Here is a 275950-nt window from a genome sequence, read left to right on the forward strand (position 1 = left end):
CTTATTTAAGGCACTTCTGCCTTGAACTGAGAGGTGCAAATTAGTTACAACACTCCCCACACAGGGAACATTGTGAGTTATTAAAACCTGTGGTTTGTTTCAAAATCAATTTCTCATTTAGAGACGTAATTGTGGTTCTAGTGAGCATAAGCCCAAAACCAGTTCTGAATATTTTATTTTCTGCTTAGTGCTAACTCAATTGCATCAATAGTTTTGCCTCACAGAAAAAAAAAACTATCTAAGGAACTCGAAAGCTTAGTTCAAGTTGGCTGCAGGAAGTATTAAACAAAATGAACCTTTACTATGATACACGATATTTCATGTCTTCTGATCACAACAGCAGAACACCATTTCAGTTTCTTAAGTCAATCAATCAATTCAGTCAATGCAATATACTTCATGCAGTATTCAGAAACTGAAAAGTGAAAAATACAAAATTTTCATCACTACGGAAATGAGAAATAAATCATTATTTTAAAAGAACCTGCAGTAGGGGTCATTTGTATGGATGACAATTGGCTTCTGCTACAAGAGTTGCTCTAGGCATGCCCTTGCTTGCTTATGGACGCTGCCAGGTACTGAACTCACCTGGGTGAAGGGCCGGGCTGTGGCAAAGACACCACAGCCTGCTTCAGCGTGCGGTGGTGGGAACAACGGGCACAGGTCTTCTTCCCTCCCCGCAGAGGAAGCAAGGTCATGAAGCTCCCTATGACTTTGTCAATGAGCAGACACTAAAAGAACGACTTGGTAGAAGTAAATCCTAAACTTAATTAATTGCCTTCAATTTTTTCTCATTGTTTTCTAAAAACTATCAGGGCGGGAAGGAGGAGGAAGAATAATTAAATAGAAAGTACACAGCCAGGAAATTGAAACGCTCCAGCCTTGGCATGGGACAACACCCTCTCTCTACACAGAACTCTGTGGAGCAGATTTAGATGAGAGCGAAACAATGTTTCCAAAAGCTCTAAGTCTGCCCATGTTGTCCTAAAATATGACCAGAATGCTAATGTAGCCGAGTCAAGCTCTGTTTCATGGACCTCCCACTGAGTTCATGCTTCATGCACTCCACAAAAAGAAAAGTTTTGCATGTTAGGCTAAAATTAACTCTTCCTTTTCTCCCCTCAGAATGGAGAGGCACTACACATGGCACTGTGGGCCAGGGAATCCGATTCCCTCAACTGCTGTCAACACCACTGGGCAGACTGTGAGGAGCAGTGCAACTACCAACAGCAGATTCTCTGCCATCAGTGCTGCACGTTGGGTAGTCCTTCCAGCAAAAGGATTGTCAGTCACAGGATTTCTGTCTGCCCAGATCAACCCCGTGAGCTGCTGAAAAGCTGTGTCAGAGCTGACTTCTCTGGCACATGGTTTTATGGATATCCATCTGATGAATCCTCTTGACAGACTGACCTCAACATTTAAGTGAGTTTTAATTTGGGGTTAGAAATGAATGGATGGTAAACAGTGTAAAAATCAGACACGCTCCTCTCTCAAAATGAGGGACTAAACCCAAGCCACCTATCTATCTGCAGTCTTTTCTATGCCTCAAATATCTGTTCCCTTACCACTCATATTTTACAGGCTGAAATTATTCACTCAATATTTAACAGCAGACAACATCTACTTCTTTATTTTCTGTGGGCAAGAGTTTTATAAAGTGAATCTGAGCTGTAAGCTCTTAAACCTCAAATCAACTACTTTCATGTTTTCTAGTGTTTAGCATCAGAGAGCAACCAAAAAAGTCAATAATAGCTGTTTAATGCTTTAATGATCTTGACAGACTAACTGTAAGTTCTGTTTTGAAAGGAGAGAGAGATTTACAGGAAAATTTAAAAGCAGGAATATTATTTGCAAATTACTGAATGTACCACTTTTTCCATTTTAATGTATACCAATATAATTTTGAATAGTAGAAATATGATTACTTGAAGTTTCCCCTGAGAAAATATAGAACTATTGTATTCACTTTTTAGAACATTCCTTCTAACAAAAGAAATATGTTTACACAGCTTCTAGGTCAACATTCTTCAGAAGAAAGTCCCTGTGTATTTTTGTAACAATTGCCTTTTCTTTCCCTTTCATTCCTGCTACAAATCTCAGATTAGTATGCGCTAAAAGTGGGGATTTTGTGGGGTTTGAGATTAGATTTATTAGCTTTGCAAAATCTAATTAACATGCACAGAAACACGTATGTTACAGTCTACTAACTTATACCTTATTTCACAAAAGTAATAACAAGACCTTAACAAAATCACACCGAAGAAATCAAAAAAACCCAAACCCTTTGTTTAGAGTATCTGAGCCCTGAGAGCAGGGAGAGAAGAAAGTTACATTTGAGATCTGTACACACCATCATGAACCTATACATTTTGTTTACTCAAAGGTGAAAAAGAGACAACACACACCATAGTATGGAGTCTGACGAAGACTAAAGAGTATCATCTTTTCCACAGGGGCTCCATGCAAAAGCACACTTGAACAAAGGCACTAGCATTCGCTAAAGATTTTGTGCTGTATCCAGAAAGGATGCAGGCATTTAAAGCAGGACTGAAGCTGGAACTGAGACCCTTAGATCAAAATTGGGATCCAAATACAACCCACCAGTTGTTGCCCAATCTTGAAGTTGCTTAAATTCACTCAGTATATATGAGTCAGTGCTTTCTCTGTCATTGCCAGCCTAGATATGGTCAGGATCAAGAAAAAAACGTGTTCCACTAGCTTAAAATTTCTGAGTAACTGAACAGACATTCAGGGAGACATTTAACACATATTCATGGAATTGGACTTTCTAGGTGCAGCAGTTGTGAGCCATCAAGTTTATTTTTTTTTTAATAGCCAGAGGTGGGAGCACCCGATTTTACAGATCTAATAGCATTTACCCATGAAGTGAGAAATGCAAATTTAACAGCTTAAGGACAAATTTTGAGAGGACTCAGATTCTACCTCTGATGGCTAATATGGAGGCTTATAATGCAAAAAAGATCAGTTGTGATGCAGCAGTTTACAGCAGAGAGTATTTTTCTGAATGGGAGCAATACAGGCCGCTTGTTAACCAGATGGGGTATTCTAGGTTCTGGTGCTTGCTCCTGAGGCTGGAATAGAGACAACAATCAAGTCATCACTATGAGGTATGTGTCCTAAACAGAAGGTACAGAAACAGGTTTCTTCTTGGCCTTTTTGGATCAATGAATTTTGAATGCTTTTCTGGATGGTGTCCCAACTTCAATAGTATGGGCAGGGTGTAATTTAAAGGCATCTTTTGGGAAGTAAGAAATGTGCATTTCCTGCCCTTGGTTATATGAGACTCATGAATCTTAGTAAGTGCCCCTGCCACATCACATGACATCTCAATTTGGAACAACATGCAGGTCTGCACCATCACCACCACAGCACCCTGGGAGAATGAAACTGAAGTACGCAGCCTGAACTTGGAGCCTCAATGTGTTATGGCCAAGTCCCTGTTGTGATCTTCAAGAGACCAAGGCTGTGATGCTCACTTCAGAGTCCACTTTCCTGCATCCAGATTTGCCCCTCAAGCCAATAGCAGTGATCCCAGCTCTTTCAAGTCCTCAGATTGTTAGTCCTCAAGTTGTCAGTCTATTAAGAGAAGCAGAAGGCTGTTGCACTATCAGCAGATGTGTAATCAAAGTAACACACTGAACTTTGAGGGTCTCCCACAAAAAGTATTCTAGACCAGGCATCCAAAGGTAGAAGGATACATCTTTTGCAGCTGTAAGTCAAACTGACTCCTTCAGGAGAGAATCAAGATTCATAAGATGTCCTTCTGGCCCTGTGTGGAAAGTCCCCTGCACAGGCCTTTTGCAGATGTTCTTGGTTCATCCTCTCCCCCCATGCTCAGCACAGCTAACACTACCACTCTCCTCAGGATGTGGGATCCAGTCTAGGGGCATATTGCCAATTTTTTAAACAGCCTTCAGTAGGGCTGGTCCTTAGGCTCTGAACTGGACAAATTGCTCAACTCTTATGAGAGTAGAAGTGTGTTCAAAGACACTTTTTAAATAACAGTCTGTGAATAAATTCTATGCTTTTCTTTTAGGCTCAGCTTGGTAGTACTGACAGTACTCTGGGAGGCTTCTTATACAAAAAGCATTGCAAACCTTGCCACTTCAGGTCAGTTAGTCAGGAATCTATCTAACACTTAAACTAAGGGAGCCATGTCCTCACAGGGTGTTTAACTGAAATCTATTTAAACTTTTAAGTTAAACCAATGCAACTTGCTTCTGCAGGCAAACTCAGGGCATGCTGCCCTGTATTTATTCTGCATATGCAGATCCTCCAAACAGAGTACAGGGTGTAAGTTCACAGGTTTCAGAATAGTCCGTTCCATATAATCCTGAATTAACTTGCAAAAAAAAGGCCAGCTTGTGTTTGTTAATGCCATTCCGGCTATAAGTTTAGTACACGTTGTTCCCTCTAATACCCTCATTGTTCCACATTCTTACTCCACTTGAGCACTGTGCTCACTTTTGGTGCAACGTTTATATCTCACCTATCATGCAAAACTCCTCATGCCATCACTAGCAGACCTACCAGGAGATCTAGAGACATTATAGCCCTTATACAGACCTCTAAAAAAAAGGCTTCTTCATTTATTGCTCTTTCCATAGCAAAACCTTTTCACTCAAAGCCAGTACAAGCCAGAGAGCATGAGCAAAGCTGACTATCTTTATTTGTTATAGCTGCTAAAAACCAAAGAGTAGGGTTGTTGTATGAGGAGGGAAGTGAACTGAGGTAGATACAGCAAAGATTGCCTGTCCTCTTGTACGTGTCACTAGTCAGTTATGCTTCCAAGACCTGAAACCCAAATTTTAAGAAAGATGAATATTTAAAAATTAAAAATCTGGTCACTTTTTAACTGAAACTTAACTCGTGTTTCATGTGTGGAATTAGGAGACCTTCACAAAACCTCTTGTCTGGCCTTGGATGATTCTGAGGTATTTTTGTTGGGCCCCAACCTCTATAAACTAGCCACTACTAACAACTTCCTTCTGTGAGAGGCTCTGTTTCAAGCTACAGCAAAACTCAAAGGTTGAGTCCAAAATAAACAGTTCCTGTAAAAGTAAATTGATAAATAGCTCCCCTGTAATCATATAATTAGTGGTACAATGTGTTAACCACTTTTGTGAAAGCAATTTAAATGCCCACTATTCACATTGTTAAAAATACCATTGACCCAGTTGCTTAAAAACAATTGATGAAATGAATGTTGGGCTTTGTTGTGGTTATTAATGTTGGGGCAGATCTTGCTGTGTACGAAATTTGGAGGTTGGGGCAGGGTAGCAAGGATCCACATGTGGCCTACTCACTTATCCCCAGTCATCGAATCCACTAGCCAAACTTCCAATATACTCTTTTCAGTGGAGCCCAGTGACAGAACAAGGGGCAACAGGCACAAACGGCCACACAGAAAGTTCCATCTGAATATGAGGAAAAACTTCTTTACTTTGAGGGTGATGGAGCACTGGAACAGGCTGCCCAGAGACGCTGTGGAGTCTCCTTCCCTGGAGACATTCGAAACCCACCTGGACATGATCCTGTGCAACCTGCCCTAGGGGAGCCTGCTTTAGCAGGGGGTTGGACTAGATCTCCAGAAGCCACTTCCAACCCCAACCATTCTGTGATTCTGTGATACCAAGCATCTGTAGCTATTAGGAAAAATTGTACCTCAACAAATTCAAAACATTTGATATCTAAAGCTTTAGTAATACAATCATACTTCATAGAACATGAACACCCAAGTCCAGTGATTTGGTCCTTGAAGGCTTTCACATCAGAGAACCCTGAAAAAAACCACAGAGTCTATCTCTTATGTTTGCAAACCAAGCAAAACTCAAGGTGACAACAGGGGGTTTAAGGTAATTTTCCACCTCTCCTTGGGAAACAGAGATCAAGATGATTAGGGTTAAGTATGATTAGGTCTAAATTAATATTGGAAATCAGTCAACAGAAACAAATACCCTCATTTTAACCTTACCCAAGATTGTCACCAAGACTGCAAAAATTCTGCAGTCCACAAAATGTTTTGTCTTTGTAAAAGGTCTAGTCCTTATGTGTGAAAACAGTTTTCCACTTGCCTTATGTAAAGCTAGTTATTATAGAATAACATTTCTCAATATGTAGAACATTCATTAAAATATGGACATACTTTGGTGGGCAACTCTCCTAAACAGAGGCTGAGCTGCCATTATTAAAAATCAAAGCTCTAACTCTTGTGCTTGTGAAAGGTGCCCACAAACAATGGAGCAATTGGTTCAGAAGGGTCTACCTGCAACTTATACTCTTAGACATGCACGAAATCCACTGATTACAAGAGGTGCTAATGCCAATACTGCTCACTATTCACTACTGATGCATGTACAAAGCACTTCAGTAGGAATCCTTAACCCAGTGTTTCTGAGAGTAAGCAGGAAAAATGGCATGTAATAAGGATAAACTAGAATATACATATGCTAAGGTGTTTGACTTTAAAAGCTCGTGGAAAAGCAATGGGTTTGATTGATTTCATTTTGAAAGTGAGCTCAGCTTCTAAAAGACTGAGAAGTACTGTTACAGGAAGTTGTAATATTTTACAGTAACAGCAGATATCCAAACAGCAACTAACCACTGCACACAAAATGCCTGACTTGCTAGTAACAGCTGTGCAGCCCATGCCTGTTTTTCTAAATTTTCAATTTTCAATTCTTTGCCTCATGGTCTTAGAGGAAGATTCTTTACCAACAAACAAATAAACCTACCTATATATTATCTTCCACTCAAATGTCATTTAACAATAGTTTGACCCAGATGAGCTGCTCCCAAGCTTTTATATCAGCACATGTAGTTTCAGGAACATAACCCCACTTCTGGCTGATGACCTCCTCATGAATGTTACAGCCCCCCTGCCTGTGAAACACTAACCTTGATTGTTAGTCACTAACTGTGATTCCACAGGAGAATAAGCAGAAATGTCAGCACCTTCACAAATAAATGTATAGTCAATATACTTTTCACTATGAGTTCTCAGTATGAATACAGACACAATCACGTACACAGGTATACAAATGTCCATTCAGGCAAGCCATTAGCTAACGAAGATATTTTTCCTACACCCTGGACAAAGAAAAAGGAAAAAAGAGAAGCTTATATTGTTACAGATATTTCTGTTTTTAAATACTCCAGAAAAGCTTTGAAACTCCAGTAATGGGCCAGTTCCTAGATGGACTATACAAATAATTGTGCAAAGAATCATATCCAGGGCAACAGTGTCAGAGTTTGATGTCTACATAAAGCAGTATTCTGGCACACATGGCTCCTATGATAGACTTGGAAGCAGACAAACTTTTTTTTGAGGAAATAGCAAGCCAAAGCTATTAAATAATAGACATGGTGTTGAAGCCAGTCATTCAGTCCCCACTGATTCAAATGTTCTTCCATACTAACAGTGCTTGGAACACAAGTCATACGGAAGAATGTCTTTTAGCGTCAGTGATGAAAATAATGAAAATTTAGACTGGAGCTGTAAAAGCAAGTGGAAAATCTTGATGTAGGATCAGTGTTGCCAACTACTGTTTGTTGTGGAAAATACCTAGAAAGCGACTTTGTCTATAAAATGGACAATGTATATACTTTTACCAGGAGGACATGATAGAAAAAAAATAGCTCTAGATCAACAGGAAACACTGAGAAGGCTGGAATTTGGACTTTAGGAATTCAGCCTTTTGATGAATTCCATTCTACAATTACTCTTGTTCAGAACACCTCCTTTTCTACAAGTCCTTACTATTAAAAAGAACAATCACTTCAAAAGACCATCACCTGTTTGCCGGGTGCTAGCTCCCCTCACGGACTGTATAGTGCAAACACAGTGATTTCTGCCCAGCCTAGAGAAACGCAGCTTAGCACAGACCTAGGAAGAGATGCTAAAGGCAAAACCAACACACTGTTACATCAAGCAGGTAATATTTCTGTTCATTTGCTTTCCGCTCCTTTTCTCACTTTGAGCGTGTATTTCCTTTTAGAAAATGGAATCAGGATGTACTCGATGTTCATATTTTTGTACTTTTAACAGAAAACAAAAGTTAAATCCTTCCATGACAGCTGCAAAGAACAGAGTAGAAGAAAACTTCAGCATGTTGGGAGAGGCATGGGGGGAAGGGGAGGCAATAGAGTTTCATTGCGTTGTTCCGGACACGCAGGAAGAAAGACAAGATGCAAGGGATGTGGTTTATTTTGGCTGCAGCTTTATTAACTCAACTCCTCTGGGAACAACCATCAATAACTTGTACAGTACAGGCCGTCATTCTTTTCATAATCATTCCCACCTGCTGGAGAGCTGCAGTTGGCCTCCTTTCTCCCATCACTCCTCCCATCCCTGCTCCCCCCTCCACAGCTGGTCACCAGCTCACTACTGACCACCGTATCCCCTAAAAAAGGGTAAAGGGGCTGGAAGAGGCAATTGTCTCCTCGCTGTTACAAACTTTAACAATTCCTACACCCCCTCAGCTTCTTACCTTTCTCTAAGTCCTGCTCCAGTTCATTTATCAGACATTCAGATCTTCATGGAGCAAATACCTGTATTGCACATCTGCCTTAGGGAGGGCAGAGCAATTAGCTCAGCTGAGCTTCTCCATCCCTCTGCCCTTTTTCCCAGAGAGTTAACAGTTCACATTTGCTGCTACACATAAAACTGTTATCAAACTCTGTGTATACAGACTCAGCAAAGTGCCTCAAATAGAAATAAATGCCATTTATCCAGAATGCTGATTATCATGATGTTTAAGATTGCTATAACAATGTTTACTTAGATCATTATTTGAAAATAACCATTTTAAATAGCAAAGGAAGTGGGTTTTTACACTGGTCAGAGAAAGTGAGAAGCAGAGAGGAATCTAATTTCCATGGGGTTTATATATGCATCAGATGATCTGCTGACCTCACTTTCTCAACTTTGTTTTTCAGCTCTAAGAATGGGCATGCATGATAGCAGCAAAGAGAGAGCGTTGAGGGCCTGGAATGAGAGGGACAATGTGTTTCATGAGAGCTGTGACAGTATGGAAGTGGGGATGCACCTACTGACTATCTGCACATACAACCAACCCCTTGGGTTGCTCACACATGGAATTTATATGAAATGTGTGCCTGCATGTATACCTGCTTCCCATCTTCCCCGGCAGAAAGATGGGCCTTACGTGTGCAAATCACGTGTGGAGGAACGAAGTATGAACAAATACAGCAAGAATTACAGTCCTATCAAAAGTCTGTCATTTAAGAAAATAGCAAATACACAATCAAAAGCATGCACAGAAAAAGTTTTACAATATAATGCCAGCCATTTATCAGGTAAGAGGCACAGAAGTGCTGTGGAAAATTCCATCTGGTATTCCAACGGTATGACCACTGCACCTTAAAAAGTGATCAGTTTATTTTTATACTTCTGGTCCTCTAACATTTTTTTATTTGTTTTGGCAATGTATCTACATTTTCTAAGAATTATCAGTGAACATAGGAAAGGCTTTCTAGGATCTTCAGTGCAACAAATGTGTTTGGAAATACTTAAATTTCTTAAGCCATTAAAAAGCAGTTGTATGCAGTAGCTATGCTAACATTGTCGTGTCATTTCAGGTAATTACCGCCCTTCTATAAACAACAGCTAATGCAGATCCAGTGACCCTTCCCCCTTCTAAACTGATTCTCTTTTCTCTCTTCTTATTGCTTCAGTAAACAAATTAAAATAATTAAAAACTATACCAGTTGCAGATGCAGTGGTGTAAGACCAGAAATGGGTCCATTCCCATAGACTTCAGAGAAAATGGGTCATTGGTATTCATGATGCTGGCTCCAGGAATACAAAATTAGGAGGACTTTGCATTTCTGTTTTGGTATTTATTTTTTTTTTCGCACCCAATTAATAAGTAAAGTCAATTGCATAAAGGAAAAATGCATGTATCAAAATGGAACACATTTTCATCTGGCTTTCATATTTTTTAAATGAATTCCCTTGAAAATGAAGTATATAATTGAAACAGAAATTATATATTTATTGCTCATAAAAATCTATCATGTGCAAGATGTTGAATGTTGAACTACTTAGAGAAATTTACTCCTTTGCAGTTTTCACAAGAAGTTCCATTATGGGAACTGATGGATCTTTTCTGGAATCAGGGATATTTGTCTCCATTCCCAAATGCAGAAGAATAGAAATATGGTATTCTATCATTTTGCTGCACTTGGTCCAGGTCCATTCAATTTTTTTCCTAATGTTTTGGAAACATACAGACATGAAAACCAATGTCTGCCTGGCCCAGCAGGAGACAGTAAAATACTTCACAAACACCAGATGGGATTTTAACAATGTTTGTAAAATATAAAATGCTTGAAGCGTTCTCTGCAAACTTAAAACTGAACGTTTCATCTCATTATAAGTCTTTTTTTCACCTAGTGAATTCCTTTACATTTTGTGTTAGAAGACTGACACTAACAGACCTCTGACATTTAAAAAAAAAAATAGAAAAACACCTCTTTGGAAACTAATATTGATACATATGATAAAACACTCGTGTGATGTCACCAGTGTAAATCCTATGTGATCGTCATAAAGTGACTGCATGGTGTCTCAATGCTGGGAAAAAACATAATGACATTTTTTGCTTCATTCTTCTATTAAATAACTAAGGCATTCGTGGGTTTTAAGATATTGTATTATGTTTATGTTTCTAACCATCGGATAACACTTTAAAAGTAAAAAAGCAGACTGCCTATCCATCATCACATTGAAAGAACTAATGAGTCCCTACTCCTCCAGGATTAGGAATGCTGTTGAATGGAAAATTTTAAGAAATCTACATTTGCCACAAGATACAAAATGATTTAAACTGAAATTGTTTGGGGAAGATGAGCCAGCTGCACTGAATTTCTTATAAAAAAAAGGGAAACATTTCAAAAGTATTAAGAAGAGTTATTTAGATGGTTTTCTGACTAATTCTCTCTTTAATCAGTTTTCCTTTCAAAACTTTACTTTCAAAATGTAAGGCAGTAGCAGCTGAAATAATACGCCTTAAAAATGGAATTATACATTTATAAAAAATAGAAAAGAATAATTCATGTCAAACCCATAGTCAAATTCACAACCATTCTGAAACTTCAACGTATTGCCCTGGCAAGGGATGGACAGAATCATCAAAATCTTGAAAGCTTTCCCAGGAAGAAAAGTAATTTTAAACTCTGAAAAAATGAAGTTAATTTACATGCAATAAAATATAATGGTCTAGAAGGAAAACCTGTCTATGTACAATCAGCCTTGTAGCCTACTTGTTCTGTTAAATCCAAGCAGTATCTGAATCAACTGAATATTTTGAAGTGTATTGTACAGAACTGTTCTTATTTCCCTACGAAACATTTCTGCTTATAGGATACCTGCACTTTCCCAAACAAAGGATACACAACTCGCACACAGTGTGATAATTTTCTGCCGCCATCAGACAAAGCAGTTACTCCGAGGTTAGATCTGTAGCTGGCATTAGTAGGCATAGGTGTGTGCTTGCCTGATCCAGGAGCCCTGGCCTCCCTGACTTGGTAAGCTGCAAAGTCAAAGTTTATGGTTTCCTTTTGACAGCAACCTCTTGTGTTCCCAGCAGCCTCTTCTGGGCATGCACACAGCTGGAGCTGCCACCATCTTAGGGCAAGTGACAGCCAGTGACACCAGAGCGCCTGGAGCTCCTTCTCGCTTCCTGGCAGAATACCGTGGTGCCAACGGGACAGTGGCACCGGCATTGCCCTAGAAGGTGGGTGGTCAGGGCCTCACTACTGAGTGCAAATACGAGCTTGGCTTTGGATGGGGGGCAGTATTCCAAACCCCTGCAACCCAGCAGAACTCAGGTGGGAGAAGAGGGGCCTCTCACCCACCCGGGGGCACTTCTGCATGGGCCTGGGGACAGCTTCAAGGCCAATCAGGATCACACTTGAAAGAATTTTAGGCAGCACCAGATGCAGGTAATGGTGGAAAATAGCTTTTTTGGCTGCTGCTTCTTCAGGAATTAGGTAACTCAGTTCAATGCAGTTTCAGCAATCTTCAACTTCAGCTTAGGGAGCTAAGTGGTAGTAATGCAAAATAGCTTGGTTTAGAAAGATTTAATTCCAGAAATGCCTATTAGCATCTGAAGGTACTTAGTAGAGTCTAGATATTTTTGCATCAGGTTTACCAGATTCTCTCAGTTGCGACTTGTATTTAACTTTAAAGAGGTGTCAAAGGAATTGTGGCCCCCTAGAATATGCCCCTTTTAGTTGTGACTCTTGGATGACTTTATGCACAGAAGTGCAGGGTGTCGACTGAAGTAAAGCCACAAATGAGTTATGCATGGCCATCTTTAAATCAGAACAGTATTAAGTGCCTTTAATTTTCCCTGTCCCTTTGCATTGTAGGCCAGGTTTTCACAGGGTGAAGCCTGATAGCCATATATTTTATGAGCCTAAATTTTTCACCAGCAAGTGCTGCAATTGCATCCTCAAGCACAGCCTTATTTTGAGAAAAAAGACAGTGATATTTGGTATGACTGAGGAACTGGTGAGGACCTACTGAATTCAGTGTAAACTATTCCACCAGCTTCAGTGGGATTCATGTTAACAGTAGAATTATAATTTTACTAAGAAATGAAAGATTTCTTTAGCTAATTGCATACAAGAAATAGCAAAAGGATGGAGTCAGGTATGACCTCTGGCTTGCTTTGTGAAAATCCCACATCAAAGGTCATCCAAGGAAGATTTCAGGAGAGCCAGTGGTGGTATAATATTTTTGTTATGCTTTCTGTAAAGTTGCTTGTTCTATTAATTTAGTAGCAGATATTACCATATCTACTGAAATGCTATGAATTATTAATTAATGATTTTTAGTCTCTTCTCCTGTGGTGTATTATTGCACTTCCTGAGGGTTTCATGTGAATTATAGTTTGTGCTTTTGAGTTAAATATTTTTAAAACAGTAACACTGTCAGGATAAAGAAAAGCCAAAATAAATTCTACTCATGAAAATTTTATTTTGGTTAAGTAATGTATATGCATTGCCTACACATTTGGCTGCATCCATTTACAGACAAAATCTGCCTTCATAGAAATTTATGTGCAGAAACAAGGGACAAACTTTAAAAGCTGAAACACTTCAGTAGAGATCTTTTTACAAGAGTACTATAATTTGAGTTACTGAGTTCCACATGTGGCACCCCCTTGAAAACTACAGTAATTGTGAGTGTACAGTCACAGAAGAACTGGGTCCTATATATTCCTTAGTGAGAAAGATATAAAAAGTCAGTGTCCTGAGGGAATTCACAGATTTAAACCTATCTCACTATGCAGTTGTATACTAAAATACTCCTCTATGAAAGGGTGGTCTTTCAGTACTTTTATTTTCCAGTGATGTCATAGATTTTGTATCAATTTTACTCAGTTTACAAGTTAAAATACGCTTGTTCTTCCTCCTGTAAATGCCAACCCTCCAAACTAGGCCTGAAATGTAAAAGTCAGGATAGGTTCTCTCAATTTTATGCTCACCAGCATCACCAGTAAAAGATGCTCCACAGCTGGAGCTCCATTAGAAATGCTATTGTGCAAGACTGACAATAAACCAAACCACTCTCGCTGAATTTGCTGGCTCTCCAGAAAGAGAAAAGCAGCTATAACATACCGGCAAGGGCTCTGCCACCTTTGCAAGAGCTGCAAGCACTGTGTGCTCCAGCTCCCGTCTGCCTGCTGCTCATACACAAGTGCTGAAGGACAGGCTGCAGGCTGCTTCCTAAGGCCCGACTAGTGGTACATCAGTTTGTATTTCGGCCTGCACTGGCTCGCTTTCTGTTTGATTTTACGCTTCAGGGTTTCTTACCCTGAAGGCTTGAGTGCCTTCATGAACTCTGAAGGAGCCCATAACTATAGCCCATGAGTCCTGTATCTCTCCAGGTTACATGAGAACTGCCATCTAGGGACTCCACTCATCGCTAGACTCACCACAGTAAGCTGGCAAAGGTCAGCACACAGTGGAAGCAAACAATAGAAGGATAAATGTGCCATTTTGAGTGGGCACCCTGCCTTTATTCACAGTAATTGTCCTTAGAGTCACCTACAAGGTGAGGAGTTGTCTCTGAATTCCAGTGGGAAATAGGAAGGTGAATCTCCCTTCATCTCCTTTGAAAATAGTAACCTGCATGTCAGGTTTGATGCTGCAAGAAAAAAGTCTGATGGAGAGAATTTTTTTTCCAATTTCTTTTTGGCCATGGAATAAAACTGTCAGTAATTTGTGCTGGTGCGCATGTGTCCAGATGCTGCTATTCAAGTAACACATCCTACCCAAGCTCCATGTTATGGCTCCATCCGTGTCTAGTGCCTTCGGCTGCACTAGGTTCTCATTCCTGTCTTCCTCTTCTCATCCAAGGGGAAGTATATGAGGTTGAATGAGTCCTGAATTATACTGCTTTTAATGGACCCAAATGCTAACAGCCTTTTCTGCGTTTCAAAATTTACATCTGGAAACAATAATAGAGCCACTTTGCCTATAAGTAACTTTATCCATGCTACTTACAACTTCACATTTTCTTTGTATTTCTATTTTAATAATTTGACAAAGAGATCTCTCAGATGCTGGCTAATTCTCCTTGTCTTGGCTAAAGGGTGCAGTGCACCCTTTCAGCCTCCAAATGTGATCTTTCTGTCTTTTCTGGAAAAAAAAGAATTTTCCTTTGAAGTTACTGAGGCAAGCCAGTGGTGCTGGTTCACCCGCCTGCTCCATAAAACCTATTATTCATAAACTGGAACACCTACTTGATGACTGCAAAGGCACAAGCTACAGGCTGGGATTCAGTACATTTCAGTAAACATTCTCCCATGTTATTATTACAGAAGACAAACATAATGTGTAGAAGAAATTATTTTAAAAGAATTTGTGCTTGTACAACAAATACACCTAATATAAAATGAAGATATAAAAAAAATAGATTTCATAGACTATAGACTGTATTTTAATGAACAATGCATGCTTCTCCTAGGATTTTTTAGGCAGCATATGGAAGATTTTTTTTCTTTTGCATTTTGTGATAGGATCAAATAGGCTAGAACTCAGACCGAAATGAGAGTAGGGTAATCATATTCATATTTTTACATCTTGAAAATTCACACATCCATATCAACAGCATAATCTGTTGGCCAATATATTGAAAATGTGCTAGAAAATAAAAAGCCTAATAAACCTAATGGCTAAAGCCATGCCCTTTTTTGGTTTCAGAAAGCAATTTCTGTTTAGCAATGGCCTTGATTCTTCAAGTGCATCTGTGCTGTGCAGTACCATCTCATGCAGCCACTTGGCTATTCACACGACTTGGGCTAGATCAGCTTTGCCTTTGTCCTGGAAGATGTATCCACTGTCTCAAAGCCAGGTCAGCTATATCAATACTCATATATAAAGGCATGTAAAAAACCCTGTTTTGTGTCATGATATAGCTCTTGTGAGTCAAAATTTCCGCTGACTTAAATTAAAATTAGCAAAATAAGAGTAAGAACTGAAAGATTAGTCCCTACAGCTATAGAGTTAAGATAACCGTGGAAGGGAGTGAGTCCCTGAACTTATATTCAGCTCAATGTGAGCTGGTGCCTCTACCATTCATAACTACATCCTAGCTCAACTAACAGACTTTTTTTTTTTTCTCTTGTGGCAGAAAAAACAAGTCTTGAAACCTCACCCCTCAAAGCCCAGTATTCTCCATCATGTGTTTCAAAGCCAGGTATAAAGGACAGAGAAGTTCTTAATGTAGGAATGCTTGCAAAGCAGGTTTTTTGCTCCATTCATTTGCATGCATAGAGTTTAGAGTGGTAAACAGTGTCTACTGAGAGTCCCTTAACAGGGAATGTAAGTGAATTGTGCACAGCCATCTAATAAATGTTATTATATGGGGTGCTCCTAAAGTAATCACATAAAAGCAGCTATTTTTAAAAATCACCAGTTTATTGACTCTGTATATGTATCATACAAAGTCTAACTCTATCTGCATTCTGTTGTCCTGGCAACCTCTGTGTGACTGCTGAAACACTGAAGAGACAGATTGTTCACAAACCTGAAGGACTATTTTCCTGTTTCTGTGTATTACTACTGTCAAGCTCATTTAAGTATCAAAAGAATAAAAAAGTTACAGATGTGTTATTATAACTGAAATTATGTTAAGTAAATGTACAACATGCTACAAAGCCAATCTAAGCTCTATTGTGACAAATATTACAACAGCACCTGGAAAGAATGGCAATATCAGCTACACACCTTCCTTCACTCTTCTGACAGGCTCAGTCAGGGGCACATGCCAGTACTACAATTAATCCCTTGGACTACACCATTGATTCAGCATTTTCAGCAAGTATCACCGAACCAAACCTGTAAAATACACACTGACTTCAAAGCCAGTTTTGCCAAAGACACTGTCAATGCCAGTTCCTCCTGGTAAAATAGAGGGGCAACGTATAAAAAGAATCACAAGGCTTCTCCAGGTTATGTCTGTAGCTTCTGACTATGATTTTTTTCTATTTCTTGAAAAACTGCCTAGTAAATCAAGGGTATTTTGACCAGGGAGGACTAACTGTGAATACAGTGTCCTCATCAGGACTATCATCATAGAATTACCGGAGTGCTTTTTAACCTTCCTCCTTATATCAACTTACATTGTAGCTGGGGTCATCACTGCTAACATATGATTTATGTGGTCACCCTGTTTTTTAAAATTTCAGATTGTTCTTTCAGAATTGCCCTTTGTATATTGGGCTGTAGTAATGCCAGAAAAAAAGTCCATCCTGAAATATGTCTCATAATAATTCTGGTATCATGTTTGTAAAGGCAGTTTTCCAGAAGATTATTAGAAAAAGCATAGTCCCTTTTTTCTGATAGCTACCTTTAACTGAAATCACAACACAGGCCTCAAACAAATCTTTCATCTGGCACGTTCATGGCAGGGTGATGGGAATCTGTTGCAGCAAATCCATCTCACCACTTTTTCACATACCATTCAAACTGATCGGATAAAAAGCAAACTCCATGTCCATCCATGGCCTAAAGAGCTGAGAAAATCAGACTGGAGACCGGAGTGAGGGAAGGAAGTATTCACAAAGGCTATGTTTAACCTTCAAAGACCAGACTTGCTAGGCTACTTTAATTGTTGATAGAAGGAGATAAGCTCTACTGGGGGAAAAAGTCAAGAACGCCTAGATTGTGGCTTATACTCCGAATCATCTTCTAAAACAGCTTCTGTCTCTCGTGCATATTGTATGTTTCCCTGTTTTCCTCTGGCATTTAAACTTCTCTTTCATATGACACATGTTCTGCCGTTCAGGACTTTGGGGAAGGACGGAGAGTTCACATTCATCCACTCTCTCTCCCGTGAATGGTTGTGCCAAACAGCTCTGTGGTAGCTGTTGGTCACAACACAGAGAGGGTGTTAAAAGCATTCCTTACTTTCATATAGCCGGTGCGGCCTTCCCTCATTGTACAGGCATGTCAGAGGTGATCACGTGAGCCCTCAATCTAAGAGATGATGTCCAGGATTCCTTTTGAAATCATTTGTATGTGGGTTTCCACAGCTTTATTAATAGCTATCGGTACAGGGGACATTCAGTCATTTTCCTCACTTCCTGAGGAGCTCCCTAATCTGCAGCCTTGTACTTTGCACCTGTATCACAACACTTCTCCTGCAAAGGCCTGGCGGTATGCCAAGGGTGAAACTGCAGAAGGTGGATCCAGGTCCCTTTCTTTATACAGGTAGAATGCCATTTTTTACCTTGGAATATAAAAGACCTTTCAAGATGAACATGGGGTTAAAGGCTATATTATACAAACTCTTTTTCACAACTTTAACCTTTCTCTCACATTTAGGACAGAAACAGAACAATGTACGCTGGAAGGACTTACAGAGGTTATCTGGTTCAACCTCCAGCTCAAGGACCAACTCCAGATCAGGTTGCTCAAGACCTTATCCAGTTGAGATCTGACAAGAAACCAAAGTATCTTGAAATAAATCATGCCCCAGGCTCCAGAGATAGCCAAGAAGAATTGAGACATGGAATATGAAGTATACTGGAATAGTGAAATGTCTAGATAACAAGACTTATGAGGAGTGGCTGAGGGAACTGGGGTTGTTTAGCCTGAAGGAGACTCAGGGGGGACCTTATCACTTATCTGTAACTACCTGAAAGGAGACTGTAGGCAGGTGGAGGTCGTTCTCTTCTCCCAGGTAACAAGCAACTGGACAAGAGGAAATGGCCTCAAGATATGCCAGGGGAGGTTTAGATAGGATATTAGGAAAAATTTCTTCACTGAAAGAGTGGTCAAGCATTGGAACAGGCTGCCCAAGGAAGTGGTAGAATCATCACCCCTGGAGGTATTTAAAAACGTGTAGATGCAGGGCTTAGTGACATGGTTTAGTGGTGGACTTGGCAGTCCTGGCTCTAACGGTTGGAACTGATGATCTCAAAGGTCTTTTCTAAGCTAAATGATTCTGTGACTCCATGATTCTATAGTAGTTTTCTGTTGAGTTTTACACAGGATCTAGGATTGGTTAGACTGCACCCTTGCTTTTCCACTCCCTCTATCTCTTTTCGTACCTGAAATCACAGAAAGCAAAACTTGTTCCTGCCTAGTATTTTCTTTTCTGGTCTGTCTGATGCCCTTTCATGATAAAACTATGAGTACTTCAGAGTGCCTGGACATTTCAAATGCAAGTTTTATATTGCTGCTCTATTTTCAAGGCTCGATTAAAACTATTTTAATAGCCACTTGGTTACATTTTTGCCTCAAAGTGTAATTGTTTGAAACAAGCTACAACTCATGTCTTCTCAGTTGCCTGGAGCGCCTGCTGACCGTGCCGGAGCAGGCTCCGAGAGCGGCAGCAGCCAGCAGAGGGAGCCCCCGCTTTTAGCTTGGTCCTCTCTTCTGGCCAGTGAGCGAAGGCAGGAAGGCAACACCACGCGTACAGCTTCCACGCAGATAAACTCAAGCGTTGATGAGAGACGGTAGCCAAGTTACTTTTTAATTCAAGCATACGCATTTATCTCTTGGATGTGCGTGCGTTTGGCAAAACAACAAATAAAATCTATACCTTCCAGTAATAAGCAGTAAAAAACCATCCTTGGTGTGAATATACAAATGCACGGGAATCCATTCAACTTCTTGACAGATCAACTTGTAGATACGCTTGGAATCTTTTAATTAACCCTTGGCCTCATATGCCTCTTTGTATGTCACTGCTTTTTCAAAAGTCAAAATGTCTTCACCTACTGCTTCATCTTCAGTTCAATCACAGCTTTAGACTCCAACCTTGCAAACAAGTATACGCGCTTTGTCCATATGAAGAGTCCCAAAGAAGCTGCGCAATGTACAGGAAATAAATTTATTATATATCTGTCACTCTTCCAAAGAGTAGTTTGCCCTTTTAATGTCTTATTGAAATTTAATTGTTTGGGTTGTTCTGGGTTGTTGTGTTTTTTTCTTAACAGCTCTGTTATAACTCATGTTAATAACTCTTGTGAAAACATTAATAAAAGGTACCATATTTTTCATGCGTTATGGATATGTTTTTACAGAAATGTCTGTAAACAGTTGCAATTCATCTGAATACAATTCTAAACTTGTTAGGTTTTACTCTGGTGAGGTACTGAGATAGAAATAAAAAGAATAACTTTGTATGCCAAACGCAATGGAACCAACAAAAAAGCCTCTATTATTTGGACAGACCGCAATAAATAAAAGCTGTACTTGAGAAACATCTATGTACCTGTTAATAAGTTTTCTTTGCATCTATCAACCCACAGCAATTGTAAGAGATGAAGCTTAGTCTTACCAGATTACTCTGAACTTCTACACCTCAAAATAATTTAATGGTAAAAGTCACTTAATGTTGAAATTAATGTTGTCTCTCAGATACATATTCTTAAGAAATATAAAGTATGAGCTCTTACTGTATGGAGGAAGGTTCTCTTAAAAATCGCAGCATAAAAAACTTTGCTGATATACTGCTGGACAACTGTAAAAGTGGAGGAAATTCTAAATGTTAAAGCTCCAAAGTAAAATATACCATAAATAATCTTTGATCACCACTGCAAATCTGAATTTAGGATTTCAAAATAGCTTACTTAGTCTAACTTTTCAAACCATTTTTAAGTTGTTCTCAATTTGTAATTAAGTTGTGCAAAGTTAGAACAGCAAAAACTACTAGTGTCTCAAAATTAGCAGTTACAGTTTGAATATGTAAATAAATAGGAATACCACATTCTGAAGATTTCTGGGCACAAATGAGCATTACTAAAGAGTAGTATCTGATTTGACTGAAATTCACCTGTGAATAATATACTCCTGCCCTAAAAAAAGTTGAATACAATGCTACTGTATACACACATACATATACATATCATAATGCATTACCTGACAAATCCTAAAACACTGTATGGAAGGGGCAGATTTTGCTCTCTGTTACAAATGGGTCAAGCTGCAAGCTGTTGAGAGGACAGAATTCTAAAGCAGAATAAGAGGACAGCTGAATTCTGCATCGCCACCCACGAGCAACGCAGCATCCCTTATGAGTTGTCTTCTCTCCCCAAATCATTGCAATTCTATTAAGCTCCCATGTTCAAAGAAATACTCTGTAAAATCATCAGACCAACAGACCTGACACATTTAACTTCTTTCCATAATAATGTTTTCTAAAATTCTGCATTAATCATTATTATTCTTAATATTAAGGGCATTAAGTGTGTATTTGTTCCACAGATGAAGTTGTGTTCCCTGAAAAGGAAAACCTATAATGGCAATTAAAGTGAAAAAAGTAAAAATACACTGGTTTTGACTTGGTTCTTTTAAATCCACTCCAAATGGTCAAACTCAGAAGTAATTATTTTTCAACACAATGTATTGCTTTCTCCTTTTGTCATTTTCTTTCATTTGTATTTTTTAAATTCCATCTGTTTTTACCATAGAAATATTTAAGAGAAAAATTAAACTTGACCAAATGCTGCTTTCTATACTACTGCTGCTTCGGACCCATTCCAAGTGGCATTAGACTAAAATGATTAGCACTGATTTACTTTCAATCTTCTGTTTTACCTGTCTCATGGGCTCATATATTGAGCCAAATGCAGACCAAAAAATGTTCGTAAACAGAATATACTAAGCCTGGCCTTTTCATATTAGTCCTTGTTTGCCAGAGTTTCCTCTTTCCTGCATATAACTTCTCAAGGCTGTGCTGTACTGTAGCAGCAACTCTAATCATAATCAATGCAAGGATACTTTTGCACAGCAACCTTGATTTAACTATCCACAAATACATAAAATAATTAACATGGGTGCTTTGAATCACTTTCTAGATGAGTCTATTACTCTTAATCAGCTTCAGAGAGATGCCTGAGAGATTAAATTTGGGTGGTATGAACACTCTCCCCTCATCTCCTACTGTCTCCATTAACTACTAAACAAAAGTTGCCAAACCCTCAGAGGCCTGAGTTATTAACAGAAATAGATATATTGGCTTCCATGACCAGGTCTATGAACTATGAATTTGAACTTCAGACGCACTTTAAAAAGAAATTCCTGCAGCAACCATGCATTTGGAAATTTCAAGGTTAATGACAGCAGCTGGAGGGATATTCAAACCATCCAGGATGGGCAACTCTATTAGCCTTATAAGAATCTTCAAGGTTCCCTGTGTGATCTCCATGGGCAGAGATAAGAATACTCACAGCTTGAAGCCAGAGGCCAGCAAGTGCCTTCCGCAGGTACCTCTGTCTTCAGTGATGGAAGATGAAGCTACAAGATGCAACACCCTGCTCTCCGCTTTTGTAAAGATGTTACGTGTCATGGGTCTATGCTGACACTCTGTTAAGGCGAGGTTTATAAATATAAAACTATTTCAAATAAGTTGCTTGCCTCAAAGGCAAACAAATCCTAAAATAAACGTTCCTGCCTTCAAGCCAGCTAACCAGCCTTGCCAAGGAACAGAAGAGCAATGCAATGCATGTTACAAATATGTTAATGTTCTGTAAGTCCCCAGTTCTGACATTCAGCCCACAAATGTATCTCTGTATCTTTCAGAAACGTTTAGTGCAAATATATAGCAACTCACAGAGTATTAACACTATGAGGGGCAGTGTTTGTAGAAGAAAGGGCATATAAACTTCAGAGTTGTGTATTTCAGCTGGCTTAGTTTATTGCAGGTACCAAGGCTTCTTGCCTTTTCTCCTGCAAATTTTTTGTGTGCCACCTTCCCTCCTCTTCGCTGTAAAAAAAACTCCCTGTCATTCCCCTGCTCAAAACCTCCTATTTGTGTCCCTGTTCTCTTTGTTCAAATACAAGGGCTCCTCCAACTCAGCTGCTCTCATCCTCCTATAAACGTCTGTGCTGCAGTCATTCTTCCTTTGCTCCATGCTCCCCTGCATAAGGCTGCATAAGCTCCTTGGCAGCTGTAAGCGCACAGTTTCACTTTTCATCCCTGCTGGTTGCTCTGTCCAAATTCTTGAACAGTTCCCTTCTTCCACCTACAGCAGGGGCCCTGCGTGATTGCCAGCCACGCAGAAGAAACAGCATGTCTTGTACACCCATATAAGCATTCTACATGACCTGTGCCACTGGCAGGCTCTGGCAGAGGCTTTGTGCATGTGTTGAAGGTCACAAACCTGTATTTTGCTCCTTCCCTCCCTTTGTGTCATTTTGCATTACTGCAGAAGGGACTGTATCAACTCAAGAGAGTCAACAGAGGTGGGTAACATGTCCTGCCAGTTTATCACCATGGTACAAAGTGAGGATGAAGCACATGAGTCACAAAAACGTAAGACACTTCAGCATCTATTCTGGTTAAGTATGTACTAAAAAGCTTTATTGATTAATTTTGCCCGAGGAAATATGCAAATAGTTTTCAGAAACTTGTAGAAAAATGGAGTCCGATAAGGTATTTCCTGCTTGATTTTTCCGAAGTCCTAGTCAGGAACAGGAAAAGCACTGCTATCAAGATGATAGAGATGTTTGAAATCTTTTGGTCTTACTAACGGAAGATTCTTGACTTCCCTCTCTGCAAAGAAATCTGCTCTGTCTGTGCTTACACCTCAGAGGCCAAATACACAGACAGAAATAAAAATACAGACCCCTCCCCCCTTCTAGAGAGGAATTTACAGGAAAACAAGGTATTACACCATATTTAAAGCCTTTTGACAATTTGTTACAATTCTGTGCTTCTTAGATACATTTATTTTGCATGGCAGCTCATCCCAAAGTGACTGAAACTATTACAACCACTACAAAAAAAGAAAAAAAAATCCATTATTGTGACCTCCTTCAGACAACTACAAAACAATGCAATCACTCACTATACAGTATCATGTAAATACACTTCAAAAACCACAGGAACCCCAGGGTGTTTGCCACACAGACACAGTGAGAGAAGGAAGGATGAAAGGATTGGACAGAATTTCTACACAAACTGCTAAATTAAGAAATTATTCTATGCTTGCACGTGGTATGTATCAACTCTTGTCTTTTACCCAGAGAAGAATGCAGATCACCACAGCACATAGAGGACACAGAAACAGATCATGTGCCTCCACGCGCACACATATTCAAAGGTTTTATGTTTTACAAGTGTTAAGGAAAAAAAACCCACCTGCAGCCCTCTATGAACTGGAGTTCACTTCCTCACAGATGTGGAGGTATTGACTTTCCACAGGACTCCTGAACTTTGTTGCATTAAATGAACAATATTTTGGAGACCTTCTTCAAAGTCCCACTGACAAGCGCCACAGAATGTAGCACTGTCTGGACTTATCACTGTGCTATAATGCACAATAATGCATTTTTAAATGTTCAGCTCTGACACGTGCTATATATGGAAGAAGTAGCTATTGATTGCTTTTGTGAGGTGAGAGAGTCCCAAGAATACGCAATTCAGGAAACAGTGAAAGGGTTCATCCAACACAACATATCCTTCCAAAATTCACATCCTTCTTTCAGTCCTTCTGAGAAACAATTGAGCTCACTTGCCATTTGGGTTCAAACCTACTACGTGGCTTTCTGTGCATGTAAAATCAGGACAAATCAGTTCAGAGACCTGTTGCAATGATTTATTGATCAGCAGAAGGCACAGTTAAGACTACAATATAAATACCCGACTAGAGGAATGCTACAGGTGATTTGACCTGCCTTGCTGCCACACTCCCATGTGGTACAGTTCTTAAGAAACTGTATCGTAGCTGTACAAGTAAGAAAAACTTTGAATGTGCAGTTAGATACAGCTTGAGAAAAAAGACTGATGAGCCAAAATGAGAGCTCTTGTCTGTTTTCAAATATTAGTCTTTCTGATAAAAAGTATTATTCATCATCTAATGCCTTACCGTTCTTCATGTACCTTTAGACCTAGCTTACGCGTTCTCTTCTTTCTTCTTTTGGCTTTACGTGAGACCTACAAGGATAAGGCAACAAACCAGTAAATGTTAAAGAGTTAAAAAGCATCATTTAAAGTATTGTTTAAAGTGCCCAATTCTTATGTTGGTGAAATACCCATTTAATGCTTTTGCAGCCTGGCTGTAATTCCCTGTCACATTCACCTCAACTCAAAATAATAGAAGGTTCTCTTCACATAGTTTATTTCCACATCTTCACTTTAACACATGGATTTTATTTCCTAAACAGGGAATTGCTGTAATGCTCAGCTTTCATTCCCTCCAAACAAACATTCAGTAAATCTGCATCCTACGTATTTACATTTTTTCCTTGTTTCTTCTCCCGAATGCCTAGCTATTAAAACGTGCCTGGGCAATCCTGACTTTTCCACTAATGTTGCAAGCTTTCCTATCAGATATTTTCAGACTAAAAATAATGTTCATACCAGCATTTGCTTCAAAATTACATGGATAAGTCAACTGTCACTGTATGAATTGTGATAGTAATAAGGTTCTTCTATTTTTGTCCCTTCTTCCCATCAGCAACTTGACTACTGAATAATATTTCAGGTGAACCCAAGTAAATCTTACCTGTCAAATGTTTCATCTTGGTCACAATCGGCATACCAACTACAGAACTGTTGAGGGAAGAGTGCAGCTAGGTGGCACTGTGCCAAACAAAAGAACCAATATAAAAAGACAATTTCTAAAGATGCATGATATGGCGTGCATGAAAACCTGAACAAAAACAAGTTGATGACACATAATCCATAATATTATTGCGACTGACAAGCTGTAGCCATGTGGTAAATTGAGCAAGGGTAATTAAAACTCCTGTATTTCTTTCTGGTTCTAGAAGTGACTCTACCCTAATCATCCTACATTTCAGGTACCAGCATTTATCACTATGTAAAACAGAAATGGTGCTTGCCTTGCTCTGAAGAACATTGCATGGCTTAATACAGTGATGTACATACACATTAGGTTAAGATCCTCAGTGAAACATGATAGACACATGAAGCAAATGAATGTCAACATATATTGATAGGTAAATATGGAATCAAATGAACACAGTATATAAATACCCTTCTGCTGTATGTATAATAACCCTATATAGTGATAAATCTTAAAAGATGTGCACCATGCTGTAGGGCTAACCAGAATGAAAGGACAAATCAAGTGTCATGCAAAAAGGAAAGGATCCTTCTGCACAGATCAGTGGGCAGCTGCAGTACCACTCTACAGTAGCACAGCCTAAAGGCTACTCTTTCAATATATGACTTCAACACATCCAATGAAGAATTTCTTCTCCCAATGGGCAGAAAAAGAAATTCCACCCTGCACAAGAGCTTTATTTTCTCTGCAGCCTAACCGCATGGTTGTAGTGCCTTCTAGGAACTTACCCTTCATCCATAGCCAGAAAAGGGAAAAACAAGCTACAGTCAACTGTAAACTACCTTGTCCTTTGTTGCTATGCTTTTTACTTCAGTGCTGTATTGGACTTGCCTTAATATTTAAGCTGGTGCAGGATCTGTTAATGTTTCTGCTTCAAACTCCATTTCGGCTGGGACAACCGACCAATTCAGCATAAATTTCCATTGTTAAATCCTGTAGCCACACTCTTTTTTAAAATCAGTTCATCCAGTTTAAGCTTACAAAACAGACATAGCAGTGAATATTTTGGATACCTGATTTTCTTTTTACAGTCCATTATTTTAAAATCAGATTTCACATAACGTCTAAAATCTGTCATGCCGTAAGTAATGAACTAAAAGATGCATGTTAAATATATATCTGCTGTGCATTCTTGACATGAATTGGTACGCTTTTGTGTGCTAACAATATATAATGCAACATATCATTTTGTTTTTTCATACACAACATTCCATAAAGATATCTTTTATACTGATAAAATTTAAGCTGGAGGGTTGTCACAGTATATTTCACATTCAGAAGACAGGGTTTTTTGCCTGAGTATCCAGAAGTCAGGAAGAGATTAGAGAGCTCTCTGCTGAGATCCCTAAGGGGTTTGTTTGCTACCTTGACAAAAGCTGAAGACCACGGATGGCTGTACCATGGATGTCACTTCAAGCGACCAGGACATTATGCTGAGCTGTCAGAACCTGCAGGAAATCTTACAGTTACAGTAGCCTTTTGGAACAGTAACAGCACCTCCTAGAGATGTTACCAAACTGACAAATGTTTTTCCTTTTCTCTTTATGCAGAACCAGAGATCTATGAGAAACATGAAATGGAAATAATTGTACAGCCTAATTTAAATGTACAAAGATAGGAATTATCCATATCCATTCCTACCAAATCCTTTTAATCCTCAAGCTACTCTTCTTTCACAAAATCTTTAAGTAAAATGGAAGTACATTACACATTTCAAAGAAAGTTGCTAGCTGAACAAATGCACTTATGCAAAATAAACATTCAAAGGAGGATTTTTACAGTTAAACCCTCACTACTAATTAATCTATGTCTAACTTCAGATAACTTGCACAAGCTGATAAATTCTCAACACAAAATGAACAAACAGTATACACTTTGCTTTCTAGAACAAACAAATTAACGTGTGCAATAGTCCCAGGTTATATAAATACTGTTTCAATACAGTTATGAAAAATATTTGCTTATTTGTTAACTACAACTATTCTGACTTTTGGCAGCACACAATAAGGACTCCATCTTGCAGTACAGATGCCCAACAGAAACTATTTCACCCTAAAAGAAAGTGAAGTATTCACAATTTATCAAACCATTAGCATGTACGTATTCAGCACAGAATGAAACTTCTTAAAAACCATGAAATTCAGTGACAAAAGTATTGCTGTTTTGCAGTGATACTAGACACGAGTAAGTAACAGTCAAAGTTTTTCGGGAACAGATCTCCTTGACAGGTATCACGGTACATAATGAAAACTCCACTTCCTGCAGAATTTTTCTCCTCAGGCATTTCTTCTGGACAATCTATGCTTTCAACCATTGTTTTTATTAGCTTAGGATAAGGCGATGCTTGGGGAAAAGCTTCCCAGCAGCCCCACAGGCCTAGATATACAAAACATTCTGGCCTGTCTAACCAGCCAGACAGCAGATTCCTTTTTTATTATTTTAAATAAAGCACTTGAGCTCCAGTACAAGATCCTTCTGCAGCTCAGATTACATCAAATGATGGTCCAGAGGTGGGAATAGGGATTATAAACTGGGTAGAATATAAAAGCATGCATTTTGTCAGCCTTTTCATTAGGCTCTCATTTCAAACTTAATTGTAAATTCAAAGAGAGTGTAGCAGAAAACCTTTAACTAATGCTCTCCAATGCATACCGAGTAGCCTGACCAACAATTTAGTCACCAGTCTAAACAGGAATTGGGGCTGGGAGCGGGTTATTAAACCAGCAGCTACTCTCAAGTCTGGAGCTTGCGGTCCACTTTGTTCACACTGAAAACTGGAGGGAAACAAAAAGGTTTTAAGAAATCGGCGTCCTCACCTTTCCCTCATCATTGGCTTTGGCATACTCGGCCACAGAAGAGCAATGCGAAGGCCAGTTTTTGCATGATAAGGAGCGGAAACCTCTGACAAGACGTGGGGCGCTGGGCGAGGGACAGCTCAAGAGCTTTCAACACCAGGCGTGCTGCAAAGGCAGTTTCCCTTGGCAGCCGGGCTCCTTCCCCTCAGCAAGCCTGCGATTTAACCAAGTGGGATCCAGGGAAGCGAGTGGATCCCCATCTCCAAATGGTTCACTCTGCAGCCGGGCAGCTGCTAGCTGACGGGCGGGTTTCCTGGCGGGAATTAAGGCCTGGGTTAGAGCTCCCTTCCCGCCCGAAGGTGCACCCAAGCCTCTGCCCCAGCACCCCAGAGACACTCCGCTAACCCCACCGGCTCAGCACCGTCCCCCCTTCTCCGCCCCAACCGACGCGCTGATTTCAAATGGAATGGCGGGGGTGGTGGTAGGGGGCGTCCCGCCCGTCACGCCCGTCCCGCAGCCTTCCAGAAACGTCCACTGCGCGGCCCCCTGCCCTGAGGGGAGATCACCGCCCTGAGGCGAGACCAGAGGCGCAGCAGCCGCGGGCCGGCGGGCGGCGGGGAGGCGGGGGCGGGGGCGGGGGGGAGGGGGGAGCCCCCCCGCCTCCGCCTCCCCTCCGCCCGCCGGGCCCGCGGCCGCCCCCGCCCGCCCGCTCCTACGGCGGCGCGGGCAGGGCCCGCCGCGCTACGGCGGGCAAGGCTGGGGCGGCGTCAGCGGGCGCGCGGTGCCGGCTCCAGGGCTTTAAAGCAGCGTGTAAGCTGAGATGCTACCACAGACAGCGGCGCGGCGGCGGCGGCCGCAGCAGCTCCCCGAGCCCAGACGGGCGCCCGCCTTTCGCCCCCGCCGCGCCGCGGGGCATGAGAGCGGCCGCCCCGCAGCTCTAGGTATCCCCCGGGCCCCATGGCGACGTGCCGCGCTGCCCGCGCCCCCCCCCCTCCTCCTCCTCCTCCTCCTCCTCGTCTGCCTGCCGGGGCTGCGGCGGGGGGCGCGGGGCGGCGGGCAGCGCCCGCGGGGCTGCCCGGCGCCGTGCCGCTGCGAGCAGGAGGGCGTGCTCGTCCGCGCTGACTGCTCCGACCTGGGGCTCACGGCCGTGCCCACCAACCTCAGCGTCTTCACTTCCTACCTGTAAGTGTGGGCAGCCGGCGCGGGCGGGCCGGGGAGGGGGCACCGGCGGCCGCCCCTGCGCCGGCAGCGGCGGGGCGGCCCCGCGGGAGGGCCCGGGCCGGCCCCCGGCGGTGACTGGAGGAGCGCGGGGTCGGTGCGCTGCCGCGCCGCTGCCTGGAGGCAACACCCGACTTCAAATAAGATTCTAATCGGTTTTTAATCAGCGGGCGGGTTGTAAAGCGTTTATGGGTATCTCGCTATCTCGGTGCCCGGTCCGGCGCCTGGAGGATCGCTGTGAGATGTGCCGTTTAGAGGGTAATTAAAAGCGATTGCAACAGCAGAAACTCGATTCGATCTGCAGGGACGTTATCTTCACCTTTGCTTCCCGGGACAGGGCTTTGAACTGCGGTTGCTGCCAATTTAATCTTTAACAGATCTCCCCTTGGGTTGAGGAAAGGCAATAAATAAAGCGAGCTCCCGGGAGGCGGCCGGCGCTCGGAGCACGGTGGGGAGCCCCGCGCTGCCGCCGCGGCGGGCAGGTGCCTGTGGCCGAGCCGGGCCCGGGCCGGCGCCCCCCGCCCTCTGCCTCCGAGTACCGGGCATCGCCGCCGGGCCGGGCTGCGGCGCGGGGAGCTCCGCTGCGTCTGGGCGCGCCGCATTACGTGCACCGTGTAGGGACAGTGACGGCGTGAGCGGAGTTCTGTATTAGGAAACACCCAGAATCGTGTGGAAACTTTTTCTTTGTTTCCTTCTCTTTGGCAGAAGGGTCATCGTTTAGCCTCTCTTGGGTTTGTGTGTTGAAAGTCTTGGTGCAGTACAAGTGTTATTTTAGTGCCCTCCTTGCTGATTTTATACACTTCTTTATGGTTGCATGTCCAGTAGCTTGTTAATTTCATGCTTATCTTCCATATTCAGCGTACGGTGCATCTGTTTCTGAATGTGCTTGTCCGTCTGTCTACTTTGACATGCCGTTGACACGCTTGCTGCTATGGTTACTGTAAAGATGCTTTCACGGTACTGTGTGTCTGGGGTACTGAAGTGATAATTCTGAACTCACTTATCTGTTAATACCATACTTCAAAGAACATAAAACATATGTTGTATCTGAGAAAGCAGATGAAACTAACCTAGAAATGGCCTCAGAGAAGTACAATGTGACAGGATAGGCAAAGTAGAAATGAAGTGTAACCAATAAAATCTTAACTACTAACTATATGTTAGGAGAAAGTTTAGTTTAGTGAAAGTAGCATTGGTTTAGAAAGAGGGTGTGCAGCTGACTTTTCTGAATATTATACATGTAAATACTGTTCTGAAATTACCTTAATAAGATCAGTTTTAGCTTATTTTGTCATAAACATTTCAAAGTCAAAGCTATTAGTAGTGTTACGAGGCAGGAGTCAGCATTACTGAATGACCGCTTACAGTACAGCAAAACTTCAGCTATACATAATGAAGAAAACAATATGACACATTCGAGGTCTGCCACTGGTTTCAAAAGTAGCAGGTCAGGATTTGGGGTATACACAAGACGTAATGTTTTCTGGTGCCTTGGAAAGTAATAAGCAGAGAGATAGTTAATGAAGGTATAAAGGCATACATAAGCTGTACATAGCCTGTGCCAAGAAGTAGATGCCCTAAATTCTTGGTTGCTTGCAGGAATGCTAAAAACCAAAAAAAACCCAAAAAAAACCCCCGTAAATATGCATGATGATGTCAAAAATACCGCTGCTGTGGTCTTCTGCCATTGAAAAGATACATACTTCCAGTAACCAGCTTCTCGGTAGGACTGTGATCTGGTCTGCACTTTTGTTTTTAAATCCTCTTGTCCTTCAGCAGGGGAATGTCTTTCTCCAGTCAAGAATTCCGTGTTGTTCAGTAGTTTATACCCTGAAGTAAAAAAACACCACTGGGACAGGCATACCCAGTCCGCGCACAGGCAGTATAACAGTGTAAAATACTGGTTCATACACATAGGTAGCTACACTGACCCTTTTTCTAAATTTACCATGCTGTTATCCTTGGATTGATTAGTTATTGCCTAATTATGCAGACTTGTAGCTCCTGCCTGCCTTCCAATAAAGAACTGTCAAGTCTTATTGTCTGTAGATGGCTAAGCAGTGGCAAATTTTAAAACACGCCTGCCTGTTACGGAGATGTTTACCTCCTTGAGCTTGGTAGTGGGCAACAAGATGCTCCTTAATTATTTTTTTCTGTTCTTTTCCCCAGAAAAACAGAAATGTCTTTTTGTGCTGCGACAATTTTTACTTCAGATCAAAGCAGGAGATTAAAACTGTGTACTCACATTAACTCTCTTTCCAGCAAAACCTCCATCTACTCTAGTTGATTCTGTTCTTGTACAGTAGATATATCTGATAAAAAATGGTCTGTGGTACTACCTTGTGTTACGTTTGGACTCAAAAAGTTTTTATCTAATTTTCTGTCATTTTTATCTTACCTGGACACGCATAGGAAAAAAAACCCAAAAGGTAAAGGTTTTCTTGGTATGCACTGGAAATTGTGTGAAAAGTTGAAATGTCGAGGCCATTAAGATTTGTTTTATGTTGGGACAAGTGTGTACAGAGCATGATATATTATGGTGACTGAATTTTGCATGGTTTTAATGATGGTGCTCTTGCAGCAGAGCTAAATGTAGTCTACAGATGGACCTGCTACACAATTCTTCATTCTTATTTATATTCCCAGGCAGGATATCTTGCCTCCCATCAAAAAAATCTTTTTATTTATGATTATGTGTCTGCTGCCGTAAACTGTTAGACTTCTTAAGGACAGACAAGGAAAATTCAGGAGTTTCTTTCTGTTCCTTTTTCCTCATTTACTTTTAGGCTAAATAATGTACTCAATGTATTTAATGCAATTTCTGTTGAACAAATGAGAATTCCATGTGCTGATGAAGGGCAGCACTGAGTCTCTGTTTCAAATTAAGAACATGTCATTTCCTTATCAGTACACAGTGAAAAGAAGAAGCCAGGATCTACAGGTCTTTTGCACATGGGACCCTCATTAATTCTCAAACCAAGCCTGTGAGTTGGTGAAATATTGTTACCACTTACTGTGATGTGGAAAACTGAGGCAAAGAAAGGCTTACTCAGTTAAAGTTTATGACAAAGCTGGTAATTAAAGACAGAATGCCTTATCCAAACTCCTTTCTTTAACCATAGGCCCACCTTACTTCTCCTAAATAATTATTCATTAAAGAGAATGTAAAATCTGGCAACTCCTGTTCAAGAATATTTGCTATAATGTGTATAAAACGAAATCTGTTTTCATGTCTCATGTGATGCCAGTATCAAAGATAGCTCTTGAAGATTTTGAGGGTCTCTGTTACACGCCTGGATAGCACCGAAGAGTAAATTTGTTGTAAGTGCCAGGGCTGTCTAGTAGTTCAGATGTTGTGTTCTATGTGATGAAAAACTCTCAGTTGTAAACTGAGTAGAATATGAAAACATTCTGCTTAATATTCCACTTAAAATAATGTTACTAGCTTAGATTGACATAGACATGCATGCATAAATATTGCAGCATATAGTATGTTGCCTTTTAAATTGTAGTTTACTTAGTTATTTGGGCTATGTGTTCACATTTAAGAAGTTTAATTTTGCATACACTATAAATATGCATAGTAATATTTGGGAAGATCTGATTCATATAATTTTTAATTCTTCATAGAACTAATTGAAAAAATATTTTTCTTAATCTACAATAACATTTACAGTATTACCGTAAAATCTATGAAGAAAAAATCAGTGCATATAAGGTTCCAAACATAATGGTCTTGGAATAAATTTTCTTCTGCTTCATTCATTGCCATAATATTGTATCGGGTGATAAATACTCTGTAGAGCACACTCAAAACTCTATAGGGTATCTGAAAATGTTTAAGACTACTAAACACACACAAAAAAAAGACAAATAATTTGGGAGAAAAAAATATTTACTTTTTGAAGGCTAAGAAGTATATCTCCAAAAATTAATTACACTTCTGAAATAAGACATATAGTTGTTTCTGTGTCAGAAGTACCCAAAACCGCTAAGACCAACCCTTTGAGGTAAATTTCCACTGTTTTATTTGTTCTGATCTCACAGTGCGAACTCAAGTCTTGTCTGCATCCTCATCTAAGGTATCTTGGGAAAGACCATGGTTTTTCAAAGAGATCAAACAGCAAAGTACCTTCTTATGAAGAAGTAAACTTTATGAAGTCTCTTACAACTTCCAGATCCCTTGACAAGATTTAGGTGTTAGGTAGTTAGTAAAATATCTGCTGCTTCTTTAAAAGTACTTCTTTACATAGCTACAAACTTTATAAACCATTTTTGCCTTTCTAGTTGAAAAAAAAATTGATTGCTGTGTGGTTTCTGTTAATAATCTTGTCTTATCCCAGTTGAGGATGAAGGTGAATCCAGGTTCTGGATTTAGAATTTAGTATCAAATCCCCCTTTTGGAAAGAAAACTGAGTATTTCCTCTCTACTCATGACAATGGTAGGTATACAAAGATAAAATGTACACCTATATAAATCAGAGGTACATAAAAACTGAAGAAGTAACAAACTATGTAAAGTTCATGTTTACCAGTTTTCAAGGGATTTGCTTTAAATTTCAAATCATAACTTGTCAACTGAAAGTCAGTTTCCTTGTGAAAAAATTGTATTAACAATTTTTTTAAAAGGAGAATGTCACTCTTCCCGCTTGAGAATACAGTGCTAAAAGTAACTCTTTACACTGCTTCCTAAAGAGCCTTGTGCTGCTTACAAGGGGGGGAAAGACACACACACTACCTCTGTCCTTTGTAGCATTTGCTCAGTGGAAACGCTGCATAAATTGACAGGGAAAAGGAAGCCGTCTTTAAGCTGGTAGAATATAAGGAGTTGGCAGGGTGAAGGCACCTTCAGTTTGGTTTCATATATGGAGTGCATAGGACAATTGGCAGGGCAGAGGGAGCCTGACTCCAGCTGAGAACGCGTGCACTGGGCTGACCTTCCCAGTCAGCATGCCAGCAGAGATTAGACTTTCCTCAAGTGTTCCCTTGTTAACCCAGTCTTTTGTCCGATGTCATTTCAGATGCTTAAAATTGTTACCTAATTTTGCAGCAGTCCAGATCACTTTCTTTTATTCTGTTTATTGGCTGAGATAATATTTCATCTACATGCACGGCTTTCTTAATTCCCTGTTGGTTATTTAAATGGTCTGGATTGGTACAATTTATGGTACTTTTCCCTGACTTCCTTCCTTGAACTGTCCAGCAGACCTGATCCTTTTCCCAGTAAAAATCATAGTAAATAAGGTGTGGTTCCTTTGGCTCCAAGTAAACTGGCTGAGGGCAGAACATGATGTCTTTTTGGCGTACCAAAACAGCTTTAGGCATCAGTTAGAAGAAAATGCCCTAACATCTTTAAAAAGAATGAGATGTGATCAAAGCATTCTTAGTCCTCAGAGATTTAGCAGTTCATGTGGCAAATCCTTTTGCTACATGCTCTCTACTGTTTGCTGAGAAGACTTGAGAAGCTTCTGTACAATTTTACTGATCAGATGTGATAAATCTAATGCCTAGAAAATTATAAAATAAATAAATGTAGCTGGGGAGGTGTGTGGCCTGAAATTATGTTACTGTTACTTGTTGGAGTACTGCCCTCTTCTCTCTCTCGGAATCAAGGTTGAAATGAAAAGTCCACAAAACTAAGACAATAAACAGCTTTGACTATATATGACACTGACTTATGGTACCCCTGGTTTTAGTCCCAAGAAGCATTTTTATTTTTTTTTCTGAAAGCCTATGGACAGCAGCTTGGAATTTTTGAATTACAGACCTTGGAATGAGTACTACAGCAGCAGCACCCAAATAGAAAAAACATCCTGGAATGTCTTTGCCATGGAGATGAAAAAGACCTCCATAATCTGCTGCTCAGAGAGATGTCATCACTCAAGCTGAGAGAACACAAGCCAGCTAGTATTATACTAGGTACCAGCAATACCTGGAACTCCAACCAGGCATGAAATGGGATAGCAGTGCAGATCTCCAGAAACGAGTACAGTATGTCCCCAGCCTGATACAGCCTTTGCTCAGACAATGCATTCTGTGTCACCTTCCAGTTTTATTATTTTGCTATGTTTTACTAATTTTTAGCTATGAGCTTTGGGTTTTGGGTGTGGCAGCCACAGCACTAAGGTCCATCCAAAAAGGACAACTTGTATTTTCATTGCTAGATACTGCTGCAAAAAACAATTACCTGAAGTGTAGTGTTATCCAACAATGACAGTTACAATAATCAGCCGCTCCCAAATTAACATTTTATTGGTAACAAATGGGTTCTTTGGGCTCAGTTGTGTGATTTGGCTCCAGTCCTGCAAGTACTTACCCAGATAGTAAACTTTAGTGTCAGGGGTGTTCCACTGAAATCACATGTGCAAATGTTTGTCTGATCATGGCTTTGAATAATTCTAAAACAATTGGCCTCTTCCCCACACATCAAATTGTTTGTGTGGAATAGTTTCTCTAAGATGTTCTGCTACATTGTCTCATTACACAGCCTAAAGCATTATGTATATAATAAATAGTTTAAAAGCCTTTCTTTCAAAAATTTTCAAAATCTTACATGAAATTAATATTTAGTTTAATCTGGAATGCACTGACTTTCAACAGTATTAAGTTCTATAACTGCAATTAAGTAATTTTAAGGACTTTTTTGATAAAAAATGCTAAAACTTTTTGGATTACAGCATAAAGTATAGTCTTTTGGCATGTGAGGTATGGTATTGTGTGTTTGTAGATGTGTGTGTAAGGATAGGCTTTGGACAAATAAAAAAAGTATCTGTCAGCCTAAAGCAGTACAAACTATAGCTCTCACCACACAAAATCTCTCCCCTCTTTTGCAGACACTTGAATAAATGCTTTTTTTTTCATTGAGTTTAACTATGTTTACTGAGGTTACCAAACTTAAGCATTAAGTACTTAAGTAATGCAGAAGTATTTGCTGGATTGGGACTTAATTTGTGTAATGGTTGTGTATAAAATTAACCCTTTAAGTCTTACAGGGTTTTTTTTGTGCTTGCATCATAACTTTTTCCATGAAAAGTAAATAATTTGATGCTGGTATTTATGAAGGGAAGGTAGGAGGCAGAAAATTAAAGCTGCTGTTCAGTACTACTACTTCTCTATTTTCTTCAGGTTTTTGCTGTTAGCTCCTCTACCAAACACTTCAGTCTGCCTTGCCTGAGGATGGAATAGTTACATCACTGGTATTACACAGAAATAAAACTTTCCTAGCCCTTGTTTTTGCAGCAGTAGGCATCTTATGATGCCAGTTATACCGTGTCTTCTGAATCCTGTGATAATATAAATGCTAGTCTGAGTGAATGAGAGAACAGATGTGAGATGATGTCAGCATTCAGGGAACAGTAACAGCACTGATTTGTCATTCACTGAGTTTGTAAATGAGTCTCTGTATACCCTGAGGGGAGAAGTAGGTCATAGCTGGCAAAGGAAGAGAGTAAGATAAGGCAGAGCTCCCTCTCACCCCTCACTGAAAGTTACCTGTTCTGAACTACCTTGATGAGTAACGTGCCTTTGGGCTTGATCAGTTTGGCATGGAGGCTGCCTCAGAAATTAAATCTTTTTCCTGTTGGTCTCACACGTGATGAGGTTGCAGTTATGTTTTATGGTGGAGAGCAGACCAAGTTGTCCAGTGTCCAGAAATGAGATTCGGCCTTATGAAGGCATAGAAACTAAAGTTTCTCGTGTTTCTTGAACACCTTGGTTCACAGACATTGCCATTTTGGAAGCATGAGAAAAGGGCAGGAACTACTTCTGGGAACAGGGAATATGATCAGGTAGTTGTAGGTGGGATTCAGGTAGAGAGATCTTTGAGTTCTGCTCATGGGTACAGGTGATGAAGTATTTCACACATTTAAGCAAATCGTGTAACTTTCCTGTAGTCTTGCCCTATATATGTGATGGCTGGAACAACGACCTGCGTCTGAGTTTGACTCATTTGGTAATAGCTGATAAATGCTGGAGATCTGTAGATTAAAAACACTTAATGAGGTGCTAATTTGAGTATGACATGGCAAAATAAGGTGAAATCCCAAAGGATTTTCTTCCCTTCATAAGGGTGTATGCCTACCTTTCAGTTTTGCTCATGGCTGTCTATGTGGGCTGAACTCTGTGATATATAAGATTCTTATTGGAACAAGTGAAATTTATGCAGGTGTCTGAATGCAGTATTTGACCTGCTGACAAGAAAATACAGGATCCATATGCTTGGTGCAATATGGAAGTACTGCCAGCACTCATGCTGAAGTTGTGCAAAGACAAGGATTTGGAAGAGGGCCAAAAGAAGTGCAGGTTCAACCCTGCGACCTGACAAGGGTCTCGGGGAGTAAATTCCAGTCCTACAGTTTCCCTACATAAAACCTCACTATATTGACTCTAATCTGCAACAGGCACACACAATTACAGGAAGATTAGCAGAGAAGCAAAAAGTGCATTGTGAGGAGGCGGCAGGTAGCTTGGGAATCCAGCTGTATTGGTGCTGTAGAGTAGTGAAATGTGGCTCTCATCAGGCAGCTCAACCAATTTTAAACACTCAGAAGTGGCAGTAATGCAAATCACCATTTACTTTTGTGCCGTGTGTCTGCAGTAAGACTTTGTAGGGTACGATTACCTTGGCATAGTTATTACCAGAAACGTTTGTTACTAACTGGCTCTAGTGGAGGTAACACCTAAGTATATAGTTGTGACAGGGTAAAGAGTAAGGGTTTGCAGTACTGCCGCTGTGCGCATTTAAAAATTGAGTGTGGAGCACTATGGAAGAATTATTTGTAGCAGAGTAAGGGCTTTATGTGGTGTTATTTAGGCCTAGCACTGAAAAGGAACAATGTGAAAGCTCATGACCTGAGAATAGCATCTGGGAAGTTTTGTAAGTTCCTCAACATATGGAGTCTTCACGTTGCCTCTTACTTGTTGCCTGTACACGTGCAGAATAGTGTGAACTGCCGAGTACCAGAACTTTACTTCTTTCTGGCCGAGAGGAGATGTGAAAAGAAAGGGCAGGACAAGCACCTTGGAACATCCTGCCTGTCTGAAGCCCAGAGACAGTGCGGAACATAGCTGAACATATTCTTGAAATCTTGAAGTACATGTTTTTAGAATAAAACAAATGCTTACTGAATACTGATAAGGTGAAAACCTTTCATCTGGAATAGAAAAAAAACATTGTGTGGAAACAGATATATGTGGAAGAATATTGTAGCAGACATATTTAATAGGTTGTTTGGATGGAATATTTAAAATAAATCATTACAATGAATGGAAAAAATAAGACCCAGTGCCAGGTTCATCTCTGTCTGTCATGCCATGTGTGTAATTTAATAGACATGCCAAGAAAGACTTCAGGTAGTTTTTGCTCTGCTTATACTAATGGAGCTAGCTTGATTGTGTGGAATTGGTACTGCTAAAATAAATTTAATTTGAAAAATTTGAAGATCCTGGAAAAGCATTAACTAATGTAATTAAAATGAAGTATTCACTTCAGTTTTAATATGCCAGCTCTTGACAGAAAAGCTTCTAATATGTCATTACTGTGCATGGTGGAAATGAAGTCAATATTTTTTTAGAAAAAAAAAAAAAGATGTTAGGTATACAGTCCAGTGATCATTATTGCCTTGTTTGTGTCAGGATGTAGACTCTAGCAAGAGAGTTGTGTTGTATCATGTCAGGGAGTTGTGGTCAACTGTACAGGCTTTCCAGCAGTTTGAGGAAGGAGGGATGTTCTTTTGTCTTTCAGTTTTTTTGTTGTTGTCATTGATAGCATTCAGTGAAAAGAGGTTGGTTTTTTGGTTGGTTTTTTTTTTTTGGAAGATGCTTACACAGCGCTGTGATACGTTCATTCCAAAGAACCATCACATCAAATAGAGTTATCAAAATCACATTTCTGTACATATCGGTGCCTCAGCTGTTCTGCCTTTGATGGCTGCCTCCAGTCAATCTGTGAAGAATCCCTTAAACCTGAAGCCAGATGTGGTCTGTTTTCTACATTTATCATCAATCATGGATACAGCATCTTGCAGTCATATAGCTCTGTGTTCCTGCCTGTCTTACCATAGAGCAGTGCTGTAAGAGCATCAGATTTCACAAGGGATCTGTCATGTCCAGATTCACTGGATGGTATTATTTACAGTGTTGTATCTTTGTGTGGGCAGTATATAGGGAAATGCTGCATGCTCAACATGGTGCTAGTTTAATCTCCTCTGATAAGGGTTTTTGAAAACTAATTAAGATCCAATTTGATTCCCTATGAAACTAGAACTGAGACTCCTTTTAATCATATAGATTGAGCTTCTAATATGTCACAGTTAATTTTATTGTAGAGGTGTCTGTTGGGTCGTGGTGAGTCTAAAATAAGGGAAGTTACTCTTTATTCCCCATCTATATCACTGTATGTTGAATACACAGATTTGTTTTTCATATTTGGTGAATAAATAATTACCTAAGTACACAATTATAGTAATTAGTTGTAAATGACATTCATTAGTGGTTTTGATTATCTCAGCATGAAGAGCTTCTGTTAAATTGTTCACAGCTTTTACAAGGCAGCATTAAGGTGGTTGCTGTGATGTACTGACCAAGATTAGACCAAATAAATAATGACTCTGTGTATCATCATGTAACAATATGAATTTGGTAAATGGATGGATGTCCTAGCCACAGGAGAATTATAACAGAAAGACATAAAGGGAGAGAAAAATACACCTTAGCAGCAAAGCATTATGCCTGTATTCTTTCTGTCAGTAGTATCGCTACTACGTTGAAGATAAATTAAATACATGTCTAGCTGTAACAGAATGAAACAAAAATCAGTCGTGAAATAAGCCTTCTGTTTGTTCTCCATGTGTGAAAAGGCATTGTTTATCAGAAGCAATTGCAGCAATTAAAACATTTGGTAATCTAACATTTATTAGCAGGTTCAGACGTTAATCTGAGTGTTCTTCTGTGCTATCAAGACTGTTCACAATGAAGTGCCTTGGACCAGTACTAGTCAGTGTGACTGTAGAAGATGGGTAAAAGAGTTGATAAAGCAACTAGTGTATTTGTATGCTGTTTAACTCATGGAGCAGCTCTTGGCTTGTTAGGCAAACTGTGGTCTTCAAACAGTATGACAAGCAAATGCCTGAGTCAGTCCACTTGGGTGCAATTAAAGCAGGCCTGTTGCTACTGCCGTGACCTTGGGTGCGCTTCGGGAACGCACGGATCAAGACTATATAAGCCGACCTGAAATAAACAGCCCAAGGCTGCACCAGGTAGGAAGAATGACACAGAACAAAGGGAGCTCAAAGTTTTTCTTTATGTGCTACGGCACTGTTGTTGACGAAGATAAAATATGAAATAGAATTTCTCAATAGTTAAAGTATGAGAACAAGGCTTTGAAGATGATTCTACAGTGCTACTTCAGAGCATATAATTGTTAAGTATTGTAGTGATGTCATATATATGTTTTTCACTTCTAGTAAAAAAAGACAGGTTTTGAATATTTTGTCTTGTGTCAGGGCAAGTGTAAAGAAGTAACTGTGCACAGAGATTGATCTCAGTGCACAGGGTTTTAAATGTGGAGAAAGAAACACCAATAACATTCAGGCATGTCTTTCCTTCTGTGCCGTCATTCATCAGAATAGATAATGCAGCTTACGTGAAATCAAGAGGTTTATTTCCTATTATTTTTTTATTTCTGTCATATTCGTAATAATCATGTTGACAGGTTTGTCTCCAACTGCCAAATTTAGTAAAAATACATAATTAAATGTTCTCATAGGCAAAATGATGGTTAGGTTTACTGCTGGCATGAGATCATAAACTAATTTTAAAATTGTTGTAAAGCATTCAGAGAACAGATTACATTAACATAATATATTGAGTATTAACATATTAACACCTGACACAGTATTGGTGGATAAAAATTCCAACTAGACAAATGAAAGTACAGATTAGACTATGTAATATCTTCAAACATATGACATGAAACAAACTTGCGGTTTTCTCTAAATAAATAAATAACATTTAAGCATCCTGCTGTAGAGAAAGATGTTTGAGATGTCACAGTATAAGTATATACATAAGGCTCAGTGATACTAAAATGAAAGAAAAGTTGATTTTAATACCAGTTCTGTACCTCGTGCTACTCTTTTAGTATTTCACAAAGCACATGATGCAGTTGATTTTGAAAGATACTAATTAAGCAGAATTCAGCAAGGAGTAGAGTTTATGCTGCTTCTAAAGTCCAGGGGTGGGTTGGGGTACCTTTTGTCATTTTAAAATATTTTATTTTATAGATTACTTAGGACAGCAACACTGCTCACAAAGAAAGTAGCAGAGAGTTTTAAGCCTGTTTAGAAAAGCAGTCAACTCATAGATGTCCTGGGAACTGCTCCACTAGTCAGAACTGTCATGCAGAGAATGTGAAATGTCTTTCTCTGACTCCTGAGGGTTTGCTGTATAACATTGCCTTGTCCTAGGGAGGGCTACTTAGAGGCAAGTGAGCCCCATTTGGACTGATCCACAGCTGGGTCAGTGAAGCACTGTTCCCCAGTTCTGTTAAAAATGGTGGAGATCTGTCAGAACTACCCATTTATTTCAGTAGTTGAAATCATTGGCTTTTCTGGGATCTTAAAAACCTTACATCTGTGTTCTTAAACTTTCACGTGTAGAAGACCTGACAATGTAACTACAAGCTTTGCTAGTTGTAGGTCAAGGTAAAATGATTTGGTTTATTATACATATTATGTTTTCTGGAGACATAAATATATGCAGGCTAATGCAAATGTGTGCATCTTCAGGTTAATGATTTCAGCTGCAGTGCTGTACAGTGCAGAGCCTCCATATACTCATTAAGGCTTACCTTTAAAGTGTGAAATATACTAAGATGTAAAAATAAATGTATTTTTTCTCAGTATCTGAATTTTTCATAATGTCAAAGTGGAAATACTCTTGAAGTTCTGTTATACATTAGATTTTTCCTAGGTATCCTATCTTCAAGGGAGTTTGGCAGTTACATACTTTTGGATACAGCTGCAGATCTAGCTGTTTTGTATTTGGAAGGAAAGACAGATCATGGTGTGACTGGTGTGACATCAGGAAAACAACAGGGGGAACTATCACCTCCATGTCATCTACTTAGTGCCTGGTCCCTTCCTAGTAAGCTTGTGTTTGCTGTCTGCATCTCTAAGTGCCTATACAGCTTTTAAGACCTCTATCCTTACCATATTTAACCTATTAAAGTAGGAAAGAGATGCCTTACACTGGAAAACAAAGCTTTTTGAAGCTTCTCAGCTTACTATTCCAGATCTGGGAACAAGTTTTTCATAAGATTTTTCTGGCTATTGAGTCTGAATTACATCTCTCACATTTTAAGACATTAACTGATAAAATGAAGCAGATTATTTCCTTTCTGAGTTGCAATTAGTAGAATACATACAAATATTGTGTGAGCCTGTATACTTATTTTTTACATTATTTTTTATGTGCTGTATCATGTAAATGTGCCTGGCAGCCACTTTTAAAATCTGCAAACCTATATAACTGTACTAATGAACAGCAAGAGAATGACTGGAAGTGTACAGGCATTACGGAATAAGACAGCTGTCTGAATTCAATCCTCAGATCACTGACTAGACTTCTGTTGTGTTCCTAGGTCCATCCTCTTTGTGGAAGTGGTTATTCTCAAATAAATCTGAAAAGTGAGTGGTCTTGTTATCACTGAACTGTGTAAGCTCTGATGAAATACAATCAAATTATTGAAGAGTCTACAAATTATAAAGCAATTAAAATGGGCAAAATCAGAGTTGAATTATTAGGCAACCTGTATTCTGAAGGGCAAAGTAAGAGATTGCAAAATGGGTGAGACCAAGGTGATTATATCTCATTCTAACAGCAACCGCACCTAGGTGCTTTGGAAGATATTTAACTGCTACCTTATAAATGAAAACAAATCCCTGTTCCATGCTATTTTAATATACTTGTAAAAATTCTTACTCCTGAGAGCACACTGATCTTTCCTAAATGCTGTCAAAATACCTATTTCAGCTGTCTCAAGGCAACGGTTTTTACAGGTACAGATAGAGTGCTTTTTAATAAAGCTATCAATATTTAATATTTAGTACAGGAATCTCTTTATTATGAAGAGGATTGTTTCTCATTTTGATGAAGAGATATATCTATGGTCTAACAATTGTATTCATCTTCTTTCTAAACAAAACAATCTTAATCTTTTTTTATTGTTGTTTTATGCTCTTACGGTAAGTTTTAAAAAAATCCTTTAAACTAGAGTTCTCAAATCATGGATGTTCAGTCAATACGAAATGTCTTTTTTTCCCCCCAATTCTTTGCTTACTAAAATAAAAAAATGCAGAGTAATCAAAAATCAGTGCCACTGCAGAAGCCAACTTTGAGAGCCAATTTTGTTCTTTGCTCTAATTACTGTGCCTGAAAGGACAACAGAATGAGGATGTAGTGGGCATGCTGGGTTTGATCCAAAATTGTATTTGAGGGTAGGTCATGAAATCTTATAACATTGGTGGCTTAGTGAAAAAGATGAGAAGGGGGGCAGGAAAAGCTTGATTTATATGGTTTATTTTCTGATACATTTTATCTATATGCTTTCTCTTCTGGTCCTATCGGAACAGAATCTCCTCATACAAAAGCATAGGAAACCAAAATGGACTTTTTCTCCAAGCTGTGAAAGGTAACAGATTTAGGACTTGCTAGATCTATAAGGAAAAACAATTTAGGAGAGGTAGACCACCAAAAGTGATCTTTCAAGGTGCCAGCACATGTGCTGACTCCAGGCGCTCCCAGCTGAAGCACAATTGCTGATTTCACTTAGCAGGGCAGGGCACTGGGAAAAGAACTTGCTTTCTGCAGCTGAATTCTTTGAGTAGGAGCTGCTTGTCTTTGCTAGTTAAGTTTCTGAATTCACAGAATTGGAAGAAGATAGTGCACAGAATTTTCTGGCAGATCGGAGTTGGAATAGGAAGCTCAGAAAAAATGTGCTTCCATATTAAGAGTCCCACTGCAACAGAGACAGTTTTAGATGTTAGGGCTGGCTTTCCCCCCCTCGAAGTCAGTGTTCCCACCCTCCTGCTCTAGGCTTCCTCTCTTTTTGGCTGTGCTGACTCAGCTGTTTGTTGGGCTGTGCTCCTAAGCAGATCTGTGAAATAATCCAGTTTAAAAAGAAACACATTTCTGGTCTTTGAAAAATACGTATCCTGTTTCACTGATCGGTTTTAGAATGTAGCCACATAAACAGCCAAACCAGCACAGCTGAGGGGACAGGGACAACTTGACTGGGAGTTCAGTGAGCAGCTGAAAGGGAGTGGAAAACTTTTCAAGTATCCTTGTACCATTGCAGTTTCCAATGCAAAAATGAACATACAGAAAACCACAGGGATGGAATTTTCTTATCTTTGATTTAGTTGTAGTCATATGCTCATTAGCAAAAGTCCTTTGCCTTGATTAATTGGGTGTAGTCAATAAACAGCTTTTTGTAAAAAATCTATTGAAGATACTTATAATAAGCACAATATAAATTCTTTAGACTATTCCTGATGAGTCTGAAACTCAGCAAAACTGAGCAGGTATTCTCATAGAACTTGAGTTCCTTTACTGTGGTTCAATTTATTAGTCAACCGAAAGAAACTTTTTCACCTAGACATAGCTTTCTAAAAACAATCACACAGAGCAGTCCTTGAATTTGTGAGTCAAATACAAAGTTTATGCACCAAATAATTTAAAATAATGACTGGGTAAAAATCTTTCCCAAAACTGGAGAAAAATACCCCCTCCACTCCCTGTCAAAACACCCACATGTGAAGTGTTTTGTCTGCTTAATGTAAACTTCACCCAAGGCATATGTTCTTAGCCTGTAGACCACACAAGACCATGTTTAAGAGAGTGAAAGAAGACTCGTCAAATACAAGCTTACAGTTGAAAATGCCACCTTACTCTTCAATAGCTATGAAATATATCATCCAGAGCACAGCTTCAACAAATTATTAGCAACAAGACTCTAATAATTATTATTGACCCTATGAAGAGCAGGAGAGCTTTTATGTATATACTTGACATCTTTCCACAAGAATAATTTCATTCCTTTAGACACCGTGGCACTATTATGATGCAATAACAGAAAAAAAGCATTGTAAGAAGTGATTGCAGTAGCCAATTTCAAATATATTTGCTGGTTTTACCTTATTCCGTATGTGGAAAGGGATTAGTCTCTTCTGTCTCCCAGCTGCCATTGATTGCTTTGAAAATCAAGCCACTCCGAATACCAAACCAATGCTGAACAAGTAAAACAGATAAAAATACTGCAGTCATGTTTAATAGGTTTATTATCTCATATATCACTTTATCCAAGAAATCCAAAGGCTAGACATGTTTGTGTTTTTAAAAAACCGTAAGCGTTCTCAAATTCAGGGATGGAAGAAATGGTACACTTGGAGCACTAAAGAAAATACACCTTTCTAACTATGAATCATCTCATTGTGTGTCTGTTAACAGTAGCCAAAGACTGCACTTTACATGAGACATACAATATGACATTGGTCAGAACTTTGTTTTGTTACTGAGATTTGTATTTTAACATTTTCAAGCCAGTTCAATATTTCTTGATTACCAAATAACAAATCCCCAAAATGTTTTATAATCACATTCCATACATATAGCATTAAAAGGATTTATATTAAACTTACAGCAAGAGAAACAGAATTTCATTTTAAAACATTGCTTCTCCTACACAGTATTTAAAACAAACCTGTTTTATATACTTCTGTAAAAAGTGTTTCTTAAAATTTACTTTTATTTGTTTTACAGTTTAGAAAACTCTGCAGGTAGCCTTAAGAGCCTGTTCAATTCATTATCATTAAATCAACAACCAGAGCTTCTTTCTGCCATTCCCTGGCAGGATTAATGGATTTTGGCATGATTTGTGCATTTAACAGTGAAAGCTCTTGCTGGGTAAGCTAGCAAGCTTGACTAATTCTCAGTTGTGCTAACTTAATAAACCTATTTTAAGGTTTTAACTTTGACTAAAGATTATAGGTAATGACTTCATGCTACTACTTTGAATACATGATACTCTAATATGATTATGATTCATAAGTGTAAATAAAATATTGAATATATGTTGTGTGGTACATGTGTGAAAATATGTATGTAATGGGTATTTTACAACATCTGTAAACTGTCATTTTTGTGGTTTAAAATGAGATTCTGCAAAACAATTGATGTATTAATATTAAAACCCCTGCATATATTTAAATGATTGACATATTAAATGATACACAGAATCGCAACAGGAACAGATCATTTGTATTTCGAAACAACTTAAATCAGAAAAGTGAACAGTTATGATTTGATGTGATTTAAAGCTGGCTTGCTCAGCAAAGCCATTTTAACCTGTAAAGCATTCCAGTTACTATCAGGTTTTTTACCTTTCCAGACAACCCTAGAATCAGTATTCAGAAAAGCCTAAAGGAAGGAGAAAAGAGAGGAAAAAATATTTTCGGCCTGTCTGACAAGACTACATAAAAAGCTGGTGATCAAAGGGTCTTAAATACATGTTACTGGTGTGACAAACAACATTTTTGTCCCTTTATTAGATTTATTTTTCTTCTGAAAACTGCAGTGGCTAGTGTATAGTTTGTGAAAGAAAGCTGGCAGGGTTGTATTCTTTGATTCCTAATTAACACCTTCAGCCTCAAAAGAGAAGGAACAGAAATACCATAAAATGTTGCAGCTGCATTGTTATTCCGCTTGGTTGGTTTGTTAAAAGTCGGCTGGGCATTGGCAGCTGCAATAAAGGAAAAGCTCAATGGATGTTTTGTATTGTGCCCACTGAAGTGAAAGAAGGCAACCATTTTATTTTCAAATAGGCAGCTGCATAGTGATGTTTAAATGGAGCTAAATGTGAGATTTACTGTTAATTTATAGTAATTGGTTATAAATAAAGTAGCAGTATAGCTTGGCTTTCATCTGTTAAAGCCATAGAACACAAATTGAAGGGCGATGAGTTATGAAGGGTAAAAAGCAAATAGTAAAATACTGGAGCGATAGAAAATGCTGCTCGTAGCAGTTAGGAGTAATGGTATTCAGTTTTGCAATGTAATGCAGCAGCCACCTTGGAAGCAACTAGCCTTTAGATCTGCTTTGAGAAGTAAAGGTAGACATTGCTTTGTCCCACTATAGTGAAAACCAAAATTTTAATGTTCAGATCAGAACCAAATGCAGCTCTGCCTGGAGAGCATAGGTTTGTATTTTGGGTAGTGGAATAAAGGAGGCATTTAACTCTGGTCAGATAAATCTCACTCACATTCAAAAAATGCAATTAGGGAAATATGTAAATCTAGATGTTTCATCACATGCTAGCTAAGGGGTTACCAGTTCTTTCCTTGCACAATGACTGAACTAAAGGACTTCAGTGTCTGTGTAAGAACCATTGTCCCAGCCCCAGAGCCCGTTGGAAACAGAGTCCAGACTGGCCGTGGGAAATACCTACATATTTGACACAGGCCCCATTTCTGAGAGAAAAGGGGGTGGAATAGAAAGTATGGAGATTTTACTGTTGCATTCTAATCAGCCATGATCTGCCTAATTTGCTTTGATCAGGAAGATAAACTAATTTTCCTATAGGCTGGATAAAAGTAATTAGCAATCCAATGCTTTCATGTTTTTGAAAAGGGTGAAGAAAAGAAGAGCAGAAATTGTAATGGTGGGAGCAAAACACCCCTTTTCGGCTCATCTGAAAGCATTGTTAGTTGAAAATAGGATGGTGCCATAGGAGAGAGGCCCCGATTAAGGTGGTTTTATGGGCTGGGATGTCATTGTACACCATGATCTATGATACTACGCAGCTAAACATTTCTGAAGATTAATTTCATATGAGTTTTAGTATATTTAGGTTCCATTCTTTTTTATGGAAAAAACATGTCCCGTATGAACAGTGTCTGCTGTTCTCTGAGGTCCTGTTTGATTTCACAAGGTATTTTGGTATCTTTCTCCACATCGCATTAGAATAATTCCATGGTTAATTACAGTCTGGATCTGCTGCTAGCATAAGGCTTTAAGATCAGGGTTTCTAAGGCCACACAGTGAAATCAAAAATGCCAGACAAAGCCAAATTACTGGATATCCCCGTTTCCTGATTCTGTTAGGTAATAACTGTGCAGTTCTGTGGGTCTGGGCTGTGACTGTTAGCCTGATGCACGTGCCAAGGTGTGCTGTGCCTCAGCTAAGTTTTCTGGGAGCTGTTACTCCTTGGCTTTGGCCATTCCATTTAACTATAAATCAAGATGCCTTGAAAGATACAAAAGTTTCACTGTAAAACCCTTGATATACAGACATAATGAAAACGTCAGGACACAGAACTGCCACCTTTACCCAGGCAGACAGTACTCAGCCTTACTCAAGTCCATAGGCTGCAGAATCCCCCATTTTTAATCCTTGTCTTTAAAATGAAGATTGCTTTGGAAATATTTATTGGCCATCTTAACTAGTATTAAACTAAGAAGTTTTCAAATAATATGTGTCCCTGTAATTTTTTATGTTTGCTGCCGATCAGCAGTCTGGTGCTCTGTGAGTAACGTGCCTATTATCATAAGGGAACAGATCTCTAAATTGTCCATCACACATGAAGAAATTACTGGGCTGCATTGTTTAGCTTTTAGCTATCTCACTTTCACAGGCTTGACTTACAAGGATATAGAAGATATTTCAGTGGTGGCGTAGGGGCATTAAGGGCCTAAATTAACCATTCCTTACAGAGGCCAGACAGAACTTCCATGAGCATTAGCGCCTCACAATTGTACATACTTCTGTGCTATGCAGTACTAACACAGAGAAGAATCATGTAACCTTAGGCTGTACTAAATGAAGGTTAACATCTTCCCCAGTTTTCCCCATCTTTTGCATGAATTGTGTAGTTCAGCAGACAGTTACAGCTACAGTCAGCCTGCTTAATAATTCTGCCTACATAGTGCTTTGTATTTTGAAAATTATATTTAAAAAGTCAGATAAACATAAGGACTCTGTTTTATCATTTGTGTTGTGCTTGTATTGTAGTCCACAGCCATAACTGGGATTGTGCATTGACTGTGTTAGGAACAGTTAAAATACAGAGGCAGGCTCTGTAAAAGCTTTTGCAGGAAAAGAACAGCTATTTCTGATGAATGGGAAAAACATTTTATGGTGTGGATAGAGAAACAGGGGCATATGTTCTATCTCAAAGACGCTCCTATTAAAAAAAAATAATATCCTTTAAAGACTGAGTTTGGAAAATTAATTTCCCCTGCCAGCAAGATGCATTGAGTAGTATTTGGGGGACACCACCACCCCCCGCCATGTTCCTGTATGATAGCACCCTTAAACTGAAGTATGTAACAGATTTTTCAGTTGTGTATGTCCTAAAATATGTTGGCATTGTGAACATCTGCAATGTTTGTATTCCAGCCCACATGATGTCAGCTGCAAAAGCTATGTTAGTTTGAATGTGAGAACATGGTCACAAAAATAAAAATTGATGGAAGAGTTATAAAGAAAAGTAGAAGCATTCATTGTAAAACCACTGAGAGCTGCAGTTAGCCTGGGAATACTGATTTGTTTTGCCTAAGAAGGCAGCACCACCTCATAGATAAAGCATTGATTTCAGATTCAGTCCTGTATTTTCTTCCATTTCCTTATTGCATTGCTTAGTGTCACAGCAAAATTAGTTCATCTCCCACTTTACGGTCTCCTCAACTCCTCAACAGTAGTTAACTCTTTATGTTGTTGTTTGAAAAGTAGTGTATAATGGAATATTGCTGTACAAAATGTGCAGGAGGGAAAAGCCAGCAAGCACACAATCACTTCAGCCCAGAATATTATCCCTCTACACCTTGCCAAGACATATCCTTCTTGGGTATGGATGGGCAGAAGTTGCTCCCCTGGCACTCTCAAGAGCAGAGACAGTGATTCTGTCTCAGACCTTTGAATTGCATCACATTTTCTGTAGGATGTGAGCTAGAGTGCAGTTCCTACAGCTGTTATTCACAAACCTGAGGAAGGACAGGGGATTGCTTTTGTCCTTCTTCAAATTGCACGGAAATTCATTTACTAAATCCTTAGAGCTTCTCAGAATGAAAACCATGAGGAATTCAGAGTAGCCATGACTTACAGGAGGAAAACACTGACCCCAGTTATGAAAGTTGTCCTTCTTCCATAGCATTCTGTTCACTATAAACCCAAGGGTTTTAAAGATGACATTGTCATGGTAATATGGAAATAGATGACTTTCAACATAGTACAGAAAAATAGTTCTACAAGGAGTACTTCACACTTTTGTGGTATCACTCATTTCTAGTCCCAAAGGATTCAACGCACATATGAAGTCACATCTATGTAGAGCTTTTTAGGAAGACGTGTGTGAGCCCTACCCATGTTCTGAGCCATCTGGAAACCATCAGCAAAGCACTGAGCCTGACCTTACCTGATCACTAACGTTACCAAAAAGGATGGTTTTTATCTAGAGACACCTAAAAATCTGCATGGGAGAGAAACCTGCTCCATCTCATTGAACCTAGAAAAGTCTGACTACAAGATAGAAATTCGTGTGAAGCTGTGCTCCCTACGCTCTACTTTCATGAACACATCCTGAGTTACAGAGAAGTATTTCAAAAGTGTTTGAAGTGTTATTACAGCCTAAAGTGCATTCACTTTCATTAGGTTTTTAGTAATTTTTAGTAAACCATACTTACTAAGTAATCTGTATTTTTAGGAAGACTTACCCATTCATATTTTATAAAAGAAAGCCCAACAATCAAGTTGCAATGCTTAACATATACTGGCAAAAGTAAAGACAGCTTCTTACTTTCCCACATAAAGAAAACTAGTTTCTTTCATTAAAATAAAAGCTTGAGTAAGCAACCAGGCATTACAGTATGCTTTGCATGTCAGAAAACTTAAATTGTATTGCTGTGGAGAAGGAATCAAGGAAGCATATTTCATCATCTCATTCCTTGCACCACCACTAGTACAATATTGTGCATACATTTTATCTTGTGATTTAGTTGCTCCTGGAGTCTGAACTACTATTCAGCTCCAGACTCACATGCTGATCTAAAATGCAGCTGTATAGAGTAAGCAATGTCTCACTCTCCCAACAGTCAGTGTAGTCCTAAGTCATTGGAGAGCATTGACCAAAAAGTCACCTATCTGAAGATTATATAAATCTTTCTAGATTTATCTGCCTACACTAGGAGCCCAGAAGCCTGTTTCACATGCAAGCAGCTAACTTAGTGGTGTTAGGAGCTGAATCACAGCATCAGAGGTCAATGCAATCACCTAAGCATAGGCATCTATCTAGTGCACCCAACTTGCCTTAGGGTGTCCTAGCTGGCGTTCAGTTGTCCCTTCAAAAGGCAGCAGGTCATGTCATAGGTCATAGTAAATACATTTGCCAGGCCCACATGGATGTCTCTGGTAACCAAGGATGTTTCAAATGACTCTAGATGCCTATGTTAAGGAAGCTAAATTGAGTCTCCATTCTTTAATGCAGCTGGAACTTCATTTAGATGCTCACACATACCAGCCTTATGCCGTTTAAGGTGCTGCGAGTTATCTGATGTGTCTCCAGGGGGTACATTTGATACAGCCTCTACAGAAAGTGCATCCCCTACTGTGTGGAGAGTTTTGGTTGGAAGCCAGGCAGGATACTCTCAGTTGTCTCAAGAAGTGGCCCACAGATAAAAAAAATCTGGCCTAGTTTACTTTTAATCAGCCAAGAACCATGGCATATTTCCCCTAGAAATCTTTAAGACACATGAAGAATTGCAGTATTATTAACACAGTAACTTGTAGTGGGGGAAAGGGGCAGAGTTGGAGTAGAAAAACTCTTCTGTTTAAACTTCTGTGATAGGCTTCATATTAGTTTTACAGTGAGTTGGGCTGAGCGTGAATGATCTGTTATGCCGTGTCCAAGCTGCGGAGAGTTTTCATATTTAAATTATGAGGTCTCTTCCATTGATAGTAAAAAATGGGTAGGACATGACCGCATAGATGGACAATAAGGCAAATGAAAGAAGCAGATGCAAGGTGTGGCCTTCAGCCATAGTTCATGTGATTTCACATATATAAATCCTTAACTAAGTTTATCCCTTTCAACAGTACTAGAGGGAAGGGTAATCTTTGTGTATCCTTGTGAGGATTGGGCATTCTTGATGTTCACAGGAAGTTGTCCAGTATGGTGGAAAGGTTCATTTGTTCAAACAATGTGATCTGTCTGGATTGGGGAAATTTGACAGGGGTCTTTTTTTAATATATTTTTAATAGTATTAAAAAATTTGCCTAGCATTGCATCAGTGGCACCTCCAAATTTGCCTAGAGTCTCCAGTATGTGATCTTGTTCTGTTTTTCTTCTTTTCTATGATGCATAAACATTTTAACCTGATATAATAATATTATTAATAATAATAATGGAATGCCTTGTGTCCTTCTAAATAGCTTATACCTTAGCTTTGATACAATAACTTACTCGATGCAAAATGCAGAGAACACAAACATTATTAGGATATAAGAACAGCCTAAAAGAAGAGTTTGTGTGTTTAAGGGGCAGAGGTTCTGAGGCTTTAAAGTCTATCCATTTGCTTTATTTGGAGAAAGGTAAAATAATACAGTGTTGGCCTAAAATACAAACACAAGGTAGTATGTAGCATATTATAAATTATTAAGCCCTCTAAGTGTGTAAAGTTTTTATAAAGTAAAATTGTTGAATAATGATTTTTATAAAATTCTTGCCTTTCAATATAAAACAAACGAAAAGTCTCCTGACATCTGATTAAAGGAAACTTTAGACTGTTTCATTAGATAAAGCAATCAGGTTGTGCTTTAATCAGTTTCATTGTTGCATTAGAAGAAACATACCTTCCACTCTTAAAATAGTAATGTAATTGTAAAGTTGTCAGTCGGGGGTTCCTTTTTGAACTGATTACACTTGATAAAAATAACAAGCCATGACAAATAGCAAGGCTAGGTTTCAGTAATTCACTGAAGAATGTCTCTACCAAGTCTTTGTGGCAAAATGTCTTGTTTGCAGGACAAATGCAGAGTTGAAATAACAACCCATGAATACCACTGGTGAAATGGCTATGTACACAAGGTGAATGCTAAAGTTTTCCCTTCTGAATGGACCTTTTAATCCAGGCATTATCTAGGCTCTGAAAAAGTCTTCAGTGGCCTTACGTACAGATTAATGGGAAAAGCTGAGACTCAGAGTTGGGCTATTTGCAGAAACAGTTTTCAAGATTTACTGATGGTTGACAAATGCCATTTAAGCTTTCAAAGCCATCAATATGCTATTGAAAGGGATTTAGAGGGAAATCCTCCCACTATAGAAGACGAGGACTTTGAAGGATCTCGGTGGAAGCCCTTGGTCTCCCCACCCCTTCAAACCTTTCACTGGCTTCCTTCAGCATATAGAGCCCTGAAACGCGTGGCTATGGGAAAGGGGGGGGAGGTCCCTTTCAAAGGCGTTTGTCTATAACTGAATGTGCCAATCTGCTTTTGTTCGGGCATGAGAACTGAATAGAAGTGTTTCCAGAAAAAGTCTCTTGTGCTCATGGTCAGCTTTTCAATAGGCTTTCTGCTAATAGATTTTTAATATCAGGGCTGGAAATGGTGAAATACAAGTTTGAAAATTTTATTGAATTGAAAAATTGCCCAGAAAAGACTCTCTGCCCTGTAGCATTTCTTAACGATGCTACCGGTTCCTTCTTTAATACTGGCTTTTAAAGGAAAGTAACCTCATACATTACACATGTGACAAGACAAATCACCTGAGCTTTGAGTTTAATTATTTAAAATAATGCCCTGTCTTTTTTCCACAGAATTTTAAATCCTGTTTCTATGTTCTTTCTTTTCTCTGGTTATTTAAAAGCTCATTTTCAAGTTGCATGCCTTTATTTAAAAATGTCCATTATGGGATTAGGTTAGAAAAAAAGACACCTTAGATGATCATGTTTTTGTTAAAGGGGTTTTAATTCAAGATCAGGATGTCTTGAAGTCCTGTTTTTTTCCTGTGCTGTGCTGAATCTGCAGGATTTAAGATGAGAATTCTGAAGGGCTTAATAAAAGTGCACAAATTAAAAAGTGGCAGAACCCACTGGATGGTTCTGGAGATGTGATCTCTCTGGAATCTCCGGTGGATCATGCAAGGATATACTGGGGCTTTATTCAGGAAGTTCCCAACAGGTTTGTGTTTTTCAGGCAGAATGAATGCCAACAAACCCCTCTTTGCCGTCCTTTTAATAGCAACAGTATTAATGCATGTAGAGCCATGTGGTGCTGTCTTCTCCAGTCTGCCACAGGTATGTGAAAGTTGAGATCCAAATGCCAACACCATGACTGAGAGGGGCATCCTTCAACTCTGTAATCCTAACATCACTCCCCACATTGGACAGGAGAACGAAGCTAGCATGTGAGCTGAGGTAGTCTCTTTATACCTTGCGTGTGGTGTGAAGAACACTAGTCTGCATCCCACCAACTTCAACCCCCCCCTGAAGGGAAAACAAGGCTGACTGGATTCTGCAGAGTGTGGAAAATAGGATAACACCTCTCAGCAGAAGATCTGCTTCTGCTTAGTGAGTGCCTTGACTATCTCTGTCCTCTATTTCATTTCCACCTGCACCATTTTCAAGCTGGCATCTGTTTTGTCACCATTTTGGGGAGGAGTTTAACAGTAGCAATATGTGGCAGGTGCTGTCTTGTGCACTCTTGTGCAAGGTGAGACTAGTGGTCATCAGCAGTTGCTGTCATGTAGGAGGTGGGTGTTGCTGTGTTCATTTGTGCGTCTTGTTCATCTCAAGACAAATTAAGCCTGTAAGAGAGATTGCCTAAGCCTTTTAGTTCCAAAATGTTGATTCATCTTTGCCTAGAAAAGAACAATCACCATCCAGATTATTGTGAGTAGTCCTTCTGGTTTCCTGATGGAGCTGACTGGAAAGCTGAACTTCATATGAAAGAAAAAATGAGCAAAGGCTATGGAAAAGAGAGGGCAAGAAAAGAAAAATGAGGAGAATCAGCACACTGCTTTGGAAGCAGGATACCAGGAGTGAAAAGTTAAATACCTGAATAATTGGAGCATGCATGACAACCAAACAGAAAAGAAAGAAAGGCTGTAACAGTGAACAATACAGAAGTAAAAGAAACTGAAATAAACCACTTCCTTAGATTTTTGAACCTACTCACTTGAAAAAAAAGGTATAAGGATGATTCTGTCGGCAGAAAATATCACACTTTCCTCTCTCAGTGACCCAAACTAATGGCATCCCACCTTTAACTCAACAGATTTTAGAAACGATGAAAGGGCTGGAAAAAATATGTAGAAATCTTTCCAGTGAACCCAGCAGTACTACATTCACGACTCCAGGCAAAATGATGTGCTGTTACATGATTTCCAGAACTGTAAAATACTGCCTATTGGGTAGAACCTGGCATTAGGCACTCATAGGCCTGGGATGACGTCCTCCTCCCATGGGAGTCAATGGGAGTTTTCCTACCGGCATCAGTGGAGCCAGGTGTTTACCCCCAGGCACTGTTCTAGTGCTGACATTGACTTGCTGTGTTACAAGTTTTAAGACATGTAAATAATAGGGCAGCTGATTCTTTCCAGCATTTTTGTAGCATTTGGAATAGCTAAAGAAAAGAGATCTTGGAAAATTCATTTCATGTGCAAAAAAAGCAGAGCAGACAGGTGTAATATAGGAGATGCACTTCATCATAGGAGATCTACATATGCACACAGGTGCAATACATTTGGCAGCAACAGTTTACATTTGTTAAAGGCTTGTTTTAGTTTGTTTTAGCTACTGATGTTTTGTAATGTTGTTCAGTATTTTCTCCAGGAAGACCCAAAACTGATGTTTGAAACCTGAAACTGAGACACATCAGTGAATTTGAACAGCACCAGCTAATTGCTTGCCCTGAAGAGATTTTCAGTAACAATCACAAGAAGTGTTGGGTCACTGGCCTCAAAATGAGGTTGCCAAACAGTGGACTATGTAAACACTGTGAATAAAAGGAAGGAAACAGGGATCATTTATTCTGCATCAGAGTCTGCTGCCTCTACTCATACAAATATTAGCTTATCCTCTGAACAGTCCAGCTGATCTCAGTAGAAATAGTCCTGAAGTATTCTGCTTCCATGTATTAATTGTACAGCTCTGATCCCAGTAATTTAAGTATTGGAAAGGGAAATATTTTATACTTTTATACTAGAAGGAGCATAGCCCCTTTCACTGAAGATCGTGTTGCTATAACCACATGAAAAATACATGCCAGCCCGATCTGACACATGAGGTCTTTGCCGAAGATTTCTCCATGGTGGGGTAAGTTATCTCAATCCTGCTGCTTGACCTGAACTGTTTAAAGCTTGCTCAGGTGTTTCAGTAGTCTGCCTATCTGAAGGACAGCTATTTAGCTACAAGCAAACAAAATGTGTGGAGACCAGGTACATGTGATGTCAGTATAAGATTTAAGGATGTGGTGTTTATGTATATTGAGACTATTTCATAGCAGCCTACATGAAGATATCTCATGATGAAAGAATTTTGAAAACTTAAGCAAAATAGAATTTACCTGATGGAGAAATACAGTGTTTTTAAATGCATTATCTTTGTACGAATCAGGCTATACATATTTTCTGGTGCTTACTGTTGCAGAATTTTGGGCGTTCAATCTGTCAGTGAAAAATCTGACAGCTTTGTCATTTCTCTGAGCTCTGTAGGAGGTGTTGGAAGAGGCTGTCAGCCAGCCAAGAGCTGGCAGATCTGGAGGCCCATTGTATTTCAGCAAACAGGCTTTGTCAGGCATAAAGGGAAGATGTGTGTATAAAAATAATCTACAACTTTGTATATCTGAAGAAGATTTACAGTATTTACATCCTAGGTATAGGATCACCCTGCACTACTCTAAGCCAACTGGAAAAAATCAGTTCTACTTCACCTTCCTTGTTTGTTTCACCTCTATACTTCAGTTTGTGGTGGCACAAACAGCAACAGCTCAGGGAACTGAATTGGATTAAAACCATTTTTTTTTCCTGCTGGATTTGTTTTAATCCAGATCAGTTGCCAACTGTGGTTCAACAGCATCCTCAAAAGGAATGGGCAGTGCTGGGGTGGGGAGGAGATCAGGAGCAATTCTTTTGGTAGCAACACTGGACAAAACTAAGTGTGCTGGTAATATGACATCAGTTGGGCTGTCCATGCAATAAAGAGAAGATTCTGTAAAAAATCATTTCAGATAAGCAACAACACAAAGTTGATCAAAGTAGTAATCCAGAGTAGAGCTCTAGTAGATGTGATACAGCATCATTTTCTCTGCTGATACTCTTCAATTACTCTTCAACAACACAAGGTACAACTAAACTACAATAAAAGCTGAAGTGACACTGCTGTGTTAAAACAAGTCCAGTCATCTGTGAGTGTTGATCTGCTTGAGGGTGGGAAGGCTCTACAGAGGGATCTGGACAGGCTGGATCAGTGGGCTGAGGCCAACTGTATGAGGTTCGACAAGGCAAAGTGTCAGGTCCTGCACCTGGGTCACAACAACCCCATGCAATTCTACAGGCTTGGGGAAGAGTGGCTGGAAAGCTGCCCGGTGGGAAAGGACCCAGGGGTGTTGATCGACGGTCAGCTGAATATGAGCTGGCAGTGTGCCCAGGTGGCCAAGAAAGCCAACAGCATCCTGGCTTGTATCACAAACAGTGTGGCCAGCAGGACAAGGGCAGTGATTGTATACCTCCACTCAACACTGGTGAGGCTGCACCTTGAATCCTGTGTTCAGTTTTGGGCCCCTCAACACAAGGAAGACACGGAGGTGCTGGAGCGTGTCCAGAGACGGGCAACGAGGCTGGTGAAGGGTCTGGAGCACAAGTCCTATGAGGAGCAGCTGAGGGAGCTGGCGTTGTTTAGCGTGAAGAGGAGGAGGTTCAGGGGAGACCTTATCGCTCTCTAGAACTACCTGAAAGGCTTTAGCCAGGTGCGTGTTGGTCTCTTCTCCCAAGTAAGAACTGATAGGATAAGAGGAAGTGGCCTCAAGTTGTGTCAAGGGAGGTTTGGATTGAATATTAGGAAAAATTTCTTCACCAAATGGGTTGTCAAGCATTGGGACAGGCTGCCCAGGGAAGTGGTTGAGTCACCATCCCTGGAGGTATTTGAAAGAGATGTAGGTGTGTCGCACAGGGACATGGTTTAGTGGTGGACCTGGCAGTATTAGATTAACAGTTGGATCTGAAGATCTTAAAGGTCTTTTCCAACCTAGATGATTCTGTGAGTCTATGAATCAGCACCAATGCATAGCAAAATGGGAACCTATAGAATAAAAGTAGTGAAGAAGCTAACCAGAACTTTACTGAAAACTGTTCTGAGATAAAAAGATCAGTCGGGATTGAAGAGGTGGACTCTTGTCTTTGCTGAACCGTTTTTGCCATTTCCTTTACCAAGCCAGAATTTCCTCTACTCTAGAGTATGTGTATTTTGCAGTGAACCAATTTGGGAATACTGGGTTTATATATATGACAACTGCTACATTACATCACACAAAGCAGCACTGTGCAGAGATCCTGCACTGGGAAATTAGTACAGTCGTAGCAGCATCCTGCTGTACGTGAGATAATTAGCCTTTCTGAGGGCACCTAACATGGTAATGTAACTTCCAGCTCTGGACCCAGCGCACTCATCTGTACCTTGGGGACCTTCGCACTGTGCATTGTAGGATATATGTTTCCTGCTCTAAATGCAGGTCTCTTACGCACAGATTTCCAGATACTCAGACTTACACCATCAATGTGTTTGTAGCAGATGCTCTCAAAGCTGTTTGCTTTTTAATTCTTCAGATCCATGCTGTGGAATTGAGTTGAGGCAATTTAAGACCAGCAGAATAAATAACTCACAGTGTATCTTGTTACAAATGAAATCAAGCTGATTCATTTCCACCCTTAGCAGCCTCACTGAAGTAATATTGGATATTTTTGTGAGGATGAGTTTTAAAATTGGTTTGTGTAACAATCTGTGCTGTGCATAACTTCCCATTGGGTATTCAGCCCAGTTGGCTGTGTGACCCATAATACTTGATTTAGGAAAGTTGTATTTCATGACTTCAGGGTTGTATTTTGAGTCTTTGTCTACACTCAGATATATTTTGAATTAATTTCTGCTGTAATCAAAATTAGTATGCTAACAAGCAAACTATACTGTGCTTTTCATAGATATTCTCCTCTCATATAAATAACCATAATTTAGGAACAGCTTCATTGAGTTCAGAGGGATGAAATTGTAGACTTGGAATTAGAAGGAAATTGGACTCCCAGTTTCTAAAATGGATGAATGTGTCCATTAATTCAGAAAGAAAGATGTTTTCCTATGTTTTTGTCATTTTTGTAACAAATAGTTGCAAAAATAAGCAACTTCTAGAGCTGCAGAAAATATTCTGAAACTAAGAGAGACCAAGGGCTTTTTTTCCTAGACTTGATCACTTCTAATAAATATCTTTTCTCAATTAACCATACTGTTCTTTGTCAAAAATAAGGTAAACAGTACCTGATAAACAAACAGGTAATGATGAAGAGCAGAACAAATATTTTAGTAGTTGTCTTAATAAATTACAGTGAAAACTGATATCTTTTCTTGTTGTGGGGTGGGGGTTTTTTTGGTATTTGAACAAGATGAATCAGATATGCAGTACTCCTATATTCTATTTGAATTAGTGCAGCAGAAACAAGTAATAACTCACAAAGTGAAATAATACTAATACAATCTGTGGGCATGGGAGGAAGAGGAATTCCATTCAGTCCTCTTTTTAATTGCTCCTGCTGGCTTCTGTACTATAAAATATTCCTTTACTTATTTAAGCTTTAAAATATGGGAGTTAAGTACAGTAAATGATTGACATGTTGGAATGTTTTTGTAACTTACCCTGGTAATTATTACTTAGCAAACTGAGTCTTCAGTGCCAAATGAACAGCCATGAATCAGCTTTGAAAGTAAATGGAGAATTTCATCTAGGGAGCATTGTGAATTTGAGATACAAAAAAAGCAGAGAGCCAGAATCTTTGTACCTAAAATGAAATGTCAGGTACTTGTCAGATTAATTCAGCACTGTGTGTGCTTGATCTGATCTTTGATCTTTACTTTCTCTTTGACCCTAATTGTTTGCTCTGGCCTGCTCCCTCTGCTGGAGTCTTGGATAAACTGAATGGCAAAATTGTTTCTTGAAAAGATTAATCATGCACGTACTGTTTGCTTTACAAATGTTCTGCAGTCTAGATTTAAGTAAGTCTTTGATGGCAGTTTATATGACAGAATTGCCTACTATGTTCAAGAGTAATGCATTCTGTTTAAAATGACTGTTACAGAGCATCTGCAGTAATAGGCTGTATTTTGGTGGCTGGTGACATTAGAGGAACCACCCACTGACAGGTGTTGGGAGTGCAGAATTTTGGCTAAAGCATTTTGTTAAGTTGTGTTGAATCCAGACATGGCCTATCAGCCTGGTTTGCTGGGATCTGATGTTTAATATTCACCCAACAGGTTATGGGCCAGTATACGACAGCAGCAACGAGGTGTAGACATAGCCCTCCTGACCTTGATGAATTACCCCTGAGGCTTTCCTAAGTTCAAGGTGCTTGATCCTTCCCACAGATACCTATTTGGAATTGCAGTGGTTATATCTTCTGAAAGCAAAACACAGTGCTGGAACAAGCATCTCACTGGTGTGCCAAGGAAGGAAAGGACAGTGCAAGGGGGACAGTGGGAATACTGTCCATTTACTGGAATAAAGCTCTTTGTGAGGTGCACAAGCACACATACTGTCTTACTGCAGGGTCTTTTCTCATTAACTACAAAATGTCATTTGCTTTTTGCAGGGCATGTTTTAATACAAAGGTGTTTGGTCTCTGGAAACTATGAACTTCAATGTCAAGTAACAGAAATTTTCTGTAAAAAATAAGTAACAAGCAGTCCTTTTTAAGCCTTGCATCACTTCTGTGTTAATTTTAAAAGCATAGAATGGGATTAGTTGCTGGTAATTAGCTATTACAAATAATATGACCAAGGATAATGTTTTTTAAAATATTTAATTTTAGAACTTCAGAATCAACATGCAGAAGGGCAGAAATATCCATGCTGTTGCCACTGGTTATTTATTGTGAATACCCTGATAAGAGAGATTACCTATTCCATGTAATGTCTGTTATAACTCTTTCCCTTTACTGCTTCTTCCAGCAAAGCTACCACTTTTTTCCATAAGATTTTTCCAAACATAAAGATACGGTGCTTCAAATGTGAATTATACTAGCATCCTTCAAAGAACAACAAATTAAGTTTGAAGGTAGTTGTGAGAAGAAATGCTGATTTAATTGTCAGGAAGTGCTTACAATGCTTATTTATGTATGCTTATACTCTGCCCCGTGCTGCCCTGCATGGGTGTATTAAACATGCAAATACTTGTCTACCGATTTTCATGTTGATTTGGGAAGATAATGTAATCTAGGACCATTAAAATGAAAATATGGTCATTGTCTTCTGAGCCTATTGACAGCTCATGCATCACCATTTGGAAAACCGGTGTAAATGCCATGAGGCAGACAATATGATCTAATGAAAAGGGCACTGGACAAATAATTCATCGGTGTTTGATTCCTCCATGGCATACAACCTACTGTTTGGCTGTGAGCATGTCACTTCACCATTAGGTGTCTTAGTTTCCCTTCTGTAAAATGATGGTAATTCTTATTCTGTTTATTTATTAAAACCCTTGAATGAAACCATGTGATAGGAATTTAATTGTAAGAAATAGGATCTACTACTACTACTACTACTACAGTGTTGGCAAATAGATTTATCTCCTTTAAGTAGCTATAGCAGATTAAGTTATTTTTAATATCCATAATGAAACATTTTCATTAGTAGATGGCATGCACTTAATAGCTAGCATATTCTTCCATCATATAGTGGACTTAGTAAAGTATTCTGCCAACAGCAGAAGCAAGAGTGCTGTGTTAAAAAGATAGGCACAGCAAGGGAAGAGCAGTAGTAATTCTCACCCCTTTTCGTTCTTTTATATTATTACATGTAAGATAATGTCAAACTGTAGATGGATTAAAGAAATGGTCTTAGTTTAGGAGCTGTTAGCAGCTGGTAAAGAACTCAGGGCGTGCATTTAGTCTATTGTCAGTATTTTTATGTGAGTCCTTTCTCTTTCAAAGACTTCCATAAAAATAATCATTAATACATCTTGTTGGACTAAGGCAGGCCTAGAAGATTCATAATAATAATCCTAATAATAAGTCTTAATAATTTTATAAAAACCAAACAGGTTGCAACTTTTGGAAAAAAGATAGGCTACAAAATTAATTGTCTTTGGTATTGGATGATTCTATCAGCCCTGCAATGGGTAGACAAGTTTGTACCATTCAGTATGATAGAAGTTTAGCCTAGTAGTAGATTAACAGGTTGCTGAAAGCCAATAGAAGCCTTGCATATATCCCAAAACATATTTTTATTCTCTTTCAAAGGACATGAATGTAATATGGAAAACTGATCTTACAAGACGAATAGTCAGTGAAACATCTCATGTAATAACCACTAATAACAGGTTGATAACTTAGCCTCCAGATTCATCTATTATATGTTAAGAACTAGTTCACTCTAACTTGTTTTACTGGCTTTCGGGAATTCATTGTGAACAACTCACTTTCAAGGTGGTAACTCGATATCTTTTCAGCATTTATATGCATGGACAACAAAACAGGGGTGAAAAAAAGACCTGTTGTATTTGCCTTCTTGGAGTGTGTTTTGCAAATGCTCAAAATTTGCCCATACAGTAACCAAGAAAAAACAGATAGATGCATGGTGCAGTTCACAATATTTCCGTTCTTCAAAGATTCCGTCACAGATAGGATTCCTTCTGCAAGGCACCAGAGACACAGCGTGGTGATTGATTGGCACAGAGTATAATTAAAATAACATTATAGTGAGCTGTGTTGCCAATGCAGTCATTGAAGCAAAACTTCTTATCTTTTGGAAAGCTGGAAGTTTTGTTCGCTGTTATGTTGCTTTTGTAGTCGGCAGTTGGAAACAGGCTGCAGGAATGCTGGTGGGAGAACAGACGATGTGTTCATCTGACTGTTCAAAATAATGTATCGCTTTTCCAATACAGTACATCAGCTCATGGTGCAGGTAGTTTTTATAAATGTAGATCTGGTACTATTGCTGTTCACATTAGGAGCATTTTAAAACTCAGAATATACTCTTAGAATGCCACTTCTGCTGACATGGGTGGGGGTTGCACATGTTTTGGTGGTGAATTACAGGAGTAGTTCTGTTATACTAACTTATTTGAAGATTTTCAGTATTCTGATAATTTTAAGTTTTTCATCACTGTAGCTTGTGACAGTCTACCAGGTTTGACAAGAAACGTTTGCAGTTTCAGCTAATTTGGTTCTGCATATATGTGCACTGGCATAGAAAGGAAATTGGGGAATGGATCTGATTTAATATCAGAACCATTCTGCTGAGGATAGTTAAAGATATGGTACTTTGATTTTAATGTTTTTCACCATTACGCTACAAATCCTGATGTGCAAGCCATTTTCATCCCCTTCTCTTTTCTAGAGAGAGCAGATTGCAGATTTTGACAGGCTAGCACTGAAAGGAGAAATCAGAAAACCTCTTTGATGAACCTTTTGGAAAAAACCCATTGCAGGTGCAGGACATAAGACATACCCTATCACAATTGTTACTGTTTTTCATAGTAATAATATGTAAGCCTACCGTTTACCTACTAGCTCTCTCTGGCTGTTAGCTGTGCTTGATCTAGCTAATGGCCATAAATCTCATACTAGCTATGTCTTCTTGGCAGTATGGTCCAAAGGCTGGCAAGTTTGTTGATAACCTCCTTTATTTCTCTCTGGAGCACCGTGAGAGATTTCTGCTTCGCAGCCCAAACTTTACAGTATTACTGACCTGAGATCCAGTGACTGATTGCATTGCATTAACTCTTTTTGCTTGTTTCACATCTCCAACATGCCCCCAGAAGTAGCTCTTGGTCATGGGACTTCTCTCATAAGTCCCTTACTTAATTCAGTGAACAAAAATCGGATTAAATGCATCTGTGGTGATTCTGACCCAGAAGATTATCTAAAAAATGTAAGCACCGATGAACTACCGCTTTGCCAATCTAACCAATGTGAGGTTTTTAGACAGAAATAATGTCACCTATTTAACCAGCTGGTACAGTGGGAAGAAGTAGAGGTTTTGGATTTTTGTGCCTGAAAGTTTCTGGGTTTCCAGATGTATCAGCTAGCCTAATCAAAGATATTAACACTCCCTTCATTAGTCTCTCTTATATCCTTAAACCCTTATAGCTATAGCAATAACACATCACCAACACAGACTGGAATGGTCTGTGTGTTAGTTACTAGTGTGTTAAAAACTAGTTACGAACAATGTTATTGTTGAAATTTGGAAATAATTACTGTTACTTCCACCATCCGTAGTGGTATTGGAAATAATTTCTGTTACTTCCACCATCCCTGGTGGTATTTAAAAGATGCGTAGGCATGGTATTTAGGGACACGGTTTAGTGGTGGACTTGGTAGTGTTAGGTTAATGATTGGACTTGATCTTAAGGGTCTTTTCCAACCTAAATATTTCTATGATTCTACAAAATATGCATAGGTAATGTTTAGTAGTTCTGTTGACAAAAACATCTTTGTACTTTATGTGGCAAGAAAAGAATAATCTGGGAAAAAAAGAACCTGTCTAACAGAATTAGATTAGACTGTTAAATTTTTAAAAAGCTAACAATTGCTGCAATGTAGACTGGGGAGGTTCTCCTCCATCATGTGATGTAGGCACATACTTTACTACAGGTGGAGTTCAAAATGGAGACTAGGACATTGGAGTTCAATGTCGGTAAATCCACCTCTGGGGTTGAAAGATGTTTTTAAGAGAAGTGCAGGTATTGTTGATTTTCTCATTGTGTTTCAAAGCATGTAATGAAAGCCACCTTACATTATTCTGATCCTCTTAAGATGTTAGGGTCTGGTCTGTAGATTGCTTGTGACTGGTGTCATCATGGGGTCCTGTGGGTGATACAAGCAGACAGGTACTGCTGACTACTAATAGAAATTAATATGCTAGAAAAACAGGCTTCAGGTTTCCCTGAGCACTGTTTAGTGCTGGTTTTGCAGAATGTGTCTATCTGAAGATGAATCACTCCCATGTTCCACCAAGGCTGGCTTTTGAAGTCTAAAATGTGATACGTTGTGTTTACAAAAACCCATTAAGACACGTATTGAAAATCTCACGATCAAAATGATAATTGTTAAAATACTGGACTTACCTTGATAGTCAGTAGCATATGATTCACTACTTGGATGAGTTTTTCTTTTGCCAAATAAATCCATGTTTTTGTTCCTTTGCCAGAATAAATTCTTTGAGTCTTTATCAAAGTGAAAGGGTAATAACCTGCTAAACAGTATGAAAGAATTAGGTGATAAAGTATTACAGTAAAGAATGAATTTAATAAGTACACGGTTCTCAAATTATACCTTGATTTTGAAGTGAATGCAGAGACCTTAGCCAACAATTATTTGATAATTGTTGTAAAGTATTAACACATTTCCTTTATTTCAAAATCTCTATGTGAAGTACATTTTTAAATTATCCATTTTAAAATTCAGCAAAAGGTCAAACATCAAAATTAACAATGCTGACTAAAAGCATATATTCTGTAATGTGAAACAGACTGTGAGTAATAAGAACTAGATGGAATAGGAATAGGACGTCTACCCACCAAAGTACAGATAACTTATTTACCTTGTAAGCTCTCAACAGCTGGAAGAAATAAAGTTATGTAAATACTACCCAATGTAGCTGGAAACTATAAGCGCTGCTACAAACATATATATGTTTAAATAGTGCCCATTATTAAATTATCATGTAACATTTGCATAAAATACGTGCCTCTGATATTTTTATTTTAACAGTTAAAGGAGTTTTGGTAGGTGTGTAAGTCGCATCTTCCACACAGGATTGTATTATGCAGTCTTTTTACAGTTCTTATACTTAATGCAAAACAATTATAATGATACTGTAGGGCATGGGGAAGACAATGGAAAACAATGAAAAAGCATGTTAAGAATAAAATGGTATTATATGAAATTTAGTCTAAAACATAGCTTGAATGAACTGTGACAGAGCTGATATGGCTGGTTGTTTCCTGTGCCAGGAACTACCGTGGAACCCCATCAGGAAGTGTGCTACAGAGCAGGATCACATTACACCCTTGTTTTATGGTTCATTTCACTTATATAATGCAATTTGAGTACCTGCAAAAAAAGAGCACTCTAAAAAGGGGATGTTTATTATCTGAAAATATGTCATTTCTTTGACTCAAGTAAGTTGGATTTTGGGGACACCTGATGTGCCTAATGTAAGGCAAGGCAAATCAGTATGACCGTGCAGCAGGTTGTACAGCAAACGCAAAATGTATCCATATTCGTGAAATGTAAAGAATGATGCAGATAGATAGTTTATATCTGTATGCTTTTGCCTGTCTGCTTTAGTAAACCAAGTGTGCTACGGTGCTACAACAAAAGTCATAGTAGTTTTCTTTTACTACTCCAAGTAAATTTGTACAGTAGAGTGGTTTATTAAAATTATGTGAACTGAAAGGTTTGTTTAGTGTTCCACCTGATTTATAGAGCCTGATAAAACATTCCCAAATCTTTGGAAATTAAGAACATGCTACAGCCTGTATTTGGGTTGACAAAGCTGTGTTCATACAAAATAATGTTTAACATGCTAACTGGATAACAATTCATCAATTCTGGCAGAGGAACTATTTTTTGTTAATGTGGTACTTAAAAATGTGTGGAATGAACAGCTGGACACCACAGTTGTGGCATGCCATATTAAGTCTCTGTCTGTTTTCCCCTACAGTGATCTCAGTATGAACAACATTACTAAGCTGCCCTCAAACCCTGTGCACAATCTCCGCTTCCTGGAAGAGCTGTAAGTATCATTGTATCCTTGATGGGCATAGTCAGTACTAGACACATTCCTGTGCTTGTCTCTCATACGTACTGTGGGAACCAGATAAAACAGTGCAGGAAGGCTGTCAGCCTGACACTTTTGGCACATGCGGAAACACTTAGTTGAAAAAAAAAAAAAAACCCACCACAATTGCTTGTGATTCTGGAAATGAACTTGTAAAAAGAGTTACCGTGAGGCTACAACTTCTCTAAGCAGAGACAGAGCCAAACAAATTAAAATTTTTAAACAAGGGCTGTTTAAAAGAGCTGGATTGCTTTTTGGAAATAGTTAAGCAGCAGGATATTAAAAGTTTGAATACTGGCGCATGTTTATTAAAATGCAAGTAAAGCTATAATCAAAACCAAAACCTGCAGCCTTTTTCTGCCTGTGTCAAGGACAATTGAGTCCACATCTCATAGTATCAAGGCTTCTTGTCCTAATCACTTTTAATTACTGTTTCCTTATCGTTACATTTAGCGTCCCTGAAGGCTGACTGTAAAATGCAGAATCCTGCAAAAAGCTTAGTTGCGCTATCTAGTACGTTTACTGACAGGAAAAAGTACATTGCAACAACTAGCTAATCAAGCACAACATCAAAAGAGGAATGCTGTTTTGACGTGATGGTGACTAACCAAAAGTGAAAAGTATTGTGCATTCATGAGACCTGGATTTGGCAGTGACCCTAATTATAATGGCCCAGGCTTAAAAGAAAATTTAGGTTCCTGAGGAATGACGGAGACTCTATAACTGATGCACCGTAGATCTTGTGGGAAAAAGGTGGCACTGGCATTTGCATGAGTACCTCTACAAGCTGATTAAAAGAATTGTCTCGTTATCCAGCCTTTTCTGAAATGTGGTTTATAAGTTTTTAAAAGTGAAAGCCTCCTTTTTAAATAGTACTTCCAGCTGCTAACACACCATAAAACCCATATAAGACACACAAAGTCATGGTGCTGCTGTTCTTGCAAAGACAACAATCTTTTTAAGCTGTGACGTGTACAGTCCTCTGCAGTTTAGGTGGGTATTGCCCTGACAACTTTTGGTGTTCTCGCTAACACTCATTTGAATTTTGCCACTTGGTCTTTCCAGCTGGCATCTATGAAAAAGAAAAAGAAATTAAAACCATTTTGTAATGCTAACTTTGAACAATGCCCTATTTGCAAGCACGTTTTCCTGTCCTGCCTTATTTTTATTACTGGCAGCATTCGTATTTAGAAGGTATTATTTCTTTAAATTCTCCCTCTTCCTTTACATACATCTTTTATTTGGTTATCATTATCTATTTTGCTGTTGGTGCAACTTTCAAATAACATATAGATATGGACATAACAAGGAGAGATGTCACACACCAAGTGGTAACCGTACGTATCATGTGCGTGTGAAGTGAATCACTCCGCGAAGTCCCTGCTTGTGGATTTTTGCGTCATGTTCATGTTTGCTTGTCCAGTCTCCTGTCAACTATAATGACCCTACTGAAAACTTGCAACCCAATGATTTCTCTCCAGCCATTAATGAAAAGAAGAAAAACAAAAGTTTGGGCTTTTCCTGGAAGGAAATTCTAATACATTCAGCCAAGTTATCTTCACTCTTTCATTTTACAGTCCAAAGTTAGATGACCCAAATAGTAATACTTAGGTCATGGCAGCAATCTACTTCATCTTCCTGATCAAGACTTTTGAAAGTGTTCTTACCTTATTCTTGTGTTGGGCCTACTTTTTCCACCAGAAGTATTAAACTGTTATCCTTACAACCCTCTGTTCCAAATTAAGTAAATCCAGTCCTTCATTGCTGATAGTACCAGAAGATTATTTCTTTCTTTACTTTGTTTCATTTTACGTATACACTAGTCAGATCCTCCATTTGGTTCACAGAAGCCAATCATTTCCATTTCTTATTAATTGTGATACTGTTTTTTGAAACTCTTGCAGTTTGTATTCACTCTTCAAATAAGCATAGAAGCCTTTGAAGAGATGAGGCAACTGATTACCTCTTCTTAATGCAGATTCAAACCCATTGTGCTGAGAGATTCTTCAGTGTTCAGAGGCATGTAATACAATTCAGTCCAGTATTACACTGAAAAAAATATAGACAATGAAAGGGGAATTGGGTATTCAATTTTAAAGTAGGGGGTAGCAGCCATTGTAGTTCCCATGTTTCCCTATGTTCATTTCTGAGCAGTGATTGTACATATGAAAATTGTTTTGCCCATCCAGGCATTGCCACATGATTTTTATTGCCAGCTTATCTGGGAATTCTTTGTTTTGTTTATGTGGCTCAGTTAAATGGGAGTATTGCAAAATATAAGTTGGCCTATAAGGCAGACATTGTAAAAATAAGAATTTATGACAACTTTATACCAAAGCAATGTTTCCATGAAGTAAAAGTACATCTTAGAAATGTCTGTCTGCTCTTTGAAATACAACAGCAGGAGCTTAAAATGAGTTTTTTATGGTTTTTTAGTGTTGAAAAAAAGCGTTACTAATCCCTTTATTAGAAGGCTGGTTCAAAAATCTGATAAAAGCTAACGACTGATCCACTGAGTTTTAGCTTGGATGTTATGTCCTAGATGCATGGTTTGGCAATACTGATAACTCAATACCCAAAAGCACTGAGATTTTTTTAAGACAGTTAAACCGATTGTTTTGACTCCAAAGCGAGGATGTATAAGCTGAGTCTGTTCAGCCAGTTCTGACCTTCTAGGCTGAATCTGACCCACTCTTCCAGCCAAGGTTAGACACCTCTGCAGGAAGAATTCTGGCAGTCCTAGTGATCATGCCTGGTATTTATCCTTAACCAAACAGTTTGATCACCGAAGTACAACATATTGAAACTATGCTGTATTTTTGAGGTGTATGGACCTTTAAAAATTGTGGGCGATATTGTGGTACTTTGAAAACTGAACTGTTCTAGCTCCTAAAAAGTTTAGTTTTGAGCAAGATTTTATTATTGTTTGGGGTTTTTTTGTGAAAATGATGGGCCTTTCAGGCCTGATTTTCTCTTAAAGTGCATGTGATAGAACTCCCACCAAGAAAGAAATATGCTTTGGCTGCTTGATTATCAGCAAGTTGCTCTGCATGAACTTGTACAACACCATTAAGTTAAATTCTTCATTATAAATTCAAAATAACTGCAGATATTTATCAGTCTGACTGAGTCCAAGACTCAATCTTATGCAGAGTATTTCTAGACACATGTCATTCTACAATGTGTAAAATGCCCATATTAATAAAGCAGTAAGTTAGAGTAATGCATGAAAACAAGGGTTTTTTAAAAGTGTAAAAAATTACCTATGATGGGTTTCTTAAGAGTTTAAGAGGCAGCTCCATCTGAGTGTAGACATAGCATTTTGTCATTAGTAACACTTCAAAGCAGTGCCTGAATCTGTTTTATCTTATAAATTAACGTCTCTATGAAGAGTGAGGAAGAAAGCCAATAATAATTTAACTATTTGAATCAGACCTAAGTACAAATATCTCCAGCTAGATATATCTCCATACATACATACATATGCATATGCATATGCCTAAATATGTGAACCCACACCCACATATGCACATATATGAGGCTTTTATTTTAAACACTGGAACATTCCACAGATAAGCAAAACTCCAAGTGATTTGTAGTACATCACTATTTTTACTTAAAATAGGGGTTTTATTAAAACAGCAACAAAGGACTGATTTATTACAATTATTTTACCTACAGAGTAAGACAGTTCCAAATAAGTTCCATTTCACAAAATCAAGCAACGAATCTACCTTAAACTAATTGCAGCCTTCATACAGGTGCAAGAAAGTTTAGTCACACCTGTGATACTTCTTAAAATAACCTTGAAGGGAATTAAATATATTTACAAAGTTTTTGAGATTGATCATGGTGTTAATACAGTGGTTACTCAGGCAAAAGTGCCTTTAAAAATGCATTTATTGCAATACTGAAGTGCAGAATTACAGATACGATAAAAACCAGACGTATTATGTGAATCTCACCATGATTTATGTGGAAATCCCTTTACACTGCAGAAGTGGTCAGGAGGCCTCTGTATACATGAAAATTTAGTCCTAAATTACCAGGCACAATCCATTACCATCTGTTCCTATATATTGTTTTCCCTTTACTTCTCTCTCTGTTTGTTCTTCCTTCCTGCAAAGAGGTTTTCAAAACCGTTAATGGGAGTTAGGTGTTCTTTTCCCCACTGACTTTGAGTGGTGGGACTGAGCTCTCCGGTCATTTACATGTTTGAAAACTGAGAGCATTAGCTCCTGGGGTCTTTCACGGTCTTTTATTTTTGTGCTGGTGCAGGCACATTGTGGCCAGCACTGAAGACTGATTCTGTACATTTTTACTATTATGTAAGCTAGTAGAAAACATGAAAGTGCTGCAGCCATAGTGCAAAGCATTAAAGTGAGGGAATCTTGTAATTTACTTCAGCAATCTTTGGACAGGATGCTTAAATACTAAAATCATTCCCAAACATTAATCTGCATAGATTTTAAAACCTCCAGGGCAAAAAAGTAAAAATACCTGCAACTGACATGAACAACAGTAGTAAAAATAGAGTATCATCTAGTGGTCTTCAACTGTCCACACATGCTTCCTTTAGAGGTCACTTAAATACTGGTTTACAGTTCTTGCACAGCAGGTTTAGTGGAGCTGTTCCTGGTGGTAATTTCGTTGTGCCACCTCTGTCAACTAAAGTTTCAGCAGTAACTTTCATTGCTAAATGACTTACGATCCCATAGGTAATTTCAGAGCTGCACACAACCTAACACTTAAGTTGTGAATTTTATTTATTCACATAAATGGTGAATTTGGTCTCTTCATTTCATACATGCATACATGTAGAGACTTACCTATTCAGACTATGCCACCGTGTTGGATATGTGGTGTTTGTCAGTGAGAGGTACCAGCCAGGCAAGCGGCCCATGGCAGCTTGTAAATTCTGTTGCCGTAATACAGTCTTGTTGATAACTCAGGGCTGTGGCTCCCCAGTTTTGCTTTAATACAGCAAGGGAGGCACTCAAAGTCCTGACAGAGGCCAGTGCACTGGGTCAGCTTGAAATTACCCATACATTGGTAAAAACAGTGAGATGTTTATCTAGTTAATCGGTCGGAAGCAATTACAGTAGTTTTCTTCCCTACTTTATGCGTATATGGTTAGTTTGATTTACTAGAAAAGAACAAACACAGAAAATTCCGACTGTACAAGACAAAAACTTGTAAGCTCTACATTCACAAAACAAGGGCCCTGGTGTTCTAGAACTGTCACTGCCTTTGTTGCTGTCCCTTTGATGCCACCAAAGCAAGCAATAACAAAGAACTCTCCCATGTGGATGTGTCAGCCTGACACCCTCCAAACTGCCTTTTTTGCTCTCTTATCAAGAATGACAAGATGAGGGGAAAAAAAAAAGAAAAAAAAAAAAAGAGAAACAACAGAGCAAATGCCTTACTAAATCAGAGCTGCTTGCATTGCTTGTTGAATAGCTTGTGCTGACAGACAGTTACTCTGGAAATGTTACGGCAAATTGCACAGAGCAGCCTTGACACTGGAACTACTGTACATCTGTGGTGTAAAGGGGCAGAAGGGGAGAAGATGGAGAAAGAAGATAAAAGAGAAATGAGAAGAGTAAAGATACACATGCAAGCAGAAACAAATGTTCTAGGTTGATATCCAAGAAACCTTGTCAGTGCTGCTGCATTGGTCTTACTGAGCATGGGTTGAAGTTTATTTTTGGCTTGTAGCTTGTAAATGCTTTCTGGAACTCGTAATTTATTATCCAGCAGTATTAGTTAGGAACTAGTTTAGAATATCAAAAGGAGTCATAGAAAGAGTTTTTTGTGTTTTGCTATCAATACAGATAGTGACATTATACTTAATTAAACCAAGGTGAAACAATGTTTTATTAAACGTCCTATATATCTGTAGATCCTGAGGCCGGATTTTAATTTAAGTCTTAAACACCCTGCGTGCAGTGCAGTAGCAAGCACACAGAAATAATTTCTTTTTTTGTCAGTAGAAGTTCAGCTTGTTTGTAGATTGCTTGATTTCAGTGCATTGAATACTTCTGATACTTCCACGGTTCAGTTTTCCACTTCCTTAGGATTATGGGTAATGAGTTAAGCCAATATCACATTTATATCTAATAGGTTCGCAAGCTCAATAAAACCAACTTCTCTCTAAGTTGTTTTTTTGAGTTTCCAAACAGAAGTAGCAATAATTTTTCCAGTAATTCTTTGGTGTTGCTTCATTGTACCACTCAGAAAATGGTAGTAACCTCGAAAATTTGATCTACACAATTTATGTCCCTTGCTTATCACCCAGGAATGACAAAACAGCTAATACATTTTTCATTATTGACAGTTTGATCATGTTGTGTTGTACTGCTGTAGACTTCTGCCATTTTCTGTTATTAATGATGATTATTATTAGTTCTTACTCTTTCTGGTGATACTGGCACTACTGGGAGAAAACCAAAACCAGCATCAGAAGTGTAAATGACACTTGGAAGACCCCAGCCTAGGAAATGTGATGTATATGGTCCACCATTTTTTGCTTCATCTTGCTGTAACATTTAAACACTGAGAAAGGAATTTTAACAAATTACAGGTTGTTCTGGGATTAGTGATTTGGTGAGAACATTCCTCAAACACAGAAGTAAAGTTATGTCTCTTATTGGTTGTATCCTTGGGATCTGCTGCTGGGAATCAGCATGACATTTCCTGGCTGATGTTGGAGTACCTCCCAACAGTTGGCTTTCCTACAGTCAGAAGGTCAGTGCCTGGCTACCTCTTCAGCAGAAGGACTCTGTTGGAGCCCTGTAGAAGGGTGCTGCCTTCTGCAGTGCTGAGAGCAAAACAGCTTGTTCTCAGCGCTGGCTGTGGACGGCTTTATGAAAGGTGAGATCAGTTGTCTTTAGCAGTTATTGGATCACACTCATGCCGGCTGCAGAAAGAGTCCCTACCTTTTATAAGTGGAGGAAGAAATACTACATTTTAGACTATACCCTTAACTGACAAAAATCTATGATCTGTTTTATCAAAGCCGGTTCAAGATCAAATACACACTGATTTCATTCCAACTGCTTGAGGTCAGTTGGAGTTATTCCAGTTTGCACCCTATGAGAATTTGGCACATGCATTTTAAAAGGCAATTAGGCCCTAAAGCAAGAGCAGACTGTGTTATGTTTGAATTTCCAACTAAACTGTAAGTAGCAATAAATATAATATACAGCCCAATTACGACTTGCACGCTCTCCTCCCCTTTTTTAAAGAAAGGAGAATATCTTTACATTTTCTTCTTTGATCTCTCTGAGCATCAGATTTTTTAATATATCATTTGACCCACATTTATTTTTATATTACTATAATGATTACAGTTTTAATTAACATGACAGTTTGAAATATAAAAAGATAATTGAAATACAGAGTAACGCTTAAATTGCTAGTCTAACAAAGTAATATCTCAAAAACATTTTGAAATACGCATGTTGATATCATCCATTAATTAATTAACACAGTAATTAATCATCCATTAATGCATACATTTCTATTGCATTGGCCCCAAAATAATCACTAATAAATATCAAATCAAACCCTTATATCAAAATTTTAGTTGACTTTGAGTAAGTGCTTGAAGAATATCCATATTATCAAAGTATTTTTCATGTAAGAAGCAAGAGCATGTTGTGTTACTGATCTATAAATGTATATGTAAGCTGAAAAAAATTATGGTCATAGGGATATATGAGTTCTATATTGGCTATATTTTTATATATTTGGGCTAAATATATGTGTAGTTGTGTGCTTGTGTATCTTTGGTTAAGTTTGACAAGAAACAAAATTGCAACAAAAGATTAGAGATCAGTAATTCTTGAACAGAGGCAATTTTTTATATCCAGAACAAGTTGGTTTAGAAAAATATTTGGAAATTTATGTTTTCCTGTTAAACTTCCCTGTTGCTCCTCTACAAACAGCCATTTCCTTTATTAGAAAAAAGATAATAGTTTTAGGATTGGTACTAGTGCTACTGGTACAACTCCTCAGAAAAGAGTAAATTACTGGCAAATATGATACCCGGGTAGGCTGCAAATGAGAGTCCTATTTCTACTTGTGTCAGCACAAATGCTTCCACAGACATCAATGAGACTAAGATTTCACCAGGGATCTTTATCAGTTATTCAGAACAATTATGGCAGTTGGAGAGGTGAATCAGGCTTCTAAGACAGAAGTTTCAAATTACAAAAGATGATTTCTTATCTGTACCCAAGGTATAAAAGACACAATCCATTATTACATGAATTTTAATGGAATTTTCTGCATGACATCCTAGTAGTTTAGCATCAAATTCAGGAAGATTAGTGCCACATAGCAGCAGAACTGTCCCAGCTGTTGGGGTTTTTCACTGTCCCAGGCCTTCTGTACTTTCAGTTTCTTTTCACAAAAGCAAAGTTTTTTTCACCAGTCTCTAGGTTTTTCTGTACATTTCCTTTTTCTGTTTCCTTTCTGGAGAGCTTGTTAGTTGTAGCATGTAATGTAGCAAATATGGAATGAAACATCTGTTTTCCAAGAAAACCGGCAAACATAAAGCTGACTGAATTTTTGTGACATTATTGATGTTAGCCTACTCATCTTTAAACATACCTATAGATATATGTAAGCAAATTCATGATAGCATTCTCCTAGCATGTGTGGTCTTTACTCTCATTCCTTAAATAAAATCAGCAAACCAGTTAGTGAACAGGGAAGTAAAATGCAGAGTCAAAGGGACATTAAGGCAAAATAGTAATTAATGGAATTATTTTTGTAGAAATCACTCAGTATCTTTGCACAGATTAAGGATGATTTAAGATTGCACTCACAATTACATTCTGTATAGATACATGTGGACTGATTAAATATAATGCAACACAAATGATGGAATGCTGTATAACCTAATCTGTATTAAGGGGCATGTGCTGGCACTAGTCTAGAAACATTGAGTCAGTCTGGTATTGATATTATAGTTTATTGGCATGATACTAAGTCTGATATATTTATCACGAATTTGAGTGTAATGAACTTCTACCTAACTGTATCTGTTCTGAAATAGAATTACAACAGATTTCACTGGATTTTCACTTCTTAATGGCGGAGTTTGACTACTTTCACACTGCTTATTCCTGTCATATGTTGAGCCACACCAAGATCAGCCCATCTATTCTCCTACACTTCAGCACCTTGCAAGATATGATCAGTATGTTGTTCCAGAAATTTCCACTGTGCTAATTCTGTTAGAACACAGCATGAATATTAATTAATGTAAACGTATGCTTTTTCCCAAGGAGACTGTTGCCTTCCTTTCATGTCCTTCCTATAGCTTTGATACTACTAGATTTTGAAATACACTTTACAGGTGCTTATTCAGCATTTGCTCAACTAGATCTTACTCGGGCAAAGAAGAAACACAGTCACAACCCCTATCGTACTGCAGACAATGAGGAGTAGCTGGGTTAGATTTGACACGGGTTCTTTCCACAGTCAGTGGAGAGTTGCTTTCTTTTATTAAATGCCACAGCTTGTTAACTGCAGAGAGAAGACTTTTTAGTGTTTCAAGTTCACCCGGCCATCCCAGCAGGTAATGAGGAGACACTTGGTACCAGGCAAGGCTTGTCCTGGTGCGGAAAACATCCACACACAAAGCAGTTTTGAGCTGGCAAAGAAAAAACATTGTACTAGAAACATAAAGGAAAAGTTGACTGTGCTCAGTCACAACTTCATGTTTATTTGCTTCTTGCTGAGGAATGAAGTTTTTCTTTTCAGACACAAGCAACAATTGCAAGAAAAAAAGTTTCTGATCATTTTGAGAGCCTTCTGTGAGCGCCTCATTATTTGTATTGTCTTTGGGAATGTTCTCCTGACCTGGTCACCACCATTTCTCAAAACTCTTGACACTGCAGAAGAGGTCAGAATACACCAAAAGGGTAAACAGATGGGGAACAGTCAAGGGAGAGCATAGACATGTCTTCTCTCAGATACGACCGTAGACCATGAACTTGACCTGCAGCACTGCAGCTATTCAAGGCAGTGCGCAGAGATTGCTAGCTGGGCTGGACTGCGTTGAAAGATATTTTATAAATAACTGCCGTTTGAAAGGATGGAGGCAACATACTTTCTTTTCAGCTCATTTATTTTACATCTTTTAGAAGGAAACATGCAGTAGTATAAAAACTTAACCTATGTTTAAGTCAAAAGTATCCCAGTATCCTGACTCCAACAGTGGCAGGAAGCCGGTACTGAGGGAAGCATGTGGTAACACTTCACCATAAACTTTTCCAGCCTCCATGAATTTGCAAGATTATATGAAGCAGCATAAGTAAAATCTAGTTCTAGAATAATGTACCTCAAAAAATATGGTCCAAAGTCAGTAACACTGTGTCCTCTTGATTACTTTTTTCATTAAAGAGAGGTGATACATTTGAGCCTGAATGTGCCTAATGAGATATTTCTAAAATAATGTCAGAAATGCTGGAATTCAAAGAAATAACTTAAAAATTGAAAGTCAAAGTTGTTCAAACAATAGAAGCCAGCCATTTGGTTATGTAAGTGCTATAAACAAGCTAGTCCATTCCTGCTTTCAGAAATGATTAACTAAATACTGAACTGTAGAGACAGATAGTATGTCCATCCTCGTCTGTTCAGGGAAAGCAACATTTACCCATCCTGACTAAAATCACTTCCCAAAGTCCATCCAAGGTTCAGTAAAATAACTGGGCAGCTTTCCTCAAATAATTTAGAGTAATGGAAAACAAAATCCCTGAAGTGGAGAAGAGTAAGCCCTGATAGATACTTGATAGGTACTGTAGTGTCAACAAGGGGATTCATTTTCCCCTATGCCAAGACTGAGAATAGAAACACAGTAATAGCAGGAAAAACCTGCAAGGAAGGCATTAAAAATGGTCAGGAACAAATAAGCCAAACTTAATGAGCTTTGCAGCATGCCTTAAAGAACTGTTGTGCTAACTTTCATCCAAGAATATTGAAACAATTAGATGATCCAAATGAATCATTTTTGCTGATTTTTACCAAATACCATAATGCTGGGGAATTCCAAAGGGCTGAGAAGATGCTACTGTTGTGCCAGTGGTCAGAAGTGGTCTCATGGAGCGTGTTGGGAAAAGATAGGTGGTTTGCCTGAAGTTAGTTCCACAGAAAATCATGAAAAAGGTGTCATGTGGAAGAATTTAATATGGTACCTGAAGGTCAGACAACATCATTACATAGAAAATAGTTCTTGCCAGATGTCTGTCTACCTTTTCTGTCATTGTCAGTTTGCTTGGTGAGAGAACTACATGGATGTACGTGTATTTTGGCATTTGTGATACATTTGATGTAGCCCTCTACTGAAATACGTAGCACTATACATGGTGAGCAAGATCTTCTGCTCCATAAGGAGAGGAGTATCATATAATATAGTATTAACCACCATCTGCAAAATTGGTGCAAGCTCTTTCCAAACTGAAAAATAGTCAAACCAGAACTTCAAGAGCGACCTGAGGTTTGAAAAACTCGTGAGAAGTAAATGCAGAAGCTATGTCTACCAAAAAGAAGATGAACATGGTTTCATCTGTCTAAGGTGTTGTACAAGACATATTTAATAACTGAGAATTTCACACATCTGAAAAAAAAAATAGGCTTACCCTGTGACTGCCTCACCTTGGAGCAAGAGTGAGGCAGGTTTGACTCACTCATCTGCCTGCAGGAATTTGGGTGCATATGCCTGATTCTCAGATGTCTGGACATCAGACTCCAGTGTATTTCAGAGTGAGAGACTAGCTCGGCAGCTCCGTCTGAAGCTGAGCGCCTCTGCAGAGCACATTTAAATTCGTCGAATGGAAAGAGGATGAGCCACTTGCTCGGAGTTACAGGTCACGTCATTCAGCAGGTGTGTGTGTGTACAGGGAGGAGCCTTTTCCACAAATTGAAAATGTCTGAAAAGTCTTTGGAGCTGGGATCTAGAATAATGTTTTCTTTCTTTACGGCCCAATTTTTATTTTTACTTTTTGTATGAAAGAGGTATCTAAAGAGAAGGTGTGCACAGGACCCTGTAGGTAGCCTGGGGCAGCTAAACTCCTTAGGAAGACAGTGTTTAAGGGTCAGTCAGTGCTGGATCTTTGGGACTGCAGTCATAAGCACTTGGCCTTTTCCATGAACAGTATTGGCAACTGGTGCTAACTTCAGTGCTGTAGATTCCTCTCTGGCAGCTTGACACCTAAGGCATTTTCCGGATCTAGTCCTGTGGTCTTTCCTAAGGGGCCAGAGGCCAAATGAAATGTCAACTCTGTTATCACATCAGCTGGTCTATCACAACTGTCTACAGTTTTGGTGTGCAGTATCTTAGCTGATGAGAAATACCAATTCCCCCTGGCTTAATGTGGTCTGCAAAGAGGGTTACATCTTATCAACCCGCATTTGTTGCCAGCTAAGAGGAGACACTGGGGCTCTAGTGTCACAGAGTAACTTGGCTGCGAATCTGACCGCTACCAGTCCATTTTCCATCTAGGGTACATTCATGCTGAACTGAGATGTCAAGAGGCTAGATGCAAGATGCTCTGGAGTTGCACTGATGGAGAACATGGAAATACCATTATTTCACATCAAATACATGGCCTCTTTCCTAAACACAAACCTGACAGAATGCAGTCTTTTTCTCTCGAGAGCCACATGCTTTACCAGAAGTATTTGTTGTACTTACCTAGGTTTGTAAAATACTTTCAGGCATTCTGAGAAGGAAGGTGCAATAGAATTAGGGGGGAAAGCCTCATATATTTTAGCAAATACCCATTATGCCAGCCTATTACACAGGGAAAACTATGATTCCACCAGTACAGCAATTTTATGTGTAGTTATTTTAAAGTAGACTGTGGTCATTAATATGTGGATGTATTTTGATAGTGCAAATGAGTTAAATATTCACAGATATCACACATGGACAATTCTGAAAGTGCATGCCTTTAAATCCAGTGATGCTAATTGTTGTCAGTATATCTGTATTTTAGTTGCCGATGATTAATCCTTAAAAAGAACAATATGAAGAATTCAACGTGCATTCTAAACCATAAGGTCAATTTGCAATGAAATCACATTTTGCCTCTGCAGTGCAGTCCAGCTGTCAGTAAATCAACTGTACAGTTAAGGACTTCTCTTTTTTTTTTTTTCTTTTTTTTTTAGTTTTTTCTTTCTTTTAAAAGTGTATTAATGACAAAACAAGGCTATTAAACTACTGCCTCTGGCATCAGTCGCTCAAATGTAACTGTGTTGCACTTTTTAACAACCAAATTAATTCCACATGAAGAGAAAAAGTATTCACTCTTTTTCTTTTCCTTTTTCAAACTTTACAGACGTCTTGCAGGAAATGGCTTGACATACATTCCTAAGGGAGCATTTGCTGGCCTTTTCAGTCTTAAAGTGCTGTAAGTAAACTGTGTGTTGTTTGATATATTTCTGATTTCCTAAATGCTCCAGGGAAGTAATTAACCAGTGAAGTTTTGATCAAGTAAATTACATATTTTGATCAGCTCATTTTGAACAATTCAATTGAAGATACATATGAACATCATTAAATCTTTGTTTTTTCGTATAGAAAGTACCCTAAACACAAAGGTTGGAAAACATTAATGCCATTCTAAAAACAACTTGCTCATCAAGTAGATGTCTCTGTACGATATCAAAGGTAAAAATTGGTTCAGTTAATAGTTTCTTTGTCTCAAAAGTTCTGATTTCAAGTCTAAAAAACTTAGTGAACTTTTCGTGATCACACAAAACTGGGGCAGATTACCTTTTTCTTTTCTTGAGAGCCAGAGGGAAAAAACATTATTGTAAAACACCATGTAATTTAAAATTGAGTTCATATTTTATATCTTGTTCTTTGTGATGTAATTACTATAAGATAAATTATAAAAAATATGACAAAACCTTGTATTATTTGGAGTAGTAAAACAGTACATATAGTTAATAAAATTATTAGCAGGCCACATCTCACGGTATTTATACTAGAGGGTGTCTTTGCCTATGTAAAGTTCACAGAAGCTGCATTACTGGCAAGAACGCCAACCTCCTAGGCAGCATCAAACCAAGCCAGATGCTACTGTAAGAGTATACAAAGCTCTACTGAAAAAATACGTAAGTGGGAAAGAAGTATGAAGAGCTTCCCACTCCATCTACTCTTAAGTTGGCCAGCTGTAGCTCATGTTGGCCTAAGGAGATTTAGGCCTGCCAAAAATGATTTACAGTGTCCCATCAAGTATGCCTTATTTTGAAGGCAGCATGTACTGCTTCAGTTTTGTCCGCAGAGAATCCTTTTATATATGCAGGAGTTGGTCCAAACGAGGATATGAGGCAGTATGAATGAAACCATATTCAAAGGGAGGAAAAGATTCTTTTGGAATCAAAAGTGATTTTTGAGTGTTTGCAAGCTAAATGATGTGATATTTCAGAAAAGATATTTGTCAGGTCATTGCTATCAACTATCCGTTTGAGAAAACTGATTTCATTGGGAAAAATTCAGCAGTTTTTACATAGAAAAATTTATTCAAACCAAATCATAAACTCCTTATACAGGTAAAAATTCTGTTTGCCATAGTAGCATTTTGCTGAGTAAGGATTTGAAAAGTCAGTCCTTCTCAGCTTTATCAGAATAAGAAAGTGAAGCACTTCAGAAGGAAAACAAAATCAGTACACGAGGATGACAATTTCAGAATCACTGGAGGCAATTAGGGGCTCAAGCCCTATTGAGAGCAAATCGGATTTATTCTTTTGACTTCCTCAGCTGCTTTGAAAATCCTGCTCAAAGCTGATGTGTAGCTGTTCACAAAGCTAATATGCTGTAAGTATTTGTTTACTTTGAAGAGAACTGGCATTTGACAGGGGTGGAGTATTTGTGTACTTTCCTTTGTAATCTCGAAGTAGAACCAGTACAAAGGAGGTAAGCTTGGAAGAAAATTTACAATAGAAGGAAATTATCTTTATTGAGTTGATTCTGGGTTTTGTGCTACCCAAAATGTAGGATGCTGCAGAATAACCAGCTACGCCAGGTTCCTACTGAAGCACTCCAGAACTTGCGCAGCCTGCAGTCTCTGTAAGTATACTTGATAAAACAACTTGTAACCTTGCATGAACAATAATGTATGATTACCTATTAATTACCTGTTAATATCATTTAATAATGTGCTGAATCAACATTTTCTTTTAACTCTCTTTGAGCTGCTTTCCAAGAGAATTGTACTCTCAATTAAACATCAAAAGTGACTGATTTCATTCCAGTAGTTTCATGACACCAGCAGCTTCTTTGCAGTGTTATAAACTGGTTCACCGTCTGAGAAGACACTCCTTGCCCTGCAATGCTTTCTGTCTGTCAAGAAGAATATAGTCCCTTGAGCACTGGTCTTTCCCATGGTTTCTTGTTAAGATTCTTTACCAGGGAAAAGAAAGAATCCCAAATGACTCCCTTGGTTTTTTTCATTTGGTGTAATTTTTTTCTGTTTAAGCAGTATGGAAAACACTATTAACTCATGAAACAAAGTGTACTAGGGGATGCTTAATTATATTCTGTGCTTCAGGCAGGTCTCCGTATTTATAGTTCTTGACTGTGCTGTGCTGACTCAGTCCACAAGCCTCAGTTTTAACAGAACTCCTGCCAGAACTGCTAGACCAGGAGTGAGGATTGGCTGCTTTGTGGTACGAATAAATTATTTTGATGTGCTTCTGCCCCATACATAAGGATGGTTGTACGAGGTTGCGCTGAAAGCTGACCTAGCCCAGTATACAGTCTTCAACAGCAGATGCCAAAGGAAAACTAGAAGGCAAAGAATATAATAATATTGCTTTGGTAAACTGTCACAGCTGCTGGAGGTTTGCACTCAGGGACTCACTGAGCCTATTGCGGCTTCTTTGAATTTAATACCTCTTAAGGAGTGGTGTTCTATGAGTTTGTATAACTGCTTTTTGACGCAGTGTAAAACTCAGAATTTTTTGTGCCAGCGTATCTGCTGATCAGCTAGCCCTGTGTAGCATGGTGAAGTACCTCCTGTTATTTACTTGGAACTTCTCATCGCATTTGATGTCCCATAAGTGCAGCATCAGAAGAAAGTGGAAACAGTAGTTCCGTATTGTTGAACACCAGATTCATAACCTCTGTTGCACCTCCATTAGTCATGTTTATCAGACGTAGGCTGTTAGGACTGTTTCTCATGTGGGAGCTATTCCTTTCCTCTGGTCATCCTTGTCACTCTTACCGAACTTCTTTTCAGTTCCCATATATTTGATTTGAGATGAGTCGAGGAGGGGGCAGACCTGCACAACATGTTTAAAGCATTGGCACACCATGGATTTATAGAGGGGAAATATGGAAGCTTTTTTGTTCGCTTTCCTACTAACTCCCCAAACTTTGTTTTGCTTAATATTTTTAACCTGTACTCAACACTGAGCTGTTATTTTCATGCTTATTACAACTGTGGGATCTCTTTCTAGCATGTTAGTAGCTACTCAAGAGTTTGGCATGTAAAGTTTAAATTGCCTTTTCCCTAAGTGCCTCACTTGACACCTGACTGTACCTACATTTATCTGCCATGTTCTTGTTCAGTCAATTATCATGAGTTCCTTCTGCTGCACATGCTGTTCAGAGTTTGCAACCACAAGGCCACTCTTGCTGTCTCAATGCAGCATGCAGTAAATAGAGTATGTTTCTGAATTATCCGTAGAATTCCATTCTAACCTGATACAAAAAAAATGACTAAATTTTCTAAAGGATCTACCGATTTTGAATGTGCAGCATAAAATATCTAGATGATTGAAGATAGGCAGGCAGGTTGTTTGGACAGAGAAAAATGTCAGCTGACTCTCTGTGCTTTAGTTGGCCATCTTTTTCACAGAATTACTTTGAAATAAAACTATTTTCCTAACAAGTTCCAAGATCCAAATTTGGAAGTTCAAATAGCTGTCACAAAAAATGTTGCTGTAGTGTGCACTGATCACCAGCGTCACTGGTAAAAGTCTTAACAATGGCAGGAATCGAGTGATCACCTATACCAAGATGTCCAAGTTAAGATGTATTGGTTGAGAAATGCACTGTGTTGAATATCCTCTTCTTTTTTGTATATCAAGAAGTTCCACCAGAAGGTTAACATCTTTTGCATATATTTAATTCAGCCAAAATCTGAAGAACAGAATTAATGTAATGAATTGATTTTCAGCAAAATTATGTCATCTGTGTATAACTTACCACTACACAGACACACATTACATTGTATTAGCTCCCAGGTTTTATGTCCATCTTGAACAACATTTACCTCCTTAATATACAAAGCATTCATTAAGGTTTCTAAAGGTGAAACAGCCCTAAGAATTAATTATCTTTTAATTGTTATTTGGTCAGTACCTTTTTTCTTTATTGACCAGACACAGACTGAAATATCTTAGCCATATGCTTTTGAGGTTACGGTTCTTTCCTTTGATCTTTGAAAAAGCCATGAGAAAATGTTGGTCTAGTGACTATATTAGATTTTCTTTCTGCTAAACAAACAAAAAAAATCTTGCTGAGATCACATCACTCTATACACATGCTGGACCAAAACACGATAAGCCAAGCAAACAAGAGTTCCTTTGTTGCTCTGAAAGAGACTGTTGAATTTTCAGCACAGTTTCTAAACAAAATGACAGTCTCACTCAGTCTTTGTTGCAAACATTTTTTTCCTTGGGTGAAGAAGTTGAAGAAGTAAACTAAACATAGTTTGTGCAGTCTATGTAAAGGACTGATATTTTGTGACAGAATTAAAACAGAGGGAGGAGTGGTCAGTGGAAACCTTTAGACAGCTGTGTAGCAGACCCAAGATGGAATGATAGGAGTTGTACAGAAAAGCTACTATCACCTGAAAGACGATCACCAGCAAGAGAGACTTCTTTAGGAAAAGAAAACTATTATTCTTTTGTTTGCTTAAACGGGGTTGTGCCTGTCAGATAAAGTGGTGCACAGATTCAATTTCTTCTTTCATATACTCTAGGAATTTTCTGTTCACAAGGTGGTTCTTGCATTGGCTTCTGATTTACAATAGGAATTATTTCTTGAAACCTTTGAAATAGCAGGAGTCTTTTCAAGAGTGTAATTAAGAGGTTAAAAGCCTTCACAAAGGCAATTCCTGTAAGACAGCAACTTCTTGTATTTATTATGTTTAACTATGCAGGTGGCAAAATTTCTGAAAGCCTCATTAACCCTTTGCTTTAGGTTAGTATAGATGCAAAAAACTGAAAACTGGTGACAGGACTCAAATCTCTGCCTGTTGTGGTTTTACTCAAGAAAGGCAGTCATGTAAAGGGGCAAGTCATAGTAACTGCCTTAACCAATGTGAAGACGATTACGTTAAAATAATTTTTATATAAATATACATATATAACTCTGTGTGTGTGTGTGTGTACATGCACAATACACAGGTGCATATATATGCACGCACAAGTTTTCCATGTTTACTTGGAATGCAAATTCATCACAAATTTTTGCACAAAAAGGTATTTCTGGATTATATGCTGTCCTTATTATCTAGTTCCAGGCTGACTATAGGTATCAGTATTAATAGATACATTAATCTATGTTAAATGACCTGTGGTACGTTGAACAAGAACTGATGCATTGCAGGAAAAAGCAACAATTTCTTACACTTTCTTATCCAAGTTGTAATATTGCTGGCATGCAGAATGGCTTGACAAATTTGAGTGATAAATATTCATAAATTTCTTAAGGTTTGACCTACTTCTAGAATAGACCAGTCTTCTTTAAACTTTATCCAAGAAATACTATAAAATGAGAAATAGGCACAAAAAAATTAACCAAAAAAACCTAGAATTCATGAATTTCATATTCAACCGCAAAAATCTATGAGAAAACCCTTATACTGCTGCCTCAAAACAAATAACAATATGTTTATTTCTGCCACTGAAGAAAAAAAAAAGGTTAAACACTATTAAAATCTTCTCCCATTTATAAAAGTCTTTGTAGTTCAATAGGCAACAACAGTGACCAGGTACTTTGATCAATAAGTAAGTTCAGCTGTAAGAGCTTGGACAGTGATTGCACAGGACCCCAGTTCCCTTTGTGGCAGGAGGATTTAAGGAAGTAACCAGAACATGTTGATTTTGAGATGTGGTTTTGATCTCCAAGTTCAGCAGAAAGATATCTTCAACAAATTATCTCGATTACTAGTCCTAACAATTCAAATGGCATTTAGTTCTGTTAAGACAAGAAGAGAAAAATAAGTTCACAGGTACTATGGTTGAAAGGGAGGAACACACAATCACTGAGGTGTCACAACTTAAATCTTGGCAGCAGGGTCTGAAAGCCACTTGAATGCTGTCTTCCCTGTTACTCAGCTTGAGCAAATGTATTTCTTTAGAACTGACTATAAGCGGATGGTCTCTGGATTTTGTGTTTCCCACAGCATCAATACCTCCATTCTGCTTTTAAACCAAGGAGCCTTTTAATATACCTGTATAGTCAAAAAAACTTTTACATATGTATATTGATTTGTTTCTCAAGTATCCTTATTAACAGCTTGTTTTCTGTCCCAGCTATTTTCATTTAATGTATGTATTTGTTTAAATAGGTGTCTTTTTTTCTCTAGCAATTTCTAATTACATCCCTTATGTACCAGAATTGGCATATAATTTAACTATTTTTGAATAAGAAGGGATTGGAAAAACAGTCAATGACATAACAATACATACCAATAAATTTATTTTTTCCCTGAACACATTAACACAGATTTTTTATTACTAGCAAGCAGTAAGTTGCAGATCTCCATTTGTGAATGTTGCTAAATATAGAAGGAAAGCATAATTGGTGTTGCTGATGGAAAAGCAAAGCTTCTGCTATTCTTTTACTGGGACTATTGTAATACAACCCTTTGCAGTGAATACTACAGATGAAACTTCACTACCTGTTTATTTCTTGTTTAGACATCATTGTTAATGAGCAGCTTTTACTGCTGCATTGTCAGACACAGAAACAGTAAAAATCAAGAACAGATCGGGTACTATCTCATTGCCCATGCCAAACCAGTCATCAAGACCATTTAAAAGCAAGCATTATTTACTGTATCACCTGCTTTCATTCCTGTAAAATTTAACAGGACTTGTACTTTAATAGTGGGAAATGGGGCAGAATACAGCATAGCCCATCTTCCAAAGCACTGGCAGCAGTTGACAGAGGGAAAAAAACCCTGTATTTTCTCCCTGGACAACCTGCAAAATTGGAATTTACTGAAGCAACTTAATTTGACTTTACAAGTAACAAGTATCAATGAAGTTTGTTTAAGATTTCCTAATAATTTCTAATTCACTTAAATTTTATTTTTAATATATTTTAGTAATACTGGAGCACCTAGTAGTGACACTGAGTTTTACCTGAAAGATTATCTAGAAATCATCTTGGATGTTTTTAATAATTTCCTGGCTGGAACAGGTCAGCAAATGGATATTTCATCTTCTCCCTACTTCTCCAAATATTTGACATTTCAAGAGAAGTTTCCATTCTTAATCTTTAGATTCTGAATCCAAACATAGAGTTCAAGACTTTGAAGGCACAGAGTCCTGAAAAGCTTCCAGTTCAGGCAGTTTGCCTTTTTTTTCAGAAATGTTAACTTCAAACAATATTTTTCCGTTTTCATGCTTGTGTTAATATTTCTGATTTTCAGTTAAATGACAAAACAACTGATGAAATCACACCCTCCCAAGAGAACTGTTTTCATGAAAAGACAGGAGCTTTAGCTGTGGTTTTCCACATCACACCCCATGATAATGAAGCCTGCAGAAGGCATTACCCTTCTTAGGAAACCCAGTACCTCAACAGGTGCCCACAAACTCCGTGAGGAGGCATTTCCCACAGCTTAAATCAAGGTTGTGTGTACCCATGCAGGTGTCTGTACACATATGCAAAGATGTCTCAAAACTCACCATTGCAGTCTCCTCATTTTATTGCACATCTTAACCACCCAAGCTACTAGAGTCCTGGGGTGCACTAGGTAGAAGAGTGACTGAAAGATGGAGCACTACTACAATGTCATACCACCCCTCTCAGTCACAGACACGTTTCTAGCTTGATAAGCAGCTGGGAGAAGGATAGAGATATAAGGTTTCTTAAAATCCGTGTGCAACTATTTTTTTGGGGTGCAGTCCCTGGCTCAGCCAGCCATAAGGCCAGCTGCTTTCACAGGGTGGTGTAAATAGGCTGAGCTAGAGCAGCAATTCCAGGCCACTAGCTACTAGGCATTTGACTCTTTTGTCTTCTGAGTAATCTCAAAACAGGGGTTTTTTTTATCACATTTGTAAGGGGCAAACAAATTTCTCAACCTCAGAACTGCTAGCCAAAAATCATCCTGCATGGCTGAAGCCCACCAGGACGTACACCACACGTGGGAAGAGGACAAGAAGCCACTGTTCGAGTGTTCAGCAGTACAGGGGCTCACAGTAGATTTCCAAGAAGCTCCTCCTGGGCACCATACAGTGACAGACTGTGGCTGCAGCCAGCCTAGCGAAGCAAACAGTGCTTCAGAGTGCTCCCAGGCACTGATCATGACTGTCTGTCCTCCTGCGCTGTTAACAGGGTCCTTGGCACACTTTTGACCCGTGCCAACTAACATTTGCCTGAACTGTTCCCGAGAGCCATCTGGCAGTTTGCACGCCCCTGGGACTGTCCCCAATAGGCGCTTTACGTACAGCCACCTCGCTTGGGAGGCTAGGAGAGGTCACTAGCGTCACACAGGCCACTCCAAGCCAGTTGGCTGCAGGATCTGGAAGCGTTCCCAGCCACACCAGATGCGCTGTGGAGTCCTGATCTGAGTCTGCAGCCAGATTCCTGGGATAACCCAACAACTCCTGCTGGCCCTGACTTTTTCCCACCCAGCATCAGAGCCAATCTTTCTATAAACGTAGCACTGCCAATGGCTGTTTCACTGGACACGGCGTGCTGGCATCCTGGCCCACCATCTCGAATGCAGGTTTGCCAAAACACCTGAGCAGCAGGTTTGGATATGAAGAGAAGCACTAAGGATTGAAACTCCCAAAGCTGCAGAGATGTCCTCATGTAGGACTGAGCAGTGGGACGGAAACAAAAGCTGCTAAACTGTGCCTTGTAACTTTTCTGGTTTGGTCTTGCTGTTGCCGCACAGGGTGCTTTGTATCAGTCCTGTAGAAGACCATACAAGGGCAGAATTGAAAGTGAGCTCTGGGAACTGCTGTGCCGATGTGTTGTAATCAAGCTTTTACAATAATCCTAGCATTTTCCCCTGTGGACTGAAGGGGATATCCTGCATAAAGGGCCATGTTTGAAAAACATGGCTCGCAATAGCCAGCTATATTTTCATTGCATCCACTTCTCAGAGCCAGCTTCTATGTCACTTGCCATTACTTAAATGAGGCTTTAGTCAAACTCCTGTGAAAAAAAACATGATAGGGTCCATGTCACCACGTGCTAGCAGAGGTGGTGGGGCTGCAGGTGACTCCCTGCTGCCCCTTATATCGTCCCCAGACAGGCTCTGTCCCCAACTCCTGCCCGTCATTACCCCATATCTTGTGGCAAGGCTTGGCTGTGGCTCCCTGCGTAACAGAGCCGGGTCAGAAGAGGAACACGATAGGAGCGGGAGGAGTGCGCCCCGTCTTTAATCCACCATGCTCCCGATCAGTCCTCATGTGCTCTCACTTCTCTGCCTCCCCTGCCTGTTATGTGTAGCCCCTTTTCATTTGGTTTTACCTCTTCTATTTTAAACTTAAATGTCAAGAAACATTTTGTCCTTGACTTCTTTGTCTGTGGTCATCCCCTTTGGTCCCTTCATTGTATTCAGGCCCTCATCCATTGCAAGAAGAGTCATGTAATAGCTATTTATTTCAGAGGAAAGGATGACCTGGGAGAAATCTCCTTCCCAATACCATCCCTAACATTTGATTTAAAGATGAATGAATGAGCAAGGCATTACAACAAGATACTTAGGAATTCCTTGATCACAAGGTACATCCAGGTTGTAGCCGGACTTGTTCCTGAGACAAGACTCAGAAAAAGGAAAAAAATACATGCTCCCTTAGAAACCTACCGGTGGCATAAAACTAAGTATCCAGTCATATTTAATTGATCAAAAAGTGCAACTCAAATGTTTTTCAAACATCTAGCTTCACTCATTTTAGAGTACCAATAAATTAGTCCTGTTTACAATTCTGTATGAATAATATCTTTTCATAATCTATGCACATGGTCATACCATTCACAGTATGTCACAGGAAACGCCAGTGGGATACAGTCCACATAGCTCAAGCATTTGCTTTGAAAGGTTTAGACATTTTAAGTGAGCTTATGGTGAATTTCATACTGGCTGTTTTATTTACATGCTGCCTATCAGAAAAGATCAAGCATTTCTGCTTCCCTAAACTAGCGCTCTCTGGAATACAATAGCAGCTTTCAAACTCACCACATGTTATCTATATACTTTCAATTATAAATAGGGTCATGTTCATGAGCTAATGGGTTTAGTTCTGGAAGTGCCAAAACTTTGATCAACACATGTAAAACAATTGGCCACAACCAGCAATTTGATCAATGCTTTATACATCCGTTTGCATTACCTGCAGTATGGCAGGAAACATAACTGCTGCTGAAGCCTTTTTAATATCTGCAAGAGGGAAGACGGTACTTGGAAATTTGAAAAAGATTAGATAACAGAAGAGCACTTTAGACAGTCATTCTTATGAGCACTTGGAGGATACATAGTCCAGTTATAGGACCTGCAGCACAAGTTGTAGCTTCTTGATTTCTTCCAAGCTTTAATTAAACAATAATTCAACTGCCTAGAATTTCATTTATGTTACGGCAGTTCTGTTTTTCTTTCTATGTTTTGTATTCTGTTTACATAGCCAGTGGTGGGTTTATATTTGGAAACTTCAGCTATAAAGAAAATCAGTTCCTTGATTTGCTACCAAATATTGGTAAGGTAAAAATCCTGGTCTCTTTGACGACAGCAGAAATAGTGCCATTTCAGCCACAGGATCGCACACAAACAACCGGCTGTTGGCTTCACTGTGCAGCCAGGCATCCTGTGAGTAACTCCTGGGGAATCAACAGGGACATCAGAGCTGCTCAGGCAGGCTTCCTATTCAACAAGATGTTAAATGTAATACAGTAACACAGTTTGAATAAAGCCTCCATTCTTTAATCAATGTAACTGTCAAACTAAGGCAACTGTAACTTCTTAGTTTACATACCAGCATCACCCAGGGAAGAAATTTACTTCTGACTGAACACAAAGAAACCTCATCTACTCATTCAAATTATACCTTATTTGAAAACACAGGCGTAGCATGGTTGTTGCCCGGGGAATGGGGGAGGTACAGCATGAGTATTTCTAAACATTTCCAGCCTCACCCATTTGTTGACAGACCCTTGAGTTATTTTGGAAGCTCTGTCTCTGCTGCCTGCCATGTCAGTTATTATATTGAAAATTTAATTGTACAAGGGCTTTGACACTGAACTTTATAAATTTGTTCCAACTGACCTTGTCTCAGTTATTTGCCAGCCTGGCACAGAGCCTTAGCAGTCATTATTTGTTCTTGTGCAGTAGGTAGGAGCAGCATGGAGCAGAAGATAGAATGGACCTGACATTTTACATGACTGCAAATGAGAAAGCAGCTTTAAATAAAGGGATTAGTATACCCGCCAAAAGAGTATGGCATTTCTCTCAAACAGACCAAATTTAGGTTGTACAGAATTACTGCTTTGTACCCTGGGTGTGGCTGTTTGTTTGTTCTGTAGTGTTTTCAAACATCTATTTAAATTTATTTCTGTTTCACCGTTCACTTAATTACTCCTCTGTACAGACATCTTCAAGAAAAGTTTCAGAACGTGGCTTTCGTTTTCTGAACAAGGCGCAAGTCAGTACAATGCATTAAAAGCAGGAAAAGTGTATCAGGGTACAGATAACCACCTGGATGCTTCACAAAGTTTCCAAAATCTACTTCTAAATAGACTTCTAAATCTTTCCTTGAAAGCATCACAATGGGAAAGCAAAACAGCAAAAGCAAAAGCCAGTGAATATATGACATAATATTTCTATCACCACATCTGCAAAAGATTCAGTAGATTTAATCCTTATTCACACAAGTGTGAGTGCAAGATATCACCTGCAGATTCTGAAGAGGTATGATGTGCAGTTGGGCTCCCTCTGTTGGCTCTGCAGCAACTGAAGTGTATTTAATAACTTCTTTTTCAAAATAAATACATTGCATTAGCAATGCTAATCTCTATTTAAAAATACATTTTGCTCCCCTACTAAAAATTGTCAACTCTAGTGCTCATTAGAATCACTAGAATAAACAATATTTAAGAAAAAGTAAAATGGGAACAAAGACTCGGAAGTGAGTTTTATTTGTGGCTTTTACAATAGGTGTCTAATGTAGAGAAACACAAATCATCTTGCAGCTCAGTGATTTATAGGTTCTGAAAGAGAATGTGGATGAGTTTCTTGTGCTTTTTTATTCCATACTTTCAAATAATTGGAAAAGGAAATCAAATTCATACCTGGTCTGTAGAGAGGCTCTGCTCAAAAATTATCAGTGTGTGCTCCCACTGAGCTGATGGCTGCAAAGGAGAGCTGTCCATGGAGAAACAGCTGACAAGGAGACTTGTAAACATGATTTGAGGTCTCAGGGGTGAGGCTGCAAGCAAGATGGAAATGTAGAATCTCTGGGAAATTAAAAATGAATGTGGCAACCCATGTCCATGCCTTGGAGTTGTATTCTTGGTGATAACTTCTGATGGCCATTGTGTTAAGTCCACTGTTCTTTTCTCAGAGTCAATTTCTCTATTTCTTTTTCTCCTAGACGTCTGGATGCCAACCACATCAACTATGTGCCCCCGAACTGCTTCAATGGCTTGGTCTCCCTTAGACACCTGTGGCTAGATGATAATTCTTTGACAGAAATTCCCGTCCAAGCTTTTAGAAGTTTACCAGCACTTCAGGCAATGACATTGGCACTGAATAAAATTCATTACATACCAGACTATGCTTTTGGAAACCTCTCTAGTTTGGTAGTTCTGTAAGTCTTATTGATTGCTTTTTTAGACACAATCTCAGCTTCTTTGCAGGGCTTTGACCTCTTTGTGATAAATTACTTGAAGATGCAATGTTTAGTTTAAATGTTGCTTGAGACAACCTTTAATAATTAAATATTTCCCTATTCCCTCCCCAGCTGGCAAATGACAGGTAAATAGGTATATAGATGGGTTAATTAAACGTCTCTTTTATCTTACAGTCTTAATATTAAATTGATACCTTGGGGCTAGGAATCTGCACTTTTCCTTCTCCATCTGCACTAGGCTTAGTGATACTCCTTTACCAAAAGTTCCGTTTCATTTGTTGCAGAAAATGTTCTTTTTTAAGCTTTCTGGACTGTATATGTACTACAAACTAAAGTTTTTAAAAAAATCATCTTGGAGAAACAGATTTTTTACATCTTTTACATCTTCCTACAGTTAAACTAGCATTTTCTAGTTTTGATCTAGCACTTGTTTTGATCCAGCTTAAAAGTTTCCATCTCCAATAAAGAGCTATGTAAGGGAATTAAAAAATCACCTTATCTGGTCAGCAAAACAAACAGGAAGGCATGAATTGTGTGCCCTGTAAGACTCTAAGGCTGAATGAGGGAAGATTAGAAATAGGAAATGAACTGAAGCCTTTCTGGATGACTTGGAAAGAATGCTGTCCAGCAGAAAAAGTATGCATTTCCCTTCATAGAAAGTATATGTAGGTTTGCGTTTTTATGTTTGCATAGCAGTTCAACAAAATGAAACTTGCATAGTTCACACCAAAATCTGGAAGGTACACAGTTTCAGCTTTTTATCTTCTGGGAATGTACCAAGTAGAAAAAATTCTAGACTGGCTGGAGAAACTGAGGTGGAGAAGTTATTTCAGGATAACTTTGAAAAATGCTAGCATTATTAAAGAGAAAATAACATATTCAAGCTTTACAAGCTGTCTGAAACCACAGTCTGTAAAACAGTGTATTTTAGCATATTCTAGCACCAGTCTAAGCATTGAACCTGACATACGCCAGGGTTCTTTATTGGCAGTTATAATCACCATCTCTGCCTAGTGCTTGATGTATTCATATAAGCATATAGGGCATCAAAAATGGGGGTAACAGCTGCTTTGTGTGGCAAAGCCTTTGTCTTCTGTTTACATGAAGTATCAAACCCATTCAAGGTAAAGAGTAGATGGATTTGTCATTTGACTGAGCTTCTAGACTTATCCATGCTAAAGACAAAACACTGTCTTGAATGTTGCTCTCTAGATCCCAGCCAGTAATACAGTGATAAGAGGACAGTTAAGAAATGCAGAAGAAAATAATTTCTTTTCATGCCCTGATTGCTTCTGCTCAGTTAAATTTTCTTATTTTAGATCTGGCTTGCTTATTTCTAATCTCCTGGGCTTCATATTGATTAATAATTGAATCATTCCTCATGATCGACAACATCTGATATTTTTGGCCCATCAAAATCTTTATGTGTAGCTCTGTGTTCTTTTGTTTGCTATTTTATACAGTCTGGCAAATTTTCAACCCAGTGCAAAAATGCATGGCAAATTGGAGCAGGTTTGAAGCTTTATCATTAGACATCCAAACATAATTGGAGTTCAGAGGTGTGCTGTTCATGCTAACTAAAGCAATTAAGTCAGTGTAGTAAAAAAAAAAAAAAAAAAGGTTGATTAATTTTCTTCCTTGGAAAGGAAAACCCCACAGAACATTTGCATTTTGCCGTTAGAATCCCTGCCTTCTATGGGCAGGTAGACTCAGTTTCTGTAGGTTCTGCAGAACATGCAGAGACCCTCCCTCTGATCTTTAACGCTATTTTCAGAGCAGAATGAAGCATTGAAAGGAAAGTGCCTGGCAGCCCCTCTTTCACAGCCCTTCTTTTCTTTTAAGGTGCTACTCCTGTAGTTTCCCTCCACTATAAGGGTAGAGTGTCAAGAATAAAGTAAAAGGAAAACTGCTGGGAAAAAAGGGCATCCTTTAAAAAAAAAACCCTGAATTGGCTCCAAGTTGTATCTTCTCACATTAACTCACGGACTAGGTTTTTTCCATGTTGGTTTAAAAGACTTAGAAATAGGCAGTACTCTGAGCCTTTATGCAGGGGGCTGGTTTAAATATATAACAAAATTACTTTCATTTGCGAAACGTTTGAGAAAGTAGTTGATTTTTATCATTTCAAAGGAAGTCAAGTTACAGCACTTATAAGATTGGTTAGTTTACTCATCTCAGTGAAGCTGACTTTTTTGTCCTATGGCTTTGTGTCTTCTTTCATTCTGCAAGCCTAATGCCCATTTCTTGTCTGCTGTATTAACCATCTCCTCACCTGTGCCTGTTCTGTGCCATACCCTCTAATGCCCTCAGAATATACATCTTCCAAATATACACCTCACACCCCACACACAGTTTTTAAGACAACATGTTAAATAACCACCACTGAGAAGACATCTACAGTTACCCAGTGTTCAATATACAAACCCAACCTGGAGCTCCAGGACATACCGTTTTTAAACAATCTAGGTGGTTGTAAAACAAATGCCTTCTACGAAACCAAATGGAAGCCTGCATGGGTGGGGAGATACCAGGAGAAAGGCATGGAGGGTGGTAGAGGTGCCTTCTAAACATGCTTTTGCAAAAGCATGACTTGCATATAATCAGTGCATGCCTGAAAATAAGTTCCTTTTGATTTAACCATCAAAATGTTTTGCTTAAGTCCACTGTGTGCAGTGTGCTTTCCTGACTGTGTGCTTAATGTTCCCCTGCAGACATCTCCATAACAATAGAATCTACTCCCTGGGAAAGAAATGCTTTGATGGGCTCCACAGCCTAGAGACTTTGTGAGTTGACCTCTTATTTGTTTCCTTTTTTTTAGAGTGTTTTCATTAATATTCTGACAGAATAAAAATAGCCTAAAAGCCAAATGTGTCTTTTGGCTTGCCTAATCACTACAGGATCTAAGTAATGGTTTGCAATGACTCTATGTAGCAAATCCCATTTTTTACTAGAAATTAGTTTGCCTTTTTAATAAGCATTGTCCATTGATAAGTTGTTTGAAGGACAGTTGAAAACTGTACTAAGCATTGAAAAAGAAATGGCTATTCATAAACAGTTATATTTTCCTAGTTTAGTACTATTTGTTTGTCTTGTTTAATCAATAAAGCTAATAGCTGCATTGGGAAATTGTTGCAATGAAGAGCTTTAACATTAAGAAACTATCTCATCACAGAGGAGAGTTATAAAATTAGATTGTTTGGGGTTTTTTTTATCCCTGGAAAAAGCAAAAGTACCAGGTAGCCAGATTATGCATGTGTTTTACAAGGGGGAGGAAGAGGAATGTTTCAGTTTTTGTCTTTAAAGAGGTCTGATAAAGAATAGCACTGGCAAAGATTGACATTTCCTCAAGTATTCACCATAGTTCTGTTCAGACCCATTCAAATTTTCTTGAATTTTCCAACAAAAAATAATTCTACAGAACACCAAACAGGAACACAGTGCTGATGGTTAGTGCAAACTATTTCGCTAGGGTTAGTCAAATAAAGATGTCTGCTAGAGTAGCCCACAGACCCCAAAAATGCTACAGGGATAATAAAACCTTGTATGTCCTTCCCCCTGGCACCTGCCACAGTCAGCTGCATCATCTTCAGAGATTTCTGATATTTTACCCAACCAGGAGAGAGGCTAAAAGGCCTGTTGAGAGGAACAAATAGACAAAGTTTGAAACATTAAGAATGCTCATCTAAAGGTGACTATTTGTTTTACTCATCCACAGAACTATGTACTGCCCACTTTCATGTTTCATTAAGATCAGAAAGCAAGAAGTTTTGGGCTTTTTTTTTTTTTTTTGTCACTAGTTTTGATTACATTGATCCCTTGCCACTGAATTACAATTTTACAATTTTGACTTTTAGCTGGCTGTGAGTTGAGAGGAAGTCCCTTAGTGTAGCTCCGGAAAGGGGGACGGGAAAGGGAGAAGGAAAATGTAATTGTTTTGGTTTGTTTTTTTAAGTGAGATTCACATGGCACTTGGTCAAAAATGGGGAAAAACAGAACAATGGAATAAGTAATTGCAAACCCAGTCCCAGCCACCTGGCATGAGACAGATGAAAACATAAAGGACAGTCAGGAAGCTGGGGATAAGTGTAGGTGCAGCCACTTCACTGCAATAAGAGAATGCAGCACTTGCCTCAAGCGCAGTAATTCCATACTGTATAGACCAGTTTCCAGAGAGTTTCAAGATAATCTAAAGAGATCTTGGTATAAGCATTGGACGCCAGCTTTAAGATCATTTGTTTGCATCAATGCATAGGTCTGGAAATCACATATCACTGGAGGGCAAAACCAAACTGTACATGCCTGTAATCTCTTTCTGTCAATGAGCAGGAGAGAGAGATTTACAAGCAGGAAGGAAAGCCTTGTTGAGTTCAGACAGCAGTTTCCTGCCTGCATTACTTCAGCCTGATACTATTTCAATTTCAATCTATTGTAAACTGTGATTTGTGTTTTGACTGTTCAGAAGGGCTTTTGCTCAAGTTTTTCAGACTATTCTTCACAAAGCAGCACCAGAGAGCATCACACTAAACTGGCATACCTCAATTTTAATTTCAGCGTCTCCTGAGTGCAAAAGGATGTACATGTCATGCTGAGGGCAGAAGCAAATTATAGTCCATTTCAGCCTACCAGAATAAAGTCTAATTACCCGCAGCACAAGCAGTTCTTAAAGCAGAGGTCACTACCCTAGCTAAACTACTGTTTTTACAATTTGTGTGGTTAGAAACATTCTCCATATGAATACTGATGAATCTTAAAATAACAATACATTTAACAGTAATTTAATGAACTTACTGTATGTTTTCACACATGTTTTAGCCCAAGGAAGATTTCTGCCAATCATTTTTACCTTCCAAACCCCAGTATCTCTTATTTTTACCACTTCTCTATTGGGAAAAATCTCTTCAGAGATTTTTTCATCAGCAAAAAGGAAAAAAGAAAGACTAATACAGCTAGACAGTGAGTCAGAGGCGAATGAAGCCTTTATAGTGAGATGTATTTGCCATGTAAAATGCAGCTCGCCATACCAAGTTGTTGAATATTCTGTGTGATTTTTTTTTCCCATTAATACTTTCAAAGAAATGAAAAGGATGGGCAATTTACAAAACAGCAAATCCCTTAGTAGTATCTGAATCCACTTAAGTTTTCTTTATTGCAGAATAGCTAAGATATAACTAAAAATAGGATGCTGATAAAAAATAGGAATGACAATGTGCCCTAAATAGAGTTTGTTGGAAAACATCCATACACTTTTGAGGATTTCCTGGCTTTGGGCTGTATGTATTTATTCAACACATGGAAGATGATATTTCATTACAAATTCCAACAATTCTGTGTTATCCATTATGCAGTGAATAACCTAAATAATGCAATCTATTTTCACACAGAGATTTAAATTACAACAGTCTGGACGAGTTCCCCACCGCTATCAGGACACTAACCAACCTGAAAGAACTGTAAGTACAGAGCTGATATTAGGAAGGAGGATGTTTTGTCTAGTCTGTGATTATTTTTTTTAAGGCTGGTGATTTTATCAGTAATCCTTAAAAACTGATATCCTAGGAAGAACTAATAAACATGCCGACATGCATAAAAGATAATTTTCAACATTCAGTTTAGAGCATTCAAGTTCTGACAACATTTGCTTTTATACTGCATTGTTCAGTGTTTTTTTTTCCAGGAACTTCATCCTTGGAATACAGTAAATAATAAACACAGTTAATTTAAGTCCCAAACACAGCAGTTGGATTTTGCAAACAATCCAGACTGTCACAGTTTCTAGTCTTAAGAAGAAGAAGGCGTGGCACCCTTTATTAGTCCAACAGGTTTCTATGTCTTTACCTCCTTCCCTCCCTCCCCCCTATTAAACTATAGCAGTTTCTTTTCAATATAAATAGTCCTTTGTATGCTATAAATACAGCACTTCTGGATGCACAGACCAATGAAAAGAGCTAAGTTTCAGTTATAAAAAAATGAATGAAATTATATTCACACATCATACACACAGTGTACACATCAATGCATATGTTCAGAATTATTTCCATTTGAATAACTTACCGTGTTCCTGGTTCCATCAGCATTTTTTTTTTTTAATAGGTAATTATATACTATTTGGACATGGTTGTACTCCTGCTACGTCACAAACTGATCTTAAAGATGCTTTAAGTAGCTACCTAGGATTTTTTCCGAAGCAGGGATCCCCAGGTAGTGTGGACTCCAGCTCAGCACCTGCAGTGTTGGCAGACTGTGGCTCTGGAGGAGGGAGTGGGGCTATGAATTTCCTAGCCCATCCGTTCTCAGTTGCAATTTTGTCATCTTTTGGCTAAAATAGTTGGTATGAAATCTAGTGGCCTCAAAGGATTGCCTTTTTGCTGACCTCTGGAGTCAGTAGCCAAACATGGTTAACCCAGGTTTGCAGTGAATGCACCTTGCCCAGTCCAGCAAAGTGCCTGATGTGCTTCAGATTACTTACTGGCCCCCACAGGGCTTCACCTCTATGTATCAGTTATTGTTTTAGATAAGCTCCTGGGTGCAAGAAATCTTTGGAGTGTGAAATTGCAACCTGACATCCCAAATCCAGCACGGACCATGAGACTATGTGCTTCAGTGCTTGCTTTGGGCTCTGGAGGCTGACCTCATAAGTACAAGAGGTTGTGCACGCCCTGCTGTTCCCATCCAAGTGGGAGCCCAGGAGCCCAGGCCCACAGGGATTTATCTCACTGCAGGACCACCATAGTAAGGGTGTTTCTGGATGAGACCTCATTTCTCTCTCAGAATTTGTGCCTGGGCTGAAAACACAGACTGACTTTTTGTCTACAGCTTGGAAGCATCCATGACAGCAAGTCAGAGCTGGAGATCTGCTGGCAAGTGACCGGCGAGTCAGAGACATATCTGTTTGATGCTACAGGGACACCATTGTCCCAGATGCTCTGTACTATAAGGTCTCAGCTGTAGGAGTAGTTATCTCTCCAAAGTAAGTGGGTATAGCTGCTACTCAAAATCAATGCTTACGTAATGTTTTCCAGACTAGATTTTGAAGATACCTGTAGAAGCATTTTTCCCAGTGTGGGCTTAATAAATAAAGTCTTTTTACCCAGGGGTGCAGATAGATTTTACTGCTCTTTGGCTCGGTATGTGAACTGGCAGGCTGTAAAGTGCCTTCAGTTCAGATGGGTTTGTATCACTTGGGTAGAGTGCCCCAGGACACGGGCTGCAGCCATGAGCATGCTCTCTTCTGACCAGCTCAGAAGTGCTTCAGGCTCTCTGTGCATAATGCACTGGAGTCAGCTCTTCATCAGAGTGATGATGGGGCTGCTCCCTCACGCTAACTCAAGTCAACATGGTGATGAGGTGTAGAGGAATGAAGCTGGGTTAATTAGCATTGATAATATACAGCTGTGGGCTGGCTTCAGGGGCGGTGGGTTGGCCGATGTAGATAAGATGCAGCTGTGGCTGGTTAAGATGTTGGGCAGGCGATGAAGAGAGAGCAGCCAAGGAAGAAGTGAAGAGAGAGGAAGAAGCAGAGAGAAGAGTGAGCACGCATGCCCTGGATGAGGCAAAGGCAGCAGAGGGACTGTATGAAGAGTACACGGGTATGAGATGGTAAAAGACCTTATTGCAGCTGGATGGTTGGGAGAGTGCTGCAACAATGAGGGGCCAGATACTGCCCTGGGAAGCAGTCATGCCTTTTTCTTAGCTTTTTCTGCCATGCAAGGAAACCCATTCCATACAGCCACCAAACCAGTCTGTTTACTGGTTCTAGATTAAATGGGATCCTCATATTGTTTAGAGTCTGTGTCTGCATGTGATGCAGTTTTTATTGCATACAAAAGAAGCAGGGATTTAGAGCCTTGCTCTGTAGCTCATCAGCAGTAGCACAATGCCTAAACAAGTAAAACCAATAATGTGGGACCTGTTCAAGTAAGGGCCAAGTGTGCTTGCATCAGTGAACAATTTGAGGCTTTCTAAGTGCATAAATTTAAGCTGGGAAGCCTTTTTCATACCCGACTGAACTAATGGGAGTTTCCCACACAAATCATCATTGTTCTTTTGAAATCTTAGTTGTTGCTTTTGTTTTTCACAATGGAGAATTACTCATATAAATAAAGTGCAGTAATTAATGATGAGACAGAGATTTGGCCTTCTATCCGGCCAGCACAACTACATTGAATAGTTCGTTCATGTCCACATTTGAAACATTTTAACAAAAAGGTGGTTATGGGAAACTTAACATATTACAATATAATGTATAAAATCATTTACTTGATAAATTTGTGCAATCCATTATTATCCCAGCAAAAGAAATAGTTATAGTTTAACAAATACGGGGGGAAATATAGATACTAGCTTATTTTATTTAATTATTAATATTGAAATATTAATGTTATTAGTTCATATATGTGTGTGTATTTACATTCTATCTATATACATACTCACATAGATTTGTAGATACATGACATACAGCTAAGAAGCAGTTTCCTGCTGAGGGCTGAATTTTAAAATGCCATTTTGCAGTTTACTTCATCTGAATGGTTTTCTTCATTTAGAAAAGTGGAGAATACCAGCTTTTTCATTGCTTTTCTTTCGCTTTTTTCAATTCTGCCTTATTCCAGTAAACCAGGACATACATACAGACACTTTTATCACAAACAAAAAAAATTACTGTGCATTGGGAATACAGATTATGCCTTCACTTTCTTTTTCTTAATGTGTAAACCGTTTTTCCTTTTGTAGGGGATTTCATAGCAATAACATCAAGTCAATACCTGAGCGTGCATTTGTGGGTAATCCATCACTTATTACAATGTAAGTGATAAGAGTCTTTTCAATGACTCTTCTTATTAGAGAATGTGAAACTAAGTATCATATTTGTGGCTAATTGTCAAATAGCTCTGCTTGTAAGCACATCATTATACAAGCAAACAGGCTTATGTCTTGCCAGCTTCATGGGAAGAATGGCAGTTTGCATGCTCTATTTAAGCGAAGTGAGGAGTGGTCTCTGGCTTTGACCTTTTATTTGAACTATTTCTTCTAGTCTCCTAGCATTACTGGCGATGTAGAAGCTAGCAAAAAATTACTCTTGATGGATTCCAGTCTGAGTTCCCATGGTCATACATGAGGATGCATTCAATGGGCAAACCTCAAAATAAGATATTGTAAAATAAATGTAAGAAAAATAGTGACTCATCTATGAGCAAAAGCAGCATGACTTTAACAGTGCAAGGGAATCTGTTCTGACTTTTTCACCTGCTAACCGTAAATTTGTCTTAGATCGTAACAAAGTTCTTCATATTTGGATTTCTGTCTTTGCAAACCTGGGAGGAAGAGGGAATAATTTGTTGACTGGCTTCTGGCTTTACAATCAAGAGAACAGTTACTACTTGCGTATTTAAAATGTGAAATGTGATTGATGGATATATATTGGTGGGTGAGAAAATCCCTGAGGTATACCTCTGCTATAACCAGAGGTGCATAGCCTGTGATTCATCATAGAGAGTTTACTCATTTGCTTATTGTATAATCATGTAATATATTTAGAATTGTCTAAAATATTTTTCATAAAATGTCTTTTTATCCTCTTTTTGCAGACATTTTTATGATAACCCTATCCAGCTTGTTGGAAAATCTGCTTTTCAACACTTACCAGAACTCAGAACTCTGTATGTGTTTATTTTTTTTATCTAATTGTCTTTATACATTGCAATATTAAGAGTTTTCCCACACTTCCCTCACAACAATTGTATTGAAATGGTGCTTTTAAATTCTAGGACTTTAAACGGTGCTTCACAGATAACAGAGTTTCCTGATCTGACAGGGACCACAAGTCTGGAGAGTTTGTAAGTGCTAGAGAAGTATTTTTGCTTATTTTTTTTTGGATGCTGTCTTATTCTAAGGAATATATAATGTCCTAAAAAAATATACTTGTTTTGCAATCTTTAAAAATTTATCTTTTTTTTTCTTTCAATAAATACTTTAAACAGGACACTCACAGGAGCACAGATCACCTCTCTCCCCAAATCAGCTTGTGACCAGTTACCTAATCTCCAAGTGCTGTACGTTTCAGTAAGATCATTAACTTTACACTAATGCACGAGATTAATGGACAAATGAAATCATTATGATTTCAAAATTACCCAATTACTGCTATTTCTGTATATCATGTTACTTCTTAGAAATTCATCTCGGGGAGTGTGCTGCCATGTTACTCAAAATGTTCACAACCCACTTATCAGTCAGTATTTCCCATATGTTGCTGAAAAAGACAATTACTTTGCATATTTTTAGGAAAGGGTAAAAGAGTTTTTGTTCAAAAATTGTTTTTTTTCAAAAAACAGCAGAACTGCCTGATTTTCATTCATTCTGTCTCTCCTGCAGTAGTCTGGGTTTTTTTTCCTTACTGAGGCAGATAATGCAGTGAAGCGAATGGAAATTATAATTGGGTAGGGAGTGCAGTTTTGTGTCCTTATGCTCCTCTTGTAGTTTCTTTTCCAACCAGACATAAGTAGCTGACTGAAATTTTAATAGACTATTCCTTAGCATAGTTGGGGAATAGTTTTAAATATTCAATACTGTTTTAGCTTGGAAATTTCCTTGGAGTTTGCTTAATCACTAACGAAAGTAATCATTGTGTCTGCTTCTTTGAGAATGAGCCAACAGCACTTTCCTCTATGTATTACATCACTAGGAATGTATTTGGTATTAGTTCTCTGTCCAACATTGAAATAGCATTAATTATAACACATTATTTGAATGCCAGCGTGGATGTCATGAACACTTCCATAAAAAATCAAGTTTTAGTTGACTTGATATAATTCTTTCCAGAATGATAAAAGACTGAAAGTGCGTTGCCAGAAGAAAGTCTGCACACAGACTTGTTTTAATATGTCCTGTATTATTAAAAAACAATAAATAATATCAAAACAGAAGGCAAATAAATACTATAGTAATAAATTTTACAGTTCAGAGTAGACTAGGACTGTCCATCGGAAATTCACTTTTTTTTTTTTAGTACCACCCTGTATTATTAGAGCTGATATTTAAAAGGTTGAGGAGCCAGTTTAACAGCAATTTCATGTACTTGGTTGCTCTTTCCCCATGCCCATCAGATTGGAATGAGCCTGCCAAACCCATATTTTGGTTTGCACGTGAGTTTTGCTGGTGCCATGAAGCATGACAGTGCACTGAACTCCACAAGTTTCTTGGACACTGCCATCTTGAAGGGGCTTCCTGGCTCAAATGCATGCACAAACACTACAAGCACAAACACTGCTTTGAAAGACAATTTGTGCATCCTACCTAGCCACCAGTACTTCCAAATGTGAATGAGTATGCACAGAGGCTTCCTGGGTGTCTGCACTCCTGCAGTAAAGGTGTATGTGAGAATGCGGGCCCAGCAGTCCTCAAGAGGCTGCCCTCAGCACAGCTGGGTATGCAGCTCAGCAGGGGAACTAAAACCACTTGCTCTCTGGTGCTGCCAAGAGCCTCATGTATTAACAGAGTGCGAAAAAAGTCCTTAAACAAGTAAAATATTTCCTGGAGCTCTTAACAGAAACCAAGGGGAGAAGGGTTTGGGGTTTGTTTTCTTTTTCCTGTGTGTGACAAGGTAGTGTCAGTATGTACAAAATATAAGCTGATAACATACTTTTAAGAAGACCTAAGTCACAAATCTGTGCGTGACAGAATAGCCACAGTCCCCCAGACATACCAAACATTTTCTACCTTGGCCCTAAAGCCTGCAGCTCACTTGAATTCTCCTGTCATGCCTGATTTGGACCACAGAGTACCTGTGAAAAGTTAAAAACAGAGGCCATAATCTTTCCTGCTATAACAAAATATATACATATATTGATGATAGACTTTGTCCGTATTAAAAGCAGAGTAGTATACCTTAAAAACACACACGGCCATTACTTGCACCGCTTCCACAGATCAAATATATAATAGTCTAAATGGCTCTGTTGGAACAGTAACAGTGAAAATATATTTTTACCAAGGAATTAAACAGGTGAAGATGAACCAGTTTTAAAGAATTTGAAACAGGAGTGAAAAGAGATTACTCTTTTCATGATAATATTGGATAACTGTGGAACAGGACATTTATCCTAATTACAGGCATAGGTTATTTTTTCTGTATTCTTTTACTAGCAAATTTCCCATTCAGTTTTCCCTGAGCAACATAGGATAAGACTGTTGGGTGGTGGGGGTGGGTGTTTGGTTCATTTTTTTTTTTCCCTTCCCTTTTTTTTGCAAATTGCCTGGGTTTGGTTTTGATTAGTTATATTATACTATAAATCAGTCCAGATGTTTCAGTTATTCTGTAATTTGTTGAGTTTTGGCTCAAGTCTTTTTAAGTTTTTTTTCCCCCATGTAGTGATTGATTTCAAAGCCAGTTCCAATATTTTTTTAACCATTTCCCTCGGTTATAACAGCCTAAGGATCAGAGGCAATAGTACCTAATTAAAAGTGTATAATGGAAAGCTGATTACAGTCCATTGTGATTGTTACCAGAGAAATACAGGGTCTTCTCTGAAAAAAATATAGATATATGTATTTTGTAGATTATTTTAAGTGGTTTAGATATTTGTCAGAATTTAAACATGATGAATATGAAGTCTGTGATGTAAATCCAATACTCCTTATAAGCAGATAGCCAATATCATTACTGTAAAACACTCAGCAGAAGCCTACACTTCAGGCAGGAAGTCTTCAGACAATGCAAGGGATTTGCAAAAGTAGGATATGGAGTTAATACATCTTGTCTTTTCTCCTCTTCTCGTCTCCTCAGTTAGAAATCAAAATCTGACATCTGAGAGATGATAAATGAGTTTGCACATTTCTATTCTTCTGTGAATGTGGATAAAACAAAGTTATTTTAAATTGAGCATGAAGGTAGAAAATGAAAGATCCTTTTCTTTTAATGTTACTTTGATGATAATTTTTACTTTTCTTGTGTATTACAGGGATCTGTCTTATAACCTGCTGGAAGATTTACCCTGTTTTACTGCATGTAAAAAACTCCAAAAAATGTAAGCATCAAACTACCCTAAAAAGCCTAAAAAGAAGCATCTATATACAAATGTGGTTGAGCATCGTTAGCTTGGTTATTGCTGGCTGGTTTGACATATCCCAAGTATATACCCTTAACACTGTATTGAAGTAGATCATAGACAATCTAAAACACCCCAAAGTGTCCTCCAGGTGTTTTTGAAACTGAGGAGATTCTTATTGCTATTTCAGTGACTTGCATCACAATGAAATTGGTGAAATCAAAGCAGACACGTTTCGGCAGCTGGCTGCTCTTCGATCTCTGTGAGTACAGCCCTAATAGCCATTCACCCAGGTTCCAAAAAACATGTGCTATGTACTGTTTGCTCGCTATATACCCCAAAACAACCTTGTTCCTGTTTTTCCTCACTTTGATCTTTCATCCATTAGGTTATAACTGTGAAAGGAAAACAAACTTTGTGAAGTTTAGCATCTGCAGCAGTTAATTCAAAGATGCAAACTTATAGCTATAAAAGCTGTTACTTCTAAATGTTTCTGATGGAGGTGGAGAAAGATACTGAGCCAGAGCTGATATCTGTTGGCAGGTTCACATAATAATTAGCCTTAGGGAACATGAAATCTTTTTACAGAGAACAGTTTCTTAAGAAATAGAGTCCAGTCATGTGCAGGCTTCTAGTTTTCACACAGACAGATGTGCTAGCAGAGTAAATTTTTCAAGTAGATGTTTTCAGAAAGTTTGTCTGTTTAATAACTAACACCATTAACTAACATAATTTTAAAATGGAAAAAAGATTTTGCACTATGAGAGATGCAGAAGCATATTGCAAATATTTGCATGTAATTAATACCTTTTTTATATTTAGGCCTCCTAATCAAGTGTATGAAAACTTCCATATTCACTCAGTGGGTATGTAATTTTCCACTCACTTTTCTTGTAGGGATTTAGCTTGGAACAAAATTAAAATTATTCACCCCAATGCCTTCTCCTCTTTACCATCTCTGATCAAACTGTAAGTATTCGTATATCTTTTACATTCCAGTTTTCACATTTTTCTTGCAAGAGCATACAGAAATTTAATAACTTGCTGTCCCAGCAGAAACTGAGGATTTCTGTATTCTGGTCTGTTGAATCCATATCTAAATGCCTGCTTTCTTGTACTTCACCAATTCCCGTAGGTATTATGGCAAAACTACATATAACACTATGTAATCAGAGTCATTTGAGGTCCATGAAGAGTATCAGTGCATCTGCCTTTCTTCATTCAATTTGTTAGTAGTTTAGTCGCTTGTAGCAGTGGGGAGTATTTCCTGTTAGCTGTGTTTCAGGACTAAGGAACTGGATTAAAAAATAAATAAGAAGCATTTTCCAGTATGCATCTTTATTTCGTCACTCCTCATTTGACAAAATAGTCTTTCTTCTTTTGTAAGTTCAGCCAGAGTAGTTAACGATCAAAACATCAGCAGCCAATTTTTCAGGCCTTGTTCACAAACACTTCTCAGTCCTTACTTTTTCCTACTTCCCACTGTCATTTTAATGCCTCTTCAAGGTTGTCATGGTTTAACCCTGGCTGGTGACTAAGCCCCACACAGCTGCTCACTCATTACCCCTACAGTGGGATGGGGGAGAGAATTGGAAGAGTAAAGGTGAGAAAACTCTTGGGCTGAGATAAAGACAGTTTAATAGGTAAAGCAAAAGCCCCACACACAAGCAAAACAAAGCAAGGGATTAATTCACTACTTCCCATTGGCAGGCAAGTGTTCAGCCATCCCCAGGCAAGCCGGGCTCCATCACGGGTGATGGTTATTTGGGAAGACAAATGCCATAGCGCCAAATGTCCCCCCCTTCCTTCCTTTCCTCCAGCCTATATACTCAGCATGATGTCCCATGGTATGGAATATCCCTTTGGCCAGTTCAGGTCAGCTGTCCTGGCTGTGTCCCCTCCCAGTTGCCTGTGCCTCTCAAGCCCTCTCGCTAGCAGGGCTTGAGGAACTGAAAAGTCCTTGAATTCATACAAACGTTACCCAGCAGCAACCAAAACCATCCGTGTGTTATCAACATTGTCCTCGTACCAAATCCAAAACACAGCATGGCACCAGCTACTAAGAAGAAAATTAAATTTATCCCAGCTGAAACCAGAACAGAGGTGAATCCCTGAGGCATTGGTTGTTTGGGGAAAACATGGAAAAAAAATGCCTCTGGAGTCGTCCTGCTGTATGGCTGTCACAGATACCTTGCTGCGCATTTGCTCACAAATAGTCCAGTAGCTGCTGGGAAACCTAAATTTGGAAAGGGATATTCATTTCTTTCCATGTGCAAAGCCCTCTGAATGGTGCACTGAAAAATGTCCATAAAGACAGTGTTGTCCATGACATCCCTTTTGGGGCCACCCTCAGAACTTCCCTATTTTGTGAGGTAAGCAGTAAGTTGTACATTTGGTCACTAGCACAGAACAGTCAGAGAGGGTTAAAGAGAAAAGCTCTTTAACACACGCACCGTAACACAGCGTTCCCTGAAACGCTAGTCTCTAACCACAGTCAGTGGTCATTTTTACCATTGCGGTAGAACCAGAATTTCACCTTTGGTAGTTAATTGTGTTGGGAGCAAGAGGACACACGCTAAACCAGACAGAAGACCAGTCCATCAACATACTTTATCTTATGTCTAGCCCTTAGATTTCAGCAGATAGTCCAAGAGACAGGAACTTTGCTGTTCAGCCTTGGGCATAAAAGCATTTCAGCAGCATTAGACTCCCTTCTTCCTCCTTACTGACTGTTGACCCTATTTTTATTTTATATATATATACACACACACTTAAGTATTTCAGTGTAGACAATTGTGAAGAGGACTGAAAATGTTCATAGAATAAATGGAAGAGAGAGTGAGAAACAGAGAACAGAATACCTCTGGACTTCCTGCCTGATTACTTTACCACATCTCCTTGATCGCTGTCTCTTTTTTCGTTCGCCTGTTTTACCTTCACCAAATTATGTATTTGCATCCATCTGCGCTGTCTTCCCTCAGCTCCTCAGACAAAGCTCAGCTTAGAACTGTCACCTGAACCTGCTCCAGCCCAGACCTGTCCTACCCTGTAACACATCTTCCCCATACACCTGATCTGCTCCCTGTGGAGCTTTCATAGCAGCCATGCCATCCAGCATCCCACTGGATCTCTTAAACCGTGGGAGGCTGTTCTGGTGCTGGCTCTCTTTAATTCAAAAAATCTAATTAACAGATTTTAAATTCACTTGCTAGTCTCAGAACTGGCACTGTGAATGCTTGGAGTCCAAATCTGACAACAGACTTAGCTAACCGCTCGATATTACTGTTAGCTTTCTGCTAGGCACATAGGTGCAGACTCCTGAGTGGTGCTGCAGCTTTACTCTGCTGACTGGGGCCTCTGTTCAATGCAGTCATTTTTGATTGAGTTAGAAAAGTCTAACCTGTTTTTCCAACATGACGCTTCTAGTGCTGAAGGAAAAAAAATTAAAACCTGTAAGCTGATTTTTATTTGCTGTTATGCAGGGATGTGTCATCCAACCTTTTGTCCTCTTTTCCTGTGACGGGGCTACATGGTTTAACTCATTTAAAATTAACAGGAAATCATGCCCTACAAAGTTTGATATCATCTGAAAATTTTCCAGAACTCAAGTGAGTATATCATTAAAACTAATAAGTCACATTTGTGTTCATGTGCAATGGAAGGTGTGTCAGTGTGTAACGCATGTTACTTCGTATTGTCAGTCTTTGATGTGTGCTATTAAAACTGAAGCAAATATGACAAAAATGATAACTTTTTTATTATGCTTACTTTTACCTGAAGGAACTATGAAGAGTTTTGACATATTAACTCCAGTACTTTCTTAATACGAGCCACATCTGCTTCCTAGTGATATGTTTCAAAAGCTGTTAAAACAATATTGCTAGAAGCTTAGTGATATGTCCTTCTTCTACTGGATTGTGCTTACAGAACTTCCATTATTTTTAATGGAACACAGCAAATACCAAGGGAAGAATATACTCCTGAAGTTCCAAAACATTTGACCTCTTTTGTTTGAACATGTTTTTTCTGTAATCTTTTGATTAAGATTCAGATAATACTTTGCCATTATTACTAAAACATTTTGATGCTGGTAATTTTCTGCTGGATGCTCTGTGATAAAGGAAGGAAATGTTCTCTAGAGATCATTTGCAGCTCTGCCAGTCACTAGATGACTATAGAGAAATCACAGTAAAGACAGTTTTGCCTCTGACTTCAGGGTACTTGGGAGTGTCCCCTAACTCTGCCTTGATTTTTATATTTTAATTAGAGGATGCCAAGTGCAACATGTTTTTTGTGTATGTTTTACTGTAAAAGGTTTGAAATCGTAGAATTCAAAACAATTAAACTGTGCACGTAATTTCAGAATCATAGACTGGTTGGGGTTGGAAGGGACCTCTGGAGCTCATCTTGTCCAGCCACCCCTGGTAAAGCAGGTTCATCTGGAGCAGTTGCCCGGGACTGTGTCCAGACAGCTTTTGAATATCTCCAAGGGTGGAGGTTCCATCTTTATGTCTTTACTAGATTTGCTCTTTGCACTGGAAAAGTCCCATGAGTCTTAGCCAGGAGACAACTCAAGAAGATGTTACCACTAATGAAAAGGGGTGGAGTGTTTGGAGTTATCAGTAAGGGAGTCATCAGCAGAAGTGCAGTGTTGATTAAACCTCTGTGTACAGTACTGGAGAGATCCACACTAGAACACTTCTATGATGGCAGGTTGATATAAACTGAGACAAGAGCTGCAAAAAGTGGTTCCAAGGTTACAAAACAATGCCTTAAAAGTCTTAAACCATGTATTTTTAGTTTGTCACAGAACAGATTGGGCAGTGACTTCATCACAGTGTATGTACTTTATAACATGAACATTCAAAGTTCTAGAGGCCTCACACCTCTCTTACACTAGAGACCTTCAGATTGCTCTCAGAAGCAAGTACCATAAGAAATCATGAATGGCTAAGACTGAGCTTCTGCCATAATTTTTCTTCTCTTACTGACTGCCCACATTTTGAGGCAGGTGACAATTCTAAAATACCTGAAGGTTCTTTAAAAGAATGTGAACACAAGAAAATAGATTACTTCAACATAGTAAATATATAGTGATGTATATACCATGGCCAAAGGCATGAGAGGTGCTGCAGTAGTCCTAGAATAAGCCACTATTCAACTGAATTACGTAAGATTAGATTTTTTAATTCTCTTTTCAAAATTACACTTTATATGACGTTTCCACCAGTAAAATTATGTACATTGCTGAAATGCAACTACAGTGTAGTTAGTCTGGGTAAGTAGTTAGCAAGGATGTGTCAGACAGTAGCTTAAGTCTTAAAAAAAGGTGTAAAAAGCATGATTAATTTATCTAGAGTTGATTAACATCTGTAAGAACCAGTTATAGCCAGTCAGGAGAGAATGGGGTAAAATTCTGACCTGGAGTCTATAGGGCTTTGACCGTAAATCAAAATGAGGCCAGGACTTTACACAGGATCACCGCACAGGCAACGCATGAAGCCCCAAACTTGAACAGAGATCTAAAACAAAAGGAAATTTCACCCTTTGTAACTGTTGGAACTGGACTGGGTTACAACATTAAACAAATTCCTGTGTAAAAGCTTCCTGCTCATCTAAAGGGGTCATTGCTGTTCAATACATAGACACATCAAAGAGCCGAGCATCCTCTGCCCCACCTTCAGCAATGGCATGAGAATGCTCTACAGAGCTGAGCTGAGCCTGCTATGGCAAGCTTTGGGGCAGTAAAGTCAGGCTGCCAGCCACTCCTTCCTTCTTTATCTGATGCTTTGATTCAGCGCTGTAAAGAACTCCGTGATTTGCTCGTATTTTCTTCATAACTGTCCCTTCCCATTCACCATCAGCCCCACACCTTTGTGAGGTGGAAAATGAGCTTGTGATCTCTGCTGCTTAATCTAAAAACAGAAAAAAAAGAGGCATTACTTGCTGCAGGAAGAAAATTCTCAAGGCTACAGATATCATCAGTAAGATAAGCAGAATATAAAAATAAATTCAGCCAGTGTTTCTAAAAGAGTTTAATTTGACAAAGTCCAAATCTAATCACCCACATCAAATAAGCATCATTCGTAAAAAGGACTGCTTCCAGCACTATATAGCTGACAGTTGTGCTTGGGGGTTTTTTGTGGTTTTTTGTTGTTGTTGCTGTTAAATGTATCTTTTGCAAGAAAGAAATTCCTCTGTCACCAAGAAACGCTGATAGTATTTTTTCTGCATTGCAAAGAATGTTTTGTCCTCTGTGTTCTGGGTCCCAGTCATTCTGTGCAGTTACACTTCGCACACAGATTCAGAAGCATTCACCAGTTTGAGACCTGTATGTATTACTTAGTAACTCAAGGGAAAGAAACTCAAAGTGTTCAGTTTAAGAAAGGGTGCTAGAAAGATCTAGAGAGAGGTTAAGAAATGGGAGTCTTCCTCTTTAAAGATAATTTAAAAGTGGGGTTTTAGGGGTTGGCTATTTCCTTGAAGTAGTGGACCAGTACAATGTGAGAGGTCCTCACTTCCAGCGTATGACAGACCAGCAGGCTGGTCGGAGTGCAGCGGCGTCTGGACATCTGTCATTATTAAGCACAGAGGGCTGCTGGAATAACCAGGGAATACATCTCCGTTAGTCCCCTGAGCCTAAAAAAGCCCCAGCTGTGTGAATGTCTTCCAAAAGGTCTGAAGCCACAAGTGGCAGTGATCACCTTCCAGAACTGTCAGTGTATCTTCTCATAATTTTTTGGTGTTTATGGGGATTTTTTTTCAGAAAAGGGGCATTTCTAGTTGGGGATTGAGATTGTTAGTCTAGTAGCCTGTGGGTTTAATGATAATAATATATTTAAAATCGCTTCTGGGAAATAAGTTCAAAATGTTTAATCAAGACAATTCCTTATTTTCAAAGATGGCATACACAGAAATTAGTTAGAAATTAAATATTTAAATCTGCTGGCATGAGGTTGCTTGATAGTTAGATCTTGGTTTATCTTGAACTTTTATTGGACTGAGTACCTTAAAAATACCTTACGTAGCTTTTTGTATTGGGTACAGTATCTGTACCTTTTGTATTTCTGTTGGGAATTAGCAACAATATTGTAAGTATATAGAATCTAAATACCCCAGAATGCACTAATTTAAAAATCACTTTAGAGCTTGGGGTTCTGTTTGTTTCCCTTTGTACCAAGCTTTTGACTGGCACGCAAGTTTTAAGTCCTGTTGGCACTGGGCTCGATTCAGACTGATTTCTTGGAGGATTTTTCAGGGGGTTAGACGTTGCTTGCAATGCTCATTATGTTAATTTATGTGATTAACCTGTTGAAAGTAATGTGATAGGAGGACCTAGTTCTGGTTTATTCCTTTTAAGTCAGAATAACTTCTAACCATTTCTTTATCTTTGAATTTTTTCATTTATTGGGCTTTTGGAATTAAGGTGAGTTGTTAGGTTTTACTGTGTACTATTGGTGAACTCTGCAAATTAAGTATCTCTGCTTCCAAAGCATAAAATATTTTTTAAGGAATAGAAGCAGTACTCTACAGAACTTGGATATATGTAGTTCTTTGCTACCCCAGCATTTGCACATCTCCAAAGGAATTAAGTTCAGAATATACTAGAAATGAGCAATTTTCTGACAACAGAAACCCTCAAAATCATTGAAACTCACTGACCTATACTCAGCTATGTGTTAGGAATAACAATGATCTTAAAAGAGTTAGGAATGAGCATCCAGTGTCCTGCAATGACCATGCTCATTTCTAAGACAATTAATAAAGTAAAATATTTTCCTCAGTGATACCTGTTTTCACACACAGTGCCCGATTCATTCACCTTGTGGTTTAGAACACTGCTTTCTTGATCCATGCACGAGAGACAATCTCTTTTTTGCCGTCTTACTGTGAGAACAGTTGGATGTGGAAAGATGTGGATAAAGTTTGAATTCCAAAAGATCTCATCCTCCCAAAACTGCAGAAATTCCATTTGTGAAGTTATGTTTTGGTATTGCCTGTTAGGAAGGTGGATGCAGTTGTGATCTTTGGATCTGCTTTTTTAAGAGAAAACATTAAGAAAGTAACATAGAGAAACTGTTGAGTTACACTGTAAAATCATTCAAAATCATATAACAGAAATACAGCTCTAAGAGTAACATTCGCTCATCAGCAAGGCACATGTCTCCTACCTTCATATCTCCCATGAAAATGCATAAGAAAACTTCATTGTGCCTTTACTAAAATTAGCCTAGAAATCACCTGCATTTGTGATGCGGAATTTTATTTCTGAGTCCTCATTTTGTATTACGATGACTGATTTTTACCCCTAGGTATTTCAGTCGTGGTTATTTCACCAAGTTCCTTTGTGCTAGCAGTGGAGGAGTAGTACAATCCAGTAACTCTGGTGCTAAACTAGTATCATGGCACGCTTCCTTTTTTTCTTCTACAGGGTCATGGAAATGCCTTACGCTTATCAGTGCTGTGCCTTTGGAGTTTGTGAGAGCCACTACAAAATTTCCAGCCAATGGAACAAAGATGAGAATAGCAGCATTGACGATTTTCACAGAAAGGATGCTGGGTTGTTACAAATTCACGGTAATTGTCATCATTGGCTTTTAAATATACCTGAAGGCTGTGAGCAGCCCGTGATGTTAAACAACTCCAATACTCTTTTACAGTCACAGAGGCAGCCTTTCCCTCTCTCTTGCCTGATAATATGTTATTCAAGCATTCTTATACTTAGCAAACTCATTTTTTCAAGTCTGCCTTTTCTTCAGAAATCTCACTTGTTCATCTCTCCATCTAAATAATAACTATAATAATGTGGGAAGTGAAATCTTCCCTTTATGTGAGAGACCGGGAAGTGGTGCTGGTATGTAACCCCATCCAAGAGCAGGCCAGCAAAGATCTAGTTTCTCGGCAGTCTTGGAAACAGCAATGCACCCTTGGCTCTCCTGCTGCCCACATGCTTCAGGATGAGTCGTGGAGCTTACATGGCTACTTTGGCATAGCTGTTGATATTTTTCTTCCCAGCACTTCCTGGGTACCAGAGAGGGCATCTGCTCTCCAGGGCAGATGACTACTATATTTTTCTTCCCCTTCAGCACAAGGTCTGTTAATTGACCTGTTACGTAGGTACACTTATACATGTTATACCATCCTGCTGCTTTCTGTGCCATCTCTGCTCCTGCGAACTAAGTCTCAGTTCAGGGCTAGCCCCAGCAAAAATAGAGCCAAGAATATGTGGTAAGGTGTTGACGTGAGGAACACAGAAAAACTTGGGTTAATTCTTAGTAGCCTGGTGCAACAGCAGAATTCATATTTTGAACTCCTTCCTAGGCAGTTGTCACACTGCAAATTAGGTAATAGAGACCGTATCTGTAAGTGATTATTTTCAGAGAAGTGATGTAACCTTTTAAATAATCCTGAGTACAGTATTTCAAAACCAGGTAGGCATGCATCTGCTTCTGCTCGCAGTTTGGCAGGCAAAGGGACAAGACCAGGCCTTAAATACCACAGATATTTTTGCAATTTGTACTAAAAGAAGTTTTCCTGAAAATTACAAAATCAAATCTGGGTATTTTCTCTCCCACAGATGAGCGTGACTTTGAAGATTTTTTTCTTGACTTTGAAGAAGATTTGAAAGCTCATCATTCAGTGCAATGCTCACCTTCTCCAGGTATGAAACTGCCAGACAGATAGGAGTCCAAGCACAGTATTACCAGATACTCTAAATGCAGCGCAAACTCTGAATCTGATACTAGGATTGTAACATGATGTTTTGCAATAAATTGATGAGATTAATACAAATACTTGGCACAGTAACATAACATTTTGCATTGCAGTCCAGAACACTATGCAGCTACTAAATCCATATAGGAACATAACAAAAGTTTTACCCAGTCCTGAAGCAGATCCTCACTCTGGGCCCCTTTTCACAGGAACTGATCCCCTTAAGGGAATGAGAGAGCAAAGACTGTTCTACCAAGACACAGATGATAAAGGGGAGCAGAATCTGCTCAGTCTTTTGCAAACCTGAAGTAATTCATGTGAACTTCACTGAGTTATTCTATAACTGAGATTCCTGAACAACACACAGTTTAGTTCAGTGTCTAGGAAATACCAAGCACTACTGTACTGGCGTACACAGTCCATCACAAAGGACCCCCAGCACTGTCATTTTTCTTACGGAATGGTGCATCCCTGGCTTCACAGTGTGGCAGAAAGGAAAAAAAAATGCATTGATTGAATTGCAAAGCTACAAGTCACCAATTCCACTGAAACTTTCCTTTAAGGCAAGGAAAGAAACATGTCTTTGAAAGGTCACTTCTAGCTTTAACAGCCATGGTCTTAAGTTTTACTTGCTTGATTCAGCAAACATTTTCTCTAGCCAGTCTTTCATTGTGAAACATGAACAAAAAACCCCAAGTGACAACTCGTAAGTCAGCATTCATTCCAAGCCAAGATCCTTGTTTGTAACAGCAAATAATAACAAAATTTTTAAAGTTATGTAAAGAGGAATAGAAAAGGCAGGAAGCCAAAGAATTTAGAATTATTTGACCATCACATATTCTCCTATGGCCTAAATATAACTACCGAGTTCACAAAAACATTGCTGTCTCCAAGGCAGGTTATCACCAGACCCAAGAGAAAATTTAGCTTCCATGCTGATCTTTCTAATGGTATCTTAGAAAAACATGCAAACTGACACAATAGAAGCCTACTTGATGGCAACAGCTGCAGTCATATGGAGTGCATCTCAGCTGAGGACTTTGTGTCTTCATGGAGAAGCACAGACCACTGTGACGGACTTGCTTTGAAGGAGTATAGCTGGCTCATACCAAGATAAATAATGTTTCTCAGACTGCAGAGCATTCAGCTTCAATGGCACAATATATGCACCTCAATTCTATGAGAATACACAGCAGGCTTCTATCATAATGACCTGACTTTAGCCACAAGTCACCAGAAGACCCTCCAAAAAGGCAGCACTTCCTAATGCAAAGGCAGCCTCAATTTTCTTGGACTGTGTAATGACGTGTTAAAAGGCGGCCAGAGTGCATCTGTCTGTATCCATTACGTCACACTTCACCAGGACTCATTAGCAGCTTGTCCTAGTTTAGTGAGAGGTGGTTTTTTTCAGCTTTTTTTTTTTTACACACCAACAAACATCTCAGAATTTCTGGAAACTACAGAAAGTTCACATTGCACTTGTACTGCTAGGCACAAAAAGAAACCCATAGACTGTTCGAGTTGAGGAGCAAAGACTCATGTGCACCAGTAATGCAACATAAAGCATGCATTTAGCAGCATGTTGTCAACGTCTCAGATTACTCCAAAGGAAAAGCAAATTTCCAGCTCCCCTTTTGGACTGAAATTCACTGCTTGGCTGTGCTGAGAACCTGCAAGACACATGAAATTTAACGTCTTAGAAAGCACAAAATTACTTTTCAGTTTACATGGGTTTCCCTTGCCCTTTCTATTTTGTCATTTCAGGTCCCTTCAAACCATGTGACCATCTGTTTGGTAGCTGGCTGATCAGAATTGGAGTGTGGACCATAGTGGGTTTGACCTTCATTTGCAATGCACTGGTGTCTGCTACAGTTTTCAGATCTCCATTGTGTATGTCCTCCATAAAACTTTTGATTGGTTTAATAGCTATTGTAAATGCCTTGATGGGTCTGGCCAGCGGAGTGCTGGCTAGCGTGGATGCATCAACCTTTGGGAGCTTTGCTCAGTACGGAGCACGGTGGGAAAGTGGAATTGGTTGCCAAATAACTGGCCTTCTCTCCATTTTTGCTTCAGAGGCTTCCATTTTCCTTCTTACCTTAGCTGCACTTGAACGTGCATTCTCTGTGAAGCACGCTACAAAGTTTGAAACAAAATCCTCCATTGCTAGTGTAAAATTTTCCATTTTCTTTTGCTTTATGTTGGCACTAATCATTGCAGCGATACCACTCCTCACTAGAAGTGAGTATGGGGTTTCTCCACTTTGTTTGCCACTACCGTTTGGAGAGCCCACTGCTATGGGCTACATGGTAGCGCTGGTATTGCTGAACTCCCTTTGTTTTCTGGTAATGACTATTGCTTACACAAAGCTCTACTGTAGTTTAGAAAAGGGAGAACTAGACAGCATTTGGGATTGCTCTATGGTCAAACATATAGCCTTGCTACTTTTCACTAACTGCATTCTTTATTGCCCTGTGGCCTTCTTATCTTTTTCCTCCTTACTAAACCTCACTTTTATCAGCCCAGAAGTGATTAAGTCAATACTGCTAGTGATTGTCCCACTGCCTGCATGTCTAAACCCACTCCTTTATATACTTTTCAATCCACACTTTAAGGAGGACTTGGGAAGTCTGCGAAAGCAAACTTTGTTATGGAGGAGATCAAAACATGCTAGCCTGATCTCTGTGAATTCAGAAGACATAGAAAAACAATCTTGTGACTCAACACAAGCATTGGTAACCTTCACAAGTGCCAGCATATCATATGATATGCCTACCAGCAATTCACTAATGCCATCGTCGTACCAAATGACAGAAAGCTGCAATCTTTCATCAGTTGCGTTTGTTCCATGTCGCTAGTTTCAGTGGCAGTAAAGAAAATACCTGTTTACAAAGTTTTTAATCCTGAAAGCAAGTATTGATGTGTGCATATAAGCTAGAGAGTGCCTCTGAATTATTGTTACACACGTCAGAAAACAGACAATGACAAAACTTGCAGCAGGCTGAAAATCCAATACATGAGCCTTCTCAGCCTACTTTGGAAATGCTGGGATGAAGAAACTGAAAGCTTCTGCATTTTGTCCAGTTGTATCAGCTGCTCTCTTTTAAAGTAGAACTACTCAGAAAGGGCATCAGTTGGTGAAGAGCAAAAATAGCATATTAAATTGGTAAGACTTTTTTTCAAAGCATCACCTGATACAGTTTGTTTTCAGGGACTGGTGGGTTTATTCCTGTTTATTGTAATTTGGTTTTAATAATAGGTTTTCAGTGCCATGGTTGTTTTTATAAGCATCTCTGTATGGCCTGCATTCAGCAAGGTGTCTAAATGGAAGAGTAGTCCTGTTCAAGTCCTAAAGGTTTCTGCAGAATAGATTTTGATGAAGTTCCATGTTTGATAAAACTGATTTAATAGTTTAACTGACATTTGGTTTGGTTTTTAGAAGCCGTCTGACTTGATAAAGCATTTTTAATTGTCAGCTAAACCTACAGAATTAACATGATGTGAAAGAAGTTAATTAAGATCCTGTTAAGTGCTTGAAATGTAATTGTAAATGGCAAGCTATTGTCATGTGGATATTTTTCCAGTGAGGTTCTGCACAGTTTAGTCCTGAATTGCTACTATGCCAGTAGAATTACTCCCAGAATTACTGCTGATAAAATTATCAGATGACTTATAGAATTTGTGGGTGGAAAATACTATACAGAAAGTCATCAATAAAAAAAAGACTGGCATGCTTAGGGCAATTAAAGGACACTAAAGGCACTCACATAGAAACATTCACTTAAGGTAATTTGTCTAGGAACAAAAAAATGTCGTCCTGTTCATGGCATGATCTCTGTCCTGCGAAACAGTGATTCTAGAAACCTTCTAGTTCATGGTCACTAGCCAGTTGAAGATTTAGAGGCCACTGTGTCCTTTTGGCCAAGGACAGCCAATATCCTTAGCCAAGGCAATATCAAGGAGTGAAGAGACTGTATGATCTGTGTTCTTAGCACTGATGCAAGCACTACTGGGATATTTCAAACAGTTCTTGCATTCACATGCTGTAAAGAAGATTGTGAAATTGAAAAGGATATGAATATCATAAACTTAAAACAGCTTAAGAAAGAAGTGATTTGATCACAGTTTACAAGCAGCTACTTTGAGAAACAGAAGTTTGAGAGCAGAGGACTACTCATTCAAAAGAAGAATCTGGTAAAATAGATCGGAATTAGACATTAGGGATATGCAGCATAGAAATAAAGGTGTGAATTGTTGGCAGTGACGGTCATCAGCTAGTGGAACTCTGTCATCAAAAATCTCTAAATTCAAGCTGGATATATTGCCAAAAATTGTATTGGAGCAGCTATTGGAATTCAGGGCCTTCTAATGGCTTTGGTTTAGATTAGATTAGCGCAGAGTTCCTGTCTGGCTTTAAATCTGTTAATACTTTGCTGAATCAATGCAGGTATGTTTACACATCAGAAGCATCCCAGTTAGAGAGAAGAGATTTCAGGTCTTTGTCAAGTCAAAATATCTCAGACAACACAGCCACCTTCACTTCCCTGGAATATCAGTCTTTGACCTCAACCAAGCCATCAGGGGATATTCCAGTATCCTTTTCTCAGGCCTGGCACCTTCTGCTCAAGTAAGCTGATCATTTAAGACATGAAAGTGCACAAGTTTCCTTTTTTTTGTTGTTAAAAATAGCTCCCCGAGGAGTAACATTTAATAGCCTAGTCCTCACTGCTCAGTTAATGGCCATTCAACCTCCAGGTGAATGAGACTAATTTTTTAACATTACCAAGATTAGGCTAGCCCAGTAATTAAGGTAATCAGTTACAGATGATCTCTGTTGTTCATCTGTTACTGTATATAAAACTTCCTGGGACTCAGGATGGATTTTCACAATGAAGAATTTGTTGCCAACGATAGATACGCCTTGATTTTCTTGTCCATTCACACTGGCGTATTTTTAGATTTGCAGTTACAGATGGCATCAGTTGACTTTGGCTGACGTGTTCATCCTTCAGGAAAAGAAAATGAACCGGTGCCGAAGTTATGTATGATAAAGTCAGCTGAGTGCTTATCTTAATCCTTTATCTCCTGTGGCTTTTTAAGCAGTGCAGCGTACAGCTGTAGAACAATGCCTGAAACCACTTTGGATTAAACAGACGATCAGTCAACCATTGCACAATAGCTATTACCATGTTTACTTAGCTTTAATTTAACTGGGGTCCATCTGTGCTGCACTGCTTATGTCAGTGAAATTCCTTTCAGCTCGCTATATTTAAGAAGTTTGTAAAGTGATTTGAGAAGCAAAAGAATGTTATAATTCTAAAGACTAGTTAAAGAAAGCCTCTTTTATCAGAACTGTTTTAGCTTGCAGAAAGTCCTAAAGGCTTTGTGTCTTATTTTTGTAAGCATGTTTGAAATATTTTGATCGGATATTGTAAACTTGAAATTGTTAAAATCATTTAATAGATTTTTAAAGTAAAATGTGTAAATATAGAACTGTATTTATTATTACAGTGAAATGCAACCACAGTAAAGGACATGAGATTAAGCCCTGTACAGTTTCATATTGATATTTACTATATTTTCTGCTCATATATATTACTAAATTCATTATCTGTAAATAATATAATGTAAATGTGTAGTGATTGTAAATAGGTGACATGCTTTCTTTTCTATCAGTGTTCAAAACATACGTAAGTTGTAATAAAATGTGACTACACAGTAAAGAGCATTTAATCAGGACCTAACACCTCACAAAATGGCGTGCGTCCTCAATTACTCCTTCCAAAGTTATTGTAATACTTACACTAACTTCCCTAGTTTTCCAGCATTCTCGGTGAAGTATAAATTACAGGTTGCATGCTCCGTTAGGTGTCCTGGGAGAAAAAAAAAAAAAAGAAAGCATAGTGTTTAATTTCAAGACAGACTAAGTTTTTCACCAAAACTTTGCTCACAGACCCTTATCAACAGATACTGCTCCCTGTGCACGCTGTCCATATCTCAGTGACGGCCGCTCACCATTGCCACCTGCGAGACTGGCACCTCCGACTGTGTGATACGGGCATGCACCAGGCCAGACGACGAGCACGCATGCATGAACAGCAGGTCTCAGACCGCACTGAACCACGTAAGGGATGAGGTTCTGCTGCACTAGGCTGCTGCTTCTGGTGAGGCAGCAAATTCTCCCACATGCTTCCCTATTTTCTCCCCTATCCCTTATGTGGCAGGTGAAGCAGGACGGGGGATTACCAAGCAGCTGGAAAAGTTCATCTGATACATGGAGAGAGGCAGTAGCACATCATGTATGAAATCCATAGGATGCAGATGCTAAGGGCCAGTGAAAGGGGGGCCCTAAAACATAGGACTTGGCAAGAGTCAGGTTGCTCAGGCTGCGCTGGCAGTTACGGCTCAGTTGAACTAAAGACAAGCAGCAGCTAAGCACAGTCATGTCATCATCTAGGCATCGAGGAAAGGCAAGACAATGGATGCATTCCGTTAGGAGGGACAGCAGCACAGGGCAGTTACATGTGCTTTGTTTGTCAGAGACTGTAAGTCATCTCTGTGAAGTATTTGAGGGAAAGAGGTAAAACACCAATGACGTAAAAACTCTTGAGAAAGCAATTGTTTGGTCAGGAATTCGTTCCATATGGTAAGTAACAAATTAGAAAGATTTTGAAAAAGTAAGTAAAATGATCCTAGATGTAAATTGATCTTAGCAGGGAGTGTGTAGGTTCTCAGCGTAGATGAGGAGGTTAGAGAGGATGGGGTTACTTCAGCCAGAAGGGCCCGCAGAGAAGTAATTTTGTTGGGCGAGTTTCAGAATAGCCTTACTGAGGTGGGACAGAACCAGCAGTGAATGGGGATGAGAAAGGCATTAATTATCTTTAGGAGTAAAAAACCAGAAGCATGACAAAGACAGCACAGGGGAGTTCATAAGCCAGGGAGGAGAGAAGGCTTCAAGAGAGGATACAATAGGCAGTTTTATGGGATATTGAGAAGGGTGGTGAAGTTTTGTGAAGGATGAAGAGCTCAAAATGGATAGAAAAGGATGGAAGCAGTGTGATGGCTGAGAAGATTTAAATGGTAAAAAAAACAGGCAGTAAAGATGCTTTCACATGCCCTTACTTGTACCAAACAGCATAAGCAGTATTAGAGCTGGGGGCCATAAAGGAGAAGAATGAAATTGTGTTATCTGAGAAGGGGAATACTGTGGCTTGAACACGGAAGGGGAAAAGAATTAACTACGAAGAATGAATGGGCTGTTGGAGAAAGCCTCACTGCGGAAGGGACTTGGTACGTGGAAGAAAGATTTTTATTAATTTATGTACCAAATAGTGAGCAGTAGTGCTTGTGGTCACAACTTGGATGTTCTGGGCAATGTACTATCGCACGTAAGTACAGGTGACTTCTTCCTTAAAGCACTCGTGCCACAGATATATATTGTTATCTGCAATAACACCTGTAGGAGAGTTTACTGCAGGCTCATGTGATGGGTTATTTAGGTGGAGCAGACGGAGCGAGCCACCAGCTCACTGCTCTGGTACGCTAGGTACATTACTGAGTTGTATCTGGGAACTTGTTCTCAGGGAAGTTGGAGATATGTGAATGGGCAGGGAAAAAGAGCTAGTCAGAGGTACAAGTGAAAGCCATAAAGAAGATGGGGTCACCTGTAAGAAAGGTGGATGGGGATAAAGGCCAAGCCTTAGCAGACACTAGCAGAGAAGCACAGAGAATGATGTTGCACATGAAATGCTGTATCAGCTGGGCCTGTGGCTTCAGACCTCATTCCCAGAATGGCAGAGAACATCCCTGGGTAACCTGGTGGTCATACTTGATCATGAATTGAGACCAACCACTTCCTTGCTGTTGCTGCTGCTCCGCGTTTGCTTTCTGCCTAAGTGGCCTACATATACTGGACAGCAAGAAAGCTGCTGCCACAGCACAAAGTATCAAACTATCTCCTATCCATGTGCTCTGTAATAGGAATTCCAGCTTTACAGTCTTGAGCACCACTTATTTCTTATGGCTGTTGTATGAAACACTGGTCTAATAATCTCATCGTCCGCCATTTCTCTGTCATCAGTTTAGGTTGCAGTATGGAAGTCAAGGTCTTGCTGAAAACCTCATTACTCAACCACTTATGAAAAGCTCAAGTAATGAAAAATGTTTGTAGCAAAACTAATGTTCTTTCTTCAGGAAAGCATTGGAAGACAAGAAAGTGGAGACAGAAGAGTAAGAACACGAGTATGGGAAAGCTAGTAACAGAAGACCTGAACTAGGATCACAGCAGCAGCAACAGTGTTAAAAAAACCTTTCCAGATCCACGAGGCACGGTAGTTTTGCAGATGCTCAGGTACTGCAGGAGAACATAGCTCTCAAACTCCAGCAGAGCTGCACTGCTTCCACCAGCAAAGTATAGACCAGCACCTCCACCAAACAAAATAAGTGCCTTGTGTTCTCTTTACGTAAAATGCCAACCAGGGGACAAATCTCTCCTTCCGCCACATTGTTATTGTAAAAAAATAATGTGGCTATTATTGTACCTTATCTAAACTGAGCCTAGGAAATTGATTCAACTCTTTATCTGTCTTTGCTTGAACAGAGTTCCAGAAATTTTAAAGAAAATTTCAAATTTACCCATGCTAATAAAGTAGAAGGAAATCCATGTGTTTTACCCAACACTTGCAAGCGTAATGGAAAGAAAAGGCAGCGCCAACATTAAGAACATCTTGTTCACATAATGAGAATCACAGACTTGTGCTCCAGTGACTCTGGAGACATAGGAAATATGAGTATTTTCCCCCCATAAAACAATTTGTTGTGGCATTGTCAAAATTATCTAAGGATCCGATCTCAGTCACAGGAAAAAACAAACATTAAGAATATTCCTCTTGAGAGCTGGCCCACAGCCAGGATTTCTAAAAAACTCAAGTCACAAAGAGTCCACTCAAAATCCCTATTTAATCTTTTTACAGGTGGCAACATTTTCCACTTGTCAAGCAAAAAATATGCTTCATTAACAAGGGAAAAAACTGCCCATTGTGAATTTCAAGACTTCCACTAAGTATTATGCATGCATATACTAAGAGTCTTCTCCAACTGGCCTTAAAAATCTCAAAACCAATACTTCAAGGAAGTTTCAAACATCTCCTTTATCGTCTAGTGTCATTCTTGGTATGTAATCACTTACATTTTGACAGGTGTCTGCAGTTACTAATTTGGTTCCATGCATAACAACAGCTTCTCAGGACCATCTACAGATGTCACCGCATTTATTATCAGCATTTCCAGTTCATGAACTGACCTTTTCCTTCAAGAAGGAGCTCTCCTGGCCTTCTAAGAAAAAAGGTAGCCATAGTTCTACGTTTGCTCTTTTGTTTGGTGATGACGTGGCTATTTAATACCTGTTAAATTCAGTGTGATCGATCAGCAAGGTGGAAAGCTTATTTGTAGCACTAAGACAGACATTTCTTTAAAAACAGGGTTTATATACTTACCTCAAGTTTCACCTACAGCTGCTTGAAAATCGTAGGAAGCTTGAAGAAAACAATAAACATCAAATTTTCCACTGGACTTGTCTCCATTTTGCAAGCAAATTTAACACCAGCCCACACCTATCTCCAGTCTGTGGAATACAGAGAGGCTTAAGATGCTCCAGTTGCCAGAACAGTCATCACTTATGTTCACACTTGAAGATCTAAAATCCATCACACTAGGTCCTATGCCAAAATACAAGACAAATAGCAGGGCAAAGTTCGCAAGACCTACCCTGCAAGAAAGCATGTCATTTCACAACTTGCAGGAACAGTCTTTAATCTAGCACTTTTCATTCTGACCCAATTTGCTAACTTAATATTTTAAAAGGCAAAAATAGGACTACATTCATGAGAGTCCATTTAATGTCATGCAACTTCAGTATGAATTTCTTAAGGCCAGGAGCTAGTTCTCTGCACCATGGGCAGGATTTAGGAACTTCATTTACAGTATAGTCTTAACTCCAGCAACAATTAAAGTCAATCAGCGTTTCCTGTTGGAGAACAGGAATCCCCACGTGTCTGTGCAGAAACTCCTGTTTATATTTTTAAATGTCCTGATATGATGGAATACGCTGACTGTGTAAGCCCGGTGCGGAGGGGACATACTCAGGAAGTATACCTTTTTGGCACTATCCCGTTCCTTTGTGGCTCACTTCAAAATGCTGTCGCCTTGAAGGCAACTGGACAATTTCTCTGTTCAGCCACAGATTCACCCGACACCGTTGCCCTCCTGTTCATACAAAAGCTGCTGCTCTGGGTGACGCTGCTACTTCCCCACTGCCACCTCTACCTCCTCTGTCCCACTCCTCTCGTGCTGCTGGCTAAGTAATAGCCAAGATGTGCTTCTCACATATCGGTTTAGATTCCAGAAAGCTTTGCAGTTTTGGGGACATGCACTCTTGCTTGCATTTATCCCGGTGAAGGGGAGTCTATATCAGCTCCTAGTTTCAAGAAACTTTCTTCCCAAACTGCGGAATAACGATATGAATTACTAGACCTATTGATGGTATAGGCTGTAGGTCTTGGTGTCCTGCACACTTGGAAATGGTACCATCATCAGTACAGAATAGGCTGATGCAGAGGCAGTGACAGGAGTTACCCAGTCATACGTTACAGTAATATACAACAACTGCAGTCACAGGGCAGTCGGCTGAAAATTTTTCACCTGCTTTTGTGGGCAAGTTTGCATTGCTACCTGCAAAGCCAGTCTAAAACCATTTCAGGGAGCCATGTACTCTGAGGACATGAAGACCTTTCTCATTGCATTCATTTTAAGAATTTTAATTTCCCCTGTGCACAGCATGACAACTATTCAACTACATCTCTCTGCCACCCAGGTTTTGAAAAATAAGATATAAAGAAGATCAGTCATAATGTCTTAAATTTTCTCACTCTTCTAGCACAGATCATTACAGTTAAGAAAACCATCTTAATAGGAGAATGAAGCGAAGCCGGAAGGGATCCACGTGGATGCACAGCACAGGGTCAAATCCTGCAGGAACATGGAGTCCCCTGCATGGGTTAAACACCCCCATCTTGAAATAATCTGCAAACTGCATGAGGAGAGCAAAGTACCAGTCTGCGGTGGGGTGTGGGGGTGGGGGTGTGGGTGATGGAGCACAATGGAGATAAACTGATCTAACTGGCTGGTTATTTGGGAAATAACCCCAGTATGCAAAAATGATTACTTTGAAAGGGAGACAGGTTACCAGTCTAGGGACTACATCACATAATAGGGTAACTGCAAACTAATACATCATTCCTACCCTTTGTGAGGAGTTATTCCTCTGTTACTGAAGGAGTAACTAGGAAAGAGAGCCCTCCGATGCCTACCTTGTGAAGCCAAGCACTTCAAAAGCAGAGGGAGTCGGATGTCTCAGTTCTCGCTGAGCTGATCTGGAAATAACAGCAGTCTTGAAGATCTTATGAAGGAACAGAGACCTGACACCAAAACTTCCTTAGCCATGTGCGATGACCAGGCCCTTCTCTTGCTTTCACCGGAGCGTTTTCCGACAAATACATCAAGGGAACTATAGCTGCCAGGCCGTGCTGATGTGATATGAAGGGAATACCTGGAGGAAACTTTGAGCAATGATGCCTATGCCAAAAAAGCAATGGTGCGTCCTGTTGAGGAGGGAAGCAATGAGGTCTACATTAAACTGATCGGCTCCCAAAAGGGCCATGTGTGAATATGGGAGCAGATCTCAGGTATGATGCAGAAGTCCACGGCTTATCTACCTGAAAATTGGCAGACTTGAGTGACGTGATACACAGCGTTGTTATTATTATTATTATTATTATTATTATTATTATTATTATTATTATATAGGCATCTGGCTGCAGCCCCCCAGCTTCCTGAACAAGAAGTTTCACGACTGAAAGGCCTGAGCCCTCCTTGCTCCAGGCTTAAAAGTACCGCAAGCAGAGCACTTAGCAATTTGCCCATCTTCAAGACAGCAGAGAGGTTCTATAGAGGCTGACAGGTGGAATTTGGAAGAGGCACAAGAAAAGACAACCTGTGAAGAAACTGGAGAAAGAACATTTTAAAAATCTCATTGTCACTAAGTGTCTCATTCCAAACAGCAGCAAAGGCAAACTGAAATGGCAGCGGAGGGCTGTGCAACACCCTTCACTGGTATTGCAGAAGGGGGGAGAAAGATCTCCAGTCTTAGATAAAGACATGTATGTGCACCCACAGTCTGAGACTATTTGCAGAGGATCAGTCAAAAAAGAGGATAAAGATTCTCACGCAGAAACAGAACTTTTCCATGAAAAAAAAAGAAACCATTAAAAAACCCACCTTTATACAAGGGTCAGCAGAAAACAAACAAAACAAATCATTGTGGTTTATTGGGTTCATCAAGGGTTAAATTCAGGGAACTGATAAGCTATTCAAAATTCAAATACTCTTTTTCTTCTAATCACTCCAGTTAGACACGAATGAGTGATGCTAGCTTGTACAGAGCGGAAACTAAGTCAAAATAAATTACCAGTATTCATTATTTAGTTCTGTCCCTGTACACTGCTTTTCTACCTACAAGAACTGATAGGCTTTCCCTTGAAATACGTTCTCTCTCCCCATATTCTTGACACTCCTTTACACAACACTGCTGGTATACATAGGCATTTCCAGGTCTTTAAGCACTTTTTCCTCCTCAGAGGGTTTTAGAACAGTAAGAAATCCATTTTATGAGCCACAGGTGAACTGTTCTCTGTATTGATCTCTCTCTACGTTTATTATTATCTGTGTTAGGAGAGCACCTTAGAGCTTTGGTCGTGGACCAGCATCCCACTGCTCTAAGTGCTGCATAAATACAAAAGGAAAAAGGCTGCTTGAAAGCTCTCAGAGCTAAACTCTGAATGCAAGTAAGCATAAAGAGAAGGGGAAAAATGGGTAAGAAAGCTCACAGGTGTTTCCAGTGTGGAATTCAGAGGCTTTGCAAGGACCTTCTATACTTCAGTGGACTTCAGCAAGCTTTCATTTCCATGCCAAATATTCCTTTTTTGCACAGCTGAACTTCTTACGTGTGTAGGCAGAGAACTACAGCATAGTCCTAAAAACTGTGGCTTCATGGTAGAGCGAAGCATTTCTCACCAGCTCTGAGACCTCATAAATGATATGCTAGGTCTGATTTATTTCTTTTTCAGAAGGTAAATAAATGACAAACAATAGAACCATTGTCCACTAAGTGCCATTCTTACACCAAGAGCCTTTCATAATGACAGCAGCATCATAAAAGTGCTTTGATCTACAAAGGATCAAATGTCTTTGTTTCCTATTAGCATAACTTTCTTTCCCAATGGAGCACAGAGCATTTCTGATAATGGCACTCTATTAGGATAATTAGAAAAAGATTGTTCAGCTCTCTTTCCCCCTTAGAGCTCCCTGGCAAATTTCTCCTTTTGTGTAGTTCAGATTTTCTACCCCAAATGAAATACCTCTGTCATAAGGAAAAAATTTAAAAGTTTCACATTTTATGGCTCAGAAGTTTAGGCTGCCAACGTGATGTTAACCAGCCATTAAAAGATTCTGAAGGACCCAGACTAAAAATTAAGCCATCACCTTTTAAAAAACTAATAATTTTTTTTAATGTGAGCACGATTTTTGATAACTATGTCATAGATCTTTTAATAAGCTAGCAGGAATGTGCCCTGGGTTTGTTTGCAAGGGAAGCATGAGAAAGCATTACAGGAAAAGCTTGCCCCAAGGGATTTGTGGGTGTAATATGACCAGAAGCAGAATCCATATGACAGATGACAGACGGAGGAAGACACTTGCTAAAAGAGTATTCCCAGACATCCTATTGGAAACCTAGGTTTCTTACTTTGTCTTGCCGTTCGTTGCTCAGGCTTTTTGCCTTTTCCATCAGAGATGCGGATCCGAGGGGCAGCTAGGGCCAGCTGGGGAAAGTTGGTCCTGTTTCACCAGGCACCTAGTGCCACCATGTGCCCAAATGTGCCTCACTGCCGCTGTAGAACTTATTTCCCTTTTCAGTTTCTGGTCCAGTAAGTCATCCCTCTTCCGGAAGACTTAGAAGGACAATTTGAGGAAGCTCCCAGTTTTTGGGACCCCTGGCGGGAGGAACGGTCCCAGGCTCTCCAGTGTTGGTGGTGATGGAGATGGGCACAAGGCTGGCAATGGGAGCCCTTAAGGCTTCAGTGGTTTTCCACCTAAAACACAGCATCTTTGATCAGCAGGATAGTTGCCAGTCATAGCAAAACACTTGCAACTGCAGAAAGGAAATAATCAATGAAGAGATCAACTAATAAAACTGATCAAAGGGCCCCAGCATTACAAGAGAAAAGGATCTCATCAGCCATGCTAAGGAAAATCATGGCGGGAAAACCAAAGGCACAGAAAACAGACCCCAGCCAAGCAGATCTGGTGAAAATGGGGCTAGGGAATCCTGTACAGAGGACTCTCATGTCTGTGCGGAAGAATGGTCAGGAAATCAAGGAAATCAAGTGTATTGAGACTTACTTTTTTCATACTTTATTTATGCATTTATTATTCTACCAAAAGCACGTTTCTTTTTGCTTCAGCTATCTAAAAAGGTAAGTTTTAAACCCAGAGTATTCGGAAGGGTAGAGATGGGACAGGGATGTCCTGAACCTGTTGAAGTATTACAGTTCCTGATTCCAGAATCTGAAGGCAGGTGGGGCATTAGAAAGCGTGCTGGAGAAGCTGAGAAAACAGTACAGCAGCCCACCGACAGCCCACGTGCACAACCTAAATACTGCAGCCCAGCAAGCGTGCAAATTACAGCAGAGACGTATGACAAGAGATGTACAGTCCTCAAGAGTGAAAATGTCCTAGCAAATACCACAATCTGCACACATTTGACTGTGTAGTCAAATTGGGATCTTCATTACCATCACTACAACAGTTTCTATAAGCCATATGGAAAAATAATCACTTTATTAGGAAAGCATCCCCTCTTTCACCCTGTGTAACTTTATATAACTTGCCCTTTAATCACGGCAGTCCTGAGGTTGGCATTTCACGCTGGCTCAGAGGACCTGAGGGAAAGGAGGTGTGAGCTGCACTGGAGGGCTGCAGCTGGAAGGGGCTTAGGCAGTGCCAGCGGCCCAGCTGCTGCCTCTTGCTGCCTTCTCCTTGTCCATAAAACGTATTGGGAAGTGTCTGATCTGCCCCGGTTACTGTTTGGTGAACTAATGTAGATGCTGTATGAGCCAGAACCATGCCAGGGAGCCTGCTAACAGCATGACGAACTGTTAGCCTGCACTTGGGTCCCTGTCTTGCCCAATCCCATTAATACAACCAGCGTTTCTGGAGTTTCTGGCACAAATCAGATTGTACAGAGGGATAGGGGCCAGGGTTTAGGATTAGCATTTTATGAGTGTGTCCAGCAGATCTGGAAGAACTATATCGCAGGCAGCTGGGTGAATTTCTGACTTTGCTTAGAGACTCCAGTTGCTCCGTTGTCCAATTGCCTGCAATCTAGCAAACATAAACATTCCTGGATAAGGCCCAGTAGCCCATCAGTGGGTGCTCTGTGGCTGGATTAAGGCTTCTTGACTCCAAGTTTCTATGGACAATTCTCTATGGAGCCATTTGTCCCAGTCATGATTTAAGACTTCCACTACACCAGAAATCAGAGTGTGTACAACACCAGGAGTGAACTTGGGTTCTGGCATTGTACCTCCATGTTCTCCACCCATCCACATGTTGGTGAGAGAAGGTCAGGCTGGAACGCTTCTCACTGCTCCATTTCAAAAAAAACACTTTTCGTAACTGAAAGCCTCTGGACTGCTCAGTAGGGTTGGACAGAAAAAAGGCAGAAAGGCACACAAATACAACAATCGAGCCTAACTTTGACTGAGGTCTATCTGCTAAAGCCCTGGCACAGGGCCTTCAAAAATAACTCAACATGGCACTTGGGAAGGATTATGCTGAACAAGTGATAAAAGCACAGGCTTTGTGTTCATTGGCACTTTACAAACACTGGGCCACTCACATGCTCATTTCAGACAAAAACATTGACTTTTTGCCTGCCAGATGAATTCCACTGGTCATTTCCCTATCTCCCATCATGCAATTATAAATCCACTTACATTATTTATGGTGCAATATCTTTCTCTCTCCACACTATTCTCCAGACGATCCGTCAGATTATACTGGGGCTTTACAACCAGAACACATGTGGAAGCTGGACTTCCTATTTACCGAGTCAAAACTCCTCCGTTCAGAGTTGGTGTGTGAGTGCCAGATGCCATGCCCCTAGACATTGCTTAGCTGGAGTAAACAGACCCACTACAAAAACAAGGAGCAGAAGTTCTTTGCATTCTAAACAAGATTGTTGCCCATAATCCAGTCTTCAGCTTTATCCAGCTCTCTCACGTTTGGCTTGTGACAATTTAGCAGAAAATATGCCATGGATGGATGGCTGAAAAATGGTTTAAGGGCAAGAGTCCTGCTTGTTTTTTCTGTATCCAGGAAGGAGTGGGGGAAAGAAAAAGAAAAAAAGAGCCTAACCTTTTCTGAGAGAGAATTACTGTCACCAACCCATGCTTGCTTTTATAATGTTGTCCAACTTCTGCTTAAATATGTGTCTGCACAATGCTCTTCCAGTATAGGGCCTTGAATAGCCAACAATGCTTTTATCATATATTTGTGCTGTGGGGAGCACAGTCACACACCACGAAAACCTTTGGTTTCAGACTGACAGGGAATGAATGCACCACAAAGACCAACAAAATCCTCTGGATAAGAAAAAGCACATTATCTTCTGCAAATAGGCTGAGCCCTTGCCAGTGGAGAGGGAAAGCTGAAGGCTGGTGTGAATGACTGTTCCCAGTGTTGCACGTGTATCTGAAAACGCTGGTCTATATATTATGAAGTTTATCATAGGTCTCTGCGTCCATGCCGCATGCTCCTCTCAAAGACGGCACAGAATGTCCTATTGACTGGTGACACCAAAAGCTAGTTTGAGGCACAGATGCTGACCTTTCCAGGCTCATTCTCCAGTAACAGAGACACACAGGCTCCTTTAAGAGAATCATTTCAGTAGGAAGCCCAATTCTTATTCTTTAATAGGTGCCTCAGAGTACCCAGGAACATCGGTCTTCTTGCCCGCTACCTTCTATTGAAGACTTTGGCTTAGGAGGCAGAGGTGTCTGTGCTGTCTGCACAGAACTGGAGCATGCAACTGCCACAGAACCTGGTCTTGCTGTACACCACCTCCTGCATCTCATCACACCTTCGGCATACCCTGCACTGGTGTCTTTAGGCATAGCTTCAGATATCTTAAGGCTTTGGGGCATATAATTTCTTAAACCACTGATTTTGTCCTCCGTGTAGGCAGATTTTTAGCTGATCCTCCCTCAATCGCTTTACAGGAACGATGATTACAGATCATGTCTGTAACCATTTAGAGCCACTGCCCTTCTGAAAGCATGCTCCAGCCTTGTTGGTTTGTCTAGGGCCATGTAAGGAATACACCGGCCACCCTTTCCTGCTGCCTTAGCAGGAGATAGAAGAGAAAGTTTGGCTTTTCTCGACTGTACAGAGACTTGAACAGTGCAGGTCTGGCAGTGACCTTCCTACCAAAATCTGTCCAACCACTCCTGGCAGAAAAAGGTGCCTTAATATCTCTTCTAGAAGAGACAGGGAGTTCACAGAAGGTTTCAGAGGGAGAAGGAAGCCTCAGGAAGGACAGGTGAAAGCAGGTGGGAAGGGCAGACGTGATTACAGGGGATGGGCTGAAAAATAGGGGCTGTTCCCACATCACATCACCGTAACTGAAACTTCCTCACACAAGCTTGTAGGAGCAGTTCTGCCTTCCTTCTGGTGCTGTATTAACTCTAGTCAACACAAGACAAAACATTGTTGCCCTCAAGACCTGTACTTAGGAGTTCCCCAAGCTCCTTCCATCAGCCACACAGTTTTCTCAAACTGACCGGGAAAGGGACTGACCTAACTATAAGTATCACAAATGGGGGACAGATTCACAGTTGTCACAAAAATAAAGAGCAGATACAGAAATCAATGAGGATTATCATCTCAAAGAGTGAATGTTCCTCACAGATCACCTACAGCCATCACATGCTGCAGTAGAAGTGAGAAATTAGTTAAAAATCATTCCCTTTTCCAAAGTTGCAGTTTTCCCCAGCTAAGACTCTTTGAAGCAAGTCACTTACACAACAGCATCCCTGTAATTTCTGTGCTGTTTTCTGCTAGACCAGGCCATGCTGCCTGCACTGAAAGGCTTGTCCCATTTACTCTCTGCCAACATTTTACTGAGCCATGACATGGTCACTTCTGCCAGTACCCCAGGTGCAGCACTGCAAACTTTATGGTTGCATTTTATGTTCCCATTAACAGAGAGCAAACAGACACATAGGTAATTCATTGCCAACAATTTTACAAGGTTAAGTTTCAGTTACAAGCCATATTCTGCTTTATTATCTGCTACTCAGGTAGGACAACAAATAATAGTATGCAATAAAAAAGAAAAGTAGCAGTTAACGTCTATACCCTCTTTTAAGGCAAATTTTGATCTTGGATTCCTTGCAAACATTAAGCCACCTTACAGATAAGGATAAGCTAACACCCCTGCACTGTTCTTCAAAGCAACAGATATCCCCTGACATGAAATACTGGCCGATTCTGGAAAACAGACCTTTTCTGCTGTCATCTCATTCCTGACCGCTTCCTGAGACCAATGGTAGGATGATCCCAAGTCTCAGGTGAAACAGCAGGGCATGTAAGGACACCTGCTCGTTTTAGTCTTGATTCCTCAGGAAAGGTACAGATCCATTACTCCTATGCACTGTAACTACCTCAGTAACCTACTTCACATTTCTAAAGGACTTGAAAAATGCTAAAAAATTTTGAAGTCAATGCTGCTGCATCTTTGTTTGTACTTTACCCAGGCTAGTTAGGAGCATCACCACATCTACAATTACACTCCCATTGTGGGATAGATATATAACTAGTATCTCTAATACGTTAGATAAAGGAAGTAGAGATAGTCAGCCAACAGCCTTTTCATTAGATACATAACCCACGGATTTATTATCTTGTAACTAAATACCACAAAGACAAAGATGCTTACATTCAACTTACTTAGAAACTATCTTTGAAATCTTTCAGGTGCAAATATGTGACACAGCATCTAGCAAAATTATTCAGATTGTTTCCTTTTGAGATTCTCAGCACCAATAAAATAAATCACTTCATTAGCCAGGTGCTGAAAAGGAGGTTTTAAGCAACAACTTACAAGGAAGTTCCATAAACATAAATGGGCTTGATTACATGCAGTTTGTTAAAAATATCTGTATTCCCACAAACAATATAAATAGCATGCATTCTTCCTATCCCACCAAAATCTGTGTCAGTAAAACAGCCTGTGCTTTTCTGCGATACACAAATTATGTCCTTCAAACCAAGAGGATGGAGTTTTGTTTGTTCCACAACAGTTCAGGAAGCTGATGGCTGTCAGGGCAAAAAAACCAAGGCAGAACCAAAACACAGAAAGCTACCTAGCAGAGATATGACCAGAGTCAGTCAACATAAAACTGCAAAGGGAAACCGGTTTGCAATTGGTTTGACTAGCTGACCATCACTTGGGAACCCTGTCTTTGAAATTCATAGAAATATTACTAGTGGGGAGAAATGTCGTTATTAATCAGCTTGTGTTTCCATATTCATATGGAAGAAGTCTGCTCATAATCCTAAAGAGTCGATCAGATAACCAGTGTACCCTTTCCTTGGCTGAATTGTTCCATGACTTAAACCTGGGTGATCAGACTTATTTATTCACATAAACCAGAAACCTTCTTGCCCTGTAATCCTCAATGACGTTTCATGGGACGTGAACTCAAATTACCTTTGAGGTGGAAGGCGCTCAGTCAGGGTCTGACCAGCTCAAGGAGAGATGCAGGTTGATGAACAGGGACATGAACCCATCCCAAAGATCTAGAGATGGGCAAGTCAAGAATTCGGGTTTTTTTCTTCTATCAGAAAATTCAATTCAAGGATATCCTATTAAATACTCTACTTGATAAATATAATATTTTGATGATTTTCAAAATCTTGAGGTGGTCTTCTTTATGGACCAAAGGAAAACCAAAACTGGGCGATGTCCAAAATTGCTAGAAAAGAGTAAAAGAACTAACAGAGTGGTTCTGAGGAACAAAGAACCCAGCTTCTGCAAGGAAGAGACTTTTATTTTGTGATAATTTTCTTCCTTCATTGATCTACCTGCTTCCATGGGGCAGCTTTCTGTGACTGCTCCCTGCTGTGCATGTTTCCGATCGTTCCTCCTCACTAGAGGCCAGCCTCTGGCAGTTCTCTCTGGGTGAAGGACTCCTCCATTTTAATCATTGTGAGAGTATCTCAGAGGGGAAGATTTCTCTAGAGATTTGCAGCTTTCAGATTTTGAAGAGTACCACCATCACAGCAACTGCAGTGGCAATGAAGAGTTTGCCTATCTTGCCCTATCAGGACCATCAATTGCTTCCTCAAACATGTTACAAGTGAATTTTCCTTGATCAAGGACATTTTAAGTCATCCATACATCGCTATCCATACATTGCTAGGAGAAACATGCTCATGATCATTAACTCTACTAGGATAATTTCCCCTCTGTAATAGTTATCACGGTTTGCAATCTTAAAACAGCCAGCTCCAGAGTGCACCAAACCTGATCACTTCTGCTTGTCCCAGGAGATCACTTCTGCTTGTCTCAGGAAGGCTTCCTTTGGCACTGGCTACACACCTAGAGTCTGGGGTGAAGGGGGAACGTTCAATTTGTTACAGTTAGTAAGCAAAATATAAACGAGGCTATACTCTTTTTTTAAAAAAATAAAAGGATGCTAGGTAGTTCATCAGTTTTGTCAGATAAATGCAGATTATGCCATCAGCAAGAGGTGGCATGGAAATTCCAGAAGTTTTTGTCTGGCATGGATAGTCTTTCCAGCAGTAAGGGCTGAAGAACAGGCAAAAGTTTCACGCTGTTGTGGCATCTACTTACAGAGACTTGGCCACTATATTTATCAAATGCTAGAGTATTTATCAGCAAATTTATCTAGCAAATGCCAGAGTTATTATCAGCAGATGAACAACAGGCAGAATGAGGAAAAAAAGGCATCAAGGAAGACCTCTGCTATTTCTCATTGGATTTGCTTCGCATGTTTCTCACCGTGTAGCTGTTGTTCAGATCTTTAGGACTAGAAAATAAGAATTAATCCTTCAAAGGATTTTAATCCCAGGCCCTCAGGGTGATAATTATGGAGAATCTTCAAGGCTGCATAAGATTTTTCGTGACTTCACAGTCAAAGTCTGGAGGGGAAAAAAGGGAGGGGGGAAAAAAAAAAAAAAAAGAGGGAAAAAAAGGAAGATCTTCCCCCAAACCTTCTTCAAGCTAAAGAGTCCCAGCTCTTTCAGCCTTTCCTTATACGTGAGGTGCTCCAGTCCCTTAATTATCTTTGTGGCTCTCTCCAGTAGCTCCATACCTCTCCCGTGCTGGGGAGCAAGACCTGGACACATCACTCTAGGTGTGGCCTCATCAGCGCTGAGAAGGATCACCTCCCTCAGCCTGCTGGCAGTGCTCTTCCTGGTGGGAGTACAGGAGGCTGGTGGCTACACAGGAAGCATCGCTGGCTCATGTTCAACCTGGTCTCCACCAGGAGCCCCATGGCCTTTTCTACAAAGCTGCTTTCCAGTTTATACCGGTGCCTGGGGGTGTTTCTCCCCGGGTGCAGGGTGTTGCACCTCCCTTAGTTGAACTTCATGAGGTTCCTGTTGGCCCATTTCTCCAACTTGTCAAAATCTATCTGGATGGCAGCAGGACCCTCCGGCATATAAGTCACTCCTCACAATTTCGTGTCATCAGTGAACGTGCTGCAGGTACACCCTGCTCCATCCTCCAGATCGTTAACAAAGATGTTAAATACCAGTACTGACCCCAGGGCTACGCCACCGGCGGCTGACCAGCTAGACTTTGTACCACTGATCGCCACGCTCTGGACCCAGTTTTCAGCCTACCTCACTGTCTGCTCATCCAGTCCATACTTCAACCCCTGCAAGCCTAGCTTCCTTACTGACACCTAACCTGGTACGAGAGGGCAACATCACAGTGGCTGTTAAGTGGGTTGTCAGGTATGACAGAAATTGGTTATGAAATCTTTAATATTGAATACCAGTATTCACTCATGCTTGTAAGTAGAGCTGTATATCAGAACCTGAGCAGTAACACCTCTTGTACTCTCAACATTAATCAGTACTTCAAAAAAAAAAAGGCAGCAGGCTATTAACTGTCAGCACAGACGCACTGTAATTGTCAGCACAGATTAATTGGGTAAAGAGTCCTATTCTTTCTGTGAATACATGTTTAGTATCTTTGCAGTTTTCTATAACCCAACCAAGAAAAGCTGTCAATAAAATAATGACTTAAGCTAAAGCTTTGCTTTCCCTCCCTCCACTCAAGGCTTGTAATCTAGATAGAAAAGATAAAAAAACTTGTCCCTGTCTTCACAGTATGTCCTAGAAGCATGAAAAGGGCAAGATAAAGCAGCTTAAGGATCTACCATCAAAGCACAGAATGCAATTCATGTGGGAACAGCATTAACTCAGGGCTACGAGCAGAAATAAAAACCAGGTAGGTGCAATTATATGACCTATGACCTCAATTCAAAAGCCTGGATGCTGCTGCAAAACAACTTGCTACATGTGGAGGCCAACAGCTGGGAGTCAAAATGTCTCACTGACATCTGATGTGGGCTTAAGAACTTGAGCTTATGAGAGACAGAGACTTTTTACCAAGGCCTGTAGCGACAGGACAAGGGGCAACAGTTTTGACCTACAAGAGGGTAGAGGTTTAGCCTGGACATAAGGAAGAAATGGTTTATGATGAGGGTGGTGAGGCACTGGAACAAGTTGCCCAGAGAAGCTGCGGATGCCCCATTGTTGGAAGCGTTCAAGGTCTGGTTGGATGTGGCTTTGAACAACCTGATCTAGTGAAAGATGTCCCTGCCCACAGGAACATCTGTCCACTCAGCTAACTAGGGATTTGCCTCAGATGGAGCCCATCCCTTTTCTGCACCCCCAGATACCCATGCCAAATGTTCCAGACCCATAAAGCCATGGCAGAGTTATCCAGAACAACTGCATGCAACACCAACAGAGCCATCCACCTCTGGGCCTCCCAGTAGTAGCCCAGTGTTTCAGAACAGCACTAGTTGTACAAATGTGATGAAGATCATGTTTGTTGGTAGGTCTGCTCTCACGGCTGAAGGCTGCTTAGCTTTGAGACTCTGATCAGTTGAGACCTTGGAGAAAATTCCTTCTATTCCGAACCCCAGAGAAAAGTAAGGGCTCAGAAGCAGCCTCAAGCTGAGAGCAAAGCCAGTCATTCAGCGGGACCTCGAAAAAAGTGAAACAGAAAAGAGGCGGGGATAACGCACCTGACAATGCTGCACTCCAAGGAAAACAGAAGAGTGGAATTGAAGCTATGAATAACCTTAGAACATGCACTGCTGAAAAAATAAATGCTCCTTATGTTCTTTACAAGGAGGTAACTCACAGTGAGATCTTTCTTCCTGTTTTTTTTTCATTTGACTTACTCACTGTTCCTTTTCCTCTTTTCCCCTTACAAAAGTTTAAGAAACTTGCAGATGAACTGAAGACTCACGTAAGTAAAGGGAAAGGGACATCCCAGGGTTCTGCCTCACAAACCCAGCCACTAGGAACAGTTCAAGCCTTTTCTTCTTTTTACACTTTGGATACCAGGAGGCACAAGGACACCCAAGCACAAGCAGCATGACAGAAATGAAATTAACATAAATCAATGAAAACAAGTCATTTCTAGAAGCACACAGAAGAGGTTTGTACATCAGTGTAAAACCTCTTGTTTTGTCTAATTTACAGGTGGGCAAGTAGGCCCCCAGGCAGTGACCTCTGATTGTAAGAGCATCAGCTGCCCATCACCTTTCAGGAGAACACCAAGACTTACCAGAGGCGGCTGGCAACAGCTAGAGCCAGTAGCAAGCTGGCCAGTACGTCAGGTTTCTTAACACGACTACGGTGCTCTTCCGAAAAGCTTTCACAAGCTCAGCAGCAGAACGAGAGGTGCCCAGCTGACACCTATAGCTAGCAGGCCGATTGCGTGCGGTTCAGTTTATACAGCCCTTGTCCAATTGAAGCAGCCTTCTCCATTTCAGTCTTCACGTCCTCACCTTCCTGTATACTTACGCTGCAACTCTATAGTTTGCCAGCCTCTTCTACCTCTCTTAAAGGGTTTACACCTCTACTACCATTGAGATCAGGTAAACCTGCTCGCTCATTTTAGGTAATATCCCTGTGACACTGAAAATTCTTGCATCTTTTTAATGCTTTACACAGAAACACAAAACACACAAGTTTTCAAATCTTTCACCTGAAACAGGGCCTGTAGAATATGAAAGGGAATCCACATCTGTTTTTAAAGAGTTGCTAACTCCCAATAAATATTGCTATATAAAATACAATTAACCAACGGGCCTAGAACAAATAGGCTCATCCTTGAACTCAGCAAAAAGAGGACATCTTGCAGAAAAATACTACTTCTTAACCCAAAACTTAAAAAAAGTTAGGAAAAGACAAGTCTCAGTAATCTCAGAAAGGTTAAAACTACCTTCTCACCTAAGCAATTCTTTAGAACTTTTCTGCTTACTTCCCTTTATTGCTTCCCTCTGAACTTACTTTCCAACATGCCTTCGCATTGTAGTTGTGGAGAGCAAGTCTATAACAAAACTAGGTTAAAACAGAACTTTTGTGAAAAGTAAACAGCATGCCATCCCATAAAATCAATCATTGTCTTGATGAGCACAAAAATTACTAAAACTGATTACCTTCATGTAGATCTTCACTGAATATACTAATCCATACATAATTCCCATGTATTTTTCTTCCTAATAAATGCAGCTCAATCTTTTTGTTCACATTGCTGTGTCTTTGCAATAACCAGGAAGTGAAAATACTGTAGCAATACTAGTTTGGTGCAGTACTATTAAAGACCTAGACTTCTGTTTCCAGAAAGGCTTAAAGGCCAAATAATCAGGTCACTATTCATGAAGCAGTCCTTCTGAGCATAGAACAAGTAGCAACATAGTTTGGTATTAAAAATTAACGTGCTTTCCTCCTAAAGTTATTTTTCTCTTAAGCAGCTAGTGTTTTGCTTGATTGGAGCTATCCTTTATTCCCAGTTATTCACCACTATTGCCCATCATCTGAATTTATTTAGCGATCAGGTGAGATTACTAATTTAGAAGACTAATAGCTTGATTTAATACTTTTGGTTAAATTTCATTCCTCCTGGTGATGAATTAATGCAGTTTTGCAAATGACAAAGAAACCCCCTTGTTAGTTTCATAAACAGAATGCTCTCTTTGCAGCTACCAGAATAGCAGAGCACAGAAAGGATTCAATGGTAACTGCAGCCCTGTGGAAGCACTAAATCCTTCCTGGCAGTTCTACATCACACAGCAGTGTATTTTTTGTTTCTTGCTTTGTGAAAAGTGCTTCTGCTGCTCTGAAGACTATACAGCTTCCTCATACTTCTTCAATCCAGCTCCTGAATGAACAATTCCCGTTACAATTAGCCACTTCAGCATACCATCACGCCAAGCAAAATTGGGTGAAAACGCCACATATAAACCAGGAGTATTTTAATTAAAACAATATGGATTAAGGTCAACAGAGGACAGATTATTGTGGGGTTTTGGTTCCCCCTCCCCTTATCTCCCAAGTGTGTAAGAAGTCATTAATGCAGAGTACACACGATTAATCCTTGACAAAAATGTAAAGCTTAAGGTCTCCTTAGAACAAGACACACTGCCTTTTGTTATAAAGTCACTGTACAGCAAGGCAAGAAAGATAGCAAAGTAACAGTCCGAAGTGTAAGACAAGCCTAAGCTAGGGAATGTGTAAGAGCACGGAGTGCTGTAACCCTCGACAGCATTAAGCTTGTCTAATTTTTAACAGTACAATAGGTAAAATGGTACCCCACTAAAACACTGCAGGTGTCCAGGTGTTGCTGCAGAGAAATATCAACTGTTTATCAGGAAAGTTTTAAAGACAAGTTTTGAAAAAATATTTGGGCAAATGTGTAAGCCAGTATTTACCATACTTGAGGTTTTTAATTAAAAAAATTAAATACTGCACTTTTATCACCACCTTTTTCAGTGAGCTGTACCACATAAGAAGTTTGAAGAAATGAGGATACCACTCCATTACAACAAAGAAAAGTCAGCTTTTCTGATACTGGTTTTGTAGCCTGTAGGAAAAGTTGCCCATTTAAGTGGGTATTTGAAGTTTTATATTTAAGCATGAATTATAAAGTAACAGTTGTCTGCTAAAAGGGCTTAATGTGTAGAATCACCTTCCATTCCCCTAGACGAAACCCCGTATTTCCCACTTTCCTTTAACAACAGTTCTGTCACGTGTAACTTCAGCTAACGTAAGGGTTTTGAAACTTAATTCAAACTGTATGTCACAAGCCACCTTGCCTCATTCTCCAACATAAAGACCACTCCTTCCCTGTCTTTGTAGCATCTTCATAAATCTACACAAAAGGTACTACAACCATCTTTTTATATGATTTCGCACAGGTAGAAAAAGAAGGTGGAAAACCAACCTCATGTGAGCCACCCCATCACTGGTTCAGCAGGCTGGCAGTATCTCTCTGCAATATACACACAGGGACTTTGGGAAGCGGGCCTCATTTCATTAAAGGTGAAAAGGCCAAAATGTAAAATGTCCTATCCATCATGGAAGTGGTATTAATAACAGGAATAGCAGTTACATAACAAACATCGGTGTCCATGATGCAAGGGGAGGAAGAAACCCATTAAGATGCAGTCATTGTTACTCTGCATCCACAACAGGCAGCCCAACCACATTCACCTACCTTTTGGTCAAAATAACAAAACACAACAGATTTTAATTTTATTTTTTTAAAAAATAAAAATAAAAAGGTCAGCTTGTATTGAAAATATCTCTGTAAAAAACACCTGTAATACTGTAAGTTAGTACCAATACAAAACAGATCAATCTTAAATTTCTTTAAACTGTTAAACTTTATTATAAATTAAAATTTCTTTACAAAAAATTGCACATAATTGACCACTCTTAGGTTCTGATGCACTGGCATTTGCAATAGTTTCTTTAATCTTCAAGTTTAATAGTCTCTGCCGTGAGTCCAATGCAGAAAAGGGCAGTAAGCAACCCTCTTAGAGCCTTCAAGTGCAAGAAGCATACTTGTGGCCACGGCAGTTACACTTTCCTTAAGAGCGGCTGCTTTTGTTTTAAATCCTGTAATGAAAAAGTCTCAAAAAAGGTTTAAAAAAGGAAAACCCCAAAATGGACTACTTGCTTTTTACTGTAAACACGGCCCAGTAAATTAATCCCAAACACAGATCTCTCAGGCATCAGCGAGAGTGTCAAGTGAATCAGGAACAGCAAAATAAAGAAAACAGAAAATAAAAAGAAAACATAAAAAAATAATGTCTGTCATTTTGATTAACTATACTTACGTAGATGACGTTATGAGAATCTGGCAGGGCCCAGAAGCAAGGCCAGACAGGGAGTTCATTTTTCCAGAGGAGGGTCACGTTAATTGTTTCCAGGTTCAAGGAAAGCAGACTGGAGACTCGATATGCTCAGCAATACTCATCTGCCTTACACAGATCTTAGGCATGGATCAGCCTGAAGAATCATTCAACTGATTTTGGCATTTAATAGGACTTATGGCTGACCGTACCCAGCGTTCAGTGATTCTTGCTTTCTGTTCTGTAAGTGTTTAAATTTAAAAGCTCATCTAGGCTGACTCCAACCTCTTGGCACTTGGAAACTAGTTTTCTCAGGTTATCAGTTTTACCTCCTCCTGATGCTTCAAACAAGAGTTGCTGTAAGAGATGGGGAAGCAGACATAAGATTTAGCCAAAGCTTGGGCATCACCACATCTATGGATATGGGATATGCAGAAAATTTATATGAAACCTCAAACTAAATCATAAGGAGAAAACATTACATCTTTCCACAGTGTTGCACATAGAGGTAACTTCTGAAGGGCTCTCTGATATAAATGATGGACCTGTAAAATAAACACAAGTATTAAAAGTCAGCACAATTTCATGCACTCAAAATGAGTATTTTGAAGCACAGTAATGTCTTGCGATAGTTTTTAAAAATCTTTTTTTAAAAAAAGTTTAAGAGTCAAGCATTAAATCGCTACTAAAAGCAAAGGCAAGTTTATATCTGACCTTAATTCTGACCCTTGCATGCACACGATTAACTACACGAGGACATTCTATTTTTCTTCACAAGATTCTTGCCTCATTCATTGCACAGGATGGAACACACTCAGGGAATGAAGCAGCTTATTGAATATTTTCCTTTCACCACTCATTATGTAGTCTCAAGGTCTTGCTTATTGCTTACCATCCCAACCCTGCAATGAAAGTAACTGTTTCATAGGCTTTTCTCCTTCAGCATCTATCTATCTGTGCTTTAACAATCATTATGAATCTTTGCAACTTCATAAAAAGAAAAAAATTGTTTTACTACTTTATGGTTGGAAACAGGACAAAAATGTTGGATGCAAGACTCTAGTCTCCTTCAACTACTGGTATCTAAAGTACCAACTTTAATCAAAAAGTCATTAGGGGAGCTATTTGTTGGCATTTTAAATACTCATACCCATTTTTACATTATTTTAGCAAACCTTTACATGACCTCTGCAAGGAAAAATGATGGGTTCTCCGGGAACAGGAAATCCAGAATCTGAATCACAAGTAAGTTTTTAAACAATAGCCTATTTGTTTACTAGAAAATCCAGTTATCTGATGCAGTCACTGATTTGTGTAAACAGCTGTAAGTGCTCACTACATCCCAAACTAAATGGCCACAAAAAACCTCAACTGCACTGTGTGTGCCTACTTCAGTGATTTTATTCCACACTGTATAGTTAGTCAAGTGGCTGCAGAAGAAACTCACAAGATTTCTTCTGGGTGTAATCCAGCTACAATGTACTACAAATGCCTTCATTTTAATTGTTCACTTTAAGGACCCTGTTTCTGATTCATTTGAAATATGTTTTCTAACTTTCTAACCAAACAAAGCAGGGATCTTAAGTCATCAGCCTCGCTATAGGCAGCGCCTTAAAACGTAGTCCATCTAATACAATGACTGAAGCAGGGATCTGCGACTAATTACAGATTACACCAAACCATCAACACAGAGACAGAATTAAGGTTGAATAGGCAACCATGCCTTTGATATCTCCTGACTTTGAACTATTTGATCTTACAAACCAAATAACTGTCTGCTTAGGGGATGTTCTTTTTAAACATTCTAGGAGACAGTAAAAAAAGGACAGAAAAGATTTCATACGTCAGTCTAACAATAGCCATGCTATTAACTATGGCTCATTTAAACCTTTAATACTGTTTCAAAAAAAAAAAAAAAAAAAAGACTACTGACAGAAGAGAAGGATGCTGAGAATCAGCCACTATGGGAATGACACAAAACAAGACACAGCAAAGTAGCAGCTCAGAAACACCACAAGCAGTGGTGAGTCACAAACCCAGGGCCTTGTAAGCCCCCCAATACACCATCTTTCCAAAGGCAGAAGGATATTTTGAAGGTGACAGCAACAATACCAGGAAGATCCATTCTGTTTGAACTGAAAAGTGACTCAGTTGCTGTGCCATAAACCTCTTGTATTTGTATATAGAGCGATAAAAATATTTCACTCCCCAAAGTACCAAGGAACAAGCCTGCTATTTTTGGGGGAGAAAAAGAACTGATGTCTTTGCTGAGGTTAAGAACTACTCAAACTCTCTACATACACTGGCTTGACAGACCCACCCTTCCAACTAGTTGTAAAAACAGTCATTAGCATCTTCCAGCACAACAATGCTTCCTTCACTCTACTGTATTTTGAAGTGCTAGCTATCTCCTCCAGGTAAGAAGAGAAATAAAGCGGAAGAAGAATACAGCCCCCCCCCCAGTAAGGGAAAGATACACACAAACAGTGCACACAGTTACTCGCAATATAATCCATTCTACCTTGATTGTCAAAAGACATTTCTTACACTTGAGGCAAACGCTTCAGTGTTTATACATAGAGTATTACAACTGTCTAGAAACGCTGGGTTTAAGAGACAACCACTGCTTCAGATAAAGCCAAGGTATGAAAAGTTCTACAAAATCTTATAATTACTCATTTTAGTAAGCTGTATTGACTTACTTCTCTTTGTCCCATTAGAAAGCATTCGGCAGCAATGGCTCTGAGGAAAAGAAATATATAAAAATATTTATTCTTGAATTATTTTAAATGCCATTACTGGCAGAACACTGACTGTGGAATGGAATTACAAATTCCTTAAGAAACTTGACTAACTTCCAATGATGTTAATCTACAGTGAAAAGATAAAAATAGCCATTTTTTAAAGACAACCTTACATGAGCAAGACATTTCAGTGGTTCCCCATTATGAACAAACACTGAAGAAAAAGATCAGTTCAGCATCACTGGATAATGAAGATTACTGCTATTGTGATATATAAAGGGGGGGGTAGAGAGGGGAGACAGAAGTCAATAGTTGAATTAAAAAGGCAACTTGTAAATACATCATTCATATTTATCTGCATAATATCCATTCACGTAAGTTTCCCCAAGAGGGAATTTAATTTCTCATTTTAAAGAAGTGACAGTCCCTCTGTCTGTTCTAACAGTTACTGTTTAAATAATAAGCTAATGAAAGAGAGACTTCCAGTACAAGCCCAATTGGAAGGACGTTTCAGATTTACCTTTGTGATGTAAACCTTATAAACAAAAGCAATATCTATGAAAACAGATGTATGACTGTTGCATTACATTTTCCAGATGGCCAGGCATGTTGGGATATTATATGTAAACATCTTGGCTTGCAGTTTCAGAATTTGAACATTGCTCTCCTCCCAGTATCGCAGAAGCAGTCTGTAAAAGGCATTCATGAGAAAGGAACACTGCTCTAATCACTGGGAACAGAAAAGCAATCCAAAGATACAAACACATTACGCAAAGTGTATTATACCTAATCTGAGCCAAGAGTTCCAAGTAGGAAAAAAACCAAGCCACCATATACAGTATTAACTGAACACACACTCAGAACAAAACAAAAAAGATACTTTCAAAGAATAATGAAGAAGCGTGAAATTAGAGGAAATATCATCTTGACACAAGATCCATTTTCAGCATGCACAAGGTAACTGCATATTTGAAAGGAGGCTAACTAGTTTTATAGGCATGTGGCTAGAAGATACTGTTCAGTCAGTTCTGCTCACCCATTTCATGTAGTATCAACACTGTCTAAGGGAGCTGCAAGTTCCATCTAGACAGAATCGCAACTTGGTTTAAAATGCAGCCATTCAACTTCATGTACCAAAGGCAGGTGTGTCATACTCTCCCCATGCCCCCAACCACACACACTTATTTCAAGTCTTGCTTGGAATTCTTTGGGGTCACTGTTGATGATCAGCAGTAAGTGTTTGGGGACTTTTCAAAAGTATTCAATCAAATGTTCGTGAGTTCACTGCAGCTGAATACGGTAAAACATGGACTCTAATCCTGGAAGAGTACATTTGGACATACCATTCAAGTAAGAATCAATGCGAAGCTTACGTTAACTCTTTGTTTCCTGTACGATTTTTTTCAAAATAAAGAAAGGTTTCTCTCTGCTAAATAAATCTCAAGTTAAGACAAGGTAGCACTGGTGCATCCGTTTTCATTTGTTCTATGCTGGAACTATAGTTTTAATACATCATGGAGTAGCAACAAGATTTTAATATATATATGACATTTCTCTGCACACTTGAAATTCTGACCATCTGTACTCATCATGTAAAATGCTGTTAATTCCTGTGTAACTATAACCTTTCTGTAGATAGAACAGAACCCTGTCAAACAGAAGACAGACTGAGATGGTGTCAGAAGGCACAATGTGCCTCAAGCAACATGCAGCAATAGAGGAAGTTTTACTTTTATAGTAGAAAGCAAAGCATGCATGTCTTGCATAAAAAACCCAGTAGTTATGTTAAACAGCTGTTTGTCTTTATTACAAGTATTTTCACATACCTCAGGGCAAGTCCAGGATTAGCAGGCATGGTAGAACAAAACCGTTCCAAGGTTTTGGAATGTTGAGATTTTGGAATGCAGCTCAAATAAAAGAGAATTACCTGCAGAATTTGAATTACAAACATTAATCTACTTCATCACTGTCTGATTTTGCTAAGAATAATGGAATGACAAACCATAAACATTATGACTAAGTTACTACCTACAAACCTTATCGCTCAAGAGTACAGAAATCACTTTGTGTAATAAAAAGTTAGTGTCAAGTTGCTAACACCACATATTTTAGTCCTTCTAGCCTGCTTTTAGTGAGAGAAATGCACTGGATGTTAGCAAATTGGGACCCAGGATTTCTAAAAATTTTATTCTGTCTGTACAAGTGCTCAACTAGGTTTTACTTCTACTTTATTTCTTCTGTTTCTCAACCACTGTAATCTCTATGATCAAAACTGACAGCTTAAAAACTGTTCTCCATCTGCCAGCGTTATAGCTCTGCAGACCCATCTTGCTCGACCACCTCTTCCCTCCCTTACACATTTTCTCTTTCCATTAACAGCCGTTTCATTAACGGCTGTAGTCACAGTATTAAAATATACCATAATAAAGTTTCTTTGCCTTACACACCCTTTATTCAAAAGGTCACTGCTAGATACTCTTCTGCTCAGAACACCATTCTTCTCATACTTTTTTCTTTTTCTAATAATTCCTGTCTCTCAGTGTTCATATACTACTAGTGCTGTATTTGAACAGGTAAGTTATACAGGTAGCTGCTAAAAGGTCATCAGTCTAATTAAAAACTGTCCACAGACACATTTTTTACCTTATTATGAAACTCGTAATTGGTCCAATAATCAGCAGTACTAAAAGGAATTGGGTATCGTGTGGGGACTGTAACCAGACATCTGTTCACTAGGTCAGTGAAAAGCTTGAATTCTTGAGCTTTGTTGTTGGATCCAACAACTTTGCTATTGATAAAAACAAGGTAACTGGAAGGGAAAAAAAAAAAAAAAGAAAAAAGATGGTTCTGGTAGCCTTCACTTAATAGTTTTGAAATTAATTTACCTTCCTCCCTTAAGAACTTACTCCAGCCAGATGTTCTGAACAGTCTCCTGCTGCATTACTGCCCCCAGAGCTGCTTCATAAGCATCCAGTGCTTCACCAACACTTGCGTGAAGAGACTGGCACAAACTGTTAATATTAAAAGTTGAAAATGGTTATGTCAAAAACAACGGATGTTCTTACATATTAAGAGTAAGAAACAATGAAGAACTTCCCCATTCTGAGATGCAAGAAAAAACAGTGTTTTCAGTTTAGCAGTATTATGGACTGATTTACCCATTTTAAGAAGTTGACTGATAAGTCTCAACTGCAGATAGTAAGGAGTAACACAGAAACCATTAATTTAAAATGCAGCTCAACTTAAATGGAAATTAAATATTATGAATTGTCCTCTAATCGTGTAGAGTACCCTTTTATTTATTAAGCCTTCTAATAGAGATGGCTCTGACTGCTACAGAACGGAGACAACTCCTGAGTGAGTTTGGAAAGCTCCGGAACAATAAATTTCAAAGCTGGATTAAAACCACTTGAGAAATGGTATCAGAAACTGTTGCAATAAAATAAGTGTTTTGGAACAAATACGACTGGAGATCTGGGGTAGAACTATGCTAATCATGGCAGGGAAAAAGCCCTGACAAGAACAGTTAAAAAAAACCTACAACCTTAATTTTGTTCCACATTTCCTCAAAGAAACATACAGTCAGACCAACATATAGGACCTCAAAGAGAGAGGCAGACACATTGTTTGACCAAGATTCAGCGAATAATCCCTATTTCAAAATGTAAAGTAACAGTGAAAAAAAAAAAAAAGGTAAGACTTTCAGTAAGTCACAGAGAAAAACACACCTCACGAAGAGGAAGAATACATGAATATAAAATAAGATAGGCCTGATGTAGCTAACTTGCCACAGAACCCTCCATGACTATGGTCACATAATCAGACTGCCTGATTCTACTCCCACTTTGCCCAGGAACACAAGCTGTATCACCCATTTGCTACTCTTTCTAGAACAGTGTGTGCGTATGTGTATGCAAACATGTATGAAGAGACATACAGCAATCTTTTCAAGTAAAAAATCACTCCTTGAGCTTTGAGGCTTTGCTGATTTCGTTCTATCTTCACTTGGTAAAACTGAACTTGTCTTTTGCCCTCTGTAGCTGAAAAAATGAAAGACAGATACATAGGCCCAAATACACAGGCACTCATTGTACCAAAACTCAACCACAAAAGACACTCGATTATTAGCTCTGAAAGTAATTTAGGTACTTACTTCAAAAGCACTAATTTTCCTTCGAAGCACATACTAAAATACAAGAGCATCTGAGCGTAAGTAAGTTAAGGTCCCCAAGTGACTAAGCTTAAGTTAAGGTCCCCAAGTGACTAAGCTTAAGTTAAGGTCCCCAAGTGACTAAGCTTAAGTTAAGGTCCCCAAGTGACTAAGCTTAAGTTAAGGTCCCCAAGTGACTAAGCTTAAGTTAAGGTCCCCAAGTGACTAAGCTTAAGTTAAGGTCCCCAAGTGACTAAGCTTAAGTTAAGGTCCCCAAGTGACTAAGCTTAAGTTAAGGTCCCCAAGTGACTAAGCTTAAGTTAAGGTCCCCAAGTGACTAAGCTTAAGTTAAGGTCCCCAAGTGACTAAGCTTAAGTTAAGGTCCCCAAGTGACTAAGCTTAAGTTAAGGTCCCCAAGTGACTAAGCTGTGACCTCAAGTGTCTTTCTAACAATGTTTCTACTGTGCAACTACCAAACCTAAAATTGAACTTGTGAAAAAATATTTTCTATAAAAAAAATAATTTAAATTGGTATTAATGGACAACATAAAAAGAATACATTAAGATAGCTTAATCTAAACCTTATATAAGAATTCTTGAAAACCACACATTTTACCTGTTTGTAAGTTGTCCACCAATTAAAAACTATAAGCAACAGTGTTGAAGGAGTTCTGAGGAATCCTCACTCAGTATCTGTAGTATTATCATCTTTGCCCTTTTACTGATCTGAAAAGCCAAATAGCTACTTGTGAAGATGGACAAACCCAGACCTCAGTGTCAAACTTAAGCAGCTTAAGTCAACATCTCAGCAACCACAGTTATACTAGTGGAAGTTACCAATGGCCAATACTTCGGTGCCTGCCAATCCTGGATACTGCTGCTATCAAAAGGAATGGTGGGAGAAACAGGGGGAAAAAACCCAACAAAAAACCTGCATATAACTGACAAAGATCTGTCACCTTTGCAGTCCCTTGCAAAGGAAAAGGTCACTTTGCTGTATTTGCTACAGTGGCTAGTTCCAACTTTTATAGTCTGTTAATAGTAGCTCCAAAAACAGCTGAAAGAGTAGGTCAGCAAAGGTGGGGAGACGAGGGCTAAACTAAGTTAAACATAGCGGGGGAAACTGTTGTAAAATAAAAGGGGAACAACTGAAAGCTAGGAGAAAAAAAGAACACTACTAGCAGTAGCAACCTAAAACAAAAGTAAAACAACAAAGAAAATTTCATGAGATGAACACACCTATTACTGTTTCCATAGGGCAGAAATTCTGAAAGATTTCTCAAGTGGAAAATTTAAGTTTGTGTGCAATTCACAGTTCCATAAAATTGTCTCTGTCGTGCAGCAGGCAGGTAGGTTCTCTAAGGAATGGCAGATCATTTACTGAGAGAACCCAAAGCGATATACCCTTAAGCAAGTAACAAATGTTCTGCTTTTGAAAATGCAATTTACTGAGACCCAATAGCTGTTTCTCAGAAATACTTCATAAAGTCTCACCAGTAGATCTGCCACAGAAATGGGATTTGCTGGTTTACAACATCATCTGTAAGATGTTCTTTATAGAGAGGTGATGTAAATTCAATTGGCATTGGAAAATTCAAGAGATATCTACAAGAGAAAGAAGTAGTAGTAAACGGGAATATCCCTCTACATGGAAGAGTCCTGTGCAGAAGTAACATTTAGTTCTGAAGTCCAGGTCATGGGACATGAAAAAAACATGCACTTTTCCTAGATTTTCATTTAACTCCATCCAGATACAATTTATATAAAAAGCATTATACTGAAATATAAAAATAGTTGAATACAGAAAGCATGTAGTTCCTCATTATGTACAAAGTTAAATGTTGCTTTATATCTCAGACTTCCCCAACCCCACATAAAATAAATCAAGTACAATCACCTATATACAATCAGCTAAGCTGCACTCTCAGTACTAAGTTTAATGTAAACGAGTGTTAAGCACAAATAAAATCTAACACCTAACTTGGAAATAAAAACATTTCAAACATCTGCATAAGCTTTATCAAAGTAGGTGTTCCTTTGAAGGCCTTCAGAGGCATCTGTTTTGACTATAGGGAAGCTGCATATTTCAAAACTTCAGTAAGTCTCTCAATTAGGTGCTAAAATTCAAGCAGAAAATCAGCTGGCTAATTACAAACCTGTGCCTTTTCAGCAGTAATAATAATCTGCTGATTAACAGCATGCTCAAACCCTGGATTGAGCTCTTTTTAGGGATGCAATTTTAGGCTCACAGCTTTGGAAGACAAAACAAAACAACACAACACAACTTTGGCACACACAATTGATTTTCATTGCCCAAATCCAGACTTCAAACCTGCTGGCTGTTTCATCTTCAGATCCTTCTGGTTTTACAATTCAGTGTATATACACAAACAACAAGTACAAATATTATAAACTACCAAATCATAATTCACTGAAGTTTTAGAAAAACATGCCAAGCTAAAACCAGATGAGTTTAAAAGTTTTTGACTGTCTTTTTTTCCAAAAAAAATGCCAGTATTATCAAAATTTAAATAGAAAAAAATATTCTAGGTGTACCTTAAGAGATCCATGGGACCATGCTGTTGGCATGTATTCTCAAAGAAAGCTCCCACAAAATCTTGCAACAGTGGAAGAATACTGCTTGACCTTTCCTGTTTTGGGGTTTTATTTTTTAAAAATAAAATAAAAATTAAACATTAACCTGAAAATGACAAGAACAATTTAAGCACAATAAGTAACAAGTGGTGTGTCTATCTCTGCAGTGCTCCATTGCCTTCATTCTTGAAAGAATGAAGATTAACTGGGTCAGTCAGCAGGTAGCAGAAAAAAAGCTGTAAACATATTAAGCATTTACTGTTAAAGTCTATTATTCTTGCTTAAGGATATTAACACTGGATTAAAACAATCTGTCCTATATATTTATGATTTTATCTAATTCCAGTTATCTTTAGTCATGTCACTAATCTTGCCAATTGTACTTTTCCCATCTATTTAAAGAGTAGTAGATATTACAAAAAATATCAAAAAGATTAATCGATTTGATAAGTGTTTGAAACAACACACAAACTCCAAACTTCATAAAGCCAATAGACCAACAAAGTGAGTTTTGGAGTGGAGTATTACCTGTGAAACAAGGAATTTACAGAACTGATAAAAAATTTCTGCATTCTGAGGATTCTTCTCAAAAGCTCCAATCCACACTTTGTAGGCATTGTCACTCTGCTCCATCTGCAAATACAAGGTGGCCAAACTCTCCAAGAGCTGACAGTTGTTAGGGCAGAGCTCCAATAAAGATCTACAAAGTTCTGTAGCAGACTCCCACCTTAAAGAAAAGTAAAGGTAAGTTTTCAAGACAGCAGAGTTGAGTAGTCAAATTAAAAATGTCTTGAAACAACTTACCTTTCAAGAAGTTTCAGCAAAGCTATCATGTTTCTGTAGAGAGGAAAGCAGATAGCTATTCTTTTGTCAGCCTCAAGGCTTTCATCAGTACATGTTTTGACTGCATCTTTAAAACAAAAGTATAAAATCAATACCTTTATACCTGAAGCAATGTCAAAGTTATTTATAAGACTTAACATAATAAAAAAGTCTCATTTAAAATAATGAAAATACTTAAGTGTGGAAAGGTATTTAAGAGTGCTGCTTTTGCAAATTATTAAAAAAAGGAAGCTGATAATCTTTGGAAAAGCTTTCTTAACACTTATCACCAAAGTGCAAAGACCAAAGTCTTCCACAAGTTTCATCCTTTGTTCATTTAAAAAACAGAAAACATCCTGCCAACAAAATGTTAAAGCCATATTACAAATAGCAGCGTATCACTATATTTAAAACTATATTCCAGGATTTCCAGCATAGCTGCTGAAAGTTATTAAGGCAAAAGCTAGTATAGGATATTGTATTTCTTCTCAGCATAATAAAAAGCTACCCAACAATGAACACCCCATTATCATGGCTAGAGACCTTCACTCCCACAGCTGGGCTACTCAGTCTATCCTTGAGTATTTCCACACTGCATTACCACTTGCAGCATAGATACAGCCTCAGTGGCAATTCAATATTACTGCTGGCTAACACACCAAGTACTGACGTTTATACATTGCTATTATGAAGTCCACCTCTGGCAGCACCACAAGTCAAGAATTCAGTTTCTTCTAGTATCTTCATTTTACATGTTTAAAAAAATTAATCAGTTTACTTAAAACTTTGAATGAATACAAACACATAGATTTTCCTGCCTCTTCTAAGGCAACACTAATCTTCCAGGAAAGAAACTTTCCAGTAGATATACCCCATGGAGGGAGGGAGGATAAGGGAGAGAATGACAACAGAAGCTTGGCTTGCCATAAAGCTAGTTTTCTTGGGTTTATGGAAGCAATGTCGTACTGTCACAAGCCACTGGTCTTTATCTTAATAGAATATCATAGTTCAAAGAAAAGGCTATGGTTTTGAACCATAGATGAAAAACTCAGTGTATGTATTAATTACCCAAGAACACAGACTTTCTGAACTGCTCTGTTGAAATAAACATGAAATATTCACTGGATGAATCCCGATGGCTTAACACAGTCATTGGCAATACTGCGCTGCCTTGAAATTCTAAAAGCAAGTAACATATTAAGTCGTTTACCCCCTTCATCTTACCTTCAAACATAGCTAACAGCGTATCAGGATCGGTCTTCACATCTTGAACTGTCTGCCATGGTATTAAAAACGGCTCTTTGTTCACAATCCTTGAAGGACTGACGTTAGCTGGATCATAGAACTTGACTGGGAGAATGCCGAATTCAGTTAGATGTATGTAAGCCAGCCAAGCCAAGCACCGGTCACTTGCAGTAAGGCGTTCCGATATTATCTTTTCATTTGCTGATTTTAAAGCATTCTGTAAAGATCAAAAAATGTATGTTGTATTTCAACCATAAAATCTTTAAGATCTAGCAATGAAAAAAGGAAACAGGAAAAGTAAGTTTTAATATTCTCAAATCTTTTCCATAGAAGTAACAGGAACTAATTCTTTACATCACTTTTATATCTTCCTTATGTAAATGTGTGACTGTTTTCAAATCATATTTGTAATTCCTAATAAAAGGTTTATAAAAACTGTATAGAAGATTTTTATTTGGAAAAGTGAACAGAGATAAGACTTTGAAGACATGCATCCCCCAACATGTGCTCCATTTTTCTGCTTAATTCTTGGGCAATTACTTCCAGTTGCACAGAAATAATAAGTTAGCTCTAGCGACAACTCATTAACAAACTGGATTCAACTTGCTATACCCTACTGGGGCTTGTGGGTTTGGGGGTTTTTTTTGTTTGTTTGTTGGGGTTTGGGTTTTTTTATTAAGTTCTAGTTTTACAGCTACTAAGTTAGAGCTATCCAGGTCTACTGAAAGCACCACCATCTGTATACATATTGTTTAAAAAAATGTTGGAATCATTACTGAAAACAAGGATACTGCTTCAAAATTTTCCTACCAGTCATATACAAAACTACAATAGCCCAGTAAATTGGCAGATGCCAAATAAAATCATTAGAGCATACAATTAAACAAAGCCTAATTACAACTGCTCCTAAAACAGAACAGAATCTCACAGCCAGTGACGTGCCAACATTTTTCTGGATAAATGCAGTACATTCAAAGAATGTAATTTGCAAGTACTTTCATTCCTTTGAAAGTTAGGCAAAATTCAGCAGGACGCTTGTCCTGTAATGGGCAAAACCTGAATTTTCAAAAATGCCACTTACTCACCCGTCAAAATATTTGCTTCTGAAAACTTGAAAGCAAATCTTCTGAGCGACATGTTGCTACTTACTCTGAATTAGCATTTAGTTAGAAATTAACTTCTCTTAAATATGGTTAAATAATCTCTCCCCAAGACATTCTTTTCAACTATGCATTTCAGAATGTATACAGTAATATGTTTGCTTTTATAATGATGCTTTGGGGAAAGTAAGGGAAACCAGTGTATGTTATTCTCCCATATACACTGGATTTCCACATCAATTTGACACAATTGTGTTTTTTCTCCCTGTCTTTTTGTTCATTCGGTCAAACATTCAGAGTTACATGTACTGCTGTGTTTAGAATAGATTCTGGAGAAAATCAACACAGCATTACATTTTTCTATTTAAACTGGAGCTAGAAAAAAAGCATTACAGCCTTGAACTACACAACTGAGAAAAGTGTTTTAGGGTGTCGCAAGCAACAGGCGCCACCTGCTGGTAAGAATGAACCAACCTTAATTCAAACCACAGCAGCACTCGGCACTCCATTTCTCTCACCTTCATTCACCATTTCTATCGTTCACAGAACAGTAAGTGTCCTAAATTCTTTCTCCAGTTGTAATAAAAGCCCGAGATAACTCCAAGATTTTGGAGTTCATGGGATCAATACAGTCTGATGGGATAAACAGAGCCTGATTTAACAGTCTTCCAGATTTTGGAGGGCAACACTCCTAGATAAATAACATACTATGTCCTTCCCCAAGAGCTACCGGTTGATAATTTCTGTAGCAATAAACATACGAGTACCAAAGGCAATACATTCCTCACAGGCCCTTCCCTGCAGAAATGCATTACACAGCTTGCCAGAAATAAAGTAGTACAGCAATTCTCTTGGAATTATTTTGACACGTAGTTGGTCTAGGCTATTAGTTACACAAGCAAAGCAAAACAAGGTAACAAGCCCCCCAGAGTATATCCAAATTTTACAATGGCATCGTATTTCAAAACAGAAGGCTCCAGGAGAATTCCTTCAGCAAATAAGGGAAGGAACAGTTATTCTGAAGTTGACACTATCGGAGCAACAGGTATTAGAAAAGTGAAGGTATGAAGAAAATTCCTGGGGTGGTAACCTAGAAGTTACCTGCAGCAGAACAAGAGCATTCTGATGTCTTCCAGTAAACAGGCTTAAGTGAACCCTGTACAGGAGAGTCTCCAGCAGCTGAAAAGACAGGAGATTTGGGTTTTCTTCTCCCTCTGTCACTTTCATTAGGAACTGTAGCATCCTCCCACATATGTAGTCTTTTCCATCAAAGGAATTCTCCAAATTCAAAAACTAGAGAGAAATAATTCATATTAATAATAAGAATACTAGTTATCCAAAGATTGTGATTCTAAGCTTGACATCTTTCACCACTTTAGGAACTGTATTTCCCCCTCTCACACCAATTTTTCAAATTAAACCTCAAAATCCACTGCTTAAATATTAAAGATCAAATAGTTGAAGTAAATTTTGCAAGTTTAAGTAACAAAAAATAAGAAATGTAGCACCTTGTTTTTCAATAACTTATAATGCCTAAGGAAAAGCAATGGTTTCTACAAATACCCTGCAAACAGAACTTCAAATGGCTTCATCTTCTGATCAACTTAGGATTTTTCAGAAAGCTATAGCGCTTTTAATTTCATGCTTTCCCTATCATATGTACTGGTTTTTCAACAGTAAAAACCGCACATTTCACGTGACACTTTTTTTAACTTACAGTCCACCAGATTTGGTAAGAGGGAGCATATTCCACTGCTGTTTCACACATTTCCTGTATCTCCTCCTTGGTTCCTCTTTTTGAGAAGAGTCTGAGGTAATGACACCAAATTTCAGGATTTTCTTTGTTGTTCTCAAGGGCTCGAGCCAAAACATTTAAAGTGGAATCTAAACACTCAGACGATGAGCTGTAAAAATTAAAAAAGTAGTCACATCAACTGTGTTAGCATTATCACACAATATCAAATATGAAAATGGATGCTTATAACTAGAATGGAAGTGACATACAGTCAAATCAGGTTTTTTCACATATGCTGACCTTTACTATGAAAGTTTTAAACTTTTAGAAAGTTTTCATCCTTCAAAGGTCATTATTAGGTGCAATCATCACAGTGCATGGAAAAACAAGTTTTCTAGGAAAAGAGTGTCAATTCAAGTAAGATTCCATTTTAATTGAAAAAGGGTAAGATTCATCTGTAAGCAAAAGTCTCAAGCTACCATCATACAAGGCACTTAAATCAGACTAAAAAGTTTAAACAGAAATTTCAAAAGCTTAGTAAAGTTAGAATATTTTTGTTATGTATTAGATTTACTTTCTGCAGCCACTACATATAAGCTTTTATTTCAGGATTCTGTGCATGTCATGCATTTTTTATCTGCCTCTAAGCCATTGAAAAAAAGGCTATTTTACTTTTTGAGATAACTATCATAATACCAGCAAAGTAACACAAGATCAGCTGAAATAACCGACTATATTGCAAACCACAGAGCTGAGCTTTAATTCACAAACAAACTTTGATAAAATCATAGAAAGCTTCTGAGGTCATGTTTATTTTGGGAACATCTTTAGAAATTGTGTACATATTTATGAGAGGAAAAAAACCACACATCCCAAAAAACTAACACAGTTAACCATGTAGAAGGCTGATGCCTTCCCAACCCCTTCTATCACTACTGCCACCTACTAAACCACTCAGTTACTTCAGAGTACTGGGGAAGGGGAGGGTAGAGGAGGTGGCTGTTTTAAGATGCATTGCCTTCCATTAGATTTTCCCCCTTCTTCTCTTGGTCTTTTTCTAAGTATGCTTATATTTAGAAAATGTGCTCTTCTCACCCTGCCCCTTGCTAGTACCATTTTCTTTTGAGTACCGATCTTTCTAGTTCTACACCTTCTAGTGTTCAGGCAGCTACTGACAGAGCTAAATTTATCTTTTGCAATATTTTCCATTATCCACATTTACACAAGGCTTTTAAAAGAAACCTGCTCCTCCCCATTCTCTTTTCTCACTGCTGCAGCTACTTAAGCCAGTACCATCATGGCAGGATTCCTACTGAAATTACCTGACTGCCAATAAAAACATGGTACCCTGCAGAATAATTTAAAGGAACAGAAACTGGAAAACCTGAGAAATCCAAGAGTTAAAAAACTACAAAACAAGAAACAGAGTGCTCAACTAGACCATTTCTACAGAGATAAAACCGCATCACAAAGCCGTTCTTATAAGAAAGCTTTCTGACTAAAGTAATTTCAAACATAATTCTAACCGTTCACTCTGTATAGGAGAAACTGATTTAAGTTTATTGGTCCAGTGTATCAATGGAAGTACAACATTCCACTGTAATCTTGGTAATGCATTAAGCCATGCACTTCTCAAACACAGCTTCTCCCACACTGCTTTCCTTGAACATTCATTCTGAATCAGAACCTACCTAAAGATAAACTGTCATTGTAATTTATTACTTGCGTACTAGACCGCATACAGTAGGAAGTCTAATCTATTTTTTAACCTGCTTTCAAGTAATAAATTATTTGTGGCATTGTTGAAGAAACAACATCAGAAACTCGATCACAGCAGCACGGGTAAAGCACAAAATCAAATAGAAAACGTAGCAGACTTACCCTTCATTTTGATTCAAGTATTTGTATGCAAGTTTAATCCAAAGTTGGACATCACAGGGGTTTTCTTGGACACTTGCCTCCAAGTTCGAAATGTCATCAGTCTCACTTGTAAAATACCGGATATCATCTGGAGTCACCACGGCATCAAGAGCGGGAGCTCTTTTTTTATGTTCTGTGGGATGAGCTGCAAACAAAAAAAAGAAGAAAGAATTTAAGTGTTTCTGTTCAAAAACGCAAGTGACCTGCAAGATCAGAACTCACAAAAAGGGTGCATTATATATTTCAAGTACAGTCACTGACCAGAGCAAAATACAGTTATTTCAATATCCTCTAAAAGTTAGAGCCATAAAGTCTGTAGAAAACTGGTTACATTTCAAATACAAAGGCAAGAAATAAACAGCAGTAAAAGGCTGCTTTGATCAACAGATACCAATTAAGGTAGTACATTAGGCAGCATTAGGAAACAGACATATCTGACAAAGGAAAATTTATCTCAATTCTGAGTCTCTGAAAGTCCTTTTTACTGGCTTCACCAACATACCCTAAAGCTCCCAGCTGCATGAGTCACAAGTGAAACACTGTCAGGTTACTGATACTCTAGCAAGCTTCCAAGTCTCAAATGCCATTTAAGAGCAGCTTTTTTTAACTCCTGACCTCAACACTAAATACTAACTCTGTACAAATTTGAGATAACCGAACACATAAAGCTAGAAGACCTGCAAGGGAAAATTTTTTTTAAAAAAAATCCCAGTGATCTATGGGCAAAGCTTACTAGGAAAATAGTTCCTTTTGTTCCTTTCAGAAAGGGGCAAGTAGAAATTTCACCTTAGCTTCCAGTCACACATTATACTAGCACGGGTTTTTATACTAGCACTTTTTTTTCCACACCCCTTTTAACATAACAACTTCAAATCAAAGTTTATCCAAAATCTTATAGAGTTTTCACGCAGGAAATATGAAGCCAAGAGAGCTATTAAAAGAACTGGTTTTTCTAAGAAAAACTTTAAAAATTAGGTGTTGGAAAGAGGTTGGTAGGTATTTCCCTGCAGTACTTTTTTCATCCAGATTACCATATTTAATAGGTCCAATCAACTGTTCCTCTTCACTGCTGCTACTATCTAACAGAGGTTTTCTCCAGTACTTTGGTCTCCATTTCCTTTTATCTTTCCATGTTGTAAATGGAGGTGCTGTAAACAAAGTAGTAATAACTCTTTTACTTTTCTGTATTCAAGATTAAAACATCTTTTCTAATGAAAGTTTTAGATAAAAACATGCTGTGAATGCAACACAAGTGTATAAGTGTCAATGCTACTTATTTAAAATCTATTGTGCTCAAGCGCATAAGTCACTTTTCCAGACTGGACTCCAAAACTATTACTGCCTTAAAACAAACTCTGCTGCCTTAAGTTTACCATAAGCAGAATTTATAATACTGAGATAAATAAACCAAGCAAAAAAAAAAAACCACCACACTCTTGGTTTACAAAAATCATCAAGATACTTAATATAACTGAAAAAGTTTATATTGTATTTAATCTACCATTTTACTTACTGTGACTTTTACTCTCATTGACATTGCTGGCCAGAAGAACAGCCATCTGATCCACTGACATACGGTCTCTGTTTATACCAAAAAGCTTTTCAACATATTTTTCTGAAACAAGAATATTTATACCTTAGGTAAACACCTATATGAAAACGGATAGGGAACTTAACACCAATTTAGCACAACCTATGCTGAATTCATGAAACATGACTGCTTCAGGAAGTATGGTAATTTAACATACTAGAACAAAGAAATTAAAAACTAAAAAAAATTATGTTTGGTAACTTGCCTACATGGATAGTGTGTATATATATGTATATGTAACAATAGTGTTGTTATAAAATTCCAGCTCCACTGAAACAGACGAGCCCAGTAGTTATAAAAAGAAATGAGGAAGGGGAGAAGGTAAGATTCAATGCTCATTGCTCCCTAATCCCCTGAATCCAGTAAAAGCTTTGAGTGGAAATATTCCATAGGTAAATCATTTTTTTCCTTTCTGTAGACACCAAGGTAACTACCAACTGCAAAGGACTTAATTGGACAACTGCAGAAACCTGTTTTTTCATGTAGCTGTATCTTTTACATTGCTTTACATAAAAGTCCTTGCAACCCAGAGCTTTATTAAAAGCCATTCCCTTCAGAAATTAATCTCTGCATACAAAAGTGAACAGAAGACTCAAAAACCTGTGGCAGTGCCGATTTCCTCATCAGTGCTTTTTTCGGAACAGCCAATCAGTTCTAAATTGTAAGACAGAATATCCTGAAACAGCTGCTTACGATTAAGAGTGCAATCTTTCATGTGCTGCCTAAAACAAACAAAGAAGCAATTAATGTATTTATCACAGCAACAATTTAATAAGGCTTATAACTAGAAAGCTGGTTTCAGTACACACTCGGATGAAGCATGAAGAAAATTAGACACACAAAAAACACAATAGCCCACTTAGAAATTTCTGCTAAATATGTCTGGGTCTTCTCTAAACTTACGCCTGCATCAGTATCTTAAATCCTAGTCTTCATTACTGCACTATGGCCTTACTCTTTAAAATAAACCTTTACACACTCATTTCACATACAACACAAAAACACAGTATTTGGAACTTTCCAGTTCCAACAAGGTAGTTAAGGTATCACCTTGCATTTAAAAAGATTCAAACTGTGGTTTGATGGTAACAGCTAAAAGCTGATCCAATAAGCTGTCTGCCACCGAAAAAAAGCAAAAAAAAAAAAAAGCGCGAGCTGAAGTCCACTCCTATTACATTTTTCAGTAGTTAGGTTTCCGAACTGAGTTTATTCCTGACCAATTCCCATGCATTTGCTCTTGTACCAGCTTTTTAAATATACTGTTCAACATAACAAGCTATTTTTAATGTAACTCCACACCAGGTTTCAAAGTAACAACATTTAGCCAGCGAACACTCACGTTCCACTACTACAGTAGTGGAGGGTTGGGTTTTTGGTGGGGAGGATTTGGGTTTTTTTGGTTTTTGTTTTTGTTTTTTTACATAATCACATAGTATTTGGTATACACTTTATCTCAGTTAGCAGTATGATACATCTTCAGTGTGCTTAACAGTATCAATCACTACCTGAGGTATCACGGTCTGAAGTTTCACTGACACTATAAAGCAAGAGGAGTCCCATCTGAATTACAAGGCAACCAAAAGGTGAAATATTCTCTAAGAGTCCAAAGTGCTTTTCTAAACTTGCATCTAAAGAGTCTCCTTTCTTCAAGGCTTAAAAGTTTTTCCTGCCAACCAAATATCTGCAATAAGGCATTAAAAATAACTTTTCTAGAATTTGTGCAAAGGATCATAAACTCAGACCTTTTGAAGAAATTAAAAACATGTGTAGTTTCAGCTTTGAATCAGACACCTAGAAGAGATGTTTAGTTCAAATGAACAAATTTTAAAAAACTCACCACTGACAGTCATCATCATTACATGTGCCTGTTAAATCAAAACGGCAGAAACACTGTTTTGGCTCAATCATATTGCTATACGTTACTGAACTGAGGTACAGTTTTTCCTTGGTTCGAAAATATGGACTAAACCTAAAATGAAACAGTGAATTATTAAGACACAGTGTACATGGTAAGACATCAGTTTTACTAAACAAAACTTCCTACAAATAATTGCTACCTCTATATTAAATCTCATTATTTCCAACACCCCACTACTAACCAAAACCATCACTGATCTGCGAGTTAAGAGGAAGGTGAAAACAACGAGAGAGGGAGGGAATAAAACAGTAGTCCTCAATCTATACAGATTCTGTTCTAGCGTTCTCTTCTGCCTTAAGTGCAGATCTTCATTCATATAAAAACAGAAAGCATAGTAACAATTCAGTAGGGAAAGCAAACTACTAAAACTGAATTTCAGTTTAGTTCTAGGAAATCTGCACTCATGCCCTAGTCAGCATAGGATTAATATCAAATAAAAGTTATGAAGAGAACCATTAAAGATTAACCTGAAAACAAGAGTGAAAAAATTCACATCACGTTTTAGAACGCATAAACAAAAACCAATCCGAGCAGAGCAGGCTAATGCTTGTTTTAAATCTTTAGCTGAAGTTCGACTATAACAATTTTGGAATGGCTAGCTCCTTAAGGAATAGAAGTCATAACCTACAAGTAGTTAAAATGAATACTCCTGTAAAACTAGCATCCTCAATCTTTTGCTACTTAACAGTATAGAAATAAAAAACTCAAAGCACATGGTCGGATTCAACTGCTCCAGTTTAAATTCCAGACTTCAGTTTTCTAAAATTTAATGGGTAGGAGCAAACATGTGATGGTAACTCTTGAAGCTAAGAGCTAGATGGCTCTCTAGTCAGCAGAGAGATGTGTCAAACTGATTAGACTTGCAGCTGCCTCCTTTAAGATGTGGTTATGCCTCTTTCCACTGAGCAGGAATCCAAAAAAATAGATGACTGGCTCAATCTCAACTCAAGACAATGTAACTCCTAACCAAGTTTAAAGACTGCATAATTAAAATACACTTATTAATTTTTTCCTGGATTTTAGACTGCTTAATACTGGACATAAAAATCCTGTTTTCAAATGCTTAACTATCGTTTTTTAAATTACTATATCGAACAACAATCCAGTTGCAGGGAACAGTCTGCAATACTATGTAAAAGCGGCAAACTGCATAAAAGCAAGGGACTCGTGCATAACAGGAAAAGTAACTACAATTGTCCCATTCCCGACAACAGACAAAACTGTTTCAGGATAATAAAGACTCTCAGAGGAACCTGTCTTTCTGTACACGCCTGGATACCAAAGAAGAGTGGTAAAGAATACCTGAACAAGAACACATATATGCAGAAGTCAAAGAGCTGCTCTACAGTCTTCATACCTGTAAGATTTAAATACTAGAAGAGGACTATGATACGGTCCAAATGGAAATGGTTTCACTTCACTTTGTTTATTTTGAGATGTAACAAAATCCATGTCCACTGAAATTTCCTAGGAAACAGATAAACAGATATACAGTAAGTGCAATACCAGCTAATAAAGACCATCTTCACCTTTAGTTTTAAAACTTTTACCTGACCACACAACAGATCTTCCTTAGGTACAACAAAGGCAGTACTTTTCAGTAGCAGCTCTTTCAAGCTGTCAGCTTTAGCATAAAGTTTTTTCAGTTCATCGATATTCAACCCAAGGAACAGCTCAGGCTCCTCTGATGCCTTTTTAGAAAGTTTGTTTATAGTTTCTTGTTTTGGAGTGTCCATGTGTTTAAGATTTGGTTTAGTGAAAGAATTAGATTCTCTGAAAGATCTCCTTCGTTCCCGGTTTGAATTAGACAGAACTTCATCATCAAAGTAGTTTTCTTCACTGTCCAAAGACAATTTATCCTGTGTAAGATCATGAAGTGATGGCTGAGGTAATGAAAACTCAGATTCCTCTTCTGTGTGAGGTGCAGTATTTGATTGTTCCTTGGTTTGAAGTGCACGGGCTTCTTTCAATTTCTGAATCTTTAGAGCATATTCATACTCTAGTTGCTGTAGTCGTTTTTTCTCTAGTGCAATCAATTCTGCTGAATGCTTTTTTGGACTTGATGCAGGGGAGTTCTCCAATTTCAACATTTTGCTTGGCTGGAAAGAAAAAAATTCCCTTTATTTCATTTTCACATTTACTGATCTATTGACAGGAGGTAAATGAAACATGGGCAAGATATTTAATTCAGAGTTTATAAAAACAAATTTCAAACTCTTGCCAGAAAATTTCAGCAGACAGCAGGAAACCCACAAGTGTTTGCCACAATGCAAATGGCAGATTTTTTTGATAAAAATTACCCTACACAACGTACAGGGCTTCAACAGAAGTCCTGGATCGTTTTAAAAGGCAAGTTATAGAACAAGTATACACAATAGTGTTGGGAGGCATGGGGTGCAGGAAAGAATAATTTACAAAAATATTTTGGCCTTGTTTTTCTCTATTTTGTTTTTCAAAGCAAGATCAGACTTCCACTTCAACATCTTTGCTAGGTAGTTTTAACCAGATCACCTATGTCTACAGACAGTAAATTATTTCCTACATTCATTCACAGGCATATAGCTCCCTCTCATTATTTATCTATTAATTGCATTCCCCTGGCACAGAATTGAAGACTTTGAAGTTTTCTTTTTTAAATAAATGCTTTTTCTGTTGAATTCTCAAAAATATAGGAAATCAATAGGAAGATTCTTGCAGTGCTTTTCATATTTTCCTGAAATCCCATTTGAACTAAGTTTCCTAACCAAAATTACTAGTACTTTTCAAGTACAGCATGGTTTAAAAGCATGCAGACTTACTACAAGATGATCTTGCTCCAGTTTTCGTTTCCCAATTTCTTTACTTGCTACTGCTTTTGCTCGAGCAAGTTCTTCCCCATATTTTAATGCCAGAGCTTTTTTTACTGTAACTCGTTGCTGAACTTTATGAATCTGAAAAAGAAGAAAATAATACAGTAAGATACAAATTTTCTGATATGGCTACACAGTAAAATATAATCACAAAAGACATGGGAATTAATTAATGATTAACTCAAAGAAAGCCTACAGCCTCCAAAAATCAGGCTTCCCATTTCAAGATCTCCAGCTCCAGGAAACTGAAACATTTCAAAATTAAAATTACTTGTTCCTGAAGCTTCTTGAGAAACATCTTGTTAGCATTCAGTATCTTCTCTGTTGCTTGTAGCTGTTCAACCAGTTTGTTAATTTTATTTTCAGCAATTCGAACATTCTCTCTCTTCTTGGCCTCTTGTTGCAACAAATGTTTCAAGACAGATTCATCCTTCATCAACAGCAGTCTAGAAGCAGAAAAGCCACATAATGAAATCTTTTCCAAAGGTAAGTTTCTCAGAGCTACTGCTGTTCTTCCAAAACCCTAGTTATTTAAGAACCCAGCTCTTTTTTTACTTATCAATAAACAACATTGTTTCTCCAGACAGTCTTAACGTTCATCAGACTATAAATACAGGAAAAGCTTCAAACAGCATACCTATTCTGCAGAAGCACTCATTCCTTTACATGTATCAGGCATACCCCACTGAAATGTGCTACCCTCAAAGTGTACTGAGTAGTGAAAAGCATACTCTTTTTTTCATACTTCAGAGATGCTAGGTGACAGATGATATTCTAGTCACTGAACATAAACACAGCTGAAAATGGTTAGCATGACAAATACTTAAGTTACTGAACACCACACTGGCACTTACAACACAATTCCTTTTGAACAGCAATAGAATTCAAGACTGAATAGTTCCAGACAACAGAAAACCAATCATTTCCTGAAATTCAAATACTGCATGTTCAACAAGATTATTTCCTATTTTCATCCTACTAAGCAAACAAGGTAAGAATTACAACAGTGAGATGCATACCTGTTTTTCTTAAGCTTTGCTTCTGCTTCTGTGACTTGCTTTGTCACTACTGCTATTCTCCCAATTCCATCAACTTCACCATCAGAATTTGCAGGAGATGAATTGTTCTTCAGTGGATCAGACTTAATTAAGCATTGCTTCTCACGACTAAAACAGACATGTCAAAAGCAAAGACATTCACTAGTTTCAACATTCATTTTGATGTGTACACCCAAGTTTTAAAACCTTCAAAAAATTACAAGGACAACATTTCAAGTTAAAAGAAAAAGAACTTTGCACAACTGCTGTCAACTAGTGTAAGTCAGTTCAAATCCAAAGACTTTCTCTAGACTCCTATGTTGTCTTCCTAAAAACTGAGCAGGGGAAAAACCTGAAAATGATGGCAAGGTTTTCAAACTCAGAATTTCCTTCCAGTTACAAACACAGGCTAGTAAAATGTATGTTCTTTATAGTCCTTTACATTAACGATTAAACTCAGTTGTACCTGGCAATCTCTTCTTTTAGGAGTCTGTATTCTATCTTCTTTTCTTCTGGTAGAGCCTCTGGAGTTCTCATTGGATCATTTTCTTTTTCTGATTTCGGAGGGGCTTTGATTTTTGATGCCTGTTACAATGAGGTTGAAGTCAATACTAGTCACACTAGTTTAAAATACTACTAATGACTACTTTTAAGAGCCATTTCAGCACAAACTTAAATCTGTTCAAGCCTAGTAAGATCTTTTACACCAATATTTTTTGGTAGTAATTAAAGATGCATTGAATTTTAACTGAAAAAATTAAACCAAAACATATTACAAATTCTGTCTTCAGGATGCCATCTTAACCAAAAAAACCATCTGAATTAGGTTGTGCAATCCAAATTACAATGTAATGGTCAACACAGGAACAACCTACTCACTCTTGTCCATTTCTGATGCAATCCAGAATTTCTTGACCAAATTCTGAAGTTTAAATTCCATATACAAAGCAAAATCATTATAAACTATTAAATGCTGATAGTGTTTACCTCAACATTTCTCCTTGCTTCTTTTATCATAGATTCCAGTCCTCCAAACACGCTGCTAGTTGAATTAGATGGCTCTCCATCAGACTCGCTGTCATCAGAGTCATTTAATGTAACCACAACAGACTTGTGTTTTGGAAGCTGTGGGGAAAATGCAAAACATTTTATAGCAAGAGAAAGTTAAAGACAGATACAACTGAGCACATACTTACTAGAAGAGAAAAAGGAGGCTAACTCCTTTTGTTATCATGACACACCAATTCCACACTGTTAGAAAAAAAAAAAAAAACAAACCACACCTAAGCATTTGTGCACCTCCACTACAAGACAGATACTGTTAACATGAAAGGTACTCCAACATTTTCAACCTATTGCCAAGTATCTGCAGCATATTTACATTTCCACGGCCTTAGCACACAAATCTTAAACCCTTTATTCCTATACTTCATGAATTATTTCAATTGTAATGAAAATTATGTGACATTTGCAAGCATTTTTTTTAAGTAACTGAGGTAACAATCAAGTCTGCATTAGAAATGCTGTGGCAGACAAAGCCACACAATTGCAATGCCTCTTGTCCCACAGTTATACTTAGCTGACCTTATAGTGAGTTGCTCAGGCAGTTAAATTGGCAGAACACCGACAGCACATAAAAAGCAAGTGAAACATTAACCACTTTTTGCCAACATCACTAACTGAAACAGCTCACTGAAGATCAGATGACTGCCAATTCCAGCACAAAGAAAGATGCAGAAACAAGCAGACAGCCGACATCAAGCTCAAATGCTCTGGAGTTAACGGCTCAAGAAGAAGCAGCTCAGTTCACATTTCCAGGACTGCTCTTCCCATCTCCCAGTTTAGGTCTGGACAACTACAGTCACACATTTAACTTTTACCTCAGGACAGGACCTCTTCAGTGCTCTAAGTGTCTTTTAGAGCACACACCCTACTAAAATCGCCTACTTTTTAAAGTTAAATACCCAATTTCCATAATCATTTCTTTTTGTTATTCTCTTTCTGTAGACTTCTTAAAATAAGGATTGCATCTACTACTACTGAACATACTACAGATGCATTATTTTTGCACCACCATAGCACAGGCAGATGAAACTCCAGCTTATACAGGTGCAAGAAAACAAAACAAGGCACTGGTCCTTGCCTCACCAATATTCTCCAGCTGTAGCTCCATGGAAACCTAAATTAATCAGGCAAGGCACCCCACCCTTCTCATCTTCAGATACAACCCTCGCCTATCACTGGCTCTTGGTATTAAAAGGCCAAAGCTGCTTTTGGCACAGTTCTGTAGGATAAACAGTCCCTAACTGCCTTCCTTCCCCATTTTTCATCTAGAGGAAAAGCTGATAACAGGAAGGGTCAGTCAGCTTTTCTCCAGGTGTTTTTTCCTAGGGTTTTTTTTTTATGTGATTCAGCAAAACATTTAACAATCAGTAAAGGAACACCAGACTACCATCACAATGCCTTCAGTAAGATCAGCTGCTACTGCAGGGGAACCATAGCTACAGCTGTAATGAAGGATCTCCCCATAATGTTCCAATTGATTTTCCAGCCGTGGTGAACAGACCCCTGAGTGTCCATGACTACTTTGAAAAAGGGTTACAAGATGTCATTGAAAAAACAAACCAATATCTGTAGGCTATTTCACTATGCAGAGGTCCTCAACTCCACATAAGAGATCTCAAGGTTTGTAAATTTAAAACCTCTTCTGAAATATAGTACAGCACACAAAACATTCAAAAGCTACCAAGCCCCCAAAACTACTAATTTCAAAAGCCTCCATAATTTGCCTTTATTAGGCATTTGTGATTTTAAGATTTCTGCATATATCCAAAAATACTCACAGAAAAACTATCAGTTCTTAAGTTCAAAACTGAATTCTGAGTTCACTTTAGGCTCTAGTAAGAAAAACCAAATACTACAAAAGTTAAAAGAAAACCTAAGCATTCAATACAAATTGCTTCTAAAAGCTTAAACTAATATGAGTAATTGGTTTCGTTTTCACATCAAATTGCTTTCAGAGGACAGAAATAGCTTGTGACTAGGCTTCTGTGAACATTATTTGGCCATAAGTTCCTTAAAACACACACTTACTTTATATATAAATATTCTATTTTAAAAAATTATTAACAAATACAAAACACTTTGTTTCCATAACCATTCTTGTAAAAAGAGACACTAGCCAAGCCAGCCAATTCAAATACAAGGTATTAATCTGTCACCTTTAACTAAGCTAACTATCATTAGCAGCAGGTACTGAATTTCAGTTGTAGGGTTTTTTAACATTTACATAATGCCTTTCAACAGCACAGCTGGTAAGAGATATTTATTATGTTACTAAAAAACAAACCAACAGCTCCCCAGTAACGTGTTTTCCCTCATTCATGCAGCAGCAGTTAATGAAGTCTCAGGACAATAGAATATGTGGTAATTTAAGGGTTTTTTTCAGAATATGTTTAGTATTTAAACATAAGAACACTCAAAAAATGTAAGTGAACATAATTATTGTAGAAAGGATATAAGTATATCCAAATTGAACAATAAATTCCAGCTATATCTAGAATTTAAAGTAGATCATGAAGATGAGTATAGCCAAAAAAAAGATATGTCCACTTTAGGCTTAAGAGCACAATTCTCCTGCAGAAAGGAAAGCAGGCCTCAGAATGCCCAAAAAAAGAACATTCATGTTTACCATCTCAAGCTTTTTTTCTTTCATTATGGCATCAGGTGACCAAGCAATCATAAGGTCTGTATTTATGAGCAAGAAAACTGCTAGCCAGCTACAATTACACTTGACAGTGCCACAATAGACTCACAGACACTATGTATTCCTCCAAATTTTAGTAAAAAATTATTAGAGACAGCATCCACTGGCAGAAAGGCAAAGGTATGGACTCAATCATACTATTCATTAGAGAAACTGCATGGCAAAGAGCTACAACAAGCTAAGCTTTGTAAGATGCATTGTTAATCACAAACTGGCCACCTGTGTATGGTTCACTGCCATAAATTAGGAGGGCTTCCAGTCTGGCATGACACAGGCAAATATGTTTTTAGAACACGTTTCCAACAATCCAAGGAGACTGCAGCTATCACAAATCAAAAGCAAGCTGTGCATACCTCCCATGACCATTTGGTCAAGTTACAGAATATGGCTTGAGCTAATGTAATGAAGTCTGCTGCTGCCTGAAGAGAATACTGTCTTCCACCCTGACCCACAGACACGCCATCTGCCACTACTTTTGTGCTGGCTCTGAATGCTCACAAACTGTTCACTGAAAAAATTCAACTCCCCCTAGAAGGAAAAATACCTCCCACCTCCCAAAGTTAGTTTTCTAACCAGTTAAGCACGTTAAATAAGTTCAGCAACAGGACTGATGCTCTAGACCCCAGTTTAAAAGAAGGGAGATTTGACCAGAGGCAGAAGAAAGAGCAAGATCACCCCTTTTTTGGCAACAGTGATTAGACTGGCTCAGCTAATATTGGATAGCACCCTTCAGTCTATGCTAATCTGAAAAAGAAATTAGTTGAACTATATGTCTCTTGGTTCAGATTACTGCTGGCCTATGTTGATGCTTTCAAGCTGTAAATTCTTACTTCGGCATCAAATTGTTTCTATAAGAGCATATGGATTATCAAAGTCACTAATAATTCAAATGTTTAACTGAAGCTCCACCATTCTGTGCTGTATCACTAGAAAATCTTAAATCTGCTGTTCATTTGAACAGAGGACAACTTACACTCAGTGTCTTATTGATAAAAAGCACCAATATTTCCTTACTGTAATCACTGCTCGTGGAGGCCTTGGTACTCTAATGAACTTTGTATTTTGTACTCGTGGCTGAGACACAGTATTAATACTGACAGCAGACAGATTGCTTCTTGGCACAGACTGAAAGTTATCCAGAACAGGAGGGGAAGGTGGACCACTGTTACTTGAAGTTTCCTAACAAAAAACAAAGATACAGTCATAAAAACACACACTATATACTGTTACTTTAAAAGACATAAACATAAATAAGGTTGTTCCATACATGTTTTAGAACTTGGAATTGTGATTTAGGCAGACTATCCAAGCATTAGACAAATCTTGCAATTCTGCAGTAATACCAAAAAAGGCACACAAGAATATGCCAGTCGTTCACAAGTCAACTGCAAAAGTTCTGCAACGTTTTAATGAGGTCAAAAACACCCTGAAATTTCAAAACCACAAACCTTGTTTCTCACTCCAAAAAAAAAAAAAGAAAACAGTTAACCTCTAACGCCTTTTGCTATAAGGTTGAAACAAAGTTAAGCATCTTGTTTTCTGACAGCTGATAAAACATTTTTCTTCAGAAAATAAAATCCCTATTCCCCTGAACATACTCTATTTTCAGTACCTTGAAGTTTCATAATTCTTTCAGAAATAAGAGACACTACAAGGTACAACTCAAAGGGTAGCTTTTGTTTCATTTTGGGGGCAAGGGCAAAGGGTAATGAAAGGTTTGAGTTGGTTGATTATTTTTTTTAAATGATCAGAAGGCAGCATAAAAAAGCCTGTAATCCTCACTTAACAGATCACATTGAAGTTTTGGTCAATATTGCCATCTAGAGGTTTACATTAAAAAAAACAATGCAGTACCTCAGATCTGAAAGCTCGTTTGTTGGCCAGAGACTTGAGTAATTCTTCTCTTAAGAGCATCTCCTCTTCCTCTTCTTCATCGGCAAATGGAGGTTTTGGTGGCTGTTCTGGCTCTTCAGGGGGAAGAGGTGGAAGAGGTGGAGGTGGCTCAAGAGAAACACAAGAAATACCCTCCACATAAAGTTGGCTCAAAGATGGTACAGGCTGAGATTAAAAAAAACAAAACCACAAGAGGCTGAAACCTGACAGTTTATTACTACTTTATGATTATTTAGCAGAGGACAAGACCTAAATTATTTCATGGTTTAAAACTAATTTAAACTGCAGGGGATTTAGATCACTGTCAAAGGCTGCTGCTAAACAATAATTACTCAAAGATGATAATGGAAACAACAAGGTTACATTTGGATACTAAAGTAATCCAAACACACAAACTAAACGTAAATGAGAATTCAGAACCAGAGACAGTCTAGCCACAGAAATATGGCTGGCCAGATAAATTTACAGTGCTTGAAAAAAAACAGTCCTTAAATAGTTTTGTGAATTTGTCGTAGCTAACAAAATTACATTTTCCCTTAGCCAAAAATTCAGAGGATGTCATGGCACAGAGTGGCAACTTTCCACTGCTTTACTAAGAAGGACAACAATCATTCAGTGAAGAAAAGTGGTGGGAAAAAAAATGCTAATTAAATTTCCATGTGGACTCTTAGATGAGAAGACAGCATATAGTCAAAATGCCAAAGTTTGAAAAAAGGACCGTGATGAGCTACTGTTTTGGTTGTTTCCCCACATCCAGGTAACAAGTCAGAGAATAAGCATATCTGCATACATGGCCTAGAGATAAGAGGCAAACTTGCCCTGCACTAACAATGCCAATTCATTATTTTTCTTACGTGCTTCAGTAAGTTTTTGCTTTCCGTTATGAAACGGCATAGCTCTAAATGAAAAGAAAATTTTAGTTCAACAGGGAGAATTTTCAGTAAACAGGAACTGAATCAGCCAAAAAATAGCTGAAAGTTTCTGAAAAGCAACCGCAAGTCTATCAGATAGTTCAAGGGAACCACCAAATAGAGAACTGTATCAAAAACAGAATCTAAATTTAATCCTAACTTTAACATTTTAAATAACATACAAAATTAGAATTATCAACATTTTCAAAAACACCCTTTCAAGGTTACTTACTGGAACTGGAGGTGGCAGTGGCAAGGAAATTGGTGGTACTGAAGGTGGAAAATAGCCTATTGGACACTCAAAGAAAGGAGGCTGCACTGGAGAAGAAGCTGTAATTAAAAAACAATTGACTGTAATTACCTGCCAGATTTCTCACTGAACACCAACTCATGCTTATACTTCAACTGACTTAATGCAGCAGCAGGAGATAAATGTTTTTACTATACACCAATTCAAAAGGTAAATGCATTGTCATGTCTGGTGTTACTTCTTACATATATCTATATAAAAAGAGCATGTACTTGTCATTTTTCTATTTTACATACAAAATGCTAAGTACAGCCAAACAGTACTACTAAGGTAATGACTCAGCCCTCATTTGGTTTAATTTGCAACAATCTACCACCTTAAACTAGGTATCTGAACACAGAGTCTCCTGATTCCTGGCTCCCAAAAATACAATACAGATTAGGAGAGAGGTACACCAAATGCACAGCTGACACTGAATTCTGATACATAAAACCAGAGCTTGAGATGCTGCATCAAGAGAAGATGCATGTAGCTTACATGTCCAAAACAGCAGCTGCAGTATTCTAGCAAATGAGGAAGGCTGACAAGAAAGGAGAAAAAGGAGGAAAAAAAAAAAAAAAAAAAAAAGAGATGGAGGATAAAAAGCAAGAGAATAGAAATGGCCAATAAAGCAGTATGCTTAATGAAGCTTTCTCAGCATTTCAAATGTTGAGATGGAACAAGGAAACCTGAATACCTTAAAGTCACCTCAAACTCAGGGTCAGTAAATGATTTAGGCTGGAAGACACCTCTGGAAGGCATATGTCCCAGCACAGGTGCTCAAAGAAGGGCTGCCCCTGAAGTCAGATCGCTAAAGTCCTCGTCCAGTCAAGTTCCAAGTATATTTGAAGATGGAGGTTCTACAATGTTTCTAATTAATCTGTTCTAGTTTTTGACCATACACTGTGAAAGTCTTCCTTTGTATCTAACTAGAATTTATGTGCTACTATTTAAATGTTGTGCCTTGTCCTTCTGTTGCACACACTGCAGTTTGGCTTTGTCTTCTCTGTAACTGGCCACTAGACAGTTGAAGACAGCAGCAAAAGCCCTCCTCAGCCTTCTCAACACAAACTCAGCTCTCCCAGTATCTTGCAATAAACTAACTGCTCCAGTCACCAATGAACTTTATGAAAAACAGACCTGAACCAGTTTGACTTAAGTCAAGAAGGTCCTTTGCTACATTCGTAGTATGTACTTTCTCCTACCATGAAACCACAAGACTGATGCAGTCTCATCAGTGTTTAATAAACCCACCCACCCATTAATATTTACAGTGCTACAACCCAGGATGCAGTTTGCCTTTACCACCCAAAGCCACACTGCTGACTCACTTTTCTCTTCATGTTCATTGGGACTCCCAGGAGCTTTTTTGCAAAGCTTCTGTCTATCCAGTCAACACCCTGGGGCCCTTTCTACACAGCTGCTTGGTAATGTAAAGAATAAAGTCTGTACTCGGAACAGTATAACCTTTAAGACCTTCATAATACAACTCCAGCAAAGATGGGAAAGAGAATCAGCATTAAACCAAGACAGAATAACTCACCTTAAAATGTTAGTTCTGTAACTGCCACATCTCAAAAGGAAGACTTTCCTTCTAAAATGATGACTCATTTCCCACTTTTTAGCTATTTTTACCAACCACCATATAAGAAAACTAAATAAGTCTTACCTGGAGAGTTAGTTTCACTATCTGTATCCATAGCAACTTCGTCATAGTTATCATACTGATATATGCCTCCTGCACTATCTGTAGACTGCTTATCCAAAGACCATCTCAAGTCTGTATCTGAAGACTAAACACAAAAAAAGTGTATTTTATGTAGCAGGTCCTATGTTATTCTTTCAGAACAAGCCAATTAAAAGTGAATTTTAGAAACACACCCTTACAATTTTGTCTTCCAATTGCTTTATAATACAACTTACTTGTACAAAAAGAGCAAAGCGAAGATCACTTTTTAATCAAATCCATTACAGGTAATGACTTGACAAATTAACTACCAGTCTGAAAACTGGATCTCTTTGGGGAGGAGGGGTGGGGGCTGTCATGATACATAGAAACAATTTTTAAACAACTCTTACATCATTATCTACCTGGCAGATTGCCATGGTTATATATTTCTGAAACACTGAAAGAGAATTAAATGATTTATTATTTCTGTTAATCTGTCACAGCAGTTACCAAGACCGAATTGCACAAGGATCACCTTCACTATGACAAAGACTGTGTGTTTACGTGAAACTTGTTCCAATTGTGCCAAGGCTGATGTTTCAGGTGTAAAAGTCACTTACTGTCCCAGAAGGAGCCACATACCAACTGAAACATGCCAGAGACTGTCAACTAATAGATTGTTTAGAGAATGCCTAATGCTATATGGATGCCAATCAATGTTCAGCAAACACTGAAAATATGCACAACAGGTAAGTATGACTTCTTAGACTCCTCAATTTCTATCTTTCAGAGGCATACAGTAGACACTGGTAGCTTTTAGAATTTCTACTTTTTACAGTTAAACACTTTTAGCTCAAATTTTCAACTCATCATTACAAATGGGACATTTCTATAATATGACCTCAAGTAGGGAGTCTCAATTCCCTTCGCTGCAGCTTCATTTCTCCCTATACCATCAGTAGCTCCAAGCACTTGAAGCACCTAGCTGCAGCAGCTGTACTGCTTCCATGATGAAAGAATTAATGCTGAATTAAGTATTTTTTTCTGTAATATACCAACGTTTTAGAGACAGAACATTAGCAATTCAAGTGCCTTTTGCTAGCTTCAAGATGACAGAGTGAAGACAGCATACAAGTGCAGCATGATGACCACTGCACTAACTCTATTCCTTCATGAATTTGACACAATCCTGTCATCTTGTAATGAGGCTGAAGTAATTGTCTTCCTTTCATGTCTGAACGTATTTTGTACCTTGACAAATTAAAAAACACTACAAAGAAACCAAACCTCAGATGACATTTTGAAAGAAGCAGGCCACTGAAGTTATATAGATACAAAAGGTTTGAAAGTGTGGAGATAAAACTACAGTCTAAAAGAAGAAAGCCAAGAAAGTTTGGTTGATTGGTTTCTGTTAAATTACAGATTGCTCTTTCATCACAATGTTCAAAACACCTTTAGGAAGAAAACGTTTTACCAATGACTTGCAGATGTACAACTCATATAAAACTCATCTTACCAAACACAAAGGGATGCCTGTCAAGCATGGGATTAAAACACTGTCAACACTGAAATACTTTGAGCATTTCTTTTTTGGGGGGACAGGGGGAAGACAACACAATCTAGAACCAGGAGGGGCAAGACAGAAATCACTCATGAATCCCAAATTAACACCTGAACACCACGTAAAAAAAATTGTTACCCTGCTTCTCGATCTCCTCTTTCCTCCAACTAGCTTCATAAACCGATTGTATTGCTCTTCCTGATTTGAGAGGTCCCTAATTTTTCTGATTTCTTCTTCTCTCTTTCTTCTCTCCTCTTCCTCTTCTTGCTTCCTCTGGTCCTCCTCTTTCTGACGCCTATCTTGTTCCTTTTGCTGCTGCATCTTCTTTGATGTCTTCGACTGTTGTTTCCTCAGTCCTTGCTTGGCTTTAAATAAAAAGATTGTGATTAACTTCACCCTACCTTAACTGTTCCCCCTACTCCTAAGATTCTTCAAGAGCCTTAAGTAGATGTACAGGGGTTTAAAAGGATTAAAGGCTCATTGCCCAAGGCTACACATAACATAATATGTTTCTTTTTATTTCAGTAGTCATGCCATTGATAAACATTTCAGTAACATTAAACTTATTACCTGTAGCACTAGGTTTTTTTGTTGAATGTGCTTTTGTACTGGCTTTGACTTTCTGTGTTACACTTTTCGTTTTTGTTAGTTTTTCCTTGCTTTCCTTCATCACCTGTTGTTCTTTTTGCTGCCATTTTTTACTAGCAGACTGAAGTGCAAGAAGCCTAAGTTGCAATTCAGACATCTCCTCCTCATCATCAAGCAGCTTCTACAGAAGAGAAGGATAAGACAAAAAAACCTCAAGAAACATCATTTAACTATTTTTTTTAGAAAGTCTTTTGACAGCAGTCCCAAAATTTTCACAAAGAGAAAGCTTAAAAATCCTATTTTACTGGTAAGTGTCATTCCTTAAGAACAGACTGACTCTACTACTGAAACATTTCTGGACTGCAATTTGGAAAAAGCCATCGCAGTATTGTACTGTGATTATGCCTCATCTACAGAGGAATACTTTCTTACCTTTTCAAATGTTACATCTGAACTGCTAAGCTTTCGCCCTGAGGTTTGTTCTTTATCTTCTGTACCTTCCAAAAGAAAAATAACATATTTGAGGGAGCTGTTTCTCATGAGACAGAGCTACATTAAAATTATGTGCAGAATTTAATCCACACAAACATATTTTATCAGTATCATTGGTACCTTGTATAAAACAGAATAGCAGTTGCATCTTTAAGATCACATTTACAAACATTAATATAAACTTGGCATGTCTGATGAAATCTACATCATCACTATGCCACAATCCTAAGGCACAACCTGTCATTTTTTATTAATTCTCTGCCTTAAGGTTGACAGGTACTTCCCCAAGAAGCAGAGGAAAACAGATTTGGAGACAGGGGGAAAAGATGACTTCTTGCCATCTGTTTTATGCTACCATCTCATATCAGCTGTTGTCCTGAGCATCTCAGATTCCACTGGCAACTATTTTGAGTAACTGGTCAATCTTCTGCAGAATTAAATATAAAGGCCCAAAGCTGCAGCAAGAACACACTTGCTTTATTTGATGTCAAAGGAAAACAGAAAAGAGTTATCCTATGGAAAGGAATAGAAAATAGTAATGCTTTCCCACTAAACATTAAGATGTTGACATATTAATTTTTTAAGACTGCCCAAAAGCCGTATCAACCTGATTATCACATAGCATAAATATATACACATTATTTGTGTATAATATACATAGTAATGTATATTATACGATTAATTATTGATAATAATATAATGTACTGATTCTAGCTAAAAACCATTAATATAGTTGATGGAAAAATTATAACTATATTATTTAAATATAACCATGCATCTATAGTGTTTATCTGTATACAAGGAAGGAAATTTTGTGAGAAGCTTGGACACCTATTCCTATTTTACCTTTTCTTCAAAGATTCCTTCCCACAATTCAAATGGGTCGAAAATAAGCTTGTACTCCATACAGCTCTTCCTAGCATTTCATGAAAAGCCACATTCAGAAAGGCACTGTTTAAAATATACCAAAACCTTATACCTCCACAAAAATGGTATGTAGTAAATACTGAAGATCTTCCTGCTTGCACATGCATGCATTTTTTAACAATACACGTAGAAAAGGAAGAAAAATAGTATCTAATACCATATCTGTTCTAAAAGTGTTCTAAAGTCAAATTCAAAAAAGTTCTTACACTAAGCAAAGATCCTAACCATCCAGTCCACAGGATGAAAGTAGGGAGACACGGATGGTACAATCGTTTCTGAGATGCGGACATATGTAGGGACATATTACACAAACCAAAATGCTCTTTCAAACCAGAAGGGGATCGTACAGGCTGAACAGACTAATGGGCAACAAGGTAAGGAAAGCAGGGAATACTGTGAAGCCTCTGTACCACACAGAGTTAGCTCTAGAAAGAGACAAAAACTTCCCCGAGTTTTAAGACAAGTTCTTCAACTTAAATGGGTCTGGAGAAACATCCAGTACACCATTTAAAAATAAATATAATTGGAAAACCAAGTTTTGCTAGTTTATCAATATATGCATAATTAAGCAGTATACATTCATTTGCTACACATGGATCTGCAATAACTCAAATCAGCTGGGTTTTTCTACCTTGGAAGCCTGTCTTACATTATCTTAAACCATCACTCATACGTAACTTCTGCTTCCAGATCATTCCTATGTCATACATTTGAGTGGTGTGCAAAAATTAAGATGTTCTTGATGTGCATACTATACCATCTATTTTCAACTTCAGTGCTTCTAAGTTTTAAAGTTGGATTTACTTAGAGATTGTGTTGCTTTTTTAATAGCTCTTTTACTCCTGTCTTGCTGTGTTCTCTTCCTGCAGGCTACTGGTTTTTCTTCTACAGTCAAGATCTGTCAATATTCCTCATATCTCCCATTAAAAACTACATTACCTCTTAAACACCACCAGAACCTATTTTTTTTCTATTAATGGGAAATATACAAGGGGAAAAATACCTAGAATTAAGGTTGTTTGGCTACTAATTATCAGTTTCTTCTTTCAGTTTTACAGACTTTGTCTTCTAAATTCTCATTCTGAAGTCATGTATAAATCATTCTGAATGAGTGCTCTAGAGCTACCTTTCTTCATATTCCTACTACTTACTCACCTGTATCCTTAATCCATCCATTTACTACTTTGTCACTTCCCACTCAAATTGATAGTTCATACATGTTGACTAATTAGCTAACATAAGATAAGCCGTATCTACAAGCACACCCTTATTAGAACTAGATGAAGGCTCAAGCACAACCAGTTTGAGCTGGTTGCCTTATTTTGATGCAAACTTAAAAGTAAGCTCAAGGGCTATTAACACAGTTCAGCTGGATGCAGTAACTTGTTTCTTGCTAACTGGCTCATGCATCTGAGCAATTATGCTCTTTAGCCTGGACTTGAGAACTAGCTGAACAAGATACTTATTCTACCGCTACATTTCTTCTACAAATCTTTTCTGTTTCTGGCCCATGATTTCTTCACTATTTGTGAATATCAATAATGACCAAAATAATTCTGGTGAAAATATCTCATGAAGTCTTGCTACACTGAAGGAAACACATAACAATGGCGAAACGCAGAAAAAGATGTCTCTAAATGTTATCCATTCATCTCACAAAATACCCACATTTTGCTTCTGCATAAAACAAGGGAAAAAACTTTCAGTGAAAGCTAATGATTTGTGTTGTGAACCGCAATCAAAACCATCATGTCTTGTTTCTATGCTTTCTGCCAAACTATCAGTTAGCCTAAGAAACCATGTAAGTTAAAAAACAAACAAAAAATATGCTTCCAATCACATGTATGTAATTAAAGGAATTAAGTACATTAAATCTGTAACTTAAAACATTTGACATTTTAACTAAAATTAGTATTTTAAAGTAAAATTTTCCCCAACACCTAATAAATCCGAAAGATAACAGCAAGCAAAAATAACTTCACAAGCTATAACAATTTTACAAGTATTTACCTTGGCCGGATTCTGTGACTTCAGATTTTTGTGATGACTGTTTTGTTCCTTCTTTGCCTTTTTTTAATCTGCTCCTCTCAGCTGGAGTAGGCAGTTTTTGTCTGAGAGGTTTCAGTTCAAATGCCTGAAAGGCTATAACTGGATTTTTCTCCTCAGGAGATACTTCTTTTATAGCATCCGTTGTAATACTGTCATTTTCTACATTTATTTGGTCCTCAGCATCCACTGTTCTATTATCATCTTGTTGTTCGTTTTCTTCCCTGTTGCTCAGAGCTAGTCTTTCATCTTTATTAATGTATTCAAGCTCTAACTGTATCTGTTTATACTTCAATAGCAGATCTTCAAAACTTTCTTCCACAGAATTTTCATTTTTAGAAGAGTAGTTCTGCTTTCTAGATGGAGACCTTCCAAAAGTTTTGGCTGAATTACTGGTCAAGAAAATTAAGACAAGAACATGTATAACCTTAAAATAGTGGTGATATTACCACTGAAGACTAAATTATGACAAATAGAACTGAAGATCATTCTTACCTATTTTAATTTTACCTTAAGGCTAGCTTGAAAAATATCCCTTATAAATATGAGCAGCATGCAAAAGATTTATCCATTGGTATATACTGACAGCTTGCTTAAACATTTTCTCAAACAAGCAATTTAAAATATGCTACTTATGACAAGAATTTCATGAATTGCTGAGAAGTTTTGTTTCTTGCTCACACCATCCTCCCAGAAACAACAGCTGTAATGCTCAGATGTTTGCTGTCACAGACAGCGAGTCAGGGTTCCACAGTTCATAACTCAAGTACTGACTCCCCATCTGACATTCTGAAAAAAGGGAGGTTAAATTAATTCTCACTCATTTTATCATTTCATAAAATGCCAAGTCTAGCCACAGCACAATTACACACTGGCTAAAAGACTTGTAATCAAAACATTTAAAAAAAAACACTAAAAGTGGTTTGGGAATTACTAATTATTCAGAAAAGGTTGTCTATGGATGCCCAAGGGATAGATTTTCTTGACAACATGTTGTCCAACACAGGCAATGGAAATATTCTTAAACAACCACAACCAGAATAAAACGTATCACTATTAAAGAGATTCACTTCCTCTTACCTTAACCTGACACTCGAAAAGCTAAACTATCCTGTAAAATAATCATGCTCAAGGGGAAATCTTTTAGGATACCGAGTCAGGTTTGATTCACTTGACCATCAGTATCAACCCCACTGCGGTAACAACTGACTCACACCCAGTTATGCAAAATGCATTTTCATCAACATCACCTCCTAAAACAATAAATGGAGTAAAACTAAAAGCTAAAATAGGTATCCTCTGAATGCAGACATACTGAATCCAGAGGACGTTGACTTTATATTTGAATTCTGCTCACACATGTATCAGTAACTCGGATGTTTAATTTTGCTACATTAACTTCTAATGTAAATATAAAGAATCTTGGTATGTATTCTACAAAAGCCACTTCTGTACTACCAGTTTTGTTATACAATACTTTCTTAGGTATCAGTACAAAAAGCAGAAACTAGTAAAAATAAACTACGTATTTTGCCAGAAGGCAAACAATCTATAAATACATTGAAAATACTAAAAGCTGTGTGCAGTATAACACTAAATTATGTAATAAACATATTTGTCAAATTCACTTCCAACACATTTCTGCTTCCAACAAGACAGCTACATTAGTGATTTTGTGAGTCACAGGAAAATCTGAAGCTAATTAAGTGATTTAACAGCATTTATAAAAATAAGTCTAACTATTATTTAGTACTAGAGTCATCTAGAGTTGGGTTACAAGACAAAGCTTTGAGATTTTTTTGCTCAGGATAATACAATTCCTAGAGCTCCCACAACGGTATTAATCAGAAAATTCTGTGCTTCACATATGTAGAAGTTTTTGTTATATGTGGTTCTACACACAGATTGCAAGACTACATGAAGTGCTATGAAAGGCAGACAAGCATATATACATAAAAACAAGTTATTTCTTCGATCAGTTCAAGTGAAAATTCATCCTACAACCAGAAAGACCAACTGAAGAAACTGGGGGGGTTAAAAGTGAAGAAAAAAATTGTACACTGTGTAGAATTCAGAATTCAATGGAAACAGAAAATCATATTTTGACCCCGTATTTCAGACTCAAAATTCCACAATTCCCTACGCAAGAATTTCTGCAGAATGACTATCCAACAGCTTCATGTTAAAGTTGCTAGGAATTAAAAGAGAAAAGCCTATGAAAAGCTAACGCCCAAAGAAAAGTAACAAGAATTCTTTAAGTGTTCCACTGTGTCATTTACTCCATTTATACATACACTTCTACAAAGCACTGTGTGAAGTACTAACTCAAGGATAAATAAAAAAAGCTTAGTAGACACTTAAACATTTCACTCTCCTGGGGGAATACCACTCCAGGCCACAAGCCTCCTTGTCACCAGTTGATGAGAAGGTCCCTTCTGAAGTCACACATCCATGAACTAGACCCCTACTTCATTAATATTACCAACATGGAGGTACCTTAGTATTTAGGAACACTGTAATATAGACTCCTGTAGGTGGCAAGGATATGAAAAATACAGAAAAAAAAACTTACATCGAGAGAAAACCTTGGGCCATCCTTAACTACACAACCCATAAACAACTGAATGCCACTTTAATAAAGAGCAACAGTATTAGAACCTTCTCCACATTTAAGTAGTGCATCTTAAAGTATCAGGGGAAAGAGCTCCTCGTTTTCCATTTCTGGTTTGAAAATGGAATCACCAGTTTCTGAATGTTCTTTTAATTAAAAGCACAAAGGAGATTCTTTATCCATACCAACAAGCACTGCAAGTCTGTTTAGGATGACCAATATGTTTGCCCTGGAAATTACTCATTACACAGAAAGTAGCCATTTTCTGGTACTCAGAGCAACACTGCAAATTAAGAGACTTAAAATCTATTTCAGCACTAGAACCATCTTAGTGTGCGACCCTGGGCAAGTCACATCATCACTTACTGCCTCTCAAGAGAAGATCCTTGCATGAAGAGTTCTTACTCCAGTAATGCTTCAACAAATGAGATTATATAAAAGCATCTCTACCACTAGCTTACATATCCCATTCACATTTTTTTTTAAACTAGTAACGTGGATAAATAATCTTGCATCTAAAATAACCTAAGGATCCAATGAGTAGCTTTCAAAGCCCTAATTGCCAGCACAAGTAGGAAAAATTCCTGTTCCTGGGATCAAACAGCACAGTCAAGCAAACGACACACATTCTTTGACTACTGGTGTGGAAGACAACAAAACACTGCAAGATTCTGGAGAATAGGTTTTATCTACTAGTTCTCCCACTCAGTGCTTTTTCTACTTGCCTACACTTTCAGTTCGGCAACAATGCAGTTGCCTCAAGTTTCAGTACCAGGCTGCTCGTAAGTTACACTTGGAGTCCATTCTTTACGTTTCTCTACAGCAAAGCTGGAAAACGAGAACAGCTTCTTCCATCACTTCCAGAGTTCCTACTCCTACAAGGAGGTAATACTAGAACTCCATTAAAAGTCACCTAAGCAACTGTAAGAGCAATCAGTAGAGAACATCCTGTAAGAAGTGCTGCATATGGCTTTACCGTGAAACAGAGCTTTCCTATGTTACCCAGACTCTCATATAAACCACATTCTGTGCATACACTCCCGGTTCAACTTTGGTTTAGCTTTAAAGCTCGTTTTAGCTACGTGTAACAGCCCCTGAAGAGCTGAAAGGGAAAATGAAAAACCTCTGGATCCTTCATTGCCCAATAAGGGAAATTAACAAGCTTACGGTTTTAGCTTTACAACTGTGACACTAATTACATACACGAAAAACGCCACACCAAAGACTGACCCTGCTTCACAATATTCACACTTCGGGCTAAAAAAGCAGCCACCTGGAATCCAATCGACTAAAGCTCTGTCTCAGGCTACGCTTTTTCTTTCTCCCTACACGGGGCAGATCGGCCAGGTCGCAAGCCAGGTCACGGCAGTAATCCGGCTTCCCAACAGCCTCTCCTTGAGAAGCAGGGCCCGCTGTGCCTGCCAGCGCCCGGGGCCGGGAGGGGAGCCTCCCTCTCCGTTACCCTACGGCAGCCCCAGCGCCGGAGCGGGAGGGAACAGCGTCCCTTCCCAGGGCTTTCGGCCACGTAACGCGGCACTGACACACCCGGGCCCACCCCAGCAGCACGGCCTCCCCGCCTCCGCTCCCTCTCACGTCTCAAGGATACATTTTCGAGGCGAGAGCTCCCTCCAGCCCTGGCTGCTACTGAATCCGCCGCCGCCTCCCCCTCCGGGCGGCCTCCCCGGAGGGTTGCCTCCCCGATCGCCGCCGCCTCGGCTCCCACCCCAGCGCCCTCCGCCCCTGTAAGGCCGCCCTCGAAAGCGGAATCGGTCCAGGGCATTGTGGCTGCGCTCCCAGAAGGAGAGCCGGGGGCCCGTCTCGGAGTGCGAGCCCGACGGCATCCGCGGCGCCGGCATGGGCGGCGGATGGGAGCGGAACGAGTCCTTGGGCCGATACCCGCCGTGGCCGTGCAGGTGCCCCATCTCCGGCGGGGGCTGGTGCCGCGAGCGGGGGAACGGCCGGCCGGAGGAGGAGAGGGAGATGCCCCCGCGGAGGCCGGGAGGCGGCCTGCGCCTCGAGTAGGGCCTGCTGCTGACGAGGCCGCCGCCGGGCGCGGAGCTGCCGCGGCCGCCGCCGCCGCCGCAGGGCCCGAAGCCGTTGTTATCATCGTCGCTGATTTCGCCGTCTTCCAGCTCCCCTTCTTCCTTCGGGGACAGCCCGCTAGGATCCAGCGCCGCCTCCGCGGGCGCGGCCGCCGCCTCCGCGGCCGCCATGGGGCCCAGGCCAACGGGTCTCGGCGAGGCAGAGCGCGGCCCGCCTCGGCCGCTCGGGCGGTTTCGTTTCCTGCGCAGGGCGGCCCCGCGCCTCGCCTCGCCCCCCCACCCCCCACCGCTGCTCGGCTCTGCCCCGGCCATCGCGAGCTCTCGCGAGACCTTGGCCCGTCTCTTCTGCCCAGGCAAGGAAAGAAGGCGCGTTACGCGGGGGGAAAAAGGGGGGGGGCGGGGGAAAAAGGGGGGCGGGGCAACACCCCCGCGCGGGGTATCCTGGGTAATGTAGTTTCCAACTCGGGAAGCGGCTGTGTAGGCAGGGGGCGGGGAAAGTCGGCGGCTCAGCCTATCGCGGGGCGGGGGCGGGGGCGAGCGCCAATGGGGGTTCGACCCGCCATGTCGGTATAGGAGGCGAGTGGGAAGGCCGCCATCTTGTTGAAGGGAAGCGAGCTGGCTGGAGGGGTGGGGCGGTGAAGCGGTGGTGGATGGCTGCATGTCGGCGGGCTACGCTGCTCGCTGGAACACGAGTGGCAATGGCAACTTCCTTTAGCATCGCCCGGCGCAAAGCCAACCACAGCGCTGCTGGGGAGCAGGTGCTCATGTGGGTGCTGGTTTCCCCGAGCCACAGACGCTTTCTCCGTTGGGGGGGGGGGGGGGGGGGGGGGGGCGTGTCCTGCTGCCCCCCAGTCGGTGCACAGGCTTCTAAAGGAAAGGCACCGGCTGTTCTGGCGGTGCCCAGCACCCTGGTAGGCATCATTAACCCACCAGCTCCCTCCCAGTAGTTAAAACTGCTGTGAAAATTTTAAAGAGGGATGTTTCTGGGAAGTTCTCCTGGCAGGTGATTGCTTTGAAGTTCAGATTGGCCCTAACGGTTTCTGTGACACGAGTGAAAGCATCAGAGGGGATAAAGCAATGACATAAACTGCTTAAATAATTTGTTTTCGTTTCACTCACCTGAGTATTCTGGTGCTACCTTGTCTGTTTCAGGGACTTCACATAATACCAGGGTGTTGTCAGGTGAGCACCAATGGTTTTCTTGGGGAAAAGGAGAAACCTTATTTTAAATAAAGCCTTTCAAAGTCCTGGAAAGCACCTAAAACTTGACTTCTAAAAATAGCACAGCTCCTGGGATTTTCTTTGCAATTATCATGTGTGCTAAATATCAGCAGACTTGCCATGGACGTCCAAATTGGAGATAGACTGTCTTTCTGTGCCATTCTTGAGGGTGAATTATGAAGGGGTTTTTTTCTGTGCCTTTCTTGAGGGTGAATTATGAAGGAGGTTTTTTTTCTGTGAATAGTGTGCTACAAAATCACAAATACCAAAAATAAAATTCAGTATCATACTGCTATTTACTTTTCTTCTTTGCCTTTCTCTCTAGATTTTCTAGATCCAACAAGAACAGGGAGAGTCTATAATGCATATGCTTTGTAAAGTCCAAAATGTGATACTGTAAAGTCAGTCACGAAGAAAAACCCTGTAAGACTTGATTTGAACTTTTTAGAAGGCATCGCTTGTGCTAAACAAACCTACTTTTCTTTGCTCAAAACGCTTTGCATCCTCTTGTTTTGACCTAACTGGACAAACAACATGATTTAGAACAGATACTGTTCCAGTGACTTGACTTCATACAAAACTCTGGTTAGAGTACCAGAATTTGTATATCACATCCTAAATTTCTCTAATTTCTTCTGTTTAAAACTGTGTGGATTCTATTAACATTTATGAAGAAGAATGAAGCAAGTTACAAGTTTGCTTTTTTTTCCTTTTTTACAGGTATCCACATACTACAATAGTGTGTTGTATCAATTATTCTATTCAAATAGATGTTTTCTCTAGAAATCATGCTTCATTGGTGGCTTACACTATTTTACATATCACACAGTATTAAAAACATCGACAAATATGACACAGAACTGTCATGGTTTAACCTCAGCTGGCAACTAAACACCACACAGCTGCTCACTCACTTCCCACGCTTGCAGCAGCATGGGAAGGAGAATCAGGAAAAAGGTAAAACTCATGGGTTGGGAGAAGAAAAATTTAATAATTACAATAAAATATTACAAGGATAATAACAACAGCTTTAATGAAAAGGAGAGTGAGAGAGAGAGGAATAATATCCAAAAGGAAAACCAACAAGTGATGTATAATACAACTGCTCACCACCCACTGACCAATTGATGCCCAGGCAGTCCCTGAGCAGTGATCGCAGGCCCTGGCCAACTCCCCCCAGTTCATATACTCGGCATGATGTTCTGTGGTGTGGAATATCCCTTCAGCTAGTTTGGGTCAGCTGTCCTGGCTGTGTCCCTTCCCAATTTCTTGTGCCCCTCCAGCCCTCTCACTGGCAGGGCCTGAGAAACTGAAAAGTCCTTGACTTAGTGTAACAACTTAGCAACAGCTAAAACATCAGTGTGTTACCGACATTATTCTCATATATTCAAAACGCAGCACCGTACCAGTTACTAAGAAGAAAATTAACTCTATCCCAGCTGAAACAGGAACATGAACCTACTGAAAACTTTCTGAAGTAGCAACTGGAGGTCAGACAGGTTTCTTAAACAATGCTAGATGTCTCTGTCCGTGTCTGAAATCTGACCTGCTGTAGTTATAAGGAACTTTTAATATCACTACATCTAAGCTGCAGAAATTTCCCTCTCAGTAGACATTTGCCTACTTGGACATCCCAGAGCCTTGTATGTATCTGGTTCCAGTTTCCTTTGTACAGTTACCTTTATTTCTAAGTGTTTTCACACACCAGTAGGAAATAAATATCCGCATCTTTTAGAGTGGGAAGGAATATGTTTATAGAACTGTAAAGCATTTGCAAAAAAGCAGCAGCTCTATGGGAAATTAACCTGCTGTGGGTATTCCCACTCTAGATTGTTACTGTGTGTTTGCCTACAGTTCGTCCAACAAGTGTGCTGAATTTATTCAACAATGCTATATGATCTGTATTACAAATTTCTGGCTGAGATACTTAACCATCTACAAAAGAAGATCCTGAGAACCTTCCAGTGGTTTTGCATATCCTATGGTATCATATGTCCCTTCTTTTATTTCAGTCATCTGATACTGCCTGCTTTTTTTCTCTCGTCTAGGGTTATCAGGGAAGTAATTTGATGTCTACATTTTCAGGAAGAAGTGGAATCATCAACTCTATTCATCACTGTTAATAAACAGGGAAATGAATAGTGTTAAATTCTCTTCTGTAAAGGGAGTAAAATGTCATGTGTAAAAAGTGTGTTCATCTGGTGATTTTGGTGTCTACACATTTGAACAAGAGGACATAAACATTCAAAAACTGTGAGGGAGCTGCCATTCAGGGAGAAAACATTAGGAAATTTCCTTCCTTATGGCATGGGTAATAGACGAAGAGGTTTTTGTGAGGTTTCATTGCAAGGTGTAAATTTAAGACAAAGTAAAAAAAAAAAATCTTGGCTGCATTTCACTGTATGCCTTTAAAGGAGATGGTATTGCTGCTGGAGAACAAATTTTTGTGCCAAATACTGAATATGTTTTCAGTAAAGTAGAAATGGAATAATTTAAAATACAGGAAAGCATGTGCTTAATACTGGAGTACAGAATTTGATTTATTCTTTATCATGTTCCCTGCATATTACCTGCACCTCTGGACATGGGCAAAAAGGCACTAGAGAAATAGCATGTCTGTGAAGATGTACTTAAATTACTGATATTTGTGTACGTAAGCAGATAAGACTCTTGGATTTAAAAGGTATCTTCAAGATCTCTTCCTGCAACTCAGGACTCAGCTGGTGCAGTTGGTAACAAGTTCTGTATTTAAAAATAAATACCAAAGGTCACAGGGTGGTCACACAACTTTAATGCAACTAAGACTCATCTGCATATTTTGCAAATGTAAACTACAACATTAGTGCAGCTATCCTAATCCTAGCAGTATTATTTCTGTAAAAGTCTGAGTGTCCCTGACACAAAAAATTACCATATTCTCATTCCCTCATAATGTGTGTCTCTGGCTCTTTATCCAGAGTTGTAAAACAATACTGGAGTTAGTGGTCTCAGTGACATTTTTTCTTTAGGTGGCCTCATTTCTGGTCCATAAAACATTTTAAAAAAATCACATTTTCAAAGTCTGAGTTAGAAAATCAGTAACATGTTTACCACATAAATTAAATGCTTACAAGTGTGCTTGTTTTTCAGCAGCACAATCTGAGCTTTAAGGACTGGGACACATTTCAGAACATAAAAGTCATTCAGCATCTTTTGATACTGTAGTGTTTGGCTGAGGCTAAATATGTGATTATTTTTATTCCGTTCCTGCTTTTTAAGTGTCAATTACAATTATCTGATACCAAGACAAGCTAGCCAAGTTTAAGCTTAATTCACTTTACATTAAATTGAACTTGTATTGGTGTATTTGGTCTGGCTGCGATGGAGTTTGTTCATCGCAGCCCATATGGTGCTCTGTTTTGGGTCTGTGGCTAAACAAGGGTTACGTTTCTTTTGGCTGTGGCAGAGCCCTGACTGCACAGCCTCAGGGCTCGCTCTGTTTTCGACTCTGCCCATTCCCCCACGAGTGGGCTGGGGGTGGGCAGGAGATGGGGAAGCACAGCTGACCCAAACTGGCCAAAGGGACATTCCAAACCATGTATTCTCAGCACTAAAAATCAGCGGAGGAAGAAGCATGGTAGGGGAGTTGTCTTTAGGCTTACCATTGCTCAGACTGGCTGGGCATCAGTCTGCTTATGGGAGGTGGCAAGTCATTCCTTTTGCGATGCTTTTTTTTTTTTTCCTCTTTGCCTCACCTGTTACCCTGGGTTTTATCTCAATCCATGAGTTTTCTCGCTTTTGTTCCTCCTGTTCACCCCCCATCCTGCTGGTGGGGGGAAGTGAGCAAGTGGCTGTGTGGGTGCTTAGCTGCTGGCAAGGGCCAACCCAGCACAGCTGGATACATAAACTATATGCACCATGTATACCTGTGCTACTAGTTAGTGCTTATTTGTACTCCCTGGTTTTTCCCACCCAAACTTCTGACAGGTTGAACTGTAATAACTTTTTTATGGCACTACAATAAACCTTTCTGGAACTAAGAGACTTCAATACCTTTTTTTGTTGTTTGTCACCTTCTCGGTATTCAAGCAACTATAATTTTAAATACTACGGACTCTAAATAATGAGGAATTTTTTTTTTTCTAGTCAAGAAAACATGAAGCAGTTAAAAATTGAATTGGGGGAAATGGTGAGGACAAAGTGTGTGACTGTGAAACGCTTCTTCATAGGTTTTGAGAGCATCAAATTTTATGATGAAGGCATTCTGCCGAAATAGTGTAGATTGTATTTGAATTCCTGAGAATTACGTTGTGGGAAAATAATAGAAGATTGGCAAGGAGGATTGTAAACACACTCCATGACTTGCAGCTGGGGTGTCAAAAAATACATAAGGGATTAAATGAAGTAAAATGAAGTAAAAATTAGAGGAGATGGTAAGATTGAGAAAAAGAACAAAGAATCACACAAACAGCAGGCAGAGCTACACAATGATAGATCAAAATATTTGCCTCATCAGAAGCTTAAAATCAAATAATATTTCACCAAGAGATAGATCTGAGCAAATTATCTTAAATGCTTTAAGGAATCTTCCCTTGAATGAGTTAAAAATACAAGATATAAATATGAGGTATTTATATGAAATAGGAGATTAAAATGAGGTATTTTGCAGAAGACTATAAAAGCTTTTCAAATCAAAAATGTTCTGTAATCTTTATTTTGGTATTTATGGTGAATTAATGATAAAATATGAATTAGTCACATTGATGTGCTCTCAGACATCCACGTCAGCGATGAGAAAAATCTGTTTAATTATTCAGTACCTGTCAGTTAGTAATGAAAAAGTTACTTCTTTTTCTTTTACTAGTAATGAAAAGTAATTTTTTCATTAGTTACTATTAATGAAAAGTTACTTCTTCAAAATCCACAAGGTGTTAAAATGTGATTTTAGGTTTTCATCTCAGGCAGTGATAGTGTCTGATGGAAGAGCTTGGTTCTGTGAGTTCTGTCTTTCCCAAAGTCCACACAAGAAGTGTTTTTCTTTTGGAAGAGGCTTTATTTTTAGGAACACAATCACTGCACATAACTTCATATGGAACACACTTACTCAAGTAGCACTTAACTTCCTCCTGTTATATGTTTGTGGCAGTTTCCTCTAGGGAACCTCAGCACCCTTTATCGCCAGACGCTTACAACTGAGGATCCTGCATTGCTACTTGAGACTCTACACAAGCCTCTCTGTAAGGACTCACAGAAATGAATGGCATGTTGAGGAGAAGTAAGCAAGCAAGGTCAGAAACTGAACCATAGAACTCATGCCCTCTTTAAAGCAAAGACGGCTGTTGGCTTTTTCTGTCGAGTTGGTGGTGTAGTTGAAGCTTGTGCTTTTATTGTATTTGTACATCTAGCCAAAAGTTAACCTGTCATGGTTTAACCCCAGCTGGCAACTAAGTACCATGCAGCCGCTCACTCACCCCCCACACCACCCCCCAAATGGGATGGAGAGGAGAACTGGAAAAAGGTAAAACCCATGGGTTGAGATAAGAACAGTTTAATAATGGAAATAAAGTTAATAATAATAATAATAATAGTAGTAGTAGTAGTGAAAAGGGAGATAACAAAAAAAGAGGAATGAAATCCAAGAGAAACAAGTGATGCACAATACAGTTGCTCATCACCCACTGACTGACGCCCAGCCAGTCCTCAAGCAGCATCTGGCAGCCTCCAGCCAACTCCCCCCAGTTTATACACTGAGCATGATGTTCTATGGTGTGGAAAATCCCTCTGGATAGTTCAGGTCAGCTGTCCTGGCTCTGCTCCCTCCCGGCTTCTTGTGCAGCTGCTCCTGGGCAGAGCACGGGAAACCGAAAAGTCCCTGACTTAGGGTAGGCACTACTTAGCAACCACTAAAACATTGGTGTGATAGCAACATTATTTTCATGCTAAATCCCAAACACAGCACTGTATCAGCTACTAGGAAGAAAATTAACTCTATCCGAGCCAAAATCAGAACAACCCCAAAGACTGTGGTATGTAATGCTTTTTTTACCCATTGATGGGATGACTGGTGTTCCTTAATTCTTTAAACTATGTACATGGCTGAACAAAATAAAGAACTAGAAAGATCTTGTAGTGTTTTCCTTTAATTTCCCGTTCTACCATATGCATGTATTTTTGCTGATAGAAATATCTTGGAGTTTAATTAATCTTGATATAAAAGATTAAGACAGTCATTATTTATAGTATGTGGATGCTACAGCCAACTTTGTGTTAGAGATATTTAACAGATCAAATGTCTGTGGTAATGTTTTACACTTTGAAAGATAAGCAGCTATATATATAGATGAGTAAGTGCAACATGTTCCATTATTTTGGTCATTTCATGTTTTTTCTAAATGCTTTTTAAATACTTCAAATATTCCTTAAAACAGAAAATCTGAAACTAAGGGCTCAAATAAGCATGATTTAAAATAATATAAGCCACTGTACCTTTCATATTTGGCAAGTAAATACTGCCATGGGTTGGATTGCAAACAAAATGTTGGAAGGAGAAAGAAGTGGAAAAAATAAACCTCACATTAATTTCATGAGACTTTTTTTTCCCCGATGAGGTGGGTGAAACTGTACTATAGTGTTTTCATCTTCATCAAGGTACAATACCTTTCTTTTTGTTAAAAGCACTTTAGAAACATACAGAAGCAATATCCTATCACGTCCCGCAGTGTTCCTCAGTTCTTAAAACTCCTCAATATAAACATTTTTAAAGTAGTGTTTCCTACAGCATATACTCAGAACAAAATTGGTCTTGGACACCAAGTTACAACTTAGTTGTTGCAACCTTAAAAACAGCATTTATAAAACATCTTTTTGGATGAAGGGTTAAAAGAGGTGCTTGTTTACTTCTACTGTCACAAGTGAAGATTTGAGCTGTTGGAGACACAGGACATAAGAGTAATAACCTCCTTTTTGACCATGACAGAAAGTTTATCTTAATGTGTCCTTCAGAATTGTGAGTACTTCTGGATAAGTGAGACTGCATTTTGTTAGCTAGGAAATAAATTACTTGCCATCTTACTTTAAGTGAATTCCATATATTACTTAAATAGCAATTTCTCAAGTGTAAATACTACAGAATGTATTACCTCACTTCATGGGTATTTTGACAAAAGCTTTTCAAGTAAACCAGTTTCACTGTTGTTGCATTGTATTTGGTTTATGTGGCAAGGTTTTGGCAGCAGGAGGGGGGCTGCAGGGGTGGCTTCTGTGAAAAGATACCAGAAGCCATCCCCATGTTAGACAGAGCCAATTCCAGCTGGCTCCAAGATGGACCTGCCACTGGCCAGAGCTGAGTGGTGTTGGTAGCACCTCTGTGATAACATATTTAAGAAAAGGTTCCAGTTATTGGGTTGTTTTGCTTTGGCTGCCTCTTTTAATGTGTTCACTCAAATCACAGATGGTTTCAGAATTGTCTGGGATAGAGATAAAACGTTATTTTCCAGTTAAGGTGGATGTTTAGGAGTCAGCATAAAGTCAAGTGTTAACCTGTTTTGAAGGGTGACTGTACAATTAGAGGTCATTTCAGTCATTATTTCTAAGAAGAATCTGCAGTGTTACTACCTATTTGCTTCAAATAATAGCTAAAACCCAATTTTTTTAATGGTTCTTGCCACCTCATACATGGGAAGCATAATAGTCCCATATTTTTCAGGGTCTGAGATAGCTTGCCTTTTCTGAGAATATTCACAGGAGAGAGATGACAAATATTGAACAGCTGAGGTTATATACCAAATATAACATGATCCAAACCAGTCCCATGGGAGCCACAGGTATACTAAAGTACCATGAATTAAATAGGCTCCCAAGGAAGAATGCATAGAAGATAATGTCAGCTCACAGTTCTGTAAGTTATCAAATAAATGTCTACTATCATTCTGAAAACTGATAGTGTTGGTTCAATTATTCTGTCCCATGTAGCATGTTGCATTTGCTTTTAAGTAACCACTGTTCCCAGGGGCAACTAATCCCAGGTGGGTAGAAGCTGGAGCTTCATGCACATTTATATTGGATCAACCTGGATCAGTTCCCATTTGTTGTCAGTGGGGATGACCTTGGCGTCGTGGTTTAACCCCAGCTGGCAACTAAGTTCCATGCTGCTACTCACTCACTTCCCCCTGTCCCAGAGGGATGGGGAGGAGAACTGGGGAAAAGGTAAAACTCATGGGTTGAGAGAAGAACAATTTCATAATTGAAACAAAAGAAAATGTATTATTATTATTGTTGTTACTGATAATAATAATAACAACAACAACCACCACCAATTGTAATGAGAAGGACGGAGAGAGGAATAAAATCAAAAGGGAAAAACCCAAGTGATGCACAATTCAGCTGCTCACCACTCGCTGACTGATGCCCAGCCGATCCCTCAGCAGCGATCGCAGGCCCTGGCCAGCGACCCCCAGTTCATATACTCAGCATGATGTTCTATTGTATGGTTTATCCCTTTGGCCAATTCAGGTCAGCTGTCCTGACTGTGTCCCCTCCCCATTTTCTGTGCCCCTCCAGCCATCTGGAAAGTGAAAAGTCCTTGACTTAGTATAAACATTACCCAGCAACAACTAAAACATCAATTTGTTACCAACATCATTCTCATACTAAATCCAAAATGCAGCACTGCACCAGCTACTAAGAAGAAAAATTAACTCTATCCCATCTGGAACCAGGACACTTGGACAAGGAATTTCTGCCCTCTGGAGATTCCATACTGGTCTTTTTACTGACAGATTACATGCTATAGGAAGCATGGTGACACCTTCACTAGAGTGATGAGGGATATGGGAACACACCCAACATTTTGAAACATCTAAGTCTTTAGCATAACGGTAGGCCAACTGAAGAAAGGTATTTTAATATTTTATGTGAGGATGTAAAAACTTCCTGCTCTTGGAGGACAGACTGTCTTTATGGGTTCCATTCTATTAATCTTGAGTCATCTGTGTGTCACCTCAGTGTAGACCCACGTCCACAGGTTCCCAGTAGTGGCGTGTTCACAGGCAGGTTCTAGAAGATTTTTTTTACTTGTGAGTGAATAGTCCTCACACATTTCCTTAGAGTCTCGCAGTAATTCAATGTAACATCATCGGTTATCTATAGCTTGGATTTATGTGGTGGCTTAGGTGGGGCATGCATAACCTTACGAGTTTTACCATTACAACTTCATATGGAGATAGTGCGTGGGTTTTATTCACAGTGCTCTTGATGTATATAAGGGCCAAAGGTAAAGTATTTGGCCATTTTGTTTCTTCACAAATTTTGGCCAGTATATTTCTTAAACAGAATTCTTCCTTTCATCAGCTCCATGGTGTAAATGCTGTTAGATTCCTAGGGCTTTACAGACCCCCTGGACAACTCGTCCTGTAAAATGAATATCTTCATTGCTGTGTAGTACAAAAGGTATCCCAAAATGAGGCATTCTCTCAAAATTTTTTTTCCGTTTCTGCATGGGTAGGCCTCTACCCATCCTGAGGAAATGTTTATGATTACAGGTATGTATTTCTAGTTACAGCATTTGGACAGCTGTATAAAATCCATGTACAAATTTACAAAGGAAGCCCATGGGTTTGGGTGTGCTGCAACCTTGGTTTTGACCTTACAGAGAAATCTGGGGCAAACCAATCTTGTCGTACTGCTGCAGACACCCACCGCTTGCTGGTGTGAGCCACCAGGTGGGTCACACCAGCCAGGTAAGGGAGGAGAACCTGAGCTGCAACAAGGTGGCCATCTGGGGACTGCCACAAGGAATCGAGGTGTAACTGGCACAGCCAAACAGCTTTTTCATCTCCTGGGGCTGGGTCCTGTAAAACAGGCAGTTCTGAAAGAGAAGTAGGCGGTGACTGCTCTGTGGAAAGGCTGATGAGAGTGTGTTGAGGAGCGTGCTGGCCAAAAGGCCCTCTGGCTTTGCTGATTGATCAGTTAAGGCATTTTCTTGTGCAATATCATCATAAGGAAAAACACGAGTTTAGCATTTCACAATTGCTAAAAGAGATAGTAATAGCAATGCTTGCAGAAGAGCGTTGACATCGCAGCCATTTCAAATAGGAGTACTGGGTGATGTTTAGAAGCTGAGCTGTTTCCAGAGCTGCCCGCAGTTGTGCACAGCCCTAAAGGCATATCAGGAATCAGCGTAAACACAGATTGCTTCAGGGGAGCTGATTTCTCCTATGCAAGTACAGGTCTGCGAGTCAGGACAGCAGGTCCTACAACTTGTACCGAAGAGACGGTTGGCAATAAATAAGCTTCTAGACCTTTGGTGGCAGTACACAGCACACCCTGAAGCTGGATGCGCTGTGGAGCCACAGGGACAGGACCCATCTACAAAAAAGATTATGTCTGGCTTCTGTAGGGGAAAATCTCTGATGCCATGGAGGGGTGTCAGGGGTTGTTCTGTGACAGAAAGACAGTTGTGGCAGTCTCCATAGGCAGGGGCAGGACATAATGCTGCAGGCTTAAGGACAGAACAGCAAGAGAAATGTTGGCTGCTGACAGGAGTAGGTTTTGTTGGAAAATACATTTGTGTGAGTTGGAAATATGCTGGGTTTTCTCTTTTTAAAGGAGGGCTGCACCAGGGTGGGCAACAACAACAGTTAGGGGATGACCTAAGACCAGAGTAGCTGGGTGGTGGGTTTTTTTCAATCAAAACCAGCAGCAGTGACTTTATGTGATTTCGTTTCTTTGGGTTTTGTTTTTTCCATTGGATGTCTTTTCATGTCAGCTGAAAAAGACATCCCATTGGCCCTGGGCCACCAAGCTGCCCAAGGTATATCATTTATACTATTAGACATATCAACAAGGAAGCCAGACTTTCAAAAATTAGTGCCTTATAAAAGTTATATTAAAAAAAGCAGTATGCGTGTTACTTCCGAGTTGGTAGCTTTGAAAAGTGTTGGTATTGCAGTCCTGGAGAATTAAATATGTAAAGAGGTGTGACATGACCCTCAGTGCCAGGACAACTTTTTCAGCTTTTCTGGCAGAACTTTACTGTTACTCTTCAGCTTCATCTGAACCATGAATGCGTAGGAAAATTGAAGAATTTGAAGCATTTTGTCCAGCTCCAAATATCTTTTCTTTATACTATCTTCAGGAAAGCTCAGGAACCATAACTCAACGAGAAAACAAAAGTGGGAGGGAATAATATTCACAAAGGTCCCAATTTAAAGCACATAAGATGAATATTTGACTTTGCCTGTGCTGCTAAATAAGTGGGCTTGGGTCTAGCCTCTGACCTCAAGGCCAGCTGGTGCTCAGGACCAGACCACTCTCTAGGGATCTCCTGGGAACAGCTTATTGGACCAGTGCAAATGCAGCTGGAGAGTAAGTTTACAATTAAGCAGTGTCAATTACTGAGACGTCATTGTCTGAGCTGCACCCAGGTGCTATTTATTTATTTAACAGTACAAATTTATTGTCAAAGTCTTCTCTTAGTTAATGGAGAAAGAAAAACTTAGTTACTGGTTGTTTCAGTTCACTTAATGTCAAGTGACTTCACAGAGGGGATACACTGCAGAAATCTCCTTGTGTTAATTAATGGCAGGACAGTGGCTTCCATAGGCTGAACGTAACTTCTATGTATGCAGCATGAGCGTCATAAGACAATGAAACCTTCAACATCATACCATGAGCCATTTCTGCAGAAGTTTCAGTACTTTACATCAGCCAGAAGCTTCTAGTGGCCTGGTTATTGTCTAGAGAACTTTTCATTACTTGTTTTTATATTATATTTTGGATGTGAGCATTTTCTAATGAAACTATAAGATCTGTTTCCAGGTAAAAAAAATAATTTAGAAGCTCGCTGTGTGGCAGTACTGACTCTGGAAGAGTTCTTGAATTCCTTGTTAGCAAGACACAAATCCAAAGCCTTTCACAAAAATTCTTTTGGGTTTGAATCTTTAGGCAAAAAAAGGGGTAGGGTTTTTTTGCATGTACTTTGCTCACAAAGACTGGAACAGCTCCAGTGTGCCTAAGGTTTCAACGAACTCTGACTGGCATAAGAGAAATTAAATATCTAAGATGAATTCCAGATAGCTGAACAGACTTACAGGTGGCAGGCTCAAACAATTAATATAAAAGCAGGCCGGGTGAAGTCTCAAGACAGAAGAATGCAAAGTGTACCAAAAAAAATAACAATCCTTTCTACTAAAATGGTCGTGAATGTTAAAAATATTATTTTTTTTATTTATGTCTTCAGATTTATCCTGAGAAGATTTTGTTTGAATCCCAGTCATTCTCTCTTCTGCCTTTGTATTACCTAACATCTACGTCATCAAGAAAAAAATACCAAATGTAGTAAGACTTGGCAGCCATGAGATAACTTCTTGCTGTTATAGTGATGTCCTAGACTTCCCAAAACTGCAGTATCTTGGATTTATGTGGAAAAGCAGAGAAACAAATTTTGTTTATTTTTGTTATGACCATGCTAGGGAATAAATACAGACTCCTTTCACAGATTAAGAATGCATCTTTTGTTTTTTTTCACAGCTAGTCAAAAATACAATCTTTTCTGAGACTAACACAGTGGTACCTCAGAATGTTGTGTACAGTGATAGGGTGCTCTGCAACTTTAATACCAATTTATGACACTGGGTGGATCTCTGAAGTCAGGAGAATAAGAAAACAAATCTTTGACGCTTTCTTGGCATGAGAAGAGTGGATTGGGCTCCACCCTGTTTGTTAGCGTCTTGATTTCTCCATTTTTCATCTGCTTTGTGACTGTGATTTGCTGTGGCATCACTTTACTGTTTGTGAAAAAATGGGAATAAAATACCACAGCAAAGCAGCAGAATAGGCATATTTCTCATGAGAAATTTCTGTTGCTGAAAACATTGGGAATCTGCAATTCTTTGTCATTGGACTTAAACTCATCTTGCTTTTGCAATACTTTTTCTACGCCAGTTTAACTAAATCTGGACTGAACAGAGGTCTTGAGAGGTAAGGGATATTTCTGCTTAACTTTTGAGTGCACCTTGTTATAGACACTTCTTTTAGGTAAAACTTTCCTTTCTTACTCTGTAGTTTTAGTTTTCCAGGGTGTCCTCACATTTTGTACTTAATTATACAGTTTCTAAAGTGAAAAAGTCTTAAGCTCTTTAGCAATGTTTAAAGTTAGATTTGCAGGTGTTTGTCCTGAGTGAACCAGGACTAAAATTCTGTATTGCCAAAATCAGAAGTATCGTACTTGCATAAGTAAAGTATTTAATGATACAAAAATCTCATGAAATCCAGTTTGTTGGCCACAGAGAACTTGCTGCTTCCATCTGTCTGCAAAATGTAGCTAAATCTGTAGTGTGTTATTCTCTAATATATATATCTCCAAGGAAATAATATCTATCTGATTTAACAGAAACCTGGACATCTGTCCAGGTACTACGCAAGATAATTTTTTTTCAGATATAACCTTACAAGTACCTATGTACAATCTACTGTAAATCTAAGAATAATGGAGTTTAATTTATATTATAAACTTTATCTCTTTATAATAATGCTGCAATGTAGTTAAGAAAAATAGTCCTCCTCAAAAACACACGAGACGTCACTGCTGTTTATAGTAGTTTTTAATAGCCTACTACTAACATGTAGGGTCTTCTGTGTCCTGAAACCAAATCAATACAAAGCTTGTACAATGTATGAAATGTGTGGAAGGTCCCTTTGGGCTGTGGATTTGAATTCATGTGTAGCCTTCAGAAGGATAATTCCCTCATAAACTTTAGTTATACAGGTAAGCATTGAAGGGTGATTTTATCATTTATTTTATTACAGGATCCAGAGACTCTGCTTAGGGCTCACAGCATCTTTTACAAATGTTTAATAAAATGTTCAATATAATGTTTTGTTTTGTATGAAAGAACTGGTGGATCATCTGGTTTTATGTTGTTCTTGATTAAGTTTCCCATGTGGTTTGGAACAAGACATTTACCAATATTATTTCCCTTCCTTAAACTTCCCCAAAATGTAATGTCTGTGAAGTTTTTTAACCTCTTACAATTGAACTGCTATAGAAATGCAAAGTATGTGTTACTAATTCAAAGAGACAGAATACCTTCAGTACTTAAGTTGTGTCTTCATAATTGATGCTCCTGCCCCTCAGTTGCATATAACATCCAGCCATACTGTTACACTAATAGTGCCTTCATAATATAATTCATGCAGGTTAAAATTCACATTGATTTGATACTTCATTTTCCACTATCCCATCCTTTTAGTAACGTAAAAAAGTGAAATAAAGTTGCTTAGAGGTTGATTTAAGAGGCATTTTACATGCCTCACTAGATTTTATATAATGGATTATAAATCTAAGCTAAGACTATCTAACTGCAGAAAAGAGTTGTGAAAGCTATTTTTCTATACTTCCCTATTCAGACCCGAGTTTAGTACATACGCAGTAACCTCTATGGTACCTCTAGTTTTAATCAACTGAAGCAAATAGAAATGAAGACTACATTCAGTAATGGATGAAGTGATAACTACTTATTTCTTCTATCAGAACTATCAGTATTCATCATGTGATTCAACCGAAATGAACACACTTATCACTGGAAATATGAATTGTAGCACTTTCATCCATGCATCTAATAACAGTCAAAACTGTAATGGCTTAGGCAACTAAAGCAAAATACACTAGTAGGGACAGTGCCACCGTCATCTGTTCTTCACTGTTGTCTTTATCAGCTCAGCAAAGGCTGGCTTTGTGGCCCATAGCTTTGCTGTCTTCCTAAGCATAATTCTTCTGCTGGTTTAAAGGAGCTCTATCTACAAGATAGATAGATAAACTAAACCCCAGGCATTTTGTGATTTACCACTCTGAAAACATCTGTCACTAATAGAAAATACCACAAAAAAATATTGACTTCTCATGGACAACTGGGAAGAAAAAAAAAGTCAAATGGAAATTTAATAATGAACAACAACAAAAAAAATATGCATTTAAGTGCTGTTCGAGAACTATTCTCTCCTTTAATAATAAGCAATTCTCACTGTATATCTCCTTTTAAAATAATAGTGAGAAAATACATCCATTTAGTAGTGTTAACCTCATCTACTTTGAGTTTTTGGGTCAGATCTGCACATTGTATCACCCCATCTTCACTGACTTGTGTGGCATTGCAGCATTGTACAGCCACAAAGGTTTCATCCCCGATTTATGTGATTTATGTACGTCTGGTTTGTTACAAAAGCATCATATGCGAAGGGAGAGAACTGGAGTCACTGTAGCTTAAAGCAATTGAAAAAATGTTGGAAAGGAAGTAGAAGAAGATACAAAGTCATGCCGTGGCTGGAGACCTGGCAGGTGAAACACTACCACCCACCCATTGATTACACTGACAGAACTACCCCTGCAGACAACCGCTGTGTGGTACGGTGCTGGTTTATTTCAGATGCAGATAGGCATGATGAGCAACTGCTTGCAGAAGTCTTAGTTAAATGCTATTCATATAGACACAGCATTTCGATACTTGAGCCACTGCTAAGGAAAGCATAGTGTACCATCCTATTTAGGAGATTATTTTTGAAATGTGAGTCACATATTTCCCTGTTGCTCTTAATATTCCAATGGCTTATAGAATGCTCTACTTTTTGAACCTCTACAAGGAAACATAAATTCAACAAATAGTTGGACTTGATAGGCTGCTGGTGTGGTTTCTCTATCAGGAAGAGATGTTTAGGAATTTTACCAACTTTTTTATTCCTTTTGAGAAGTGCTGTTCTGCTAAAATCAAAACATACCAGTTTCAACTAATTTTTTTGTTGGGAAGCTCCTAAAGTCAGGAGAAAATGTGGACAAAACTCTTACAATAAGGACATCCCTTGGAAAAAGCCAGTAGTCTGATGGTTGAAGTTGTCAGTTAAAAACAGTAAACCAAATTTAAATCCTTATTCTGCTTAGTTCTGTGAAGACAACTGAAGACCAGTAAACACTGGTCTTCTACATGCCCAGTAATTTCCAAGCCATTTAATCATTTGAAGGTGAATGCACTCAATTTAATTTTTTGGACAAAACTGTCATGTCTGCAGCCAAAAATCTCTTTTCTTTCTGAGCTCAGTTCATTTATCTTACTGACAAGAAAACAGAATAAAGGATTTTCCTCTGTTTGAATTTAAGTCTGAAAATTGGTGTTGAGGTGTGTTGGAGCATCCACTTTGCACGTGTACACCCACTCATTATGTTACCACCTCCACCCTCCTACCTATGTGTTTCTTCTTGCTGGTGTCATTCAGCAAAGCTTTTTCTACCTCTTACTCTGCTTGAGGGTTCTTGCCATGTTCTAGCTTATCTCCACTAGTGTTTCCCAGGCATTCTGTCTGCCCCTCTTTTCTTTGCAATCCTTTTTTTTTTTTTTTTTTTTTTTTTTACCTGAAGCCACCAATCTTGTTTTACATGAAACTCAACAATTTCATAGCTCCCATCTGCCCTTCCTCTGGACTGTATTTTCAAGTATTTTCCTTTTAAAGAACTACAGCTTATATCTTCACAGATATTTGGACACCCATTTCCAACTAAAATCAAAAGGAGCTTGGCAAACCTGTAAGAATCCAGGCCTAGTCACTAATAAGCTGCAGGACAATATTTTATATTAAGACTTTATTTCATATCTAGATTTAGCTTTGGTTCATACCCTCCCCCCTGCCCACCCCCCCAGTATGCCTATCAAATTATTTTAAACACAGTAAAAAGTTAGTAATCTTAAATCTTTAGCTGTATTTATTAGAATTGTCAAATTCTGATAAATAACCTAAAGGGAAGTTGATGTAGTTCTGTTGCTGAAAATCTTAAAATCTAACTGTGAGCTATGTAGAAAAAATACACATGCGCATAGTTCCACCACTTCTGCTCAGTCTGCCTAAACAGGTCAAATTGCTGGTTTGAATCATTATGTATGACAAGTTATACCCACTTGTGTTGAGGCAGACGCGGAAGGATATGTGTTTTCACAGGCTAAAAATGTATGTAATTTAATAATTTAGATTATGTAACTTAATCTGAATCATTTAGAAGTTACCTAAAGCCAAAAGCCAGCCAATCCTGTTCCCTTGCATATCTATTATTCTGTCAACATAGGCTATGTTTTACTTAGTACAGTGATACAGAACAACGACGCAGCTTTGACGCCAGTCCCACGGTTGTTCTCATCCACCATATGTCAGCATTCATTTCTCAAAGCAGTTTTGGTGTACATGAGCTAGATTCCTCTTGGAGGAGCCTAACCTCCCAGTTTCCCTCCAGATGTGTTCAAAAGCTTGAAGGGGGTCTGACCCCACACGTGAACCATGCCATTGCAAAGTCCTGCAGCATGTACCTAACAAATGCCAATAAGAAGTTCTCAAGCAGGGTGGAGGTCTCTAACACTGTGGATCCATCTGATACTCTAGAGAGCTAAATGCCACAGGAGCATCTGCCTCAGCTGCCAGCTCTCAACTCTTTCTGGACACTCTGCTGATCCTTCCTCAGTCACAGAATTATAGAACCATAGAATGGTTTGGGTTGGAAAGGACCTTAAAGATCATCTATTTCTAACCACCCTGCTACATGCAGGGCCACCTTCCAACCTGGCCTTGAACACTTCCAGGGATGGGGCAGCCACAATTTCTCTGGGCAACCTGTTCCAGAGTCTCACCATCCTCACAGGAAAGAATTTCTTCCTTGATCTAATCTAAATCTACCCTCTTTCAGTTCAAAGCCATTATCACTTGTCCTATCACTACATGCCCTTGTAAAAAGACACCACATCACAAAGTGGTCAGGGTTGGAAGGGACCTCTGGAGAACATCTAGGCCAATCCTCTGCTACAGCAGGTTGCACAGGATCACATCCAGGCGGGCTTGAGTATCTCCAGAGAAGGAGACTCCACAGTCTCTCTGGACAGCCTGTTCCAGTGCTCTGTCACCATCAGTCTCCCTCATATTCAGATGGAACTTCTTGTGTTGCCATTTGTGCCCATTGTCCCTTGTCCTGTCGCTAGGTACTACTGAAAAGAGCATGGCCCATCCTCTTGACATTCAGCATTAAGATATTTTTAGACATTGATAAGATCCCCTCTCAGTATTCTCTTCTCCAGGCTACACAGGCCCAGCTCTCTCAGGCTTTCCTCATAAAGGAGATGCTCCAGTCTCCTCATGATCTTCATAGCCTTCTGCTGGACCCTCTCCAGTAGTTCCCTGTCTCTCTTGAACTGGACCCAGCACTCCAGACACGGCCTCACCAGGGCAGAGCAGAGGGGCAGGATCACCTGCCTCCACCTGCCGGCCACGCTCCCCCTAATGCCCCCCAGGATCCCGCTGGCCTTCGTGGCCACACGGGCACACTGCTGGCTCGTGGGCGGCTTGCCGTCCACCAGGGCTCCCAGGGCCTTCTCCGCAGAGCTGCCTCCCAGCAGGTCAGCCCCCAGCCTGTGCTGGTGCCTGGGGCTGTCCCTCCCCAGGTGCAGGACCCTACACTTGCCTTTGTTGAACTTTATCAGGTTCCCCTCCGCCCAGCTCTCCAGCCTGCCCAGGTCTCGCTGAATGGCAGCGCAGCCTTCGGGTGTATCAGCTGCTCCTCCCAGTTCTGTGTCATCAGCAAACTTGCTGGGGGTACACTCCATCCCTTCATCCAGGTCACTGATGAGTAAGTTGAACAGGACTGGACCCAGTACTGACCCCAGGGGAACGCCGCTGGCTACAGGCCCCCAGCTAGACTCTGTGCCGCTGATCCCAACCCCCTGAGCTCTGCCATTCAGCCAGCAGTTCTCCAGCTTTCTTGTAGGCCCCGTTTAGGTACTGGATTATTCCATGGTCACATCAGCATTTCCTATTAATTTAATAGCGCTAAGAAAGAAGAATAGCATAACAAAACTAGAGCTCTCACGAATATGAATAGTGTTTTATGCTGTAGTGGGTTTGCATGGCCAGGTTTTGGTAGTTGGGTGGGCTACAGGGGTGGCTTTGTGAGAAGATGCCAGAAGCTTCCCCCATGTCCAGTGGAGCCAATGCCGACCAGCTCCAAGATGGACAAGGTAGCCAAGGCCAAGACCATCAGTGATGGTGGTAGTGCCTCTGGGATAGTGTATTAAGAAGGAAAAAAACCCAACAATCTGTGTGACTGGGAGAGAAGAGTGAGGCTATGTGAGAGCAACAGCCCTGCAGACACCCAGGTCAGGGCAGGAGGCAGGAGGGGCTCCAGGTGCCGGAGCAGATTCCCCTGCAGCCTGTGGTGAAGGCCACGGTGGGGAAGGCTGTGCCCCTCAGCCCATGGAGGACCCCACACTGGAGCAGGCATATGCCCAAAGGAGGGTTTGACCCCACGGGAAGTGCTTGCTGGAGCAGGACCTGCCGCCACATGGAGAGAGGAGCCCAGGCTGGGGCAGGTTAGCTGGCCAGGCTTGTGACCCTGCAGGGGACCCAGGCTGGAGCAGTTCATGAAGAACTGTAGCCTGTGGGAAGGGCTTATGTTGGAGAAGTTCGTGGAGAACTGTCTCTGTGGGAGGGACCCCACACTGGAGCAGGGGAAGAGTGTAAGGAGGAAGGATCAGCAGAGACAAGGTGTGATGAACTGACCACAACCCCCATTTCCTGTGCCCATGCACTGCTGGGGGCAGGGGGGTGGTGGTGGTGTAGGTGGAGAGATCAGAAATTAAGTTAAGCCCAGGAAGAAGGAAGGGGTTGGGGGAAGGTGTTTTTTCTGATTTGCATAGTAATGAAATAAACTAATCTTCCCCTGTTTTGCCTGTGATGGTAATTCCTGAGTGATCTCTCTGTCCTTACCCTGACCCATGAGCCTTTTGTTACTTTTCTCTCCCCTGTCTGGTTGAAGAGGGGAGTGATAGAGCATTTTTGGTGGGCATCTGGTATTCAGCCAGGGTCAAAACACTACATAAGCAGTGAAGAGGAATTAAGAGTACTGTCACAGAGATGCAAAAAAATGAGGCAGAAAAGCAAAACAGAACATAAAGCCTACTTCTAAAATCTTCATAATAATTTGCAAATGTAATGCTATAATTATGGGAAATTACTTCATTCCAATGTATTCCTAGGAAAAGAATGAATGTAAAAGAGTGATTAGTGTGCTATGTACAGTAACATGCTATTATATTCAGTTTGTCATGCTGCCTTTAATCATCTCATATTCCTGTCTCCTATTAAATCATATTTATTTTTACTTCTAGACTCTGTGCTGGTTGTACTTTGCATCCTACAGATCTAGGTAAAAGCTAAGAAGAAACCCTTCTTCTAAATATTGGGCAGCTTATAATTCTAACATTATTTTATTTAAACTTCTCAGATTTTTCTTATTTCAAGTATGTAGCTGTACAGGAAAGTGTGGGGAAAAACTTTCAGGTCTATTTGTCTCAAGCAACTGTTACTTGCCAGTTTTTAATTATCAAGCTTATCAATATTATTAGGTGTGAATGAAGAATGTGGTTTTTTGTAAGTAAAAATTGTTTCTGAAATGTATCTATTGCATGTATAAAATATGCATGATACTCTTCTTACTAATTCAAGATGGCATTTTAAGTATATGAATTATAAATTCATAATACTGTAAACATCTAGGTGGACATTTAAGTTAAAAAAAATACTTTTGACCTTTAAAAGTGCTATGATTTTTTGTATTACTATTGCAGGACCTAGTAAGAACAAAGGGCAACATCTAGAAAAGAAGATTTTAAACATTGTATTTGGGGCAATGACAGTAACTGCTGTAGACGTTACTTCCAAAAATGTGGCTACTTCTTTCCCTTTCTAAATGTAGAAAGAAGTCTGACTTCAGGTTCCTTTCTTTTTAATTTTCTAATCTACTTGTAACATTGAACGTGTACCAAGGAACTGCAGGAAAATTTGTTGGTTTCATACAATCGAAAACACTGGAAGAAGATGCCAGATGTTGACAGTAGTACTCTCTCTTACTTTTCTTGTTCACATAAATTCTAGCAGCAGCAGAAGCTGGGGCTTTAAGCGAAGATGCAAGGGTCTGTCGATCAGATAGTTCTATAATCTGGCATGTCTTTCTAAATCAGCACCAAGTCCTACTTAACACAGGTATGGGATCTATGAAGGAAGCTGAAGGGTCAGGCCTTGTAGAGCTCTGCAGACCTGCCCCCTCTTCACACCAGCTTGTGTGTTAATCATGGTCCCACGGTTGTACAGTCCCACAGGTATTAGCCAGGGCTATATGACTCCCACGGGAGTTCCAGTATCAGTCTGTTACAGTTTAGAAAACAAAAAGCAATAAATTAAATAAAGCAATTTATTACAGCTAAGGGTGTATTTGTTTGAATGAATTTATGGGAGTTGGTTACACCTAAACAAGCAGCTACCTGTTAAGCCACCAGTCTGAGCTGAGCTTGTGCTGGTTGAAAAACTGGGTTACTTAGATTTTGGCAGAGCACATAAGCAATGTCGTATCAGTGTAATCCTTCAAAAGGTTTCCTGTTCTTACAAAGCAACCCAACTACAGAGCTCCTGATTTTTAGATTTCAAATCCAGATCTCAGATGGAGGTTTAACACAAATTTGGGAAGTGAGAAGGAAGACCAGATATACAAAAGTCAGTCCTACTACATTAGTGTTAGTGTTTTGGGGATCTCTAGTTCAGAGAAAATTTGGGTCTTCTCAGTTTTTATTATCAATAAATATAGCAGAAAATAAGATAAAGACTGTATATCCTTTTCTAAGGCACCTGGTCCAAATTTTGGCTCTACTTGCCTGGCACTAATACATCGTAAACATCCAGGTGTTAACTTTAACCTCTGGAATAGGCCTGCTGTCTTCAGCTAAAACGAAGTATCTGTAAATCTTTGCAGAATATGGTCCCTAGTTTAGACATTATCTGAAGAAGCAGCTCTGAGTGATAATTGATTATTTCTCAATATTCCCAAAGAAAAATATAGCTAAGTTTCTGTTGCAAAAGAATCTAGAACCTGGACAGTGTTCACATCCTGTTACAAACTTACTCCAGATGCTGAATGAAAAATAATAAAACTTGATTCAAAGATGAACAAGTGCCAATGAGCCAGAATTAGTCTTAAATTCAGTAGGGAAATTACCAACTTTTACACCAAGACTATTCACTTCGATTTTTGAGCTTAACTACTCCTGTTGTATGTAAAAGATCTTTTAATTTAATTTTTTCTATTACTATGCCTCTCACTGAAAAGTTACATAAATATTCTGCTCTGCCGCTGCTTCAAGCCCATGAAAAGAAGCGCCTGAGGTTGTTGATGTTTATGAGGTGACTCATCAGTGTTTGTCAGCTTGAAGGGTTTTGGCCTATGTTCCAATGTCAAATGTCAAACACATAAATGCTACTTTAAAATTATTTCTTTTTTATTTCATAAGCAGCTGCCTTAAAATGAAGGGAGAGCTTTTGAAAAGTTGTGGAGTTTCATGTCATTTTGTGCTTTGTCAGCAAAACCTGGGACAGGTGGAAGCGGCCTGGGGCCCTGATGACCCCTGTCTGCTGCTTTATCCACAGCCCTTGTTTTGCAAGTATTCTGGCATGCGATCAGGCAGGTTGGGCTTGTTTTCATCCCAAGTTAACATTAGGAAACTTTTCGAGTGTCTTTTCTAGTGTTAATGAACTTTGCAATGTTCCAACCAGTTTCAAACCTCATCCAGATAATTCACTGGTATCACTAATTATCAGCTGGTTTCGTGCTTTTCACAGTGGTGACACTACTGTTGTTATTTCACAAACATTATTTCGCAAGCTGGATTTATATTTAACCAGTGCTGCTGCTTTGCCATGTATGCTGTCACCCAAGCCCACCACTGCAAGGCCCCAAACGCCGCGTGGGGCCTGAGCCACCGGCCCGGGGCAGCTGCCGCAGGGACGGCCGAGCACGCTCACAGCTCGGCGTTTTGCCAAAGGCAGAGCCCGGTCCCGCTGAGGACCGCTACCCGGGAGCCCACCCGCGGCTGGGAAGGCCTCTGGGTGGCGGGGCGCAGCCCCAGCCCCGTCCCGCGGCCGGTGGACGGGCCGCAGCCCCGCGCGTCTGCGGGCGGCCAGCCGGGAGACCGGGCTGCCCCGCGGCGCGGCGCGCCCCGGCCCGCCTGCTGGGCTGGGCAGGCCGGCTGGCGCCCTTCAGCTGCAGAAGCCGCCCACGGCAACGAAGCAGCCGCCTGGCTGCGGAGGCGCAGGGGACGGGGCCGCCCGTGCTGTGGCGACGGCCGCTGGCAGGAAGGCGGCAGCGTCGGGCGGAGGGACGCGGCCCCGCCCCCGCCATCAGAGAGGGGAAGTGTCTGCACTGAGGGCAAGCAGCGCGGGCACCTGGCCGCACGGGGCAGGAGCGTCCCTACGGTGGGGTGGGGTGGACAAAGCAGGGCGGGGCGGGCAGGGCAGGGCAGGGCAGGGCAGGGCAGGACGGAACCGCGCCGGAGCGCAGGGCCCCTCCTCCCTCCCTCCCTCCCCGCCGCCGGAGAGGCGGGTGGCGCATGCGCGGAGCGGCGGCGGGGCGGGATGGTGGCGGCGCGGGCGGGCCGGGGGAGCAGGTCGGTGCGGCGCGAGGGGCGGGAGGCAGGGCGGGGGCCTCCAGCCGCCAAGCACCGGGCAGCCCAGCCCCGAGCGGGCGGGGGGCGGCCGCAGCCGCGCCCCCATGAACGCTTCGGTGTCGCCTAGCAGCGCCCCGAGGTGCCGGGCGCGAGAGGCGGCATCGGGGGCGGTGCGGGCCGGGCCGGGCCGCGGCTTGGGCCGGGCGGGAGGAGGCCGAGGAGGAGGAGGAGGAGGCCGAGGCCAAGGCCGAAGAGGAGGCCGAGGAGGAGGAGGAGGTAGCGGTGTCGCTGATGCGCTGCGCCCTGTGCTTTCCCGCCAGGTGTTCTCCCTCTGGCTTCCTATGTCCTGTGACCAGGAGGATTTCTTCGCAGCGTACCTCAAGATGATGGCAAATATCGTCGTCCTGAACTTGCTCATTTGTATCTCTCTGGTGTTCTGGATCGTGTCCATGACCGCAAGTACGTACTACGGTGAGTCCGCAGGGGCCGGCCTGGCGCGGCCAGGGGCCGGCTGAGCCGCCCGCCCCTCCAGCCCCCGCAGGCTGCGGACAGGGAACTGGGGAGGCGGTTGTGCACAGCCCCTTCCATCCCCGGTAGAGCTGGTAGCCTCAGACCTGACAGTAGCTGATAATGGTTTAGGTGTTAACGGCTGCTGTGCCCTTTGCAGCTCTGCCCAGGGGTCCCGTGAACGTTGGCATCGTGTGGGATTTGTCTCCCTGAAAGAATGCAAATAAGATAAAAATGAAAAAGTGAAAAGTGCGCTGGTAGAGGCCTTTCTGTATTAGGGGAAGTAGTGACAGCAGGGGGAGGAGCACACCAGCCTTCAAGACAGTTTTAGGAACATACATGCAACCTTTGAATAGGGCATGCAAGAAGAATTCTTTGGTCAAGGAACAGAGAAACATGGGAAATGGTGCAAGAAGAGAGGGATGTCTGCACGGTGTCTCTGGAATGGGAGTGTGTGATCAGCTCAGTGTTCTGCTCAGGCAACTCGAGTAAGCCGTGGCTCAGTTGTGTGTATTTGCAGGGGCACTAGTAGTTTCTGGGGTCTATCTTTTTGGTTCTGGGACCATTTTTACAGCAGTGTGCAAAAGCAGCAGTACTCAAGCCTAGAAGAGTTTAACTGCTTTTGCAGGACGGATGAAGACCTGTCTTTAAGACCTTAGCCAATTTCATGCAGAAAGAGCTCTGTTGTCAGTGCAATGTTGCTGCGAGTGTCTGAGGATGCAGTATGAACACCCTCAACTGCCTAGTGTCACCCTGGATCTGGAAGAAGTAGAACAAATAGCCCACCAGTATAAGCTGCCTTCTGCAGCAGCAGTTGAATGTCTCCACGTGGTGTTTTTCAGTGCTTCAGGTTTTAGGATGGGATATTAGTCCTGGTACAGCAATAAATCTGTATTACCTGTACACTTCTACTTTGGCTCATAGAGGGGTGTCAGACACATAGCAGGTATGCAGAAGCAGGCTTCACAACCAGGTTTTGTGTCATTTAGAGCTAGCCAAGTTGGATTTAAACACACAAATTTATTTGTGCGTGTCTGCTCTCTATAGGTATAGTTTTGAGGTTTTCTGCTATTTAGGATATTCTAGCCCTTGCTATCTAATGTGATTGAGCATTGACAGTGTGGAGTAGAGAGGCCTTGGTATCAGGTGAATCAGGATAAGAACTGATACAAAGGAGGAGACTGCAGACAAATCCTCCTTTTTGTAGAGAATTATTGTGGAACAAGAAGGACATAAAACTTCTGTTGTCCGTTTGCCTGAGAATGTGGAAAGACCTTGGCTTGAGGTGAATGAAGTGTATAGTAGGATTGAGCTTAATGAAGTGGGAGAGAGAGCTTAAATAAGTTTAGCCCATAAAACGGTCCTTAACAACAATAAATATAAAAATACTACAAGCATAATTTTATTACTTATTACTTTACAGTTCATAGTATTTGCTTAAGCATCAAACAGGGACCAAAATGTTGATAAAATGGGAATGTTGAAGAATCCATAATAGACCAATGAATGTGTACTTAGTTTTAACTGTTTACATGTAGTAGTAATTTAGTACCAATACTTTGTGATCCCTCCCCTCCCCCCCCCCCCAAAAAAAAAAAATAAAAAAAATGCAGAATTCTGTTTGTTAACTCAACCAAAAAGAACCCTATTGTGTTCTGGTACTGCTCACACTCAAGTTAATACCAAAAGCCTTCTTAGTTGGTGATAAGCAATACCAGACTACAGCACTGGAGTTCTCATATGCAGCCAGTGTACTTGCCTTTTGAATTTTTGAGTCAGCCCTTGACTGCAAGACTCCCTTGCTTGCCTCCCTGTGGCATTGGGGCTTTTCAGTACACAGAAGAGAAGTTTTCGTCTTGTGAATCATTGTACTTGCAATGGCAAGTGTTTTACTGTTCTATCTTACACCAGGGAGCCTGCGTATCTGCAAAGTGCTAGGTACTGCTGACACAACACCACAACTTGTTGAAAACCATCATGTTTAGCTTTCCATCAAGAGAAGCTTCTGGGGTTGTGTGAAATCTTTCTTCTATGAGATTGAGACCTACTTTAATGCTAGACTTGTGATGTCTTACATTTGTTTAGTAGATATGATAAATAACTTGTCATGATTTTGTATTTTTTCAGCTTAAAACCTACATTCACTATTAGCTTCACTTTTTAAGTGTGTGGGTATTTTAAACCGAAACTGTTGCTTGAAATCTTGATGAGACAGTTACCAGCCTAAAGGGTATTTTTGAGAGCCTTACACCAAGTTCAAAAGAACGGAAAGGGCTGATGTTTTAGAAAGCAGTCACACCATTTTCACCTAGTAGACTGGCTTTCCTGTAATTTTTCTGGTAGTGAAATTCTGTCAGAGTAAGTGGTATAGTTCAGGGTATAATCAATAGCTATCTTGCCTCTGGATGTCAGACTTTGAAACTGTAGTATTAAGGATTTCTTCTCAGACTTTTAAATTTCAGTATTCTGTAACATACTTTTGGTGTCTTTTGCAATGAAAATTACATCTTCCAATTTAAAGTCAACATGAGGTGTTAGAATATAAAGGTTGTAAGACTCTTACTGCTAAGGCAGTAATTTACTGAGTCAGTGTAATGATTGAAGTAACATCTTTTAACTGGACAATAATAACTTGTTTAACTATTTTAGTGAGTGTTCTGGAATTTTAGAAGGAAACAAATATGTTTAGGGCATCGATGATGAATTGTCTCCTTAGAATATAAGTTGCTATGGTCACTAGTGCTTTATCAAATGGTGTGGAATTATGACAGCTGAGTGGGATATTGTTTTCCTGTTCTGCAAACTTGTTTTAATTCAGATCATAGTAACTTGAATGTATGAGCAAAAGGAACAAACTGGAAATTCAGGAGAAAGTTTTTTTAGAAGGCACTGTAGATATTTTGATGAGAAACTAACTTGATTAATTTTTTTATTTAGTTAGTTTTGTTTGTAAAAGTAAACGGTTTGTAGTTTTGAAAACCAGGATCTTTTTGCTTGGGAGTTCTTCAGCTGTCTCGGTGGTTTAAGCATTCAAATTTAAAAGTTATTAGTGAAGAATATCATTGAAAGCAGTCCTTGTAAAAAGTTTGGGGTTTGACTAATTTCCAGTTAAATACTTCAAAACATTCTAAATTGGCTTTATTTTCTGTATAACAAGGAGAATTAACAGGTGAGCCATTTCTGTGTAGATGTTAGTACTAGACCTGAAAAAATTTCTTTCTCTTCAGCTCCCAAAAAGCAGTATACTTTCCAAATACAGGAGCTTTGCTTATGTACAATTCCTTTCATATGAAAACAAGCAACTTCCTTTCTTGAATCAGTGTAAATTATCACTAATGCTGTGATTAAACTGATTTGTTCACAGACAAGCAGAAGGATAGAATCAGTGCATAAAATAAATAAATAAATATGAACTGCAGGACTTTCTGCTAGTTTTATTAGATGGCATCAAGTATCACTGTAGCTCAACCATGCACTTACATATATTACAGAATATATAAGTTTTCCAAACCAGGATAAAGAGGATATGGTAGTAATATTAAAGCTATAGAAACACAGCTATTACCCAGTTTATATGCATGCTAATGTCTTCTCTCCACATAGAAATGAAACAACTTCTCAAGTCTTCTGTTAGCCAGGTAGCATCAGCCCTTCTATTAACATAGTGTAAAAATTGATGGTGTAGACAACAGTGACAATATTAGGCACATCCTAGGAATAATTTGGAATACATAGATGATGAAAAAGGGGATGAAAAAAGTTGCTTCCTTTTCATAGCCAAGAGCTAGCAATCAAGCTAAAGCTTTTGATGAACAAGAGTTACTTTTCCTAAAAACACAGGCATTTTGAGATGGCTTGAAAAACAAGGTAAAGCTTCCAATATATTGTAGTATTTTTTCTTCTATTACAAAGCTAAAAAACATTAGTGATCATGGACAGTGTTGTTCATTCCCTTTGTTGTTGCCATCTTTTCTGAACTTCATCAAAAAAAGAATCATAATAGTAAAAAATTCAGATTTGTTCCTATACTTACCAGATAATTAGTCGTAACAATCTATAAGGCAAACTCTTGCACGAGTTTATTTACTTAAAGTTGCTTTGCAGTCTCTTTAGATGAGAAGAATGCAAATGTTTTGTTAACTGGAATTTTAGTTTGGTGTTTATTCACATTTGAAGCTGAAATCTGTGTACCTTACTGTGGCTGTATGAGTGGCTTGTTCTTTTCTAAAATTTGAGCTTACCTGCTGTATCCAAATCAAGTTTCAGATGGTCTTAACATTTTGAATGTTAATTTGGGGGTTTTATAAATCCCTTTTAGAATGGAAAATATCACCACTTTTATTTCTTATCACAGATGATTTTTTTTTTGTAATTTTATTTCATGAGATGTATTTGCTTTTTTCTGTGAAAGCTGAAAAGAAAAATTGAGTAGGTAACTGCAGATATTTTGGTCTTCTGTTCCTATGAATGTTTTTCTTCTGAAGGGTAAAAAGTTTTAATCTCTGTTAAGGTCAAATCTTAAATATATTCATGTATTTATCAGGTACTTTACGACCCATTTCTCCGTGGCGCTGGCTTTTTTCATTCTCGGTTCCACTAGTGATTGCTACGCAGGGTTATAAGAAGAAGAGTCTTGATCATAGTGGTGTATTGGGAGGTATGTTTTCTGAGACTACTAAGTTAAAAGTTCAGTAAACTAAATAAAGGTCTTTTTCATTGTATGTAATATTCTTTTAAGACTTTATTACCTAGTTCTAATAAAAGTATAAATGTAAGCATACGTATCTTGAATTCATACTGTTTTTTTTCTCATGCCTGTTTAAATAGTCATGTCCAATTTTGCTGCTGTTTGTAATAATTTGATTAATACTATAATTAAGGTTTATATAAAGATTCTTTTTCTATATAAAGATTCTTGTTCTACATAAAGATTATTTTAAACTTCAGTATAGTATGCAGTTAGATTGCATATTTTGATTTAACATATAGATGGATTCACATAGAGGTAAAGAAATGGCAGAGACAGCGGTAAAGAGGTAACATAAAACTGAGCCATGTCAGCAGCCTGCCTGCCTGCCGGGTAACCTGTAAAGATAAACTAGAAACCCGGAAAGATAACATCGTTCTCCTTTCTGTAATATGAGCAGTTCTAGGCATTTTTATGGCTTCCCAAAAATAAAAATAAAATTAAATCTGCACTTCACTTCAAACAAGTAACCATTTCAACAAAGTTTTTCTTGACCATGTGAGAAAAGCCCCAATGTAGTGTACAATATGTTTGTTGAAATCTGATGCAGGATTTCTGGGTGAGGTGATTCACCCTTGTCTTGTGGCCTTGTCTGAGCTGATGGTCAATGGAAAGAAACAGGACCTCAAATCCTTTCCTCCCGTGTCACCCGTTTTGCAAGTCTTGTTCTGTGTGTGAGTTAAGGGGAGCATTTTCTAAATTAAAAAAAAAAATATCTTTTCTCTTCTGCCATGTTTTCACTTCATAATATGCAAGTTCTGCTAGCCAGTTTATATTGGCATTTGCTTTAAGTGCAGCCAATTTTCTTTCAGTTGTGAAGAATTGTAATCTCATGTGGGCAGTGAGAATTAGACCTCTGCTGTGAAGGAGACAAAAAAAAAAGTACATCCAGAAGCTCAAATACTGAAGAAAATTACAGAAAGAAGAAGATGGCATAAAAAAACAGAAACAGAAAATTAAGAAGGGAGAAGTAGTATCTATTAAGATGTATGGAGTTATCCAGGTTGTCTTAGGGACCTCGTGGGAGGGATTTGATTCCTAAACTGAAGATAAACTTATTGGTAGAGACACAGACACAGCTGTATGTATGCTTCTTAAACAAATAATTATATTCTTCAGGCAGAGTATTTAAATTTCTATTGTATATCCTTTGTTGCGTTTTTTTTAAAATAGATCTTTAATTTTGCACAGTATTACTGATTTGTGGCAAGAGAAGGTCTTAAAAATCTCACACTTCAGCAATAGCAGTAAAATCATCAATTTAGCAATAAAATCTAAGAGAAAATGATAAAGATGCCTTTCTTTTTTCAGTCAGGATGTTTGGAATTGTCATACAGGTATTAGGCATTTCAGTATTCTCTTGTTGCATGATTGCCTTAGGTTTATCATGAAGATACTTTTCATATTCAAGAGATTTAAGATACTTAATTGCTGTGCAAAGCAGGCATTATGACATGAAAGAACTTTATATCTTTTTTTTCCATAGGATTGGTGGTTGGATTTATCCTTACAGTTGCAAATTACAGTTTCTTCACTTCTTTGCTTGTATTTTTTGTTACTTCTTCAAAACTTACTAAATGGAAAAAAGATGTGAAGAAGCAAATAGATTCAGAATACAAAGAAGGTAAGCTATAACATTTTCATTCTTTCAGATCCCTTGTGGAAAATAAATACTGCATAGTCCTGTTGCTTTCAAAGGGTCAGATGAGATGTTATGTCAGGAGTAGGGAACACTGTTGTCATGTCTCCCCTTCACCTGCATCCCTATGAACATTAGCAAGTGACTTTGCTTTTGCTTGTGTTCTATTTAATAAGTTGCTATCTAGTTTCTGTTTTGAAAGTGTGTCTTTGTATATGTGTATTTTGCTTTTGTCTCATGCTGTTGCCTGTCTATTTTGCCTAAAAATGCTAAAATTTAGTTTCTGTCACTTTAGGTGGACAGAGGAATTGGGTGCAAGTATTCTGTAACGGTGGTGTTCCTACTGAGCTGGCTGTCTTATATATGATAGAAAATGGACCAGGTGAAATTCCTATTGACTTTTCAAAGCAATACACAGCATCATGGATGTGCTTATCCCTTTTGGGAGCCTTGGCATGCTCTGCTGGTGATACATGGGCTTCAGAGATTGGTTGTGTGTTGAGTAAAAGCAAGCCAAGACTGATAACAACCTGGGAAAAGGTGCCAGTAGGTAAGGTGTTATCTGTTCTGTGTGTTCTTAATATTTTGCTCATCTGTTTTGAATTATGCATCCAACCTGAAAAGTTAAAAGAAAGACCCAGAAAAACAAGTATCAGAAATCTGGGATTAGAAAATGAGAAAAATCTGGGATTAGCAGGAATGCATTCTCTGAAATGGAATATACTCAGCTGTGTTTCTGTTGCATCTTGTTGGTGAGATGCACCATCCAGGGAGCTAAAATCATTCTTAGTGAAGGCGGTCACTTCTCATTTCTGTCACTATTAAAAGTGTTTGTATTTCCAATAATACAAAGAATATAAGTTACCAGCTGAATTTTTCAGACATTAAAATTCTAATCAGTAGAAGAATACATACGTTCAATACAGACACTACAGAAAAGTCACTTCTAAACCGAATTGCTCGTTTCCTTTTATATCTTACCAAGGGTGGGTAAGGTGAACCTTCTGTCTGTCAAACTTTGTCTCCACAGTGGATGACATTGCTACCTTAAAGCAGTGTGTCTTTTTTGAGTCTTGCTGGCATGTTGATGTGAATTTTAGATCTTGTGGGATGGAATGTAAATGCATGGGCATCTTTTTCTTGTGTCTTTATAAGCATTCTTCAGATTTTTATTCAGTGAGCTGTCAAACATCTTCCTGTCTGTGGATATTGTTATTTCTTTTAGAAGTGTTGGTGAAATGTGTCTTGGTATGTACTTCTTCTGAAAGAGGCATTGCTTTAATAACGTGCACATCTCAAGCTCTGTATTTTTTGGAGCAACTCTCTTTTTCTTATCCTGCCTCCCATACCTTACAGCAGACAAATACCAGGTGATATTGAGAGATGTGCTATCTGGTTTTATTACATTTAATGCTAGTGAATATTTCTAGATAACTGGCCTTAGAGACAGAAAAAGTAGTAGTAATAGGCTGTAACAGTACAGGTTAAGCTTTTCAGCAGCGTAATGGGAATTGTAAATAAAAGCTGTGGTAGCAGAGCCTTGTGGATATAAGGGGGAAAGACCACTATGAACACAGGTTTGATTTCCTATAAACCATTTGAACAAATACAAGTCTTTATGAAAAAGTTTGTCAATCAGCTTGGTTTTGTTTGATTTAGGTACTAACGGAGCAATTACTTTAGTGGGCCTGATCTCAAGTTTGATTGGGGGCATGGCAGTAGGTATAGCCTACTTTATAACACAACTCGTTTTTGTGACTGATCTGGAAATATCTGCTCCGCAATGGCCCATTATTGTGTTTGGTGCAGCAGCTGGCTTACTGGGATCACTTGTTGATTCATATTTGGGAGCTACAATGCAATACAGCGGTAAGATTTTTCTCTTCGCCCCCTTCTCCTAATGTAACCTAAAAATGGACTTGAATTTCAAGAAAGGCTGAGGACATGATTTCTAAATGGAAAAAATACAGAAATAGCAACACAAAGGACAAAGGGAGCCAAAGTGATGGACACGATAATGAAAACAAGAGCAGGGGCAGTTGGTCCTTTTCCATGTTTTCGTTTGTTTATCTTGTGTTACTGTCTAATTGATGACTGAAAGAGACTGGAGATCTTCCAACATGTTACCTTGGAAGACGCAATTGCTGCCCTCTCCTTTTCCATATATCTAATTAAGGTAACATTTTACAAGAGAAAACGTCAGCTTAATTTTATCCATTTACTTAGATTAAATTGATACTGCAGAAGTCCATTTCTGACTCTGAAGATTTAGCAATAGTCTCAGCTTTAAGAATTAAATAAGAAAAGCTCCAGGAAAATGTGTACAGTATTTTGGGTAGGCTTTGTTCTTTTGCTCTGTTCCTTGTGGTTCTAGGAAAAGTCCAAAATATAATGGAGCGTTTAACCGTTTGAGAAATTTTTAGATGTGTCTGTACTAAAGAGGAAACACTTAAGCACTCAGACTATGTTTCGTGCTCCTAATGAGGCAGATGCATTAAGAGAATGTGGTAAAGCTAGCTAATGTGTGCCTGCGTTGATCAGCATCTGTTTCTTCTTTAGTTCAGATATTTTTCCATGCTGAGCAACTTACTTTGCTAGTTGCAGCAGGGACAGTATGCAAGTCCCACGGTTTCTTTTACAAATTCATAAGCACTGCTGTAGTATGTATACTACATACAAATATGGACTATGGCATATATATGCTGATACAGATGAAATAGTGCTGCTCGTGTGGTGCACCCTGTTAGGTTTTGTGTCCCTCCTTACTTTAGCCCACTTCTCCAATCCCTATTTAAGATGGTCACATAAGAAATACTCCAATCTCTCTACAGTATCTTGAAAAACAATAAATAAACGTGGCAGTAGTAATAAAGAATTGTCTTTTTTTGAAAACTTTATGCTACCACTGCTAATCCCTTCTGTCAGTGTTTTTCCTGTTGGTAGGCTTCCTAGACTTAGTTTACGTAATAGTCTGTGATACCCACTGTTTTTAATAGAACATCTTTCCCTGCCCACACATTTACTATGTAAAACTTTGTCTGAGTAGTTGCACAGAATTAGATTCAAATTTTCCCATGTTATTAGTCTGAAGCTGTACCTATTCCATAAATAACAAAGCTAATGGAAGGACTTACTGTTACCTTTCCTACTTGTTTATGCTTTGAATCTATGATTTATGTGCATTTGAGTATATATTTATAAAAAAATATTCCCAGTTTTTCTTTCAAGAAATCTTAAAACTTCCTAAAACATAGCCAGTGTTAAGAAGTTAAACTGTCAGGCTTTGAAGTTTGATTTATTTTTTTTTTTTCCTGTAGTTCTTTTGCATTATCCAGAGCTATGTTTAAATGAATGATTCAAAGGTAACAGTAATACCAGCACTATACCTGTCAAACAAGTTTGTGGTGTGGGGTTTTTTAAAGTTTTGCCTGAAGTGCTGCAGACTTTCTTATAATAAATCAGCAGGTCAAAAGGAAATTTCCATGTTCTAGGTATTAGCAGATATTCAAATCTACAGAGAAAAATAGCATTAATATAAAATATACTGATTTGTTCTGGAATGTTTCTTCATGTCAACCTTAAATGTGTGCACATATATGTACCCAGTTATACTTTGCTACAGTGTGAGTTGGCATTAAAATCAAATGTGCTAGAATTTTATGCTTTTATCAGCATATAAAATAATGCAGCTGGACAAAACATAGGATAACTGTGTGTGTACAATACCAGCTAATGAAACACAATACTAGAGTACTGATAAAACAGGTAGAGCAAGAAATGGCTTAAGTACTAGGACAAAAATCCAGCTGCTGGTAGTATAAAACTGCTGTGTGAATAGGTATGATAAATTCAGCCTCTGTAAGGAACTTGTTTTCTGTCAGATCAAGTAAAAATTTTATTTCCATAATTTTCCTTTGAAAACAAATCTTGACAGGAAATATGTGTTGCTAATCAGTTGTTTCGGTTCTGTTCAAAACAGCATTCTTTGCCTTGGAGTGGCTCTTGGAACCACTTTCTCATCTTCTGATTTAGGTTCTTTCATTCCTGCATAAAGAGAGAAGTAGACCTGACAAAAGTGTAACTTTTCAAGAGAAGTAACTTCTAACATAAAATATTCCATTGATAGCGCATTCTTTGAAGCTACCAGGTTAAACTAACTGTAACTTAGTTTAGTCTGTTGGCCTCTCTTCTTACAGAGGTTTCACACCATAATGGTAAACTAAATTTAGGAAGTTGCATGCGCTTGGTTACGGTTTGTTTGGCTTTGTAAAATTAATTTTTTCTCTTTTCCCAGGTTTCGACCAGAATATTGGCATGGTTGTCAACCACCCAACAAAAGACTCTAAACACATATCTGGCAAACCTATATTAGACAACAATGCAGTAAATCTTTTTTCTTCTATAATCATTGCTTTGGTGCTTCCAGGCATGGCATGGTGTTTCTGGCCCAGGGGCTGAAATAGTTTGTTTTCTGCATGTGATTCGTTTATGTTCAGTCTTACTCAAAGACAGAAGAGTTCTCTTCGAACTCTTTTGAAGAGAGAGATCTGAAATTTTCAGAAAGTGAAAGAACTTTCTATCTCAACTTACTAAGGCTGTAAGCTTCATGTGGCACTTGGCATGTCTCAGTGCAAGGAAGGCATTTTGTCAATATGCTCTTGCCGCTCTTCAGATGGATGTAGATCATTGCCAAGTGAGGTGAAGCACTTCATTTATCCTCATGGAGCTGAAGCACTGGCATCTATGTTCTCTCCAGTCCCCTGCAGCTGGAAGGGCAAGAACCCGGAAATAGAAGTCTGATCTACATCAGTCGGCGTGATGGAGCAGTGTGGCTATTATCCAGGCTAGACACAAAGTACACTGCAACTTTGTGTAGGCAATGGTAGCACTGGTGAAATGGGTGAATTCTGGTTATTTCCCATAATCTACAGTACGTAAGGGTTTATGGGATTTTTTTTGTTTGGTTGGTTGGGTTTTTTTGTGAGGGGGGGCAAACAGAGAAGTAAGCCTTATTGCCTATTCTGTATCCTGATACTATCTCCACTTCCTTGAGAACAGGGTTCGTAAAAGTGGTGCCACTGCATAATGTTTGAAGCAAAAGATTAAAACTCGCTACTTCTTCCAGTAAGAATAATAAATTTCTCTGTGCTTTCTTAACATCTTTATTTCAATACTAATGATACTTACGAAGATTGTCAGTACTGTGGTACTCATTAAATTATCTAAAGTTAAAGTTTACAGTTATGAATTCACATTCATCTCTTTAGAAATAGAACATTTTTTCCATAAGCACACAATTGTTCCGTAACGCTTAGCGTTCTGACCAAGCTGTAGTCTTTGGTTCCTTCTCAGCAGTGGAAGTGTTTCCCATTTTGTTTGGGGTTGCTATTCACAGATGATGGCCTCAGCCAAACAAGCTACAGAGGTTATCCTCACAGTGAATGGGGAAAGTCTTACTTATTCCCATTTTGAAGTGGTTTATTTAATTTTTGGTGCTCAGGCTCCTACGTTAGGTGATTCCATCTTCCATTATTAATTTATGAAAGAGGTGTAAGTAATATAGCCAGCACAGATTGTACTTAAACTTTAGAGGTACCTTCACAATAACCTGTCACTGTCGACATTCAGAAGCTAGAGCCCATACTGTTAACTTTTAACAAGCTTTTCATCTTTAAAGATAGGTGAGTATTTTATATTAAACATCTGATTTTTTTTTACGAATGTCTAGTGTATGTGGCTGTCTTAATTCACTTGAATTGTGTGTTTTGTCACCTTTTATGGCAATGGTCAAAAATTTTAACACCTTCTGTGTTGAGTTTACTCTTGAAATGTAGCCTATATAATCTGGAATTTATCACTGGCAACAGTTCAGTGTATTATCCAATTATAAAGATGAGATTTCAAACTAGTAAAAGCTTTCTGAAAAGAACTGTTTGTGTAGCAGCTGTATGTCTGTTCCTGTGGAAAGGCACAAGATATTACGAAAGGAATATATGTACTTGAACTGTAACAATAAACACGTGAGATTTATACGCATTGTTTGGATTTATGCTGCTTCTAAATAAACCCTGTATTAGTTGTCTTTACATATTTTATTAATACTGTTGTGATTTCTACAATTAAGAAAGACACAGTTTTTGTAAAATAGTTTAAACGCCTTATTTTTGTATTATACTTTGTTTCAGAAAACAATATACCTTAAACACTGAAGTGGACAGGGTCAGCTTTTTCCTGTTGAATATGGGTCTCATTTGAAAGAACAGCTTGCCATAGTGAGAGGACATCTACCATTTTAAACTCATAGCAGCATGAAATGCTTTGATCTGCTATCATATGAATGAATGTGATCTGAATGAGCTCTTGCAGGTAGGACCTTCAGAGGCAATTATTCAGAACTTCTTATTTGTCATGTCTTAGTGATGACACTGAGTTGGTTTTGAAATTCCCACTCACAAATCTCCAGTATTTAGAAAGGTCTGAGCACTCTTGAACTCTTAAAGGACAGTGTTAAGTCTGGGTGTATTATATTGAGCGAAGTATAGCTTATACAAATATTGTTACATTTAACTAGTAGCTGTACAACTGGTAGCTGGGACGGGGCAGGGGAAGCAGAGGATAACAGGGAAGAAGTTACAGAATATAACAAACTGCCTGTAAGTGGTGTGTGTCACTAAGCAGTTCCTCCTCAGGAAGGAGCAGACAGCAATACTACCCGTCTGCTTGGACCGGCACTACTTGGAGAGACAGAAAATGCAGGAAGTAAAAAGGAAAGATAAAAAAAGTCGAGGAGGTAAGAGAAAACGAAGGAAATCTGATAGATTTGAAGGTGCAAATTAAGTCACTGCAGTAAGCAAGTTTACTTCCATTCTTTAAACACTCGAATATTTATTTTGCTTCAGAGCCACCGGTACCCTTATTATATAACTCAGCGATTTTTCTTTCATATTGAAGCGGCAGCAGTATTCCCACAGCACCAAGAGGATACACTCAGTATTTTTCATAATTGAAGAGGTTACAATTGTGAAGCATTGGTCCTCATTCTTGGTCTGATTTCTAGGTGCATTAGAAGTTCAAGTAAGAGTATGATGATGACGTCATTGCATATGGGAAGTCTTTAGAAAGGTTTCACTTAGGCTTGGTGTCTTGATCCTGAGTGGTGAAGTACACGGGTATCAGTGTCTCCAATATTCAGCTATTTTTTATATTTCTATTCTGTTGTTAGAGCTATAGGTTGTCTTGGGTCTGTGCACGCTGCTGCTGAGGGGTCTATCATGGGAGATGTAAACCACAGTTCCCTGGGACAACAGAATAAAGTAGGTGGTATATCCCCTTTGGTTTTTTATGCTCTCTTGGGTATTAAGGACTACCTGACATTCAGAAGATTACTTCTTCCTGATAATAAAGGGCTGAAAAATCTTGAAATACTGTTGGAATTTTACAGAACCTGATTTGGGCACTGGATAAATGTGGCAATAGATTGGTACATTAAAATCAGTTTCAGACATCTCAGATGTGTAAGTAGGATTTATTTCCCCTGTGTTTCTCCCAACAGTGCTCTAGTCCCCACTCAGCATTTTTTAACATTTCATTATCCAGCATTTTAAATTGCAGTAAGTCCCTCTTCTCTGAGCAGGAGTTAACCTGTTTTACAGAAAGTTTATTCACTTAAAGCTTTGTAGGTACAATCTCTGCTCCTGGCTATTGCCATAACTGGATAATAACTTTCAATTTAAATACTGCTGCTGTCAGGGGGTGGGGTACAGCTCTCACAATTATGGGCTGCTTGTAATGCGTCAATCGGAGCAGGTATGTGAATTCACTCTGACTATACAGATCCCTGCAGTTCTCCCAAGCCTGCAGCAACCTTCAGTAAATATTAATACAAGTCCCAAATGTGAAATACGGGAACATGGAAATAAACCCGCCGGGCAAATGGCAGCTTGTACTTGGATACTCCTGAGTCTGTAAAACTTGAGTCCAAGTAAAGAAATTCCACCAGGAAAGCATTTATTCAGTAGCTTTTCCACAACTGTAATCCTCTGGGAGAAAATGGATCAATTTTAGTATCTTGCCATTGCAACCACTAACTAAATCATAGAACAGCCCAGGTTGGAAACGACCCTGACATATCATCAGGTCCAAACCTTTGTGAGAAAGGAGCCTAGAGAAGATTATCTAGCACCTGTCCAGTTGCATCCTGGAAACCTCTCGTGATGTAGACTCTTATCACATCCCTAAATGTCAGTTTTGCTTGAAACACATTAAAGTGGATGCACAGGAAAGCAGAAGACCACCATTATGTGAGTTCAGACCAGGAAGCCTTGCACCTGACTGACTGGTAATATAATGTAATAAAGCAGCAGCAAGTGCTGGTTCCTAACCCAGGTGGTTGACTGACGAAAAGAAGACTAGGTTTAGCTGAAATGTAGAAGAACCAGTCTGTTGAGGGAAGGAGTTTTGGACACGGGAATACCATCAATATGGAAACAACAGCCAGTTTGAGGGGAGCTACCTGGCTGGATTTGCAGAGCTGCCGGTGAAGCCCTGTATAACTTGTTTGCACCTCTCTGGCCTGGTGGCTGCTTCTTTGTGTCTTTGTTCAAACAAGCAGAAAGCAGAATTAAACACTGCAATGGGGTCACCATGCAGATTGGTCTTTGGGGGTTCAAATCCATGCCACTAGCAAGGATGACAGTGGTTTCAAAAAATAGGAATGCATTCTGCAATTAGAGGAAACGTCAGTAGAAAGCACTAAGAAAAGTCTTGTGGTACTCATTTGTTGATATCCATTCAGTAACTACTTTTGTAAAGATTTTGCAACTGCAGTCCTAGCTGCAAACTTATGAATGTAGAAGGACATTGTAAAAAAATCATGTTGGCCCTAGGAAATGGCATCATGCACATAATGCAGAAGTAAACACCTGTGCACAAACCTCTTGTTGCAAAGGCCAAGCTCTGCACCTCAGCCTTGTGGTTCTGCAACTGGAGAATACAGTGGTTTTAATTATCTCCTTCAATTAACCCAGTTACAGGCTTCATACAATCTCTTGGGTTCCCAACATGTTTGTTTGGATAAATGCATCGATTAACCTCTGCCCTTACAACCCAGCACAGCTATACATTTGTAAAAGCATTAAAATCCCCATGAAACAGCCCAGATCACCACTTCTTATGAATACTTGGCTGGTGTCAATCATGGGGGCAACAGTAGTGACCACACTCTTGTTTCTTGCTGAAGGGCTCTTGCAGCAGTGACTTCCACAGAGATCAGCCCAGTACTAGAAAAGCAATGGCTTCTCTCATACCAATTGTTTTGTTACCACTAGTTGTTATCCTGATGTTTCGTTATTCCATCTGTTGACTTCCTAAGTCCTGAAATCATTCCACTGTTGAAAGCTGCTGCAATCAAATGCTCCCCCAAAGCAACAGTACTTTCAATCTGCCTTAAACTGCTAAATGCCTCTGATTAAGGTCCTCCCAGTATACGTGCATATCTCGTTGCATTAAGTGTCTCGTCCTAATATAACTTAAAATGAAAAAGTGAAAGGAGCTGATTCATGATGCATTGGGGTAAGAAGCATGAGTGTAATTCACCTCTGGAATTCTGGAATCCCTATGTCTTCTGGTAGGTGCCATAAGAAAATAAAGACAAGGGTGTCAGCATCTGACATTGCACTCAGTGGTGTCTGCCCAAAAGGCTCTATAGTTGATTTATCCCGTGCGAAGCTGTGCCAGAAAAAAACCAAAACAACAAAACACCAACCAAACCCTAAAAGTTCCCAAAGCCATTATTACAAGACAAAATAGAAGCATAAGTTAATTTATTTTAGAGTTTGAAGTCAAATTAACAAAAATGTCCTCACACTAGTTGCCTGTAGATTTATAAGTAATACACCACTTAGATTCACATGGGTTTGGTTTAGAGTGGATTAATATATACTTCACTTGAGTTCAGAATTCACCTGAAATAAGGTTGTAATCTAGATGTTAAGCTTAGATGCCTTTCCTTTTCCTATTTTATCTCTAATGAAGCCAGGTTTTTACTATATATTTTGGGCTTTTTTGACAATGAAAAACTTCTAGTCATCTGTCTTCACTTGCTGTTCTATGTGAGAAAGTATTTTTGTTCTTAAGATATAAAAAAATCAAGAGGACAGAGGCAATGATAAACCCATGTGTAGTTTTGAAACCGCCTTGCGTGGTTCTTCCCTGCCAATGTTTTTGTACTGGAATGCAAGCTCTCACTCGATTACAACATGCTCCACTTTATAGACTTGTACTCTTAAAGTGTACTTAGGCGAACTGTTCTCCTGCCTCCAGCCCTCCATGCAATCCCAGGAATGCAGGCCCCGTGCACTGCATGGCTTGTGTGAGCTTGTAATCCATTTTTAGAAGGAGAATAAAGTCCTAATTCACAAAATACATAAGGGCTTGATTTAAATATTCTCCAACCCAAAATGTTCTCCAGCCTCATCTAGTGACTTTTGCCACAAATTTCTTGTTGTTAGAGAATGTCAGTATTTTCATAGCCAAGAGATTACATTTCACTCCTGCTGTTTGGCACATTTGAAGTGAAAGAGATGTTCTATGTCATATTTTTCCCCTGAATTATTGGTTATTTTCATTTTAACAGACCAGTGTTGCTACCCTCTGTTTTCTTGAGATTTTTGAGAATACTGCTTTTACTGAAAGAAGTAAACATTGCACGTTATCACTTAACAAGCTAAAACCTGCTGCTGCCAAACCATTTTCTGCCTTAAGAGAAAAGCAAGGGCTTAAGAATTTTGTAAGTAAATAGCCAAACTGAAAAGAAGAAATTATTTAATGCAACATCTTATTTCACATTAAGGAACACAAATGAGCATATCATTTAATGGCAGCCTGAATTCCAGCAGGCACATGTTAATGTTGATATTCAGCATTTAAGAATTGTTCTGAAGAATGAAACATGTTAACATTTAGCTGTTGCTGACATTTGTACATACTGTGACAGCAAAACCCTAATTTTCAAAAATTAAAACTGTCAGGAGTGTTCTCTTTGAGAACTAGCCATTTGCTGAAGTTAAAATTCAGCTTTTTTAAACACTTTTTTTTAATAACTTATTTTTTAAGAAAGGAATAGGACATTTTACATTAGTGATTTTCTTCACATCATTACCAGGATAACATTTTTTTCAAAGGTTACTCATACTCTTTGTCCAAACATCAAACATTAAAAATTCAATCCCAAAAGAAGTTTTAAAAATTTAGATGGAGTTAAAGTTATTGAAAATTACTGTTAAATCTGTGATACCGCTTAAATACCCTTAAATAATGTCTTTATGCACTTGCTTACAGCAGCTCTACTTTGGTATTTAAGCTAGAAGGTAAGAGGAAAACGATTGTGATAGTGATGTATAGGTATCAGTCTATGCCCACGTATGTCTTCACGGAATTTGCAAGTCCAAAAATAATGCCTGCACGTATGCAATTTTGGGGTTGTTGTCCCTAGTTCTTTGCAATTGTAATCATTAAAGGATTTTTTAAATTGTTAAATATCCTCTCCTGTTTATTTTCTGCCATTTTCTGAAGAATCCAGTTTCTTTCATTCCAGTTTCCTCTCTCTCTTTCCCTGTTTCCCTGCCCTAGCTCCTGGACTGGAGTCCGCAGCTACTCTCCGATCCTCGTGAATGTGAATTAAGGGGAACTGCAGAACAGTGACTCTTTTCATAGCAGCAGATACAAAGTTGGTGTCCACTCTTCTGTGCATGGCACAGACTGATCTGTTCCGTGCAATTATTTTCTCTTTGCTGGAGCAAGTAGCGGTATAAAAATACTTTTTTATGTCCTCTGGGGCCTATGATGCCTCCTTTCCCATCCAGGTTTAGGGAAAAGTGACATGTAAACCAACAAAAGCTGACAGCTAGGGCTGAAAGTTCCAGAAAGCTGAGCTCCACTTCTGCATTAAGTATGCTGAGGAGTGCTAAGGTACCCTTGTCTGACAAGAGTTTAATGTAAAGAGATACCTTTAGATTTGAAGGCAATCCTAAAAAAATCAGCTCGGCATCTTCTGCAGAATCAAAGCATCAGTCCTGTGTGAGACCATATCAGGACACAACAGAGACACATCTGCACCAGGATTATTTTATTTCCCTACCCAAGAGCACCTAGAATAGGCTGCTTCCTTTTTTTTTTTTTTTCTTTTTTTTTTCCCAGATGGGAAAGCTGAAAGGCAGAAAAATAAATTAACTTTGCCAAACCATCTGCACTTAAATTGTTCTGTCTTTAGTAAGAAATAGTCTGCTTAGTATTTTTGTATTTTTGTAGACAGTCCTTGTGACAACGAGAGCAGTTTTATCTCTACTATGCTAAAGCCGCATTTGAAGTGTCACAGATTGATCAAAGTTTTCAGCAGGGTTATTTTCCTGCACCTGGTTCCCAGCACAGTGTTTGTACAAGTCTTTGCACAGTCAATAACGCTGTTGTAGTTTGCCAAGGCTAGCAGCATCAGGCAATTCCAGCACAGCCCTACTTCATCGCTGTTTGACCCCGCTAAGTGAAAAGCAGCAAGATACTAGCCAGCAAAACATTTAAGCACACAATACTTTTAAACTCAAGAGTAGTCCCACTGAAGTACTAGTAACCAAGGGGTGGGCTGCTGTTGTTTAAAGTCAAGCAGACGCTGAACACCCTTGCGAGCTGCGGGCAGCGTGCTCCTCTGCGTCACCTCCTCTGCATGTGGGCCCTGCTCATGTGAGTAAAGTTCAGTAAGTGCATGCACGGTTGCAGGATTGAGGTAATCCGTTTTATCTTCGATAAACTGTGCTTTACCTTCAAAGATGATGTAACTAATTCAAAATGGTTGCATTATTACTCCCATCGGCTCAGGTCTTCCCAACCCTGATGCCTATTTTCAGGCTCAGAAAAAGCATTTCAGTAGTGTAAGGTTTTATAGACATGAATGTGAGTGGGCTATTTAAAATTGCTGCACTCAAAACCTGGGTGTAGTAAAACTGCTTTAAATTACGTAGTACTAAAGCAATCCAGACTGAAAAGAAACTAAGTCCTCCCAGTGAAGTGGACATTTAGAGAGTGACTATAATTACACAGATAAAAAGCTGAAAGCATGATTGAATATATGTCTAAAAGATAAGCTGTAATTCATATGAGAATTGGTCAGGGAACACATCAAAATTAAATTAGAGAGGAGGTCAGACTACTTGATGGCAACAGTATGTTTTGGCTTTGGGAACTTCGTGACCTGGCCAGTTACATGAGCCTAGAAATATATCTGAACAAGGAGCGACTCTCAAAATGGTGTGTCTAATTTGTGAGTGACAATATTCCCATTGTGAGTATTGGTGAGGTTTATTGATGCATAACAGCCATTTAACCATACATGAATCACGTGGCAGACAAGTGACAAGACTATGCAGTCTTATAAAATATCTCATCAATTAAACGATGAAGGTGATCTATATTTCAGTTTTATATATATCCCACTGAAAACACTGGCATCCCCAGACACCAGAAAGTGCCTTTCATGTTATGCTACTTTAGCAAGAAATCTGTTGTCTCTGCAGTGTTTCTTCCTGAAGCACTGGGATTTGCTTGGTGGTGGGAGAGCTCCGTGGAACGGCTTACTTATGTTCACCCACTTCCACCATGTGGTATCACACCACCAGGCTGCAGCAAAGTAAATTTAATGATAAGTAGCAATCTAAGACCTACCCTTAACATTGCACAGATCTTGCATGGTTTTTCAATCAGCTTGTTATTTTCCTACAGCTATGCAAATGTACTCTGTCTTGCTCCCTTAGCTCATCCCGTCCTCTGTTTTACATGATAAAAAGCAAAATATTTTTCTTTTACAAAGCACAGAGTTGTCAGCTGGTGCCCGTTGACAGCAGCACAGCTTACTGAAGGAAGCACTTGTTTGCCTTGAATTTGTCATTAGAAGAATTTAAGCCATATTCCATTATTGCTCCAGGTCTGTGTGCTTTGTGTCCTGAGGGAGTTGCCATTTAACTCTGCTTGCAGAGAGGCCTGTTGGCTACCTGAATACACCCATATTTGTGCAGATGAGCACTGTCTTCTCTTACATGGAATAGCCTCCCGTAACCGAGGACCCTTGTGTAATAATTTACACAAAGGGAGGCGGCAGAGGGTGGTAACCTGGCAGACTGGTGTCACCTGGGTCAATTTGGCTGTACTGATGTGAGGACCGAGGTAAGCATGATAGAAACCCAAGAGATTCCGGCTGGTTACTTGATAGCCACGTTCCTCAGTGCTGAATTCATTCTGCTGTTTATAGAGATGTGTCTGATACTGAAGACATATATGGGTTGTTGCACTGAAAGATCTTGTGGAGCTCAGTGAAAAGAGTAGGGGTGGGCACTATCCTGTAGATGACTTGCGTGCTGGGTTACTACAGTCTGTCTCACTCATAAGTGTTCTGGTGGGTTAAATTTTACAGCGTTATCTTCTCTGCACTGGAGGTGCTGTAGCTTCCTCTCACCATGCTTCAGTGGTGTCTGCTTGTTTTATCTGTCGGTGAAGTTCCCATACTTTGTACAGAAGCATAGGTCAAAGAAGAAAGCTGGGGAATGCTTAATGGAACATGTTACCTAATGAGTTGTCCTCTTTTCAGTGTTAACTTTTACAGACCAGTTAACTTCATTTTGACAAAATAAAGACCATTTCCTAAAAAGCTCAATGAAGCCATTTTTTCCCTTTGTAGCTAAGCCAAAATCACAAACCATCCAGTTGTGTGAACCCTATTTTACTGCTCCCATTCCTGATCTGCTTGGACCCATGACCTCCACCAGCAGCACCTCCTCTGCAGTGCTGCTCTCCAAAGCTCTCACACTGTAGGTACAGGCATTGCTGCCTTGAAGACAGGAAGGTCTGTTCTACCTTTGGTCAGTGAAAACTGTCACACAATGCATGGAAAAGTGTGGAGAGTAAGTGACATCACAGCATACTTGTAGCATCAGAGAGACCATGTCATTGTGTTGAAGAACATCACCAATTGTTTTATGTCTCCCCATGGAACGAGTCAGTTCAGATACACAGGTAATTTCAGCCTTCACCTTTTAAACAAGCGGTTTATACTGATAGAGGATCTCCTTCACATCTTCCTTAATGATGTTGACAGACTGTGGGGAAAAACAAAAGTCGAAAAATCGTTCATATTTCCTTGGAGAATTCACAATCACAGCTCAATGGGAAGAGAAATGGAAAACTCATCATCACATGTAACTTCAGATCTTTTTCTAGAATGCCTCCATTGAAATAGGATTATTCTCCAACTCCTCTCATCTCTTCCTTTAACAGCAGCAAGAGCTGTCCTGTACAAAAGTGAAGCAGGAAGCCACCAAACTGGACCCTGAGGCTTCAAGGCACTAACTTGTTGCCTGCGATTCCCATCTCCCAGCCATGCAAAAGTACACTGTTCCCCTTCTCTGTGTTCATGGTTCTTGCATTGTTTCTTTGTCAAACACATGTAGAGACACCAGCTTTTCTAGGAACCATCAAATACACCATCGAATCAGAGCAGAAGTCTCAGCATCCCTCCTGGAAACTGGCCAGCACTAGATGCCTTGAAAGAAGAATCAACCTGAAGTAAAAGAATTGGCCTGGACATTCAGGAGCTGACCTGCACGTAGTGGACGTTTCTTAACTCACCTTAGTTAGAGACTGAATTTCCTGAGGCTTCAGAGTTCATATCATTACTTCAATCACTGCTGTTCACCTAGGGAGCTCAGGAGTCAAGAAGTAAGGCTTGACAGAGCTGGGAGCTCAGAAGTGCCTCCTATTATCAGCATTTTAAGACTCCTATCATACTTTCACCACCTGAAAGGTAAAGATGACCGAACCTAGCCTTGTGCCTGTCGCTCTTGGAGATTCACAGCATTCCCCTTGCAGTCGTCCTCATGTGGTAAGGACAAGACAGATGAGAAAGTGCCACCACTTAAATTAATGTTTACTGTTACATGAGACAAGAAGGTGCAGAACAGCCGACATAAAACCAAGCTCAGACATTGTTGGTTGTTAAAGGCTCTTTCCACCTTTTGTTTGAAATGGCATGCATATTTTATGTGAATGAACAAGTTGAAACCAGCTTGATTACAAAACATCAAGAATAAAATAAAGTTTTATTAGTATTACTCACACTAGCCATGATTTCTGTGCCTTGCCAGGTGAGGCAAGCAGCTAGTTCTGTTCAGTCAGCAAAGGCTACTCTGTGAGAAAATTCAGGATTACAATCTGATCCTGATATGAACTTTCATTCTGAAGAGCAGCATATAGTTCAAAGAGAATAACACATGACCATGTCCCTCTGGCTTGCAGCAAACCCTCCTTCCCTGTCTGCAATATTTCTTGAGCTGAGCAAACAGGACTGGCACTGAGCATGGTGGGTTGGGGAGCAGAAAAGCTGGCTCACTCACCTTGCCGCCTCCTCCTCCTGCCTGAGCAGGGGCTTCTTTCATCGTGGGGAACAGACACTGGCAGTAAAGAAAAAGTCCTTTTGGTCAATTCACAACTAATAATTGGAGTTATAAACACACACACAGCTTATTTCCCTTCTTCATGTTTCTGTTTGTAGTAAGTACTGTTTATTAAACCTTACCAAGCTCCCACCCCTGTATTCACGGAAAGAATGTATTAACCAAGAATGCAATGGTATTTTGAATCAAAGCTAAATTTGTATTGGTATGTTAACGAACACAGCGATATGTCTTGTGGCCATCAGTGTTTCCACAAGGGAAAAACAAATCTACCAAAATACTCCAGAGAATCCCTAACCATGGATCCACTAATTTAAAAAAATTGAGGTCCTAGGAGAACTGCTGTTGATGGTGTTACTAGTCGCTTTTTCTGAAGTACATTCAACTAACATCACACATAAACTGTTTTACATTAGATTCAGGTAGATTCAGGTAGAGCTTCAGATGAAGGAAATGAGAGGATCATGTTTTTCAGATAAAATGCAAGCTCCTTCTTTCCCCTCATCTGCTGGAAAAGTAGCGCAGTCTGCCTGGCCCAGCAAGCTTTGGGAGCATTATCAGGGCTTACTGAAACACTCGCCAAGTTGGGGGGAATGTAATTATTCTTTCAGAATTTATTCCAAGTAAGCCAATTATAAGCAGTCTCCAATTCTCACTTTATAAAAAAAGATCTTAGAGGTAAAACCCCCTTGCTAAGCGCAGGGTGTTGGTTGTGGCTACACCGTCTCCGTGCCAGCCCTGTCCACAGCCCTACAGCAGTCACTGGGTCAGCATGTTTCCTGGCACCTCACAGGTCACCCAATAACCTCAAATTAAGATGAGTCCTCCCTTTTCAACCCAAGATTTTCAGTGCCACAATTCCTCACGGGGTATTTGCATATAACCTCAATATATTTGTCTGTCTTTTTAAACTTGTGTCCATTGCAGACTTGAAGAATTGTACTCACACAGAAGTCTAATGTTCAGAAAAATAACTGGGGGGGGTGGGTGGGTTTAAAAGTACAAGATTAAACAATATAACAAGGAAGCTTTCAACTGTTTAGTGATGCTAATGATTAAATGTTTAATGATGGCTAACTGCCACCTCAAGAGGCAGGCAGCCTCCTCTGCCGTACAGTGCAACAGCAACTTGGTGTAGTGCTCTCACTCACAGCAGGTGGAGGATTTGGGCCAGAAACTCATCACTGCTGTCACTTGTAACAAAGTGGTTCTCAAAAACATATTCCTAATCTAATCGAGCAACCTGGAACCCAACAGGACCGCTCATGTTAAGCATCTTCTCACTTAGCACAGGAGGTTTCTTGGTTCTTGCAGAACTGAAGTGACTGGTGTAACCCTGCCAGCCCTTCATACTGCCCTGGAGCATCAGCCACCTCAGGCCTGGGGGCCAGAGTCATACTTAAGCATTTTTCTAGACAGAAAATGAGACCAATACTTCTATCACTACAGCTTTCCACTTCTAGCAACAAGAGGTTTTGCATTTTGAAAGAAAATACTTCATTGGTCAAAGCAGCAAGATGATGATTGTTTTTATGGGATGGGCTCTTCTGACAGTAATATGCAATTGCCCTTAATAAACTATACTCTTTTTCCCGTTGTGTCCACATGACTCTGTTGAAACTGCGTTACTTAGTATAATTAAAAGAAGAGCTGGTTGTAAATGAGAAATTTCTAAGGGAAGATATGACAAGGGGAAGGAATAGACTGGCTGATTCTATTTTATTTCTTCAGTCAGTAGAAATGAAAGCACTTGCTTTAAGAGTTAACATGATAATCCTGGTGTCCAGTCACTTGCCCTTTGTACAATATTTTGAATGCAGGACTGAACAGGAGAGATAACTGAGTATGTAATTGTTGTTGCTTATTTGTTTACTTGCTCATTGCCAGTATCTATACTGCAAAGCACTTAAACACTTTACAAAGGAAAAAAAAAAAACCTATAAAATTTATGTGTCTTAACAATGCAGAACTAAGTTTTATATCAGTGGTAGGAATTGAATGATACTATTAAAAATGGCTTATTGGTTTTTGTCCTTGTTTTGAAGGCTGATTTAGGATAAACTGCTTCAATTTAAACCATACAATGTAGTCCTAGGATTGCTCCACTCATTCCCAGGAAGTATATGTTTAGAATGCAAAACTAATATCCTAGGAAGTATATGTTTAGAATGCAAGTTTTCCTCCACATTTTAAAAGTCTTAGATGAATACATTACACTTCTGTGAGACCTGATTCTCATTTGGGCCATTAATAATTCTGAATGGCTTTTTTTCAGCAATAAACATGATAAATACAATATTGAAAAAATAAATTAAATTGTTTGAATATTATTATTAAGTTTCAGAGCTGACAGAGATGGTCAGTCTCCTGTGAACTGGGCCTGGTGACTGCCTGAAATACAATCTGTGTCTGGCCAAAGCCATGCCATCAGGCTCCCCATCAACCCTCACGCAAAGCTGCCAGAAGATGAGGAATCATTTGCTTCACTTGGTAGTTTATCCTGGTTTTAAAAATTGTGTTTCATTTTCAATCTGAACATGCCTGGCTTTGGATTCCTGCTATTAGTTCTTTCCTTGTGCCTGTCCCTGCCAAAGCATTGATGAGCTGACCGAAGCGAGCCCTTTCTTGCTCTTTGCCCTATTTTTAAACCGTGTGCCAAATTCCAATATCAGTTTTATCATGGCTATACAATGAAATAAAATAATCCCTTTGTTAATTTCTTATTTCGTATATAGGAATTTACCTCAGCCCTTGTGCTGCAGCCATATACTGAGATATTTGTTAGGTTTTGACTCTTGTATCCCTTACATTGCCTAAATGTTATCACTTTTAAATCCTTTACAATGTTCCAACTTTTCAGGACATAGCTTTTCACACAGTTCTTTCTGGCTGCCTTATTCTTATCAGTGTTTATCACACTGAGAGTGGAACATCAGGTTTGATTAGCACTGATTTCACATTTACTTTCCAGGCCATTTAGGAAACACAAGAAGCCCCAAAGGAAACATCGGTTTTCAAAGGTGATTGTCTCACCAACAGCTACTTTATACAGCTCATCCAGTTCTTCATCATTTTTTCTGATCATTGACATGTGATGCTAAGTCAAGCACCTTAAAAAATTAGTACAGCTATGACGTTACCTTCTAAGAGCCAAGCCTGTAATGTCATCTCAGTTTTCTCTGATGAGACCTGTTTTTCCATTAGACTTTGTTGACTGGCATACATAACATTCACATTCTTCATTTAATTGTTAGCTGTTCTTTTGTGTCATTACTTTTCTCTGTGTCATCATCTGCTCCTCCCCACAGCTGAAGGTATGAGTGCCACGGTGAGGATGGGTGTATCAAGGCTTGTGCGCGTGGAGGCTGTAATAGCCTATGTGCAACAGGCAATTATCATTAACGAAGAGTTGGTCTGTGAACAGGCTGGTTGATGATGATTTGGATGAAGATACATAGTTGATTAAGTAAGCTTACCATGATCCAAAGCAGACTAGTTTTGCTCAGAGAAGCTCATTCCTTTCCTCACCCACATGATTATCACTGCTTAACTGCAGCTCAGCAGCACTGGAACAGATAGGCTTCAGGATGTCCATGAGGAACTCTGTTAGCACCCACGCTTGCCTTCCACGTTCCCGTTCCACTATAGGACCTCTTGGAAAATTTATTGGCTGATCAGCCAGTAAGTACAGAACCTTTCCTTCATCATTGCTGCTGTAGCTGACTGGCAGTCAGCACCCTGCAAGATCTCACTGGGGATCACTCTCACCCGGAGCAGAGTCTGCAGGAACCTATGGTCCCACTGACTTCCCCATCTTCTGCTCCACCGCACTGCAGCAAGTTACTCTGGTGGAAAGTTTCATCCTTTATACACCCTAGGAAGTAAACACAGACTTGCTGGGTCTGTACCTCAATCTGTCTTTTGTGTTTGAAAACATTGGCATGATCGTTTAAACAATGTTTGCCAAGGACTGATACTAGTCTGGGTAGTTTGTGTTTGCATGGGGCCCCGTTTTTACTTTTTTAGGTTTGGTGTAAGATTACCAGTTCTGCCTTCCTCTGGAATTTCCCTGGTCTGCCAGTATGTGTCTAAAATGAGCACTTCTGCTTTTTTAATGTTTTCATTCTTAACATTGTTATAGCATGTGTCTAGTAAACAGACTTTTGGGGGAGGGAGGTATTGGCCTTTGTAACTGCAACACTTAATAGTCTATAAACTTCATAAGCAGTGGGTTTACCCTCTACTGTTTGGCTGCCCTGATCATATCATGCCTGTCATTATCTTAAATGACTGCTAATTGCTTTCTACTTCCCTTGTCTTCCCTCTCTTTTTTTAAACTTAATTTCTGCTCCTACTCATCAAGGTAGGGCATTTAGCACAAGTTACTTCTTTATCTTTCTTTTCTAAATAATGAAGTTGTGATTTTTCTAGCCTTACAAGCTCTTATTGGAGGTATCCAAATAATGATTTCCACTTTTCCTTGTAAGAAAAAAGTTTTCTTCCTTTGTGAAATCGGCTCATTCACTAGTACTATGACCAGAGGGCTGGAGCACCTCTCCTATTAGGACAGGCTGAGAAAGTTGGGGTCGCTCAGCCTGGAGAAGAGAAGGCTCTGGGGACACCTTATTGCTGCTTTCCAATACTTAAAGAAGGTTTATATGAAAGATGGGGACAGACTTTTCAGCAGAACCTGTTGTGATAGGACAAGGGGTAACGGGTTTAAACTAAAAGAAGGTAGATTCAGGTTAGATAGAAGGAAGACATTTTTTATGATGAGGGCGTTAAAACACTGGAACAGGTTGCCCAGAGGGGTGGGTAAATGCCCCATCCCTGGAAACATTCAAGGTCAGGGGCTCTGAGCAACACAATCTAGTTGCAGATGTCCCTGCTCATTGCCAGGGGGTTGGACTGAATAGTGAATGCTGTACCACTTACCTGAAGGATGACGCACCTATGTTTAGTTAAAAGTCGGGAAATGTCCAAGGACCCTTATTGTCAACATGACGGATGTACAGACTGTTAAGTCCTTGGGTTGGTTATCTTTGGAAGGGACATTTGGTCTTAGATTCCTGTTGTACATGCAACGTGGTGAAGAGGAAGACTTTAAACATGGCTGCTAAGGAATAGAGTCTGCGCAGAGACAACTCCTCAAGGACATTGCGCAGGCACAAGGTATGTAAATGAATTCTCAGAATTGTAATGAATATGTAAACGATTTCCTGGAAAACTAATGAATAGGTATGAGTAGCTTGTATAAAGGAGGGACTGAAAAGTCCCTTCAGTGTGCATGACTTTGGTGGAGCGATCCCCCAGGCACCCAGCGCTGCCGGATAAAGACAATCTCCGCTCACTCGAATATTGGTGACTGATTCCTCAAATCAGGACTAGGTGACCTTTAAAGGCCGCTTCCAACCCAATCTATGGTATGATGCTATGATTCTAGTAACGGGAAATGTGTTTTTTCTGCCCATATTTATGACCCTGATGCCTAGGAAACCATCTCCAATGCCATGATTCATTCAAGCATTAAGTTCACACCCAAACTGCCTCATGCTGTGAGCACTACCATTTGTTTTAAGAAATGTAAGATGAGGCATCCCTGAAATTCAGCTGATAGTTCATAGCCAGCCTCCAGGTCCTCCAATAGAGACTTTCTCAATGGACCGTCACACCATTTCCTCTCCTTCTCAACTGTACAGAAAATACAGACAAGTTTCTATGGAGGAATTAAAACTAATTTTCTGGTTTGTTTGCTAGTCTTTCATTGATACCCAGCAAAGTCCCTTTCTTGAGTTTTACCAGTTAAAATGATGCATTCAAGGTTCTCTGCGTCCAAGTTGTTAATAATTTTTATACAGGTTACAGTATCTTCAAAACAAGTTATAGGGCCCCATGTGTACTTTTACACTATATTTATGATTATTAAATAGAATCTAGAATATTATTTTTATATTTCAGCCTTTCAAATTGTCTATGCAGGCTTCAGAAATGCTATTTATAGTACATTTCTTCTCATTAGTGATTTTTTTTTATTCCTCTTGCTCACTTCTTGCTGTTAATATAAATACAAAACAATATAGATGCCCTTGTAATGCATTTATTCTCAGTACCCTCTTCTGATTTCACCTTGGTTGCCAACTAGGAGGACTAATCCTCGTAAATGAAACCTTCAGACCACCTGCTGGAATACTGACAAATGCTCCACAAAACCCTCACCTCGCATTTGCAGCACCTGAGGGCCCAACAATTCATATTGTGTTTCTTCTGGGGGCTTTTCCCAGAAGAAAGGGATTGTCACCGAGGTGCTCTATGCTGGCCCTGAGACCCAGTAGCCAAACTTCCCGGAGCAGGGTCGCTCTCAGGGCCCCCACATAGGGCTGAAGAGTAGGATCATGGATTAACACTGAAAGGAGTTACAACAGCCTCTGTCTGTCCTTCATTACTTTGAGATTCTGTGTAGTTTCCCCAGAATACCAATTTGTTCTAATGCGTCAATGAAATCTCCCTATCTTCCATCCCTGTTATATGCTGCATTCTGCCCCAAAATAAGTAGTGCAATGCATTCTGTCTTCATGGTCTTTGCTGCAAGTCCTAATTAACTAAAATTCACGTTGAAGGCCTGTGGAAAGTGAAATGGTGTGTAAGAACAGTTAGTTAGTCAAACTTGGGAATACCTGGACTGAAGCTATGCCATTCTGAGAAAAGACATCCTTGTGGATGACACGTGCCTCATTTAAGTATTTTACATCTTAAGTGTTTTATTTTCTATAACACATATGGCACATCCACACATCATTTTGAGTAACATTGTCAGAGAACACAAGAATTATGATTACTATAATTATTATTATTATAGCTTAATTATTAATACAGCAAGAACTGCAGTGACTTAGATGGGTGGCTTTAAAAACATACACTAATCTGTCAAGTGTATCAAGATAATGGGCAAATTTTCCAAAACTGAGGCACCTGGGGAAAAATTTTAGGCATGAAAATGAGAGCAAGAACTTAAATAGCAGGGAGAAAACAAGGAAAACTTGAACTTCCTCCTCATTCTTATCCCAGATCATTATTCTCTCTCCTTTTCTTCTTTTACCAGGGAATGGCAGAATAGCAATAAATTAATAAAGCATTTACCCAACTTCTTGAGTCCTTCCTTTATTCTTTTTTTTTTTTTTTTTTTTTTTTTTTTTTACATTTCCAGCATATCTCTCTGAGCTTGCTATAGGCATGCTGATCAGTCCACCTTGCCTTCAAGTTTCCCTCTTGCTTTCATCCCAGTTTTCCTTTACTTTCCTTTAACTTTTAGGGATGTTCATTCCAGGGAGAGCTGGAGAAAAAGAAACACCGAACAGAATATTTAGAGCCAGAACAGAGCCTCTGCTTCTGCAAGTGAAAGTGCCAAGAGTAGGGGTTGAATGAATGGTGGAGCAGCATGCTGCTTGCTGTTCTCAGCATGCGTCCAGGATGCTGCCTGTCAGCGAGGGAATCTGTCAGAATCACATGGGAATGGTATTCGGCATTGCAATATGTATGAAAAAGATAATGCAAAGTTGCAAAGGATTCAGAAGTGCTTACCCTGAGGGGGAATGACATTTACAGACAATTCCTTTTAAACAAGGAGAACTTAACTTGTAAAAAATAAAAATATTTTTCTTTACAAGAAAAAAATAACAGTTGTCCCTTGCTGGCATTGTTTCTCAGCTAAAAATCATAGTCTATGTTTTACTTATTTCTACAAATTAGAAACAAATGTCACGCTGCACAGAACCTCCCAGGACATTGCTGAACCTGTCAAGTACATACCCATGGGTACATGGAGGCTCTCAGCAGTGAGTGAGCAGGTAAAACAAGTTCAGAAAAGTCCCTCTGGGTCAAGGTTCTTTCTGAATTATTTGTTCTTCTCTCTTCAGGTTCACATGCTTTGCTCTTCATCATTATTCTTCATCTTCAGAACCTGAACAGTCACCTTTCCTTTTGGAGCAGACCGTGCCTTTTTATTACACTGACATTTCTAAATGTTTTTACTGAATTATCATGATTTAAGCAACCCAAGGTACTAATCTTACCCTAGATAAATATACCTACTGTATTTTTGATGGATAGGTTGATGTTACCTGTGATTGCCATTTAGTAGAACAGTGTTCACTGTCTCTCCATCTAGACTGGATGTTTGCACCAGTTGCATTAGAAGCACATGTACATTTCATTTGGAGAACCTCTCTTTCCTGACTGAGACAGTATTAGTAACTTCATTTTAAGTGTTGGGTTTTCTGTTGTTGTTGTTTTCCTCTGTTCTGATTTCCTGGTTTTATGGACATCTATACAGTTTCAAGGAGTCATTTGATCTTACACAACTGTACACTATTTAGATGAGATTTTGTACTCTTTTTCTTTTCCAAGTGATTCTGATAAAATCAGAGTATTTTACCATAAGTATTACAAATGGTCAGAAATACCACCCAAGGGAAAACAAATGCAAATGTAAGGCTAACATTATCTGCAAAACAACTGCCACCTTTGTAATTTACAGGAAACTCATAATTATCCCAGAAATCAGTTGCATGTTGTTAATGGCATGGGAGGTGTTCATGCTGTTGTAGGTTTCACCAACTACGGTATCTCCTCTGTACAGCTACTACATGCACTTAAGTTTACACTGGAATTGAGACAGCTAACATTTTTATAAGGACATTCAATAATGAAGCTCAAAGAAGCGTATGATTTTCACTTTCAGAGATGACACTACCTGTGAAGTAAAAGGCTTAAAGTCTTACCAAGGATGATAAAAGGCAATAGCAATGGATACAATGGTGCAATTTATTTTGGTATAATAACATACATGGTATTGTTGTTTATTTGTGAAATAGAAAATATGTATCAAAAGGCATTTTTCATGCAGATGCAATTAGCAGCATAGTTACAACAGAAAGTCTGTGAAAGTATTTTTAGGAAGCTATTAAAAAGGGGAAGCACACCAAATTACATGAAAAAGAGGCATTCTCTTCTGAAATATGCTGAAATAAAATCCCATTTAACACTATTAAAACAAAATAACTCGGTAACTATCACAGATAGTTAAACCTGCAGAATTTAATAAGATTATGGTGAAATTTGACAGATTTTAGTAAGATTACAGTGAAATGTGACAGCTCAGGTAGTTCTGACAAAGTTTCCTGTTCTCAGCCAGATCAGTCTTTTAATTTCATATAGTACTGATGGCTGAAGTTTCAGGAGGTACAGGACTTCTTATACAACAAAATCAGTAATTACAGGTTCCAGATAAGAGAAAGGAAAACAAAAATGATGGAATACGGTAGTTACTCACAACAACCTACTGTCACTGGGAAGATACATCTTCTGACCCTGAACCACGGCAGACAATTCTTGGAGAAATGGTCTGCTAGAATTAAGCTTCAGTTTGTGTCTTACACTTTGCTGTGCTCTGTTAGAAAAACAATGCTCACAGTTACGCTGTCAGGTGCATTCAGCACATGGACTTCACACAGGATGCCTCTCTCGTAACCCTTTTCAAACCTTCAGCTCTCTTTCTTACTGGAACACAGCCTGTATTTCCATCACACTGTTCAGTACAATAATACACTTGAGTTAAGATTGATGAAGAATCACCCACGCAGAAAGTACTCTTTTAACTAGTAAGATGTATTTCCCTACCCGTGGCAGGGGGGTTGGAACTGGGTGATCTTTAAGGTCCCTTCTAACACAAACCATTCAGTGATTCTGATTGTATGTAACTGGTATCTGGACCTTTTCTGTTCAAAAAAGAACAGAAAAGTACAAATCAGGTGTATTCTTCAGTATAATCCTGTGTATTTATAAAGAACGTAGATAGAACCTGCTTTTGTTGAAAAAAGTAAAAAGCTACAAGAACAGGAAGGTTTTTTGCTAATAGTTTTCAAGACAGCCTTCCTTCCACATAGTTACCAGGAAGGCTTCAACCTGCTGGGCCCTGCAATCAGCTTGCACTCATAAGCATTGGCTTCCACTGTCTCTGGCAACCTTAATCTGAACCTGGTGTTAACCTCCTTCTTCTATTCAGCCTGAAAGAAGAATAACTAACATGCCAGCCCGTCTTACCCACCTGTACACAGAAGGCATGACTGACAGAAGCCAGCATTGCTTTCCAGCAAGACAGGATTTTTATAGCAACTTGCTGAAACCACTTACGTGCTAATAAAACTGGGAATTTATTTAAAGAAAAGATACTCCTGAAGATTGCATCTGCATTGATTTTTTACCTTGTCCCATTTCCTTTATTTACATTTGGATCAAGTAAAAAGATTTACTTTATTTACATCTGCAGAAAATAAAACCAATCTATTTTGTATGTGAATGTAATGCTGTTCTGTAGTGAGGCTTCTTGCTTTGGGAAATCTGATCTTTGCTCTCCTGGATGCACTCTTTGTTCTTTCCTCTATTCTTTCTCACACAACAGAGCATTGATACTGTCAGAGAAAAAGGAAATTGCACCGCAATGGATTTTCTCACCGCTAAACGATCACTAGAGAGAAGTTATGCAGCAGTAGTTTGGATTGGTTTGTGAGGATTGCTTTCAATTAAGCAATGATATCCAGTTTTGCAAGGCAGTTTCCTAGCTCTTGAGCGTATGAAACACTACCAGACCCCTGCAATGAAGGAATTTGATAGAACGCTTTTGTTGTGCCTTTTTAATCACCTGCTCCCACATCCGTTTGGAAGCACTTTATTATACGCTGGTTTTCTTGCAAACATTTAGAGACCATGTAACTTAGTTCACATGAATAGGGCTGCTGAAGTTGGCACAAAACCCGTGCTTTGGTGTTTATAATCTGTTTGTTAGAGGCTTTGGCCTCCCGCCCACAAAGAGACACTTGGTCGATACATTTGCTGCATCAGAAAGCCTTAACGTGCCGTTTAAAAGCAAATTCATGTGCATGTATAAATCTTGCATGGGTTTCTATCTCTACCTACGGTTCATTTCAGGATACGGTAAAGCTGTTTGCTGCGCTCGGGCCCGGCGCCTCGCCCCCCGGCCCCCCGACCCCGGTGGGGCACGCTGGTATTTTTAGCAGTTGCGCGGGGCCAGGCCTGAGGCGGAGCCCCCCCCCCCAGCAGCTGCCTTCGCCCCAGCCGCCGCGCCGGCTGCCCTTTACGGCCACAGGAACGACCCAGCCGCTGCGGGGAGGCGGCTCACCCACCCCGCCCCCGAGTGAGGAGGCCGCCGCCCGTAGGGCCGTCCGCAGGCACATCGTTAGGCACATCCACTTACTCGCACCGCCGCTCCCGCCCCCGCGCAGGCACTGGGGGAGGCAGGCGCCAGCTGAGCCCAGCCCTCCCGGCGTAGCCCACCGCCACGCCAGGCGCGTCGGGGCGGTCCGGGGACGAAGGCCCAGGGGCCGGTTCCCCGCACGGGCCACCGCCCGACCCCACTGTGGCGCAGGCCCCGCTGCGGAGGGGAGGGGGGCGGCGAGCGGGGGGTGGGGCCTGCAGCGGCGGGCCGCCGCTGCAGGCCCCACCCCCCGCTCGCCGCCCCCCTCCCCTCCGCGGCTCTTGGGCGGGGCCTGTCGCCACGGCCTCGTCCGCCCCTCCCATTGGCGGCGGGGGGGTGCGCGTGACCGAGCGCCGCGTGACGTAGGAGGAAGAAGACGCCATTAGGGGGAGCGGGGCCAGCGGCAGCGGGGAGCGTTGTGGCTCTGGGCGTCTCTCTGCCGTCCCCGGGCCTTAGCGGTACCGTCCCGCCTGCTCCTCGCTTCCGCCCGGCGAGTGCCCCTTCCGCTCCCCCGCGCGTCCCATCCCTGAGGGCGGCGGCGCGGGTGGTGGTGGCGGCGGCGCGCCGCGGCGCGGACCGTTGATGTGAGGCGGCAGCGGCCCGGCTGGTCTCGGCGGGGCGCGGATGGCGGCGGGGGCAGGCGCGGCGGCCGGGGGCCGCAGTTTCTCCTTCAAGGTGGTGCTGCTCGGGGAGGGCTGCGTGGGGAAAACCTCCCTGGTGCTGCGCTACTGCGAGAACAAGTTCAACGACAAGCACATCACCACCCTGCAGGTGCGGGCCGGGCCGGGGGCGGGCGGGGAGCCCCTGCCCGCCGCTGCCGGGGCTCGGGGGGCGGGGGGCCCAGCTGCGTGTCTCTCCCTGCGCACCTTCTGGGGTTGCTGGCCGGTGCCAGCCCGCCCCTGCGTCGCCCTGTGGCGCTGGCCGGCCTGCCCTGCCGCCCTGGGGCTGGCTGTGTGGCTCCGTCAGCCCGCGGCAGGGCTCTGGCGCTTGCTGCCTTGCTCACCGCTCAACGGTGGCCGGAGCGACCGCTGCCGCTCTTTAAATGGTGGCTGTTCCCCTGCCGGGTTAGCTGGAAGCTGATTTATGGTTCTTTTCGTGCCTCAGGCTTAAGCTTCCAGTGCTTAAAGGCCTCGCGTGTATTCTGAACGCTAACTGCGCGTTTTCTCTGGTTGCGTATATGAATGTCTTCGTTTGAATCCTATACAGTATGATTTGAAAGTAATGTTGTCATTGTAATCGCGGGTAATGGGCTGATGACTAAGTGTTTCATACGTGCTGCATTTCTGTTAATTATAGTCTTCCTCGTGTTCTCGGATCCTAACACTTGAACTGCCAAACTACTATTGTTTAAAGAAAACAGATTTCACAAAATGGTTTATGAGATTAAGACTTAACAGAAAACATTCTTAAGGCATACTTGTTTTGTCATGTACCTCCCTGAATTCTCGCCTGGTTCTTTTCAGTAGTACTGTCTGCTTACATATAAAGAACAAAAAGTGGTGTTCTGATTGAGAAATGTGACAGGGTATCTGCTTGAATTGAAAGTCATGGTTTTTTGTTGCCTGCTAGCGCTGAATGGTGTGTATGCTGTGGTACAAAATAAAACGCTTGTACTGTACCTGATCTCAGAATACATGTTTTAAACTTAATGATGTAGGTTGTATGCTAAGTCTTTTGGGATGTCTCTACTTAACCTTTTTTATTTGCAGTTACACCACTTGAACTGCATCTTTCTTAGTAGTTGTGAGCATGTATATGAAAGTGTGGGTTTAGCACTGTAGCGTTTTTAACGTTTGTGTTTTTTTTTTAAATTAACAAACAAACCCTGCCACCATGTGGGCCAGTAGTGGGTTTTTAGCTACTTTTGAGGTTCCGTGAAGTACAGAATAAATAGTAGGTGATGCTAGAAAAAGAGCCTTAGGGTAGTTGTGCGCTATTCCTCCAAATTTAGGGGAAAAAAATCTTGTGGGTTGTGTATTTCAGAAGTATTTAATAATGGATCTTTTTCTTAAAATCAAAGAAACATTGGTGATGCACTGGAAACAATACAGTGAATGTTTCATAAACGGTTACTGTTACTCTATTTTTGCTATAAAGACCTAAAAATAACATGTTTACATTACCCTATGTTCATACTCTGCTGTTGGATGAATCTATTGGTAGGTTTACGTGGGGTGATGTATTTATGGCAAGCTGATTGTAGCTCTGATTGCTATAGAGGTAATGGATAATAGCTATGCTACAGAAATGATCAGTAGTTTGTAGGTGTCAGAGCTGCAGCTGAAGCGTAGCATTGAGCACACGGTCATTTATAGTGCATCAGAATGATCGTGTATAGCTGAATTCTCACATCCCATGTAGAAAGAGTAGAGCTCTAAGTTTGTCATGTGATGCAGGCTCATGTTTGGTTTTTCTTTTTGTTAGTCATGTTCTTTAAATCTGTAGTGGAAGACAAAAATAGAAGCAAAAAGTGAGTTGGAATACAGATTTAGGTCACAACTGTCATAAGGCGGACATGTAAATGTTGATAGGGAAATGTCTCTAGATCCTGTGGCTTGAGAGCTTTCGGTTTTGTCTGCCTGGAGGCAGGGTGTATGTGCTTGTAGAAGAGTGGAAGCTCTTGCTCACACTTGATACTGAGATTTTGTTTCTCCACTGTGATTAGGTTTCTGGTTCCTACCAGTATCTTTTAACTGACTGCACTGTCTTTCTTAACTCATTTGCTTTTGTGTTCTGAGCCTCCTTAGCCACATGTCTTATCGATTGTAAAATGCAATGTCAGTTGCTGTTGAATCTTACTGGACATCATGTGCACTTCTAAAGTGTTATCTTTATTCTTGTTTTCCTACATCTTACAATTCTAGATGGAAGTTACAGTAAGCTCTTCCACTAGCAAATTAAAATATCCCTTAAATAAAATGAGAAACTAGGATATCTGATTAAGCAATGAAGTGACATTTTTGTAAAACATACTTTTTTTTAAGATTAAAGGCTTAATATGATAAGGTGGCCTTGTTTCATGGCACCAATTCAAAGTACTGCACCAAATTACTTTTGTGCCAATTAAGCCAAAATTAGAGAAATACTTAGCTCCTGATTCAGCAGAGGGCCACAGTGATGAATCATATGAAAAGATGACGAGATACTGAGACAAGAGGCTCTCTATCCACAGTAATTTCTGATTTTGGGGGGATAAAAATACTGCGTAGCGCTTTACTCCAATATGATTGCAACAAAAAAGGTGAGATTGTAGCCTTCTGGAAACTAGTAATGTTGACTCGCGCTTCCTGCAGCGTGAGCCTAGCAATGGGGGAAAGTGCAAGAAGCTTTTAAATTGGTCAGTGTGAGTCTTTTTTGTAATGTCTATCTGTGCTTTCCTATCTGAATTCTAACACTGTAGTATTCTATTGTGAAGTTAACCTGTGTACACCCAGACAGAGTAATTTCTTTCGTCCTAGCAACAGAAGGCTTTTAGTAAAAGGGAGCTGCTTCCCTTCTCTTCATGCCCCACTTCCCTGAATGCTAGTGCCCTAGTTTTGGCTGTGACAGTGTTAATTTTCTTCTTAGTAGCTGGTACAATGCTGTGTTTTGGATTTAGTATGAGAATGATATTGATAACACTGGTGTTTTTAGTTGTTGCTAAGTAATGTTTACACTAAGTCAAGGACTTCTCAGTTTGTCAGGCCCTGCCAGCTAGAGGTCTGGAGGGGCACAAGAGATTAGGAGGGGACACAGCCAGGACAGGCTGACCTGTACTAGCCAGAGGGATATTCCATACCATAAAACGTTATGCTGCGTATGTGAGCTGAGGCGGGGTTGGCTGGGGCCTGCTGATTACTCCTTAGGGACTGGTTGGACATCGGTCACCAGGTGGTGAGCGATTTTGTTGTGGATCACTTGTTTGTTTTTTTTCCTTTTGGATTTTATTCCTCTCTCTCCTTTTCATTACAGCTGCTGTTGTTATATTTTATTTCTATTATTAAATTGTTCTTCTCTCAACCCATGAATTTTACCTTTTTCCCCTTCCTCCCCAGCCCAGCAGGGGAAGGGGGAGGGAGCAAGCAGCTCGGTGATGCATAGTTGCCAGCTGGGGTTAAACCATGACAGGCAGCTTAGAGGGAAATGCTGAGCTGGAACTTCATTTGAGGTTAGGAGACTGCTGGGATATGTTGCTGTAGTGATGTTAGTGTCAAGTCATGTAGTTAAGATATTGATGACCTGCAAATTAAAATTAAGGTAGCTACTGATTCACTTAAGAAAACACCTATTTAGAATAATGTGAAAAAGCAGGAAAGGTGGGGGGGTTTGCAGGCAATGATTTCAGTGCAGAACCTGTTGTCAAACCTGATGGGACAGAGTTTATTTCCAATGATTGAAATATTGAGATCAGTGCTTTTCTCTTGATAAAATAATTAAGTGATAGATTGGTAGCAAAGTGAACTGTGCTGGTATACTCCAATAGTAAACCTACTGTCAAAATATAAAAAAAAAATACAACTTTTGTGTACTAATCTCTCAGATGTGTGGAGGACTGCAAAATATCCGATGTAAGAGAGCTGCTGATGTCGTGCTCATCATACTATACAGATCCTGATTGCTTTGCTGGACTTGCATAACCTGGAAAAGCTGTCTTGGCTCTCTACCATAGCTGGGGAGCAAGGTGGGGAAGACTCTGCAGGGAGGTTCCGTGCTATATGCAGTGTTCGTATGCCTGCCTTTCCTCTGTTGAAGACGAGGCAGTGAAGGGGCGGGTGACATACACATGCTTTTTATTAAGTGACTTTCAAGAGAATCTTTTCCAGCTATGTCTTCCTTGTGTTCTACTCGGTCCCCTTTATCAGCTCCTATCAGGACCTGATGAACATGTGAAACTGAGCTCTTAGAAAATACTTATTTTTTTCTTCTACAGGCACATGGAGAATGGAATTTTAGCTCTTTTAATTGTATTATCCTTTTCTAAGTGTGTAAGTATTCTTCAGACCAGTCAGAAGACACTGGAATCAAAATACCAAAATTAGTAGCTTACTTCAAAGAGCTGCTTAAGATTACTTATCTTTGAAGTAACTGTGGTCCTATGTACTTGTGGTTTTTTTGAATTCTAGCAAAACCCAAATTCTTATAGTAATGAAAATAATTTGGAAAGAAGTTACTGATTAAGTAGAGTCACAACTCAGACTTAAGTCTGTAGTACTCAGTTTGATATATTCTTGGGAGATTAGAAAAAATGTTGAATCCTCTTCTATATGTAATTATCTAGTGCTGTCTAGACTATACTGATTTCAAAGGCTGTGACATTCTTGGCAGCTGACTTTTTTTTTCCTGAACTAGGCTCCTAAACTATCTCAAAACGGTAGTTAAGGCTCTTCCTTCCATGGTGGGTTCCCCCCAGAATTTCTAGGAACTGCATAGTCTTGCTGTACACCTGATTATTTTTTTTGCTCTCTAACCTCAGAATGAGTGAATAGTGACCTTGCTCTTCCATGAGACAAATGGAACTTGAAGGGTGTATATGTGTTAGAAGGTAGATACTGTGTGGTTTGTCTTTGGCATGTTCGCCACTGTGGCTGTAACGTGCACTTTACTGATGGTAACTATTTCAAACTTGCTCATACCTATTAATTCAAGAACAGAGCCTGCTAGCAGTATTCTTCCAGTATATGAACACAATGAGGAGCAAAGAATTTAATCTGTAATATATTATTGACTTTCTTGCAGCATGTTCACAAAACCTTCTGCTCATTGCTACCCATGACTACTTCAAATATCAGGTTCCAGCCTTGTTATTGGGCAAGCTTTTTAGGCAAACTTGCTTGTAATCAGAATATCAGATACAGGATATTGTCTTTTTTGGATAGGGACCTAAGACTTCAGGTAGACTAAAATTTAATTAGTACAAATTCATCAAGTTCTAATACAGAGAGCAAGTACATTAGCCCAATGCTAAATACCCTTGCCACAGTCTCCTGTGAGATTTTTTTTTTTTTTCCAGGAGATGCTAAAAAGTCCTACTTGAATGTATGGGTCTTTTAATACCTGGGTATATAGGAAAGAAAATACTCTTAGTACTAGAAGACAGTATTGCTGTCAAAAGCTGTAGTGACCTGAAGACCTGGTATATGCTTAAGCAAAACTTACCTTATGGATAAGCCTACTTTAATATTTGCTCAGTCAGATAGTAAAGGTATCTGTGTTAGTAGGCTAACGTCTACAGCCATGGTAATGCCACTTTGTGGATATTGAGTTCTGTGTTTTTTAAATATACCTCCTGTTTCTGTGAAGGATTTCTCTGCCTTTTGGTCTGGAATTTTTCTTCTCAAACAGTTCTATGAAATTTATATCAACTGAGCAGATTGTCAGTGTTGTGACAAAAGCAGTGCTCAGAAGAGCTTTTCCTTTGAGACTTAAAACAGAATATCAAGTACTGTAGTACAGCAGATCTATGAAATATTATCAGGTAAGCTTGATTCATCGTGCCTAACCATACCTTCTCTTATTATGGCCCAAGTGTTGGTGAATTGAAACTTCTAAAGTTACATGTAAGCTTTTGGTTTCTAAACTCTGGTGCAGTAGAGCAAATGATGGTATGAAGACTAGAAACTGATCACATAATTCTTAGGGACAGCTAGCTGAAAGCCATAAATGACTTTCTGTGGGGAGTTTTTTGTCGCGACGGAGGGAAGACACAGTCCCTCAATATGAGTGATCAGCAGACTTCGTTTATTGTCCCTTACAGTCACCTTTTATGCCTTGTTATAATTAGCTCATACATATTACAAAAGTTAAGCTCATTATTGGTTAGTTGCCTAAATACCAAGCCTGCTGCTAGTTTCTCTTCTGTAGTTTTCTGTTCCCACCTGCAACATTCTTTTCCCACCGAAATCTTCCTGTTACTGTGTAACAAGGACAGCCAAAGACAGTGTATTTTGCTTTACTTCAGATAAGCTGAGAGCGATGTGCATTTTTGTCCAGCCAGCTGGACTATGTCTATGTGACCCTTTTCAGCTAGCCAGTTATCCACAATTCCCCCGTTTTTATTTTGGGTGACATAGGCTTGGTTGACCATTTTCAATAACAGCGTTTTAACACAGGAAAATACACAGCCAACTTATAAAATCTCAGTTCAGAAGTATAATTCCTGAAATATTTGAAAATAAAGTTAGCTTGAAGCTTTAATTTAGATGCTCTTTCTGTTCCAGTGATATAAAAAGTTTAAAAAAATTCAAAGGTAATTTTAAAGTTCTGAACATGGACTAATGCAAGCTCAAAACCCAAAAAGAAACCAAACTGATGTTTGACTAGGAATATTTGCAAATATTTTAGTGGAAAATCCCTGGCCATTAACAATTTTCTGTCCAAATAACAACTGCCCTTATGCAACCAACCAGTCCATACATTTTCTGAAGAATACCTCATTGATATCAAAGAATTAACAGAGGGAAAAAATTAGTTCTAAGCTATATACATTCATAAGTGGATTTTTCAATAGTTACATACAGATTTACACACTAAGCCATAATGGCTTGTAGGTGATACACACAAGAAGAGTACGTTGCTTATCTGTCTGAATGTCTATGCTAAATTTAACAACTATGCCACAAGCCAAGCCTACATGGGTGCTGTATGTTATGCACGTTCCTTAACAAACAGAAGTATAATAGACAAATTCCCAAGATCTAGTCCCCAACCTAATTATATTATTTTGTAGCCAATTAAGGAAAATAACACAAATGTGCATATCTACATGTGCACACACCTTTTAGTTCAGAACCAATCTGTGATAAAAGGCCTTAGCCTTATGTTATCATCGAATCTTAACGAGTACAGTAATTGAAAATGCAGTCTTACTGTAAGTGTGATTTATGCTGACATTCCCTCAAATGCTACACGTGAGTATTTCTCACTCAACTGCCTCAAGGTAAAATAGTAGTATTTGTTAATATGTATCGAAAAATCATTAATTCTCTACAATAGCAGTTGACTTCCATAACACTATGTAAGCAAAAGAGGCTTAAGATGGGTGTTCTGAATACTAACAATTTATTTTAGACTGTCTAAACTCAGGTCTTGAAAGATTTCACTCTGCCAGACATAGAAACACTGTTGCTCTCCAGTTGTGATATCCCTTTTCCCAAGTTGTCACATGCACATCTCGCTCAAGCAACATTGTTGTCAAAGTTTCTCTCTGCTACATAAAAGCATATTGCACTTGCAGATATAAAAGACAGCACCCTTACTTAGATTATTACCTTATTACCTCATAACTCTTAGTATACCTTGTATCTCTGATTTCATCACTTCAAAAATTCACCAGAAGCAGATAAAACCACAGCATCAGACTAAACTACACCTTAACTGCTGATTCAAATAAAGGCATTCTCTTCAGATATGCCTAATGCTCACAAATAATTTTGGCTGGTTTTGATCAAAAAACTATTATTACAATAATGATCAAAAATAATAATCCCGTTTGCAAAATGCCTTTAAGCCAGCCTCCTAGTCCCAACCAATTTCCACATTCAGAATACAGCATAAATACAGAATACAGAATAAATTATCTCCATCAAGGCAAAAAGGCTTCTCGTTAAACACAGAGATGTTTGCTAGTTCAAAGCAGAAACCCATTTCTTGTAGGGGACATCGGAAGCACTTTTTTTTTTTTTTTTTGTGGGTTTGTATTCAAGTCCGTGTTTTTCATTGAGGAGCTTAAGCTGTTCCTCTTGTTTCAGGAGTGTTTCCAACTCTGATTTGTCGAATAGGTCCGTATTTCCCAAAAATATCATACATTTCCTCCGCTGTGATTTCATACGGCAGGTTCCGAATATAAAGGATCCGATCGACCTCTGGGGGCAGCCAGATGTCAGCTCGCTTGGCCGCTTGCATCGCCATGGCGCCGATCGGAGGGGGGTGGGTGGAGGGGGGGGGTGCAGCCTCGGAGAGAAACCGCGGCCGGGACGGGGCCTGCCGGGCTGCGCCGCCGCTCGCCGCTGCCGCGGGGGTCCCGGATGCTATCCCATACGCTAATAACCCGAGGAATTCCTTTTTACAATCTATGTCCCGAACGCTCCGCTTTTCTAAAAAGCATATGAGCAAATCATACGTCGCTTGTCTCTCCATACCTTCGTCCGCGCTGTTGCAGCCTTTGCGAGACTTCGGCGACGCGTGGCCGGCGGGACCCTCTGTAGGTGCTCCCGGGCGCGGGGACTGTGCCCTTCCGCCTCCTGCGCTGCTTTCAGGACCGGTACCCGAAACTCCTTCGAACTGTGGCTCGCAGGTTCAGCCCTCTCTAGGGTCCCTGTTCGGGCGCCATTAGTTGCGACGGAAAGAAGACACAGTCCCTCAATATGAGTGATCAGCAGACTTCGTTTATTGTCCCTTACAGTCACCTTTTATGCCTTGTTATAATTAGCTCATACATATTACAAAAGTTAAGCTCATTATTGGTTAGTTGCCTAAATACCAAGCCCGCTGCTAGTTTCTCTTCTGTAGTTTTCTGTTCCCACCTGCAACATTCTTTTCCCACCGAAATCTTCCTGTTACTGTATAACAAGGACAGCCAAAGACAGTGTATTTTGCTTTACTTCAGATAAGCTGAGAGCAATGTGCATTTTTGTCCAGCCAGCTGGACTATGTCTATGTGACCCTTTTCAGCTAGCCAGTTATCCACAGTTTTTGATTTAAGAACTAAAGCTTTCCTGATATTTAAGATCCGCTACTCTGCTGTTAAGCTGTTTGTTACAAGTTGGCTAGTGTTAAATATTTTTAACATGCTGTGTGGAACTTCTTCTGAAGTCGACTTACGACCTCTAACTGTAGACTAAAGGGGTAGCATTAATGCTTTAATGATGTTGAATACAATGGTGATAATGATTAGTTCTTTGCTATCTGCTTTTGGAAAGTTTGAGTGTTTTTGTTCCCTCTGGTCTGTCATCTCCCTGTTCTGTTTATAAGACTTTGTACCTCCCCCCCCCAAAAAAAAAGGTTTCCCCAATTTACTTCAAAAAAAAATCAGAAGTAAATTTTCTTGATTCATCTCACCTTAGGTCATACAGATGTCAGACAGAGTTGGTGATAGGGAAGTAGCTGAAGAGCAGGAGCTGCTCTAGCAGCTGAGTGTTGTAGGACTGTAATATGGTCACATCAATATCCAGAGAGGCACTTTCACAGCAGTTTAGGCTGATGTAAATTGAACTACCATGGTCTTCTGTGTGTGTTCTGGTTGCTTGTGTAGTTAAGCAGCAAGCTGATTCAAGCAGCTGATCTGGCCCATCTTTTTTTTTAGTTTTGCTTAGTTCAGTGTCTGGCCAGTGCTCATACAGACAGCTTGTGCTGACCTGCTGCAGTCCAGTCTAAAATAATCAGGGATGAATGTATCATAAAATACCCCCAAGTACTTGTTTGTATCCAAATGCAAATTGTGGTGAAGCTGAAAGGAAAACAGTATAATTAAAGGCAAAAGACAAAAGTTAAACCTTGACAACTGAATTGTCTGATGTTAACCTGTTACTGCTAGTCTTTGGAATGGGGGGAGTAGGTGCCTAAAGATAAACTCCTTCGCACACTGTTCTAGCCTATTAAACTTTTATTAAATTGTAGCCCTTTTTAGCCACTGAATTATACACTTGGTAATTGAGGTGGTGTTTGAAAATACACATCATGCAGGCTTGGTGAAGAACAGGCATACTCTGAGTTACTGAAATCAGACTAATCTTGCAGTATGCTCTGGTCCTGTAAAATGTCAGAAGATAATGTAGTAGAATGCTTAGAGCAGCTTATATGCGTATTCTGAGGCTTTTATTGTCCTGACATTTGCTTTTCTTTTGTGTGTTAGTTGAGAAGCATATCACTAAGGTTTTGAGGAGCAGTGTCTGGGAAAAAAACCCCGACAGTTTCCCGCCCCGCTCCAACAAACCACACCACTGGCACACAAAAGCTCCATAGAACAGATGGGGAGAGTTGTGGACTCACTTAGTAAAAAAAGGGAAAAGATACAGATAAGGAAGCTTGTAGAAGACTAGTGTTCTGAGACTTGGTGATGAACAAAATACTTTGAGTTTCATTAACTGACTAATACTGAACTACTTTGCCAAATTCCTGCAGATTAAAAATCCTGTTAGGCAGGTTCCTACCCAAATTTCATGTACTCTTGTGAAATGCTTTGAGTTTGACTTAGACTTTTCAGTGCTGTGAATTCAAACTCTTTCCGCACAACTCTTATCCTTCCCAAATCATTCAAAGCAACAGCAAAAAGATGTAGTAATGATTGGCTTAAGCCAAATTTATTTAGAAGAGGCTCCTGGCAGAGCGTAGGGAAATTACTAACTGGCTTACTATTGACTCAGACTTCTGGTTTAGAGTATTTTGATTCAGATGTTTTTATTAGTTTAATTAATCTGAAGTCAAATGAGACATTTGTGTCTAGAACTTAACTCTAATCTGTTTTGCTTTCCAGGCATCTTTTCTTACAAAGAAGCTAAATATCGGTGGGAAAAGAGTAAACCTTGCAATATGGGTATGTTTATTTTCCTATTTTCCCTTCCTTAGCTAAATGGAATATTTTCCTGAAAAGCTACTTAGGCTTACTAGAACTCAAATGTTACACATTTCTTTATAAAGTAGAATTTCAAAGTATTTGTAGTTTCTTGAAGTATTGTTTGCTTTGTCTTAAAGGCTAACAAGTGTATTTTAAATGTAGGATACAGCTGGTCAAGAAAGATTTCACGCATTGGGGCCAATATACTACAGGGATTCTAATGGCGCTATTCTAGTATATGATATAACAGATGAAGACTCCTTTCAAAAGGTACTGGACATATTTTTACCTCTGTGAGATGTAAACTCGTTCGAAGATAATCTGTTATACAAATGTGTAAATGGGAATCTTCTGTTTTCAGCAATAGCAATGTACATTACATCTGCAAATTTTGACCATATAATGGAAGTATATGTCTTATTAGCCTTCTTTTGAAGGCTGACTCTTTCAATCTTCTAAAGTTCTAGCAGGATTATTCAAAAAACACCAGGGATTTAGATGTGTGATTTATCTGTGACATGCTGTAAACATAAGCCAGTACTGGTGTGATAGTATGCAATACTGATTTCTACTATAGAAACCAAATTACTAAAAAATATGAACTGATGTGACCTTTTACAGATCTGATAACTCTGAAATTGCAATACATGATAGTGGAAACATTAATTCTTGGTAGTAATAGATTTTTGGACTTCAAATCCTCATCAAAGCTTGACATTTGAAGGCTTAATTATTTTCTAGCAGTATTAGTTGATCAGTCTGATCAGGTGAGCTTTTTCCAACTCTGTGGCAAATCAGTGCTGTCACTTTTTAGGACTTTCCAGCTGAGGACTGGTGACACTATGCTAAAAGTGAGTTGGTCTCAGATAAGCTTGTGGCAAAACCAGTAGGACTTCTGTGTAGAGGAGTAAGAAATTGTAGCTATATGGGCAGGGATTGGTTTAGCAGTGATAGAAATAGTATAAGGGTATAGTTCCACAACAGCTTAAGTAATTTAAATCATCTGATGTAGGGCAAGTAGAACACTTGTGCTAGCAGTTAAACTCTTGCCCCCTTGCCCCTGCAGAATTGTGATGACTTGTGAGTACTACTTTAACTTGGCCTTTTCATGCTGAGACCTACATAGTCAAATTCTGTAATACCAAACCAAATTCTCAGAGAAAAAGAGTTAAGGTTAATTTGCAGATGCTATTCCATAACTACATCTGTATCATGTATCCTAACTATTTTTAGGTTCCTGAAGTGATTGCCTCTCTTCACAACTTAAATTCCCTTAAACTAGTAGTCCCTAAGCCAATGCAGTGATCATATAACTTCAAAGCATGACAACATAATTGATAAGATACCTCGCCATCAGCTGACTCGATGCTCTTGTCCCATCTGTTCTCTCAGGAAACAAACACCTGTTACAATCTAACCTGAACAACTCAGTTTAGGTCCCTCTACCTTTAAAGTACCATTTGTGATCTGTCAGTAAGTGCCTGTTGATAAAAGATCTCATGCCTGACCTAAAGTGGCCAATGCAGTGAACTTGTTCTTTGGAGTGGGGCTAACACAAGTGTGGTGAGTTATATTTCTGGAGTAATTGAACAATTTATTGAAGTAACTTGCTCTTAATTTCAACTGTGAGCTAAAACCTGCAAAACAAGAGCCATGTTTAGCTATCTAAATAATACTTTATCCATTTATTTTGCTCTAAACATGTTTGTTTCAAGTTTAGAGTAAATAAAGGGTCAGTTCCTCAGTGCCTATGCTCGTAGTATATCAAGTGAAAATAAACTTACCTCTGTTCTTTTTGCAGGTAAAAAACTGGGTTAAGGAATTAAGAAAAATGTTGGGAAATGAAATCTGTTTATGTATAGTAGGTAAGTCTTTATTTTAGCATGTGATTCACATGACTGAATCAGAAATGCTTCCTTTGATTAACAGGATCTTCCAAACACTGCTTTGGCAGCTTGTGCATGTAACATGTGTACATGTTAGTTTGATATTTAAAATTCAGTTGGAGCTAGAGGTTTCAGTAGATCACATTAAAGAAAATAAGAGTTTTGGAAAACAAGCTGTTTAGTGATACACCATGTCAGAAATGCGTAGTACAGACACCTGCAGGCTGTAGTTTTAACAAAGAGAAACATAAACCTCAAATATGTATGGTCCTTCTTGCAAGTACTCATTTTTTTTACTGTTCTTAGTGGCATAGACTAGATTCCTGCCTGTTTTCGTAATCAAGTGCTTGGGGGGTAGAGCAAGTCTTAAAGCTTGAATATTTCAATGCAAACAGAATGCAACAGAAATAACGGGTTTAGATTTAAAATTGGATCTAATGATTAAAACACTTTCAGGAGGATAGATGTGTGGATATTCTATAAAAACTACCTCTGCAGCACAGATAAGCTGCTAATAAATCACAAAAGAAAAGCAGAGGGCGAGTCGGTGGCTTGTATGGAGGTACTTGGCTGTCCTGATCGCTCTACAGTAGTAGTTCATTGCCTGTAAATGCTTGAGTGAAAGGGGTTTTTTAAATTGTATCATTGTGCTCCAGATTGAGACATATGTAGGAGTTGGTCTTCACTGGGACAGCTTGTGAGAAAATAAAGTGGTACAATGATTACATGATTTTGGGTAATTTTGGAGTGAAAAGACTTGAAAGATTAACTTGTTTCCAACAGGTAACAAAATAGACTTGGAGAAAGAGAGACATGTTTCAGTGCAAGAAGCAGAAACGTAAGTCACACCAATTATTAATAGAAACAGCTATGGCAGAATTGTGCTGGAGTAATAAACTTGTGATGCTGTTAACAGCTGGCAGGCATAAACCAGCAGTGCCTAGCTGGGTGCTGTGTTAAGTGTTCTGTTAGTATCTGAGTCCCAGAATGTCATTACTGACTAGTAACTTGAGAGTTGTATGTGATCAAAGTCGACATTTGCAGTTTAAATGCATTTCTGGACATGAAATTTTGTTTCAGCTAGTGTTTTTAATCAGTCGTGGCAGTTTTAACTACATAATTCCCTTTTTAGTCTACACATGCTGATTTAACTCTCAACTGGGAATAAAACCTGCAGTCATCTTTTTTAGTAAAATGAAGTTCTGTATATGCATTCCTACAGGTATGCTGAATCGGTTGGAGCAAAACATTATCACACTTCAGCTAAACAGAACAAAGGAATTGAAGAACTGTTTCTTGACCTTTGTAAAAGTAGGTATTACCTAGTTTGTTGGTAAAGAGCTCATTTGCAAAATGCTCAAGGCTTCACAATGCTTAAAACCATATAGAAAAGCCTTCATTTAAACTATTACTAAATGCTGACTTCATCTGAGTCTACTTCAAGCCACTTGTGTACTGTAACAGCTATGGAAGCTTGATATATGGATGCTTACAATACTGCAAATTCATGCTGTACTCCAACAATGTTGTCTTGTTCGTTTATCAGAGCATTGACTGTTTCACTTGGCACATGTAAATAGTAACCTCAAATCAAACTTCATGTGCCTGGTTTCACTACTGCGTGCTTCAAGCCCCCTGTTTCAACCTTTTTCAAAAATCTTACCAAATCATGTCAACTACAAATCGTAAACTTGAAAAGTAATTATGTGAATTTTACACGGTGTTCTAAACAAATGGTAAAGACCATGGGATGTAGGATAAAAATGTTGTCATGTGGGGAAGTTGTTCTCTTTGTTGTGTTCTTACAATACAAGAATTTAAGCAAAATGTCATCTGCTTGTCTGAAGAGTAGGTTGGGTGTTTGTGTGTGTGTGGTATGGGTGTGGAGTTTCCTGCTTGTTTTCTTTAACATAATATTTTTGACATGGGTGGGTAAATCTAGCTTTTGAAGTCACTAACTCCAGAACATCTGAGCATCTAAGGTCTCCCTTAGTCAACAGGAACTGCTGGGTGTTTGGTGCTGTAGGAAGAAAATTTAAGTATGTTCTTACAGCTATGCCATGTGACACCAGAGTACTTCTGCATAGTAAACAGGAGAACCAGTCTTGCTGAATTTTGTCTCTGTGCATGTTAACTCAAATATATAGATAAAGATCTCAGAAGTCTTGTGTAAATATGCAGTGGAATGTCATCTAATACATTTCTTCCTTTACAGGAATGATAGAAACTGCTCAAGTGGATGAAAGAGCAAGAGGCAATGGTTCCAGTCAGTCAGGAATAGCAAGGCGAGGTGTACAGATTATTGATGATGAGCCACAAGTACAGAGCAGTGGAGGGTGCTGTTCTTCTGGATAACTATAAAACTGTGCATCACTGCCCTCTCAATATGAAGACTGCCATATTCCAAGTCACACATTCTTTACCAATGGAGTAATAGAATTAACAGTATTTAAAAATAATCACATGTAACACTGCAGAGACCTTAAGTGCTAAACTAGTGGCGTCTGTGACCAGAGAATTGGCATTTTCTACAGTGGTTAACAAAGCAATTACCAATGGCCTTTTTACATATTTTTCTTTAATGAGGAATAATATGCATGTAGAAAAGACCTACTTAAAGGCTTCATTTATATTCTTTTAAATCAGATCATTATTTAATAACTTATATACATTGTTGTTGGAATGGTATACGTTTTTTGCAGCTCTTTGTATTTTGTGGTAGATTGAATTGTATCACTTCTAAAATGCAAATTGATTTTTTTTTTTTAAATTAGCAGATATCTGGAGTAATATTTTTGCAGGGCCTTCACAAGCCTGTAACTGTCAACTACTTTGATATATTCTGTTCATCCTGTATGCCAAGCTGGTAAAATACATTGTAAATTACATATTAAATATTTTATCTGCTTTTACAATTGCAGGTGCAGAAATATGTACATCAGTCTTGTCAGTGATTGTGAAGTGAATAAGTCAGTGAAAGATGCAGGCTTTTCATGTGTACTGTTGAATTGCTCATTCTATTCCCCCTACCTAAAACCAGCTTTTTTGGTACATTCATAGCTGCAGCATTTTTTTTAAAGCCTTTTCCGGCAAGCAGCGGTATTTAGAGTATCCCCTCAGTGGGAAGAGAATGCTTCCTTAGACTGCTGTTTAACATTGAGGTGTTTGACTCCCAGCTAAAACAGCTGGTGCATGCGTATATCTTGCCTCTGCAGTTATTTTGGCCTCTCAGAATATCCCCAGAATGTCAACTCAACTTTAGCCCTCATCTATCTGGTAGCCAGTAAACCAGATGCATGGGAAACTCTTAAGCTGCGTTAACACATTTGTGTCCCAAGACAGCATTATAAAGTATTGATGAGCATATTTTTTCCCCCTGTATTGCAGGGCTTGAGTAAACAAAGGAATTGGCATTAACTAGAACTGGTACTGATTTGGAGTGATTAAATTGAAGTTATGAAACTTGCCAGATGTAACTTTGGGGATACTAGACAGAACTGAACTTACTCCTGACTTGCTCTTTCTCTTGTAAAGTATTTTGAAGCCCACTTAAGTTTTGGGAGGAGGGTTTTCAGCAAAATATGTATAAACTACTATCACAAAAGAACAAAAATGGTGGTAGCTGAAACTTCAAAATGTTTTGTGCTCTGACTTTTTTTTTTTTTTTACTTAAGTTGTCATGCTTGGAAAAAAAGTAAAGGTGATGTCTATGACAAAATAGAATATTCCTTGGCCTTCCTTTTTCTGAAGGGTAGATGAATATGGATGTATTGAATGGTGTGGGTATGTTCCAGTTCACAAAAGGAGTAGTAGTAACTAATCACTCTGACGTGTAAAGAGAAGTCTGCTGTCTTCAATCCCGTTTTTATTTTCTCTGAAATAATAGATGGCTTTGATACAGACTGGCCCTTGTGCATTTTTTCCCTTTCTGCTTAAACTGTGGTGTAGATACTTTCTCCTAAGCCACCATTGTTCTGCTCTTCTGACATGATTGCATGCATGATGGACAAAGGTGATCTCGTCATGCCAGTGAAGATAAGTTTCTTGACTGCACAGACTTCTGGTGTGAATCTAAAATTTGTGATTTTATGTGTGTATATGTAGCAATGCCATTGAGTTCACATTCTCAAATTAGTCTAATTTAAGTGAGCCTTGCCAAAGTTGAAAAACAGGTCAGTTTGATCTTAAAACAGTACTGTCAAATGCAAACAGATGAAAGTTAGTCCTGTAAGTGATACAGTATTGATATGAGTGAAATTGGCAAGACTCTGTTCAAAACTGGAATCTCCTCATAAAAAGTTCCAGGTCTTTTGATCCAAATGTCATTTTTGGCAGAGATGGAGGGGGAAAAACTGAACAACTCAACTTCAACTAGACTTGATAAGCAGATGAATGAGGGATTACCTACACCACAGGGTATGTGTTCTCTCCAGAGCAAATCCTTCCCCGCTTTGTTGAAGTTGACGAATGGAGTTCTGGTCTGGAAATTAATACTAGCTGTTTACCCAATAGAATGTTACGTTTGACTACTTTGAAGTGGAAGCAGTGTGTAGAATATATCTTTCTGCCAGCAACTAAAGAGTTTTTCTTTGGTGTGTGCTGTGGTAGGGGCATTCTATGAGATGTTTGTCAATTACAAAACTAACAAAGCCATGCTGATACTAACTTTTAAGTCTCTTACAAAACTAAAACTATTACTACTGAAAACTTAAGTGAGGGTATGGAAACTTACAATTTTGTATGATTAAAAAGGTTCTGGTTGCTATAAGCAAGCAAAATATTTTTATTTCTATAAATTCTTAGAAGTTACTTTTTTTACTTAAGCTACAGCATGAAAAATGCTGTCTGGAAACCTTTCTGTCCAAGCTGCAGTTTCGTTGGATTTTATTTATGGAACTTTAAACTGGTGCTTAGCAATGTATCACTGTATTGCCTTTCAAAAGCAGTTACAGCTTCATGAAGTCACGGAAGTTGGTTTTCAAGACACAAGTAAAAACATTATTGGATTGTTTAGGCTGATTAACACACAACTTCAGCAGAGGAAATACAATGGTTCCAGGAAAAAACATCTTTATTGAAGATACCTAGAGTGTTCTTTGCATTAAACATATAGGAAAGCATAGATAGCTTTATTTTCTGTATTTAAGCAGGATCTTACTTAAGTAACCTGGTATTGCTACTGTGTAGCTTGATTTTCAGGAGTCTCGTATCTGCTGGAATCTAGATAGATGGCCTGGTTTGTGTGTTTTAAAGAAAACCCTTTTCCTGTTGCTGAAAATAAGTAAGCTATTCATTCTTCTCAGAAGAGGGCAAGAAAACATCTACATCTGTCTTTAGAAAGTACCTCTATTCTGGGATGGATAGAACCAGCCAGACACCTGCTACAGCATGTAAGTCAAGGTTGAACATGCTTCCTTAGAGTAAATCTTGAAAAAATCACCCATTTACTGTAACAAAGAAGGCCTAACTTACTACAAATACCTTCCTAAAACAACTTCTAAGTACTTCCTTGGTCTTGTTGCTATGAATACTTGAGCTACCTATGAAACTTTATCACTTCCTGAAATAAAATCTAACAAACCACAGTCCAAACACTTCAATGCAGCAGTATCTCTGTTAAGAATTATTTATGGACAGTGTCTTATGCCACTTAGACTACAGTTCAGAATTTATGAAAGACCAGGCAGACTGGTTCAGACAAGGACACTAATAAATTCAGATGTGTAGTACTTAGAGGGGTGTAACAAGCTGTAAATAGTGGGGGTGATGACTTCATCTGGTTTGCAGTGATCTCACATGTGGCTCTGAGACGAGGACATCCAGTGTCCAGATGAACTGTGTTGGCTGGTCTCTTGAAGCAGTCGGGTAGCAGGAGTGTTGCCTTGGCTGCATGCTGTTCTTCAATGTTCACACATCGTGGACAGGCATTTTTGTGTGCTACCACATCAAACGGTATCCCTGCCACTTTTATTGTTCTAGGGTTCAACTTCTATCTCTGACTACTGCTCTTGAAGAACCTAGTAATTAAACCTCTAGATAAACCTCTAGATAAACCTCTAGTTTCCAAGCCAGGTGAAAAAAGCTTTTTCAAAAGGTCATGGAAGGTGGTTGGAGCTCAAATGGAGTTCCCTGAAAATGCTGGATGCTCTCAGAAAAAAAACACTGTTTGAAGAAGGTAAGAGGAGTGGGAGTACTGCTTGAGGACAAATGGAGGTCAGGAATCTCCACAAGCTGAAAGCTATTAGGTGGTACGAATGATGGAGTATGGGAATAGGAGTTGGAGCCAGCCACCTCTCTTAGTTTTCTGCTTTTTGTGGAAGGAAAAGGAGAAGTAGAAAGAAGGCGGCAAGTAGGAAAAGATGAAGGTGCTGGTTGTGAGGTGTGGAGTTAACAGTTTCTTGGTGGAGTGGCTAGCATGTCTTCTCAGCAGTGGTAGTTGCCTAATTCAAGACTTTTCTATGATTACTTCTTAGGCTGTTTTTCCTTCTGTGAAATACCATTTTTTGCCTCGCTTAAGAGTCTACAACTAACTTTGAACAGGCTTTCAGACACAATACTAACCTATTTAAGATTTGAATAGAATATCCTAATTGATGAATTATCTTACAGTTAACTGACTCTGTTAATCTTAGTTTGTATTAAAGCTTAGGAATTTTTTTTCCTGACAAGTCTGGTAATATATCTTGCAGTGAGGATAACTCCTACAGCAGTTACCTGCAGAATCAAAAGAGATCAGCTTGAAATAAATTTTCATTTTGGAAGTAGAGTCAAGGAGTTGCAGGTGAAGACAGATCCCTGGCACTAGCTGCTGCACAGGTTCAACAGACAGCCCCAAAACTGATTGGTGTTCTCTAACTGTGCTAGACGCTGTTGCTTATGCTACTCTTCAGGGGATTCTGCTCAACACCAGGCTTTTTCTTCCCTTCAGGACAAACCTGTGCCTCTCTGATGCAGCAGTCTGTTGAATTTAGGCTTTTCTATCAAATAATAAAAGTGTTTACTTTTCTCTCTTGCATTTTTGGAGCTGTCATTGGCTACTGTATTGAGCAGTATGAGATGGAGAAGTTGTGGAAGATCTGGAATGTTTGTTGTCTTCAGATGGGTTGAAAAGTGAGAATCTATGAAACAGCCACCACTGTGACAAAGGTGATATTCTGTCCAAGATAACAGAAAATATTTTGGCTTGGAGAAAGTTGTACTGTAATCCATTCAAAATGATAAATTGCTCTACTTCCAAAATGAAAACATTTCCAGCTGATCTCTTTTGATCCTTGGGTTTTTTCCAAGACTTAAGGTTTTGGCTAAGTTTAGTAAAACTTCAATTGATTGACATGTTCTACAGCCCTAAAATAATGTTTATGACTGTAGGGAGGAGCTGTGTACTCATTCATATTCCACTGGACGGTATTGTATTCAATACCAGGATGTTTAAAGACAAATGCAGAAATAATTGTTTCCATCTATTTCCACTGCTTTGCTCACTTGGGCAAAGCAGCATGACCTGATGCAGCTGCAGAGTGAGTGTGAAAAAGAGCTTCTGTCCCCGTTTCCGCTTGTTGGCTGCACTGATCCTTGTTAATGGTGTTAATGAAAACTACAGGAAATTTTCTTTGCTGGAGATCCCCTTGTATGAGAAAGGAAAACATACATGTTCTTTGCTTCTCCGCTCTTCTAGACAGTGATGGGGGTACTACAGCAGTAATACCCAGTTTCTCTTAGTTTGAGAACGTTGTTTCTTCTCAAGAGGACCTACTCTTACTTCTGGAGAAGTCTTTTTTTCAGTGTATCTACCCTTGCTGATCTCTTGCAGACGTTTTAAATATTTCATTGTAGGTCACCCAGAAGCAAAGCAATTTGAAAGTATGACAACAAAAGATGAGTAGCAGTATTACAACAATTTTTCTCCAACAGTTGGTCATGTCCTGCCTGCAAACCAGTGAAGAGACAATGTGGAAGTTCAATGGTGAGTCCTTGCTACCTCTTGTACCTGACTCCCGATTCTTGGATGCTGGAAGTGACTTGGAAGAAATCCAAGTTGAGAGGACTGAGGCAGCGGGGACTACTTTCTCATCTGTTGCCACGAAGCTGATATCCTGTGACAGATCCAAACTCATATAATGGTTCTTTTTTGAGGTGGTGAAAGTGATAAATTGCAGACCCTTCTTAAAGCTAACCATCACTCCATTCTGAAAGGTCAACAAATTTGGGTCTCACAGTAGAAGAGAACAAGTATTTTCTTTTTCAGAATGGGAAACTTAAGTTGCCTAACCCAGCTTTTCTTAGTGGAAAAAGAAGAGGAAAGCACTTGATACCTAAAGATTTAAGCGCTGTCAGTGCTATATAATCATACAGGCATTATAATGATTGTTTTAATGAATTTTTCTCATCAAGATAAGCTTGTTGAGCTTATTGGGCTCAATCAAATAGAATACTTTTCTTTGAACCCAGAGAAGATGTTAGCAGGGCAAAAAACAACACGGAAAAGGACACAGCATTTTTGATATCAGTTAACTTGACATTGTCAAATATTATAGGGATATTCTATTTGGCATTTGTGTATAAAGAAATTTTGAAAAAAAAACCCCCAAAAATACTGGCTAGCAGAGGTTTCACAAAGCTCAACTTTCCCAGTGCTGCATTACTGCAGCTGGAGTTCTTAAACACTTCTTAAGAGTATTTTATATACCAGTGCATTTACATGAAAATAGTTCTGTGGTAAATTAATTCCAAATAATCAATCAACTAGGGAAACAAGAACTACTTTAGTATGACTGCTATTCTATCAATACCTAGTATTAAAAGTGAAAATAGATGTAGGTGGAAACGGATCAACAGAAAGAAGAAAAATGTATACTGAAAATCGATACAAGAAAGCAAACCTGGAAATTCTTGTTACTGTCATATCTGAAAATTATCTTACATTTTAGTAAGTCACAATTTGAAACTTGATGAACAGTCTGTAATAAAGTGGCTCTGAAAATTATTGGAGGTTGGGGGCAGTGGCCTGGCTTAGGAAGAGACTTGGTAAAAACTGAGACTGTAGTGTTTTTGTTACAAACACAGTAACAAATTTCTGAACCCATCTGAGTACAATATGATGAAAGATGTCTTTAAGTGCCAAACCAGGCTTGTCGAGGTTGCTCTATGTTATGCTAGCGTATACTTCAGAGACTGTAGTGTGAGCAGGGACCCATCAGAATGCAGCTTCGATTCTCAGAACTGGTCTTTGGCAGCCCAGAACAGTTCATGAGGAAAAAGCAGTTGCTGTTGAACCACATTTGCTATTTTAACGATAGCCCCAGGCACACTGCCTGTATGATAATGGAGCAGCAGAGCAAGTCAAACATGGAATGAAGGCTCAGGACTGGGAATTTTCCACCAGTTATGTGTTTGTATCCTACTGATGTCCTACCTCCACAATGACTGTTTCTGCATGCTTCCGTAGTGGAAAACTGTTGTTCAGCTGATGCTGTGGATATGAAGTGAATGGACATGGTGAGTGAAAACAGTGAGCAACAGGAAAAGCAGGTCAAGATAAGAGGAGTTTGCATAGTTTCTGCTTGGCTGTTCTTAGCCCTTTTGCTTGTACTTTCAAGAAGTCAGTAGCTATTTTGTGTCAGAAATTATTTTCTGTTTTCAATGAGAATTTTTTGGTCAAGAACCTGAAATTCTGAGAGCTCTTCAGAGTAAATGTAGTTCCTTCACAGATTCAGTCTTTCCAAAGTGTGTCAGCATCTCGTTAAAGGGGCTATATTGAATGGTGAAGAGCAAGCATGTAGCTTATAGTTCCGCCCTGCAGTTGGAGTCCTATGGTTAATGTTTCAAATAGCAAGAGGCAGCAGAGTATCCAATGCACCTCTGATTGCCAGTGTACTCTTTCATTGTTTTGTGATATAAAGTAGTTGTACATCTTATGATTAAGGGTTGTTTTGCCTATACTGGTTAGAGAAGTTGGTTTGAGGCTTAAAATGACACTAAATTGTACTGTAGAGCCTTCAAGGAATCTTGTCCATCCTTTTAGTATGTGAATACTGCAGTGCTTGGCGCGATGGGGCACAGAATCTTTTTCAGGGGCTTAGGGAGTTCAGCTTGTATGGGAAATGGAACGATCTCTGAAGTGGATTATGATGGCAAGTTAAGAGAAGAATTCTGTTAGTTGCAGAACCATCCTTAGTGTTGCTTTTTGAATGGCTAGGGTGATGTAACAGCATTGACTACCCCCACCCTCAAACAATTGTTCTGTTAGTTTCCTGCTCTTTCCAGGAAATGTTGCCTGTTGATGGTGTTGTAATGCATATGTAGAAGTGACGGGGTTACTACCATTTGTTCCTGCTTTCTGCATTCCTAGTCCTGGCAATACGAGTCTGTGCCAATCTGCAAACAACAGATCAGCTTCTGTTTAGTCATCACTCTCGGGCAGCTTCCAGCTAGTCTCTGTGGAGGCTGATGTAATCATGAATCTCCCCTTGCATGACAAATGCAGAGTATTTCATGTTAGTGTCTGCTCTGCTTCTTTCATATTTTAAAAAAGTTTCTTGTCCCACTGAGAGAACAAGGCTATTGTAAACTTGTGATCTGTTGTACCAGCTGTGATGTTTTCTTTGTGACAAATCTCATATATATTGGGTTGTTTCATGTTCTGGAATTCTATTAATACCTGATATGCACAGATAAAATAGTGGGTTCACAAACAGGAGCTCACAGCCATGGTTATGGATTTACAAAATGTGATACTGTGCAAATACTTGAAGAAAGCTCATCGTTCAGTGTACTGCCTTCATGTCTTGTTACATCTCCATGCCTTCACACTCGTACAGTACAAATAAATGCTGCTGGGGAATGGTATTTCCTTCCTTTTAATTTCAGTCTGTGTGTACTTAATTTCTTTGTCCCTATTGTTGTCTAACTTTGCGGCAGGAGGCAGTCAAGTGTGGAACATTACTGTACCTGCTTGCTTTACTTGTGCAGGTTAGGGGTTTTGTGTTTTCTTAGAGGAATAGGTTAGAAAAGCTATCCTATCTGAATTTCTCAGTTTCTACATTGAGGTAGAGAAAATTAGTGAGTAAAGGAGATACTAATTGGTCCCAGAGGCTATGTTTTTTTTACTGGTAAATAAAGTAGGCTAGGGTGCGTAAGGAGGTCTGGCCTCTAGAGCAAAGGGCACAGTACAGCTTTCATCCAGGTGATTAAGTCGTCTTCTGCCCTTTAAATCCTATTTACATGCTGCCTGCTTGGAGTGGCTGTGCTGTTCCCCATGCTGTGTGCAGGTATTAGTCCGAGAAACTTTAAATGGTATAGGCCATAATTATATAAAAGAGCATGCTAATGATTAAGCAGCAAGGCTGGCTGTAGGTCAGTACCCCAGGCTTACTTGGTTGACTTCAATGGATGTAGCCAGAGCCTGACCTCCCTCCTGCTCTCCTAATTGTGGAGTAGGATAGGAGAATCCTTTTTTTACCTTTTCTTCTTGTATGTGGAAAACCAGAGCATGTGACAGCTAAATCCTGGCATATCTCCTTTATAATATATTTCACACTGAGGAGTGGTGCCTCTCTTGAGTTCCTCATATTTTAAGAAACCTAGTCTGCAGCCTTCTCCTGGGTGTCCTGCTGCACCCAGAGTCCAGGACAGCACCCCATTTACTGTCTGCTGTAGTCTATGGCAAACTGGAATAGCCTGGAAAAATTGTGGGTTGCATCTGTCAAAGTAAGGCTTGGATTGGTATAGATCCGTTTCCTGTGAGCAGTAAAAAAAGGTCAAAGAGAAAGATATTCTTGGCACTGTCTATCTTTGTTTCTCTGCTGTGAGGTTTTTGTTTGTGCAGATTGATCCTGTGATGGAAGAACTTGACATCATCTGCACTTGTGTGGGCCAGGTTTTCATGGGGTTGAGTATGTGGGCAGCTGACACTTCAGAATACAGGAATGGATCTTGGAACTCTGCTGAAATAGCTATGTGAACAGCAACAATAGCAGCTGCTGCAGCTCTTGGCGTAGCAGTAATAGCTGTGCTTGCAGCTGTGACAGCAACAGAAACCACAGGAAAGCCAGGAACACTTTCTGTTTGCGCACTTGGTACTGGCTGGGGTGCTGTGACTACCTTGATGTGGCAAAAGATTCCTTGTTAGAGCAGATGGCTACTTAAAATCCAACGAAGGGTGATCCACCAAGCTGAAGGCGCCCTTCTTCCTCACTTCTTGTCTGTGTAGTGTGCAAATGGTTGGACTTTAGCATAGAGCCTCAGACTGCCTCATTGTTTTCTTAATGGGCTTGTGGAGAAGGGAGAGGAACCTGCCAGTGCTATGTAGGCCTATGGAACTTGGTGTTGTGTATCATTCAGTTTGTAAACGGAAATAATGCAATGCACCATTACAGGCTGGGGACTGGCTGGCTGGAAAGCAGCTTTGTACAGAAGGATCTGAGTGTTGTGGTGCAAGCTGGTGATGAGCCAGCAAAAAAGTCCAACTGGGCTGCATCAGGAAGAGCATTGCCAGCAAGCTAGGTGAGGGGATCCTTCCCCTCAGCCCTGGTGAGAGGCTCCTGGAGTTCTGCGTTTCCCAGTACAACAGAGACACTGACATCCTGGAGTGAGGCCTGTGAAGGGCTAACAAAGATGATTAGGAGACCAGACCATATGACATACAAAGAGAGGCTGATAGAGCTGGGAGTGTTCAGCCTCAAGAAGGCTTAGAGGATCTTGTCAATGTTTAAAAGTACATTACAAGAGGGAGGAAAGAAAGTGGAGCTGCTCACTTCAGTGTGATGTCCAGTGAAAGGACAAAATGGACACAAACTGGAATACAAGAAATTCCATCTCAGCATAAGAAAAATCTTTTTTACTCCAAAGGTGGCCAAACACTGGAACAGCTTGACTGAGGAGGTTGTGGTATCTGTATCTATGGAGATACTCAAACTGGACAAGGCCCTGAGTAGTCTGCTCTGGGCAGGAGGGTTGGACTAGATGATCTCTAAGGGTTCCAGCCAAACTCAACCTTTCTGTAGTCCTGTGATACTGCAACCTGAGAGCAAAGCTATTCTGCTTTCCATCTTGAATAACAATATACTCGTGGTTATGCAATGACAGTTTGCAAAAGAACAAGGGGGAAGGGCCCAAGAGGAATGCGTAGTAGATTGGGCAACTAGGTAGAAGATGGTCATGTATCTCATGGAGTAAATTAGTCCATGGGACTGAGAATACTCTGAAACACTTCTGCCTTCTTGATAGTGAGGCAAGCAGTGACTGACCGGCACACTGAGAGCAGCATGGTAGGATGGGAGACCCAGGAAGAGTCCTGTTGGGATCTATTGAATGTTCACCAAAGAAACTTAGAGCAGAAACTCCTTTTCTATGTCTGGTGGAAGGAGAAAGGAGCTGCGCTGAGCACATCTCCCTCAGAGGAAAGTAAAGCCTCAATGCTAAGTCTGAGAAATCTCAAGCTTGACTTGAAGGCACCTCTGAGAGAAGGCTTGTCTGGGCAACAAAAAGAGCAAGCGTGGTTGTTGTGTGAGAACTATCACTTAGTGAAGATGAATTTCAAACTCAAGGGTGTAATTCAGTGGCACTGTACCTGTGTTCAGGTATAATGGATAATTCCCAAGGACTGGGGTTCTCCTAAGGCCGGGTAAGAAACAAGTGTATTGAATTTTAATGCTTTCAATAGATGACAAGTTGAAGACTGCATGTTCCAATAAATGTTATTAATGTTGGGCATGTAAGTATTGACTGATGTCCAGCAGTAATACAAATGGGATTTATCTTTTAATTCTTTACTTAGTTGACAGCTCTGTCAGGTGATGCTGTGCTGCTCTCTGTTCTGGTTACACAAGGGGAGTGCAAGCTTTTCATCTTGGGCTTGTTTCACAGCCTTGGAGGCTATTGTTTCCTCTGTTATGGTGCTTCCTGGGAAATTCTTGGGAATCAAAGCTTTAAAGTATCTTCAAATAAAGAGAAATGTTACATTTCTAACCATTCTTCCATTGGCATACAATGTTCCTCTGTAAAGCTGTTTTTCAGAGTAACTTGTATGTTGCTTTTGCAGTGTACCTGTATATTTGCAAAATGATGGGTCCATCTGTGTATACATTTTAGTCTATGTTTGAAGACTGCAGGAGCTTCTTTTCCTTATTTTAATCTCTTCCTTTTAAACTGCATGTTGAGTAGGGCTGGGTACCACTCTAGAGCCAAAGATCAGGAATGTTTTAAACAGGGTTTTAGTCAAGTCATTGTTTCTCCATGGTTTTTGCTCAAGGCTTAATCAGAACTCCGTGATGCTTCTATAATCATTTGGGCTCCATTGAGCTTCAGGAATATTGAAGTATTTGCTGGTCAATGATTTTTTTTTTTTTTAATTGTACCTTTCATCTACCTCTTGTTTTCTCCAAGTGTAATCTCCAAACCCCCAGCTGCTTTTTTTCTTAGGGAATAATGAAAGATAGTTGTGTCTTTTTGGTCAGATTTTGAACTGCAACTCCCTGATTACTTTACACTGATTACTTTAGCACAGGTCTGGCAACAATACCTAGTCATAACACTAGTCATAACAAATTAAATAATCTTCATTTAGATTAAAATGTTTGAGAAAATCAGTCTAGAAACAATTCACTGTTTCCTGGGTATTTTCACAGCTTTATCTCTTTCAAAAACTTATTCCGAGCTTCTCTGTGTTAGCCTGTCCCCTGCTAAGTGATCCTTTTCTCCCATCCTTCTTCTGAAGAGCACTTTTGCCATTATTTTGAGTTATAGTTCCATGTTCGGCAAAGGAACTCTGATTTTGTGGGTAGATACATAAACCCATTGTGTTAAACCCCTTCTCCCCTCACAGCAGCTCTTCCTCACTGCGCACATCTTACTTGCTCTTATGTGGAGTCTGCATCTTAGTATTCTCCAATCCCCACTCAATGTTTCTAGACTCATTGAGTGACCGTAGAAATCAATATGGGAATGCTGGAAGCTAAAGGGAAAATGCATAGAAGAGCACAGGTTAGCATTCAGTGAGCCTACAGAGACACCGTAATTAACTGTTAATTAGCATGTTTTTAGCGATGAAAACACTGAAAGAAGAAACTTGTAGTAGTAGTACCATAGTATCTTAAAGAAATCTCATAAATGAACAAGGTCCTGCTGTGCTAGATTCTTTATCTTGGTCTCTAATGCAAGGAAATAGGTGAATTTGAATGGCAATCTCTTGAACTGGTTTTCCCTTAAATGACCAGATTTTTTGAAAAGCAGCCATTAATTCTCATTTGGGTCAGGAATAAACAAGATTTTTTTTAGCCACCCTCAGTGGAGAAAATAGAGAAAACACTTGTCTTTCTCAGAGCTGGATCTTCTGTAAGCATTCCACTCAGAGCATGTATCTAACCCTCACGTGCTGTTTTTTGGTCCCTCTTTCAGTCCTTCAGTTGAGAAGCATGATTCTCAACTGATTGCAGGGTGCCTCTGCAGTTGCGTTTCTGAGTCTGCCAAGAGTTCATATGCTCTGTCACAAAGCAAAAGTGACCCTGAGCAATCTGACCCAGCTACTAAATATGTCCTGCTTTCAGTAGCAAGGTGGACCAGATGACGTAGTCCCTTCCAACCTAAATTATTTTATGATTGTATGAAAATCAAGGACTCTATCCAGTCCCACTGACAATCAAAGAATAGGCAAGAAACAACTCATGGATGCAAACAAAATAGACAAGGAAACAGTGAGACAATGTAGCGGTCAGCACCATCAGTGGTCGTTTTAGTTCCATAAACTTGGCACCAGTTTTGGGGGTACCTTTTCTATGAAAAAGGAGGACAACATTTAAATAAAGACGAATGAGATAGCTTGGTGCACTTCTGAGGGAGTTTTTGCTTTCCATGAAAGTCAGGTTGAGGAAAAAGCCTTCCACGCAATTTCTTGCATAAAAACTTTACAAATAGGCAGTCTAGCACTGAGCTGGCTTGATGTGGAAGCTGGATCTTTGGCAGTGAGTAATCATGGGAGGTAATCCTCCTTAGAGGGAGAAAGGGCATTTTGTGTTGGGCCCTAGAGATGGATGCGAGTTGGTAGATGTACAGGAGGGGCTTGGTGAGAGGGTTAAAGGGATAGGGACTAGAGAAATGGCCTTTGCAAAAGCATCCTGCAGGAGTCTGAACAGGTCAAAATGGTGTCAGTCACTCTCAGCAAACAGAGTGTTACAAGAAAAAAATGTTTAGCTGTGTGGACAGACAGGGAAAGCTATGCTATTGTGCTGTTGTAAAGTCTGCAAGAGTGCTAGCTATAACATAAAAGAGAGAATCCAGAGACATACCTAAGACTGAAGCATCAGCCAAGCTGTAGGCCTTGGAGACAGGTGGATGTTGATATTGGGGGAAGAGAGAGCAGGAGGGATGCTAAGAGAGTCTGAAGGAAGATAAAACCATCTTGTCTGTTGTTAGCTGCCTGCAGATGATCAAAAAAGATTTGAATTTGGATCAGGATTAATGGCTGTAGTAGAAATAAAGTGGTGAGTCATGAGATAAATATATCTTTATTGACACAATTACTTACAAAGAGAGGGAGGCTTTGAATATGCTAGTGATCAAGTCCAAGAGATAGGAGAACTAGAAGATGGCAGTCATGCTAGTGATGAGGGCAGACCTCAAGGAGTCTGTTGTAAATTGTGATATAGGCTAATGAAACTGAGATGGGAATCTTAATTCTGAGCTTCTCCTAGGAAAGGAACTTTGAAAGAAATCTTGACAAAGCAGTTTCAGTGGTGAGCCAGAATGACAGTATGCCATGGAGCTAAGCAAAGGAAGTCTCCGGTGTTCCTGCAGAATTCAGGGAGCTGAGAGATGAAAAGGAAGTGGAGAGAGGAATGGGATTACACATGGGTGTGTAATGTATAATTACGTGGCAAGGAGAAAGAAATAAAGAAAATTATAAGAAAGGGAGAGGATGGAAATGAAGACATGGAAGACCAAACAAGATGAAACTGCTGTGAGTGTGGAAGATGGCAATGACAATTTCACTTCTCAAAGCAATTCATTTATGGTGATGCATT

General features: G+C 39.4%; 4 protein-coding genes and 3 long non-coding RNA genes across 18 annotated transcripts; 3 read left to right on the forward strand and 4 right to left on the reverse strand.

Annotated features, from left to right (window-relative positions):
* Positions 1 to 22840: 22840 nt before the first annotated feature.
* Positions 22841 to 29129, reverse strand: LOC129736208 (uncharacterized). The gene is made up of 2 exons (XR_008732499.1): positions 29076 to 29129; positions 22841 to 28109 (listed from the first exon to the last, which is right to left on the reverse strand). It is a non-coding gene; the product is annotated as an uncharacterized LOC129736208 (long non-coding RNA).
* Positions 28731 to 121828, forward strand: LGR5 (leucine rich repeat containing G protein-coupled receptor 5). The gene is given in 19 exon segments (XM_055712147.1): positions 28731 to 28879; positions 28881 to 29077; positions 67090 to 67161; positions 80559 to 80630; positions 82223 to 82294; positions 93064 to 93279; positions 96033 to 96104; positions 98703 to 98771; positions 102049 to 102120; positions 102903 to 102974; positions 103083 to 103151; positions 103296 to 103367; positions 106275 to 106340; positions 106552 to 106623; positions 107259 to 107330; positions 109844 to 109969; positions 114793 to 114938; positions 115939 to 116022; positions 117840 to 121828. Coding segments are annotated over 19 exon segments (2739 nt in total). The 5' UTR covers positions 28731 to 28852; the 3' UTR covers positions 118931 to 121828.
* Positions 109980 to 127863, reverse strand: LOC129736207 (uncharacterized). 5 transcript variants are annotated; one of them, XR_008732498.1, is made up of 6 exons: positions 127439 to 127863; positions 125567 to 125694; positions 125374 to 125473; positions 121876 to 121945; positions 114184 to 114394; positions 109980 to 112276 (listed from the first exon to the last, which is right to left on the reverse strand). It is a non-coding gene; the product is annotated as an uncharacterized LOC129736207 (long non-coding RNA). The 5 variants fall into 5 exon arrangements; XR_008732495.1 differs by having other exon boundaries at positions 114152 to 114394; XR_008732494.1 differs by lacking the exon at positions 109980 to 112276 and having other exon boundaries at positions 112298 to 114394.
* A 15303-nt stretch (positions 127864 to 143166) lies between these two features.
* Positions 143167 to 186484, reverse strand: ZFC3H1 (zinc finger C3H1-type containing). Of its 6 annotated transcripts, none has more exons than XM_055710545.1 (35): positions 185722 to 186484; positions 181469 to 181888; positions 178472 to 178530; positions 178022 to 178220; positions 177590 to 177816; positions 175891 to 176014; positions 174165 to 174262; positions 172983 to 173186; positions 172143 to 172307; positions 168350 to 168487; positions 167829 to 167947; positions 167345 to 167491; positions 166597 to 166771; positions 166275 to 166406; positions 165027 to 165575; positions 164834 to 164943; positions 163396 to 163527; positions 162159 to 162280; positions 161481 to 161582; positions 160999 to 161115; positions 159929 to 160112; positions 158030 to 158216; positions 157414 to 157605; positions 155192 to 155429; positions 153950 to 154055; positions 153674 to 153872; positions 153107 to 153201; positions 152045 to 152155; positions 149307 to 149411; positions 149044 to 149209; positions 148227 to 148327; positions 146988 to 147089; positions 146359 to 146398; positions 144139 to 144201; positions 143167 to 144013 (listed from the first exon to the last, which is right to left on the reverse strand). In XM_055710545.1, the coding sequence occupies exons 1-35, from the start codon at positions 186467 to 186469 to the stop codon at positions 143876 to 143878; spliced, it is 6114 nt and encodes a 2037-aa protein (XP_055566520.1). In that variant the 5' UTR covers positions 186470 to 186484; the 3' UTR covers positions 143167 to 143875. The 6 variants fall into 6 exon arrangements, 4 of the variants coding, with proteins under 4 accessions (XP_055566520.1, XP_005431955.3, XP_055566521.1 ...); XM_005431898.3 differs by having other exon boundaries at positions 178472 to 178536; XR_008732275.1 differs by lacking the exons at positions 143167 to 144013; positions 144139 to 144201 and having other exon boundaries at positions 146988 to 147719; positions 178472 to 178536.
* Positions 186485 to 210744: 24260 nt separating this feature from the next.
* On the forward strand, positions 210745 to 223846 carry TMEM19 (transmembrane protein 19). Of its 3 annotated transcripts, none has more exons than XM_055710552.1 (7): positions 210745 to 210867; positions 211188 to 211338; positions 215918 to 216031; positions 217608 to 217745; positions 218056 to 218310; positions 219420 to 219629; positions 222055 to 223846. In XM_055710552.1, the coding sequence occupies exons 1-7, from the start codon at positions 210811 to 210813 to the stop codon at positions 222216 to 222218; spliced, it is 1089 nt and encodes a 362-aa protein (XP_055566527.1). In that variant the 5' UTR covers positions 210745 to 210810; the 3' UTR covers positions 222219 to 223846. The 3 variants fall into 3 exon arrangements, with proteins under 3 accessions (XP_055566527.1, XP_005431942.3, XP_055566528.1); XM_055710553.1 differs by lacking the exon at positions 210745 to 210867 and adding an exon at positions 210989 to 211006; XM_005431885.4 differs by lacking the exon at positions 210745 to 210867 and having other exon boundaries at positions 210881 to 211338.
* Positions 223847 to 230492: 6646 nt separating this feature from the next.
* Positions 230493 to 245667, reverse strand: LOC129736108 (uncharacterized). Its single transcript, XR_008732278.1, has 3 exons — positions 243579 to 245667; positions 234191 to 234247; positions 230493 to 232897 (listed from the first exon to the last, which is right to left on the reverse strand). It is a non-coding gene; the product is annotated as an uncharacterized LOC129736108 (long non-coding RNA).
* A 206-nt stretch (positions 245668 to 245873) lies between these two features.
* Positions 245874 to 262837, forward strand: RAB21 (RAB21, member RAS oncogene family). The gene is made up of 7 exons (XM_055710555.1): positions 245874 to 246290; positions 256969 to 257028; positions 257212 to 257319; positions 258851 to 258914; positions 259719 to 259773; positions 260158 to 260246; positions 261151 to 262837. The coding sequence occupies exons 1-7, from the start codon at positions 246144 to 246146 to the stop codon at positions 261288 to 261290; spliced, it is 663 nt and encodes a 220-aa protein (XP_055566530.1). The 5' UTR covers positions 245874 to 246143; the 3' UTR covers positions 261291 to 262837.
* The last annotated feature ends 13113 nt before the right edge of the window (positions 262838 to 275950 follow it).

Source organism: Falco cherrug, chromosome 5 (genome assembly GCF_023634085.1).
Source record: "Falco cherrug isolate bFalChe1 chromosome 5, bFalChe1.pri, whole genome shotgun sequence".
NCBI classification, from domain to species: domain Eukaryota; kingdom Metazoa; phylum Chordata; class Aves; order Falconiformes; family Falconidae; genus Falco; species Falco cherrug.

Bases quoted from the DNA above. Each gene is read 5' to 3' on its own strand.
- RAB21 (XM_055710555.1), top strand. From the start codon at position 246,144: ATGGCGGCGGGGGCAGGCGCGGCGGCCGGGGGCCGCAGTTTCTCCTTC. The intron at 257,029-257,211 runs GTATGTTTATTT...TTTTAAATGTAG, and splicing joins GAGTAAACCTTGCAATATGG to GATACAGCTGGTCAAGAAAG. The intron at 258,915-259,718 runs GTAAGTCTTTAT...TGTTTCCAACAG, and splicing joins AATCTGTTTATGTATAGTAG to GTAACAAAATAGACTTGGAG.
- ZFC3H1 (XM_005431898.3), bottom strand. From the start codon at position 186,469: ATGGCCGGGGCAGAGCCGAGCAGCGGTGGGGGGTGGGGGGGCGAGGCG. The intron at 166,407-166,596 runs GTAATTTTAATT...CTTCTTTTTCAG, and splicing joins TCAAGAAGCTTCAGGAACAA to ATTCATAAAGTTCAGCAACG. The intron at 158,217-159,928 runs GTAAGTCTGCTA...TAATTTTTACAG, and splicing joins TACTTGAATCAAAATGAAGG to CTCATCGTCTGAGTGTTTAG.
- TMEM19 (XM_005431885.4), top strand. From the start codon at position 210,972: ATGAACGCTTCGGTGTCGCCTAGCAGCGCCCCGAGGTGCCGGGCGCGA. The intron at 211,339-215,917 runs GTGAGTCCGCAG...TGTATTTATCAG, and splicing joins GACCGCAAGTACGTACTACG to GTACTTTACGACCCATTTCT. The intron at 218,311-219,419 runs GTAAGGTGTTAT...TGTTTGATTTAG, and splicing joins CTGGGAAAAGGTGCCAGTAG to GTACTAACGGAGCAATTACT.